Source organism: Leiobunum rupestre, chromosome 10, assembly GCF_980474605.1.
Source record: "Leiobunum rupestre chromosome 10, qqLeiRupe1.1.hap1, whole genome shotgun sequence".
Classification (NCBI taxonomy): Eukaryota; Metazoa; Arthropoda; class Arachnida; order Opiliones; family Sclerosomatidae; genus Leiobunum; species Leiobunum rupestre.
The window spans coordinates 11,845,211-12,133,568 of NC_143393.1; the positions used below are offsets into that span (position 1 = coordinate 11,845,211).

General features: G+C 34.1%; 3 protein-coding genes across 13 annotated transcripts in view; all 3 read left to right on the top strand.

Moving 5' to 3' along the window:
- Window positions 1-6,395: 6,395 nt before the first annotated feature.
- On the top strand, window positions 6,396-168,936 carry LOC149923675 (histone-lysine N-methyltransferase MECOM-like). Of its 4 annotated transcripts, XM_090160510.1 has the most exons (4): window positions 6,396-6,467; window positions 74,612-74,747; window positions 119,717-120,047; window positions 165,118-168,936. In XM_090160510.1, the coding sequence occupies exon 4, from the start codon at window positions 165,494-165,496 to the stop codon at window positions 168,038-168,040; it is 2,547 nt and encodes an 848-aa protein (XP_090016636.1). In that variant the 5' UTR covers window positions 6,396-6,467; window positions 74,612-74,747; window positions 119,717-120,047; window positions 165,118-165,493; the 3' UTR covers window positions 168,041-168,936. The 4 variants fall into 4 exon arrangements, 3 of the variants coding, with proteins under 3 accessions (XP_090016636.1, XP_090016637.1, XP_090016635.1); XR_016476936.1 differs by lacking the exons at window positions 6,396-6,467; window positions 74,612-74,747; window positions 119,717-120,047 and adding an exon at window positions 145,727-146,106 and having other exon boundaries at window positions 165,118-165,250; XM_090160511.1 differs by lacking the exons at window positions 6,396-6,467; window positions 74,612-74,747; window positions 119,717-120,047 and adding an exon at window positions 145,817-145,933.
- A 75,008-nt stretch (window positions 168,937-243,944) lies between these two features.
- On the top strand, window positions 243,945-254,479 carry LOC149923676 (DNA-directed RNA polymerase, mitochondrial-like). Of its 2 annotated transcripts, XM_090160305.1 has the most exons (26): window positions 243,945-244,089; window positions 244,154-244,252; window positions 244,321-244,604; window positions 244,663-244,782; window positions 244,841-244,999; window positions 245,070-245,138; window positions 245,195-245,296; window positions 245,358-245,507; window positions 245,573-245,666; window positions 245,730-245,935; window positions 246,001-246,120; window positions 248,226-248,267; window positions 248,331-248,413; window positions 248,483-248,682; window positions 248,746-248,867; window positions 249,268-249,368; window positions 249,428-249,548; window positions 249,616-249,700; window positions 250,648-250,759; window positions 250,821-250,899; window positions 250,956-251,468; window positions 251,533-251,646; window positions 252,610-252,659; window positions 252,731-252,829; window positions 253,406-253,570; window positions 254,302-254,479. In XM_090160305.1, the coding sequence occupies exons 1-26, from the start codon at window positions 243,969-243,971 to the stop codon at window positions 254,432-254,434; spliced, it is 3,543 nt and encodes a 1,180-aa protein (XP_090016431.1). In that variant the 5' UTR covers window positions 243,945-243,968; the 3' UTR covers window positions 254,435-254,479. The 2 variants fall into 2 exon arrangements, with proteins under 2 accessions (XP_090016431.1, XP_090016432.1); XM_090160306.1 differs by lacking the exon at window positions 251,533-251,646.
- Window positions 254,480-255,933: 1,454 nt separating this feature from the next.
- unc-104 (kinesin family member unc-104) overlaps window positions 255,934-288,358 on the top strand; it is a 62,892-nt gene continuing 30,467 nt past the window's right edge. For all 7 annotated transcript variants that reach the window (XM_090160299.1, XM_090160302.1, XM_090160300.1 and 4 more), the window contains exon 1: window positions 255,934-256,325. The gene's annotated coding sequence lies outside the window, so the exon portion shown is untranslated. The remainder of the gene's footprint in view (window positions 256,326-288,358) is intronic.

Consider the following 288,358-nt stretch of genomic DNA (forward strand, 5'->3'; position numbering starts at 1 on the left):
TCCGATTTAAGTAAATGAAAATGAATAAAAATCCGATTTAAGTAAATGAAAATGAATAAAAATCCGATTTAAGTAAATGAAAATGAATAAAAATCCGATTTAAGTAAGTGAGCATTAATTAAAATCGTATTTAAATCAATGAAAATTAATAAAAATCCGATTTAAGTAAATGAACATCAATATAAATTCGATTTAAATCAATGAAAATGCACAAATATCCGATTTAAATCAATGAACATCAATAAAAATCGTATTTAAATCAATGGAAATGCATAAAAATCCGATTTAAATCAATGGAAATGCATAAAAATCCGATTTAAGTAAATGAAAATGAATAAAAATCCGATTTAAGTAAGTGAACATTAATTAAATGATTTCGTATTTAAGTAAATGAAAATGAATAAAAATCCGATTCAAGTAAATGAAAATGAATAAAAATCTGATTTAAGTAAGTGAGCATTAATTAAAATCGTATTTAAATCAATGAAAATGAATAAAAATCCGATTTAAGTAAATGAAAATGAATAAAAATCCGATTTAAGTAAATGAAAATGAATAAAAATCCGATTTAAGTAAGTGAGCATTAATTAAAATCGTATTTAAATCAATGAAAATTAATAAAAATCCGATTTAAGTAAATGAACATCAATATAAATTCGATTTAAATCAATGAAAATGCACAAATATCCGATTTAAATCAATGAACATCAATAAAAATCGTATTTAAATCAATGGAAATGCATAAAATCCGATTTAAGTAAATGAAAATGAATAAAAATCCGATTTAAGTAAGTGAGCATTAATTAAATGATTTCGTATTTAAGTAAATGAAAATGAATAAAAATCCGATTTAAGTAAATGAAAATGAATAAAAATCTGATTTAAGTAAGTGAGCATTAATTAAAATCGTATTTAAATCAATGAAAATGCATAAAAATCCGATTTAAGTAAATGAAAATGCATATAAATCCGATTTAAGTAAATGAGCATTAATTAAAATCGTATTTAAATCAATGAAAATGGATAAAAATCCGATTTAAGTAAATGACCATCAATAAAAATCGGATTTAAATCGACAGAAATGCATAAAAATGCGATTTAAATTAAACCGCTAATAGTTATTATAGTTTTCATCTAAACGATCTCTACTGTCCCACTCAATTTCAACTAGATCCTAGTTGCATCAAATCCGAACCCGACTCAACCTCCGTGTTTAAAAATCGTTAATCACGTTCCCGTTTTCGAAAGTGAGTGTCCATGCGTGTGTAGCTACCGAAATAGAACGTGGTCCCCCCGTGAGTGGGACGCCCGATGAGACCGGCGGAAGCCGAAGACAATAAAACGAGCCAGAGCCAGCCGGACCAGCACTTTCCATCCACAGTCAAAAAATAGAACGTACGTCAAGATATCGTTCAGTGTCCTCGTAGGGGGTGTTTTAACTCCCCTCTTTCATAAATCTCTCTTTAATAATAAGTACTCGAGTGACTCCTCCAACGGGGCGGGACACCCCCTCAGGTACAGCGACGGTCATCGGAAGTCAGTAGGGACGCCACCAGATGGCCAGTTCTGATGGCCGGATTCGATGACATCCGCGACTCTGTCCTTCCAACGTTGACTGTCCATACTTTACTGTTATAAACTCGCCTAGAAAATAATTTGGCAGGAAACCGGGCTGCAGCGTGTTCCGGGATCAACCCGAAAGGGTAGCGGACACGAAGGCGCACTTACCTTTGACCATTAGTGCGTAGATGTGTCGGGGCTGGGTAGATACTGGTTTTTTTGTGGCCCGGGGGATGGCAGCACCTGCGAATGGGTAATTGCACGCTACGTCACCCAGGCGTGCTCTACCGCAATCAAGGGCGATTTGGCGAAATGCCTGCCAAAAGAGTCATCTTTGTACGCTCTCCTCGTTGGATAGTTTTAACGGTTATTCTTGTGTGTCGTTACGATGGATGGATCAAAGGTATCTATTCAAAGGCAGGAAGCCATCGCCGCCCGTGACTAACGTCAATGAACGCCTTTTAACCTATCATTATCACCGATATTGCCTTAAGTGGGGGACATTGTCGTTAAGATTGTTACCGTTACTTTCAACTAGGAACTGTTAAAAATTAATAATAATAAATTATGTTATATTATCATATAGGCTAAAATTATTTACCATGGTTAAAACTATAATAATATTATATGAGATTATATGAGATTATATGATATTTTATTATATGTTATTATATATGTTATGATATGGTATTATATGGCATGACATGACATTATATGACATTACATGGCATGACATTATATGACATTATATGACATTACATGGCATGACATTATATGACATTACATGGCATGACATTATATGACATTATATGACATTATATGACATTATATGACATTATATGACATTACATGGCATGACATTATATGACATTATATGATATTATATGACATTATATGATATTATATGACATTATATGATATTATATGTCATTAAATGACATTACATGACATTATAGGATATTTTATGACATTATATAACATTATAAGACATTACCTAACATTATATGATATAATATGACATTACATGACATTATGTGACATTACATAACATTATATGACCTTAGATGACATTATATGATATAATATGACATTACATGACATTATATGATATTATATGACATTATATGACCTTACATGACATTATATGATATAATATGACATTACATGACATTATATGATATTATATGACATTATATGACAGTATATGACATTACATGACATTATATGATATAATATGACATTACATGACATTATATGATATTATATGACATTATATGACAGTATATGACATTATAGGACATTATATGACAATATTGACATTGTATAACATTATATGACATTATAGGACATTACATTACATGACATGACCTTACATTATATGACATTATAGGACATTACATTACATGGCATGACCTTACATTATATTATATTACTGAGTATTATACCCTTCTCAAACTGGTTTGGTAAACCATAGTATATTTTCCATACACATCCCAATATAAAAATTAACTTTGGTTTACTACACGGTATTTTAAACCTGGTTTTCGCAAGCATCGTCTGAAAAGCGTATTAGTCAATTGGTTTTCTGTAACCGTTTGATGTCCTATCGTATCAAATCTGGTTAGACCAAAACAAAAATAGAAAAATGTGAAGTTTGTCTTTACGAAGGGTTATTGACATTTTGTTTCTATTTATCGGCACTCAATATAAAACCCCTGGTAGCATTGTACCATCTCGCTGGATATGCAAATGACCAAGATCTAACCGTGACCATGCCAGGCAATTAGAATTCGTTTTGTCTTCGAGAGAAAATCCTAATTTTTTTATATCCCATTCAACTGAAAGCCAGCGGGAATTCTCAAGACTGAAAGAAGATTTTTGTCAAATCCACCTTCCTCATTTTATCGTCTGAATTAGATAAAAGTTGAAGCAGAGAATAGCACTCCTTTTTATAAGAGGTTTTGAAAAGTGAACGTTTTTAATATTACCTTAATTAGCGGGGCTTTGCTTTTAATTGTCTAATTTGAGAAATATTCAATAATGCGTTATCTAAAAATATACTTTTATAAGAATGCTTTGCGAATGGTATCTAACCTACAGCGACATTCAATTTTATTTCGTTATTAATTACTGAATTTTTTAATGATGGAAGTACGCGAATGCGATATTCTCAAGACCATAAGTATCATAACGTAAGAGCCGTAAGTTTTGTTAAATTAATTTGTTATTCATTTTTTAATCTTAAAATGTGCTCAAAAGTATATGAATACGATATTTTAATATCCATAAGTAATATGAAATTCCTTACAGTAAGTATGACCCATTATATTTTATCAATTTAAACTTTATGCTAATTAGGTGTTGCAAAATACTGAAGAATGAATGCTATAGACAAAAATAATTTAAAGCATTTCAGTATTGATGACGTGTTTCCTGTGACGAAACTTTTCTCTTTGACAAATTGTCACTAACCCATATATATATATTTTTTATCATACTTATGTTTTATGTTACTTTTAACTTTCAACTATTCGATTCAAAAATTGTTGGAAATCTGGTAAACTTGGATGTCATTCTATCGTGCGGTGTTTTCGGGGGACCCCTTGACCAATGGACCGTTGTTTCCAGGCCACTAAATTATAATCCACGATTTGACCTAATGGGAAGTGACCTTAATTACCTTCTTATTTCGTGAAAATCATTTTTATTGGCTTTTGAAACATAAACGTGGGAATTTTCAATTACTATTGTAGCTCGTCTTTCTATAAATGCATTTCTAAATAAAATAGGTCGTTCCGATCACTGGGTTTTCGCTATCAACATCTCATAAGCATAATTTGTTGATATTTACCAAAAAAAATTATGCTATTCATCTTTGACTTAGACTTTAAATATTTTTTTCTGAGTTTACGTGTTTTGTCCTAAGTTTCCTCCACGCAGGTTGAAATTGAAGCAATACTTAAATTTATAAAGCTTTCTTCGCTGCGTAATTACGTAACAAGCTTTTTGAAAAACTTAAAATAAAACCTTTATATGTAGAAAGAAATATTTTATTTGGTCTAAAATTAAAAAAATATTATTAAATAATTTTCGTTGAAATTTAAATACTAAAATCTTTAATATTCTTGTTAATTAGAAAATTAAGTACTTTAACTGTATCAGCCTGGGTCTACTTTTAAATAATTTAATTAATATGAAAATTATATACTTTAACTTTATCAGCCTGTGTTTACTTTTAAATAATTTAATTATTATGAAAATTAAGTTATTTAACTTTATCAGCCTGTCACTACTTTTAAATTATTCATTAATATGAAAATTAAGTTCTTTAACTGAATCAGCCTACGTAGACTTTTAAATAATTTAATTAAAATGAAAATAAGTACTTTAACTGAATCCGCCTGAGTCTACTTAAAAATAATTTAATTATGAAAATTGTGTACTTCAACTTTATCAGCCTGCGTCTACTTTTAAAGAATTTAATTAAAAATAATTAAATTAATAAGCTTCTAACAATAAGCCCCTTAAAAATAAAATCAGCCGGGTATCTGAAAATTCGGCCAGTCATTCTTCCTAAATATAAATAAATTATTTCTTGATTCAACTTAATCCAAGTTGATTTTATTTAATCATTTAATACGCTTAACTCTTCCATTAGAATGATTCTACGAATTTAATGGTGGACTCGGCGTCTTCCGAAGTGTCTTTAAGACTTTTTTCGAAACCTAAGCTCTTAATTTACAATGTGTCACTTGGTCATTAGTCACCGGCAGAAGACAAAACTCGCGCCAAAGTTGAAACTTGAATGTGAATATGCATAATTATAGCCCTTGTAAGTTCGTATACTGCAATTAACATCAATAATTTGCAATCATTTGCGCAAGTTTTCGTGTTACTTTTTTCTACGAAGTTGAATACTATTTCCGAAGTACTATGTTGTATCTACAATTTTGCCATTTTTACGCTCTCAATTAAAGTAACTTAATATCGTTATTATGATACTACCGATTCTAGCGACGGTAAGGTTGTTAGAGATAGTCTGTTTCAGCAATGACCATTTAAATAATAACTTCTTATTTAAAGGATCAGCCAAGACTTACTGAAAAATTAAAACGCTTTCAACAGTAAAATTAAAGTTAAAATCACGCTAAATCACTTCCAATCATCAACCGACTTATGTTCTTATTATGTAAAAATACATCGAGAAGGTGGTTAATTAAGAATCCTTATAGGGGATAGTGGCAGATACGTCTTTTTAGCATATGAATGTACGGTCAATATATTGTGACAGTCGCGTTGTTCGACCGGAGATAATTCACGTTGTTCGTAAACAAACACCAATTTTAAGTGATATTTCTGGACAATTAAGTTGTTACATTTCCCATTTAACAATTTATCAGAGTTCTATTTATCGTACAATGCACCGTGTATCTTTATAGATCCGACCATAAGGTTCCAAACATACGCTGTTCGTTGTTTGCGTCGGTTGAAATTGGTTCTTCAAATAACAATTTCAAAGGCGAATTTATTTTTATATTATATTCATAAGGGATTTTGCGTATAAAATAGTGGTACTATTCGCGATTGTTTAGCGTCGTACGGATCTTGACTTTGTTTGGGAAATGTGACTGTGCTTGGAATGGTAATACGCGGAAGAAGTAGTTAAAGTAATTTGAGTAACTAAGAGCTTTATATAGAAGGCGCAACAGGGTGGAATGGAAGTTTAATTTCCAATCGACCTGTCCCTTTTAATTAAAATATGTTTCCTTCAGGTCCTGGACGCCCAAGGAGCGGCTACAGCCTGGTTGGACAGCGGCATCAGTCCCGTCGGCAACTGGACGACGCTACTCAGGACCCGAAGCTCTCCGGACAGACAAAACGTGCAAGCGGTCATTTCTGGTGGACAGGTAGGACAAATATTTGTTTTTGGTTTAGTTTGATACTTGCGGTGGGTTTTCACCCGAATTATCTTGATTGTGGGTAATTGCTTAAAGGCCTAGGTTTTTTTTCTGCCTGTCCCCCTTTGAATTAACATAGTGGAGCACAAATACCCTGGTGGTAGGCCAACCACTGAACATGTTGGCCTAATTTAAAGGGGGACAGGCAGAGGAAAACCAAGGCCTTTACGTGTATAATATTGTTACATAAGTGTGACACTTATTTCACGTGCGAAAGTTTTACTGAGAGCAGTGGCGTAGCTGATGGTCCGCAGGGCCCGCGGTGCGGGATTGGGCTCGAGCCGCGGTGCGGGGGGCCTCGAGTTTCGGAGGGGGGCCCCCGCTAACCATAAAAAAATTAAAAAGGGGGGCCTCATAAAGATTTTTCCGGGGGGGGGCTCTGAGTTCTCAGCTACGCCACTGACTGAGAGCTTTTCGCAAGACAGACTGCATTACGGGCTTCGTCCGCTTGCTAACGCGTCACACGTGGCCTTTGACAGCTTTCGCTAGGGGGAGATTTTCCTCTTGTGAAAACTTCACTCCGTTACTAGCTCTCGGTAAAATATTTGTGTGACAAACTTATGGAACAATATTATAGACTTATGGTAATTGTTGACGGTTTTATTTCTTCAGCGGAGATGCTGGCGCTGTTTGATGTTGAGTTTATTCGAGTTTTGATGTGCGCTCTACTACAAAAACGTATATTTATTATTTAATTAATATATTAAAATTCCCTAAGTTTATTAGTCTCTATCGCATAGAATTCGTACGTAGACAAAATAGCGCCATCTTTTTTTTTACTCGTGAACTTAATATGATTAAATATCGCCATCTACTTTAATTTTTGCAACTAAATCTGACCATAAAGCGCCATCTAATTTATAACTCATCAACTAAATCTGACCATGTAGCGCCATCTGATTTAAGACTGATTGACAACTAAATCGGACCATATAGCGCCATCTGATTTAATACCCGTAAACTAAATCTAACCATATAGCGCCATCAAATTTAATACTCGTCAGCTAAATCTGACCATATAGCGCCCTCTGCTTTAATTATAGTCAACTAAATCTGGCCAAATAGCGCAATCCGTTTTAATACTCGTGAACTAACCATAACTTAATAGCACCACTCATTTAATTCTAGTCATCTCAGCATTATTAATTAGCGCCATCTGCTTTAATACTCGTCAACTCAACATTATTAATTAGCGCGATCTGCTTTAATACTCGTCAACTCAACATTATTAATTAGCGCCATCTGCTTTAATACTCGTCAACTCAGCATTGTTACTAAGCGCCATCTACTATAATACTCGTCAATTCCACATTATTAATTAGCGACATCTGCTTTAATACTCATCAACTCAACATTGTTACTTAGCGCCATCTACTTTATTACTAGTAAACTTAACAGGACTAAATAGCGCCATCTACTTTATTACTAGTAAACTTAACAGGACTAAATAGCGCCATCTACTTTAATACTTGCAAACTAAATTTCAAGGTAGGGAAGAAAGCAGACGCCTATCGGATTTTCATATTTCAGTTTGACACTTTTAGTTGTCGTGTAGAGAAAATTTTGATTGAGCAGACGCCTTTCTCGAAATTCAATTTAAAATTCATGCAATTGACGCCAACACTTCTGATCTAAAATTTTAAATAACGCACGAAGATATTGAAGTACTTTAAGATTAATCTTCGCTTTGAATTTTTAACATTATACGGTACGATACACAAATTTTCTATTAGTGGCTTGAGGGGGAAGATTGCCAACGCCAACCGCTAGTCGGCGCCAGCAATATTAAAGTACGGTCAATGACTTAGCGTGACCATTGTGATTTTATATCAAGTATGTATATATTTATTCTATAGTAGGGATAATTACTAAATTCAGACGATACTTGGGCCGAATATTAGTGGACAATAAATATTTTTACCACAGAAAATTATAAAATAATTATAAAAAAATATTTTAACACAGAAATTTCAGATTTAAGCTACTTACAGGAAATATAACCTGCAAATAAATGTTTATGGAAAACCCCTTAAATTTTTTACACTGGCGCCTAACACTTTTATAGCCAAACGTTGGTGCTCCACACCAAATACTTGAGGTTATATTCCCTCTAAGGCAAATATATATGCATAGGAATTAATATTAGAATAGCCTGTTAGTATTTTTGTAATAATTAATCCTAACATTTTTACAATAAACTTCTGAAAAATTTAATTCCAATTACTTTTTTTAAGCTTTGAAATGAAATTTTTCTTTATTAACCACTATTGGCCACTTTTTGCCAATTTTCCACTATTTTCCTTAAATAAAAAAATGAATTCTTGATTCGATTTTCACGAACTTAAGTAAAACACATCTAAAGCGATAGCGCCATCAAACGGTGAAAGTCGTTTTTTTAGTTCCATTATTAAATATAAGTACGTGGACCAGTTCGGGTTCGCGTGCGTTTCAACTTTATTTTTAAAAGACAAACAGTTTAAGATAATGGGCCAAATGGACGCGCGGTCTTCGTCCAATTTTAACTTTTGCAAAACTTCAGTAATTCCATTACGATAATCGCAATGGCGTGAAATTTTAAATCGATTGTTGGGGAGAAACACGAGTTAAAAGTTCGCGTTAAATTTGAATAATTCAAACGTAAAAATCGGGACACCTCATACGCTATTTTCACATATTTGAGAAGTTTTCTATTAAATAATGAGTTTTCAAAAAAGGGAGTGGCTAAGGAGAGGCTATTTTTGAAGATTTTACAAAACCGTCAATAGCATTTCGGTTGATCTCCCAAGAGCTTGACTTTATTTCATTCTAGAATTTGATTAAACCCAGCTCTCCCGTGTCATAGTCGGAATAGCAATTAAATATTCAGAAAATGGACATTCGGACTTTGTATTTTTTTGAGCCGTTGTTTTAACGATTTACGCGATACCGGGTCATGGAATCCAATCTATTGCAGGTAACTGGAATATATACTTACTTAGCTTAGTTTACTGCGCGCGTGTATTGACTTGTTTACCCGGTACGTTTCGGTATCTTGATGAAAATAGTCGCGATGTTTGAAGCACGTAGGATTGCCGAAATTGTCACCCCTCCGCCCACTTTATGGTAATATATACCAAATTAAGCCCCGTAATAAGGGTTTTGGCGTTTTAATTACGTTGGATGAAGGGGTTTTAATACGGGGGCTCGTCTACATGGACGTCATTTGGGTTAATATGATATAAAGTTTTGGAAATAAAATACTTTGCGCATATTTTTTATTTATGATATATTTAAAAGAATAAACCAGAGGGAAATAGAATTGATGTTTGAAGTAATATTTAATTCGGAACCTGATTTAGTATTTCAAAAACATTTCACGTGGAACTTTATTTGAAAAATATGTCGTGGAATTTTATTTGATAAACATACTTCGTTTCGAACTTGATTTGAAAAACATATTACTTTGGGAACTTGATTTGAAAAACATATTACGTTGGGAACAAGATTTGAAAAACATGTTACGTTGGGAACTTGATTTGAAATAAATTTTACTTTGGGAGCTAGATTTGAAAAACCTATTACGTTGGGAACTAGATTTGAAAACCAATTTCGTAACGAACTTTATTTGAAAGAACATTATTAAGGAAACTTTATTTGAAAGAACATTATTTAGGGAACTTCATTTGAAAAAACATTATTTAGGGAACTTGATTTGAAAAAACATTATTCAGGGAACTTGATTTGAAAGAACATTATTTAGGGAACTTGATTTGAAAGAACGTTATTTAGGGAACTTGATTTGAAAAAACATTATTTAGGGAACTTGATTTGAAAGAACGTTATTTAGGGAACTTCATTTTATTTTTAAGTTTCAAAGCATATGACGCGGAGAACTTTATTTGAGAAACATATTACTTGGGCAATCTTGAATTGATATTTAAAATAAATTTGATATTTTTATATTTATAAGAGCATTTAAATGGGGAAACCCAATCTTTTAATTTTTCAAATTCCTTAATTAATTGTTTCCTCTGCCATTACATATAAAACAAAATAATTCCGTTATATTAACTTCCGTTGTAAAAATACGAAGTACATTTCAACGCAACAATATTTATTGAGAATAACTTGTATTGAATAGTTAAGGGATGAAAGGTACAAGCACGACCGAAATGGAAATTTCTAATTTGCAAAATTAGATCGGTGCAGTCCGGACAATTAAAAAACGTCAAAAATATATATTTTAACAATTATCCAAACGTAGAGACGTTCCGAGTGCTCTTCAGCGGGACAAAATGTCTTCTCCAAACGCAGCACGATTCGCCTTTTCTAAAAGTCAATATTTTTATTAAACAAAGAGTGTATATAATATGTGCCGCCGAAAGTCGCTTTGAATCGCGTCGACGGTAATTACCGCTTGATATCGGTGGACAGTACCGGTCTATTGTTAAACGCGAAACAGTTTTGTGCAGAACTGAGTGTTTATGCTTTGACGCAGCTGTCGTCCGTAGCGTATTTAACAATAAAACGACTTTGGACGGAGTGACTCGGTCGCCCGGACACCTGGATTTTTTTGTATTGTTTCGAAATTTACATCTTCCGTAAGGTAAAAAAAATTATGTAAAATACGTTTTTTCTTATTGTGGGAAATTTGGAGAATCCGTATAGCACCATCCCTCGATTTAATTTGATTTTTTTGACCGTTAGGAGATGTTTTAGAGAGATGATTAGTTAACGGTTATTTAGTTATGGGTGATGTATTCTTCTGGATGGACTTGACTGGTGTTGTATGGGAATTCCTAACGGATTTGGCTTGTATAACTTCTATTGTTTAACGAATAACGAAGGGATATTGATATGGAAGCAGGTGATTTTTAGGCTAATTATTATATGCTTTTATTTTATTAACTGTTGTTTTTGGCCGTTGGGGTTTTTAAATATTTACGTGGCGTATTTTTCTGAGACTCTTTTCGAGTGAGCTTTATATTGCAAGTTCTATAAACCTGGAAAAAATAACTTAAATCCATTTGTTAGTATTGTCCAAACAGTTACTATGTTTCTGTCTTCGTATACCCTGCTTTACCAAATAATAAATACTATCGATTAAATTGCTTTGTTCAAACAATTATTCTTTCACGTAGTTTTCGCGTACCGTCTTTACCCAAATTTTCTATAATTCGAATGTTTTTGAAAAATTAGATATTTATAAAATTTTTGGTAGTTAACCCCCGACTGAAATCTGTGAGGATACAATGTACCCCTGTAACTCCTATTCAGCCGCCACTGTATATGGTGAGCTCAAATATTTATCTAAAAAATATGCTAAATATTTGTCAACCTTTTAAACTGAAAAGTTGGGCCCCTGACCTAACGTTGTCAAGTCTGAAACGTAGACATTTTAAATCACCTGAAAATCATTTAGTTTTTCGTGTTTCTAATTAACGAAATTGTTTCCTGTGTTGAATTTTTACATATAGTTTTTACATAATACATAGATTCGGAACAATAATGTAATTATTTCTACAACGGGAGAATGAGTTTGTTGAGACGATTTTAGAATAAATAAATACATTCTTGGTTAGTAGTTGTGATTTTTGTAAGCTGGCGCCATCTATATCGAAAAAAGTCATTAAAATCGAACCGCTGATGACTTCGCTCTATATACTTGTTTCCCTGTAAACATTTGGTCAGGGTTCCGAAGTGATATTTAACAGGTGGTAAATTATGTGTTAAATAATGGTAAATAACGTTATGGTAAATAATATATTTCAATGAATTATTTACAATATTTAAAACTTAAAACTACACTTAAGGAGATAAAACCTTTAAGATTTATAACCGACTTGTAGAGTAATGAAAATAAAGTTTAAGTTCTTCTAAAGTTGATATATTCCTTTTTTGAAGAATTTTCTTGATTTCACATATTATTATGTAATATAAACCAACATTTTTCATAATTTACCATATTTACCAAATTTACCATTATTTACCACAATTTACCATTATTTATCATTATTTGCCATTATGTACCCTTATTTACCAGTGGTATGCAGAATATGGGGTAGCGGAGTGGTTAGCACTTTCACGTCGCATATAAATATATATTTTAAACCAATATTTTCCATAATTTTCTATATTTATCATTTTTTACCACTATTTACCATTGTTTACCACTATTTACCATTGTTTACCACTATTTACCATTGTTTACCACTATTTACCATTGTTTACCACTATTTACCATTGTTTACCTCTTTTTACCATTGTTTATCATTATTTACCCCTATTTACCATTATTTACCAGTAGCGTGCAGTATGTGGGGTGGCGGAGTGGTTAGCAATTATTATATTCGAAAGAAGTGGTATTTTTTAAACACTGCCTTTGGTGAATCGGTGAATATATACTAATGAGATGAATTCGATCACGTCGCTCTGTTTTGTCGAGTGTCTCGGTTTTTACGGAAGTAAAAGTGTCAGAGCCAATTACCTGGAGACGTAAACAAGTCTCTTCACCTTTACAGAGTGCGAAGTCTCCTTGGAATAATTCCATGTCGTCTCGGGGATTTTAAACGCTCAATTACCTTTCCCGTAAATAGCTCTAAAGGCAGCCTATTATCTCGTCCGTTGCTTGAAATGATATGTAAATCTTTCCTGTTCATACCTTCAAATTTCCACCGTTTTATCAGGTACGATTTTTGAGTTAGTGATGTGTTTCAGATATGGCCAATTAACAATTGCTTGTTTTTGAGTTTCCCTTCGAAATCTTAATTGTTTTCATTTTTAAACTTTCGAATCTTAGAGGGTGTAATAATGTGTCGGATAACTAGTCACGGTTGACAGTATAGAGCAACCGCCCCTCTCACCCACTTAGTGGTTCTCATTTGTAACCGTTATTCTCGTTTGATACAAATAACAAATCACGGAACCACACGTTCACCCACTCCACTTAAAGGTCCGCAGAATCGTTTGATAATTTCGGACCAAATTTGAAGTAGCTCCTAATTTTTCAGTCACGGGACTCAGGCATACCTACCCACTTTCGAAAACCGGTGATTATGTAGGCCTACCCTGAAAAATTCCAAATGAATTGGAAAATAAATCGGAAATATTGGAAAATATATCATAAGTATTGGTATCATAAATATTGGAAAATATATCATAAGTATTGGTATCATAAATATTGGAAAATATATCATAAGTATTGGTATCATAAATATTGGAAAATATATCATAAGTATTGGTATCATAAATATTGGAAAATATATCATAAGTATTGGTATCATAAATATTGGAAAATATATCATAAGTATTGGTATCATAAATATTGGAAAATATATCATAAGTATTGGTATCATAAATATTGGAAAATATATCATAAGTATTGGTATCATAAATATTGGAAAATATATCATAAGTATTGGTATCATAAATATTGGAAAATATATCATAAGTATTGGTATCATAAATATTGGAAAATATATCATAAGTATTGGTATCATAAATATTGGAAAATATATCATAAGTATTGGTATCATAAATATTGGAAAATATATCATAAGTATTGGTATCATAAATATTGGAAAATATATCATAAGTATTGGTATCATAAATATTGGAAAATATATCATACATATTGGAAAATATATCATACATATTGGAAAATATATCATACATATTGGAAAATATATCATACATATTGGAAAAATGTAACCTAAATATTAGAAAATTTATCATAAATATTGGAAAATATATCGGAAATATTTTACAAATATTGGAAATATTTTACAAATATCGGAAATATTTTACAAATATTGGAAATATTTTTTAAATATTGGAAATATTTTTTAAATATTGGAAATATTTTACAAAAATTGGAAATATTTTACAAAAATTGGAAATATTTTACAAAAATTGGAAATATTTTACAAATATTGGAAATATTTTATAAATATAGTCAAAATTAAGAAATATTGGAAATATTTTATAAATATCCTCAAAATCAAGAAAATATTGGAACAAATCCAAACAAAGGAAATAATTTAAAATCACAAATTTCGTGTATATTTGTTTATGTCTACTCCCTCAGTCACACGTCCCAACGAAATAGCAAGTTTAATCATTATTTCTCTGTCTAGTCTGCCATTAGTTTGGTCGTCACGCGTGCATCAGAGAGCCGCTCCACTTCGTCTAATGAGTCTCACATCTAATATTTAAAAGTGTCAACACCATAAACTCTTCAAATAAGTTAAAAATCTAACTGAGCTCATTTTACCTATAGATTTTCCGACTTCTTCGCTGCCATGCTAGTTTTAGGTCAATCATGTTTTAATGGTAGTGTCTTCCTGAGTAAATCAACACCTAATCTTTTTGCCCCCGGTAGACTATCCTCTACAACGCCTTATCTTTCCCCCTTTCTACCGGTAAAGGGGGTAGACACTCCTCTACAAAGGCTTATATTTCCCCCGTCTCTCGGTAAGGGGGTAGACACTCCTCTACAACGGCTAATCTTTCCCCCTTTCTACCGGTAAAGGGGGTAGACGCTCCTCTACAAAGGCTTATATTTCCCCCGTCTCTGGGTAAGGGGGTAGACACTCCTTTACAACGGATAATCTTTCCCCTTTTCTACCGGTAAAGACACTTTACAACACCTATGACAGTCCGTGTAGGCGGAAAATATCTCCAGGGCATCCTGAAAACTGAGGCTATAATTACGACCACTTGTTCTCTGTTCGCCTGAATAGATTCTTGATACTAGTCAGTGGTCGAATTTTCCGGAATTGGAATGCTTTTCCTTGGCCTTCACCGCGTGACGCTATCTCATTTAAGGGTATTTCTGTCCATCAAACGTTGTCAGTCACGCTGCTGATGAATGGGGAAACATTTATGGGTGTATTTTGACACATATCGCCACCAATATGGGTTAGCAAAAAGGGTTGCGATGAAATGATTTACCCCCGTATAAAGGTTATTAAATCGCGCTGAGAAATTTTCAATTTGTCTTGACTCAACAATGGGTAAATTCTATTTCATCACATCATTTTTTAAAGTAAAAAATTCAGTATGATTAGGGTGTATTTCGAAGGTTTTATTTTGATTTCATTTTGAAAATGAATATGTTTCTTATATTTAATAGAATTCGTGGAAGGCAAGTCAAAAGACTGCAATTGGTTTCCACCAGCTAAGATTGTCTTTATTTGTAATATAACGTGTTTTTGGATATGCTTGGATGAAATCAAAATATTTGAAGTGTATTTTTGTACAGTGGGGTGTTCCATAACGTTTTAAATTCGAATTTAGCTCGTGGAAATGACCGCTGCAAAAAATGTCTAAGATATCTATTTTTATAGATAATAATATTCTTTCTTGAGACATTTACTTAAGCCTAACGACTTAGGGCTCTAAACGTTTGAGGTTTAAAAAATATTTTGTAAAAAGACTTATATTTTGCAGTTACTAAGATCAAAAATATTTAATATGTGTCTTACGATAGAATTATCAGTCTACGCCATAAACATTACTTATTCAAGATGTTTAAGGTCATAGAAACTTCTTCCTAATAGATGTTTTATGTATATGATAATGTTTAAGTTATTCAAAATAGTAAGTAAACGCTTCAAGCTAATTTTATCATAAATATTGGAAAATGGTTACTTCTCTCTTAGATATATCCTATTTACTTATGTATATACGTATTTCATCTCTTTAAAGGGAATAGAATCTGCAAAGCAATCTTTATGGAAAACCCCAATTTTTTTCAAATTGCCCAGTACAGTGGCTCCAAAAATGTTTAAAGCCAAAGGCCAGAGCTGCAAACGTTGGTGTTCCACACCAAATACCTGAGGTTATATTCCATTTAATAGCTCTATTATCTCGCACAAATAAAGCTAAAAATATCACTTTACATTTTCTATTATACTACATTTTAAATTTACATTCGTCACAAGTAGACAATACTTGAAAGTATTTCTATTATGATGTTAAAAAGTATTTTCAAAGAACGTGTTTAAATTACTTTAAAGATAAATTTTACTCTCCAATTGAATTGAATTGAAAAAAAACATCTTTTTCTATTTAACTCGTTTCAATCCGAAACGCACGAAGAACATTTTAGCGGAAGATCACACCTTTTTTCTATACAAGAAAATTACTTGAAAAATACTACAACTTAAGAAACAAAAAAAAAAGAATGTTAAGAAAAATAGTGAAACTCTTCACACATTTCAACTGTCGCATCTAAGCGAAACCAAATTGTTCAGCCCTTTTTAGTACAATTATTTCTTTACTGACATCAGGTATTCTTCACTTTTTTATGTATATTTTTCCCTGCTTTTGTAGGAAATAAAAAATGTGAATAGGAGGTTCCATTTTTAAAATCGATTAGAGTTAAAGTATATAATACGATTATCGAAAAACAGCGAAAAGTGGGTTGGATTTTTTCACACTTAATTGAACTTGTTTTACTTCGTAAATTATAATTTATCGACGCTTTCAACGGGAATAATTTTATTTAAATACTAATGAAACATGCTCTGTTTATTTTACCAACTGAGTTTTCGCCATCGAAATGAGAAACCGGATACACGCGTTGAATAAGAAAGTTATTTTTTATTCTAATAGTTTATCTCTCTTATAAAAAAAACATCGCGTATAAAAACTTATCTTCAGCCATTAAGATAACAAAAAAAGTACAATAATCTTAAAAAAGCGGGCATCAGTGGCTCATCCCTGCTCCAAAATTCAGGTTTCATTCGTGCTATTAACTCTAACGACGTCCACGGTCCATCGTTGGTAATTTGTAGGAAGAAATAACTATAAATAGTAATTATTATCAAACCTATCGTGAAATTGTTTCATTCAATTGAAAGAAAATCTGACACGAATTTGGAGTTTTCGTGATATATACCGTACACGCGATGTTCTTTTAAATAATTATTTTATTACGTTATTTTATTTCTAAGAAATGCAATTCTAGTACAGTACAGGAACTCTTCCTCGATCATTATTGTTAATGTTCCTCGCAGTAATTAGTTCCTTCTTTTCTACTAATTATTAATAAGTAGGACTCTGATGGTGTCTCGCAAGGTTATTCAAGGTTATATCTTCGCCGCAGGCTCGTTGATGTCTTGTTTTTTTTACAGGCCATCAACGTCTCTCTTTGAAATGTTTGACAGTCCGTTTAATTAAGTCGCTTAATTACTTTGTCCAAATTTCTGGGAGGCACTCTTTGGGATGCTTAAAAAGACGTGTTTTGGGGATGGTCGTCGTCGTAATGATTATGAGTTCATCTAGTTCCGGTTTTAAATAATGTTTATACCGTAATGTGAAGATGTTTTTCTCAATGTTTATAACTAGTTACGGTGGATTTGTATAATTGTATTTTTGATCATAATGCAGATTATTCTACCGGTTAATTATTACACAAGCACTGTTTGTTTGGAGTGTTTAAAATTTATCTAAAAGTAGTGTTGTTAATTTTCCGGAAAAATAAAATGCGGAAAATTTTCCGAATTGCGGTAAATTTTCCGCAAATCGGAAAAATAAAAAATTTAAATACAAATTACATTTTAAAGGTCTTTAATGTTTTAAACTTTTGATCGATATGAAATGTCTAATATCAGTAAACATACTACAAAACATTAATAGTCTTACATGGATAATCAGTTTAAACTAGTATAGAGGTTTAGTTTTACTTTTAGATTCGAAAAAATAGGCGAAAATGCCGATTTATTTAAATTTGCAAACAATATTAGACTAAACATGGAATGAAAACTTTTGTTTTATTTCTTTCGGAAAAATACGGAAAATGTTCCGGAAACTTTTATAATATAGCCCTTACGAAAATGAATTGATCCCATTTTGGGAATTATTTTGCGCTTGTTGCAGCCTACTCCCAGTTTATAGTAGGCCACACTTTGAAGCTATCTGGCGCTCTTTTAACTCGTCGTAGGAAAATGAGAAAAAAACAGGCATACTTCTCAACTCACCCCCTACAACTCCTTCAAATTTTTGCATACCCTTTTGAAATAAAATGTTTCGAATTTCCCAGTCGCTTTGTGCCCGAATTAGTAAGTTTAGTTTAAAAATGATGAACTAGATGTCGCTTTAGTCTCATATTGAATTTTCTCTTGTCGGAAAATAGTTTCGAATATTTTCTAGCATTCGTCTAGACATGGACCAATAATTTATAGGAGACGGAAGCTCTGCAGTCGTAGCCTAGGATAGGGTCTGCTCTTAAATTGTTTGCTTACATCGCACCCTGGTGACCAAAATGGTTAAATTATAGCTATTCGAGGTGGTCAGAAGTCGACTACAGAAACACCCAGCTTTTGCTAGCACGAACAAAATTATGTATTAAGGAATATTTTTGGAGGCGGACCAATGCTTCTTGGACCGTCATCAAGAATCGATTAATGTCTTAGAACAAATCAAAATCGAGTCGTTTTGAATAAAGCGATATGTTTTGAACATTAGTGCGCGTTATTAATATTGAGAATGAAATAATTATATTGATACGCCATTCGGACATTGGTAGCTGCCTGAACAAAGTATATTATTGAAATGAAGAGTAAGCATAAGCCACGCGAGTTATGTAGCGTATGTTAAGTGTTTATTAGACACAATTTAATCCTGTAGCGTTAATTTGAGATTAGTCTCGGAGCTAATAGCTCATTATGCACGCCCTACTTGGTGCCTCACAGGGCGAATCTTTCTGTTTGGCATTCACTCAAATCAATCGATGGAAAAACGGACTTATTAAATATTTTGGCCGAACCTACATTCGTTAATAACGCTGTTTTACATTACCCTTTTCTTCTTAACTTTGTTAATTTCGTTTTAATTGTCTCCTTCGCGAATGTCGTCCGGATTGTCGGAGGAACCAGTTCCGTCACTCTAACGACAGTACGAAAACGACCGGTTTCGGTTGTCTTCTTGGCGTGGAAGAACGCCGTATACTTTACCTTCTGCGCTGCTTCCAAAGCCGCTGTCATCTCACCTCTGCACTGTCACCCTTATTGGGTTGGGATCGACTGCGGCGGCTTATGGGTTACTGATTCGCTCGAAGGGACTTAAGGAGGACATCACGTATCGGATGAGGCAATTAAAAATATCGCTAACCTTTTTTTTAAACTAAACCTCATGTTTTTACTTTTGGAGCGTGTCACAAAAGTTTTTGTTCGATAGTTCGTAGTTGGCTGGATAGTGGAAATTTTTTGGGTGAAGGCTTTCCGTCAAAGGGGCAAACTCAAATTATAGTTGTAATATTATCGTAATTATAAGTATTATTTACTTGAAGACCTGTTTGCACTTTTTTAATACTACTACCTTTTTACGCCACTAACAAATTACCAGAAGGATAAATAATACCATATTCCGGAAATTTAGTAGTTTTTGTGTATTTTTTTCTAATGGTCAGCCAAATTTAAATTATTCTTTGGATGAAGGTATTTTTAAGTTGAACGTGGATAAGAGATTAAATAAATAATTATATACTTTTGGTATTACGCATTGTACGGTAGGGCCTAATCTCAGTAGGGCCTAATCTCAGTAGGGGAATGTTAAAAATAATACTATGAATAGGATTATCAAGAATGTAGTTAGGAGAATAGATAATATACAGGGTGTTTCAAAAGATTATACAAAAATTTGAAGGAGTTGTAGGGGGTGAGTTGAGAAGTATGCCTGTTTATTCCTCATTTTCCTACGATGAGTTAAAAGAGCGCCAGAGGGCTTCAAAGTGTGGCCTACTAGCCCTTGGAAGTAGTTCAACAAGCGCAAAACCAAGTAGCCGGCAAACGCGAACATTCAGGTTTGGGTTGGTGTGATAGGTAAAAAAGGACTTTGTAAACAAATCGAGGTAGCCAGCGTAAAAAAGTAAACTTAAACATTATTTAAAGTCCCTGCTACTTGGTTTTGCGCTTGTTGCAGCCTACTTCCAGGGGCTCCTGGTGATTCTCCGATCTCAAAAGAGAAATTTGTCTTTTCCAACTGGTTTTATGACGGCTGTTTTTCACGACATATTTAAGGAGACAAATGTCTGCGGGCACGCGAGATATGGATCTCGCTCTCTCTCGTGACAACAACTTCGAAATGTCCTGTTCAAAAAGATGTGAAATTAAGAACCGAATCTCTGTCTTCCATCATCTTTGGGCGATGCCGATAGCGGGAACGTTTCGTCATTAGATTTCAGCCCACATTCGCGCCGATATAAAGAAAGTGCTCAAACTTTCTCCATCGACGAAGATAATTATTTTTTTCACGAATTTTGATACTAAACCTTCCGACATATGTTCGACGATGAGAATTCCTTTATGGGAGAAAACCCAAGGCGTTGAGATGATTTAATTTCTTCATACAGTCCAGAAATGTGCTTTTTTCGATACGTCCTACTGAAAAAATCATTAAAAATTCTCACAATTTGGAAAATTAAATATTTTATTTGGGCTTTTTTTTACATGTTTTGGGAAAATTTAAAAATTAGGATTTTTAATTTTTGATATTGTTGATCTTTCGAGATTTTGGTTTAAAAACGTAAATTTTTAAAGTATCTTTTTGAGATTTCAAAACAAGGTATTTTTGTAGAAATTTATATGAGATTTAGATAACTCTCAAAACAAAGTATTATTATAGCCATTTTTTAGGTTAGCAATGAAATTTGTTTAAATTAAAAAAAATATGATTGATCCTTGAAGATGTTTATTTCAAAAGTAATTGAGACGTTTTATACGAGGTTTTGGGAAATTTCAAAACGCAGATTTTAATATTGGATATAGTGGATCCTTGGATGTGTTTGTTCCAAAAGGAATTTTTTATAGCTTGTTTTACAAGGTTTGGTCTCGGGTTTGGTGAATTCTCAAAAAAATGGTATATTGTAGACATTTTTTCAAAAGAGGTTCTTATTGCGTAGGTCCGGACTGGCTCCTTTGGGGGCCCTCGGATAGAGACTGAAGAGGGGAACCCTTACCGGGCGGTGAGGGGTACGGAATAAAAAACTAAATAGTTATTTATACTACAACAAATAATGTTTAAAGTGTACTCGATTCTACGTGCACATTAATTTAAAACGTCAAACGCTTCTAAAGAAAAAGGACCTTTATGAAAAATTTATTTTAAGTAATTTGGGGGCCCCTTGAGCCGGGGGCCCTCGGCGATCGCCGACCAGCCGCCTTCGCCAGTCCGGGCCTGGTAATGTAATGGTTTTTGTAGCCGTCTGCAGGTTCAGGTATTTGTTTGAGATTCCTTCTACCTGGCAATTTGAATCAGGACGAGTTAAATATTATGATAATACCGAGAAGTTCTTCTAGATTAACCCAGTTTTTTTTTAAGAGTGGATAAAGAAAGATTTTCAAGAACGATAAGTGTCGGTTGTATCTCGTTTAGGGAGGTGGTAGGACGCTTCTGGGAAAGCAACGATGTTTAATTACATATTTCGCCTGGTTTCGCCTTGGTATAATTTCTTCAGAGCCAGAATTTTGAAACACGCGTATAGTTAATTGGACACCGTGGTGATGCGATGTACAGAGATTACGCGAACCCCGTTCGTCTCGTGATCCCCGAAGATTAAGCCACGCCCATTTCGCCTTTTCTCGCGTAATCTTTCCCCCTTTCTGCCGGTAAGGGGGAAGACACGCTGATACGATCACCGGCTCTCTCCGCGTGTGTAGGCGGAGCATATCCACGATACATCCTCATCAGGGTATAATTGTGTTAACCCGAATAAATTCCTGACTATCGAAAGAGCAAATTCTTGTACTAATTAAACCACTTTTTTCCGCAGCCAAGACATCGTTTTTAATTTCCCCCGGAGTACGTTTAGAGACGGAATATTGGATGTGAAATTATGATAATCATTTTGTTTCTGTCGAACGGGAATCACTTTATACCAAGTTGAACGCCCAGAGCACCGATAACGCGTTTTCTGATCTATTTGGCTGACTGGCTGGCTGCCGGTTTCTCGTAAAAACGCCGAAACCACTTTTGCGGCGGCATTTTAAATCCTTAGGTTGACTTAAGAAAAATTTAATCCCTCCTTAGATTGGCAACAACTTTAAATTTCATTCGAATCCACGTGTTCCTTATATTTTTAAACAATTTAATAATTAATTAAAAGAGACACGATACTTCATGACTAAAATTCAAAAGTTTTAATTAAAACTTGTTAAAATATTTTGGTGAGCTTTCAAACCGCAGTTCCTCGTTAAACCATTGTATATCACCAACTCATTGTGATAAACAATGGCCTAACTCTTTTAATTAAATATTAAACCGTTTAACATCATGACTGTGAAAAGCCTTAATATAAATGATTATATTTTTAAACAGTATGTTAAAAAGGGCCCCACCAATTTTACATTTTGACATTACGATTTTTAAATTTAGTTTCTACTCTCTTTTAAGGTATTGTTAAGTTAATTTCACATTACAGCCACGAGGTTTAACAGTAGTTAGGAACGATTTACGTTAATTAAGTTAAAAACTAGTTATAGCGCGTTATAGCAGACGATTTTCCTATTTATAATATTTATCCTTCAATGAAACATCTTGAAATAATATTTTGACCGTTTGACATTAGGTTTTCACTCAGAATTAGACAATTTTGCATATTTGAAATAAAACCAATTACGGAAATTATTTTGCACTAAGCGTTTTCACAAATATTGGTCACCTACTCCAGCCCCAGAGAAACATTTAGGTTTTTTTCCTTAAATTACTTTAATAAAAGCTACCTTTAGAATTCAGGCTCGGGGTTTTGATAAGAAATACCCGTTATATTTGTTTTTATCTATAACCAAAAATTATTCGAATTAAAACGCAAAATTTTTCATATTAAATCGTTTTATAACCGCGAACAGTATCCATAAATAAACAGATAACCGAAATTTTTATAAATAATCGAATGCGGTTAATTTATCTGTTCGGCCAAGCTCTATATCTGGGCCCTTCAAAAATGGGGGCCTTGGGCAAATTGCCTAGTCAATAACGTGGCCCTAGTTAAAATATTAGCCCCTTATTCGCCATTAATGTAATTCGAACCATCTCGGTAGACAAGCAATGTTTATAAGTAATAGGACCAATGTTTGAAGTCAATATTTAGGGAGGGGACTTAAAAGCCATCGTGGAAGACTGCGTATTATAATTAGTCATTGCTTATAAACTAGCTGCCTGCAGCTCTGAGAGCGCATTCTTCTGGAAATTGCGGAATCCTAGCCACGGGCCATCGTCATTGAAGGAACTGGTTGCCCACAAAGCCTCGCTTCCATTTTCCGACTGTTCCCCAAAAACAAATACAGAAACGTTCCCCAGATATGCCGCCAGATATGCTAATGAAGGATCATATCTTCTCGTGGATACGTCGAATACCATAAGTAACGTAATATGCTGTATGGCAAATTATGTTATTTATGGCTAATTATGTTATTTATAGCAAATTATGTTACTTATGGAAAATTATGTTACTTATGGAAAATTATGTTACTTATGGAAAATTATGTTACTTATGGAAAATTATGTTACTTATGGAAAATTATGTTACTTATGGAAAATTATGTTACTTATGGTAAATTATGTTAAATCATATATTCTGCCACAAGTACCATAAATTTCCATAAGGAAAATAATCTGCGATAAGTAATATAATCTGTCATATTTAATATAATCTGCCATGAATAAGATATTCTGCCATGAATAACATAATCTGCCATAAATAACTTGGTATGCCATGAGTAATATAATCTGCCATAAGTAATATAATCTGCCGTAAGTAATATAATCTGCCGTAAGTAATATAATCTGCCATAAGTAATATAATCTGACATAAGTAATATAATCTGCCATAAGTAATATAATCTGCCATAAGTAATAAAATCTGCCATAAGTAATATAATCTGCCATAAGTAATATAATCTTCCATAAGTAATATAATCTGCCGTAAGTAATATAATCTTCCATAAGTAATATAATCTGCCGTAAGTAATATAATCTGCCGTAAGTAATATAATCTGCCATAAGTAATATAATCTGACATAAGTAATATAATCTGACATAAGTAATATAATCTGCCGTAAGTAATATAATCTGCCATAAGTAATATAATCTGCCATAAGTAATATAATCTTCCATAAGTAATATAATCAGCCATAAGTAATATAATCTGCCCTAAATTACATAATCTGCGATAAGTATCATAATTTGCCTTAATTTTAGCAATGGCTTATCTTCGAAAACCTTAAGCGGTGATGTTTTTTCGAGCATCGTTAACTATACGTCGAAAGACTAATCCCAACTTGCGTTAAAGTTGGCAGTCCTTAGCCCAGTAATTATTCAAATGGTCAATGGCGAAACAGAGTATCGTAAAAACAATTACGAAGGGACAACAGGAAGGGTCATACTTATGACTCTTATGTTACTTATACGAATACCGATAGGCCTAAGGAATTATCTCGAGCGTCAAAGTAGACACTCAGGAAGAGAGCGATACGTCAAATATTTTAATCGCGTCGATAATTATAATTCTAATCGTCGTGGGCTTTTTTGTGAAATCTCCTGGAAACGTTAAATAGTAATTATAAATCGCAATTTTTCAAGGACTCATAGCAGCTATGGTATTTAGGCTTCCTCAATCTTCGCGGACACATCCGAGGACACATCTGCTGTTTGCCCCGCCCCTGCCGCCTTAACCAAGCCGCCGCCGTTTTGATAATGATCATTTATATTCATTCTACCTTTGGCTGACGCGTGCCTCTGGCAGATGTTCATATGGCTTCAAAACCAACCTACGTAACGTCTTTATTTATTTTGTGTCGAGGCAATTTTTCATTTTAAAATAATTTAGAACCGGGAAAACCCTAGAACTTGGTGTTCTGTAGAATTAAATATTTTTTTCTGTAATCCTCTTACACATTTTCTATAAAATTCCATAGAACTGTGATAATTATTTTATTACTTAAATTTTATTAATGGCACTCATTAAAATTCTAGAGAACTGTGATTGAAATTCTACATAACCGTGATTTAAATTCTATAGAACAGTGATTAAATCCTATAGAACCGTGATTAAATCCTATAGAACCGTGATTAAAATTATATCGAACCGTTATTAAAATTCTATAGAACCGTGATTAAAATTCTTTAGAACTCTGGCTAAATTTTGGTTTAATTCTGTAGAATTTTGGTTTAAATATATAGATCTCTGATTAATATTATATAGAACTCTGGTTTACTTCTGTAGAACTTTGATTAAAACTTTATAAAGCTTCACACTATAAAGATGTGATTAAAATTCTAAAGAAAAATTATTTCAACTTCTGTAGAATATATAGAAATTTGGGTTGAAGGACAATAAAGTATTTTCAATTGAAAGGTTTATTGTGCACTCTAGAGCTATAGATAGAAATCTAATAAATTTTCTAGGGAACTGTAATTTAAATCAAGTAGAAAAACGATTCCAACTTCTATAGAAACTAGAAAAATTTACGTTATTTTTCTTTGGAGAGCAAAAATATTTTAGGTCTTTTTTATAGAACGTTTTATTGGGGAGTCTATAACCATTGATAGACAAATATCAACCTTAGAGAAACGATGTTTCTTACGAACATTTTCTACAGAAACTCTATATATAGAACTGTAATAGAATTCCTATAGAAAACGATTTCAATCTCTATAGAAATTTGTCTACAGAAATGTTAATAAGGATATAGGTTTTGGTCAATTTCGAACTTTGCCCTATACTTCATTTTCAATATTTTGAAGGTCCTAATGGCCTTACTAATTTAACGACCTAAATCCAGGTGACATATTTTGTTTACTAATCCACTTATATCCACGGTCACCACATACTCTAAATTTCAGGCAATTAAACATATTTTTTTGGTACAATGTGGCGTGCTCTGTTAGTTTTCGATTAAATTTTTAATGCTACCCGCATAGATATAATTCGTGGATAAGACATGATACCCTATGCCAAGAATGCATTCATGTTCGCGGAGAATATGTAGATGCGACTGTCGCCTCTGCTGACATGATACACCTAAGATATTATCCGCGATCGTACCGGAGTGTCTTCCCCGTTAAGGGCAGAAAGGGGGGAAGATTACGCTAGGAAAGGTGCAGGGGCGTGGTTTTATTCTAGGGAATCACGGGACGAACAAGTTAATGCCCGCGTATTATCTGTTAACTCGATTGCATTCTTAAAGGTACCACGGTGACTGGCTCTACGCTGATATATCTAAACAGTACGCTACTTCAATTTCTGCACCACTCGATCGGGCGTTTTTATCGAATCAAGCTCCCTTAATTACTCGAGGTATCTCGCAGCGAGAGCCATTATCTGTGGGTCGAATATGATCTCGTATTTACCCAAAGCGAGAACGGGAAAACGCTCCATAGCTCCGGGTGCAATCCAAATCCACTCGTCTTGACGATTTTCTTTGGTACTCTTTTTCTTACAAGTACACCTGGAGGCGGCCCGCAAAATATCCTCCGCTTACGATCCAAGAACAAATTTAGGGTACTTAGAATGTTAGAGTCTTCCTAACAGGCCCGCTAACACGATGTACTACCTAAACTTATCCCTCAAACGGAAACCCTTCATTTTACTAATTGTGTCTAGACAATGCCTACGTAAAAGTTTGATTTATTTTAGTTTGTTCAAATTCAATGGGGATATAAGAAAACACTTTCGCCGCTAGAGGCGTGACCGAGCTAGCGGTCTTCTTAGCAGACGGCTCCTGATTATTTTACTGATTGTCTTGATAAAAATATTTATTCCTTTAATAGTTTTTGATAACCAATATTTATTCCTTTCATAGTCTTGATAACCAATATTAATTCTTTTCATGGTCTTGATAACCAATATTAATTCCTTACATAGTCTTGATAAAAAATATTTATTCCTTTGATAGTCTTGATAACAAATATTTATTCCTTTCATAGTCTTGATAACCAATATTAATTCCTTTCATAGTCTTGATAACCAATATTAATTCCTTTCATGGTCTTGATAACCAATATTAATTCCTTTGATTGTTTTGATAAAAAATATTTATTCCTTTGATAGTACGTCTTGATAACAAATATTTATTCCTTTGATAGTCTTGATAACAAATATTTATTCCTTTCATAGTCATGATAACCAATATTAATTCCTTTCATAGTCTTGATAACCAATATTAATTCCTTTGATTGTTTTGATAACCAATATTAATTCCTTTGATTGTTTTGATAAAAAATATTTATTCCTTTGATAGTCTTGATAACAAATATTTATTCCTTTCATAGTCATGATAACCAATATTAATTCCTTTTATAGTCTTGATAACCAATATTTATTCCTTTGTTTGTTTTGATAAAAAATATTTATTCCTTTGATAGTCTTGATAACCAATATTTATTCCTTGGTAGTTTTGACGTTTTGTCAAAGGGACCTCTAGCTCGGCCACGCCACTAGCGAATAAAGTTTTATTAAATTAATTTAATTATTCATAAATATACAAAATAATTGGTAGCTTCTCTATTGTGCCAAGTACAAATATTTAAAAACCTGTTCCGAACAGATGGCGTTACTGTAAACGTGTGGATTCGTACGTTCTCAGTAACCTCCATACGTTCTTGGTACGACTATTATTGCTTCCTTTCTCTGTGACGAGTGAGCTCTTTTTCTTTAAATTTATGTAACTTCTTTTTGGTGGCACATTTGGCGCCGATATCCCTGGCGGCTCGTAAGCGATCTGCTGCTAAGTACTGGTGGAGGACCCTGGCTATTCTCTGTACCGCGTTGCTCTCATTTCTGACACATCTCATCGACACGATATCCTACAGTGTTATTTACAATTTTGTCCTTACGCCCTTCTACCGTTATTCACCGGAGAAAGGTTTTGGCTTTAGGGAGTATGTTGTAGTTTTAATTTTTGTCTCGTTATATGTTAGGGATACGCTCTTCCGCCTCAGCTATTAATGTAATAGTAATATGAAATCCTTATGGGTTTAGCTTACAAAAAGTTAACTTTTCATTGACTACAATCAGAAGTAAATGAACCGAAGTTATCGAAATACCGATCAGAATCGGAGGGCGTTTTCCTTATGGAAATGATGAGAAAATCGAGTCAAATTAAAGCTACTCTTTTGACGCGATAAATTGAACTTGGGAAGCGCGCAAATTTTTAAAATTCGAGGTAAAAATGTAACTTCATAAGGAAAACGCCCCCAACATGGGGAGTATAGCAGTCTGATAATTTCGGTTCATTAACATCTGTTACAATTGGTTCCAAACTTGATTAACTATTAAAAATTTATTATAATATAGAATGTACTATTTGTAAATTTGAGTTTCTGGGCACAACGTCTTTATAGACATTCTATGGAACTACTAGAAATAATCTAGAATTTTTCTATAAAATATTACGAATTTCTATCGGATAAAAAAAAACCCTTAAGATTTACTAAAATGTTTTTCTAAATTTTTAATCGAGACGAGTTCAAATTTAAAAACTTGTTATGAATATTGAAAATTTTAAATAGATTTTTAATCTCTTTGTACTGCTTTTACATTTTAAATTGGCCCAAAATTGTAATTTGGTTTTTATTCAACGCATAGGACTCAGTTGCCCTTTTAACCAATTAAATTAAATAACTTAAACAAATCACCTTTAGATACTGTTAAACCTAGTGGCAAAAAATAAAAAAAGATTGATTCACAAAAAATACTGCCTTACTAAAATTGCAATTGAGTGTATCTTGGGTAATCTTTGGATATCAACACTGGCTCATCTTGTTCTTTGTCAGTCCCAACTGCGGGAGGATGGTAAAGGAAGCAATATTAAAACAACAGGCCGATAACCCGAAAAATTGAAGAGAGAGGGGTACTAGGATTTTTTTGGGCGTTTTCGTTGTTAACTCTTTGGGCGAGAATCCATTTTTACGCGCGTTCGATTGCCCTAAAACCGCCTCACCATATCCTCTCAGTTTTACTTCTATAAGTAACATCAAGAACGTAGTTAGCTTACCGAGTACGTACGGCACTTACCCGTTTACGGAACCAAGGAGTGGTACTACATTCAAATTGAAACAGTAACGCGGTCTGTCGGGAACTTATTTCATAATATTTTTCTTGACACGATAGTTGATAATCTTTCAATATTAAAATAATTAAATAAATTAAATCTATAAATTTAGCTATTATTAAAATTTCTCGAACTAAATTAGGATTTAAATCGAACTATTTACAGACGTTTTCCCTAAAAAATTCAATAAATCGTTCTTACGACCGATACTAGATGTCGCGATAAAATTTTCAAAATGCAGGGTTTCGTTTTGAGAAAGGAGCTTAGATAGTTCATTAGATCCTGTTCTACTAATTACACACGTTTTTCTGTAATTATAAACGTTAAAACGTTCTTACGACTGATACTGATACATTTTGTGAAAAATGCTTTCCGTTTGAGGGAGGTGCTTAGACAAAAGATAGACTCGTACGTTTTCGGTAACCTAAATACGTTCTCGATAATATTTTTACCTCAGGCGACTTCCCTTCCATTCCCTACAAAAAGAAACACTCTCCTTTTCTCGCCAAAAGAGCATTTCTTTTTCATTTTCCCTATTCTTGGAATTATCGATCTTAATAATTTATCGCGGCATTTATCATTTTGATCTCAAAGTTGTTCATTTTTAGTTTCGGATGGTTTTGATGTTGCTAAGAATACTCGTTCGAAGAAAGGGAAAAATCTCCTCCTATTATATTTTGGAAATTCGACACGTGTCTTTGAAATTTTCGATATTAATTAAATTCCCCTTGTACATATACTTCCTTTTTGGATTTCTAGGCACCGCTTTCCAAATTACATTTTTTTCCCCGATTTTCTTTTGGCACGTTCTTTTAATATTTGAACAGTTTTTTTCTTGTCCAATTTTTACCGTAACTCTGACTGGACATTGGTCAAGTCGAAATTGAGGCTTGTACGTTCCTCGAAATTGATTCGTATGTAGTTTCATATCATCGGACAATTCAAAATAATATTTAAAATCTCTAGGAATAGAAAACCAATTTGGAAATATTGAGAAATATAAACAAATATTGTCAATCTCGAGAAATAAAAGGAAATGTTTACCATATTCCCCTTTGGGAACTATGGGAAAATCTGATATATTGGAAATATCTGATGTATTGGAAGTATTGAGAATTATGGAAAATATTGTGAATGATGGGAAATATTGTGAATGAAAGGAAATATTGAGAACGATGGAAAATATTGAGAATGATGGGAAATATTGAGAATGATAGGAAATATTGAGAATTATAGGAAATATTGAGAATGATGGGATATATTGAGAATGATGGGAAATATTGAGAATGATGGGAAATATTGAGAATGATGGAAAATATTGAGAATTTTGGGAAATATTGAGAATGATGGGAAATATTGAGTATGGTGGGAAATATTGAGAATAATGGGAAATATTGAGAATGACGGGAAATATTGATAATGATGGTAAATATAATGATAATGGGAAAGTTTGAGAATTATGGGAAATTTTGAGAATTATGGAAAATATTGAGAATTATGGAAAATATTGAGAATGATTGGAAATATTGTGAATTATGGAAAATATTGAGAATGATTGAAAATATTGAGAATTATGGGAAATATTGAGAATGATGGGAAATATTGAGAATGATGGGAAATATTGAGAATTATGGGAAATATTGAGAATGAAGGGAAATATTGAGAATTATGGTAAATATTGATAATAATGGGAAATATTGAAGAATATGAGAATATTAATAAACATCGGGAATATTGAAAGAAATCTCAGGTAATATTTTGAAATACAAATATCCAGAAATACAATGAAAGTATTAGAAATAATTTTAAATCAGAACTCTGTTGTTAATTTTTCCCTATAGCTTCTTGACTTTAATTTAAAGCATAATGTCTGACACAGTAGATTACTTTTGCTAATTTTAACCCATGTCAAGATGCTTTATTACTATAAAGCTTCCTTTGTGGTACTACGCGTAATTTTAAAAAACTAGACTTCAAATCGTAATCGATAGGGTATCTGAGATAGCCCCGAAATACGTGCATCCATCAATCGACGTTACATAATGGAAAACGCACTCAGTCGTGTAATTTAATGTCTGCCTGTAAAAAAGGAATTGATCGAATCCTTTGAAGTCAATAACTCAATTAAGAGTTCCTTTTCATTAGACACACGGACATCTCGAGAAGCGATAGCCTTATAAATCAATCCCACCATAAGTAACGTAATAAATATAAGTATGACACGCTCTATTCGACTAATGTTTTTAACGGTGGCCTGTTTCACCACTGACCAGAGCGTTTGTTTACTGAGCAGACATTAAACATTAAATCGCTTTAGAAAGTGAAAATTAACGTTTATTTTGAAAAAAATTCGTGATAAATTATTGAATCGGAACGGGAAATTAACTATTATATTGGTCAATGGCGGGTTTCTTAGGCATCAAAAGAACTGTGCCGATTTATCAAAATCGCACTAAGGTGGAAAGTGATTCTAAGTAGGCAGTGACGAACTTGCTGATTTGAATTTTTTGATTATGCAGTTACTCTTGATGGGGTAGTCATTTTAGAAAAACGGTGTACAAAACGTAGGTAAACAATAGAAATCACTTAAGAAAATTATGGGTAAATCACCGAAAATTTGATATAAATCACTGGTAATCACCGAAACATTTATAGAAATCACTGGAAGTCACCGAAAATTTAATATAAATCACTGGTAATCACCGAAACATTTATAGAAATCACTGGAAGTCACCGAGTAATCATGAAAATCAACGAGTAATCAGTGAAAATTAACGAGTAATCAGTGAAAATTAACGAGTAATCAGTGAAAATCAACGAGTATTCAGTGAAAATCACCAAGTAATCAGTGAACCTCACTGTAAATCACCGAGTAATCAGTGGAAATCATTGAAAACCACCGGGTTATCAGTGGAAATCACCGGAAATCACTGAGTAATCAGATGAAATCACTGGGAATCACTGAGTAGTCAGTAGAAATAACTGGAAATCACCGAGTAGTCAGTAGAAATAACTGGAAATCACCCGGAAAACAGTGTAAATCACTAGAAATCACCGAGTTATCATTGGAAATCACTAGAAATCACCGAGTTATCAGTGGAAATCACTAGAAATCACCGAGTTATCAGTGGAAATCTCTGGAAATCACCGAGTTATCAGTGGAAATCACTAGAAATCACCGAGTTATCAGTGGAAATCTCTGGAAATCACCGAGTTATCAGTGGAAATCACTAGAAATCACCGAGTTATCAGTGGAAATCACTATAAATCACCGAGTTATCAGTGGAAATCTCTGGAAATCACAGAGTAATCAGTGGAAATCAACAAATAATTTTAGAGAATCAGTAATCAGGTGTACACAGATTTTGCGAGTGACTATCAACTCGATTAATAATCAGCTAGGCTAGGCTAATACTCAAGGCACCACCTTAGGCCTAAGTCATCATACGACTTTTGAAGCCATAATTCAGGTGGCCGGGTTATAATGCGTAGGAGGGTGGTGGCAAGCCCTGCATGCAACAGACGGATATCTTTCGACGTCGTACTTATTCTAATACTTACTTATGGCGATACCTATAACGTTTCCTCGTAGTAGGTCGAGTGTCTTAATTTCTAACACGATAATAGACATACGTAATAATACCGTATTATTTATCCCCCTTGTACAACACTGGCGCCCTCCCTCGGTTATTGTAGAATAGACTAGTAATTAAATCATCCGTTAGCGGGAGAAAGGTGTAAGCGTATAATCCAGTTTCTTTTATTTTGTTAATTTGATTTTAATGTAAAGAAGCCGACAGCCCTCCGGGACACTTGAAATACATTTTTTGCCATTATTTTTCCTTCATCAAACGACTCTGGCTTTTCGTCGTCATCTGGAACCGAATCGGGGATTAAATAGGGTACTTGGTGGTTTAAACGGCGCTTTTAGGTGACCATCCGGTATCTCGGAGTCTTAATTTCTTCTCGATAAATTTTTCCTCTTGCCATCTTTCTTTTTCATGCAAACGAACCTTCTTTATCAAGCCTGTCTTAGGATTTATGTTTTGTAAGCCGGTCCAATAATTTAATCCGACACAAAGAAAAGCTTTCACTTTTCAATTTACGCTCAAAGGAGCTATTTAATCACGCGATTTTAGGAATTTTTAAACGATATATTGATATCTTCTTATACGATTACTAGTATTATATTAAACGATTAATTGATATGCTATTTCGCGATTATTGATATCATTCTTATACGATTATTAATATCTTCTTAAACGATTATTGATATCCTCTTATTCGATTATTGATATCCTCTTAAACTATTATTGATATTCTTTTAAACGATATATTGATATCTTTTTAAACGATATATTGATATCTTCTTATACGATTATTAGTATTATATTAAACGATTAATTGATATGTTATTTCGCGATTATTAGTATCCTCTTAAACGATTATTGATGTTCTTTTAAACGATATATTGATATCTTGTTATACGATTATTAGTATTATATTAATCGATTAATTGATATGCTATTTCGCGATTATTGATATCATTCTTATACGATTATTGATATCCTCTTTTACGATTATTGATATCCTCTTAAACGATTATTGATATTATTTTAAATGATATATTGATATCTTCTTATACGATTATTAGTATTATATTAAACGTTTAATTGATATGTTATTTATCGATTATTAGTATCCTCTTATAAGATTATTGATATTATTTTAAACGATATATTGATATTATTTTAAACGATATATTGATATTATTTTAAACGATATATTGATATTATTTTAAACGATATATTGATATTATTTTAAACGATATATTGATATTATTTTAAACGATATATTGATATTATTTTAAACGATATATTGATATCTTGTTATACGATTATTAGTATTATAGTAATCGATTAATTGATTTATTATTTCGCGATTATTTACATCATACTTATATGATTATTGATATCCTCTTAAACGATTATTTACATCATACTTATATGATTATTGATATCCTCTTAAACGATTATTTACATCATACTTATATGATTATTGATATCCTCTTAAACGATTATTGATATCTTCTTATAAGATTATTAGTATTATATTAAACGATTAATTGATATGTTATTTCGCGATTATTAGTATCCTCTTATACGATTATTGTTATTCTTTTAAACGATATATTGATATCTTCTTATACGATTATTAGTATTATATTAAACGATTAATTGATATGCTATTTCGCGATTATTGATATCATTCTTATACGATTATTGATATCCTCTTATTCGATTATTGATATCATCTTAAACGATTATTGATATCATCTTAAACGATTATTGATATCCTCTTAAACGATTATTGATATTCTTTTAAACGATATATTGATATCTTTTTAAACGATATATTGATATCTTCTTATACGATTATTAGTATTATATTAATCGATTAATTGATATATTATTTCGCGATTATTAGTATCCTCTTATACGATTATTGTTATTCTTTTAAACGATATATTGATATCTTCTTATACGATTACTAGTATTATATTAAACGATTAATTGATATGCTATTTCGCGATTATTGATATCATTCTTATACGATTATTGATATCTTCTTAAACGATTATTGTTATCCTCTTATACGATAATTGATATCCTCTGCGATATTTGTCTATACGATTATCGACATTTTTCTGTACGATTGTCGATATTTGGTTATGCGATTGTCGATATTTTATTTTACCCGTTTCGATCAATGGCGATGTCTCGTAGGATAAAGGAAGTTCTGATACGATAATCGATCTTAAAGGTGTTTTAGGTTTTAGACAATTATCGATATATTATATCAATATTTTCCGAGTTAGCTTCTTCAATGAAAATAGGAGCCCTGGGGCTACCGGGTACTTCCTCTTAAACCAGCCACATTTTTAATATGATTTTGAATAGTGCAGCCAGATTTGGCGGAGGACCTCTTCAAGGCCCATTTGGGATGGGCCAACTCTTGTAATTTCCCTCTAAACGAAGAGTTATAGCGACCTCGTTTCGGTTTATCCATTTCGAGAAATATTTTTAGATATTCTTCTCTTCCAACGAACCAAGTATCGAGCTAGTCGTTTCTCGCCGTCCGTCCGTTCCATCCTATCTTTCTCATCACCAAGTTCTTGCGGTTGCTTTCGCATAAAAATACAACTTAAAATCTTAAAAACAATGGTATTTATTGCGCGATATATTTAAAAACTTTTAAAACCAGCAACTACAGTTTTGGATTGGAATTCCAATATCATTGTATCAGAGGAAATTTTGATTTTAATTATCCCTGTATCATATGCATTTGTAATTCCAATTATCCCTGTATCAGATGAATTTGGAATTACAAATATCTCATTATCAGAGGAATTGGGAATTTGAATTATCCCTGTATAAGTGGAATAAGGAGTTCCAATTATCCCATTATCAGAGCAATTTGCAATTCCAATTATCCCATTATCAGAGGTAATTTGGAATTCCAATTATCTCATTATCAGAGGAATTGGGAATTCCAATTATCCCATTATCAGTGGTAAGTGGAATTCCAATTATCCCTGTATCAGTGGTAAGTGGAATTCCAATTATCCCATTATCAGAGGTAATTTGGAATTCCAATTATCCCATTATCAGAGGTAATTTGGAATTATAATTATCCCATTATCAGAGGTAATTTGGAATTCCAATTATCCCTATATCAGTGGTAAGTGTAATTCTAATTATCCCTGTATCAGTGGTAAGTGGAATTCCAATTATCCCTGTATCAGTGGTAAGTGTAATTCCTGTTCTAGAAGCTGATATCAGTGGACTATCACTTTCTATGTGAGCGTTAATTATTTCCCCCTCAATACGGATGAACGGGGAAAAGTATTCTCATTCCAAAACATGGATCCTATATCCTTCGCTTCTCGTAAGAGTCAGAGTGGCGCGTGTGATCCAAATCCCGGCTCTTCCCTCGGGGTGCCTCCTCCGCCCGTGGCCATCCACAGTTTCCAAACGGTTAGATCCAGAAATTACACCACGTAATAAAAAAACATAGCGGGAAAAACTCTAATGTAATGTATACAGAAATAAAGATGTCAAAAGGGTGCGGCTATAGGAAGCCTCTCTTCGCTGCCTAATGAAAGGGTTTCTCCTCGCGAAGCCGCCTCGAGCTTTGTTTACAGAAGCGGCCAACTCGTGATTTACTAAACCCTAAGAAACAACAACCGCTCCGTCTTGAATTTACGTTCTTTAAAAAATCCTAAAGTATTTTGATTATACGAAATTTACGAGGTTCTCGAATTTATAAAAGGCTGGCATCTGACGCGGTGTTTGTTGGGAATTTAAATGGCTGTATTTAACTAACTGGAATTGGATATAAATTTATTTGATTTTCCAGCGGCGTGCGTTGTTGTTTCGTAGCACGGTAATTGTGTTTTTTATCGATAAACAAGGTTGTAAAATTTCTAAGTGGTTGCGATAAATCTACTAATAACTATTATCAGAAGTGTATAGATATAAGTATTAGTCTTCTCATAAAAATCGCTGAGGTCTAACGAACTAGTGTTCGGAATTGTTTATTCATTATCCACTAATTTTCCGATTTATTTAAAAAACGTTGGTGAAAAGAATATCATTTTAACTTATTTAATTATGTTTTTTACGCAACCAAGCATTTATTTGAATAAAAGTGGTATTTATTTAAATAATTGTTTGTTTGTTTTTAAATAATAGGCTTATTCACTTTCGATTATTTAAACATTTTACAATTTTTATTCAAGGGTTATTTAAATATAGCCGAGCTTATTTTATTCATGGATAAAAATTAATCGACTGCCGAACTACGTCAAATTGGTCGAATATGAAAGTCAATGGGTGAAAAATCCTTTTCCCAGTATCTTGTTAAAACAAATTTATATATTTATATTTTTAATACATGAATTTATAATAGACCTTTCCATAAAATGTTCGTTACGGTAAGAGGGGGAAGGAAAACTGTTCTTGCAAGGATTATTTAGATCAACGTTATACATATTATACCTCGTTTTTACCGTCGCTCGACTCTTGAGCTCGGTATGTCGTCTGCTACCGAGTGGAAGTATTTACAAAACACGGCGGATTTAAATCAATCCAAGTGATATTAATAAATTTATTATATCAAATATTTAAAGTATAAAAGTATTTCGTTTACTTAACTAGTCATACAAGGAGAGGATTAAAATATTTAAAATAACAAAACAATTTGCACGGTGTCGATGATGTTTAACAGTTAATTCTTATAGCCTTGTGAACTAAGGCTTCACATTTCATTGACAGCCACAGTAGTGTATCAGGTAAAGATTGTTGTTAGTCATAAAATACTAGCTAATAAATATCTAAGTATTAACGATACTTTCACAGAGTTGATACGAGTATTGCAATAATAATTCATTTAATTAGTATCGAAAATAAATTAAAATCAGTTTGAACTCCGATGTCACTTAGCCTAACCGAGCTCGGTGTAAAATGTTTGGGGAATTCTTACCGGAAAATGCAAAAAGTACAGACAACTTTTTGTTTAGTTTTAGCGAAATTGGTGGTGGGTGACGTAGAAAAAAACAGTCAAAGCACGTAGAAATATTTTATGGAAAAGGCTATTAGCAAGAATGATTATTTTGAGACCATCGTGGGTCAGATTTAGGGAACCAATGAAATACTGATTTGATTTATTTTAGGAAAGAGCTTACTTCTGTCGTTCAAGTATATTATGCACTTCCGCTATTACCATCCCTAGCATCCGCGTTACTTGAGAATTACAGTAAATAATTATTTAGCATCGAGAAACCGTTTCCATAATCGCCCGGAGAACATCAACACAAATATGGTTTAAAGAAACCCGAAAACCAGAATGGTCATTGACCTAGGCCTAATACCTACCTATAAACTATACGAGCGAAATAAAGGTAGTTGTGTGGGGCAAGGGAAGAATATTATTTCTGTCAGCGTTATTAAGGGGGGGGGGGTATATCTTCTTGGAGTGTTTCTTGATGGAGTTATAAACCGACGGGGTGCCTTTCTTGTAAGATGATCGTTTCGGGGTCTTCTTTACTTTTTATTATTTCTTAATGGAACTCATCATCTTTCTGCCAGAGATTTATAGCCTTGTTCTTTTCCCCCGCAGCGTGGCGTTAATTTTACTGATTTTTGGCAGATTGTGAAAGTACCGTAAAACAAGCTAACCAAAGGACCAATATAGTCCGGCGTTTTCACCGCCATCTACATTCGCGAAAACTAATATTTGGAGAGAAAAGCACAGTAATGATATTTTAATTTTACCTTATAATTAATTTATTTTGAACTTTAATGTATTATTAATTTAATTTTGGAATTTAATGTATTATTAACTTAATTTTTGACTTTAATGTATTATTAACTTAAATTTCGATTTTAATGTATTATTAATTTTATTTTCAACTTAAATGTATTATTAATTTCTATTTCAACTTTAATGCATTATTAATTTCTATTTCAACTTTAATGCATTATTAATTTCATTTTGAATTTGAATACTTTATTAATTTCATTTTGAATTTGAATATATTATTAATTTCATTTTGAACTAGATTGTATTATTGATTTAATTTTAAACTTGAATGTATTATTAATTTAAGTCAATTTTAATTTAATATTAATTTAATTCTGGACTTTAGTGTATTATTTATTTAAATCTTAAATTCATTTTAAATTTTAATGTATTATTAATTTAAGACAATTATCATCTAATATTAATGTAATACTTCTTTTTTAATTGATTCTTATTCTTAGATAATCTTAAATTACTATAATTTTAATTTAAAATGACGCTTTTAAGAGTAACATCCATCCTAACTAAATAGAGGGCTCCATATTCCTAGAACAGACAGCGACGAACCCCTCTATATACTCTCCCTTTATAACCTGGGAACCAGTTGGTTGATATCCAAGGGTCACTCTACCTTTGTCAATGGTATAAAACCTTCTCTCCTCCGAGGTCAGACAAACCGAAATTTGTGAAATTCGTCTCTTTATCAGAGTATAAATCTGGCGCCATCTAGGATGCGCATATCTAAAAAAGAGGTGTTTTTAAGGACCAATTCTTGGACGATAGATAAAAAAGAACTAGTTTCTAGTGAAGGGGGTATTTTTTATGGATATATATTTTTTAGTGCCCGCGTGTCTGTGTGAAGAATGAAGTGTTGGCAGGTTTCTTATGTTCCTCCACACCAGGCTTGACTTTTTTTGCCTTTATATCGGGACAGTGCTGCCGGGAGTAATTTTATTTTTTCCACCGATTTTTATGGTACTTTGATGGTCGGTTCCAATTGATGCTGGTACTTACTGTGGAAATATCAGAGGGCACGGGGACGTTACATTTTACGTCAGTAATTGATTGTTTTCCCTCTTATGGTATCATGAATATATCTAGCTATGAATATACAATAGCAATAGCCTCTCTAACCTCCCGCTAAAATTTGGGTTGGGCTTATCTAGTCACGTGATCAATCACATCTGCTCCGACCGAGTGAGGAGCATGCCGTCATTTCTTTCAGTCTCCTGATTGGCTGACAACGCGTCTCTGGTCTCGAAAGTTGCCACCCAAATCAAATCGACATGATAGAAGGGCTATATCGTAGGGTTGGATATTCATAGCTAGATATATTCATGATGGTATTGTTTAACTACTATAACATTTATTTATTCGAAAAATTTCATTATCATATTTATAAAATATAATAATATTATTATAAAATAATTTATAAAATTATCAGATTTTAAAATAAAATAAAGTTATCACATTTCAAAACAAATAAAATTATCAGATTTCAAAACCAAATAAAATTATCAGATTTCAAAAATAAAATTATCATATTTAAAAAATATATATTAGATTTCAAAAATAAAATTATCATATTTAAAAAATATATATTAGATTTCAAAAATAAAATTATCATATTTTAAAAAAGATATAGACTTAAATGATTTAGAAACTAATTACCAGAGTTATCAAAAGTAAAATTATCAGATTAATAAAAGTAAAATTATCAGATTTATAAAAGTAAAATTATCAGATTTATAAAAGTAAAATTATCAGAGTTAGCAAAAGTAAAATTATCAGAGTTAGCAAAAGTAAAATTATCTTATTTTTTTTTAAATTAAAATTATTAGATTTATAAAAGTAAAATTATCAGATTCCAAAATAAAACAAAAATAAAATAGTGGAAATTTATTTAATTCATATAAAATTTCGTCACGTCCAACGTCCACTTTGTTTCCGTGTAGCAATAATTGTACCCATCAAAAATGCTTCACCTTATTTATTCGCTATACCCGTGGTACACCTTCCTTTTCGAATAAATTTCGCGGCTCATTGAATCAAATGAAAAATATTAATAATAGCGTTTGATAAGAGCCCGCCGTAAAATATAATTTTCAAAGGGGAATTGTAATTGCTCAAATATCGGCCATCATTAAATTTAAATAATACGAATTAATGTCATTATATTTTTTTCGCTAGTTCGCGCGCTTCTCGCCACCGTAAAGGCACCGTCCGCTCGAGGAAAAATCACAAAAAACATGATTTTCAATTTCAGATGATTATACCGTTCATAAATCAACGATCCTTCTCGCATTATTACTGAATTGTTGCTGCCAAAAGGTGTTGATGACCCTTCGTCATCGGCTTATTTTTTTATACATCCGGGGGAAATCTTTAAGATTCTTTACGGTTTCATTTATTCGATAATTAGAATATTATTTATTTTTATGAAAAGTTCAAATAAGTTATATAAGTTATATTATTTGGGATTTTAAAGCGTCTGATAATTTTACGTATTTACCAAAATGATAATTTTACGTATTTACCAAAATGATAATTTTACGTATTTACCAAAATGATAATTTTACGTATTTACCAAAATGATAATTTTACGTATTTACCAAAATGATAATTTTACGTATTTACCATAATTATAATTTTACGTATTCAGCAAAATGATAATTTTACGTATTTACCAAAATTATAATTTTAAGTATTCACCAAAATGATAATTTTACGGATTTAAAATAATTATAATTTTACGGATTTAAAATAATTATAATTTTACGTATTTACCAAAATGATAATTTTACGTATTTACCATAATTATAATTTTACGTATTCACCATAATTATAATTTTACGTATTCACTATAATTATAATTTTACGTATTTACCAAAATGATAATTTTACGTATTTACCATAATTATAATTTTAAATTTTTAACAAAATGATAATTTTGCGTACTTTGTAGTCTGATGGTATAAAAATAATTATAATATCATAACTTTAGAAAATGCAAAATAAGAAAAATTATCCAAATCTGATATTTTTCCAAAAACCAAAAAGACAATTTAAAAAAGAATTATTGTGAATTTTATGTTTTTTAAATTCGATATAATTTTATTATTTTTCGAGAATGATAATTAAAAATAAATCGACTTTAAATTTTTTTTTTAATTTTTAGAGTCCGAATATTTGCAGATTTGTAAAATTATCTACTTTCAAAGGTGTGAAGTATATACTTTAAATTAGATTAAAAACAAAAATCAATCCACTTTTCTTAATGAGGCAGTAGCGACTTGCAAAAGCAAGCCGAAGTGATTGGATTCGCAATTATCCAAATTTACTAATAACGTATTATGATCGATTGACTATTAAGTAAAGGAGGAAATTGAACATTGTTCGTGCCATTTTGCCATCCGACTGCGGCGACGGGTTTGTTTAATTTTTCACGCGCTTTTAACTCGTTGGAAGTCGACTATTGCATCTGCCGAAATATCCAAAAATGTATTTTATTTTATTTTATTTTATTTTATTTCTAGGTGGTGTCGGCATTTTAGTTTGTTAAGAGTTAAAAATTTTCCCACGCCCTTCCGTCAATTTAAACAGAGATTTCGGGATCGACCAAACCAGTTTTCATTCTCCTTCAATATTTATAATATCGCGGAATTATCTCTCGGAAATTTGGTCTTTGAGAAATCTAAAACTATCTCTCACACCCACTGATGCGCGTTCTATCGAATTTCTACCGATGAGTAAGAATAATAATAATAATAAAAGAAAAATAAGTTTAAAAATCCCTTTTTTTTTTATTTTCACCAAGGTGAGATTTTCTCGCCAATTGAGTTTCTCAGAACCTCAAAGGTCTCGCTCCATTCAACCAAATTCACAGACAAGTTGTTAGATTAAATCGACACCCGAGAGCGAAAGTCAAGTGAGTCGACATACGTGACTTTTGAAAGAAGTTCGTCACAAGAATCCTTTAGCGTTTTATTTATTTTTTAAAACATTTTGTCTTTTATTTAGCATATTTATTATTATATTTATTGTTATTTTTCTTAAAATGAAATTGAAAAGGTAGTTTTTCTCAAATAGGGGTTTTTCAAACTTGCTTGACCTTAGCTCTCAGGCAGCGAATGTGAATAAACAGTTTGTGGCTGTGGACTTTTCCTGGTTTGCATTTCATCGCGACCTTGAAAACTGAAAATAACAAAAATTTAAATTAATAGCCAATATGCAAATTATAATTCATTGCCTTTTTGAGTTGTTGAATATTATTTTATTACATTTATGAGTCGTTGAATTATATTTTATTACATTTATGAGTCGTTGAATTATATTTTATTAAATATATGAGTCATTGAATAATTACTTTTTACATTATTAGTTGGGAATTATATTTTATTTAAATTTATGCGTTGTGAAGCTTATTCGTTAGTTTAATACTATTACGAATTAACTTCTCAAAATAATACAATTTATTTTATTTATTACTTTACGGTTTAATACATGTATATACTAACATAAATAATGCGTGGTCTATTTTCTAACCTATTATTATTGTGTATTACATTGAGGAACTGCGTAGATTATGGGTTAATCAATTTATTACTTATTTTCATAAATAATACCAATTAATAAAACATTATTGCCTTAATCAAATAAAACAATTATCGAATTAATTACTTAGGCGTTGATTTTATAACGAATTATGGTTTATTACTTTTAGGAACCGCGTAGTTTATGGGTTATACCAATTACTATTTATTTTAATTTAAATAAAAAATATTTAAGATATACCGTCTCCCCGTAAATGAAATATCATCGTTGCGATTATTTTCGCTTAGGACATCAATGACAGCAACATCATTACGGATTCAATAAAATTCGTCCCGTTTCGTACTAAGCGGTAGTCGTAATATAAGAATAATAATATAAAAAGTGAGAAGGACTTCCTACTTTTACCAAAACCGCGTAAAAAAAAGGAAGAATAAGGAATAAAAAATCTCAAAATGTAGGAAAGATAATTTTTTTTTGGATAAGATAAGACAACCGTGTACTGACTCACGAACGGGAAGATATTAAAAAGCATTAATTTCGGAAAAAAACGCTCGCCACAGTCAGCTTCTTTCTGTAAATGGCGAAAAGGGTAAGATGATGGAGACGCGTTGAAGGTCGATTACCATACCTGGACCATCTGATGGCCTACTTTCTCCACGCCACAAAGCCATTCCCTTTAAGGCACTCTCTCTCGTTTCTAATCTCCTCCGGGGAGCAGATTTCTCCTCCCTTCTCAATTTTGATTAAATTAACTTTTCTTTTTAAACCGCGTCGAAGAAAGGACTTGGAAGTTTCATTCTCTTCCCTAAATAAAAAGGGGTTAAATGTGTGCCACAAAAAGGGGGGGTCTACAGTCGTGAATCTAATGGGGTGTGGAAGATATACCCGGTGAGGAACCACACCCAACCTTCTCCAGTGGCCCACTATCTCCTCGGACGGGGGGTGGGGGGTGAAAGCTTGTTTTACCGGCCATTAAAGTCCGCTTTGATAATAGGAAAGGTCCCGTTCGGACTTATGATTTGGAAATTTTAATTAAATTGTCAATGAGCTAGATTTATTGACGGATTCTCGGCTTAGCTGAGATTGTTTTTATATTAAAAAAAACTTTGTAATTTTATTTTGGTTTATTTTTTATTTTTTTTTGTTTATTAATTTTTTTGTTTTTTGTTTTATTTTTTTATTTTTTCATTTGGTTTTGTTTAATTTAAAATATTGAGCTTTCATCTTCTATAAATAAAGATTACAGGTTGCTTAGAACCGACTGCATTTTAAGTTTAGTGAAATATAAATATGTTATGGCTACTTGCTCTTATGGCGGAAGTCTCATCTATTGCCATATTATTTTCCGGAAATCAGTCATACAAAATCCGTAACCTTGAAAGGTCGAGATACTCTTAGCGTGTCGAGGAACTCTATTTAGAATTCTACATAATTTCAATAGAATTTTGAGTTATTTTCTATAGCTATTTAAAAAAGTGTAATAGCATTTTCTATATAAATATTTATAGAACGCTTTCTTTATTAGGCTTCATATAAACCTTTATATTATTACATAGAAAGTCTAAAGAGAAGTTTTAGTGTAGTTTTGTAACCTCTAAAAGATTCGACAAAAATTATATGAGAAATGATTCTGTAGGTCAGTGAAATCTAACATTTCTTAGAAAATCGATAGAATCTTTTCGCGTGGTTTCGTAATTCCATAGGAAGTCTATAGAAAGGTTTTAGTGTAGTTGCCTCTACATGTTTTCATAGAAAGTCTATAGAAAAAAGTCTTACTATCTTCATAACCTCTATAAGATTTCATGGAAATTCAATAGAAAACATGTTTGTAGTTTCACAACCTCTACAAGATTCCGTAGAAAGTTTATAGAAAGGTTTAAGTGAAGATACCTCTACAAATTTCCATAGAAAGTCTATAATTTAAAGTATTGGTAGTTTCATACCTTCTACAAGCTTCCATAGAAAGTCTAGCTACCCTTACATGTTTCCATAGAAAGTCTATAGATAAAGTTTTTGTAGTTTCATAACCTCTACAAGATTCCATAGCAAGTAAATAGAAATCGTGTGTGTAGTTTCATACCCTCTACAAAATTCCATAGAAAGTCTATAGAAAGGTTTCATAGTGTAATGTTTAGAAACCAATTGGGGTATTCCCAAACAAGTTGTTTTTCAATTATCGACAATGGGCTCCATAAATATCAAAACCGTATAAATAATTTCTAGACATCTTTGAAAAATAAAAATATTTACACTATATCCCCCGTCTTTTGTAGACAGAAGTATATTGTATAATGTCTCTGCCATTGCGTAACCGGATCCCGAACGGAAATCGGGGCCAAGTAATTTATGGCCATTGGGGAGCAAAAAAAAGGTGTGAAAGCGGTTTGAGATAAAAAAAAGAGCTAGTTTTAACGGAATCGTTTCGCCCCATAAACCACGGATATATGAACGCTCCGAGTCGATCCCAATTCCTGGACGACAAAGGTTACGGAAGGTAGCAGCTAGGGTCTCTCAGTTAATATCTCTTCAAGTTTCGTTGCTAGCTGTCTACGATACAGAATTGAAAGGGTTAATAGGGAAGGAATCAGTCCGAACGGAGCTCGTATTTTTTTTCGAGTGATGGCTGTGGCCATCCACCGATTATACCTGAACGCCTTGACACTTTATATATATTTATATATATATATTTTGCGTTCGCCTTCGCTAACTTTGTAATTTTGTTTTTCTGTTTCTTACACACGTAAGAAGTTTTTATTCTTTCTGGGGGTGGAAAACGGGCAAAGGCGACGTCAGATAAAAGGTTCGCCTTCTGACCCAAACCGCCAAACCAAAACGAAAAATTTAAGTTTACTTTTGGATCACTGATTTTAGTTGTTCAATTATCGGAAATCACCACCGATTTTTGGCCCCTCTTATGAGAACTGGCTCGTTTTGTAGGGAAGGTGAAGAGTTGATGGTTTTTTTACACCTGTTGTCGATGGTGTATGCGTTGTTAAAGGGAATATACCAGTGTTTGAAATTTTTCTATTTTTCGAGTTACGGAGATGGGGGCGTGAGATAATGCTAGGATATGATTGTAAAAGGAGAGGAGATACTCTATTTTCAACCAGATTGTTCCAAACACCCTTCAAACGTTATCCTGCCTTGCAAAACCTTTCTATGAAAGCTCTATAGAAATATAATTGGAATTCAATAGAAAATATTAAAAATTTCTATCCATAAAGTTTTGGGTAATTTTTCTATATCCAATTAGGGGCTTTCTATAGAAATGTTTTCAGAGCACTCTGTGGAATATAGAAAACCTAGGACTATCTATAGACTTCTGTAAGATTTTATAGAACGTCTATAGAAATGTTATCCAAATTCTATAGAAACTGATTTCTGAATTCTATAGAAAATGTCCCAAATTTGTATTAACCGATAAAAATTTTAGTAGTTTTTCTATATCCAAATAGGCATTTTCTATAGAAATATTTATAATTAACTATAGAATATAAAAAAATTGACATTTTATAAACGTATCTAAGATTTAATAGAAAAATTTATGGAAATGTTTTAATCTTATAATAATAATATAAAATTACATAAAATATTATACTACATAAAATAATAATTTAATTAATTTTATAATTTATTATATAAAATAATATAATATAAATTTTTGAAAATAGATTGTACGCGCGTGAATCTCGTTTAGGCGTTGGTCATCTTGTTGGGCATAAAGTCTTGACTCCGTCGAAGCAAGGTTAGCGTGGAAAAAGGTGGTGTCGATTTTCAATTCATCTTTATGTTTATTTTTTTCCCTTTCGCGTCGGAAAGTAGTTTTCTGGCACAAAAGAAAGTGTAAGAATAAACAGGGCATGCATTCAAGGTAAACTCTCTGTTTTATACACACCTCCAATCTCTATTGTCTCTCTTCAACGTTATAATTTGCAACATACGAGCGGGGAGGTAAGGTCGACCCATTTGACATTTGGCGATTGTCTTGTTCCGAGATTCGTCCGATGAGATCGGGCCGGCTCGTACCAATTCCTTCGTGGTAGTTTCCCTTTTGGGAAGTCAATGAGTCGGACCCGGGTGGAGTACATCGATTGCCAAACGATCATTTTGAGTGTCGTAATCGTATTTCTGTTCTTACAAAGAAAACTAAATTTTTTGTTTGTTGGTGTTGAAAAGAACTGGTATATTTCAATAACAGGCGTCAAATTTGCGTTTTGGCGTGCTGTTGACGGTTCAAGAAATAGATACTGTGTTTATGGATAATTGCTTATTGGAATTGGGTACTGTATTGAGGGTTTAAAAGAAGAAATAATAGTTTTTCAGTTCCAAACCAAGGTGATCCTAAAATCCGTACTAGTTTTGTCACATAAATCCGAAATGGTACTAAAATCCGTACTAGTTTTGTCACATAAATCCGAAACGATCCTAAAATCCTTACTAGTTTTGTCTCATAAATCCGAAATGGTACTAAAATCCGTACTAGTTTTGTCACATAAATCCGAAACGATCCTAAAATCCGTACTGGTTTTGCCATATAAATCCGAAATGATCCTAAAAACCGTACTAGTTTTGTCACATAAATCCGAAACGATCCTAAAAACCGTACTAGCTTTGTCACATAAATCCGAAACTATCCTAAAAACCGTACTAGTTTTGCCATATAAATCCGAAACGAACCTAAAAACCGTACTAGCTTTGTCACATAAATCCGAAACTATCCTAAAAACCGTACTAGTTTTGCCATATAAATCCGAAATGATCCTAACAACCGTACTAGCTTTGTCACATAAATCCGAAACTATCCTAAAAACCGTACTAGTTTTGCCATATAAATCCGAAACGATCCTAAAAACCGTACTAGTTTTGCCATATAAATCCGAAACGATCCTAAAAACCGTACTAGTTTTGTCACATAAATCCGAAACGATCCTAAAAACCGTACTAGTTTTGTCACATAAATCCGAAACGATCCTAAAAACCGTACTAGTTTTGTCACATAAATTCGAAATGATCCTATAATCAGTACTAGCTTTGTCACATAAATCCGAAACTATCCTAAAAACCGTACTAGTTTTGCCATATAAATCCGAAACGATCCTAAAAACCGTACTAGTTTTGTCACATAAATCCGAAACGATCCTAAAAACCGTACTAGTTTTGTCACATAAATCCGAAACGATCCTAAAAACCGTACTAGTTTTGTCACATAAATTCGAAATGATCCTAAAATCCGTACTAGTTTTGTCACATAAATCCGAAACGATCCTAAAATCTGTATTTTGTCACATAAATCCGAAATGATCCTAATATCAGTACTAGTTTTGTCACATAAATACGAAGCGATACTAAAATCAGTACCAGTTTTGTCACATAAATTCGAAACGATCCTAAAAACCGTACTAGCTTTGTCACATAAATCTGAACGATCCTAAAATACGTACTAGTTTTGTCACATAAATTCGAAATGATCCTAAAATCCGTCGCTTAAAACCAAAGCAATCTAGTGTTTCCGCTAAAATTCGAACCTAGATGAAAGATTATAGATTTTTAATGAAAACCTCATTTTTACACTTCCTATTTTGACGATTAACTTTGATTACGACCCCTCCTAAACGAAACAATAAGAAAATTTGGGTTCTTCATCGTTCTATTATCTACAAAATATCACGTAGTTTATAAGCAAAAATCTCTCGCGAGCACTTTTATACGAGGCTACACGGTCATGGTAATTGAATCGAGCCAGCCATAGAAAGGGAAAGATTTTGATTGAGTGCGTATATTACGCCAAACAATTTAATTTCTCCACATCCACAAAGGCAAACTTAGGGTTATCACGATCCTCAAACCAGTTAGCAGCGACTGCTTAAAAGAAAGGGACCCTGTTGTTCGGCAATTTCTACTTTAATAGGATTCGTCGAAAAAAGTGGGACTTCTTTCAATGCGTTTATAATTCGCGTGTACCCCTCACGCGAAATACCCGACGCGTGTTACTTTTAAGTCGTTCCAAGCAACTCCTTAATCACCGCCAGCTAACGGTTCCGGAGTCGCGTCCGTCGACTGCGTCGAATGCGCGTTCGAGCACGCGCCCGCTGAACACAATAGAATCCCATTTGGGGCATCGCTGATATCTCTGCCCTTATATCGGAAGCTTTCTTACTTACGATATTTAGGCCTTTTCCAAACCAGCTTTTTTTTCCTTTTAATACCTTCAACATCTGATGCTTGCGATTATTTATAACTACGGAGAAAGCTTATGGAGTTATGTTTTGTCGTCGTGGTTTTGAAGGATTTTTTGACTAATTACTTGAAAAAAGTTATAATCCTTATTATTGATTATCGATTTTTTTCACGCTCAATCATTTCTCAAAAAATCCTTTTTTTAATTTTTCTACTATGACTTTTAAGTGATTTCTCACAAGATCTATAACTTACATTCATTTTTCATAAGGGCTCCTATGATTTCATTGATTTTGCCGTAAGAATTTTATGATTTCATTGATTTTGCCGTAAGAATTTTATGATTTGTATAGATTTGCCATAAGAATTTTATGATTTGCATAGATTTGCGATTAAGATTAAATAATTTGCATTGATTGACCATTAAGGTTATATAATTTACATTTATTTCCTATAAGAATATACAACTTACATTGATTTGCCATCGAGATTATACAAATTACATTGATTTGCCATCGAGATTATACAAATTACATTGATTTGCCATTAAGACTTAATAATTTACATTGATTTACCGTAAGAATTTTATGATTTCCAATGATTTCTCATAAGAATTTTATTATTTATATTGATTTATCATAAGATTCTTATGATTTCCATTGATTCCTCACAATGATTCTATGATTTGCATTGATTCCTCACAATGATTCTATGATTTCCATTGATTCCTCACAATGATTCTATGATTTCCATTGATTCCTCACAATGATTCTATGATTTACATTGATTCATCACAATGATTCTATGATTTACATTGATTATTCATAAGAATGTTATGATTTACATAGATTATACATAATAATGTTATGATTTACATTGATTATTCATAAGAATTTTATGATTTACATTGATTCCTCACAATGATTCTATGATTTCCAATGATTTCTCACAATGATTCTATGATTTCCAATGATTTCTCACAATGATTCTATGATTTTCAATGATTTCTCATAATAATTTTATGATTTACATTGATTCCTCACAATGATGCTATGATTTCCAATGATTTATCATAAGAATTTTATGATTTACATTGATTATTCATAAGAATTTTATGATTTACATTGATTATTCATAAGAATGTTATGGTTTACATTGATTATTCATAAGAATTTTATTATTTATATTGATTCCTCACAATGATTCTATAATTTCCAGATATTTTAATAAAAATTTTATTATTTCGGCTGCTTCACACAAATTGTTTGAGATGTTCAATGATTTTCGACGTGAATCCCAGTGAATTCTGTAAGTTTTCTACACTAAAATACTCGGAATGAGCACCGCTGCGCTGGCGGAGCAAACCACGCATTGCGTATTTCCCAGCTTGTTCGTGGCGTAAAACGTGCGAGTTCCGTCGCTGCGCCTATTAAGCGATTGAATGTAAAGATTCCTTTGGAAGAGTCTGATATGTTATTATTCCGATATTGTCAGCGTTTAGTGGCAAATAGGTGAGGGATGTCCGCTTGACTAGATTCCTTTCTGCTCCGCATTGCCATGACTCGCCCGAATTCCCCGAAGCAATTGGAATTGACGCGTGCCCTTTACCGATACGCTTTTCCATCTCGAACGCGATAGCTTTAGTGGCGCCATCTGGACGTCTTTCTATTTGTCTTATTTGCTATCGTTCGATTCGCTAGAAATCCCTCATAGCTTCCTTTTGCTGGTGAAATTGTTGTTGCGAAAGATGACTGAGATTTTCGCAAATTGCCTCGTTTCGCGATGACTCTGATGTCTCGCATCTTTAACCTCTCTCTATCTCACGTGACTTCCAATTCAATAACTCGACCAAATTGTTATTCTTCTGATAGTATGCGTATTTATAAATCAGGGGTGTTTCTACAGGGGCTCGAAATGTAAATTGTCATAAATTTAAAGCTTTAGATTATTGTAGAAACATTTTTCACTTGATATTTTCGAATTGGTTTTTAAATTTGCAAGTAAAAGGTGCAAATTTTTGTAAATTATAATGAGAACGTTTGTAAAAAATATTAGGCGAAAAGTTTTGAAATTTTTAAAAAAATATTAGGTGAAAAGTTTTGAAATTTTGTAAAAAATATTAGGTGAAAAGTTTTGAAATTTTGTAAAAAACATTAAGCGAAAATTTTTTAAATTTTTAAAAAAAATATCAGGCGAAACGTTTTGAAAATTATCTGGCGATTAATTTTCATACATTATTATCTGAAATCTTTGAACGTTGTCTGAAATCTAAAGTTACCTGTCCTAACTTATTTTTAAATCGGAGTTTGAACTACATTATACGATTTGCTCATTAAACGATTTGAAAAATGCCAATCGTGTTATCGAAAAACGTCTTCGAAGACGGTGGGGTTTTTTATCTCGGAAAAATAAAATAAATCGACTCCTCTGATCAATCATTCCGTCGCCATTTTCTTCCTATTTTATCCATCACCGCAACTGTCAATTTCCCTTTCAGCATACCCCGATACACAGACGAATCAAGGAATATTGGATAATATTTGACAGGAAAAACAGTTAATTCACAATCTGTTCGAACGGACTATTTTTATTTGTACCCTTAAGCGCGAGTAATTTCCTTTCACCAAAAGTTAATAATTTACATCTCATATTAGAAGTATTCCACTTTTCAACGAACGCGAAATTATTTGGCAATCGCGTATCCCATCGCTGTTGGTTCGCGTGGCATGAAGGGCTTGCCACCACCCTCCTACGCATTGTAACCCGGCCACCTGTTTAAAAACATTAAAAGTCACTAGATGACTTGGTCCTACGGTTGTGCCTTGGGTATTAGCCTAGCTGATTATTATTGTTATTACTACTATAAAGAAGGGTATTATCAAATATTACACTAGAAAGTTACAGAACTACACCAAAAACCATACAGAAATGTAGTTCTGTGTTGAGTTTGTAAGTTATCATCCCTCTGGTTAAAGGATTTTTCGCTTCAGTTCTTCGGTTTCCTCTTTCTATTTATTTATTAAATCTAGCGTTAGTTATCGCGTCAGAAACAAAACAACACAACAGACATTTCGAGTTTACTAGTAATCCTTAATCACTCGACCAATTAACCTAATCCGTATTTTAAGCGCCGGACTGTACAATACCTTTTGGCTAACTTGTTCGTAAAGGAACAGGGTATTATCCTAGCTGATTATTATTATTATAAGCGATATTTACTAATTTACATTATCTTAATGTCACTATAAATTTATTCTCTTCTAATTCATATCACGGAGGGGAACTTGGCAGTAGAAAGAATGATAAAATCTATCGACCCAAAAATGTTTTTGTTTTTAGGCCCAAAGCTTTATAATTATTTAGATTATCATATTAAAAGTTGTATAAATGTAAATGTGTAAAAGGTAAAAATATGTAAATGGCTCGTTGAGCATGGTTATGAATATTTATATGATATCCTAAGCTTTTATTAAGCACTAACCCTTTAATTTATAATTAATTTACTTATGTAAAAACGTTTTTGTATTGATATTAAGTAAAACCACAGCTTTCAAAGACAATCAGGTAAAATTTGCAACGTATACCCTTCCACGCACGAGCTTTGCTTATGCGGACTAGGGTAGAACATTGTCCAATATACTTTCAGCAATACCTATGACATCAATAGATTAATAATAATAATAATAATAATAATGATATTAATAATAAAAAAAGTATTTTTGTCCACCCTAAGAATATACCTCAAATAGATCAATTCAATTTGAATTTCGGATGCTGTCAGATATGTCTTACAGCTTATTCGTAGTCAGATTCTACAAAACAAAATATTTCAGAGGTGCTTTCAAATAAAAGGATTTTACAGAATTAACCCGACTTTTGACGAATTTCAACCTTTTTGTGGAAATTTATCATTAATTATAGCATCAGGGCAAAACACACAATTTTACCAGTTTCCCAATTATATTTGATACTTATCGCTATACAGGTATATTTCTATTTTCTAACGGGTGTAGTCTAACTATATTATACACGGTTTTCCTCGTATTTAAAATTGTGGTCAATAATCGTGGGAGTAACGGGTTTAGTGCGTTTGGTAATCTTCAATTCTCTCTGTTGGCCATGCTGGGAGGACTAATGTAACCCTAATTAACCTAGCCAAACGTTGAGCTGCGTGATCTGTTCGTAGTTCCGCAACCAGGAAAACGAAGAACAATTCGTCAATTTCGATTAAGAGAACGTCAATGTAGTTTTCTGGGTTTGGTTGCTGAAAGTTAATTAATTTTTTATTCGTGTCAATTTGTCAAACATTTAAAAAAGGGTGCTACAATCACTCAAAGTTACCTTGTTTTCTTTACAAGATTTTATTGCATATCCACGTATTTCGATACCCATTATCTAAAAAATGAAATATCATTCAGAAATAAATAAATATAGCACATAAATTTATATATAGCGTAGAAATAAATAAAAATAACACAGACAAAAATAAATATAGCGCAGAAATATATAAATATAGGGCAGAAATATATAAATATAGCATAGACAAAAATAAATATAGCACAGAAATAAATAAATATAGAACGTAAATAAATAAATTTAGCACATAAATAAAGAAACATAACACATAAATAAATAAATATAGCACAGAAATAAATAAATATAGCACAGAAATAAATAAATATAGCACATAAATAAATAAATAAATAAATAAATAAATAAATAAATAAATAAATAAATAAATAAATATAGCACATAAATAAATAAACATAGCACAAATAAATAAACATAGCACATAAATAAATAAATATAACACATAAATAAATAAATTAACGCGGGAATAAATAAATAAATTAACGCGGGGGTTAATAAATAAATAAATTAACGCGGGAGTTAATAAATAAATAAATTAACGTGGGAAAAAGTAAATACATTTACGTGGGAATAAGTAAATACATATACGTGGGAATAAGTAAATAAATTAACGTGAGAATAATAAAATAAATTAACGTGATAATAATAAAATAAATTAACGCGGGAATAAATAAATAAATAAATATAGCGTGATAATAAATAAATAAATATAGCTTGATAATAAATAAATAAATATAGCTTGATACTAAATAAACAAATATAGCCTGATTATAAATAAATAAATATAGCGTGATAATAAATAAATAAATATAGCGTTATAATTAATAAATAAATATAGATTATATAAATTAGATTACCCTACCAGTAAATCGTTTTTGGAGAGCTAATACCCTCTGTTCCCCTGATTCCCGCGCGTAAAAATATAATTTTTAGATGCGTATTGTTCGTGCAAGAAGGGCTTATATTTTGGGGTACGACGTCAATTCTACGTCAACGCTTATAATCAGTAAATATTTCGACAACCGGTCGCACTTATAGAACGTTATTATAGGCTTATGACAATGCGGATAGGGGTAATACGTGACGGATTGTAAGTAACGCACTGACAGGCACGGATACCCTAATCGCGCATTTTCCAGTTATTCTATCGTCGATTTTGATTTAATCCACGCCTCTGGTCTGGCGTTTAAATCAGAGCCTCACGATCTCCGCTACACCCTCGCGCGCTCACCAGACGCGTTTTTTAATGGATTTCCTCTCGCGTTTACACGGCCGATAAAACCAATTTCGCGTTGGTTCTACAAAATCCACTCGCTTCACTCATCTTTTTCTTTTTCAAAGGAATATATTACATTCTCTATCGCATTATCATCGGGCGAAACGTTCCCTAAATTTTAATATCACGTTTCTATTTCGTTTCATCAACTATACCGAAATGGGCGTGGCTAGATTTATCGTTCAGTACGCGGAAGGGTACGAGTGACGTCGCGGAGGCTTACCTTCCGCCGTATCGCGATGCGCGTTTACCACGCCCCATTCGGTTATTGAGGTCGTACGGTAATTGTGGCATTCTCGGGCGTGTAGCGATAATTCGTTTAGCGGCTATTAAAGTAATATCAGGTTTCGTGATTCCAAATTCTTAATAAGGCAACGTCTCCGCGCCTGTTTCTAATATCTCCGCGTCGTATCTGTAACTTTTTCCACCCTTTCTTAGCGGATTATTTATACCCTCAGGCTATGTAATATATTCTCTTATTTAGATTCTACATTTTCTCTAACCGCGTCGACAACAGCTCCGTTCCTGATTCCTAAGCCTTACTATTCTTCTTATGGGTGTTTCTATAAAGATAATTACGTATTTTTTAGTATAAATTATCCTATATTATAAAAAGGGCGCCGTGTGTGAGGTTTTTGTCGTTTGAAATTCCCAAATTGTTTATTTATTTTAGTTTTATTTAGTCAAGTATCGTAAGACGATGATGCATTGCATCGCGCTGTCATTAAAATAATCGTCGATGGTGGGTGATTTCAGAAACTGGATTTCCGTATGGAAATTGAATTGAAAGTGATGTATCATACGGGAGTGTCATCAATTGATTTTGAAGGATGTACCTGTTTGGTGAAAAATTCTATTTTGATTTTGAATGGTGCTAATATCGGTATACGCCTCTTGAATCTAAACCGATTCTAATGGTTGGGTTATTCAAGTTATTGGTTTCATTTATATCCTTATTCATTTGTTAATAGACTATTTCTGGCCAAATATTTCGGTAAACGCCTCTTGAATTTAAACGGATTTAAATTGTAGGGTTATTATTGATTTCATTTATATCCTTATTAATTTGTTAATATATACTATTTCTCGCAAACTATTTAAAAAATAAAACATATTTTTGTGGTAATAACTTTTTTGATACAGTATATAATTCTAAACGCGTACAAAATTATAATTACATTTGTATATAAATTGTTTTCGATTAAATTTTGCTGAATTAAATACATTTTATTTTAATCTAAATTTAAATTGTTTTCGATTAATTTTTGCTGAATTAAATAAATTTTATTTTAATCGAAATTTAAATTGTTTTCGATTAATTTTTGCTGAATTAAATAAATTTTATTTTAATCGAAATTTAAATTGTTTTCGATTAATTTTTGCTGAATTAAATAAATTTTATTTTAATCAAAATTTAAATTGTTTTTTAAACGTTTATTTAAATCACATAATACATGAAAATGCAAAAAGTATTCTAACACAATTCCATTAAAACTACAATATTAAATATTAATTAAATTTAATTAAGATTTAATTAACTTTTATTTTATATAAACGAAGTACCCTACAATTAGAAAAAGCCATTAATGGTTTTAAAATTGAGCAATTCAATAAATTAAAAAAATCTATTGATTTTTATTTTTATTAAATAAATTAAAAAGAAAGTTTTCAAAAGATTTCAAAATTTGGAAAATACGTGATTACTTAAGATTTAAAATTCCCAAAAATGTTTGGCAAATTCCCCAAACGATGCAACAATAAATTTGATCACGTTTACGTCAAAGTGAATTATAATAAAATTTTCACTAAATAAAATTTCAAAATTTTCTTTTAAACTTAAAATTCCAATCAGATAGTATTAACTTCTAAAGAGTACAACATTTTATTAATCATTAGCAAACATTATTAGAATTCTAACTAACGCGTCGATGATCGAATGCCAACTATTTCAAAAATTACACCTAATTGGTATTCAAAAAATAATTTTATAAAATTTCATAGGTTGTGAAAATCTTTGGGTGTTCGAAAACCCATCAATGATTTTTGTGTTTTGACAAATACATTCGTTGCTATTTCAATCAATGATATCTTGAACGGAAAAAAGTCTTACAACCAATAAGAAATGTCTAATTTCATAATAAATAATAATTGACAAAAACATTTAATTATATATGCAAAATTGTATTCGCAGTACCTTATAACGTGGACAATTTTTTTAACAATGACTATAAAATTTTCTTTGTGCCAAATTAGTTGTTCATGTACGAAATACCAATTAATTTCACACTTTTCCACCAAATTCAATTTTTGTGGGTCGCAATAGCGACACAATTGTCCACACGAGGGCTAACGATTTGGCTTCCTCCAATGGGATTATTCGAATTCTTTTGTCGGCTGCTATAATGTTTTCTGTGTCAAACTTCGAAATTAGGTTTTTGTCTGCTATTTCGAAAATAGCAATATTTTAAAGCACGCATACCAGGGACCAACTGTTTCAATGTTCCCTCCACAGTGATGTCACGGAATAGCTTAATTTCTTTGGTTGAAATTCAAAAATAGTGGAGTATCTCAAACAAATTATACACCCAAAAATCGGTCACCCAACCGAAAAATGAACCAACGTTTGCCGTTCACACTGCTTACCAAACTAATTGGCCTTTAAAAGTAGTACATTAACAAATTTAATAGTCCGAACGCCTCTTAGATGTGACCAAAAAGAAAAGCGCCCTCTATGTACTTAATCCGGCATAAAGGAAACGTATGTCCTTGTCTCAAACTGGCACCATCTCGATATCTGAAGAAAATGCGGAATTTCCTAACACCCCTAATAATTCTTCGTTTCGGCAAAAGGGGTGGGTGTGTGCTGCTCACTTCCCATTGGAAATTGCCCGTATTTAACCAGTTTTTCTTTCGGCCAACATCATCCCGGTTGGAGGGGGATTAACTTTAACCTTTCCCCCCGATTTCAATCATTTCGAAGGGGGTGCGAAGAGTTGAAATTTTTCAATTTCGGCAAGAATCAAATGGAAGTCAAGGATTGAAAGATGCCAATCGGGCCGATCCTAGAGCCTCAGTGAAGCGGGTGGGGTACAAATCGTTTTGCGCCCAGAAACCCCAAATTTTACCGCCCTTATTTAAGAAAAATATCGGTTCATAAAATAATTTCATAATTTCCGAAAATAAAACATACTAACTTAGTTCTAAATAGCAGTAAGATGACTCGCGTGTATTTGCTTTGTTTGGCACGTCAACCGTTTAATAAATATAATATATATTTAGTAGAGTTAGTTTCAAAATTATTATAGTTTTAAAAATTATGATTATAAAAGATTTGAATATATTTAATTTTATATCACTTTTTGTCATTTTTTATTTTGAGATACCTGGTTTTTGAAACTAAGGTACCACTATTCTCAGGATCAACTGTGACCATACGTTTTTAGGATCCGAAGTTAACAACTTTACTTCTCTAGATAGGGTTTATCATTGGATGTATTAGCATAGTCGTGGTATCACCCTCGCATACTTACTAGGGAAAATTCGCCTGCTTTTTCATCACGAAATGTGAACAAATGGTGGTTTCTTTTCGCCTGTTCTTGGACTAAAAGTGTACTCTTTTTACCCTAAATCGTTTTATTCGCCTGTTCCGGGGAAGAGATAACCTCGGCCCCATAATCTATTCGCTTGTTCCGGAGTGTTACGGCTACTCTTTTTACTCCTTCTGAAAAGGATTTTGTCGTCTGCTAGCCAGGATTTTCTGCTAAAAAGGAAACAGGCAGCCATTTTAGAAAAACGGTTTTACCCCAACTCGAACTATTCGCCACCACAGAATCGGTGTAAAATGACGTCACAGCGTTACTCTTCTTACCCTACTCCGAAATCCCGGAACAAGCGAAAAGAAACCACCTATATATAGATGTCAATCGTTTGTGTGAAATAGCAAATAAACGTTTACTACCAATTATTACGACGTTTAGAATCTCTACAGTCCCATATTCCTAGTAACCTGAATGCATTCTTGGATCAACGGATTTCACATTTCTACCACTAGGTTTAACAAAAGCTAGAGGTGATTGGCGCTAGTTAATTGGTTAGTCTAAGCAGGCGATTCTTCGATTTAGTTTCTATTTCTTTAAATGTTAAGAATTAAGTAGTTTTTGACAACAAATGTATTCACATTTTGTGTATAAAATGACATGATCTAACAATACACGCGTTTCATAACCTACTACCCGATATTGAGGGTGGTACTACGAACGTAATTGAACTCGGGGGAAACCTAGATAACATCATTTTTCTCGGGAACTCACGATCCAGCTCTCATCGTACAAGATGGCGAAAATGAAGAAAAACCGTATTTTTCTTAACTTACTTTTTTTAAATGCAAAAAAATCTTAAATTCCGGGTAGACCCGCCCCTGGGATTTCGGTGTGATTGACGTTCACGCGGTCGTGTGGCAGTCCTCTCTTTAGCAAACAATCGGACAGCTGTGCCACCCCCCCCCCCCCCCCTTCACGCCGTCTTATTAGCTGATGCCACACCATTAAGAAATTCAAGTAACGTTCAGACTGTGCCGATTTGGTTGGCAAATGAGTTGTTCATGTCCAAAGTACCAACTAACTGGTTCACACATTTTCACCAAATAATTTTTTGTTCAATTTTGGTGGGTGGCGATAGTACAACAATTGTCCACACGAGGGCTAACGTTTCAGAGTCTGCTATACTATTTATTTCCTGATGATAGGCCTCCGGTGGTATGGTCTCTGTTACTAGGTACACCGGGCTATAAATTCTGATACACTGTATTAAAGTTAGAAATTTGGTTTAGCTTATCACAATAATTTATAACACCTTAGCTACTATAGTTCAGTAATAACAATGACTTAGGTCTAAGGTGGTGCCTTGGGTATTAGCCTAGCTATAATTATTATTAATATTACGTACTAAGCGGCAGACGACGGGTCAGTAAGGTCACACTCAATTTAATTGGATGAATTTCAAATAGTTGGGTATCTTAAAATATATCTTAACCAAAATCCCGAATCAAATTACGTGTTATTTACCCGAAAAAAGTGTTCTTACTTTTGCTGTTTCCACTGGAAATTAGTTGGACAGATTTGGTGGGCAAACTAATTGGTGTTTAAAAGTTGTAAAGTGTGAACGCCCCATTAATGACAAAAGTTTCGCCAATTTTATATCTTTTTCAAAATCCGTGATAAAAGGATTTCTTTGTTTAGACAGATTTATAAGCGGGGTTTTTCTGAATTTATAAATTACGAGATATTTTGATAGTTTTTAGCCGCCTTTGGCTTTGCTAGGTTTTTCGCGAATTTATTGTGGAACGTCATTGGCACTTAGACGTCATATGTCATCCTTAGGGTGTGGTGTACTCGCGCTCTTCATGTTGTAGATTGAGTTTTCGCGTTGGAACTTCGTTGTGCTCGGGAAATACCGAAGGTGGAGCCGTAGTCTCAAAAATTGGGTGGGCTAAATGACCTTTACCGTTTAATGTTGATATTTCAATTATAAAAATTATAATTTGGTAATTAAAAATTTTAAATACCAATTATATATTTGCAAAGGCAAAATGTTAATTTCGTATTTGCAGGAAAGTATGATGAAAAATATTATGTACAATATACTAATAATTAAGGAAAGTTCAATGGACAATTCACAATATACAATGTACTATAACAAATGATATATACTATGTAACGCACAATACTCAATGTACAATATAAATGCCCAATTCTCTATATACAATGTACAATTTTAAATATAAATTCACAATTAACTATGTAAATGCATAATTCACTATATAAATGCACAATTCACTATATAAATGCACAATTCACTATATACCATGTACAAGTCACAATATAAATGCACAATTCACTATATATAATTTACAATTCACAATACAATATACAATATACGATACACAATTCTCAATATAAATGCATAATTCACTATATACCATGTACAATTCACAATATAAATGCATAATTCACTATATACCATGTACAATTCACTATATACCATGTACAATTCACTATATACCATGTACAATTCAAAGTATACCATGTAAAATTCACTATATACAATGTAAAAATTCACTATATACAATGTAAAATTCACTATATACAATGTACAATTTACAATACAACATACAATATACGATACACAATACACAATATACAATGTACTACAACTTACAATATATAATATACGATACACAATTCACAATATGCAATGCATAATTAGCAATACACAACATACAATGCAATGCACAATTCACAAAATACAATATATAGTGCACGATTTACAATATACGATACATAATACACAATATGCAATTCACAATGCAATACGCATTATGTGTGTGATCCCAATACTGAATGATTCTAATACAATGTTTTTAATATCAATTAAATTCCCTTTTTATAAATAAAACACATAAAAAAAATTTCAAACGCTCGTGCACTAGATAATTGAATTTCCGCATTTAGCGAAGGTATTTTTAACCATTTAATACTCGCCATTAACGTGAACAATATGTGCACTCTAAATGCATTAGCGAAGGACAGCTGGCCCCAAAATCGTGAAACCCAATCACACGCGGTCGATTTTTAGAATAGTAAAATAAACAGCGCGTCAGTTCAAATCAAATGAAAAAAAAAAGCTTTCAACGAGGTTACAATGTCCGTTCAACGATTTTGTTTACCACGTTACCCCGTAGAGGGGTTTCCAAAAAGCAACTGACCGCTTAATCGAAGCAGTCAACGGCGATTTGAAAATCCCCGATTCGAGCTGACACCAATTTTGATTAATACGTCACGATCAGGGCGCTCTCTCTGGCGTCAAATAATTCAATAATCCAAAAACGTTTCTCACGCCGTAAAATATGAAATGTAATAAAAATTCCGCTCATCTTACGATACGTATAATACACCCGATCTGCCATCTCTGACAGAAAGTGCTGCCAAAATTGAGGCTATCTGCTTTAACCTTTCTTTTTTTGCGAGCTTTCGTGGTTTTCGAGTTCACTGAGAATACGCGGGCCGCCCCCCGTTCGCCTCGTGATCCCCCGGAAGAGAAACCACGCCCCTCTGCCTTTCCTCGTTGTAAGCGCTCCCTCTTTCTCTCGGAGAAGGGGGAAGACACTCAGGTACGATCGCTCGCTATCTCTTCGCGTAGGCGGAGACTATCAACGAGACATCATAGAAACAGAGGCTACAGATAACGCTACGTATTCCCAGCTAACTCGAACACATTCTTGGGAATAGTAAGAGTTTAAAAATATAAACAAGAATTATACGAACCTAGATTTCAAATGTCGGATCATATGTACGAATCTTTTTAAAAGGGGGAGAATTAGGGTTGAAATGGAAGCGGGAGGGTGTGCTGCCATAATTTAAGAACTCCAAATGAAGACGTTTTAAAAATCCTTGTGTCTGCCTCGTGTACGGCTTAAAAGCCATTTTTTATTTTTTTTTTCTAGGATTTCGTGAGGCCACATAGAGTGCCACCTAGATGGCTAACAGACAGTTTGAGGTGCCTGTACTGATAATTTCGTACTGTTAAAAATAGGGAGGATTATTTCTGAAACTGACACTTAAGTCATCTTTAATTTATGTTACTAAATTATTTTTAAGTTCTCACGATTTCAAAAACCAAATTTTGAATTAATGTTTAGATATTTTAAATGAAATCTTTACGTTAATAATTTGTCCGTTTCAAGTGTTTAGCTACCCTTATAAATATATCGTATAGACTTTTTCTATATTAATTCTATTATTCCCCCTTCTCGTGACAGGAAAATTCTATCGTGAAAATCGTCGCAACAGAGTTATTATCCCTATGAATAAATAAATACATATTTGGTGGTACCCGAAGTAAATGAACCAAAGCTATCAGACTGCTATACTCTCCATGTTGGAGGCGTTTTCCTTATGAAGTTACATTTTGACCTCGAATTTTAAATTTTGCGCGCTCCTAGGCCTAAAAGAAAGTTTTTGTTTTTATGAAACCATTTTTTATACAAAGAAATAGCTATACCAACAATTCCCAAGTTCAATTTATCGCGTCAAAAGATGGGGATGGAAATTAGCTTTTATTTGACTCGATTTTTTTATCATTTTCATTTACTTCTGGTGGCACCATCGTTAAGTACGAATTCGATGAACTAAATAGTACTACCCATCACGATACTAAATAAATAGAACGTGCATATAGAAACTCTATAAATATTCTATTTCTAATTTTGAATGTCCGAATTTTCAAATTTTTTCATATAAAAAAGTAACTTCAATGAAGACCCCACTGAATTTAAAATTGAAACGAGATCTCAATTTTTTAAAAAGATTTACCGTAAAAATACGTAAAAATACATACATCGATATGCGAGCAAAAAAGAGTGAAGGAAACACCGTAAATATATCCATTTGTAGCTGTCAAATATTTCAATAAACCAGAAAGAAAACTAAAAATTTTTTTTAACGGGTATGTTTAAGGATTTCTGGAATTGGGTGTATTCCTCGCGCTCATCAATGTCTAAGACGTCCTTCCAAAAAAAAGACGGTAATGTCTTCAAAATAACACTTTATAGTAAATCTCACACCTACGTCGACAGAAAAAAGGCTAATATATATATACAATACTTGTCTTCTTCGAAATAAGAGTTCCAAAAACCCCTTTTCCGCGTAAAAACGGCGTATTTTTAATCCAGATAAGAATTTTTGGAATATTCTACGCTCTCCGCCTACGCCAAGATTCGACCCCATGCGGAGCTGCTATATATCGACTATGGCCACAGGAATGTACCTAAAAATGGCAATTTGACAGGCCGAATTCACCTCGTATTTTATTCTAAATATTTAAACCTCGCTCGTTCTTCTTCGGAAAGATTTTAATAAATAACATAAGTAACGTAATAACATTAAGTATGACTTCATTGAAGTAAATAATTACCTACAGCAAGTCTGTTAAACCATAACATTTGTATAATATCATTTATATATATTATAATTTTATTAGTATTAATATTATTAATATTGCTAATATTTTATTTTAATCCCATTAATTTATTTTCATACTTTTTATTGTGGTGGATTCATTCATATCTTCACAAATTATGAAATTATTTTGCAATTAAAAGTTTAGTTCACTGCAGAGCCTTTGTTGGGCGAGAGTGTAAAACAATAAGAAGCGTCACACTTATTAAAAATATATTACTTATGATTATAATAATAATAATAGTCGTTGAGGCAAAGACATTTCAGTCACTAGATTTTAATTAAATTTGAAACAGAAGAAAAGTTGAATTACCTGATCTAGGTTAATCCCTAATTTTACAATACCACTTGTGATATTGGAGATCAAAGTATATTTTTCAATAACCGTCAAATTTAATTGAATTTATAACTCGTGCTTTTGTACCGATATTTAGGGTAGTTAAACATTCATTGATTACAAATTTGTAATTCTTAAGAAAAAAAGTATAAGATTCCATATTTATGGTGAATAGATGATTTAAGCCTAGGGTGGTGCCTTAGGTATTAGCCTAACCTAGCTCGGCTATATTTAAATAATATTTATTTAAATAAGCAATAGTTGAATAAAAATTGTAAAATGTTTAAATAATCGAAAGTGAATAAGCCTATTATTTAAATAAAACAAACAATTATTAAAATAAATACTACTTTTATTCAAATAAATGCTTGGTTGCGTAAAAAAACATAATTAAATAAGTTAAAATGATATTCTTTTTACCAACGTTTTTTAAATAAATCGGAAAATTTGTGGATAGTGAATAAACAATTCCGAACACTAAACTAAACAACCACCCGACATTTACTCTAGACAGTACGCGATGTACCTCTTAAGTATAACTGTCATCTATAGTAGGCCAATTATGAAGTCATTATAGTTTCCTTAATGAACCGTCAGTTCCCGAAAGAAGACTAGCGCTTATTAACTACAGAAGCGGGAAATTGTCAGCGAATTTGTCTCTAATTAATATTATTGGTAGTCTTTCCAATTTGTGCCGCATCCAGATGGACCAGATGTCAATCGATATGAAAGAAAGTTTTTTTTCTTATTTGATCACAAAAAAATCTGCTCCTTTTTTCTTCTCGTTAAGAATATACTAATATAAAAGACACACCTAATTTTCTTCCGTCTTGCCGCATTTATTATTTTCCGACGAAGATGGCGAGATTAAGGTCATTTTCAGTATTTTTATTGTATTTTTCTAAGGCGTCTTTTTTGCCCGGAAAAAACCGGCAATTAAAATGAATATTTTTTCTTTTATTCCATGAAAATCAAGAGTGGTCTAGTTTATTGAAAAGAATTTCGAGATTTTTCAATATTTTGGAAATTATTTATTGTTTATAACTTGGCAGATATCCTTTCAATTAAATTAATATTAAGGGTTATTCATATTTTGGTATCTTATTGGCTTAGTTCCCCTAACCACCACCACGTTCGTTGCTGTAGCCAAATATTAAGTATATTGAGTTAAAATGTAGTAATTCTTACCAGAACCTTTTTCGTAAAAATCAGAGCTTCTAGGAATTCTTGCAAGAACTTTATTTTAAAAGCAAAGCTAGAAGGTGGAAATTCTGGCAAGAACTTTATTTTAAAAGTAGAGTTAGAACGTGGAAATTCTTGCAAGAACTTTATTTTAAAAGCAGAGTTAGAAGGTGGAAATTATTGCAAGAACTTTAAATTAAAAGCAAAGATAGAAGGTGGAAATTCATGCAACAACTTTTTTCAAAATCAGAGTTATATTCTGTCAAAAACTTTATTTTAAAAGCAGAGTTAGAAGGTTGGAATTCTTGCAAGAACTTTCATTTAAAAGAAGAGTTAGAAGCTAGTATTTTTGCAAGAACCTTTTTATGCATCAGAGCCAGAGCTAAAAAATTTTCAAGAACTTTTTTTACATCCGAGCCAAAGTTAGTATTTTTGCAAGAACCTTTTTTACTTTAGAGCCAAAGCTAAGTAATTTTGAAGAGCTTCATTTTGAAAGCAGAGTCAGAAGGTATAGAACTTTTGCAAGAACTTTATTTTGAAAGGAGAGCCAAAAAGTAGAAATTCTTGCAAAAATTTTATTTTGAAAGCAAATCCAAAAAAAAAAGGAATTCTTGCAATAACTTAACTATTTTCATAAGAGATCTAGAAACTAGGAAATCTTTCAAGATTTCTTATCAATCTTGCAAGAAATCCAAATATTTCTTAGCAAATTGACGCACCTTAGGCGAAACGTGACCACGAATCTTCATGCGGAATTAAACCCTTACAAATTAGTGTATAATTTCAATGTGTAGGGATCGGCGTATATGATTTATGTTTGATAATTGAATCATGTACATAATTGAAAATAATTTGATCGAGCGCCGCCAACCGGAATACTTCAACAAAAATGCGGTATAATTACATTTAATATACCATCACTTATATTTTTTTCTAAACCAGTTTTTTTCGCGCTATTTTCAACACGTCGAAGGCTGTTTCAACCGCGAGAAATTTGTGAATAATAAAAAAAATAATTGTTAATCATTTCACAGCCGCGACGGTGTCGAGTGCCTCGAAATCAAAAGTACAAATACGTTTATAATTTCGTAATGATCTGGTAAGGTACCCAATTTCGAGCCCGCGTTTTCGGTTCAGATTCTCATAGTCAAAACGGCATTGGGAAATCCGCGACCTTCAAAATAATTTGAGCGCAACTTCAATTTATCTTTCTTTAAATAGTTATTTTTTCGACGAAGTAAAAATGATAGTGGCTGTGTAACGCAAAATGCGGAAATAGCTGTATTTTTTGATGATTCACTCAATGGTCACTCCCCCTGTTGAGAAAAACGCCCAAGAACCTTTTTAGATGGTTCGGTATTCGGAGTAATTAGATTCTCTCGTGACTAAACTTAGTGTCTGCTTGTTGGTAAACTACCTAAGTACTTTCGAAACTGGTAATTTTTAACGCTTTTTCATTTTTTTTTCACGGGTTATTTTTCACATTGTTTGTTTTGCAGTGTTTTCTTTGACTATTTCAATACCACATCAGCAAATATGCGCGGTACTCTCACGAAGAACTACATTTAATTTCCAAGAATACCCTAATAGATTTTCAATTATCGGGAAACATTTCGCTTCTTCGAAATCAATATTTTTAATCGGCTATAACCCTGAAATTTACGTATTAACATTTCAATTTCTACCTCCGAAAAAGGTTATTTTTAAATATAAATTTTATTGAGTTACGAGTCGTTTGACCTTAGAATTTATTTCAGTTATGTCATTGAGGTCAAGGTCATATACTGCTAACCCTTTAAGCTAAATTATAAACGTTTAAATGTTATCAGAAACCAATAAATTATAGTCTGAAAGTGAATCTGTATATTTCGAAATAAAAGACCAGTGGCTAATATTAATAAATAGGCGTGGAGATCGCGCCAAGGCTCTGGGTAAATTCCCTCATGTTGGTGAGATGGAGTGTCGTATTTTCGTTTTAAGACACAATCTTGAACGGTTGACCTTTTAAGCTCTCTCGCCATCATCTTCCCAGAACTAAGAGAAGAATATTAAATTACGTGGTCGTTGGTAACTCTCGAAATACCATCCATCGACTGACAATAGGTGGAACCCACGGCGTCAATCGCGAACTTGACAGCCTGGGAGGCCTTGTAACTGGCGTTACGCCGCTACCAGTCTTAAGAGACGGTTGCCAGGCGATAACTAGGCCTACAGTCGAAGAGATATCGGGGAGAGAGAGAGAGGAAGGGGGCTAGGGTGGTCCTCCTCGGGCTGAGTTTAAGCTTGGGCGGGCCCAACCACGATTCCAAAACGAAATTCTCAGAATGCATTTAAAGGTATCGACGGCCAGATATCTTCGACTCGTAACGAGATCAGCCCATATACATTCGCGTCAGAGGATCAAGTTGTATTTTCCTTTTTAAACGCGGGGAATGTAGGCGTTGAAGACCTTTGAGTTTTAAGCTCTTTTTGGATCTCTGAAATTGATCACGCTAAGACCATCGTGAGTGCGTTTTGACAAGACCCTCTATCCGACTTAATAGGGACGCTAATCGACAAACGAATCGGTTGACAAGAGGCCCTCTCAGTGTGTGACATAGTAAACGGCTCTCCTTAGCAAACAATGCTTTTTCTATATATCTTAGAACGGAGAAGTGTTCATATAAATTGTGGCAATGAACTGGATGATATCTCGGAACAATGCCTTCCGCATTGAGTTGCCGAGTTCTCTTCCCACTTGTTAAAGGGGTTTTCCCCCGTGTTCTTCAGTTTCCCCTTTCCATAAAACTTGTTGAAGTTAATGGTAATAATTAGTGTACACCGCACTATTTGTTCTTTACTTTAGCAGTAAAGGGACATTAATACTTCTCTAGTTTTATTATAAACCTGTAGTATTACGAAACGTATGTCAATGGTTACCTCTTGACAGAATGCTTAATAAAAATAACACTACTTACAATTTAAGAAAACTTCCAATTCAAATAGACTATAGCCTATTTTTAGATATAAATTCGGGTGTAACTCATCTAGATATTATTCAGAGTTATTTTCCACGAAGCTATTTTGACGTGTCGATATCTATTTTACATTAAAAATCTTGAATATCAGGTGTAAATAGCTAAAAGAGATTGCAACTTAAATATAAAATTCAGTATGCCCTAAATGTAACAACTTTCAACAGAAAATAGTGATTTTTATCTTCAAATCATTTAATAGCCACACGTCAACGCCAAGTCTATGTATACAATCATGGCTTTAATCCGCATTCAATTTTGTCCAGATAAAAAAAAAACCCAAAATAGATCTAAACACATTTTTAGGTATATACCGAACGCGTTACCAATTTGTTGCTTATCCACGGATTTCATCGGCGAATTTTCGCCCTATTTTTCATCTTCACATACTTAATCGTCCCTTTTAAGTAATAGCTCACGTAGTCTGGGTCAGAATTATTTTTAGTGGCTGTTCGCTCCCCATTGGGCGGGGCACTCGCGAACAATAGGATACGGTTTTTCGGATGGTCTATTTCGGTGGAGCAGCTAAATTATCTAATATGTAGGGCAGTAGAAATTTCTCGATTTCATTTCGGGAATTTCATCCGGGGAATATCTAAATAAAATACGTTATTCGGGTCCTCCACAAGGCGCTGATAAGATTTTCTGCAAAACGCATCTTGAGCAACGACATAAAATATTAAATGGTTGGCAGTGATGGCAACGTTTGAAGCTTCGTTTCTATCTCGGTTTTGTAATTTATCTCACGTAGGATCTCTTGGAAATTGAGGAGGAAATGTTTGGGCCGAGATCGAGGTGTATATGCCTTATTGCGAGAGCTGGAGAGTGGAGAGGAAGGGGTGAGATCACTTGACCAACATGTGCGAGGTGTTCTAACGTTGCCTCGATTCGGATCTTGCTCGTTTCTATTCGAATCATCCCATTATCTTTCCCGCCAGGGTTTTCCTTCGCTTGATTCCAAAATAAACGGATCGGTCAGTTGCGAAGCGATTTATCTTTTTTTTATGGTTGCAAAAGTTCTTATTTCGAATTTTGATATTTGGAATTTTGATATTTTGAAATTTTATATTTAGAATTTTGATATTTAGAATTTTAATATTTATAATTTTGATATTTAAAATTTTGATATTTAAAATTTTGATATTTAGAATTTTGATATTTAGAATTGTAATATTTAGAGTTGTAATATTTCGAGTTGTGATATTTAGAATTGTAATATTTAGAGTTGTGATATTTAGAATTGTAATATTTAGAATTGTAATAGTTAGAGTTCTGATATTTAGAATTGTATACGATTTTATTGAAAAAGATACACATCCGAGCTTGGTTTGGTTAAAATTTTACTGATATCCTGAAATTATTTTACTGATAACCAGAAATTCTTAAAGGGCAACAGCATGTCTAAAATTTAACTAGCTTTCTGTGCTATACTCTGGAAAGAAATTTTCCAAATTATGATTTAGCATTCTAATAAAATATATGAACGTCAACGTGGGTGATTAATTCATAGTTTTATTAGTCGTTTGATGGCAGACCTTTAGACTATTATTTAATTTGGTAAAGTAGGACACTCGACGAAAATCATGTTGACTGAATGGACTTCGTGTCCTTTCGGACGTCATGTACCCTGCTTTACCAAAATGATTTGTGTCATACCAACAGTTACAAGTTGTCAATGTCTTTTGAAATTGAATTAAAAGACAATCCATTCAAGGCAGAACTTTAGACTAATATCTATTTCGGTAAAGAAGGACACACGACGATAAAAAAAAACAGTGTTGAGATGGTAGTTTATCAGATAACCTGAAAGTACTAAGTGTGGTAATTTTTGTGGTTCAATATGATTAAAAGATGCTGAAAATATGTAAATTCGTGACGTACCAACAGCCACAAATTGGCTACAAGATTTGTAACCAAATTGCAAGAAAGTTCAAGTTGTAAATTTTCATTAAATTATCGAGATGTATTAGACTGGATGAAAGTAGAACCCGGTGATTAAAAACTAAATAATTAAAAAGTTCACGATAATAATGGTTCATTGAACGTTAATGATCTTTGATATGCGTAGTCTAGTGTGACTAACTCTTTGAAGCGTTTAAATTTATAATTTTTACTGGCACTGACGATCATTTCAAATAGTCAAAATATCTTGTAAAATCTAGTGATGTGAATTTCATTTTAATGTATTTATTTAAATTTAGGGATAATTTATATGTTGAGGAGATTTTTAGCGTGGCTAACAGTAGTCATTATCCCTAAATATTAATAAATTCATTCTTGTTTTACAAATAAACAATTAAAACCAGAATAAACTGGCTGAAATCCGGATTGTACCGATACAAAATATCACGATAAATCGCCCGAAGGCTTGCATTCGCAAAACTGTGTCCAACGTAAAGGAAATTATACGTTTCCATCATAATCTACGCGTCAAGAAGGAAATCTTCTTCACTTCAAAGCCCCATCCGCAACAAAAATATCTTTATCATCTTCTAGGTGTATATAAAAGTTCTAAGGTTTTCTATATCCTATAGAGAGCTTCATAAATATGTCTATAGAAAATTTCTATATTTTGTAGGTTTATTCAATATTTATAGAAATATTACCCAATTTTCAATTTATTAATTCACCGACTTTTTTACAAAAATTATAAAATTTACATTTCTATAGAATACATATAATTTTGTGTCATTTTTCTATGGAACTCCAATTACATTTTTATAGATTCCATAAATTTTTGTCATTTTTCTATGGGACACCAATAGGCAAAACTATAAAGTCAATTTGGTCTTAACCAACTTGTTAAAATGGGAAAACAAAATCACGTGACTACATTTTCACAGCCAACTTTGATTCGGTAACTCGTGTTCATAGTTGGCCGTGCGACGTTAAAGAAAAAAATTATTCCTTCCAGATACTGCAGGCAGCTAATTAACTTCCACTTTTCTATTAAAAATGTTTTAAATAATAATAATAATAAATAGATAATTTAGACGAATCGATCAAAATTTAAACCACCATTAGCAAAATAAAACTAATAAAAGTTCGTATTTCTTAGGATAGATGGCGCTGCATTTCTCCACAAACTCACGTGACTACCATCTTTTCAGCGCCCCTGGACTTTATAGTTTCGCCTATTACATTTCTATAGAATCCATAGAATTTTGTGTCATTTTTCTATGGGACTTCGATTACATTTCTATAGATTCCATTGAATTTTTGGTCATTTTTCTATGGGTCTCCTATTACATTTCTATAGATTCCATAGAATTTTGTGTCATTTTTCTATGGATCTCAGATTAAATATCTATAGATTCCATAGAATTTTGTGTCATTTTTCCATGGAACTACAATTTCATTTCTAAAGAATTTCTATGAAATAATTTGGTAAGATATAATTTCTCGAGTTTCTGAGATTTGTACTTTTGAAAAACCAAGTGCGAACGCTAACCATGATCCGAACCAATAAATAAAACACGGTAACATAGTCCTTAATGAGCGTGGTTATATGTTCGGCTTGAATTTAGTGGGCGAATTGGGAGAGGACGTTTTAAGGTCACGGTTCTGTTTACGAAGAGATGGTCTCACCGCCCTCCGTAGCGCTGTAAACTGAGAAACGTTGCGCCATTGAGGAGTGTTTTCAAAGGTCAAACCGCCCGTTACCAAAGAGAGCCGCAGACCAGTTCGTTACCTTAGATTAAGAACATCGTAACTTAAAAACTCCAGTTTGTAGAAAATCCGATTTAAGTTTTATAAATTTTTAAATTTTCCGGAAAATTTTCATCACTAAATTGCATTTACGATTAATTAATAAGTTAATTAATTAATTAATTAATTAGTATGCTAAAGTTTAAACCAAAGTACAATATACCTGAAATCACGGTTGATTATTGCCAATAATGGCAGGGTTTTGGACTTTCATCGGTAATATAGTCGATTAGATAATTTGATATAAGTGAGCTTGAATGAAATCATTGCAACTGTTTCTTTTTCTATGAAAAAATTGTAACCCGGAACACAAGTAACGACCTCTACTGACTATTTAATGCAGTTCCGTAAATATTTATTAAAGGAAGTAGTAGTAGTTAAATCGAAAAGTGGTCTGCTAACCGGTGATGCTACTTGTTCTTCAACGCAATCAGCGCCAGCTAGGAGCAACAAACACAAGGAGAACGCAGCTAGCCTTTAAACACGCTAACCCAGAGTTGTGTACAAATTTCATTGGACGGAAAGGGGGAAGATAATTTCCGAATTTTCCCCTTCCGACGGCAGCAGGTGCTAAAGCGTCTAACCAATGAGAACTGTACACAAGGAAATGCACGACTTTTGACGGGTTGCGTTTTCCTTGAGGGCAGTGCTGTGTTTGTTGCTCCTAGGCGCCAGTAACCACTGGCTTCCGTTAAACTTAATGTAAGAAATGTTAAATTCTTTGATCCACCATAAATATGGAACTTTATACCTTCTTTAAAGGGAGTGTGAAGTAAATTAAAAATCATCTGCTTAGCTCTTTTTTTAGCGTAACTAGCTTAGCTTCTGATAAATGTAGTTCACTTTAGCTGTCTCGGGTAACATTAAGAAAATGTTGAGAACAGAGATACGATGTTTTGTAACCACGGTAACGAGTTGGCTGCACCTAAATTGAAGAGAGAGAGGCGAGTAAATGGTGAGCCCATTATGTGATTGCCGAACTCTGATATTCCTTTTTCACTGTTAATGGTCGAACACGAGTTCCTGCCCATCTCATATTTGCACGTTTCGCGGTGCGTAGAAATGAAGCCATCGTCAAGTCGATTGCCCAAATATAATGATAAAAAGCTACATTACGAAGCGGTTTCCAAATACTACGCCGAAAAATTATCTACTGTAAATTAAAGATAATTCAAATGAATATTCTTATTGATATTTTCATAAGTAACAAGATAAAAATAAGTATGATTTCGGTTAATGATTGTAATCTGATGTTTCGGATCAGGAAAGTTGGCACAAACTCAATTTTATGTTTTGATTTCATAATTTAACATTATTTTGTCAATGTAGATTTTATTTTTACCGTTGACAGTGTTTCAATGTTCAATAAGCCTTGGCTACTCCTGAAAATAGGCTGTGTCGTAAAAATCCCGTACACTCTAGAGAAAAATGATATTAGAAATAAATAATTTGGAAAACTCAAAACCTTAGCGAAAATTTGTTCCAAAATCTCTAAATCATACTAAAAACCTAGAAATCAACACGAAAATCATACACTGAAATCTCAAAATCAGTTTCTGATTTCCGAAGTTCTGATTCAAAATGCCGAACGCAAATTTTGCAAATGTTGGACCCCTCGAAAAAGGCTGTCTTGATTTCTCGGGCACTGTTACCTGATTTTTTCAAAGATGGTAACAGCTCTCGAAGACTTCTCAATCCATAATAACGTAATGATTTATATGACCATTGTAGAAACAGAGAAAAATTAAAAAATTACCGTCTGGAGAATAGGGAGTGTCGAACTAATTTGAACAACAAAAAATTTAACTTACTGATGATATTTTCAACATTATCTCACGCGTATTTGAACAGTACGTTTTATAGTCACATGAATTGAAGTAATTTGTTTTTATCGAAAGAGGTTTTCCGAGAAGAAAGGGATGAAAAGAAAAAGTAACGTTTTTCGGGATGCGTTCCAAAACGTCTGGGGGCGATGTGTAAACGACTTTGTCATTTTCGTTTGCGAAACGCCAGTTTCCTTCGCATATTAATTCTGTTTTTATTTCCCTTTCATTTTTCCGATAGTTTTACATCGAAGTAAAACGTCCCGTCGAAGCTGATGAGGAGCTGGGCCTGGTTTCGTGTGATGTGCATCTCAGCTGGGACTCCGAACGCAAGGACACCACCCCGGGCGCCTCCAAAAGGGCAACCCGTTCCGTCGGTGAGTACACCTCCCTGTTGTCTCATACACGCGGGTTCGCCCATTGAGCCGGCACGAACTCCGGCCAAACCATTATTTGCCTAAAGGGTCTTCATTCCAAGGACGTTTTCCGCGACCAATTTAAGAGATACGTTAAAATACGGGCCCGCCAGCCTATAGGGGCCCCGGGAAAACCATAATTCCTGGAGTCAAGAAGGCCCTCATTTCCTGGAAACAATTGTTCATTTTCCGTCATAAATTAATATAAATTAATAACACGGAACAGAAAAACATAATCCCGGGTCTCAGAGAGAGCGTTCATTACCTGGAAATAAACATCCATTTTCGACTATAAACTTGAGAGGAGGAACCAAAGCAAACAATAATTCGTAGCCCATACACATAAAGTTTTTCCGGGCCTGCCATGCTGTTTTTTTGTGTCGTGATCTAAAGATAATTAATTTATATTATAATTTCTATTATCTTTAGAGATAACCCTTGAGATAAAATATGTCTAAAGAGTTTCTATTGCTAATAGCTATTCTAAATAGTGCGAAACTGCTCTTAAGTTTTTCTAAAGGAAATATATTAAATAAAATGAATCATTCTAAAGGTATGCTATGGTTATTTTATAGAGTCAATAGAAGCAACTAAAAAATATCTAAGGATGAAAATATTAGCGAATAAGTAAATAAGTCCATTAAGAAAAGGGATAAAAAAGCTAAACCCTAAACAAATTTGAAGAAATTTATAAACTTACAAATAGCTCGTACCGATAGGTCTTCGAGCAAACGAAAAGACGCGAAACTCGGACCAAATAGATCTTCGAGTGCAAAACTAAATGAAATTAAATATCTAGAATACTATCCGTTTTGTATTAATAGAATATTTTTCCGAGGGTTGCGCCTGTAAAAATTATTTACACTTTAATTAAATATAAATTCGTTTGCTAAATGTGCTAAATATAACGTACAAAATTTGGTCCAATAAAAGCACCCTGTAGCGATAGTTAAAACGGATCTCAGTATTCTTTATAATTTCACCTTAAAAACTGGTTGTTTAATTCTAAAATAAACACTACACCGCGAATAAATCGAATAGATGAAATATCGATATTCGTGATTTTGCACCTTCGTGTGTATCTAAATTCTAATTAACTGCTCGGATGTGTTAGTCGGGTGATTGGCGCCAATCCGTTTTTATGTCGTAAAGATAAGAAAACTACTGTTTATTTTGCATATTTAATGGTGCCTCTATTAGAGTTGGCGGAGAGGTTAATATCCAGTATTTGAGTCACCAAACTTCCCCCGGTTTCCTTGTCTTCAAAACCAGGAAATTTGACACCAAGGCTGCCATTTTTTTAAAGATTTTGTAGAATGTTTGTAGATAAATTGTGAAAAGGGTCTTTAGAATATTTAGTAAAGATTTCATAGATTGTCATTAGCAAATGGGTCATTATTCTTAAATATGTTTTTAGAATGCCTTTAGAATAGTTTAAGATGTTTCTACAGATTGCATAGAATAGTTTCTATACAAATCTGGAAAGTTTTTTTGGGTCGAAAAGAATATACTTTCAATAAACATTTAAGGAATTTTCTTTAAACTTCTTAAAGGTTTTTTCTTAATTTCTGAAGCTTTATTTTCTTAAGTTATTTTTAAGAATTTAATAGTATTTGTAAATTATTTTAATACTTAGTAGAAATATCGTAGAATTTCATCAGAAATAGTTAATTATTTTATTTCAAATTTAAGCTAATACTTAGTATAAATTTTATACCGACCTTTCTACCAGATTTTCTATAGAACACTCTATAGGCTATAGAACCCCATTCATCCTCTATAGAGCTCTAAACGATTTCATACAAATCTGAAATATGTCGTCATCCGCCATGTCCAAATACAAATATCTAAATGACAAAACTGTGTAAAGAATAAATGACGTGTTCTGCTTTAGAGAGCAATAGGAACGTATTATTCCAGTTGATGGACGCAAAAATGATGATCGATTATTCTGGGCTTTCATCTTTTAATAAATTGGGTATAATTCGGATAACTTTTTTATTTTTGATCGCGGCGATATTTGGCATCAACTTTGATGTCTACACAGATCCATGTCATCGCTGAGAGACGATTTACGATTGCGAAATTACGACACCGAGTGTCATAACTTCTGATATTTACCTTAACAGCTTTCTTGGCGGTTTTGTATATTTGAAGGACTTATTTGATTCTTATAATGACTAATCTTCAAACTTTCTCTTTCGACGAGGAAGTGATTTGCTTGTAATTTGTTTGAATTGCTCCCGCGGTTTCCAGTTTTTCGATACTGACGCGCGTTGTACAGCTACATTTCAACCGAGACAGTTAGCTATTGATGAAATATTTGTTGAACCTTTGAGATTGGGACCTTGTTTGGCAAAGTAAAGTTGACGATATCCTTTGAATTTTGAATTGGGAATTTGTCAAAAAATGGTGTAATTTGGAAGTTTCATGATTTGGATCTAGTTTAACAATTCTTGTCCCACTTCCAAAACTCCTTTTTAAGGCTAGCTCACACTACGGTGACTTTTGGTCCAACTATTTTCATTCTCGCAATTGTTGTGAAATGACAGAGGTCATCTAAGCAGACGAAGTCTGATTATTGCATAAGCAGTCTTGCCAACAAGTATTTATTCCCTTTTAGTCTTCACAAGTATTTATGGCATTAGCAGTATTGACAACAAGTATTTATGGCATTAGCAGTATTGACAACAAGTATTTATGGCATTAGCAGTATTGACAACAAGTAGTTTTGAATTAGCAGTATTGACAACATGTAGTTTTGCATTAGCAGTATTGACAACAAGTAATTTTGTATGAGCAGTATTGCCAACATGTAGTTTTGCATTAGCAGAATTGACAACAAGTAATTTTGTATGAGCAGTATTGACAACAAGTATTTCTTCCATTAGCAGTATTGACAACAAGTATTTCTTCCATTAGCAGTATTGACAACAAGTATTTCTTCCATTAGCAGTATTGACAACAAGTATTTATTCCGTTGGTAGTCTTGACAACAAGTATTTATTCCGTTGGTAGTCTTGACAACAAGTATTTATTCCCTTGGCAGTCCTCACGACGGGTAGTTTCAAAACGAAAGCAAGATCCGTCTGCTTAGAGGACCTTTTACTCGGTCACGCCACTAGCGGCGAAAGTTTCTGTTTACAGTTCCCTTTGTTAAACCAACTTTGTAACGTTATTAACAATACCACGTGAAAAAGCTGCCTTAGGTGTTTTTTGGTAAATACTTTTAAAAAGACTTGAAATCTTCCAAAATCGGCCAGCACAGCCTAAGGATATCATTTACAGATCTGAATAGATACGAGCACTTATTGCGAGTATGAATGCAACGAAGGGTAGCGAAGCATTGAGTGAGAAAGCGGGAGAAAAACAACCCAATGACGCCTCGAAAATAAAGGATTCCAGCAAAACGAGTCTTTTAAGGCGAAGGTGTCCGATCGCTTCTGATGCCTCGTAGATGTCTTGAAAAGATATATCTAATCCTTAAACTGCGGGTCTATAATCAACGTGCACTTCAGAGTGGAACACTTTTATGTTCACAGTTTGACGGGGAACATTCCAGATTCCAGTCCGAAAAACGGGGAAGCTGTACTTTCATCCTAATTAAATGCTCCGTTGCATTCAACTCTCTCCTTTTGAAAGTCACTTTGTATCATAAGTCCAATGGGTGTTTAAATATCGTCTAACTTGTCTGAAACTTTGTAATAAATTAGAACATTTACCATTTAAAAGATTTACTATTTCAGTATAATTTTAGATGATTTTTTATTCGCTTGGTTAGGCGTTATTTACGTAGCTTGTAATCACTTCTGTTACTTATACTTCCGTATTGACTGGGTCTTGATCCCATTTGGATACAACACCGTGACACAAATGTAACTAGGATGTTGTTGAATTTGCGATGTATGAGCACTAGGACAGTTATTGCTATAATAACCATTCATTAGCGTCACCGGAAATGCACCGATTAGGACCAAATTTCAAAATTTTCGTCGGGAACTATATGTTGACAATTTCAACGCTTTCAATGTAAAACTACGGCAGTTATCGTTTGAAGCTAAAATGATTTCGCCTATCGTAGTAAGATTCCATTGCGGAGTAACGTTTCTATAGAAATTCTATAGAATTCTAATCTCGAATCCGATAGACAAATTTCCCACTTTTCTAAAGAATCTCTAGAAAGGACATCGCACTTCTTCTATGGGATTTGGCTTTCGACCGATTTTTTTCAAATTGAAACATATTGTTGGGCTTGATCAAAGGAGCAAAATTGTAGCAGCGGTCTAAAGTGGACGAAACTTAGTGTAGTCTATTTGTTAAAAGAAGTCTCGGCCCATCGCTTAGCGCTCTATGTTTGGGCGTCGCTAGTCCGGGTTCACTATCAATAGAGGTTTCTTGCCGAAATTCCGGGTGCTTCCCAAAACCGAGCGTCGTATTTGGTTTCGTTCTGTTCGTACGACTTTCTGATCGCACGTGAACGAACTCAGTAGATAAATAGTTAAGTATTGAGTCTTAACTGTCGTGTGACCGTGACTTTAACCGAGTATGTGCTGTATCGATAAATAAGTGTTTGATCTGTTGTTGAGTGACTGTTTCTTACCTATGAGCGAGTGTTGAATGTGGGATTCAACGAAACGGTTAATCATATATATTCTGATTTCTTTAGTATTTCTTTTATTTTATTAGTGCTCATAAAATATTGAATATTAAATAATTCCACGTACGAAAATTCATCGAATAATAAGTTGCGAGAAAAGAAATAATGAAGTAGAGGTGTAAAAATCTTGGCAAGAAAACTCTATTGATAGTGAGCCCGGACTAGCGACGCGCGAACGTAGAGCGCTAACCGATGGGCCGTGACTCCTTTTAAAAAAATATATTATACTAAGTTTTGTCCACTTTTGACCGCTGATACTGGACAAACTATAAGAGCTAGGGAAAAATGGCAAGAGACAATTTTGCTCCTTTGATCAAGCTTAGCAACATGTTTCATTTTGAAAAAAATCTGTCGAAAGCCAAATCCCATAGAAGAAGTGCGATGTCCTTTGAACATTTTCTCTATGGACATTCAAAAATCATTTCTAATTAAATAATTAAAAAGTACGCTTTATAGAATATTTTAATAAAATTTCATAAAAACATTTGAAAAGTAATTCTTAAGGGGGAAGACTACAGTGGCCATTGTCTACTCTCACGCTATTTCAAGCTGAACTCTTTTAATTTTGTATTTTAACTTATAACATAAATATTTAAGTATAGAACAGCCTCTTGTTTAGTGCTTAAAATAATTTTGACAATTTTAAATTTAAAAGTAATTAAGTTATTACGTTTTAATTCGGACCCCCGGAGCTAAACAAGTGGGGCAAGCGCCCAAACTACCCTTTAGTTAGGACCTTATATCCCGTTAACTATTAATATTAGAATTATCAAAATTATTTTAAGCACTAGAGGAAGGTTCAGCCTAATAAGAAAAATGTAATTCAATTATGTAAATGTTAAAACAGAAACGTTCAGCTTGAACGAAAAAGAGGCTTTTACTGTATTCTTCCCCCTTAAGTAGAATATCGTTAATTTAACACTCTGGAGATCTGATTAACTCGGCAAACCGGGTACAAGGTGGAACCGAACCCAACTCAACGTCCAATTTTCTAATCAACAGCTTCCGAAATAGGATTTGCACGTACGCGAATTATACTGATTCCCACTCTACAATTTTCGCCGGAGGCCAAAAACAAAATGGATTGGACAATTCACCGATCTCAAGCAGAAACATATTACCCTTAACAACAAACGTAATCTTTTTGGAGGATCGTATTAACCTAAATATTAAGAGGTACTTTACATTTAATCACGTGGATATCCGTCAAAATATCGCTCTTTATAATGTAACGAAAAAATCAAGAAAAGTCAATTTCCCACTAGTTTTTATGAAAAACCTTTTCTCTTGTCGGATAAAGTGGCCAATAGACCCTTGAATTCACAATTGAATTGAACAACGCATTGTTCAACGTTAGCTGTTGACTGTACCACCGGTTAGTCTTCGAGTACGCTATTAACTGAGCGCTGGGAAACATTGGGAGTCTCCACCCTTTAAAATTTGCAAACTAGGCCTGACGACAACGCCTGAAAAATCTCACGTTGATTTATTTATTTTCTATCTTCCGAACTATCTTCTAGACATTTTTAATCCTCCACTTAATAATGCTTTTATTACCAATTTTTATTTCCTGTATCCACGAATAATGTTATACCTCGATGGACCTGCCCCTGACGGAATTATTCGGTACTATTAGGCGAATGTAAACACAATTCGCGTCACCTGCTTTATTTTTAATGATGACTTTTTCTCGACTTAGCGTCGCAGTGATGGGCATTTTGTTTAAACAGTCGCTCAGCTCACGCTCGATAGCATAAATCTGCTCACGCTCACGTTTATTTGAGATATAAATAGGGTCTCATTTCTTTTAGTGCTCTTTTAAAATGAAAAATTGACGCTCCTTTCTTTTGGTGCTCATTTGAGAGGAGTAATTGACGCTCCATTCTTTTGGTGCTCATTTGAGAGGCGAAATTAGCGCTCCTTTCTTTTGGTGCTCATTTGAGAGGCGAAATTAACGCACCCATCATTTTTTATAAACGATAATTTACATCTCACTTTCGCTCGAAACGACAAAATCTCTGAATTGAGCATAGTGATGCCCATCTCTGGACCTCCCGCTTCTCCATAATTACCTTTCTCTCCACGGGATGCGCGATCTTTATGGGATACCTTTCTCCATTGAATTGGAGATTCCCTACCGCCACATTCAAATTCTGCATGGAGTACTTTAGGACGTTACTATAAATTATTATTAACAATGGCCGGTGTTCGTCTATTTCGAGAAGATATATATTTTAGAAGATTGATTAGGTTCTTTGTCGTATCATTTATTAATAGTGGTAGTATTTTTGGTTTTCTTAAATACGTCCAGAATGCCATTATTATATTTTTTCTGATTGTTATTAGCGCGAACTTTGCATTTTGTTTAGTTTTTATATATGTCAAGACAATCGTCATAATCTACAAGACTTCCTAGAAAATATATTTGGTAATATTTTAAATAAAATTTAATAATCTTGACATCCCAAAATTTGGTCTAAAAATCTAAAAATGCTAAACTAATTACCCTCTAATATTAATTTTTTTTAAATCAGTCTAGAAGTTTTAAAATGTTTTTGGTATTCAAAATATTCTACAAAAATCTCATAACCTAGAACTATATAAAATAGAGAAATGTCTGACCCTTAAAAAGTCGTAATCTAGAACTTTATAAAATAGAGGGTCTGACCCTCAAAAATCTGATAACCTAGAACATTATAAAAGAGAAATGTCTGACCCTTAAAAACGTCACAATCTAGAAATTAATAGATTAGAGAAATGTTTGTCCCTCAAAAACGTCATAATCTAGAAAAGTGAAATTTATCACCCTTAAAAATTCATAATCTAGAACTTTATAAACTAGACAAATATCTGACCCTTAAAAACCTAATATTGTTGAACTTTGCTATTCTACCCAGATACCTGTTCACCAAATTTTCCAATGTAGACCTTTCCCGCGTTGAAAGTAATACGCTATACAATCTGCGTTTGTGAAGAAATATATAAATGTATATATTATTTTGATAAAATGCTCGGTGATTTAATTTTTCCGATATTTGGAGAAATCTTCGAATATAAAATTGGGGCAAACTTTCCTTTGAGGGGGGAGAGTCGTGGATGCGTGTGAGATGAAGATGGAGAGATAAAAGTGAGGAGAAAGCGGCAAGAAAGAGTCAAGGAGTGATGAGAGAGCAGGCTTCTCTCTCGGCTGCTTAGAATCTGACGCGGACCACACCCAGCCTTCCTCCTTCTCGAGACGCTGCTTGAGAGAGTTTACGTTCAGAAATAACGTGTTTTCATCTCTCACACGTCTCTCGATTCAAACGGACGAAACTAACATAGTCGCTTACCTCGTCGCCGTAGTCGCGCTGTTCCAAAGTGGTCATTCACAGGTATATTAAATAATATAATATAAAAATAAATTCAAATTTTGGTAAATATGCTAAATTATGGTAAACAAATGGTAAATATGGTAGATAATGGTAAATATGGAAGATAATGGTAAATATGGAAGATAATGATAAATATGGAAAAAACTGTAAATATGGTAGATAATGGTCAAAAGATGGTAAATATGGTAGACAACAAGGGCGTATTTACGGGGGGGGGGTGCCTATTAAATATCAGTAAAACTTCCGTCAGCATCCCCCCCCTTGAAATTTTCCCTCAAAACCCCCCCCCCCTTGAAATAAAATCCTGGATACGCCCTTGTGAATAAAATTGATAATTATGGTACACAGTAATAGAAATTGGTAAATATGGTACCTTATGGTAAAAATTGGTAAATATAGTGGATATGGTAGAAATTGGTAAACATGGTAGATAATGGTAAAAATTGGTTATTATAGTGGATATGGTAGAAATTGGTAAACATGGTAGATAATGGTAAAAATTGGGAAACATGGATAATGGTAAAAATTGGGAAACATGGATAATGGTAAAAATTTGTTATAATTAGTAGATATGGTAGAAATTGGTAAACATGGTAGATAATGGTAAAAATTGGTTAATATTAGTAGATATGGTAGAAATTGGTAAACATGGTAGATAATGGTAAAATTTGATAAACATGGTAGATAATGGTAATAATTGGTTAATATGGTACATAATGGTAAAAAATAAAGAAAGGTCAAGTTTGCAAGAATAACTTTCCAAATGTAATCTGAAACCTCAGTTCATAAAAGTACGTCTAATTTAAACAAACAATTAAAAACCTTTTAGTATAAATAGCATTAATTTTACACACAATCTTTAATTCATGTTGAAATCACTTTTAAAAATCCTGCAGAACTTTGAGAAATCTTACCCGTTGAAAAAAGATCATTTCATTCACTAACCGATGTGAAATTCGATTAGTCGATGTGGCGTCTTGTTTCCGGGAAACGGTCACCTATCTGGCTCATTAATAGGGCGTCTTTTTGACAATAGGGGGCGCCTAGATTGTATTCCGCTCCACTTTCCATCGCTTGAACTCTATTATTAAAGTATCCAGCGAGTACAAAGTACGTGTAGCTGAGACTTACCACATCTTATCAGCTTCTCCCAGTTTCTTAAGCATTTTTGAATGCGACCAGAAAAGAAATATCGTGTTATTATTTTGTACGCTCGCGATACGCTAAGAATGCAAATAAGTCGGACTCCAAGTCGTAGAGATAGCGCGCTTGCCAAGTGATTAACCTTCCTCTTAGCTACGCCCAAATCGACGACATTGCTTGTATCATAAGTTTATATCTCTTGCGACAGAAGTATCCATTTAAATTAGCTAGGCTAATACCCAAGGCACCACCTTAGGCCCAAATCATCTAGCGACTTCTAAAGCTTTTAAATCAGGTGGCCGGGTTACAAAACGCTTGAGGGTGGTGGCATGCCTTTCATATCACGTGGGTCAACAGCTCCTTACATCTAGGAGCAACAAACACAGCACCTCACAAAAGGAGAACGCAACCCGTCAAAAGTCGTGGATTTTCTTGTGTACAATTTTCATTGGTTCGCTTTAGCGCCTGCTGCCATCGGAGGGGAAAATTCCGAAATCGTCTTCCCCCCGCCCGTAAAATGTTCAGCATAAAGGTTCGTCCAATGAAATTTGTACACAACACTGCGTTAGCGTGTTTAAAGAGTATAGCTGCGTTCTCCTTGTGTTTTTGCTCCTAGCTTACATGAACTATTACCGTTAACCTCAACATTATGGAAAAAACTGGCACGCTCAACGCGGAACGAGTAGTTCCGAGTTTTCATTTTATATTATCTCAAACTTTACAACCTGTATTTATCCGCACAACGATGTTAAATGTAAAACATTACGCTCTTTTTTACGTAAACTTACTTATGTGAAAAACATATTTTTAACTGTAATACGCTTAGAAAATTTTTATACGACTATTTTGTGCCATCTAGTGTAAATGAAAGCGTTAAAATTGAAGATTATTTTGTCTCGCCCAGCACAATTTTTTCTTCGTATTGTGAAAAGAATTCGGAAAAATCAGCGTGAGCTTGCTAAGATACATGTTCCAAGCAGAGTTCTTTAGGTTACTTCTCTCATAAGAGTCACATTTTATATACTTCTGCTAATATGAAGGACCAGTTTCCCATTATTTTAATTGATATGTCTCAAATTTTGTGAAAGAATGCAGTTTTAATTCAAAATTATTTGAGTTTTTAATAAGTGTTTGGGCTCGGTTCAGCCATGGGAAGGTTTTTGCCTTAGCAAAATTGAATTTGTTTTGTATTTTCAATTTCAACATTCTTAACATTATATTATCAAGTTTCAATTCGAGTTACGTTCTTGTTTCGCAAAAAAGATTGTACGTTGATTGGTGTAACACCAGTGGTTCACCATTTATTTGAAAAGGGTATTTTACGTGGAATTTTATTGATTTCATTGTTTTTTCACATTCCTTAATTTTCACACGTTTTTTTAATTTTTCTTTCGCTATAGTTTTTATACGTTCCATTTGGGATTTTCTCTATTAGTATAGTTCCTACTATTATTACCACCCATAACTACTACAACTAATTACTACGTTGGACAGGATAATAAGTTTTTATAGCTAACTACATTAGGTTCTTTATTATAATAATTAATGATTACCTTTTATTACTACCATATGTTACCTATTATTATTACCATATATTACCTATTATTATTACCATATAATACCTATTATTATTACCATATAATACCTATTATTATTACCATATAATACCTATTATTATTACCATATAATACCTATTATTATTACCTTATATTACCTATTATTATTACCACAAATTACCTATTATTATTACCATATATTACCTACTATTATTACCATACAATTCCTACTATTATTACCATACAATTCCTACTATTATTACCATACAATTCCTACTATTATTACCATACAATTCCTACTATTATTACTATACAATTCCTACTATTATTACCATACAATTCCTACTATTATTACCATACAATTCCTACTATTATTACCATAGAATTCTTACTTTTTTACCATATAATTCCTACTATTATTACCATATGATTTCTACTAATATTACCATATAATGCATACTATTATTACCATATAATTCCTATTATTATTACCATATAATTCCTATTATTATTACCATATAATTCTGACTATTATTACCACCTACTATTATTACCATACAATTCCTACTATTATTACCATACAATTCCTACTATTATTACTATACAATTCCTACTATTATTACCATACAATTCCTACTATTATTACCATACAATTCCTACTATTATTACCATAGAATTCTTACTTTTTTACCATATAATTCCTACTATTATTACCATATGATTTCTACTAATATTACCATATAATGCATACTATTATTACCATATAATTCCTATTATTATTACCATATAATTCCTATTATTATTACCATATAATTCTGACTATTATTACCACCTACTATTATTACCATATAATTCTGACTATTATTACCACCTACTATTATTACCATATAATTCCTACTATTTTTGCCATAGATTTCATACTATTATTACCATACAATTACTACTATTATTACTACCCATACTGATTTGCACGTTAGAAAGAACACTTGTTTTTAAAAAAAAACGACATTCCTGCTGTCATTACGACTACAACCTATTTCAAAAGTTAATTTAAAGCTAGTTTACGTTTCTTCAACAATTTAGGCACGACAGCGTTTCGGATACATCCACTTTAGAGGATTTAAGGATCAGAAAAGACGTATCTAAATACACTAACAATTGTAAGTCAATAATCGTAATCCTTCATTGTGGATACGAGTTAAACCACCCCGTCAAGAAAATAATCTTCGCTAATCCGTTTGTCAAAGAATGGGCGGACAATAAAATATGCGAGTATCCCTTTAATGTCGATTTAAGTAGCCTATCTAACAATGACTACCGTGATTTGGCCTCGTGCGCACGCTTACGTATTAATATTGCTTCTATCTATTACGTAACAATGGGTCCGGATCCTAGCGCCATCTAGGCGTCGTAAAGGACTAATAAATCAATAAAAAAGGCAATTTCAATAGACCTTTAAATAAAAGATAATTCATAGCCGATTATAGAGTTTGTGCTGCTGCGACTGGACATATAACTAGTTTGTCTATGGTTTCTTTTTATACTGCCAAAGCTGAGAATTTTCTACGCAGCATTTTTAACAGGGGGGCAAGACAGTCAGAGAGGAGTTTATTTGAGCGCCTATTTGCTAATAAATCTTGTATTTTCTTGCAAGATTAGTAAAAACTTTTACCTCCTATCTTTGCTTTCAAATAAATTTATTGGAATAATAATCCCATAAACTCCTCCCTAACTGTCTTGCGACAGCTGATACAAAAATATACTACACTTTGATATTAGATGGGGTGGCGGAGTGGTTAGCAGCTTCGCTTCGCAACAAGAGGTGCCGAGTGCGATCCCAATCTGTGGAACTGGTTGATTACTCGGAACCATTCCTTCTGCGTTGAGTTTGCAAGTTCTCTCCCCACTGGTTAAAGGAATTTCCCCCTAATTCTTCGATTTCCTCTTTCCATAAGGCAGTGCCTTTGATATTATCCTAGCTGATTATTATTTATTTCTTAAATCTAGTGTTAGTTGACGCGTCAGAAACAAAACCAAACAACAGATATTTCGAGTTTACTAGTAATCATTAATCGCTCGACCAATTAACCTAATCCGTATTTTAAGCGCCGGACTGTATTTTACCTTTTGGCCAACTTGTTCGTAAAGGAACAGGGAGAATCGGAGGTGGGGGGGTTAAACGAAAATCGGAAATTTCGTACCCTTATCTAGATTAACCTCTTTCGTGAAGCGGCTCTTTGGGTGCCGCGACTCCGAAATTAAAGCTCTTCGAATCGCCCGAACCATTTTGACCTCTCCGACGAGTGGGGGCGCCTCGATCGTTCGTAATCTTGTATAACAAAGAAAGGACTCGGCAAACATTTTTGTATATAAACGCCCTGCGTTGTTTCCCCCTCCCCGGCTCTTTACTCTCTGATATTCCCAATGGCGTTAAGGTTTAACGTCGACTTCACCCTCGTGTCCTCGCCTCGAAGGCACTGTCAACCTAAGCCGTAACTCGGGATCAAACGAAAGGGGGAGGTGGGGGGTAAAATTTGTAATTTTATTTTTTTCCTGCTTTTTTTTTGTTTGAAGCGCGCGCGTGGCTCGTGCCATCGAGGGTAAAGTCTTACAACTCCTCGCTAAGGTCAGACGACCTCTAACTTTAAGAGGGAATTCTTTTGGTGTGTTGCGTAAACTCGCCACCAGGGGGTCCCCGCGATGGAAAGGAATATAGCGAATATTCTTTTTACGCTTTTTAAGGCGTCTAAGATTAGTGATTGTTCTTGCAGAGTGACTCGGTGGGGGGTGTTTTATTTTATATTTTCGTTTATTTTGAAACGTCTTGTTTTCAGAATTTTTTTTTCCGGTAGAAAATTGAGTTTTCCACGTTTTTTTTGGGGGGAGTTTCTTCAACTTAATTTTTTACCCAAAATCGATGCTTTTTGGCAGTCCGAAATTTGGCGAATTTATTAAAATTTTACCAAGAATGGAATAGGCGAAACTATAAAGTAATTTTGGTCTTAATCAACCTTTTAAAATGGGAAAACGAAATCACGTGACTACCATATCACAACCAACTTCGATTCGGTAACTCGTGTTCATAGTTGGCCGTGCGACGGTAAAGGAAAAAATATTCCTTCCAGATACTGCAGACAGTTAATTAACTTCCACTTTTCTATTTCAAGATGTTTTAAATAATAATAATAATAATAATTAGGTAATCGATTAATAATTTTGAGAGCTTTATCTATTGAATAAAAGGTAACCATCCCCGACCTCTAGTTCCTCAAGCTGGGATCGAGCCCAGCTCCTCTTGATGCGATACGAAAGTGCTAACCACTCTGCCACTCCACATGTTGAATTGAGTGGGGTAACCGGAAATGAGGGCCATATATATATTAAAAACAACTTTATTAATTATTTCCCAAGTAGGCATTTTACGATAATAGAATTTGTATATCCTAGTAGGTAAGTTCATTCGTTGTTCGAATAGGTATTAACGCCAGGTAATGACAAAAAGGTACCTTACGTAACGGATGTATCTAAAAAAAGATGATACGGCAGGTAGGCACTCTGAGTTTCCTGCCTCGGCACCAGCTATAAATTTTCTCCTCCGATGGCGTTTTCTGACATTCTGTTCATTTCCTTTTCTATTTCTCATTATCTTTCTTCCACGATCAATGGTTGGATTTCAATTTTGGGGGGATGTCGAGCAGAAGATGAAGTTCGTGTAATTGAACTCGAAATGGAGCAGATTTCCTTTAATTATCTTTTGCCTTTTTAACGTGTAATATAAAGAAAACCGCGAAGAAATATATTTAATGGAAACACCTTCTTACTTCCTAAATTTAAATTAACGACGATTTGATAAAGTTCGATTTTATTTTAAATCGTATTCGTGATGAAATTTTTGCTATTTGACCACTTGGCACAATAATTTATAATCTAACAAATATTTTGTTATTCATCAAATCGTTAATTTCAAATCGTTAATTTCAAATCGTTAATCTAATAAAATTGTTAATTTCAAATCGTTAATTAATCTAATCAAATGGCTAATTTCAAATCGTTAACTAATTAAATCGACTCGTTAATTAATTTCATCAAATCGTTAATTAATTTAATAAAATGGTTAATTAATTTCATCAAATCGCTAATTAATTTAATAAAATGGTTAATTAATTTAATCGCATTGTTAATTAATTTAATCGCATTGTTAATTAATTTAATCAAATGGTTAATTAATTTAATCGAATCGTTAATTAATTTAATCAAATGGTTAATTTCAAATAATCAATTAATCAAATAAAATCGTTAATTAATTTAATCAAATGGTTAATTTCAAATAATCAATTAATCAAATAAAATCGTTAATTAATTTAATCAAATGGTTAATTTCAAATATTAAATTAATCAAATAAAATCATTAATTAATTTAATCAAATGGTTAATTTCAAATAATCAATTAATCAAATAAAATCTTTAATTAAACGATAGTTTATTTAAAGTAACACGAACTAAATTATGACTTAAATATAACTTTCCACGTTATATCGAAATATAAGAGAAAACGCTCTTACGCTAAATAGTGCTCTACATCCAAATCATTCGGCCTTTTTAGGTGAACTCGTACGTTCTCAGTAACCTAAGTAAGTTCTCGATCTGAATTACGAGAAGACACCAATTTGGTATATCTTAACGCGAATACTCGCGTCTAGTGTGGGGGATACCGCAGGTGTTTCCCCGGTAAATAAAAGGTTTCATCTTCCTCCGGGAACATCCTCTCAATGCGTCTGGAATAAATGTAGCTTCCGGTGGCCGCGTGGGTTGCGTTCTCCCTGCCGTATCTTAAACACGGCTCACCGCGCGTGTCATTGTTTCCCGCGTAAGAGCGACCGCGGAACTAGCAATCAGGCAACCATGACTGGGGAAGCTCCCGAATCTCGGTTCCCCCGCGAACACCGCGCTCATCCCTGGCTCACCCTCCAGGGACACGTCTCGTCACTACCGCCCAACCTGTTGAAGAATCACGAATGACTTCCGTAACAGGCAGGGTGGAGGGCCCGAGGGAAGTTGGGAAGCCACCCGTCCTCCTCAACGGGAGGGGAGGGGGCTCTTCTCGAATGACACCGCGGATGACACGGCTGGAAGGATCACCCCATCCGCCAACGCCATCCGGGACCAAGCGGCCCGTTTTATTAGCTCTTTTCCGTCGAGTGCCACCAGGAGTGGTATCTTTCATCTTCCGCTTGTTGGCACACTGGGAATTGACAAAGGACATAAGGATATGGAGCGCAATTTGTATTAGATAGTAATAAATTTGATATCGCTTGTAGGATTAACGATGACATTGACGCGATGTCATCGTCTTCATTATGGTAGGGTAGAATCATGTTCTGCCTTTAAGCGATAACCTACAAATTAGATTTTATTCGTATAATTTTCGGATATGGATATAAAAGAAATGAACAGAAAATTTCTTATCCGAACGGCGAGCCCTAAGCGTGTATTAGTTTCACGTACAGTGTAGCCAATGCTGCCGTGTCGCGCGTATCTCTTCAACAGTTAGGTCTAGAAAAGTCAATGATACCTCGGCATCGATAGCCTTTCATTAAGTTTTCAAATCGGAGCCCGAGAAGTTGGGCAAATGCCCAATTTACTATTTTCGGTGGTTTCGCTTTGTGTGGTATATATTTTATTTAAAATTAAGTTCGATATCGTTAAAAAATATATTATTATTATTATTATAATTTTATATTTTAAAATATAGATGGCCGCCAGTCTAAACAAATTGGTCACGCAACCTTTTTGAAGAGCAAATAAAATTAATTTAAAACATTTTTGACAATTTAGAATCTAGCAGACTAAGCCACCCCTTTCAAACGGGGGAATTTCTAGGAGTGTAGATTTCAAATTCAAATATCAATAAAGCTTCGTCTACCCGTTCGGGTTCTCGAAGAGGAGATTAACCTGTTTATTTAGTTATAAGTCGTTAAATGTGGATTCGCGTAAAACTAGAAGTCATGAGCTAATACACTAAAAATAATCTATCGACTATTGTTAACACTAGTGGAATAATATTTGGGTTAGAAAGATTTCATTTTTTTTCTATAAAGCCTCCGCATATTTTAGATACCAAATTTGATGTAGTTATTTAAACTTGGAGATAATCATATGTTGAGTTTGAATTTAACCACGTGTGCTTCAATCGCGTTGGTTTTAGGGAACCGATGAAATACCTGCTGATACGATTTGGTTTAGGGGGAAGGAATTTATAGTTAGAGCATGAGGTGGATTTAAACCAACGCAAAATATCGTCTCAACATATTCAATCTCTCTAAATATAAATAAATAAATAATTATTTAAATACAGGGTGTTTAAAATGGTTATGCAATTTTTTTAAGGACAAGCGCAAAACCTAGCAGCAGGGAAACGCGAACATTAAGGTTTGGGTTCGTTTGATAGGTAAAAAAGGACTTTGTAAACAAATAGAGGTAACCAGCGTAAAATAAGTAACAATAGTTAAAGTACCTGCTGCTTGGTTTGGCGCTTGTTGCAGCCTACTTCCAGGGGCTAGTAGGCCACACTTTGAAGCTCTCTGGCGCTCTTTTAACTGATCGTATAGTAAAATGGCATACTTCTCAACTCACCCCCTACGACTCCTTAAAGGTTTTGCATAAACTTTGAAGCACCCTGTATATCCCATAAATTTCCAAAACCCCAAAGATACCATCATTTTGTTCGTGGTATCGGTGGCTACAATAGTCCCTGGGAACTCTGCATATATAACAACCGATCACGTAGACGTACTTTATAAAGCAAAACACCAAACAGTAAATATACCCTTTGGGCTATTCCCATAGCCGGGTCCGGTACGTGAACGCATTTTTACCCACGATACGTTACGAGCATGAGTTTCAGTTTGGGTCAAGTGATTTCGGGAAACGCGCTTACGCGGGAAGTGGAAAAGGGGGGGCTCAAAGGGGGCCAAAGGTGTATCGTGCCTAACGCGTAATACTTTCCCCGAAATTCATGTTGTTCTAAAAGGCCACCCTCTCGGTTCCTCTTATTAGCGTCATCGATTTCGGAAAGCCCGGTTGAGCGGCGTGGGATGGGAAAATATCCTCGCCATTGTTATTCGAGTATCGTGGCTCTCGTAAAAACTAAAGTAGCCATCGATGATTAGGAAGGTTGGGATCTCCTTCTGGAAAACGGGATCGTGACCGAATCGGACGTGAGTGCCTTAATCGCTACCCTCACTCGTCTCTAACGATTAAAAGTACCGACAGGGTACCGTTTGTGTCTGATAATTTATACGGGCGCTGGTGAGATCTTCGAGTTACTTCCGATTACTTCGAAGGAAAGGGAAGTGTGGGTCGGACAGTTTAAAGGGGAATTTGGGAATGCTTAGGACAGCTCTGACAACTTAGTTTTACTCGTCTTTTATACATTGAATAATAGAAAATATCAAGTGTTATTTTCTATCCTAATTGTTTAGTTAGTTCCATAAAAACTTGTTGAGGTTAACGGTAATAGTTAATGTAGGGAGCGGTTGGCTTGCGGGGCTTGCCACCATCCTCCTACGCATTGTAACCCGACCACCTGAATTAAAGGCTTTAAAAGTCGCTCGATGACTTAGGCCTAAGGTGGGGCCTTGGTATTAGCCTAGCTGATTATTATTATTATTATTATTATTATTATTATTATTATTATTATTATTATTATTGTTATTATTATTATTATTATTATTATTATTATTATTATTATTATTATTAGAAGTAACCCATAGACACTTGTTACGTAAAATAGCTATAGAATTGGTCATTTTTCTAACGTTATTTGTTACACCACTGATTCTTGCTATGGGTCAAAATCAGGGGTTCTATAAATAATACGATCAATCTCATTAAGTCTATTAAGTTTCAAACCGATTCTTTGAAATTTGTAAGATGTAAGGGATAATCCATACACCTTTACAACACGTATAACTTCACCAAACCTATAGTTTCACGATTTCAAAACAAATAAATCTCGAATTTATTTGATATGGAATAAATTAAAAGCGAAAAACGTTTCTTTCTACAACTCGGAATTCAAAATATTCGTTTAAAATGTAAATTTCGCCAGTAATATATCACGATCTCACTTATCTCTTATAAAACACAAAACAATTTAAAAGAGAGAAACTTAATACCGGTCCCCCCTCTTTAAGCCATCAAAACATTTCGAGACAAATATTTCAACTATTTCATTCGTTGTACGCCCATTTTCCGTTTTCCTAAAAAATCAACTTTACCAGAACATTAAATTGAAAAAATTGAAAATCTTCGTAACACACCGATAAAGGCCTAAAATGTGTGTTTTTTTTTTCAATATTCAATTATTTAAAATACTATATTTTTTTAAGATTAAAGTTACGTTTAATGTACCCCAAAAAACCGCGTAATTTTATCCGTTAAACCATAAGTAACATAATACGATAAGTATGTCAATTAGGAAAAATTATCACTGAAACTGATTTTCAGATTTATTACGCAATATAGGTTTAGTTCTAAGCAACAGAGCCCCCTAGTGTCTAAATGTGCAACTACCAAGGATGATAACACGCTGCTCAGATCAAGTGAATGTCCCAATCGGAGCTTGGCAAGAATGTCAGTGTGGAAAAAGGTTCGGGCAGGAAATTAACAATAAAACAATATGAAGTGTCATACTTATTGTTATTATTACTATTATGGTGAAACGTATTTTGAGAATCTATAGTTTTAGCTCATGCACGATATTTTGTTTCCATAGTTAACTTTTCAATAAGAATATAAGAATTCTACGATCCACTAATTGAATGTTCCGTGTGAAACGACGTATCGTTGAAATCTTTTTATGGTAACGTTTTACGCAGGCATACTTATGAGTGATTATCTTACGTATGGTTAAACCAAGGAACCGAATTTTGTATTTAAAAACCCGTCATAAAAGGTCCCACGTATTTACATTTTAATTTAATAATTTTCTCCCCGCATGAATACTAAAAAAGTAATTTTTTTGATATAAAAAAATCCTTGGATCACAGTTGGACCATCACGTATCCCTCTGGTGGTGGGCGGTCGAAATAAATATGGGTCATGTGAATACGCTAATTATAGGAGTAGCTTTCCCCCAATAAGAGTGCAGCCAAGGCCCATTTTTGACGACAACGGACATTGTTTGAGCATCATTCTGGCCTTCGAACCCCTGCAATATTTTCTAATATGTTATTTATATTGTTTAGAATACATTTATAAAGTGTTGACGCGATGAAATGTAAATACTTTGCTGTAGTTTCGTAACCTTTGAGTTGTTTGGCGACATCTTAAGCCCTGTTATTTTGTCCACGTCCTTGTCGGCACCATGGATTGTCTCTATGGATTTTTAAGAAGCATTGTTGGTTTGGTTGTTTTCATATCGGAATTCTGTTCTGATTTATTGGAAAAGGGGTTTGGTTGCTATTTTTAATGTTATAGTAATAGTCGGAAATAATTTAATTTTGCTATTGTATTAATTTTTTTATATATGTATTTTATATTGTTTATTTCAGTTTTTTTAATTTTTATTTTTTATATATATTTTTATATGGTTTTTTTTCATATAATTATTATTATTGTCATTTTAAATTATTTTCTTAACACTCTTGGAGTTACATTAATTGCGATTAATATCACGCAAGCAATTTAGAATAATGTAAAAAATATTAATATTGTTGGGAAAAATATTGTAAGTCCTAACTCTTACAAAGATATTCTATAAAATCTTTTACAAGAACGTTCAGGGTGTCTTTATTCTATAGAGCACACTATAAATATTTCTATAGAAAAATTTCTAAATTTCTAAGTTTTTTTCTAATGGCTATAGAAAAATCTAAATTTCCATAGTGTAAGGTGCTTTATAAACATTTCAATACAGAAGACTTCTAGAATGAATTTATATAGTTTTCAAACAATTCTATATAATTTCGATAACATTTCTATAGGTCTTTGATCATAACTCTATAAAATTTCGATAACAATTCTATAGAACTTCGATCACAACTCTAAAATTTTTGATAACAATTCTTTAGAACTTCGATCCCAATTCTATAGAATTTGGATCCCAATTCTATAGAATTTCGATCCCAACTCTATATACTTTCGATCACAATTCTATAAAATTTCTATAGAATATTTTCGTAAAGTTAGGCGCACCGTGTTCCGTATCTTTTTGCGTATGTTTATATTTGCATAATTTCCGCTAGATCCATTCCAGTTATCGATATTAAAACAACGCATTCGTACCATCAAAACATTCGTGGGTTTCGGGCATTCATTGAAGGTTCTTATAAGCAGCTCTCTGTATATTTTGAGCTGTAAACAAAGGCTCTTTTGGGGAAACGATAGAGACGCCACAATCGAGCGTGTATAAAAGGGAGCCGCCATTATGGTGGAAAACAAATAAACACGGAATATAGTTTTAAATATAGAAACGGTAATTAAAAGTTTATCTCCGCCCCCTTTTTCTTCGTGGCGCGTGCTCTCGCCGGCTTTTTCCCTTATTGTTGTCGAAATGAGATAATTAGCCTACTGTTTTCCCCTAGCATAAACAACGGACTCTAATAGCTCGCGAAAATATCGCGTCGCGTTCGCACCGCTCTCAACGCGTCTGAAAATACTTGGACGACGCCCTAAAACGTAACGCGTTTGAAGGCTGGTTTTCACTAGGACCAAAACGGACGACGGCGAGATTCGACGCGCAAAAATTGTAATAGGCCTGTTAACGGAGATATTTTGCGTCGACGTTCACGACTGTGGCGTTTTTGCCTTAAGTGAAAACCAGCCTTAATTCTCTAAAAAACTCTCCCTAAATTTCGTTAGTCTTTTGTTCGGGAGAGATTTCTTAAGACAGTCGGAAAGGAATGACTAGATGGTGGTGGAACGCGGGTGCTCGGGGTGAGTGGAGAGCCCGCTTAGCGCGTCTTGACAATGAAGAACGATTTAACCTAGCACGGTTACCATCGCGGGAAGCGTGAGTTTCTCCGACTCTGAGATCCATTGTGACTCGCGTGGCCCGGAGTCGAAAGTGGCGCTCGTGCTGGTCGTGCTCGATCTTCTCCCTGACCCATTTGCCTTCCGAAAAAGACACGAAAGTCAGATCCGGGCTGCCGATAAGCGGCGTCTCATTTCCGAGGAAGGGTGGAGACTCACCCGATGGCCCCTCTCACCTCCCATTGTCCCTTCTCTCCGACCAGCGTGTAATTGTTTCGGAGCCGATTCTTATCCGTCCATTTCTCGACTTTCTCCGCTGGTGCTTTTGACCCGCATCGTATCATTGTCGTTTTCGCGTTGCACGTTTCCGCAACCGGTCTCTAGCCCTCCATAAGGTCGATTCCCAATTTTCGTCATTGTTCGTTCTTTTAACCCGCTTGACTTTGCTCCCGTTTTGTTTATATTCACCTTTGTTTTTTCACCTCAACTATTTCCCCCGAATGTTTATGTTTGTTGAACTTGTCTAGTTGCTGCCCGGTCGATTGTTCAAGGTTATACGCTCGCGAAGTGGCAATTTTTAGAGATGAATAGATTGAAATGTTCGAGTGGCTCGTCTAACGCGATCACATATCTCACTTACAAAAGTGTTCTATAGACTTTCTATAAAGTTTGAGAGATAGTAGGTGGTTTTCTATAGGCTTTCCATAAAAATATACAGAAACTAGGAAGTTTTCTATAGACTTTCCATAAAAATATACAGAAACTAGGAGGTTTTCTATAGACTTTCCATAAAAACCTACAGAAACTAGGAGGTTTTCTATAGGATTTCCATAAAAACCTAAAGAAACTAGGAAGTTTTCTATAGACTTTCCATAAAAATATACAGAAACTAGGAGGTTTTCTATAGACTTTCCATAAAAATATACAGAAACTAGGAGGTTTTCTATAGACTTTCCATAAAAATATACAGAAACTAGGAGGTTTTCTATAGGATTTCCATAAAAATATACAGAAACTAGGAAGTTTTCTATAGACTTTCCATAAAAACCTACAGAAACTAGGAGGTTTTCTATAGGATTTCCATAAAAATATACAGAAACTAGGAGGTTTTCTATAGACTTTCCATAAAAACCTACAGAAACTAGGAGGTTTTCTATAGGATTTCCATAAAAACCTAAAGAAACTAGGAAGTTTTCTATAGACTTTCCATAAAAATATACAGAAACTAGGAGGTTTTCTATAGACTTTCCATAAAAATATACAGAAACTAGGAGGTTTTCTATAGACTTTCCATAAAAATCTACAGAAACTAGGAGGTTTTCTATAGGATTTCCATAAAAATATACAGAAACTAGGAAGTTTTCTATAGACTTTCCATAAAAATATACAGAAACTAGGAGGTTTTCTATAGGATTTCCATAAAAATCTACAGAAACTAAGGAGGTTTTCTATAGGCTTTCCATAAAAACCTAAAGAAACTAGGAAGTTTTCTATAGACTTTCCATAAAAATATACAGAAACTAGGAGGTTTTCTATAGGATTTCCATAAAAACCTACAGAAACTAGGAGGTTTTCTATAGGATTTCCATAAAAACCTAAAGAAACTAGGAAGTTTTCTATAGACTTTCCATAAAAATATACAGAAACTAGGAAGTTTTCTATAGACTTTCCATAAAAATATACAGAAACTAGGAGGTTTTCTATAGGATTTCCATAAAAACCTACAGAAACTAGGAGGTTTTCTATAGGATTTCCATAAAAACCTAAAGAAACTAGGAAGTTTTCTATAGACTTTCCATAAAAATATACAGAAACTAGGAGGTTTTCTATAGACTTTCCATAAAAATATACAGAAACTAGGAGGTTTTCTATAGACTTTCCATAAAAATATACAGAAACTAGGAGGTTTTCTATAGGATTTCCATAAAAATATACAGAAACTAGGAAGTTTTCTATAGACTTTCCATAAAAATATACAGAAACTAGGAGGTTTTCTATAGGATTTCCATAAAAATCTACAGAAACTAAGGAGGTTTTCTATAGGCTTTCCATAAAAACCTAAAGAAACTAGGAAGTTTTCTATAGACTTTCCATAAAAATATACAGAAACTAGGAGGTTTTCTATAGGATTTCCATAAAAACCTACAGAAACTAGGAGGTTTTCTATAGGATTTCCATAAAAACCTAAAGAAACTAGGAAGTTTTCTATAGACTTTCCATAAAAATATACAGAAACTAGGAGGTTTTCTATAGACTTTCCATAAAAATATACAGAAACTAGGAGGTTTTCTATAGACTTTCCATAAAAATATACAGAAACTAGGAGGTTTTCTATAGGATTTCCATAAAAATATACAGAAACTAGGAAGTTTTCTATAGACTTTCCATAAAAATATACAGAAACTAGGAGGTTTTCTATAGGATTTCCATAAAAATCTACAGAAACTAAGGAGGTTTTCTATAGGCTTTCCATAAAAACCTAAAGAAACTAGGAAGTTTTCTATAGACTTTCCATAAAAATATACAGAAACTAGGAGGTTTTCTATAGACTTTCCATAAAAATATACAGAAACTAGGAAGTTTTCTATAGACTTTCCATAAAAATATACAGAAACTAGGAGGTTTTCTATAGGATTTCCATAAAAATATACAGAAACTAGGAAGTTTTCTATAGACTTTCCATAAAAATATACAGAAACTAGGAAGTTTTCTATAGACTTTCCATAAAAATATACAGAAACTAGGAGGTTTTCTATAGGATTTCCATAAAAATCTACAGAAACTAAGGAGGTTTTCTATAGGCTTTCCATAAAAACCTAAAGAAACTAGGAAGTTTTCTATAGACTTTCCATAAAAATATACAGAAACTAGGAGGTTTTCTATAGGATTTCCATAAAAACCTACAGAAACTAGGAGGTTTTCTATAGGATTTCCATAAAACCTAAAGAAACTAGGAAGTTTTCTATAGACTTTCCATAAAAATATACAGAAACTAGGAGGTTTTCTATAGACTTTCCATAAAAATATACAGAAACTAGGAAGTTTTCTATAGACTTTCCATAAAAATATACAGAAACTAGGAGGTTTTCTATAGGATTTCCATAAAAACCTACAGAAACTAGGAAGTTTTCTATAGGATTTCCATAAAAACCTAAAGAAACTAGGAAGTTTTCTATAGACTTTCCATAAAAATATACAGAAACTAGGAGGTTTTCTATAGGATTTCCATAAAAACCTACAGAAACTAGGAGGTTTTCTATAGGATTTCCATAAAAACCTAAAGAAACTAGGAAGTTTTCTATAGACTTTCCATAAAAATATACAGAAACTAGGAGGTTTTCTATAGACTTTCCATAAAAATATACAGAAACTAGGAAGTTTTCTATAGACTTTCCATAAAAATATACAGAAACTAGGAGGTTTTCTATAGGATTTCCATAAAAACCTACAGAAACTAGGAGGTTTTCTATAGGATTTCCATAAAAACCTAAAGAAACTAGGAAGTTTTCTATAGACTTTCCATAAAAATATACAGAAACTAGGAGGTTTTCTATAGACTTTCCATAAAAATATACAGAAACTAGGAAGTTTTCTATAGACTTTCCATAAAAATATACAGAAACTAGGAGGTTTTCTATAGGATTTCCATAAAAATATACAGAAACTAGGAAGTTTTCTATAGACTTTCCATAAAAATATACAGAAACTAGGAAGTTTTCTATAGACTTTCCATAAAAATATACAGAAACTAGGAGGTTTTCTATAGGATTTCCATAAAAATCTACAGAAACTAAGGAGGTTTTCTATAGGCTTTCCATAAAAACCTAAAGAAACTAGGAAGTTTTCTATAGACTTTCCATAAAAATATACAGAAACTAGGAGGTTTTCTATAGACTTTCCATAAAAATATACAGAAACTAGGAAGTTTTCTATAGACTTTCCATAAAAATATACAGAAACTAGGAGGTTTTCTATAGGATTTCCATAAAAACCTACAGAAACTAGGAGGTTTTCTATAGGATTTCCATAAAAACCTAAAGAAACTAGGAAGTTTTCTATAGACTTTCCATAAAAATATACAGAAACTAGGAGGTTTTCTATAGACTTTCCATAAAAATATACAGAAACTAGGAAGTTTTCTATAGACTTTCCATAAAAATATACAGAAACTAGGAGGTTTTCTATAGGATTTCCATAAAAATATACAGAAACTAGGAAGTTTTCTATAGACTTTCCATAAAAATATACAGAAACTAGGAGGTTTTCTATAGACTTTCCATAAAAATATACAGAAACTAGGAAGTTTTCTATAGACTTTCCATAAAAATATACAGAAACTAGGAGGTTTTCTATAGGATTTCCATAAAAATATACAGAAACTAGGAGGTTTTCTATAGACTTTCCATAAAAATATACAGAAACTAGGAGGTTTTCTATAGGATTTCCATAAAAATATACAGAAACTAGGAAGTTTTCTATAGACTTTCCATAAAAATATACAGAAACTAGGAGGTTTTCTATAGACTTTCCATAAAAATATACAGAAACTAGGAAGTTTTCTATAGACTTTCCATAAAAATATACAGAAACTAGGAGGTTTTCTATAGGATTTCCATAAAAACCTACAGAAACTAGGAGGTTTTCTATAGGATTTCCATAAAAACCTAAAGAAACTAGGAAGTTTTCTATAGACTTTCCATAAAAATATACAGAAACTAGGAGGTTTTCTATAGACTTTCCATAAAAATATACAGAAACTAGGAAGTTTTCTATAGACTTTCCATAAAAATATACAGAAACTAGGAGGTTTTCTATAGGATTTCCATAAAAATATACAGAAACTAGGAAGTTTTCTATAGACTTTCCATAAAAATATACAGAAACTAGGAGGTTTTCTATAGGATTTCCATAAAAATATACAGAAACTAGGAAGTTTTCTATAGACTTTCCATAAAAATATACAGAAACTAGGAGGTTTTCTATAGACTTTCCATAAAAATATACAGAAACTAGGAAGTTTTCTATAGACTTTCCATAAAAATATACAGAAACTAGGAGGTTTTCTATAGGATTTCCATAAAAATATACAGAAACTAGGAAGTTTTCTATAGACTTTCCATAAAAATATACAGAAACTAGGAGGTTTTCTATAGACTTTCCATAAAAATATACAGAAACTAGGAAGTTTTCTATAGACTTTCCATAAAAATATACAGAAACTAGGAGGTTTTCTATAGGATTTCCATAAAAACCTACAGAAACTAGGAGGTTTTCTATAGGATTTCCATAAAAACCTAAAGAAACTAGGAAGTTTTCTATAGACTTTCCATAAAAATATACAGAAACTAGGAGGTTTTCTATAGACTTTCCATAAAAATATACAGAAACTAGGAAGTTTTCTATAGACTTTCCATAAAAATATACAGAAACTAGGAGGTTTTCTATAGGATTTCCATAAAAATATACAGAAACTAGGAAGTTTTCTATAGACTTTCCATAAAAATATACAGAAACTAGGAGGTTTTCTATAGACTTTCCATAAAAATATACAGAAACTAGGAAGTTTTCTATAGACTTTCCATAAAAATATACAGAAACTAGGAGGTTTTCTATAGGATTTCCATAAAAATATACAGAAACTAGGAGGTTTTCTATAGACTTTCCATAAAAATATACAGAAACTAGGAGGTTTTCTATAGGATTTCCATAAAAATCTACAGAAACTAGGAAGTTTTCTATAGACTTTCCATAAAAATATACAGAAACTAGGAGGTTTTCTATAGGATTTCCGTAAAAACCTACAGAAACTAGGAGGTTTTCTATAGGATTTCCATAAAAACCTAAAGAAACTAGGAAGTTTTCTATAGACTTTCCATAAAAATATACAGAAACTAGGAGGTTTTCTATAGACTTTCCATAAAAATATACAGAAACTAGGAAGTTTTCTATAGACTTTCCATAAAAATATACAGAAACTAGGAGGTTTTCTATAGGATTTCCATAAAAACCTACAGAAACTAGGAGGTTTTCTATAGGATTTCCATAAAAACCTAAAGAAACTAGGAAGTTTTCTATAGACTTTCCATAAAAATATACAGAAACTAGGAGGTTTTCTATAGACTTTCCATAAAAATATACAGAAACTAGGAAGTTTTCTATAGACTTTCCATAAAAATATACAGAAACTAGGAGGTTTTCTATAGGATTTCCATAAAAATATACAGAAACTAGGAAGTTTTCTATAGACTTTCCATAAAAATATACAGAAACTAGGAAGTTTTCTATAGACTTTCCATAAAAATATACAGAAACTAGGAGGTTTTCTATAGGATTTCCATAAAAATATACAGAAACTAGGAAGTTTTCTATAGACTTTCCATAAAAATATACAGAAACTAGGAGGTTTTCTATAGGATTTCCATAAAAATCTACAGAAACTAAGGAGGTTTTCTATAGGCTTTCCATAAAAACCTAAAGAAACTAGGAAGTTTTCTATAGACTTTCCATAAAAATATACAGAAACTAGGAGGTTTTCTATAGGATTTCCATAAAAACCTACAGAAACTAGGAGGTTTTCTATAGGATTTCCATAAAAACCTAAAGAAACTAGGAAGTTTTCTATAGACTTTCCATAAAAATATACAGAAACTAGGAGGTTTTCTATAGACTTTCCATAAAAATATACAGAAACTAGGAAGTTTTCTATAGACTTTCCATAAAAATATACAGAAACTAGGAGGTTTTCTATAGGATTTCCATAAAAATATACAGAAACTAGGAAGTTTTCTATAGACTTTCGATAAAAATATACAGAAACTAGGAAGTTTTCTATAGACTTTCCATAAAAATATACAGAAACTAGGAGGTTTTCTATAGGATTTCCATAAAAATATACAGAAACTAGGAAGTTTTCTATAGACTTTCCATAAAAATATACAGAAACTAGGAGGTTTTCTATAGGATTTCCATAAAAATCTACAGAAACTAAGGAGGTTTTCTATAGGATTTCCATAAAAACCTACAGAAAGTAGGAGGTTTTCTATAAACGTTCCTTAAAGACCTACAGAAAGTAGGAAGTTTTCTATAGACTTTTCATGGACTTTCTTATGGATGTTTATAAAAGTTCAAGGTTTGTATCGACTTTCTAGAAAACCTTAAGAAAGTCTACAGAAAGCTTTAGGTTTTCTATAGACTTTCTATTAACTCTCAGGGAAGTCTATACGAAGTCCAAAGTTTTCTATACATTTGGTATATCATTCTATGGAAGTTTATAGGAAGTCTAAGGTTTTCTATATCATATAGAGTGGTCAATAAATATCTATAGAAAAAACATCGAAGTTTCTTGGTTTTTCTAATGGTTATAGAAAATTAACCCAACTTTCTCTAGATTCTAAGGAAAATTTAGTTATTTTTCTATAGAACTCTAATTCCTATTCTATATACTTGCTATAGAACATCGCTGTATTCCGTATCTTTTGGCTTATATTTATATTTGAATAATAATGTTGGGACTACTTTGCTTCTCTATAGCAATTACAATTTTTGTAACTGCGTATTCAACCTCCGGGGTATATTCCCAGCCAGTCATGCCGGGTTAATCCATAAAACAATAAATGTGCCCAGAAGACCATTTTAAGGCAGCGTCTAATTGTCTAATCCATTAGAGGAAAAACCAGTAGACGCCTTTCGTAATTGCGCCAGAAACCATTATAAAGTAATAACATAAGTAATATAAGCTAAATAAGTTTGAAACTAAACGATTTCGGTGTTACTTTTGTAGTTGAAAGCATTCTATTTTCAATAAACGTTGGCTGATCCTTCAAGTAGGCTGTGAATGTCTGACACTTCCTAACAGGGCCACCGAGAGCGGGCGGGGCCCCGGGAAGATATGAAATTTGGGCCACAATAAAGCCGTAACTATTAGAGATAACTATACATTTTAGGGGATAAGTAAAAATTGTTTGTTCCAAATCGGGCCCCCGAGGCTTCTCGGGCCCAGGCTCCTGGAAAATATTAAATTCGGGCCCCAATAGAGCCGTAACCATTAGAGATAACTATACGTTTTAGGGGAGAAGTATAAATCATTTGTTCCAAATCGGGCCCCCGAGGCTGCACGGGCCCTGGTAATTTTTACCGGCTTGTGCCTCTCTTGTCGGGCCTGCTTCCAAAGATTAGCAACATCTCGCGCAGAGTTCTCAGTCTTAAGCTAATAATTTATACGGTCATTGGCGAAAAATACTTTCAATAAAAAATTTAGCTTCGGGAGAATAGGACTTGTGTCATACTATTACTTCCAACGTTACTTATGGTAATAACAATAGTGGTAGTTCCACAGCGTTACCCGCAGTTCGATTGTTTTGTTAAACGTGTGTTGAAAAGAGAGACAAAGATGGAAAAGCGTGATTTTGTGCCGGTTTACAAGCTCTGTTTGGGACGAAGCAATTACCAGAGCTATCACACGAATGAACGAACAACTTCTGTTTGGCCATTATTCCGCTCATTTATGAACTTCACGCTTTTCATTCGTTAGATCAATTTCGTCTCCAGACCCCTTTCTCGATTTTCACGACTCTAAACTTTAGATTGAGCATTCTCTTTTCCCGATGCTTTTTCCTTTTATTTGGCACCACGCGTGAATTGATGCGAAAGAACAAAATAATAATTTTACTGTTTTCGGCGACACACCTTTCGTCTCTCCGTTGACTGAGAGTTACGAGCGCGGTAGGCAGCCCTTTTAAATTGTTTGTTTAAGGTAGAATATAAGTTGTTTATGATTTCCTACCCACTTACTGTCCATCGTGAACCGTTAACATGTCATTCCACTATCTCAACGTAACATAGTAAAAAAACTGAATTTTTTTAGTTCTTTCTGTAGAAACACTCTATAAAATACCTATAGAATACCTTTCGAATTGTCATTTTTTCTAAAGGTATTTTGTTTATAATACGTATACCTTTAGGTATAAATTACTACTTAAAAACCATTTATAATAGTTATCTCTAATGGTTCTAGATGTTTATATAGACAAAGTATAAAATATTTATATAATACCTTTAGAATTTGTCATTTTCCTAATGGAAGTTGCTTTATAATATGTATACTCTTAACTTACAATGTTAGGTATTATCTATGGAAAATATTTAGATGACTTTCTCTAAAGGTTTTAGATGTTTATATATACCAACTTTATAAAATAACTATGTAATGCCTCTAGAATTTGTAATTGTTTCTAAATTTATTTCCTTTATAATAAGTATACATTTAGGTATCACTTAGGTAAATATAGAAACCATTTAGAATGGTTATTTCTAAAGGTTTTAGTTTTTTCTATGTGAAAAATATAAAAAAATTATGTAATACCTTTAAAATTTGTCATTTTTCTAAAGGAATATTTTCAGAATATAATAGATATTACTTAGGATTTAATTATAGAAATCCCTTGGAATACCTTTCTCTAAAGGTTTTAGATGTTTCTATATACAAAATCTATAAAATAACCATAGAATACCTTAATAAAAATTATAATTTTACGATACGTACTATCTATACAAATACTTTAGAATTAGTTTCTCTAAAGGTTTTTCTTTAGAAATACCTATCAACAGAATACTTTATGGGCAATATAACTCTATAAAATCTCTATGGAGCTCTTAAGGATTATTAGCATTTTCTATAGGAAATCTTTATGCGAGGTTATTTAGTATATGTTCTATAATGCTTTATTAAATCTATATCCATCTTTTGTTTCTGAACTATTCAGCCATGATTAAAACTGACTTTATCCAAATGAAAGGTATTCGACTCTTAAAGGCAATGACGTAACTAGGCCAATGCACCCAATGCGATGCATCGGGGCCCGTTTAATTTATATATGCCCGTTTAATTTATAGGGGCCCGTTTAATTTATAGGGGCCCGTTTAATTTATAGGGGCCCGTTTAATTTATAGGAGCCCGTTTAATTTATAGGAGCCCGTTTAATTTATAGGGGCCCGCAAGCTTAGCCGTCCACTACGACTTGTGAACTGTCACTGGCATAAATATAGCGGGGCCCATTTTGCATTCGTGCCCAATATTTCGAGTTACGCCACTGCTTAAAGGGAATATAACCTCACAGCTGTTCGTTACGTAAGATCCCAACAAATTTAGGGATTACATTAACCACAATCCACTAAGCAGCTCCAAAATTCAAATATTGGTACTCTTTGAAAGCTCGACACTAGTATTTACTAGAGGTTATCTCCCTTCAAAACTTTCTTAAATTCCAAAGAAATGAAATGAAAATTAAAATAATCAGTGATAAAAGAGTGTTTTATTTTAAGCACGGCGGACGGTGGAAATTTTGATAACAATAGTTAATAAAAAAAGCCATTCGCGGCGGAAAACAAAAGATTTAAATTTAGCCGGGCACGCGGTACAAGAAAGAATACTCCTTGTTTGAAAATCTTATCAGAGTATTCGTTTTTTTTTCTTATTTAAATTCCTTTTGTTTCTCACATTGAGAAGAACTTACTCGGACGTTCTGAAAGAAGAGGTGTAATTAAATTGAAGACTTGGCAACCTAGCTTCCCTCCAATTTTAAAATCTAAATTTAGCAAATTTCGCGATACCCGAAAGATAATAAAAAGGTTTATACACCCTTCTTCTTCTGTTAGATAATATTTTTAATATCATTAATATGGAAAAGGGGAACTCGCCGTGGGAGGATGCTATGAGACTAGATTCAGTTTCTTAGCTATTTTTTTTTTAAATTTATTAATATCCTTTATACGGACGCCATCTTGGATGTACCTAGCACGTGCCGAAGTGGCCCCTCCTTGCCAGATCACTTCCCTACCCCACTTTTTTATTTCATTTTTTTCTTGGTTTAAATTACCAAGTAGGAAGATTTTAATATTAGTATTCCAAGCCTCGCTTCGCCGCTACAACGGCTTCCTTAAGCTTTTAAAATGATCCTGCGCAATTGTATTACCCTCCCTTCGTAATTAATTATCTGTTGGATAAATTTAGGCTCTTAGAATATTTTATATTATTATAAAGTTGATGCTCTCCTGGATTTAATCTCGTTGGATAATTTAGTCTACTTTTTAAAATTAAATTAAATTTCCTGGAATATAAAATTGGGTATTATTTTTAAATTGGAACCTATGAGGGGTTAATTGAAGGGTACAAGACAGTAGGTTTTATAGGTCAAATTCGTAATCTTATTTGTTTTTCTTAATTTATGCAAATTAATCTTAAATTCTTATTGCTTTTTTGCTTTTTTTAACCATTAGTTTCGATGAACTTACATAAATTTCAAGAAATTTTATTTCTTATTTTATAAAAAAAATTAGGCCTACACCAGTTAATTGAATTATTCATTTTCATTTGCCAATATTTAAATTATTTGTAGGTGATTTATAATATAATATAAATAGTTTTAAACAAAAATATAGAGTTTCTATATTGATAATTTTATGTAGTTCCCTTCAGTTGCATTTTTGAAAATTAAACAATAATATGACTTTAGTTATCGAAAATCATTTACATTTTCTAAATTAATTTTATGGCATAAGTAGGTTTTCTTCTAAATACATGGCCCATGAAGGCAGCTATTTTCGGGGAAAGAAGAAATATTGTTAAAAACACTTGAAATATACCTATAATATATTAAAATTTACATAAATTAAAATCGATTAATAATTTTTAAATTTAGTTTACACTTTATAGTGGTATTTATACGCGCCAAATGAATTAAAAAAAATATATATTTTTTTTATTTAAAGTAGTCAATGATTCTTGTCCACCCCTATGGGTTAGCTTAGCAGTACATACCTATAAATGTACGCTCTTTTTTCTAGCTTTCTCACGAGATTTTCGAAATTGGCGTTATTGCGAGATTATAATCGCCTACGTGTAAATAATATTTCATCGCTTCTTAGCGTATAATAATTCATCACTGAATTTAGTTTTTTAATATGTAAATTGTAAATCATAATAATAATAGCAAATAACGCCCTAACTTTCCTGCACCAACACTAAGAATGCATTTAGGTGTACGGAGAATACGTGTATAACACCCCGTTCTCCCCGTCAATCTCCATAAGAGAAAGCCACGCCCCTCTGCCTTATCTGACCTAATATTTTCCCCCTTGCTGCCGGTAAGGGGGAAGACAGTCCTGTACGATAGCACGCTCTCTCCGTGTAGGCGGAGCCTATCAACGAGACATCATGGAAACAGAGGCTGTAGTCGCGGCTACACATTCTCTGTCCACCCGAATACATTCTAGCGAACACACACAAACACACGCAACGTGTAATCAAGTTTATTTAACGCTAGTCAGTGAAATCTGAGAATTAAAAGGCATTTGATCATTTCGAATACGATTCTTTTATTTACGGAAATTTTATTTTATTTATTTCTTTCTTTATTTATAAGAGCGGTTTTAAATTTTTTAATTTAATTCTATAACGAAACACCTTTGCGTGGTTCTACCTTCCTGAATTATTATTTCGCGAGGGGCTGAGGGGCCTTGGGAGCTGCTTTTTACCAGAAGTAAATGAACCGAAGTTATCGAAATAGCGCTCAGAATCGGAGGGAGTTTTCCTGATGAAAATGATGAGAAAATCGAGTCAAATAAAAGCTAATTTCTATCCCCATCTTTTGACGCGATAAATTTAGCTATTTCTATGTATAAGAAATGGTTTCATAAAAACAAAAACGTTTTTTATTCGGTTTAGGAGCGCGCAAAATTTCAAATTCGAGGTCAAAATGTAACTTCATAAGGAAAACGCCGCCAGCCTGGGGAGTATAGCAGTCTGATAACTTCGGTTAATTTACTTCTGTTTTTACTAAATATTTATCGCATGCGAGAGGCGGCCGGAGATGCGAAATCGGCGTCTGTTACACACCTGATTAAAAATGACCGCCCCAATAGGTTAATTGAAAAATATTTTCGACTCTTGATTGTAATCATCAATAAAAACTCTATACGCACGGGGTCCCGCGCCGAATTTGACCCATATATTTCCCCAGCTTTACAGTCCATCCGATACGCTCACGCACCCCCACCTGATATTTTCGCCTGGATACGAAGCCGTCGACTCTACCCTTTCTTAGTTTTCCGATACAATTATCAGCCGGTGCGAGGTTCATTTTTAAAGACGAAAAGTTTCAAAATAAAATAGGGGGGAATGAAAAGGGGGGCTGGAATTGAAGATTTGGAAGAAAAAGAAATGGCTAGAGCCAGCCAGTAAAGCCCTCGCCCAAGATCACGCGTGATGTGAGCTTTGTCCGTGTTCCGAGATTTTTCCTTTTTAACCAGTTCTGTTTCGTTTTTATTCAAATTTTAACGAATTCGCCCTTAGCGAGTCTAATACTCCCGATTCTCATGATTATCTGAAACGCGAGGAAAGATTTATCGATGGTTTTTTCGTGTTCACGCCAAAATAGGAGCGACTTATAGCGTTAAACTGATAATAGTTTGAGTATAAAAGATGTTCTCTTTGTAAGCTTTACGAATGTTTCCGATGGGTGTAGTGAGAACCTATTTAAAGTCTTCATTTATTTTTGCAGATGTAAATATTAACAGAGAGGTTAAGGGGCGCCAAAATTTGTAAAAAGTAACGTGTAGGATTCTGCAAAGATTGTTTCCCCTACACGTAGGCGCGGTCGTAGGCTAGGTGCCCACTGGCTCCCCGTTTCGTATCCGTCCTGCCTTCCACAAGGCATCGTCTCCGTTACGAAGCGAAGGCTTGTGAAATGGGAACGCCTGGCCTACACCTGTCAATTTTTGTATTTACACTTTTTTAGTGCTTAAAATTATTTAAACAATTTTAAATTCAATATTTAATTAGTTACTGGATTCGCGCCAAACTATAATTGATTTTCTATAATTATACCTCATAAAATAATTAAATGGTCTCATTTTCATCGGGAAGGAGTTTGATATTCGAGCATGTGGGAACAAAGCTAAAAATCGTCTAAAATTACATTGTTAGTCATTCTCCAAAAGTAGTAATATAAGTCTATAATATTGGTCCATGAGTTTGTCACTTTTGGGGATTATTTTACTGACAATTGTGAATGCTAGTAACGGAAGAAAATCTCCCCCTAGCGAGGCGCAGTCAAAGGCTACGTGTGACGCGTTAGCAAGCGGACGCAAAACGGCGATGAAGCCCGTAATGCAGTCAGTTTTGAGAATAGCTCTCAGTAAAATTTTTGCGTGTGAAGAATTGGAAGTGTCACACTTATGTAACAATATTATACACTTATTGTAGTAATAAATGCAATTGTTATAGTTATTCAACATACTCAGTTTCCCTAAATATAGATCAATACATTTATAATACATAGGCTAGGCCCAAGTCATCGAGCGACTTTTAATGCCTTATAAAATCAGGTGGCATGCATGTTGGCAAGCCCTTCATGCCACGCGAGCCAACAGCTCCCTACACTAACTATTACCGTTAACCTCCGCAAGTTTTTATGGAAAGGGGAAAACGAAGAACTCAGGACAAACCCCTGGTTTGTGTACATTGCATCGCGGGTACAAACACAAATCAGAACGAGTGGTTCATAGTTTCCACCCAGTACCCCAGCTGGGATCGAACCCGGCTCGTCTCGCTACGAGGCGATAGTGCTAACCACACCACTACCCCACCGATATTCTTGGCCGTTTTAACCCGATGGAAAATCTGTCGGCGGAATGAAAAAGAGGTTGTTGAGTCTCAGCTCCTTTCTGGGATGTAAATATTCTTGATCCTAATTCTTAAGTTGATCGGTGGCGCAGCAAAGGGGAGGCTCCCTCGAAGACGAGTTTGGTAAGATTCTCGAAAGTGGTTCGGACCGGTAAAAAGGGAAATTGCAAATTTCATTTTCATATCTCTCTTTATTATTATTCTAAAATCGTACATTCAAGAACCCCACCTAGTTTAGGCCACTGGTCCCTGAGATTCGTAAACCGTTACGCGTAAGCCCCCGAGATACCTAACAGACGCGCGTGGCTCAAAATTTCGAAAAATATGAAAATGAAATCTAGGGCTAATCGTTTTTCCGGTCTTCGAATGTATGAATATATTTTTTGGTTTTGCAAAATTACCGTTTCCCCGTTACGTGTAGGTTCTCTTACGAGCTGCCTACCAAGGACGTTGCCACCACCAGCGCCATTGTCGAAGATGGCGACGCGACAGACAGCCCATATACACGCCTTTCATTTCATTCTTTCTAAGCCTTGGCGGCATCCGATCTGTTTTTTAACAAGCTGCCATCCGCGAAAATGTTTTGAACTAAATTGTAAACGACCTACGTTCGACGACTTCAGACGTTACGTTTTGTTTTTCTGAGCACCTACGCATTTTTCGTCTTCGTTGTCCTTAATGGTACTACAGTTTAAATTGATCGTCTGGATATAGTGGAACTGACGATGAGGATCAAATAATTTTATATTTTCATTCTCCATTATAAAAGATCATTCTGGTGATCATTTTGGTACTGTGGAAATGTTTATGAGACTAAATTATATCATTTTGGTAATAATGGAGCTATTTTTTACGCTAAAAATGATCATTTTGGTATAGTGGAACTGTTGATGACACTAAAAATGATCATTTGGTATAGTGGAACTGTGAATGACACTAAAAATGATCATTTTGGTACAGTGGAACTGTTGATGACACTAAAAATGATCATTTGGTATAGTGGAACTGTTGATGACACTAGAAATGATCTTTGGTATAGTGGAACTGTGGATGACACTAAAAATGAGCATTTCGGCACAGTGGAACTGTGGATGACACTAAAAATGAGCATTTCGGTACAGTGGAACTGTTGATTAGACTAAAATATATCATTTTGGTGACGAAAGAACTATTTTGGCGCTAAAAATGATCATTTTGGTATAGTGGAACTATTTTTGACGCTAAAAATGATCATTTTAGTATAGTGGAACTATTTTTGACGTTAAAAATGATCATTTTAGTATAGTGGAACTAATTTTGACGCTAAAAATGATAATTTTGGTATAGTAGTACTATTTTTGACGCTATAAATGATAATTTTGGTATAGTGGAACTAATTTTGACGCTATAAATGATAATTTTGGTAAAGTGGAACTGTTGATGACACTAGAAATGATCTTTGGTATAGTGGAACTGTGGATGACACTAAAAATGATCATTTTGGTACTGTGGAACTGTTCATGAGACTAAAATATATCATATTGGTAGTGGAGGAACTATTTTTGGCGCTAAAAATGATCATTTTGGTACAGTGGAACTGTTGATGACACTAAAAATGATCATTTGGTATAGTGGAATTGTTGATGACACTAGAAATGATCTTTGGTATAGTGGAACTGTGGATGACACTAAAAATGAGCATTTCGGTACAGTGGAACTGTGGATGACACTAAAAATGAGCATTTCGGTACAGTGGAACTGTTGATTAGACTAAAATATATCATTTTGGTAACGAAAGAACTATTTTGGCGCTAAAAATGATCATTTTGGTATAGTGGAACTATTTTTGACGCTAAAAATGATCATTTTAGTATAGTGGAGCTATTTGTGACGTTAAAAATGATCATTTTAGTATAGTGGAACTAATTTTGACGCTAAAAATGATAATTTTGGTATAGTAGAACTATTTTTGACGCTATAAATGATAATTTTGGTAAAGTGGAACTGTTGATGACACTAGAAATGATCTTTGGTATAGTGGAACTGTGGATGACACTAAAAATGATCATTTTGGTACTGTGGAACTGTTCATGAGACTAAAATATATCATATTGGTAGTGGAGGAACTATTTTTGGCGCTAACAATGATCATTTTGGTAAAGTGGAACTGTTGATGAGACTAAAAATGATCATTTTGGTAAAGTGGAACTGTTGATGAGACTAAAAATGATTATTTTGGTATAGAGTTAATAAAACAAATGTGACCATTGTTGCGCCGGATTGGTATAAATTTCCTGTAAGCCACTTGAAGGGTTTTGTTTGCGTACGTGATTCAACCGCCGTTGGCGTATAAATAAAACTTGTCTATCCAATAACAACTTTCAATCCTTATTTTAACAAACATAAATTTTCCATTTTCCTTATCGCTACACTATAACGTTCTAATCAACATTTTTATTTCGCGCATAAACAAAAATTGAGGAAAAATAATGCTGATAGGGTTTCACAAAATAAGTCATCAATTTTCCCCCACTTCATACTCAACCCATTCCTTTTATTCGATATTTTTCAAGAATTAAATTCGAAATTCCAGTTTTTATAAATCACAAGAAAATAATGATTTACATTACTAGGCTCGTACTAACTAACATTTTATTTTAGGTTTTATATCCGTTTCGTAAAATATTCTATAGAAATTATATAGAAATGTAATCGGAGTACTATAAAAAATTTAAACAAATTTCTATTGAATTTATAAAGATGGTGAAACAATTTCTACGCATAGTGGTATTTTACATAGAAATATTTAATATTTATAGGTTATAGTAAACCTTAGACTAATTGTAGAATTATATAAAAACTTTCATAAAACCTTAGATTTAAAATAGATTTCTATTAGATTTTATAGAAATATATATAGAAATATTTGCCAAAAATCTTGAAATGTCGAGGTATTTTCTATAGAAATATGTATAGCATAGAAAACCTTAGACAGAATATAGACTTGTATAAGATTTTATAGAAAGTTGATAGAAAAATTTAGTAACAACCTTTAAATATCGAGGTATTTTCTATATAACTATTTATAAGATATAGAAAACCTCAGACGTACTACAGATTTCTATAGGATTTAATAAAAATATTTGTAAAAACCTTCAAATATCGAGTTATTTTCTATATAACTATTTAAAAGATATAGAAAACCCCAGACTTACTATACAGATTTCTATAATATTTTTAAGACAGTCTATAGAAATTTTGGCAAGGGTATAAAGAAGGCGTAAATTTAATCTTACAAAAAATGTAATTATTTTACATTCCTAGACTTTCTTCTGTGAGACGAGACTGTTTTTTTTCTTTTAATTTTTAATCGATGTGACGTCACGGAAATGGCGTCGAGGTCGCGCCAATCATAAATCAAAGGAATAAACAAGATGAGGCCGACGCCCATTGCGGGTTTCATCTTAAAAAGTCTCCGACGCTATCAAAGTCAAACTTAATAACCGGAAAAATAAGAGACTAAGCGAAGTTATCGTATCTGGTTCTACGTTTCCTTGAAAAGAACCCAAAAAAAAGCCACTCGCTCCATATTTAGCGCGTGCAAAGAGGAGACGAAAAGAAGGATTATAAAAATCAGCGCGTCCTTGAGTTTTCGACACACTCTTATTTCCGGTTCATTTTCTTTGTCCGCTGTTATGTTAATTATATGAATCTAATGAGTTCCTGTTTGTCGCGGAGTTTAAGCCCAGCCCTGGTTATAGAAGTAATAAATTTATTATCGAGTTATCATTTATCAAGCTGATCATTAAATTGATAACCTATCGTTAACGTAGAATGTGCCTCGTGATTCCTGGTGGAAATACCACGCCCCCTTTGCCTTTGCACGCGTTAGATTTCTCACTTTCTGTCATTCAGGGAGGGAAGAAAAACAATTTCTCTCTGTAAGCGGAAAATATCTTCCCGGGATAATGTTGCGGACACGCGTTCTATGCTAGAGTGAATGCGTTAGATTAACTTACTTGTTAGTCGAAGTTATCCTAAATTAATCCTAATTCCAGTACAACACTTTTTTATTTATGTGTTTACACTCGAAGAAAGCATTCTCTATCAAAACTGTTCTATAGACTTTCTAAAAATCTGATAGAAATCTATTGAAAGTCGAAGAATTTCTACATCCTAGAGAATGCTATAAAAATAGTTCTATATAACAAATGCCGTTTTTTTAAAATTCTATAGAACAAATGTCGGTTTTAAAAATTTCTATAGAAAATATTTTAGTTTTAAAAATTTCTATAGAACAAATGTCGGTTTTAAAAAATTTTATAGAAAATATGTCAGTTTTTAAAATTTCTATAGAACAAATATCGGTTTTTACCATTTCTATATAATATTTATTTAAAATATAAATATTTTCATTATACGAAATTAATCCTAATTCATATAAAAAATAATTTAAATCGTACCAATAAAATATTCAACTCTTTTGTTTACTAATTTATTTATTTTTGCAAACAAACAATTTATTAATTTTGAGTGAAGTCTTTTTATCCCATCAAAATTCCGCGTAATTTAGCGTAAAATATTTCTGTAAAATTGTTAGCTCGAATTCGGGGATGCTTTGGGAAACCATCGTTAGCGGCGTCTTTGCGTTAATTACAAGGGAGAAAACTAACTTCGAAACTATCATAATCGATTTATCAAAGAGAATATGTAAACAGAATCCACGCGCCACCACCGAATTATTTTTCCTCCTTCGGCGGGTAATCATTAACATTATTACCCCTTTAAAAAGAAAATGGTACGAATATTAGTAACCTTTTCCACCACCAGGTAGGGTAATGACTCTCTCATCATCGCGCTGTATTGACTAGAATAGGGCTCAAATAGATAGTCTGTAACCAGAGGTGAGTAAAAACCTGCATGCTTCTAAATATCGTCTTTTAATTCATTAATATATCGGCCTAAAAATTATAAATATAGAAGTTAATACGAACCACCGATGAAATTTGAAAAACACGAAAAGGTAGAAAAGTCCAATAAACGGGGCAAAAAAGCTAAAATCTAGGAAAATTTGGAAAAATTTCAAAATTTTAGGCCTAAATGAAACTGGGACCAATAGGTATTTGAGCTATTTCAATTACTACTTGAAAGCCTAACATTTTGTAATTTTTCTAAATTTATATAGGATTTAGCTTTTTGACCCCCTTTATTGAACTTTTCTACCTTTTCGCGTTTTTCCAATTTCTAATAATTATAAAATTAAACAAATAACAATTGTTTCATGTTTATAAACATCAAAACCGATGGCTAAAGTGCGATTTAAAATACTTATTTTAAATATTTAAGGGTCTAAATTGGAAAAGAATTTAAGTTATTACCTATTTTAGAAAATAAAACATTTATATTACTCCATTTTCGTAAAACATTGATTAAAAAAGTACTAAAATGTTTTAAAACGGTAACTAGAGGGTTAGTAAATAAAATTGCTTGAGAACCAGTTCGACAATATATAGCATAGTTTCAACTATTGTACCCAAAATAACCTAAATTGTCTCATTAACAGGATCAGGATATAATGATACGCTAATGTACATATTAGCATCCCGCTAAAATCGCATTCCTCATGATCTTTATTGTATGATGTTGAAGTAACGGATCTTATTGTTTAAAGACAAATTAATTTCATCCGAATTTAATAACGTTTGGTCCGCGGGGCAGTTATTGTTGGTAGTACAAATGGGGACAGCTGTGTCCTCGACTGAGGAGCCATCAGGATGAAATCTCCGGCGTTGACTGGCTTGTGTAAACAGCTGAAACGAAACAATGACTTCAAAGTTCGGCCACAATCTTCCCTTTTCTGGCGCGTGTCCTTCGAGCTTTTAACGAGTAGATTTTACGGTTTTTACCCCATTTGCACAATTTTGGGGTTTGCTGAATATATCACCCAGATTAGCTGAGATGTTGTTAAATCCATCGGGTTTTTTCCAATGGCTTTTGACACTCGTTATTATTGTATTATCTTTAACTAAAATACTAATACTTTTTTGATAAAGAAACTTAGAATACTCTAAATTTGTTTTTATAGATAAACTCTATAGAATAACTTTACGTACGTATACTCTTTAGAATATTATCTATAAAACTACGTATAATCTTTAGAATAACTTTGATATTTTCTATAATCTTGTAGATATCTAAAGGCTATATAGCCGATCAAGGATATTCTTGAGAATTTCTAAATAAAAGTGTTGAGTTTAAATTATTTATAGAAACATTATAGAAATTTTTTTTCCTTGGAAGTATTTTTACAATAAAAACCTTAAAAGATTCTTTAGAATTTCTTTAGAATATTTAGAACGGGATATATTATTATTTAATGTATATTTGAATATGGAAATATAGTTGCGTTTAAATTAAGTTCGTTTGACTCGTAACTCTTAATACGTATCTTAGTTCCGTGTTTTGCAACCTATTCTTTAGTTGTTTGTTCATACGAGCTTCATGTCACGTTACGCATCCTAGACATGAACGTACATCATCCAATTACTTCCTGATTGTTTCTTTACACTATTGACACGTCGCAAGCTGAACAAGTTGCCATGTGTAGTAACATGAACAAACATGAGAGGGGGAGATAGATCGATATACACCTCACCACCGTTATGACGATAAATCTTTAACTTTGACACCGTTTTGAAATCGAGGACATTGGATAGGGTATTCGTCGTCGGTCATGTTTTGGTTTTGCGTAAACAAATTTCGTGTCCACTCCGTCTACTCCCGTCAATCTCCAGCGCCAGGTTTCCTGCCAGATCCTATAACCATCGTCGCGTCTCAACCGTGTCCCAATCATACCAATCCTCAAGCCCTTCAATTCACCAAGGTTGAGCCTTCAGCTTCGCTTTGAGGATACTATGAACTAACGGCCGGTGGTGTCGCGTTATTGTTTTGGAAGGTCCGATTCGCTCGGGTGCTCTTCTTGATTATTTTGCGTCCCCCCCCCCCCCAGAGGAAATCGAAAGGGCGTCGCTGTGTATCGACCGTTATTCGAAGGTGTAGTTCCGTCGCGTCAAGGTGTCCGGGCACCGAACACCGAGCCTCGTTTCCGTTTTAATTCCACGTCCGATCACTTCCAGGTAACTGTGGCGAGCCAGTTTCCTTTGGACTGCTTTCTCGAGGTCCAAGGGCCGATCGAGTCTCGGGTCAAGCGATTAAGGGAACGACCGCTTTTGTAACCCCTCCCTGTGATTGACACGCTATTTTTGGGCAGAATATTAATTAATTATTAATATTATAAGGGTTGCCTTATAAAAAATTACTATTGAATTTCTAAAGAAATGTAATCTGAAACCTATTGAAAAATTAACCAAATTTCTATACATATTCTAAGGAAATGTAATCGGAAACCTTGTTAATAATTAGTCTAATTTCTATAGAAATGTAATCGGAATCCTATAGAAATATTGATGAAATTCCTTTAAACATATTTTATAGAACTGTAATCAGAACCCAATTTCTATAAAAATAAAATCGGAATTCCATGAAATATTTCACAAAATTCTATAAAATCGATAAAAAAAATTTAAAACCATTGGAAAAAAATCAACTTTCCTATAGAAATATATATAGAACACCCGATAAAACTTTAGATTTTCTATAGACTTCTATACGATTTTATAGAAAGTCGATAGAAAATGTTTTCTATTGGTATACTTGGAAGGTTTTATCTGATTTTGGATCCAATTAACGCAAATTTTCTTCTAACAAGATGAAAATAAAATTGCTGCATCTCAATTTTAAATATTTATTTTTCCTATATCTTCCGTGTAACTTTGAAAGAGGTTTTGTTTGCGCAGTGGCCTCCAATTTCACGTCGAAAACAGTAGGATGGCTACGTTATTTCTCTTTTATATCAATTTTTAAAATATACTGTTTCCCGCCCTCCCCAAACAAAGACGATTTTCCGTCCAATTCTTTTATTTGATGTCATAATCGCAATTGGAAATTCCACCCATCCAAACCCCCGCGTCCCAAACTATACACCGAGAAAAACCAATATTTGAATGAAATTGTTTCACTCAATTTATACGCGCGTCATATACGCTTAATAAAACGCGTAGTATTAATGCGTAGAGTCTGGACATGCAAGCTACTCTTTACATGGTCCTTGTAAAAGCTGTTTTTCAAAAGGGCAAAAAAGTGGCAATGGTGAGAGGGTCGATGCGGGAAACGTGCGCTAGGCCTATACTGAGATTTTTCGCGTCGGCGAAAAAACTTGTGTTTAGCCTAACGGAAACTTTTTGCGTCGAGACGAAAAACGTGCGTTAGGCATAAAGGAGATTTTTTGGGTCGACGAAAAAACTCGTGTTAGGCCTAACGGAAAATTTTTGCGCCGATGCGAAAAACGTGCGTTAGGCCTAACAGACATTTTTGCGTCGATGATAAAAACTTGTGTTTAGCCCAACGGAAACTTTTTCGATGCGAAAAACCTGCGTTAGGTCTAACGAAGATATATTGCGTGTTGTGTGTATCCAAATTAATTATCAATATTTGCGTCTCTTTTTGGGCAGAATCGGGAGATCACTTTTTGGACTCGAACACCTACGTGAGTTCTCGAGACGAAGGCACCACCACTCCGGGTCTCTCCGGCGCCGAAGGTCAAAGGTCGAGATCTCCATCCGCCTATCTTCGACGTCTTTCCGACCCCGGTTTGAAAGTAGGCAACCACCACGACAGTCACAGCCACTCTGGCGTCTCTCTGTTGAGTCCATTGTCGTCCCTAGTCCGACTGCAAGCGTCCAGTCACCATTCGCAACTTTCACCCGTACAAGGTTCCCGCTCGTCCGGACAACCTGGAAGCTCCTTGGAGAACCGCAAAGCCGAAGACTTTGATTTCCAAAGGTTAGTCTCTCTATTTGCATATTTCCAGCACCAGCAAACTGAATTAACACGTTTGAGGGAAACACATTATCTGACCTAACCTAACCTTACCTTCACATTATCTGACTTAACCTAACCTAACCTTCACATTATCTGACCTAACCTAACCTAACCTTACCCTAAACTAACCTAACCTAACCTTACCCTAAACTAACCTAACCTAACGTAACCTAACCTTAACCCTATCTGATCTAACCTAACCTAACCTTCACCTTATCTGACCTAACCTAACCTAACCTTACCTTCACATTATCTGACCTAACCTAACCTAACCTTCACATTATCTGACCTAACCTAACCTAACTTAACCTTCACATTATCTGACCTAACCTAACCTAACCTTCACATTATCTGACCTAACCTAACCTAACCTAACCTTCACATTATCTGACCTAACCTAACCTAACCTTACCTTCACATTATCTGACCTAAACTTTAAATAATAGTACTTACCTGGGGAAAATATACCCACCAAATACTAAAATATAAATGTTTTATAAGCATACGTTTTGCCTAGTTTAATGTACTGCGAAATTTGTTTTGAGCAAGATTCTCAATAAACCAATATTCCCAGACAAAATTCGGTCAAATAGAAGTCCTCCAGAATTATACCCTTGGCACCACCCTGGGCCCAAGTCATCGAGCGACTTTTATTGCCTTTTAATTCAGGTGGCCGGGTTACAACGCGTAGGAGGGTGGTGGAAAGCCCTTCTAACCACGAGAGCCAACAGCTCCCTACACTCACTATTACTGTTAACCTCAACAAGGTTTTATGGACCCTAAGAACTGCTTCACGGGTCAAAATTTACTTCAAAAACTTCATTCCATAGGGAAATTTACTTATTTAAAAATTATATTTTACCGATGCTATAGTTTGAAAAATTACTTTATTTTCTTTTAAAACGTATTTCTAACCTGCGAATGTACGTGTTTCAAGCTAAAAGATCTTTCTACCTAGTAAAGTGGCCTTCTTGTTTCAATGGTAGCTCTTACGTCACTGTCTCGCGCTATTAGTATTATACCACAAGTAACATAATAACAATAAGTATGTCAATTAGAAAAAAATTATCACCGGACTTGATTATCAAAGTTATTGCGCGGTAGTTCTCAGAACAGAGCCCCCTGGTGTCTAAATATGCCTAAGGGGAAATATACGATTACACGCTACTCAGATCGAGTGCAAATCCAAGTCTTAACTTGGTGAGAATATCAGTGTTGGAAAGAAGGTTCGGTCAGGAAATTAGCATTAAAACAATAAGCTGTGTCATACTTATGCTTATTATGTTACTTATGATTAAACTTTAATACAAAGCTTCGTTTTTTGAGGTAAGAACCATATTTCATAGTGCTCGGAATTGTTTATTCATTATCCACAAACTATTTCGATTTATTTAAAAAACGTTGGTAAAAAGAATATAATTTTAACTTATTTAATTATGTTTTTTTACGCAACCAAGCATTTATTTGAATAAAAGTGGCATTTATTTAAATAATTGTTTGTTTTATTTAAATGGTAGGCTTATTCACTTTCGATTATTTAAACAATTTACAATTTTTATTCAACTATTGGTTATTTAAATAAATATTATTTAAATATCACCGAGCTTATTTTATTCATGGATAAAAATTAATCGAAATCCGAGCACTAATATTTCATATCTCTGATTTTTATTCATTTCATTTCATGAAAAAAACATTTACTATAATTACCAGTATATTTATGAGACGAAAATTTCTAACCTAATATAACTACGACAGTCTTTGAAAGTTTAAAATCCTTTAAATATAAACCTCCGATTTAAGCGGTAATTATTTGAAACAAAGGAATGAGATTCTATAAAGCTAATAAATTAACTTCAACAATCACTTGATAAAGTAGACAATGAGATCCCGAATTGTAGTTCCTCCAATTCTCGAGAGGGGCGAGACGTTTTTAAAATAATCTCTCAATGGGTCAATGTGTCGATCGGGAATTGTCCAAAGATCTGCTGGAGTGGCCCATGCGGAACCGAACGGCTTAAACGATGAGGGGAGAAGAACCACTGACGAAGATGGTCTTCGGTGTCTCGCTGCAAAACGAGTTAAGTGTTCATTAACCTGGCGAGTCAAACAAATCGCTTCCAGCCATACACCCGAGCAGGTGCCCGTGCTAAATAAAAACTGAAAGCGAAGCGTATATTCAATCATTTTTATTTTCCTCCTACGGTTATAATCGGATTGTTCTCTCAGAATCGAGATGGGAGGCCGACTCCGTATCCAATTTGTCCCCCCACCTGGGAATTGATTCATATTCCTTTAAAAAATTGTCACTATCGTCTCGCCTCATTTATATAATTATAAGTAATATAACATTCAAAAGTATGACACTTTCTTTTATCTCTACACTTTCCATTAAAAATATTCTATAGAAATTTGGGTATATTTTCTAAAAATTACCCCAATTTCTATAGAAAAAGTATCCAAATTTTTATAGAAAAAGTTCCCAAATTTCTATAGAAATATTACCTAAATTTCTATATAATATTTCCAATATTTCTATAGAAAAATTACCCACATTTCTATAATATTATTTCCAAAATTTCTATAGAAAAATTACCCAAATTTCTATGGAAAAAGTACCCCAATTTCTATAGAAAAAGTACCCTAATTTCTATATAAATATTTCCAAAATTTCTAGAGAAAAATTACCCACATTTCTATATAAATATTTCCAAAATTTCTATAGAAAAATTACCAAAATTTCTCTAGAAATATTACCTAAAGTTATATTCGCATCGGAAAACTATCGCTACACCCCCTTTGGCTCGCCATTGAAATCTAGATAGGTAGTGGCTAAAGCAGACGCTATTAGTTTTTCCTCATCGTTATAATTTTTGCATCATTTGCTTAAAGGTTTATTTAACAAAAACTTTTTACGACTTTATAATTTGCCTGTAGCAGACGCTAGATCTTAGGTGCTACCTCTTAGAAGCTAGCGCCGATACGCCACCTAGACTCGTTTCGGTCGCGAATAGAAAAATTAAACCATTTTTTATATAATCTATAGAAAATTTTTTATAACCATTAGATAAAATTTAAGGTTTTTTCTGTAGAAATATTTAAAGAGCACTCTATTGGATATGGAAAACTTTCAACTTTCTATAGAATTTTATAAAAAAATTTAGAAATTACATTGAACATTTTTGTAAGGGAAGTTAAGTTAATGATAGTTTGGTACGTCAATGAACATATAGATCATTAAGTGGCTATAAGGACTGGGACTCACTGAGAGCTGTTACTGTTAGTAATCTTTGGAAGTTTGTTTAAATGATCAACCAAGGCTTATTGTAAATTGAAACGCTTTCAACAGTAAGAACAACATTTACTACAGTAAAATGATTATCAATTAATCGGAACCAAAAATTGACTATTATAAATTCGTTTTCCAAAGTAGTGATTTATCAAATTTGAGACCTACACGCGAAATTCACACCGCAACCCGAAATCGTTCAGTGTCATACTTATATTACGTGACTTAGGTTATAAGTAGGGTGAATGTACTTACCGACAGTCATTGATTTCGGGGGAAGGTATTTATTGAAGATGTCTCGAAGGCAGTCTGCCGTTCATCCAAAAACCCCAAATCGGGGAAATGAAAACGCAATATAAAACCTTAATATAGGAAGCCCCTTTTTTCATTTAAAGGGAGAGGTATCCCTCGGGCTAGGGTGGGCAAAATATAGATTACACATCTTTTTCTTTCATCATTATTATTATTATTATATAAAAAGATTACCTTTTTTCTCTACGGGGAAGCAGAAAGTGTTATATGCCGCGTGATAGATTTCACTTTTTCGATAAATTCTTTTCCTTCATTTGGAGAATGTAGAGCGTTTAAAAAATTGTTCCTCCCCGCTAATCGTTTCGTTATACAAACATTACACGATATCATTAACTGTAAACTCTTCTGTCTTGTAAATTTAAGAGTTTTGAGAAATTCTGGAGAGCCTGTAGCTAAATCGGGAAGTATAAGCCAAGAATATATGAGAATGAATACATTATATTTGGCTGCAACTATACCCTTACGAAAACTGTCATTACATTCTTTAGACAAAAAGGCAGTTATTTCTTCAGATTTCTATAGATACACATAAAGAAATTAATAGAGAATTGGCTCAATCCTTGATGTTGATTTCTATGATATTATATCAAATATTTTCTATGGCCTCTATAGAATAAACCTAAAATACCCTTTAGAATTCTACAAAAATCTATATATTATAACCCAAAATTCCTTTTTACAAATATCTATAGAAATATATAGACTCTATAGCGGCACTTTAAACCACTAAAGCTCTATATGATTCTATAGAGCTTCTTCATAAGGCTAGGCTTTAATTTCCATGATGTCTCGTTGATAGTCTCCGCCTACACGGAGAGAAAGCCTGCGATCGTAACGGAGTGTCTTCCCCCTTTTCCAGCAGAAAGGGGGAAAGATTACACCAGGAAAGGCGGAGGGGCGTGGTTTCTCTTCCGGGGGATCACGAGACGAACGCGGCGCCACCCACATATTCTCCGTTCATTTTCTTTGTTAATTCTTATAACGAGAACGCACGTGTCTTAATTTCTTTATCTTTCCGCAGAAAAATAAAAAAACAAGGAGATAAATAAACATTTTCTTCGATAGATTGTCTTTCGCAGCAACAAATATCGTGATCGCTCTTATTTTCTAACAAATTAGAGAGATAAAAAGAAAACAAAGACGAAGCATTGGTTTTGTGTTGTTGACGCCAATTCTATACGCCCCAATTTTCCAGTTTCTTACTATCTATGGAAAGGACCAACAAGATAGCCACCACGTAAATCGTGACCTCTTCCTCGGGGACAATGAAATCTCCCCTTTAAAGGGATTACGAACCAATTTTACATTTACAAACACGAATCGTAGCACGTGTTAGCAGACGTTTTTTCAATTTTGTCCCTAGTCCCTATAAAAGCAATATCATTTCTAGAAAGTTTCTGGTAGTGATTTCCGCAATTACTGTAGTATTATTGTAGCAAAAATGGTATATTTTAGTAGAAACATACCGTATAGTAGGCGTTTCTTACAGACGGACGAAAGACCAGTTTTGACAATTTCGTAAATTATTGACGTTAATCAGTGGCGTAGCAAGGATATTCAATGCCCGGGGCAATACACCCAAATTGGCGGCCCCCTCCGGTGCCTCTGGAAAACCACAGTATTTTATTTTATATAAAAAAGTGTACTTTCCAAGTTTCAAGAAAAATTAGTTTAATATATAATCCAACAAATCCATTTACGTGTAATACTTTGGCGGCCCTTTGGCGCAACCTACCCATCAGCGCCCGGGGTCGATGCCCCCCCCCCCCCACCTCGCTGCGCCTCTGACGTTAATTTAAATTACAATTTTCATTTAAATTTAAATTTAAAAACAAATTGCGACTTAAAACCAATTTAAAATGAATTGTTTAATTAAATTGAAGATAGCGTTTTCCTGTGTATATTGATATTTTTTTTAAATTCGACTTTTACACAATAAAAGTTACTTTATTGTTTTAATAAAGTTACTTTATTGTTTTAATAAAGTTACTTTATTGTTTTAATAAAGTTACTTTATTGTTTTAATAAAGTTACTTTATTGTTTTAATAAAGTAACTTTTATTGTGTAAAAGTCGAATTTTTAAAAAAATATGAATCGTTTAGTTACGTCTAAAACTAGTGTGTCTCGTCAGGTATCCCGCTTAACCAAAAATGTCGTTTTTCTGTAATTCTATTATCAGAATGAGAGTTAATTCGGCTTTCTAGAACTTCCTACAAAGTGCGCATCAACGCCACGAGTGGCGAAATTAAGAAGTATCAAACTACAGACACACTAACAACGGGGCAACATTAAGTTACTTGTCCTCCTCGGCTATGGCGCCATAGAAAAAAATGTCTAGTCCGAGTTAGATAACGCCGAATGAAAGGTGGCAACCCCCAAAACAACAAATTTTTACAAATGTTGTCTCTTCTGATAAACACCCAAATTTCCTTTCACTTAAAGAAAGCTATTTGCATAATGATACGAATACGTGTTACTTTCCGGCTCCCCCGCGCGACATTTGACTGGTGTTATTTCAAGGACCCATAGTGTTGACTCTCCTAAGTTTTAATTAAGTTCTATTGTTGCTATACTTTAGTCCCAAACAACTCTCGCGATTGAACTGGTTCTTTTTGGCGAAAATCTAGTACGAAGTCCATCCGTATCGAGTCAATTTGTAATATACCCTCTACCACGATTGTAATAAAAGTAACCACCCATTTACCATCAACGTAACCTATAGCCATATCGTGCAATTCGAACGTATTTTTATCGGAACTACACCCAAAACGTTCGTAATTTTTTATTCTTAGCTAGCTATAACAGTAGCGGGGATAAATTCTAATGCCCACGATTCCAAATAGCTGGTTTTCAATTTCTCTCTCTTTCTTTTCGTGGCCACCCTGAAACAGAATTTGAGCAATAGTGAAAATCATTTATTTCCTCTCCTTTAGCCATCACCTTCTTGACCAATTCTGCACGTCCTTTGTACAAATTTCAGGCAGAGATTTTGCGGACTGTAGGGCGTTTATCGAATACACGAAGAAAGCCCTCGGATACAACGTGCCTACGCTTTGGCGTCTCCAACAGATAAACCATTCTTCATGTTCCGCAACACGTTGCGATGGAAGCTTCGATAAACGCGAAAGTACATTATACCTTCGAAGTAACCCTCGTGCCAGCTATAGGAGCAACAAACACAGCACCCCACACAAGGAGAACGCAACCCGTCAAAAGTCGTGCATTTTCTTGTGTACAATTTTCATTGGTTAGACGCTTTAGCGCCCGCTGGCGTCGGAAGGGGAAAATTCGGAAATTGTCTTCCCCCCCGCCCGTAAAACGTTCAGCGTAAAGGTTCGTCCAATGAAATTTGTACACAACACTGCGTTAGCGTGTTTAAAGGTTAGCTGCATTCTCCTTGTGTTTGTTGCTCCTAGGTGGCACAATCACAGGCTTGAATGGCAATTAATAGCCAGTTAAATAAACCCCTCTCTGACTGTCTTGCCCCCCTGTTGAAAAATGCTGCCAGATCTATGCCTATAAAATTCTCAGCGTTGGCAGTATAAAGATAAACCATAGACAAACTAGTTATTTGTCCAGTCGCAGCAGTACAAACTCTATAATCGGCTATGAATGTTCTTTTATTTAAAGGACTATTTACAGCGGAAGAATACATGGCATCTCGACTGATAATTTACAGCGTGTGTTACTCCGCCTATCGATGTTAAATGTACAAAATATGTATTTATTTATTTCCCACCGGTTAAAAGAACTTTCTATCCAATATCTATGAAATTGCTTAAGAGCTCTATAGAGGGTGAACGAGGTTCTATAGCCTATAGAGTGTTCTATAGAAAATCTGGTAGAAAGGTCGGTATAAAATTTATACTAAGTATTAGCTTAAATTTTGAAATAAAATAATTAATTAAAAAATCTTTAGAAATTTTACTCTGGAAATTAAGAAAAACACCTATAAGAAGTTTAAAGAAAATCCTTTAAATGTTTATAAAAACTGTTCTTTACGACCTAAGGAAATCTTTTAAAATTTTTAATGAAACTATTCTAAGGAATCTTTAGAGAAATTTTAAACTTTCTAAACATAGTTTTTAAAAATTACAAATTTACTAAAGACAATCTATGAAATCTTAACTAAATATTCGTATTCTATTCACACTATTCACAATAGATAAATGCATTTTTGTTTTTTTTATGAAATTTCTCTTATAATAAAGAAATAAATACTTTTCTGTTAAGAGTTATTTATTTGCTTATGATAAAAGATAGAGTCTGAGATATCATTAAGGTTTGTTCAAAATATTTTTGTTCGTCCACTATCGTTTGCACGAAATGGAAAAAAATCTGTAAATCGTGTTTGCAGGAAACCCTTTTTCTCCGGATAACCTATTAACGGATTCAGTTCAATGGTGACCGATAAAAATAATGTTTGAAAAAACACAGCACTTTCTTTCCAAATTCTGCTGAAAGTGAGCGTAAAGTGTTAGCGCTAAGGTTATGGTTAATTATGATCTGCCATTTTGTTTTTTGGATACGATTCAGCGCGCAAACGGGTAGCAAACATTTTTCGAATGAACAACCCTGTTTACCATTATTTTCCGTCGATGTAGGTGGCTGCTCTCCGATGCTATAGCTAGTATATAACCATTTTACATAATTTTCCAAGGACCAGAATAGAATCTGCTTGACCTTCACTCAAACTGGACGCGAGCCTGCCCGAAGAAGCTGAAATTTGTCTGATATAAAGAACATTGTAGGAGATAGATTCCATTTTCAATTCTTCACGCGCAAAAGTTTAGCTTACGCTCGCTGTAGCGTCTTTGGTATCATTTGAAATTGTGATTTTCATTTGCCTCGCAGCAAAGGAGCTTGGCTCGACACCAGCTTGTGGCTTTGGGTGAAAACTGCGAACAACTCCTTCCACGTTGAGTTGCAATGGATAAAGAGGTTTTCCGAGTTCTTCTGTTTTACCTTTTCATAAAGACGTGTTGACGTTACTGGTAATAGTGAGTGTAGGGACCTGTTATGTGGCGTGGCATGAAGGGCTTGCTACCACCCTCCTACCCATTTTAAACCAGCCACCTGATTTAATGGATTTAAAATTAGCTAGCTGACTTGGGATATTAGCCTAGATGCTGAAATTTCAAAGATTATCGTTCCTTTGAAATGTGTAGCGTGCATCTTTTTCAAATTTCGATCTTTAAGTATCCAGTTTACTAAACGTTAGTCGGTCACTTTCGGTGTAAGTCACTCGTGACGCCAGGTATCATCCGCTCAGCTGTGACGCCACGCCGGAGTGAAAGGTGTCGTATCGAGACGGCCCACTGCGCCATTTAATATCTACGATGAAATTGCAAAACAAGACATGGAGGGGGGCGAACTCTGTCACACATTTGTCGTCTATCTTGACCTCCCTCGGAAATAGTGCGTGCCGCTAAGTTTTTATCGCTCTATCATTTTGCATTTCCCTCCCACAATTCCGGCCCCTCCCCCGTTTCTAACAATGGCGGTGAATCGAAACCGTCACTTACATCAAACCTATCCAGTAGAATGGATAATACTTGACCGCAGCTATATCCATGATGTCTCGTTAATGTTCTCCACCTAGACGTATATAGACAGAGCCTGTGATCGTACTTACCAGAGGAAAGGGGGGAAAGCTTACAACGAGGAAAGGCAGAGGGGCGTGGCTTTAATTCCGGGGGATCACGAGGCGAACGGGTGGCTGTCTGCGTATTCTCTGTAAATCCGAATACACGCTTGCTTTCACTAGGAGTGGACGGCGAGTGATGGGAGGGTGTAGTCTGCTCCGTCTCACCGCGGTCAGAGTCGCTCTGATATGTGGCAATAATCGTTTAAAACATTTCTTCGCTTTCGATTTTCAACGCTTACCCCCCGAACTAACTGATTTGTGTGGGTATATTTTCCCAACCCGGACAGGTCTACGGATATCATAAGTCACGTAAGAATAAGTATCCCTTATTCAAATTTGATTCCGAAATTAAATGTAAAATATGTTTACATCCAAATTCGACTTAGATTTAAAAATTTAAATGCCATGTTTGTTATATCTGATCCAATTACAATTTCTGAAATTCAACTTTTTTGTTCCAATGACAATTCGATTGTAGCTGAATGTGTCTTGATTCCAGTTGAATCCACATTTGGACATTGTTATTTCCGTAAATGTTTCGTCAATGACTTTATAAATCATTACATGTCTAAGTACTGACAGGTGACTCGGCCCGATAAATCGACGCCTATTTGGCTTACTGAAAATTGAATAGCTTTAAAAATTACTTTTTTTTATTGATAAATTATCGAATCTAAACACAAAGTTGACAAATATAATCGTCGACAGACTCTCCTTAACCGAAATCGTTCAGTGTCATACTTATGGTTATTATGTTACTTATGAAACATGTGGGTATCGTTAGGCGACATCTCATTAGTGGATCGTTGATTGCCCCTCGAGTTTCAGATCGGTTTCGCTTTTAACTTTCCGTCTCCCGTATAAAGCGTGACTTCTGCGAGAAGTAACGGTTCAGTTCACTTCTACTTCTTGATACCTTTTTAAAGCCCCGAATTGTCCTTCCTGCATTGTCCTTGGGGTGTTTTACAAAAACAAACTTCCAAATTTCGAGAAGGACTTCTGGTATTTTTTGTCATTTATTGCAGTATTTTTTATGGTGGGATTTCAACACTTGTTTTCTCTTTTGCTTAATATTTGATGGAATTTCTATTATTTAGAAAATCTCTAGAACTGTAATCGGAATTCTATTTAAAAATGATCCAAATTTATGTACAAACTCAATAGAAACTCTATAGAATTATAATCGGAATTCTACTTAAAAATTTAAAAATTTCTGTACAAACTCAATAGAAACTCTATAGAATTATAATCGGAATTCTACTTAAAAATTTAAAAATTTCTGTACAAACTCAATAGAAACTCTATAGAATTATAATCGGAATTCTACTTAAAAATTTAAAAAAATTCTGTACAAACTCAATAGAAACTCTATAGAATTGTTATCGGAATTCTATTTAAAAATGATACAAATTTCGGAATAAACGCTATAGAAACTATAAAATTGTAAATGACATTTTATAGGAAAATGACCCAAATCTCTATAGAAACTCTATAGAATTGTAATCGTAACTCTATAGAAAAATTACCCAAAAATGTAAAGAAAGGCTTTGGAATTGTAATAGGAATCTTATACAAAATTTACCAAAATTTCGTTAACATCTATAGAAATTTAAATTTGGCTTTCTATAGAAATATTTCTAGTGCACGCTATAGGATATAGAAAATTTAAAAATTTATCTAGAAAGCCTATAGAAAAGTTAAATTTCCATCTTTACTGTTTTTAAGTGGTACATTATCGTTCACGAAAGTAAATTATTTAATGTGAGAATATTAATGCGCAGTTAAAATTTTAACCGTTTAAATCCAGAGCAGGGGAAAACTCGCAAGTTTAACGATTAATTTTCCATAGGTCGCGGAAACTTCAATACTTCATAACCCCTTATAAAATTCCCCGTAGAATTGAAATGTGGAGGTCAAAATCATTCCAGTTCATGCGGGTAACGGAATAATATTTGTAACATATTAACGCGTGTCATTTGGGAAGAAATACGGTCTAGGTAACGGTATGTAGAACCTCGAGTACGCTTCGGTGGTCGTTACAATTAAGATGCGTAAAAAATGCGCGCTAACCGAATCCAAAAAGCGTGCATAATTTTAGTAAAACGACCAGCGGATATCTGTTCGTGTCACTCTCTGGGTTTTGGCTGCGAATAAAACACAGCCTAGTTTTGTCGCTTAATTGCCCTCCCCCCGCATTCATTGTCCATTTGTCATTAAAATGCGTAACAATTAATAACGATGTCAAGCGATTGTTTGGAGGAGAAATTAACCTGGAAAACGCAATAGAGAACCCCTCCCTACCTAGACCTTTTCTACTTTATGGCGTGCAAAAAAATTAACAGGTTTTGGGATATGAGAAATGGTGAATTGCCGTTATCCAACGATTTCATATAAAGCGTATGTATTTGTAATTAAACTCGTCTTAATTTTTCGCGGGGGTGGGTTATGCTCTTACCCGTATAGCCATAAGTAACGTAGTAATCATAAGTATGACCACTCGGGGACGTAGGTTCGCGTTTGATCTAGTCTCCACCGCGATTTTTTTTTATTTTCTGTCTCCACCGGGAAATTCTGATGTCCTGTCTCCACCGGTTAAATTTTGATCTTCAGTCTCCACCGGTTAAATTTTGATCTTCAGTCCCCACCGGGGAATTTTGATTTTCAGTTTCCACCTGGGAAATTTTGATATCCAGTCTCCACCGGCAAATTTTTATCTCCAGTCTCCACTGGGAAAATATATTTGCAGTATCCATAAGTAAAATTAGATTTGCAGTAACCGTTAGTAAAATTAGATTTGCAGTATCCATTAGTAAAATTAGATTTGCAGTATTCATTAGTAAAATTAGATTTGCAGTATCCATTAGTAAAATTAGATTTGCAGTATCCGTTAGTAAAATTAGATTTGCAGTATCCATTAGTAAAATTAGATTTGCAGTATTCATTAGTAAAATTTGATTTGCAGTATCCATTAGTAAAATTAGATTTGCAGTATCCATTAGTAAAATTAGATTTGCAGTATCCGTTAGTAAAATTAGATTTGCAGTATCCATTAGTAAAATTAGATTTGCAGTATTCATTAGTAAAATTTGATTTGCAGTATCCATTAGTAAAATTAGTTTTGCAGTATTCATTAGTAAAATTTGATTTGCAGTATCCATTAGTAAAATTAGATTTGCAGTATCCATTAGTAAAATTAGATTTGCAGTATTCATTAGTAAAAGTTGATTTGCAGTATCCATTAATAAAATTAGATTTTCAGTATCCATTAGTAAAATTAGATTTTCAATATCCGTTAATAAAATATGATCGCCCATCTCCATGTCTAACGTCTCCACTGTAAAATTTTGTCTTCGGTCTCCATGTCTCCAGCTTGCGATGTACTTAACAGTCTCCCTTATACAGAGGAAAAAAATCCTTGTACTAATTGCTCAGTGGTGAAGAAAAATAAAAAGCATCACACTTATGGCATTTACGTTACTTAGGACATAGGCGATTTGTTTGTAATTGATTTTCCTCGCTAGATAGAAGGTGGATAGTCAAATTAGGCTAGAGCCGCATCATATTCAGGTTTTTATCGTGTATATTTTTTTCCATATTTTGAAATACGATGTTTTTGTCAATGGGCGTAATTTTTGAGGGGTGTTTTGCATAAAAATTAAGCTTGTCTCTGGCGTTGTTTGGGGATATTCCGTAACCTTACGCGTCTTGATTCTCATTATTCTTATTTATTGGGTTAAGTTTCGTCTCGTCGTTATTTCGTTGTTGGTCGTCTCTTATAATGGCCCTTTGAATTTTTAATTCTCATGTGGGAATTTTTATTGTATGTTGGGTGATTAACTTTACGTTTGAATGTTTTTAACAATGTTTTCAGTTTCGTTTTCATCGCCTTATTGAGAAATGAGGTTTCCTTTATGATCGGTTACGGTTGTTTTTTGATTTACGAATAATGCTGGTGCGGAGTTACGTATTTTGGAAGAATATTGCTAATTAATGTGCCCATAAAATTTAGGTACTATATTATGAATTTACAATTATTTTATTAATGAAAGAAGGTAATGGCTTCTGTTGTTATATTTTGTACTTGTACCATAGAAGATAATGGCCATCTGTGGCATTTTGGTACTGGTACCATAGAAGATAATGACCATCGATGGTATTTTTTGTTCTTGTGCCAAAGAAGGTAATGACCATCGATGGTATTTTTTGTACTTGTACCAAAGAAGGTAATGACCATCCATGATATTTTTGTACTTGTACCAAAGATGGTAATGACCATCGATGGTTTTTTTGTTCTTGTGCCAAAGAAGGTAATGACCATCCATGGTATTTTTTGTACTTGTACCAAAGAAGGTAATGGCCATCGATGGTATTTTTTGTGCTTGTACCAAAGAAGGTAATGGCTATCGATGGTATTTTTTGTACTTGTACCATAGAAGATAATGGCCATCGATGGTATTTTTGGTACTCGTACCAGTTGTAATGACTATCGATTGTATTTTTTGTTCTTGTGCCAAAGAAGGTAATGACCATCGATGGTTTTTTTGTTCTTGTACCAAAGAAGGTAATGACCATCGATGGTTTTTTTGTTCTTGTACCAAAGAAGGTAATGACCATCGATGGTATTTTTTGTTCTTGTGCCAAAGAAGGTAATGACCATCGATGGTATTTTTTGTTCTTGTGCCAAAGAAGGTAATGACCATCGATGGTATTTTTTGTACTTGTACCAAAGAAGATAATGACCATCGATGGTATTTTTTGTACTTGTACCAAAGAAGATAATGGCCATCGATGGTATTTTTGTACTTGTACCAAAGAAGGTAATGACCATCGATGGTTTTGTTTGTACTTGTACCAAAGAAGGTAATGACCATCGATGGTATTTTTTGTTCTTGTGCCAAAGAAGGTAATGACCATCGATGGTATTTTTGTACTTGTATCAAAGAAGGTAATGACCATCGATGGTATTTTTTGTGCTTGAACCACAGAAGATAATGACAATCGATGGTATTTTTCATACTTGTACCATAAAAGATAATGACAATCGATGGTATTTTTTGTGCTAGTACCATAGAAAATAATGACAGTCGATGGTATTTTCTGTACTTGTTCCAAAGAAGATAATCATTATCTATGATATGTTGGCATTGGTAACAAAGAAGGTAATTTCCATCGATGGTATTTTTTGTACTTGTACGAATGATCGTATTGACCATCATTGGAATTTTTTGTACTTGCACAAAGAAGGTATTGGCCATAGATTCTAATTTGTACTTATACTTCCAAATAGGTAAAAACCATCGATGTTCAAGTGTACATCAAATAAGCCGTTGATAAGAAATTGCGCTTACATGAAAAAAGCGACCATAAATCGATCAGCATTATTTGAAATTATAAGCTGCGCGTCCGTATAAGAAATTTGCGAACAACACCCGTAGTACAATGATGGCAACAAAATAATTTGATAAGTTGTCAAACTGATGAAACTAGATAGAAGAGGGGGGAATTAGACGGGCTAAATGAAGATCGTGTGTGGGAGGGGAACAACAAGGCGGGGGGGTGCGAATTTAGACTTCCGTTTTCCGTGGAGATGATTCTTCAGATTTTCGGTATTTCTGCGTAGCTACCTTAGGCGCAATCCACTCTATTATTAAACAACGATTTCAAATAATAAAAGAGGGAAAAGGTTAAAAGAAGAAAAACGAAGTCACGAACTTGATAATCACGAAATCATCCCCCCCAAACACCCACCCTTTCAATCTTTTGTTTCATTGTTTTCACTTCTCGCGCTTCTTGTATGCTGTTTAATTCCTGCCTTTAGGGTTGAGGCTATAACAAGAATGCATTCGCTTCTACTTCAGAAGAATGGCAAACCGCGAGCATCATGGTCTACCTTTTACCCTGTCACGAAAGCGGGGTGGGAGGACGTCGGTATTAGAGAATCAATGAGACTGGATTGGGTCTTAAGGGGAAGGAACTTACTGTTGGAACGTGAGGTACATTGGGAGGCAACGCTAACAATCGTCTCAGCATTGTCATTCTGCCTTAAATAGGAATAAATATATTACTGGCTATAGTATGGGCAGAGTGTAATATCTTTGACATTGCGACAGTCAGGAAATTACCTAATAAATAGATTTATCTTTTTTAGAGGAAGGTTGCTTTTGTAATGGCCGCAGCTTGAGGTTTCTTTTTTAAACGTTACCAATGACGCGTCGGAAATTGCGATTTCTGGGAGATGAGTACTCTTAGAACGGTGTTTGTATCGCGTACTGGGAAGAAGGTGTGTTTCGTAGACAGCCTATTTATGAAGTATTATTCAAGTGTGACTAAGTTACGGGGTATTTGGTAATTGCGGCTTCTGTATATGTTCGGAATTTTTGGAGAGTTTAAAGGGAATATCGGCTGTCCCATGGCAAAACCTTTTAACCACCACGATCGTAAATTTGAGATACTTGACTTTTTCAAAACCTAAGTTATAAGATTTTAACGTGGTTTTTAATGCGAAAATTATAAAATCCAAAACCATTTTTTAAGTCATAAATAGTTAAATATTTATGACTTTTACCTGAAACTTTTACAGTACTTTTGTACATGCCTTAGTAAAACTGATGCGTAAAAATCTAATTTTTCAAAAATTTGGTGGTTATAAGGTTTTGCCATGGGGCAGCCGATATAACCTCAGGTTTTTGGTATGGTACTTCGTTACTTCATTTAACTGCCGTGGGTGGCGTTGGAATATACTTTTTTGGACTAGTGGTATTCTGAAAACACCACTATTTACAAACATTCTAACTATTAAATTATATAAAAACGAAATTGCGCCGTAAAGTGGGTTACGTGAAGAGATAAAAAATAGCTACAGACTTAACTAAACGTATTAAAATTTCGCTTTTAACTTGCTTTTAACTAGTGGTTATGTAATTTAAAATTAATTTGAACTTTATTTCATTAAATACATTTAACGCGCCAACTAAACACATTCCAAAATCAAAATATAATTTAATTATATTGAAATTTAATTAATTGAATTTAACATGGCAATTAAACACATTCCAAAGTCTAAATCTAATTTATTTATAAATTAATTTAAATTTAATTTAACCCGGCAGCTAAACACATTCGAAAGTCTAAATGAAATTAAATTATAAATTAAATTAAATTAATTTAATTTAACGCGGCAGCTAAACATATTCGAAAGTCTAAATAAAATTTAATTTAATTAAATTAATTTATTTTAATGCACCAACTAAACACATTCCAAAATCTAAATCTAATTTAATTATAATTTAATTTGAAATAATTTAATGGATATTTATTTAATAAATCAAAAGAAAGATTTTTCGCTGTCACTCCGTTGTCGTCCCATACCACAAATTTGGTACAAATAATCCTTTCATAATAGCATTCGATGATTTATAAGATTAGCCTTCAACAAATAGTCAACGGCCAATCCCCATAAGCAGGATATAATCACCCAGCACCTGAATTCCAGAATATAATCTAATTTAACTGTAAATAAATCATCAAAAAAATTACACGTTACATCCTTAAGAAAGTACCGACACGCGGATAATCCTTGAAACGTTCGAATCCATCAAAATCTTTTTTTCTCTTCTCCAATCTACGCTAAAACTCTTCCTTAAGATATTTTTTTTATCTCAGTTGAGAAATGTTACCGCAGAAGCACCCACCGAAATGTGCCAGCCAGCCGCTGCCCGCATCTCCCTAACCTTGGACATCTCTCAAACGCGTACGCCAAAGCCCTACCTCGCTTAAGGTAACGAAGGCGCCATCAACATCGGTCGATCCTTCGAGAAATGGTAACAAGGGTATACACGCAACCATAAGTAACGTAATATTTGTAAGTAACACGCCGAATATTTTCCCGACGTTAATTTTTTAAAGACAATCTGTTTCTCCAATGACCATTTAAATTATAACGTGAATAACGACTGACAACTCTCCAGGATTTGTTACTAGTCTATGGAAACTGCCAGATAAATCAGATAAATCCACAGATTTTATAAAATTTAAAAGCTTTCAACAGAATAAATTAAATTAAATTAATTTAAAATTATAAATTGTTAACATTAAATTAACTATCATAAAAATAGGTGTTAATTGTTGAGGATAAACATTGATTGGACCCTGTGTCTTGTGCAATAACCAGATAATATTAATAACATTAAATTAATAAACATTTCCTTCGTTTCTGTAAGTTAAATATTTTTATAATTTTAACTCGGTTTCGTAATTATCTCCATCAAAGTAATATTTTTTAATTTTTAGACCTAAGCGCGTTTTCGTAATTATCTCCATCAAAGTAATTTTTTTAATTTTTAGACATAAACGCGTTTTCGTAATTATCTCCATCAAAGTAATATTTTTAATTTTTAGACATAAACGCGTTTTCGTAATTATATCCATCAAAGTAATTTTTTTTAATTTTTAGACCTAAACGCGTTTTCGTAATTATCTCCATCAAAGTAATATTTTTTAATTTTTAGACCTAAGCGCATTTTCGTAATTATCTCCATCAAACTAAGCCGGGGGGAAATGTCGTCAGACATATAATTAACATAAATTATTCAGTGTCATACTTCCGTTCATTATGTTACTTACGACACAACCTAGAAAAAAAATGAAACTTTCTTCGGTCTGTGAGGAAGCCAAAGGCGCATTATCGAAATCGAAGATAGGTGAAAAGGGGACCCCGGGCGAAAGAATCGAAGGGGATAGAGGGGGAGAGGGTTTCGGTAAAAATGAAGGGTTAATAAATTAGGGCTTGTTTTTTGGTGATCCCGATAGCGGAGTGTGTGAGTGTGTAGCTCCGATGGCATCGAGATGAAATCGAGTTTTCTAAAGACGTTTTTCGCTCGCGGCTTGGGCGTCGGTCGCAGCCCCGCCAAGAACCAGAGTTGAGCGACTGACACACTTTCTCGGGCGTGGTGGAGCGCGATTCCATTCTCCAGAGGGATTCTTGCACACGCACTATCTCACACTTCAAAATTCTACCTTTTTTTCATTCCCGCTTCTTTATTTTGACCTAGCGCACTACTACTAGGCCATGGTTGAAACGTATTCAATAATGCCGCTTGATGTGGTACAATTATTTCAGAATACAATTTATTTCCCAATAATAATTATTGTTTCATCGCTAACAATTATGATTATAATATTTGTTTCTCAAATAAGAACCATAAAATTTGTTTTGTCTAATAATATTAAAAATAATAATATTTATTTTGTCTAATAATATTAAAAATAATAATATTTATTTTGTCTAATAATATTATTTGATTTGTCTAATAATAATATTTGATTTGTCTAATAATATTATTTGATTTGTCTAATAATATTATTTGATTTGTCTAATAATATTATTTGATTTGTTTAATAATATTATTTGATTTGTCTAATAATAATATTGGATTTGTCTAACGGTAATAGTTAGTGTAGGGAGCTGTTGGCTCGATCTCGTGGCATGCAGGGCTTGCCACCACCCTCCTACGCATTGTAACCCGGCCACCTGAATTAAGGGCTTCAAAAGTCGCATGATGACTTAGGCCTAAGGTGGTGCCTTGGGTATTAGCCTAGCTGATTATTATTATTATTATTATTATTATTGATTTGTCTAATAATATTATTTGATTTGTCTAATAATAATATTTGATTTGTCTAATAGAAATACTTTTTTTATTATTTATCTATGCCTTAATACAAGTTGCTGTGTACGATTGGATACGCTGACAATTAACTCTTTATAAAGGAATTCTACAGAACTAAAATCGGAATACTGTATAAAAATGGCCCATATTTTCTATAGAATATACTTTTCTATATATTTTATATTTTTTATATATTTTTATGTTTTCTATAGTTATTTAAAAATACAACAAATATAGAGGCGTTTTCTATAGAAACCCGGCCACCTGAATTAATGGCTTTATTGGCTTGATGAATTAGGCCTAAGGTGGTGTCTTAGGTATTAGCCTAGCTGATAATTATTATTATTATTAACATTCTATAAGCTATATAAAAACATTCTAAGGATCTATATTATTTTATAGAAAATCTATAGTAAACGTTTGTAAGGTTGTATCAGTCAGCGAAACATTGAATATACCCCCATGGCTGGCTTGTTTTTCTTTATCTCATTTTTTGACGACGCTCAGGAAAAGGACGGGTTTAATTTTATTTTTACGTTTAAATTTTTCGAAGTTAAACTCTTCGGTTCTATCGAGCTCACTTCTGATCGTCAATTTATTACTTTTAATAACGGTACTTTGGCCGTCATGACGCGAAACACAAATACGGTGAAATCGAAGAGAATGACGCAATATTTTACCCAGCAGGCGTTGGGGTAGGAAGGAAGGGAAAGCGATAAACGTCACTAATGTCCCTTTCATTATAATCTTCTCGAGTACATATCTTTTTTTGTGCCAGCATCTTTTTGCCTTGATATTAATGATATTGATGTATTTTGACTTGAGAAATACGTAAACTAGATTAAAGGGTTTGGTTTTTGTAATATTTTCAAAGCAACGGTTAAATTACATATATATTTATATATAAATATTACATTTCGAAATCTGATTAATGCCGTAAGTAACGTTGCTATAGAAATAGAAGTATGACACTTCCTTTTCTACCAACGGTAATTTTATTATATAATGACAATAAAATAAATAAATAAATAAATGACCATATAAATCATTACGTTTCTAAGGATTGAAAATTATCCAATATTCTTTAAAACTTTCAAGTAACGATGTCCGAGAAATCTCCGTCGACAGCCTGTTTATATGATCAGCAAAGGCTTATTTAAAATTGAAATTCTTTCAACAGTAAAACTAATCGTTATACTTGATTTCTGAAGATATTAATTTTTCATTTGAGACTTATATTCGTAGTTAACGCCATTGAACTAACCTGGCAGTAATTAACATATATTAATTAGTAATTAAAAGTTTTAAAAATTATAATTGTAAGATTAATTTTAACGAAAGCTCCTTCTAATAATAAGGATTTATTATAAAATAAACAATTTTTTTACTTCCATGAAGTAGCAGTTTCTTTTATAATTTTTAAAACTTTTAATATATTATAGCATTAAACTAAATCATTCCGTGTCATACTTACTATTATTACGTTACTTATGATACAACTTTACAATATTTAAGAGACAAAAATGTCGAAGAAGCACCTCGGGCGATTTATTTTTAAGCGAGTTTTTATATAAATATTTGTTTTTCCTTTAATGATATAGAACCCCTTTTTCAACCGGAATGTAAAATGGTGTTTATGGACGATTGCTTCGTGCTGCTTGTATGGTCGGGGTTATAAGTGTATTCTAATAGCGCCTCTTGTTTTCCCATTGTTTACTTATCTAAAGAAATTATTATAGAGAATATGAATAGTATGAATAAAATGATATATTCAAAGATATTTCTTTATTTAAATTATTAAAATTATCTCTAGAAAATTACTAAACAATTCTAAGTTATTCTATCATCTGTCGGAACTATAGGAATTTGTTTGACCGCTAGGAGCGCTGTTGACGTGACCTTTAGGTTGAAAAGTCTGTAGTAGCCTCTATTCCTACTGCCTCGTGCAAAAATTCGCGAGCTTACCCTTTTAGCTTAGTAGCCAAGATGATGATTCGTTCGCGAAAGATTCTACGTAACACTGCGTAAACTTGGGGTAAAACTACTATCGTCATAAATACCGTAACGCAGATTTCACTGTCGAGGAGACTACCCGAGGTGATAATCACCGATTTCGTTGAAACTAAGTGGGTTTGTAGAACTTATGGTAATATGAAATTTCACCAAGGGAAAAGTTGCAATGGGCATTAGTTTTGCCATGGCAACCGAAAATGTTTTTGACAACACAGTATGTATATTTTCCCATTGAAAATAACATGGGAATCTGAGCACAATAATGATATTAATTCTAATTAAAATTGTGAATTTTGATCAAATTCAAACAACTTAATTCCATTTTATTAATTTCGATAAAATTCATTTAGTTGGCAAATACAACTTTTTTATCTTCACATTTCGCTTTTCTCCATTTTTACCGATTCTGATCAATTTTTATATATTTTTATAAAATTGACCAAAATTCATCAAAATATCATAAAATTAATTTAATTTGTCAATTTTGATCTATTTTTTTTTTGGTTTTGAAATGTTTTAGAAGTGCTCAGATTTTCAAATGATATTTTTAATGGGAAAATATACATACTGTGTTGTCAAAAATATTTTCGGTTGCCATGGCAAAACTAATGCCCATTGCAACTTTTCCCTTTGTGAAATTTCATGTTAACATAAGGTCTACATACCCTCCTAGTTTAGTCTCCTTGTGAGCGTAAAATGGAGATTTGAAGTGAAATGACGCAATTACTCTCTATAAACTGTTCATAATTTCCTGGATTTTCGTTCAACCCAAAAACCAAACTCTCCAATCTAAGAATTAATATACCTCACACATTTCGGCGCACAGAAATCGGGCAATCTGTTTATATTTTTTTATTAACGTACAATAACCGCGATGGCCCAAAACGATACCCAACCTCCTAACGCGTAACCATCCTCGTGACAGTGAGTGTGAGTTAGAAGCTCCACGGAAACCCGCGAGGGGGTAAAACTCGCGTCAATTTATTACTAACGCTAGCCTCAGTTGAGCATCGACAATTCGAAGAAGGCGGGATCAGTCCATGTCCCGCACGCGCTGTTTGAAGCTAGCCCCTTCCCCACCAAAAAAACAGACGCATTTCACCCTAAGTAACATAATCGAAAATAAGTATGACAACTAAGACTCATTTTACCAAAAGTAACAGAATCGACACTTCTTATTCTTCCGGCGCAAATTTTTATAACCAGTGGCGAGAGAACTTGTAGACTCTACGCAGAAAAGGTAGCTCTTAGTTTTCAACCAATGCCACAAGATGGGATCGAACCCGGCTCCTCTTGCCGCTCGGCCAAAGTGGTAATCACTCCGCCACCCCACTAACTGTTACTGGTCTTAGCGCGTACAGTTTGTTTAACTGATAAGCCAAGACTTATTGAAAATCAAAACGCTTTCAAAAGTAAAAATATAGTTTACTTTGAAAAAATAACGCTAAATTATCTAATTGCAACAAAAAACTAACTAGTATAAGCATAATAATAATAATAATAATAATTTTACTATCGTAACTTAGCTAACTTATTTTATTACGTTACTTTAGGTACACGATATCATATTTATCGCCCTTTCGTTTGAAACACAATGGTCAGCTCGAAGATCGCCCCTGGGCATTCTCAAATCTTAGCGGGTAATGTATCTTAGTTCGGGGTAATCTTATTTTGATTATATATATAGATATATCCCGAAGGGGGTGCCGAGAAAGGGTAACAATGAAGGCTCGCTCTCTTAAATAAACAATTGAGTATTTGTTCCGCTTTTTCTTTCTGAAATTATCTTCCGGCCAAATTATCCGGTATTCTTTATTGTTTGTTAACTGGAGGATTATGTTTTTTTAACGCACGGTAGTTCTACATTTGTTTGGGCCGAACTGCTTTTCACGAGTTATTAGAGACAGTACTTTGTTTCAACCGAAATTCTAGTTTTTCCCGGCACTAATCATTTTCTCACTATACAGAAAATGTACTTCTGTTTATTGTTTGTGGTAGTATCATCATGTAAAGTTCGTTTAAAATTATTTTGCCATCATATTCAAATAATAACTCTGGCGGTTAAAATGATAAAAATTTCATATTTGGAATTTTTAAGATTTTTTCGATACCTGTTCTTTTTTGCTAATTATGACTTGTTAATTATTTTTAACTGATTTAAATTTAATTATAATACTACATTATTCTTATATTTCATATTTAAATTCGATTTACAACCAGGCGTGATTTGACCAACTTCGCCCCTGTAAATGTGTTCTGTACGTGAAACAACTGTGTCCAGCGTGAAGGCACCTACCAGGGTTGAACACGAAACTTTTAAATACATATATACCTTATTTATAATTAATAATATAACATAATAGATAATATATAATATAACATTACATATAATACATAATATAACATCACATATAATACGTAAAATATAAGACATCATATAATACGCAATATAACATCACATATAATACGTAATATAACATCACATATAATACGTAATATAACATCACATATAATACGTAATATATAAAACATCATATAATACGTAATATATAAAACATCATATAATACGTAATATATAAAACATCAAAAAATACGTAATATATAATATATAAAACATCATATAATACGTAATATATAATATATAAAACATCATATAATACGTAATATATAATATATAATATATAAAACATCATATAATACGTAATATATAATATATAATATATAATATATAAAACATCATATAATACGTAATATATAATATATAATATATAAAACATCATATAATACGTAATATATAATATATAATATATAATATATAAAACATCATATAATACGTAATATATAATATATAATATATAATATATAAAACATCATATAATACGTAATATATAATATATAATATATAAAACATCATATAATACGTAATATATAATATATAATATATAAAACATCATATAATACGTAATATATAATATATAAAACATCATATAATACGTAATATATAATATATAATATATAAAACATCATATAATACGTAATTTATAATATATAAAACATCATAAAATACGTAATATATAATATATAATATATAAAACATCGTATAATACGTAATATATAATATAAAATATAACATCACATATAATACGTAATATATAATATATAATATAACATCACATATAATACGTAAAATATAAAAACATCATATAACATCACATATAATACGTAAAATATAAAAACATCATATAACATCACATATAATACGTAAAATATAAAAACATCATATAACATCACATATAATACGTAAAATATAAAAACATCATATAACATCACATATAATACGTAAAATATAAAAACATCATATAACATCACATATAATACGTAAAATATAAAACCTAACATAATACGAAATATATAAAACATCACATATAATATGAAATATATAACATATACAGAAAATATAAAAACTAAACTCCGTAAAAATCTTCCTTAAATGTCACGAATATATGATGCATATTATACGACTTCATTGAATTGCAACAACGAAATATAAAATAACGACGAAGAGTTGATATCATTATCAAAATCGACCAAGTCCATCCCTTCAATTCCAAATAAATCATTACCTTTTCGAAGATGACACGGTTGTCGAAGAGAAGATATGGAATACACCCTACAAAAATAATTTCACGTTAAACGCTTACGTCATTTCGGTAAAACGCCCCCTGTAAGCTTAAAAATATTTCGTGTCTCAAAAATATTGTCTCCAATAAAGACGAAACGCGATGGGTAATTCCAGTGGTAGGGGTACAACTGGAATTACCCATCACATAAATTCCCTCCAAATTAACGCCCAAAAATGACCCAACCCTTAATATATATATTTTTAGAACCTTTTTCGAGCCAAAATAAAACTTAATCTTTGATATCATTTCCAAAATTTGTCGTTTTAAAAAGACAACCTTCCGGTTGAAAGGGGTAGGGTGGGCCGCTTATTTTGGTCGCGAAAAGTCCCGTAAAAACAGGCCGCCTTAGGTGAGGAGAGCGTGCGAAGAAAACATTTAATTCCTCTTCTTTGTATATAGCCCCCCTCCCCGCTGGTGTGGAAGACCTTGTTAATACTTTCGACTTGTTCGCCGAGTCAGGCCTACGTAATACCAGCCCCCCCCCCCCCCCACCAAGATGGGAGGGGGGGCAAGCAACAGGTAGGTATATCCACCTTTAAGAAAGAAGAGGTGGAGTCCCTCGAGAGGAATCGTGAAATGGCGTCGAGAAAGTGGGCCAACTGAGAGCCCAACTTTCCCTGGTTTCTGCGCGTTTTATTTTTTAACTGTTCGAACAAGCGTTCGGTCTGTAGCGCTCGCCGTGAAGTTCGTTGTCAATCTTGCCACCAGAGAAAGCCATGTGCTCGCCACCACGCGTTCGTAACGGAAACCTAGGAAGAGAGTCCTAGACGTACCCCACCTTCGTCTCTTCCCCCCCCCGCGTGCACTTATACTACTTATAAGAGAACCCCCCCCCCCGCGTCATTCTCAAATCGGACACCCCGAAAAGCGTCCCCACCCCCCTGTACCTTTTATTTTTTGGTTACAACTCGAACTGGAGGGGGCTTACATTTCGTGGTTGTTACCTACCGACCCACCTACGAACTACGGCGCGCGAAAGTAGCGATTGTGGCGCCGCGTTACGTCCAGATTACGCGGATATGTTTGTTCTTAAATACTTAGTCGTCGAAGGGCGTCCCGGATAATTTTTAAGACCACAGTTGAATTTGTAACGAGGCGAGCTGAGACACGCGTCCGACACTCGCTCTCGCGTCCTACCATCGACCAACAACCATCGACATTTCGATTTTTTTCGCGACGCGTCAATTACATGGATTACTACAACGACTGAAAACATTGGATCTTCTATTTTACCGTAATTTTGTGATTTGTGATATTATTGGATTGCGAAAAGAAACGCGCTGCCAAATGGCGCGTCCACCGGGACGCTCTCTCCGCGGGCGCTTCTGAAAAGGTCCCGTTACAGGACAAAGCCCTCCGACGGCCCGCTCCGGACACCCTTCTTCCGTAAACAAATCCCCGAGACAGGTAACACGTTATTTTTATTAGACGGCTTTTAGTTTTGATTTTTACGCTAGTTTTGGTTATGACGAAGTTTATGGAGTATTTGGTTTATTAGGTGGGCTAAACAGTTTCCCCGCTGCGATTTTGGAAGTCTTTTAAATACCACCCTTTATTTATTGAGTCATTTAGTAGATTTATTCATTCACATTTGATTGTATCTAAGACAGTTTAGAAATATGTATTGTTTTATTTTTTCGTTATTTTATGGTATTTGAGATAGTTTAAGAATATTGTAAGGTTTTATATATTTTTTTCATTATTTTATTGTATTAGGGATAGTTTAAGAATATTGTAAGGTTTTATATATTTTTTTCGTTATTTTATTGTATTAGGGATAGTTTAAGAATATTGTAAGTTTTTGATTTGAAAAATCATATTTGATTTTAGCATATAACTGAAAAAATCATATTTGAATTTAGTATGTAACTGAAAAAATCTTATTTGAATTTAGCATATTACTAAAAAAATCATATTTGAATTTAGCAAATAACTGAAAAAAATCATATTTGAATTTAGCAAATAACTGAAAAAAATCATATTTGAATTTAGCAAATAACTGAAAAAAATCATATTTGAATTTAGTATGTGACTGAAAAAATCTTATTTTAATTTAGCATATGACTGAAAAAATTATATTTGAATTTAGCATGGGACTGAAAAAATCTTATTTGAATTTAGCATATGACTGAAAAAAATCTTATTTGAATTTAGCATATGACTGAAAACAAATATAGCATATGACTGAAAAATCATATTTGAATTTAGCATATGACTGAAAAAATCATATTTGAATTTAGTATGTGACTAAGAAAATCATATTGGAATTTATCATTTGATTGAAAAAATCATATTTGAATTTCATGTATATGAAAAAATCAGATTTAAATTTAATATTTGACTGGTTGAATAAATCATATTTCAATTTAATATGCAACTGCTCTTCATTTCATTTAACAAGTAAATTTACTAGCGCCATCTCTCTCAACGTAACCAAATAACTATTTAGCAGGCTGCGGTTTCTAGAGAGTGCCAAGATATGTTTAAAATTACTTTTCCGGCGCCATCTATATAACCGTATCTGAACTAGTCGGGTAAAACTAGCCATTTTATTAAGATATTATTTTTTATATTCGCAACATTTATTGTGATAGTAAAAATATCTGAAACATATCGCCTAAAATCTTTAACTTAGCAAAAATGTACATTCAATTTGTATGACGCGGCTAATGAAAGACCTCGGCCTGAAAGCTCCCAAGATTTTATTAAAATTTACGTAAACCATGAAGTAGTAGATCTTTTTAAATAACATTTTAACATACTAAAAATGTACATTCCTATGTCCAAATTTAGATGTAATAGAATCCAATTCTGTTTGGATCGAATAAATTAAATCAAATCAAATCAAAATAAAGTTGAATTTCATACGTTGTAATTGGATGAAATATAACACATTTCTATCAAAGTCGAATTTGAATTTTCCCAATTTTGTATCAAAGCTGCTCCACCATTTTCGTAAAGGAAGTGATACCTTTAAATTTCGGAAATAATTTTTCAAGAAGAGGCGAACAAATCTTCATTTAGCCTCCTTTACACCGCTATTCAAGCGAAAAGTATGAAAGAGTTGAATTATAATTTCGATGCCATCGACGTTTCTCCTAATTGAAATTCCAATCCGAAAACAAAGCGATCTTTTGATGCGCCATTTGAAAACGACAACGTTTTCATTTCCTCGGGTAACCTCATTTTATTAATCATGAGATACTTTATCGCCGCTTAAAATGCGCTTCACGTAACTTGAATCGACAAATTTCGAGAATTTCGTCAAGACAAATTTTTATATTGAATTCATTAAGTGTCGCGCAATTCCATATACGATAGAACATGTAAGAATTCAAGAAGAATCGTGGTGTACTTGGAATTTCAACTAACCGCTAACATCTTTCCCTTTTTAAACCGTATTACCATGGCGATTCAATCAAGCGTACTATGGCGAAACAATGAAAATTTCTTCTCTCATTCAACTCATCGCGTTTTCCAAAATGAATATTGAAAGTAATCAATGGCCCGTTTTAAACTCGGTAAATTTTCCAACCAATATGATGGCTCGTTAGATTTGGACGCTTTTTCGGTTAGGATCCCTTGATCCAATTTTTTACGAGTATACTCGAGCAAGTACTTGAACTATACGATGCGTCGAAAAGTAATTGAAAAACGTTTAACGCGTTCCTTTTATATTTACAAGAAAATCGTTCTTTTTTCGAGGCGATAGTAAAATACTTCTTGTACGGTGTGTGGGCGATTGAAAAGAGTTTTGACTTTGAAATATGCTCATAATACTCTTTGAGGGATGCGTTTAAACTTTTTCTTGCCTTTTTTAAGGGAATGTTAGGGTGTCTATTGATGTCTTCTTATTGTTCAGTTCTGGACGAGATTTTTTTTATTTCTGATCGCTCTTTTGTATGGTAGCGTGTTAGTTTTAAATTAATGAGGTTTTATTGGGTGTTAGACACTTATTGCCGGGGCTAAATGGGCTGGTTCCCAAATTTAAAGTCATTGTGTTTTTTTTTCTACCGAAGAATTCCAATTTTACTTTTATATCCAAAATTGGTTTTTGCATTATATGATCGTTGAATGATAGAATATATTATTGTTGAACGATAGAATTTATGTTCGTTGAATGATTAAATATATTACTGTTGAACGATAAATATATTATTGTTGAACGATAAATATATTATTGTTGAACGATAAAATATATTATTGTTGAACGATAAAATATATTGTGGAACGATAGAATTTATGGTCGTTGAACGAAAAAATATATTATTGTAGAACTATAAAATATATTATTGTAGAACTATAAAATATATTATTGTTGAACGACAAAATATATTATTGTTGAACGACAAAATATATTATTGTTGAACGACAAAATATATCATTGTTGAACGATAAAATATATTCTTGTTGAATGATAGAATTAATGGTTTATGAACGATGAAATATATTATTGTTGATTTTGAACGATAGAATATATACTCTTATACCTGGTGTAATATAATTACATTTCTATTTGCCATTGTGAAGATTTTGTGATAAAGGCTCCGATAGTATGAAGTTTACGAAATTAAAGTTTCGGGATATACTGAATATGGCTTATAATTCCTTATCCGAAAACCACAATTAATCAAGAGAAAAATTCAAAATAATTACACCCGTTCGTTGAAAGTTGATCTACCCACTTAAAAAAATCCCACGAAATAAAAAATGAAAAATAAAATACAGAACGAGAAAAGAAAACTATCAAAAATTGAAATCAAACTCCACCCCTCCACGGACCCGCGAAGAGATTCCCCAAATATTTCCTTATTAAAAAAATTGAAATTAGACGAAATAATAATACCATAAAACTACCTTTATTTGCGTAGAAGCAAAAGTATATAATACAACTCTTATCATATTTTTTCCAAGTCAATTAACTCACTATTTTACATAAAAAAATTACATTTGTTACTCTACCTGAGGATGTTAAATGTAAAAATTTAAACACCAAAGTTATTTATTTATAACCCATCTTTTCCTTATTATCGGAAACATGGAAAGGTTTCAAGCATACTTCTCCCAAATGAGGTATATTATACACTTATGGTAGAAAGTGTAGCTGTATTTTAATACAACGATCCGCGGGGGGAAAATGTTTTTAAAATACGTCGAAATTCACTGGCCTGGTTTTCATTGTAATCAAAAAATTGCGTCTAAATAATGACGATGAAATGAAGTTTTCTAGCGAGAGTGGGTGATTCAGAAAGGGGTCTTCTCAACTCGATGATTAGGATGGGCCCTGGGGCGCGTCGTCTTGATGGTCCTGCAGAAAATAACACAAATCCCAACATGAGGATTGTCCACAGTCTTTTTACCGAGAAAATTAACATTTTTTTGAGAACGCGCGATAATAGGAGCAGCCATGCATTGCGACCGCAACATTTTCAATATTATTCTCTTCAAATTTTAGACGATGTAAAAAAAATACTCTTTGGTCGAGAAAGATTTAAACAATGCGGTGTAATATTACAGTACGATAATTTATAAAATGAAAATTAAATTAATTAAAAATTACTTAGCTTTATAAAATTAATATTAAATTATTTAAAAATTGTTTACCTTTATAAAATTAAATTAATTAAAATTACTTAGCTTTATAAAATTAATATAAAATTATTTAAAAATTACTTCACTTTTTATAAACAAAATTAAAATTAAATGAATTAAAAATGACTTAACTTTATAAAATTAAAATTAAATGAATTAAAAATGACTTAACTTTATAAAATTAAAATTAAATTAATTAAAAATTACTTCGATTTATAAAATTAAAATTAAATTAATTAAAAATTACTTCGCTTTATAAAATTAAAATTAAATTAATAAAAAATTACTTGAAATCTTTACTAATTCAGTTAATTTGTTTATGAGCAATAATATTCACTATATAGCTTAATAATTACCTTTGAGTGTAATTTCATTAGATAAATATTAAATCTAAAGATTTTGAAAAGTGATTGATGTAAAATTAATTTGTTTTGATAATTTCAATCGAAATTAAATCAATAAAAATATTTCTATAGCTCCCCCCTGTTTGTATATAAATTAAATTACAAATTAAAATAAGTCATTGTTTCAATAATTGTAGACCATCGTGACGAATAGGGCAGATTCAATGAAGTGTTGTTCGATATTTTTTAGTGGAGTAGCGAACACGGTAATTCGGTCAGTAGGGTTCCCCAGGGTACGAGGCGACCATCAACGGCCACTTTCGATTGTCAAATATTGAGGTAACCAGCCCTACACCCTACCCCCTTCGAGAAAATTTCTTCGTGAAACAATTGGGGAAAAGAAGTCGACTCGACCATTTTCTTTCAATTCCGTCAAATTGTACTTTTTTTTTGTTTTCTTCGATTGAAGAATCCGCCTAATTGGCCTTTCTTCCGATCACGTTAAGATTTCACGCGATTTTTTCGCGTGAAGCCACGCTACTCCAATTAAAGCGTTTACCGAAGCGTTTTGTCTTCGCCGCAGATCGCGATCGCTTCCTATCATTTTGAAAAAACCGATTTGCTTTTGTTCCGGTATGTTGTTGAAAATGTTGTACTTTGCGCGGTGTTTACGAGCCGATGTAAATTCCGTTAAAATTTATGAGACATTTGCCGTTATTGCAGCTAGACACACGATTTGTGATACGAGTCAAACCTATATTGCTGGTAAATTGTTGTAAATGTTTTTAAATTAAAAAAAAAGTTTCGGTTTTCTTAAAAATTATTCTTAAAAAAATCGTAACTTTATAAACTCAAAAGAGGGTTACAAAGCAGCGGTTTTAATAGGTTTTATTTATTATGCTAAAATCCAAAACTGAATATTTCAAAAGAGGTTTTAATAGGTTTTCGTAAAAATTATTCTAAAATCCAAAACTGAATATTTCAAAAGAGGTTTTAATAGGTTTTCGTAAAAATTATCCTAAAATCCAAAACTGAATATTTCAAAAGAGGTTTTAATAGGTTTTCGTAAAAATTAACCTAACATTAAAAACTGAACATTTGAAAAGAGGTTTTAATAAGGTTTTAGTAAAAATTATTCTAAAATCCAAAACTGAACATTTCAAAAGAGGTTTTATAAAGTTGCGGTTTTCAAAAAGAAAATTATTCTAAAATTCGAAACTGAACATTGAGCTACTTTGAGTAATTTGATATTGGATAATTTTTCTCAATGTATTTGCATTAGAAAAAGTAAACTCTTTACCACAATTTAGAAACCCTTTGAAATGACATTAGAAATATCTATATAAAACTCTATCGGCTATAGAGCCTCATACATTGTCTATATCATATCTAAATTCCGAATGGAAATAGCGTTACGATGTGAAAGGCCTTTGGGAATGCTTTAACGGGGAAACATCATTAAGATATTTCCATATCCGAAGTTATACCATCTGCGTGGTACGGAATAAGGGAAAGGCTTAATTTCAATAATAGGTAAATATATATATATATGCATATATATACATGAATATTAATATACGAATATAATTTTAAAGGCTATATTTTACGTGTGATAAATAAGCAATGAGATCTACTCGTAGTAGTAAAATATTTGGATAGGAAGAACACACCTAGTTTGCGTTTGCGTGGCGTAAGACCCTCGCCAACTATAGCTCCGGTTTTATATTTAATTATTCTCGATTTAAGTGGCCGTAGAGAAGCGAGGCACGGTAATTACCGTATTGTTTACGACGTAATATTGCGTACATTCTCAATGCGGAGAGCCGAGTAAAGTAAATTTCGGCACGCCATACCGATTTTTGGGAAACATCTTTACGACTTCAATACCGAGGGAAATGTAGAGAGTCAAATGGCAACACCTGACATTTTTCTCTAACGCAACGGACACATGGGCAATCTAATACACTAGGTGCACCGTAATTAAAGTCGTTGCGTATTCAATGATAAATGCGAAAGGCGCCATTTCTCTTGACTAGTTCAGACGCGTCCTGCGCCATTGATTTTCTCTCTTCATGAAATATTCAACCGTAAATGGACACTGTTATGATACGAAGGGGGAATGAAATGGGGGGCTGCCACATTGACCATCGGCTTACGTTGGAACGTCCACGAAAGTTCGCCATAATTGGAAGATTTCAAACCTTCTTTTTTGAAATTCGTTCATCAACTTATATTTCGACAAGATACAATATGATTCGTATATAAAAGTCTCTATAAAATTCTAAAGTTCCAATTATAATTTATATAAGACAATAATATCATTATATTTTGGATATTTTCCTATAAGATAACGATACAAATTCTGAAGAATTCATTAAACATATTTAAATATAGATAACCTTTAGAATTCTATAGACACTCTATAGATATTTCTAAAAATCTTTAGAATTCTATAAACATTATATATATATATCTAAAATCTCTTTAGACTTCTATAGACATTCCATAGATATTTTGAAAAAAATCTTCACAGTTCTATAGACACTCTATAGATATTTTGAAAAAAACGTTAGACAGCCATTTTTAGCGTTTCTATAGGTAATACCCAAGTAATTCTTAAAATAATATTTGCTCCAAATCAAATACGTTTAGAAATATATCCCATTACCAAAGATATTCTTTACTTATTTTATAGAGTTTGTCTATAGAATGAACTAAAAAAATTATTTATACTGCTGTAAATTATTTCCTAGAAAATGTGGGTGGTTGTAGTTCCGTTACCCACCACTACACGCGTAAAATTCACCCTTGGTCATTTTAAATAATTAGCATACAAGCAAACCAAAATAAACCGTTCAGAATTTCCCCTAGATTTGGTCTTACTCATCCTCCTCTCACAAACATCGAAATATAGAAAATATTAAAAATCCTCTATATTTAAAAAAAAATATCCTTTGGGAAAAGGTGAAAAATACACCGATTTAAATTAACCTCTTGAAATAAACACCGCAAAAATAATAAAATCAAAAACACATCCACATCCTTATCGTATCAAAAATCATTCTGGGAATCGATAAACGTATCTTATAAATATAATAAATAAAAATAATAAAAAAGTTTTGGAAATATTTTCTATTAAAAAAGCAAGGCCCAAGGCGCCTCCAAAATGGCGGGAAAATGAATTAGATTAAGGGGTAACAAAAGGCGGTAAAAAGCTCCTACGAAATGGAAACCGGGCAAAGAGGGGGGTGCTGGCGAGAGATTTAAACCACCCCTCGATTTAAGGACGCCAACGGGTGAATTTAGATTCTGATAACCCATTTTTGGCGGTGTCTTTAGCCCGGTTTTTTGGGGATGGGAGTCCACACCCTGTAGCGGGCTACGGCTCTTAAGAAAATTGCCTTTCGCTCTCCGCGGCGCGAGTGTCCACCAAAGTGTAATGACACCGTGAGTTAGCGAACCGAATAAATGGGTAGAATCTTCTCGCGACTATGTCGAATAGACTCGCTCAATTTTTTTCCTAGGTCATTGTTCTTCCTGATATGATATTCAAGATTTTTGTTTCTTGATACGTCGCTAACTGGCCCTACCAGTTGCTTCAAAATCGGGAGATTATATTTGATATAAATATGATAAATATATTCTTTATATAAAATAAAATAGACATTTCTACAAAGTCTAACTTCTCTATATCCTATATAGAGTTCCGTGTAAGTAGATGCCGAGTATATCAGTTTAATGATAAGGGCTATAGAAAATTGATCAAAATTTCTATAGATTCTGTAGTCAGTTTTTTGACAATGGCTATAGAAAATTGATCAAAATTTCTATAGATTCTGCAGTCAGTTTGATGATAATGGCTATAGAAAATTGATCCAAATTTCTATAGATTCTGTAGTCAGTTTGATGATAATGGCTATAGAAAATTGATCCAAATTTCTATAGATTCTGTAGTCAGTTTTTTGATAATGGCTATAGAAAATTGATCCAAATTTCTATAGATTCTGCAGTCAGTTTGATGATAATGGCTATAGAAAATTGATCCAAATTTCTATAGATTCTGCAGTCAGTTTGATGATAATGGCTATAGAAAATTGATCCAAATTTCTATAGATTCTGTAGTCAGTTTTATGATAATGGCCATAGAAAATTGATCCAAATTTCTATAGATTCTGTAGTCAGTTTTATGATAATGGCCATAGAAAATTGATCCAAATTTCTATAGATTCAGTAGTCAGTTTTATGATAATGGCTATAGAAAATTGATCCAAATTTCTATAGATTCTGTAGAAATTTCACTAACTTTTAATTTTAACAATACTACACATAACTTGTTATATTTTACAAAATTTAAAGCAATTAAAAATCGTTCATTACTTTATTTGTAATATTTATTCAATTTAATAAGGGTAAATTTTAATTTTTTTTCTTAAACTTCAAAACATTTAAAATTTAAATTCCCCAGAAATCAATCCTAAATTTTTGGCAAAATTTACATTGAGATTAGGTTTAAAAAGAAAAGATGAGAAACAAGAATATACAGTAAAATATAAACACATTTAATTTGCGGGTGTCATTACGGTAAAATCATCGAAGCGTTAAAAAAAATGAAATTAATCCACCCATGCGGTAATCCATTCGTGGTAGTTTAAAAATATAGTTAGTTCTTCCTTACGAGAAAAAGCAGAATAGTCAATTTGAAAGTGAATCCTTACGCGTTCGGGACCAAGATGTGACACCCAAACACAACGCCGTGGGCATGGTCACGCCGAAATCAATCACACAATCTAGGAAACGCTGCGCCCAATCACCAAACCCAATCAAGTGTAAATAAAGAGAGTGACTTCGAAATTATAGTTCATTTCGGTTGTTGAAAAAAAACGTTCGACAAAATAAATCACCAGGAATTTACTCCACTTTTTCTTTAAAGCTTTTGTTGGAAACCGCGCGCGCGCTGCGTTGATAGAGTTTTGATGCAAATTCGCCTTTGGGAAGGGTTCGACGCCTTGTGTTCAATTTTTGACGAAAAAGCGCGTTCACTTTGGTTTCCTTTTAGCTTCGCCGCTATTTTGTTTCTGTTTTGGCGCGCTGTGTTGGAATGCCGCGAATCCACTTTCGCAAAAGCAGATGGTTTTGATTTCAATGCTTTTCTACCGTCATTTTAATGACGATTCGCGGATACTTAGCATTTACGGAAGGAGGTGGAATTTAAACGAGCTGTTTGCGCTTTTTAAAGATCTCTTTTCTTCACGGTTAATTTGCCTTTTTTAAGTTTAGCCACGTAGCGGACAAATCGACCTTTCTACACATTCAACCGACGTTTACAGGATTTCAATTACAATTCTCTATAATTTCTATAGAAAGGTTTCTCTAGATCCTACAGAGTGCTCGATAAATATTACTATTGAACATACTACTAAATTTTTAGGTTTTACGCAATGGCTATAGAAAATCGAACAAAATATCTGTTGAATCTAATTCTACAAGATTTCGAATAAAATTCTATATAATTTCTGTATAAATGTTTTAATAAGGGTTTAAGTAATTTCAATAGAAATTATGTACAATTGTAATCGGAATTCTGTAGAAAAAAACATTTTGCTACGTTTTCTAATAGCCATAGAAAACATAAGAGCTTCAGCGTCATTTTCTATAGAAATATACATAGGAGACCTTAGATTACCTATGACCGTGTTTAAAAAAATTCCATAGAAAATGGTTTTAAAGAAAATGATAAATTATTGGTAATATTTTTTAGAATTTGGGTAAATCTATTATTAATAGACAGTTAAAACCCAATTTCGAAAACAATTGTTTGTTAGTTTGAAACGGTGTTTTCACGCAACAGTTTTTTTTATAATTCCCACACTTTATCGATACAGCTGAATATTCATTTTGAATGTTGATACGTCGGGGAATTTCCGAGAATTAGTATGCAAACCCAAAAAAAGCGATACCATCTTTAAAACCAAAAACCAACTATAAGACGACAACGACAAATGAGTATAAAATGGCAATAAGTCATCAACTGTACTCCAATACCGTCAGATCGTTTCTCCCACCTTGAACTTTAAGCGAGACCAGAATTTTATAATACGCAGAAGTATCTACATTTCCCTTTAGAACGGAACATAGAGATACATAGACTAAAACATATCTATCGTCAGAGATATATTAGACTAAGACATTTCTCGGTAGATATATATTAGCTTAAACGATTCATCTTCAGAGATATATTAGACTAAGACATTTCTCGGTAGATATATATTAGCTTAAACGATTCATCTTCAGAGATATATTAGACTAAACGATTTATCATCAGAGATATATTACACTAAAACATTTCTCGTCCGAAATATATCAGACGAATACTTCTACTTTATTACTTCTTTCGTCAGAGATATATCAGACGAATACTTCTACTTTATTACTTATTTCGTCAGAGATATATCAGACGAATACTTCTACTTTATTACTTATTTCGTCAGAGATATATCAGACGAATACTTCTACTTTATTACTTATTTCGTCAGAGATATATTACACGAATTCTTCTTTCATCAGAGATATATTACACGAATTATTCTTTCATCGGAGGTATATTACACGAATTCTTCTTTCATCAGAGATATATTACACGAATTCTTTCATCAGAGATATATTACACGAATTCTTCTTTCATCGGAGATATATTACACGAATTCTTCTTTCATCGGAGATATATTACACGAATTCTTCTTTCGTCAGAGATATATTACACAAATTCTTCTTTCATCAGAGATATATTACACGAATTCTTCTTTTATCAGCTCTAGATATATTACACGAATTCTTCTTTCATCAGAGATATATTACACGAATTCTTCTTTCATCAGAGATATATTACATGAATTCTTCTTTTATCAGAGATATATTACACGAATTCTTCTTTCATCGGATATATATTACACGAATTCTTCTTTCATCAGAGATATATTACACGAATTCTTCTTTCATCAGAGATATATTACACGAATTCTTCTTTCGTCAGAGATATATTACACGAATTCTTCTTTCGTCAGAGATATATTAAACGAATACTTCTCTCTTCTCTCGTCAGTGATATATTAGACGAATACTTATCTCGACAATGATATATTAGACGAATGATACTCTCGTCAGTGGTATATTAGACGAATACTTCTCTCGTCCGTGACATGTTATATACTTCTGTGGAGACGGATTTCCTTCTTAAATGCCACGAAAAATTGCGTAACGACTCTTCGTTCGATCACTTTTGGAATATCCAAAACACGTACGCAAAATACAGATGAAAAATATTCCAATGTGGCCCGGGGCTTTTTTTGAGTTTCTTTTCTAAACATCTTTTAATTGACTGGTCTACCAGGAAATACGTGTACGAACTGATTCTGTTTCGCAAGACATCTCTTACGTGCGCGAATTTTCAACGCTGCTCCCATCCAACCCCAACGGTACCAGTTTACCATCTGCCCGGCCGTTTCGTCTATTCGGTCTTCCGCAATCCTTACCTCTCCTCTTCTGAAGTCGGGAAAAACGTCCTCTCAGAGATTCAATTCAAACGCTAGAAAAGCTGCGCTACAAAAAAACACGCATTTTCAATCGAAGGTTGTTCGGTTCCCCGTCTTGAGAATTTTCAAGGTCGTTTGTGATGCCGGAATGTGATCGTCTTCGGTACTTGGTACGGTGTGAAGGGGGGAGTTAAACGTAGCCACCCTCCCCTCCTCCTGGCTGGATATATATAGTTAAATAGTGGTTAGGGCTGTATATAATTTCCTCTTTGATGATTTCTAGTCAAGTAGGCGCACCCTTTAGTACGGGCGGTGGCTTCCTGACGCCAAACCTTGCTGACCTTTTTTTATCGTTGAAAGAGGTACTATTTATCATAAGTAACGTAATCAGAATAAGTATGACACTAGTAAAGTATTTGCATTTTGAAGGCATTTTAAATCTCTCTAAGCCTTGGAAACACGCGAGTGTAGGCAATTACATAGACATAGTCGCTACCGAGTGGCGTGATTTTAATAATTTTGGCATCACTGTAAAGAGAGAATATATGAAATATAGCGTACTAGTGTCATATTTATATAGAAATTATGTTACTTATGGTTCTACGTTAATTTGTACGGATGTCGTACAGGATGGTAGAGTTTTAATGATGGTTTATTCCTATTTAAATCTTTTAAGCGTCTCATATTTTAAATCGACTGTATATTTTAACCGTTTCGCAACGATATGTGCTCTAGGTTATAAAATCTTGCGATTTTTTTTATATAAATAATATACGTCTGTTTCGGTATATTAAAAGTTTCGGTACGCCTGAATTTTTAAAATTTTAGAAATTAAACTTCTTTAAACCGGTGTATTAATCTTTTATTATTAAACATGTTATCGAAATACATATTTATTTATTATTATGAAAAGTACTAATAAATTGTATTCACATTTTTCATTTTACAACCAAATATTTATTGTGAAAATATCGTAGGCTAAGTCCTTATATTAATTCTATTTTTATGGGGAGAAAGCTAACGTTACAGTTGGCACGATTTTCTGTTTTGGTAGGAAGGGGGGGGGGCTAAAAAAGGCAATTCATTCCTTAATTATTCAATTTAGGTGATGGATACGCCCTCATATTAGCACTACCAAATAGAGTGGTTTCCGAGTGTCCACTCCCCCAGTATTTGTAACGACGCTCATGCGCCAAAACGATCCAATCCAATACCACCTTGTGAATTTTACCACTCAATCTCTACAGCCTGCGCATCCTCATAACCCATTCTACCATATTAGACCGACCGTCACCCTCCCTTACGCCGTTAAAAAAAATAGTCCCTTATTTAGAGATCGTGTCTCCATCTGTGTCGTAATATGGAACTAAAATTCACGCACGGTTTAAATAAAAAATGGAAGTAATAATGAAATATGATTAAAATAATCAGAGTTCCCTCCGTTAACAAATCGTGCCTGTCGGTCAAATGTTGGGTAATATGGGTCCTCGTTATGGGTGCAACCTTTTTCGGGGTTCCACTTACTGAAATCATTAATCAGAGATGCTCCGTTGTGGCGCGTTTAAACAATTAATCACGCGCCTTTTTAACTCCGGGGCGCCGCCAAGCGGACTACTATTTATCATTACTTTTTTTTATTTGGTGGTGAGAAAGAGAGTTTATTCTGTTGCGCAGCGTTGCCAGTCGTACGATAATTATCGTGACCCATCGATAATTTCGAATAAATTTTTTTAGCCGTGACTTTGTAACTTGGGCAGCATTGAAGCTACTTTACGACTTTTTTAAACTAAAGTAACGATAGTAGTCTATTTTCGATAATTTGGCCGATAATTTTGAAGTTTAACAGAAATCTGATATTTTTTGTTTTAGTAAAATGTTTTTCAACAGGCCCAATTTGATTTAATCGGGATTAACAATTTTTCATAAATATAATTTTTAACTAAAATATTCCGATAAAATTGAAATTTAACGCCAATTCTTAAGCGTACGATATTATTTTTTTTAAATCGATAATTTGATTTTAACGATTTGGCAACGCTGCACCCGTGATTTGTCTGTGTTAGAAGAGATACGCCTCTAATTTTTCATCGTCTTTTCCCTGTTCTGTATCACGACTTCCATAATGTTCTTTCTATTGAAAGCGTGAAGTACGATAATTGCTTCACATATTTTTTTCATTTTAACCGAATCTATTGACCACATATTACTTGCTAAATTTTAAATAACTAATAAGCATCATTACGTAATTCAGTAGACTCGAGTTAATAAATGAAAAATATTATAAATTAAATTTAGACGTCAGTAATAACGTCACGTTACTTGAAATAGCGGCCGCCAACTAGCTGAGGATACAATTTCGGCCACTCAAATGTCCGCCATTTTCTCCGTGGAGAACAGTGCTGCCTTGCAAAGGTTTTTAAAGAAAGCAGTGTTTCCAGAGTCAAATTATTTTGTTTTAAAATTGGTAAACTTTCATTTTACCTGCTTTAGACTTAACTCAGTTGAGGGGACGCGGGAATGGTTAGAATCTAAACATCTACACATAAAAGCGAATTAATTTGTCGATGAAATTTTTAAACAAACTACTTTACTCAGTAAAATAACGATATCTCATTAATTGTGTTAATATTGCATATATAATATTGATATATTTAGATAAATACTTTCTTCACGTAGGTTACCTTAGCTATACCGAAATAAATAATAATAATGATACAACCTTGCACGATGGGAAAATATCTAACAAACGGTCCAAAAATCAGTGTTTCCGGTCGTGGTTTCGTCCACATATTAGCGTGAAACAAAAGTTCACAGTTTACTTTTAAAACGCCCAAGTTTAATTTTATTACTATACTTAATGTAAATAACGTAATCAATTTTTTCATAAGCATTGACAAAGCGGACAGGTCATATAATTTGCTTGGATCTTTAATTAAAACCAGTTCTGAACCGCATCCTCCCCTTTTCAAAAATTGTTTCGTGCGGAGGTGAGAGTATCACGAAAGTTATCCATTAAAAGAGAGTAATTGGCGACGTTTAAGTGACGAATTAGAGCTCGTCGTTATTGAGAAATTCTTGCCATTTTCACTCCGTTTCATTTTTTTAAATACAATAATTAACGGGTTTTTATTTCTTGTTTGATGTCATGGTATCAATCTTGTCTAATTGGCGCTAGACCTGATCGCGTTACTCTTAGTTTCGTCGCGGTCCAATGAGGCTTCTAAAGAGGGGCTGAAACACCTCCCCGTAACCGATCTAGTGAACTCAAACGAATAAATTCTATTGGAAAACGTTATTACTAGGACGGCACCTTATTTTACAAATATGTTTAAATGTTATTAGATTTAATTTATCACAAAAGTAATTAACCTAAAATATTCGTACACTAGAAGTATATTGTATCTAGGCAGGAATCCATATTTTTACTTGGAAAGGTTATCGCGGCAGATTTTCGTCTCGTTTTTTTTTGACGTCACTATGTAAACTTAACAAACAACAACGTGAGAGGGGAGCACGCGCAGAGGGGATGTTTTTATCTCGTAGGCGGGGCCAAAGCCGTCAGAGTGATCTCACCATACGCGATACGGTAGGATAAACATTCCAAGTGGAGGTTTGGATTCTTGATCTAGGCTTTTAAAATGAAACAAGAGTACTTTCCAATGAGCGAGAATTAGCCTAAAGAGTAGCCAAGTAAAGGCCAACGCGATAAGTTCATAAACAGCTGGATTATATTATAAAACACAATATGTATGCTAAAGTAAATTCAGCAGCTTAGGAGCTTGTCGCGTTGGCCGTACGTACGTGGCTCTACGTAGACTAAGGGCCGGTTGCAATAGTATGCTTGGCGAGGATTCGACCATAGAAGTTATATTGGCAAATCCTAGACAAACATACTTTTGCAACAGGCTCTTATAGTCCAAGCCGCGGAAGGATACACGGCTGAAAATATGCTATGGGGTTTTTCATAAAATACAGCTATGTTGTCCCCCCCCCCCCGACAAAAATTGCCCCCTCAGTCTTTGATGGGAGTTCAGTTCAGTACGTTCCAGTTCCGAATCCGTCATTGCGACTCGCATGAATGTACGTCAAAAAGCTGGCAAACATGTTTCCCGAAAAAACTATAGACTGTTACATGTCCCTTCCTAGAGTATACCACTTCCTAGGCAGTTCTTTGGTGGGGATTTTATGAATACACCTATTGAAGTAAATGAACCAGGGACGTTTAATGGACAGACTGGTCCACCTGTCACCCGACGACAGCCTGTAAGCCAGTAACGTGTTTCCTTCCCTCATTCATCGTCTCAAATATAAATAAATACATTCTTGATATATTATGTACTTTTGATAAAACCGCTAAGATTATACGGATAAATGTGCCGAAAAATCCTTGAAGCATCTGCAGGTGCTAGCTACTGATTTTAATTACGCAATGCCCTTAAGCCATAAGAAGAATGCGGTAGGATAATAAATATGGATGCATCCGTCGAAGCTTCGTGCTAAAATATTCACGGTGAAGAACCTTGATTGTTATAGTAGCGTACGATTTTTTCAATGAAGACGAGAAAATGGTAACCGTAGCGCACTGTGACTTAAAAACTTCGTTTTCACCTGCTCTACATTCCTAGCATACGCCCAAATTCGTGACGATACCCCAAACGTATTCTTCCTTATAAGGTCATAACAAGAGTTTTCTACTGGAAAATAAGTGAGTTTCAATAACCACCCCGCCATCTATCGCCTTTACAAATAACTATTAGGGTAATATTTTTCACAACAAAGAGAAGCCTAATAGCGTTTTCCATTTGATTGCTCAAGATTCGCTCCGAATCTGTCTCCGACGTCATAGATATCGCCCCAATCGACTAGAGTAAAACCTCAAATGGAACATACCATGAACATATTCCCGCGCTTTGTTGTGTTTCGTCTGCTAGTAATTTGAATTTTCGCGTCTTGGTCTCGATCCGTTGATCTGTCGAAATCGGCAGATCGGTTTTGGGCGATCTCGGAGCACAAAAGAGCTGAAAATGGAGTACACAAAATTTGATCGGAGCAGACCCGAGCACTCAAATGGAACATAACATGTTGATCAGAGCGATCTAGAGCGATCTAGAGCGATCTAGAGCGCTCGAGAGCAGTCAAATGGAAAACGCTATAATCTTCCGTCTGCTTTTTCGTCTAAAATCGCGTGTGTCAGATATTATTGAAACTCGCTTATTCTCTTCAGTACTAATTCCGTCGAAATTTAATAAACAAAGAATATGGTTTAGTTTGACCCTTACCTTATCTTCTCTTTCTTTTTTTTTAAATATTTTGAAGGTTACTTAGCCGGAACTCGATTTCAAATTCCCATAACCTTTCGGGGTGTAAAGTTGTATACAAATAATGAAAAACAGGTTTATGTGTTCGCTCAAGACTTTATCTGTAAACTGACGATTTAAGTCAGAATTGATAGCTAGGCAAAAATCCTTATTTTGAAGCTTGTTTAATCGTTTTTCTCCTTTGACAACGGAGTCGTGCACGTTTATGGACTCGAGGATAATATCATTGTAGTTGTATAGTTTTTTTTAAAAAAGCCATTGATGGTAAAATTAATTAACTAGACTGCACCCACGTAAGCGTCTTGGAACGGTTCTTTGCGCCCTCAATTCTTGATCAGGAGGAATCCGCCATAGCATCGTTACCGAATGAAGCGTGTCCAAACATTTCTTTCCGGCGACTCAAAAGATGACCAATTTACCCATTAGCTCCTGAAAATCGAACGGAAGAATGTGTCGCTTTCTTCTTCATTCAAGCATGCGGATTCCTCAACCCCTCCTGCCCCAGAAACACTTTCGTTTTCGACTTCGTTTCAGAAAAAATCGTAGTTTTTTTAAAAGTTTCCGGAATTAAGAAGACTATTTCTCATCGCTACGGAATCCCTCATATTGGCCAAAAAAGTCACGCGTTTTTCCAATTAGGGCAAAAACGACGCGACGGCAATAATTTTATTGGCGACGCAAAAATTTCTCCGTTAGACCTAATACGATATTTTTCGTCGACACACCGTTAGGACTAATATATATATTTATTTTTTGGCATCGACATTCCATTAGAACTAATATATATATTTTTTTTGTGTCGACACTCCGTTAGGACTAAATTTTTTTTTGCGTCGACACTCTGTTAGGACTAAAATATTTTCTTTTGCGTCGACACTCCGTTAGGGCAAATATAATATTTTTTTGCGTCGACTAATATACAATGTTTTCCGTTGCCTCTCCATTCAAACTAATACAATGTTTTGCGTCGACACTCCGTTACGCCTAATAGATTATTTTGCGTCGACACTCCATTGGTGCTAATACAATTTTTTTGCGTCGATTTCCGTTGGGCACGAACTAAATGTTTTACGCGCGTAAAGAAAACTTTATCATTACGCGCGCTAGTGGAAACAAAGCTTCTCACAATTACTTTGCGTCGACGCTCACCGTCATGGCGTTTTTGCCCTAGTGAAAACTAGCCTTCATGGGCGTGACGGTGGAGATTCATCACGAGACAACACGGTATGTTACGGAACGGGATCAGTGGGAAACGACAGATGTTGGGTTGCGACATCTACCCGTAGCTTTCTTAAACTGTTACGTTTTAATTGACTACACCCGATACGGCGGTGGGAGGCCGATAATTGGCCTCGTGGTCGCACTCGACTATTCCCCCGTCGAAGCACGTATGTCACGCAATCCGGCCATCGGGTAATTGTCGCGCCTGGCTAATTGCCGAGCCCCCGTTAGAGCCGTGGAAAACGGATATCGAACCGTCGCGACCCGCGCATTCCCCGGTTGTTCCACGCAGCAGTCTAGTTAGCCGATTGGCACAGCGCGCCTCGTGACGAAATAATTACATTTCTTTTTTTTAAATTAAATAACTCAAACGACGTTCTGATGTTTATTTTCCCTCCCGTTTCTGTTTTGCAGATTCAACCACGACCAAGCGACCGTTTCCTCCGCTTCGTACAATTCCGACGAGAAGGAGTACAAGTGTAGTCAGTGTCCGAAGGTCTTCAACTGGAAGAGCAACCTCATCCGACACCAGGTCGCCCACGACGAATCCCGGCGCTACGTCTGCGAAAATTGCAAGAAGGTCTTCACCGACCCCAGTAACCTTCAGCGTCACATCCGGTCGCAACACATTGGAGCCCGTTCGCACGCCTGTCCCGAGTGCGGGAAGACATTCGCCACCTCCAGCGGACTCAAGCAACACACCCACATCCACAGTAGCGTCAAACCGTTTCGTTGCGAAGTCTGTTTCAAGGCCTACACGCAGTTCTCGAATCTGTGCCGTCACAAGCGCATGCACGCTACCTGTCGCATGCAAATAAAGTGTCACAAGTGCGGACAAGCCTTTTCGACGGTCACTTCTCTGTCCAAACACAAGCGCTTCTGCGAAGGAGCTGCGGCCGCAGCGGCCGCCACTACCTCTTCGTCGACCACCTCGGCTCCCGCTGTCCGGAACACGCCCGCGCTCTCCAACGACCATCACCAGACGACGGTCACTTCCACCGTCCGCGATCACCCTCTGATCAGCAATTCGACAGCCAACACGACGGGACAATCGTCGCGAGACCACAATGAGAAACCGCTGCCAATGAGCGTTGGCCCCTCGCCGACCACGAACCCTCTGTTGTTCTACCCCCGGCCCGGTTTCCCGTTCTACTCTCCGTCACTCTTCGGCTACAATCTCTTCTCGGGTCCGACATTACCGACGCCGCCGCCTCTCATCCCGGATCCCTCCCTTCTGGGTTCAAACAACCCGGTGGTCAAGCACCACCAAGGCCCGAATCCCGTTTTCGCGGCCGCTGCTGCCGCGGCGGCGGCCTTGCAGCCTTTATCTTCGGCCAACGCTATCGCCATCAAGAGCGAATTGAACTTTGACTTTAAACTCGAAAAGAAAAACTCCGAAGGTTCCGAATCCGAAATTTCGGAGGAACTCAGTTCATATTCGGGAGAGGACAACTCTTCCATTAGCGAAGAAGCAGAATCTGATCGCGAAGACAGTCCGTCGCCCGCCAAGAGAGGTCATAAGGCGGGTCAGAACCTACCGCTGTCCCCCTCGAACGGACCTTTATCCTTAACCGTCGACACGACCACGGGCGCCCCGGTCGTGCCCACCTCGCAAAGCAAAGACATGTTTCCCGGTTCCAGGCAAGGGTCTCCCCGGCAGGGCACCGTTTGCCCCGAAACGGCCGCCATCGCGCCCGTCATGAACTCGAACGGACTTTCGCGTCATTTGGCCGCCGTCGGATGCCCCTCCACGGCGGACCCAGACATGCCTTTCGATTTGTCGCGTAGCAAGAACAAAATGCCTCAAGAGGATTCCCCCGAATACAAATCTAAAGTGCGCGACGACCGGAAGTTGGACGAGCAGCCTCTGGACTTGAGGGTCTCGCGCAAACGAGCGCCCACCACTAGTCTGACGCGTGCGGCCATCGAAGAAGCCACGGCCCATTTCAACAAAGGAGGCCCTCTATTCAGCGCCAGCGATCTTGAAAAGCGCATCCACGAATCACGCCACCTTCTTCGGGAACCGAGCGGAAACCCTCAAGGTCACCACCATCACTCTCACCCGCACCTTCATCACCCGCATCAGCACGGTCAACAACAACAGCAGCAGCACCATCTTTCGGTGACGGGCAACAGTCGCTCCAACGTCAGTCCCGTCCCGCACTCGCCCAACAAGTTGCACATGGCCTACCCTCGCCCCATGTACCCCATGTTCTTGGACAAACCCCCTTTTAACATGTTTGGTGGCCCGGATCGATTGCTGGCTCCCTTTCCTCCGCGGTATCCTTTTTTAGGGCCACTCTTGGGGTCGGCCAACCCCTCGTTCGACCTGATGCGCGCGCACATGGACAAAGTGGCCAAACCTATGCACGACATGATGATCCCGCACCTGAACAAAGCGAAAGAGCGCTACACCTGCAAATTCTGCGGCAAGGTGTTCCCGCGTTCGGCCAACCTGACGCGTCACTTGCGGACGCACACGGGGGAACAGCCTTACAAATGCAAGTACTGCGAACGCTCCTTCAGTATTTCGTCCAACCTGCAACGACACGTTCGTAACATCCACAACAAGGAAAAACCCTTCAAGTGTCCGCTCTGCGACCGCTGCTTCGGTCAACAGACCAACCTGGACCGCCACTTGAAGAAACACGAAGCCGACGGCCCCACCATTCTGGACGACAGCCCCAGGGTCAGTTCGCACCACCGGGACGACAAGGACGACGGCTACTTCGACGAAATTCGCAGTTTCATCGGCAAGGTGACCGACAAAAAAGTCCTCGATCTCCAACACGCCGCGGCCGGATTTTTCCTGGGGGGACGATACCACCTGAACCCCAGGGACCCCATGCTCGCCGCTAAGTTGAATGGCGCTGGACCCTTACCCGGCGGACTGTCCTCGGCCGCCGTGATGGCCGCCGCCGCCTCCAGGGCTCTCAACGTGGATAAGGACTCCGACGACGAAGGGGACGAGGGATCCACACCCAAACGACTCAGAAGCGACAGCTACCCGGACAACGAAGACGACGACATCGACGAAGACGACGAAACGGAAGCCGACCAGGACCCTCCGTCGAGAGAGAACGGCTACGACTCGTCCTCCCCCGTTTTCAACGGCGCCAAGAGCGACAAGAGTCCCTCTGGCGGCGAATCCCCCATTTCGTTAACGGGTAAAAAAGACTCTCCGAACGGCGTCGCGATCAAAGACAGCCGCTCTTCGGAATCGAGCAACTCCGAAACGGACGAAGAAATGGCGGACAACGCCAGCGAACATTCGGCCAAGGCCAAGACCAGCGAGTCCCCTCAACCACCACCTCAACCCGTTTCAGTCGTAGACTAGCTTCAATTCTTACACCTTCACTATTATTAATATTAATATAATAAAATAAATGATAAATAACTATTATGTACAGATCTTTAGAGAAAGAGATAAATCAACGCGCAAATAATTTGAAACCTTAACCAAGCTAGTCAGATAACTTTCGGCGCAGTTCGAACGCGAAAAACAAAGTCGGTTTAGTTAAATAGCAATTGCCGTCAGTGCGCGACTGCGTCTGTTCCGTGGCACGAAAAGTAATTCTGCTATAACAAATCATTCCCTTCGTAACCATGACAACATTATTCGAAATCAAATATACCACCGTTCGCGTTTTTCTACTTAAAAAGAATGCTTCATTTTGGAACTTTTTCCCCTAACGGCTGGGTAAGACTTCGTTGAGTACAAACACTTTGGAGACTGTTATCGACATTGGTTACGGTACTTTTCGGAATTATATTAAAAATTCCAAAAAACAAAATAATTAATAATTGAAACGTTTATCTCGACAGCACCTTTTCTCTTTTAAAAAACTCTAAACGAAACAAATTTTTTTTCTTAAATTGAAAGAAAAACAAAAATTATTTACAATGTATGTCAACATTTGCGAAAATGACCTCTGACCCTTTTCGGGGGAACAATTTCATGGTACTATACGGACATCGTCTTAAGGGCGGACATTTAAAACCAATATCTTTTTAATTGAATAAAAGAACAAAAGTTTAAACACATTTTTCGCTCATCAGCATTTAATAATTTTTCTTGTTTTTTTACAAAACCACGAAGTATAAATATATCGAACAATTGTTTTTGTTAGTTTGTTTGTTGAACTTTTATTTACCAAAAATTCCAAAGAATACATACACTGTACAAATTAACTCGAATATTAAAAAAAAACGAATAGTCAAGGTGCAGACCAATTTAACTGACGAAAATTAAGTATAAAATAAATATACTATAAAAAAAACGTCAAATAGATAAATAAAAAAATATATAGTATAAAAAAAATATTGCGAATATTATAGTAATAATCGGTTATTTATACGTCACAGAAAATTTTGTTTCCAACTTTTTCTTATTTTTCCGGTTACATTTTAAATTTAAAAATAAAATTCTTCTTGTTTTATTATTTTTTTTATATAGTGTAAAAAACACTTGAAGATTTTTAATAATGGCTGTCCTAAGAACTTCAAATTCCATCCACTCAATCGAATATAGTTCACTATACTTAATAACAAAAAAATTGGTTTTTGAAATATTCCTAAATACAGTGTGCCTTTGGTACCTAATAAATACGAAAAATAAACACTATAAAAAATTTAAAAGGCTCAGTTGAAAAAAAAATATCTTTTACGATATTTAGAGCCATTTTTATTAACTTATTTTTTTCAGGTTTAAAGTATTTCTTAATTTAATGAACATTTGAAAATTGACTTTAATTTTTACGAAAACCTAAATGACGGAAGAAAACAAATTGTATATATTCACAGCTATATAGGCTTAAAGATCAACCATAACTTCACGACATTTTTAATATTATCTATAATTTCACACCGCAATTGTTTATGTTTATTTTTAAGAAAAAAATATTTGTTAATTCATAAACGACGAACACGCTGTTGAAAATTCATGTACAGATTTTTTTGTGACTAGTAATTGTTATGAAAAGAAAGCAAATCTCATATAATATATAGGTTCAACTTTAAATGTGCGACAAGTATTGACCTAAACGAGAAAATAAAATTAAGCAATCTTTCGCTAAAATATATCGTTGTTTATAAATTTGTTCACTGATATCGTAAAAATATAACATACCACTTATACTTATGATATTCGATAAGATGACAGAGCTGCATTTGAAAACGGAAACGCTACCATTCCCGCCCATTCCCGTTGAAACAATACCCAATTTCCATCCCATATACGTTCCAATATTCTTCCAACCATTTCCAAATCATTTGACACGTTTTCTTATTCGTGCCAATAACCTTGTTTATTTTTTTTAAATAATAATCAGCAAAGTTATGTGTCAATAAGATAATCAGCTAGGCTAATACCCAAGGCACCACTTTAGGCCTAAGTCATCAAGCGACCTTTGAAGCCTTTAATTCAGGTGGCCGGGTTACAATGCGTAGGAGGGTGGTGGCAAGCCCTGCATGCCACGCGAGCCAACAGCTCCCTACACTCACTATTACCGTTAGCCTCATCAAGTTTTTATGGAAAGGAAAACCGAAGAGCTCGGGGGAAAACCCCTTAAACCAGTGGGGAAAGAACTTGCAAACTCAACGCAGAAGCAGTTGTTCCGAGTTTTCACCCACTGCCACAAGCTGGGATCGAACCCGGCTCCTCTGGCTGCGAGGTGAAAGTGATAACCACTCCGCCACCCCACCTACGATTCCCGAAACTCCATTCCCGATTCAAAGTATCGCTACCAAATGGAAAATCCATTCCCGACCATTCCCGAACTTAAAATTACCCTTCCCATCACTTTCCTGACTGAAAATAAGATATCAATTTGATCCCAGTCCATTACCGAGATATTCGGCGTCGGCGAGAGCAATAGGCAAGGTTAGGCTGATGGGTACTTTAATGCCAGACAGGGCCTACACACATTTAAAGTAAGGGCCCACGCTAGGACTGTGCGAGTACTCGAACATCATCGAGTACTCGGCCTTTTTTGAGGTCGTGTACTCGAACTCGACCTCGAATAAGTAATTGGAGAATACTCGTCGATTACCGAGTACCAAAAAATTGCATATTCGGGTACCCGATTACTCGAATAAGCTGCTATCGTTGCTTCAAAGTTTAAAGAGGGGTTTTTACAACTTTTTTGGGGCAATAAACGGTACCTACAAAGTTGTAGAAACTGTGGTCCATTTAAATTAAAGGAATATTTTTCAGCATTGAAAGTTACTTTATACTCCTTTTAAATTATTTTCATAATTTCTTGAATAGAACCAGCTTCTAATCAAGTACTCGATAACCCGACTCGTTATAAATATTACTCGATGGTTATTTTTAGTTACTCGACTCGAATAAGGGAAATTTTCCCCTTAATCAAGTACTCGATTACTCGACTCGACTTCAATATTACTCGACTCGAATACTCGATGAAAAAGAATTTGGTACTCTATACCCGACTCGATTGCCTGAAACCACTACTCGCACAGCCCTATCCCACGCTCAAACGTCTAATAGGGGAAACCTTTATTCAAACATAAGGACCCATGTGAAATCTAAACCTCGAAAATATTAGATTTTGACCAATTTGTTTAGATTAAAGGATAATTTTTTCTATTTTTTCATGCTGTTTGCTATCATTAGCACTTTAACTTTGCTTGTTTCAATTATAAGTGAAGCAGAGTACACGACGATACAAAATGATTTTTGGACTAAAGCGCCACTAGACTTCGTTTTTATTCGACTTTGTAATAGCAAACGATAATACTATAACACAGACAAACTATTATACGATTATCCAAGAACGCATTTTGACTTTTAAAGCAACTGTCTGCTCTATCATTGCCCCCTGCGTTATGATAAGGCCCTGTTATTACAAATGACAATGAATCTATCGGATTCTTAAAAAAACGACTTTACTGGAGAGCGTAGTTCCATCTATTAATGACAAAGGAAGCTCAAATTCAAAATAGCGAAACGATATCGTCGTCTGATAACCATTTATGATTATTATAATTAGACAACTTACTCTACTTACGTCGTTAGTGGACTTTAACCTAAGTTATATAAAATATATTGTTAAAAATTAATGTAATTTAAGTTATTGTCAAATTTACAAACGAACCAATCAACGCTAGGGGTACTTTTATGCCCCGCCTTTTGAGTCGAAATGTAGCGTAAGCATCTTGTTTTGAGTTCGACGCTAGCGACATCTGTTGAAAAAAGAGCTACTTCACGTTGAGCCGACACTTGCTCAAAATACATTTCCATGGTTGCCGTGGTAAATGGTAATAAAAATCATATAATTTCGAAAGGAAACCAAGTGCTGCTTTTTCCAAATACTTTTCACGAAGAAAAAATGTACGGAAAAATGTGGTTTAAAAAAAAAACAGCCATTTGAATTTTTTTAGGTCTGCAATGGAACATGTTCATTTCAATACTTTAAGTTTAGATACTTCTCTAGAAAGCATACGTTGTATAATACGGAAATTTAGTAGGACTAAAATTAGGATAATATCGGAAGTTTTAGATGAACGAGGTCTTACTTTAATAATTTTTCGAACAAGCTTTAGCGCTAAAATATATGGAAACTCTATTTAACTAGACACAGAATCTTGACGCACCCAAACAATTTTTCCTCAGTTATTGACTTCAGCTCAAATAATGCCTCGTTATTATGTAACATAATAAAATAAGTACGACAATAACGAAATTGATCGCTGAACTGATTTTAAAAGTTAATGCGCAATCAAGGTTTAGCACAGAGCCCCCTAGTGTCTAAAATAAACCTAATCCGAAATAAATTACTTCCAAGGGCGATAATACACTACTAAATGAGATTCAATAACCGCATCGCCATCTATCGGCTTTCAAAATAACTATTAGGATGTTACTTGTCCTAATACGCAGGCCTCACTAATATCTGACACATGCGCGGTTAGATGGAAAAGCAGATGAGTATGATACTTCGATGTCATAAATCAGTGTGACCTTGGTAACCTATGACGTCAGCTTAGGATTCACTAATCACAATTAAAACAGTGTTAAAGAAATGTCATATACTTATGGCTATTACGTGACTTACGCTAAAACGTAAGACAGTCAGTCAAATAAACACAGAATTGTATGTGAAAGATATATTTCGATTTTTCAATGATTAATAGACTGGTGTTTTTCGCGATGGTGATGGCGTAAAAAGTAGCCCTAAAACTTTAAAAATGCTCTTCCCACAGTAGTCAAAGTATGTCGAAGGTCAGGTCTCCTAAATCATTGCTCATTCACGTTTTTCATAGTATGGATGGAAACCTTTAAGTGAAAACAATCGTAAGACCAGGTAGTTCCCATCCATCTCGGATAAACGCCACTTTCGAAGAAGGTAGCTCGTCTTCAACAACAAAAAAGAGAGATCGTACTTTCTCAGGGAACGAAGCTCACGAATTAGCCTTCAGTCCTTTCTAGATAATGGTGAGTCTCCCTTTCATTCTTTTCGTGTCGAAGGAGTTGCAATTTCATAACGCGTATATATAGTTATCCGATACGCGTATGACATAGATGATAATGTAAGGGGGTTGTAACGGGGGTAGCCAGCGTTTAGTTACTAATTACATCCGAGGGTAATTTACCCAGTGGCAATTCTCCCCCATACCCTTAAAATCTATGTTATACAACGGACCGTGTTGGGCGGGTTCTGCTCATTTTGGAACCGGTTGGTGAGTTTGGAATCAAACTGAGCTGGTGAGCAGGAGCATTGCGAAAGTGAATCTAGCTCAGCCTATCTCGGAAAATATTATATTATTATAATTTTGTTATTATATTTTTATGTTATTATTATTTTTTTATTTTATTATTTTTTTTTATTTCATTATATTTTTATTTTATTATTTTTTTATTTCATTATATTTTTATTTTATTATTTTTTTATTTCATTATATTTTTATTTCATTATATTTTTATTTTTTTATTTCATTATATTTTTATTTTTTATTTCATTATATTTTTATTTTTTTATTTCATTATATTTTTATTTTATTATTATTTTTATTGTTTTATTTATATTATTATTTTTTATTATGATATTATATTTTTTATTATTTTATTATATTTTTTATTATTTTATTATATTTTTTTATTATATTTTTTATTATTTTATTATATTTTTTATTATGTTATTATATTTATTATTATTATATTATTATATTTTTTTATTATTATATTATATATTATATTTTTATTATTATGTTATTATATTTATTATTATGATGTTATTATATTTATTATTATTATATGATTATATTTTTATAATGTTATTATATTTTTCTTATTATGTTATTATATTTTTCTTATTATGTTATTATATTTTTTATTATTATATTACTATTTTGGATGTCATTTTTTGAACCACTTATTTTCTTAATTGTAATGTTAAAAATTATAAACAGCTCAAAAACATTTTATATCAATCTGAGGTAGCCGGAAATGATAAATACTCAAAATGAGCGCAAAAGAGCTCTAGCTTAATGTAAGCTAAAATGAGCTAATGAAAATGCCCTCAAAGAGAATGTGTTAGAGATGAGATGAGATGAGCCAGCATTGATTATAAAACCATATTATAAAACCACTTTAAAAAGATAAAGTAGCATGAGTCGCTTAAAACTTTCCTTTTCGGACAAATTTATTTTGTTTTTCCAAAACCATAGAAACAATAACATTTATGTAAATATTTTCTTTATTATCCGTGATAAAAGTGGTATTCATTGTTTTTGAAACAATATCCCCGTAGGCCCATAGTATAGGAAATATACCGCCATCTACATTCTCAATATCGAACTACATATCCTTAAGTCTTCTCTAATAGTATTTATTCAAAATACAGAAGCTACTCTGCAGGGTTGCTAGTTCAAACGAATTTGGCAAACACTTTGCAATTGTTATTGTACTAACATTTTATGGGAATTCAAACAATTTAATCAAGGCGTGTGCGTTTATTAATTATTATATTCGCTTTATAATCATCCCAAGCCCGAATTTTCCTAGGGTAATTCACTAATTACGCTCTTGATCTGACATCACTGCGATTTGAGTGCCTTGTCTCCTCCAACAGTTACTTTTCTCAAACGTTTCTAGGTTGACACATCTTTTTTCCCGTTTACGGGGTTCAAAATTTCCCGAGGAAATTACGCTCCTTCGATCTGGCATCACTGCAAGTTTGAGTATGCGCCTTGTCTCCTCCAACTTCTCTCAAACCTTCCTCCGTTGGCACATGTTTTTGGTCGTATTCGGGTTACAAAATTCCCGTAGGAAATTACGCTCCTTCGATCTGGCATCACTGCAAGTTTGAGTATGCGCCTTGTCTCCTCCAACTTCTCTCAAACCTTCCTCCGTTGACACATGTTTTTTGTCGTATTCGGGTTACAAAATTCCCGTAGGAAATTACGCTCCTTCGATCTGGCATCACTGCAAGTTTGAGTATGCGCCTTGTCTCCTCCAACTTCTCTCAAACCTTCCTCCGTTGACACATGTTTTTTGTCGTATTCGGGTTACAAAATTCCCGTAGGAAATTACGCTCCTTCGATCTGGCATCACTGCAAGTTTGAGTATGCGCCTTGTCTCCTCCAACTTCTCTCAAACCTTCCTCCGTTGACACATGTTTTTTGTCGTATTCGGGTTACAAAATTCCCGTAGGAAATTACGCTCCTTCGATCTGGCATCACTGCAAGTTTGAGTATGCGCCTTGTCTCCTCCAACTTCTCTCAAACCTTCCTCCGTTGACACATGTTTTTTGTCGTATTCGGGTTACAAAATTCCCGTAGGAAATTACGCTCCTTCGATCTGGCATCACTGCAAGTTTGAGTATGCGCCTTGTCTCCTCCAACTTCTCTCAAACCTTCCTCCGTTGACACATGTTTTTTGTCGTATTCGGGTTACAAAATTCCCGTAGGAAATTACGCTCCTTCGATCTGGCATCACTGCAAGTTTGAGTATGCGCCTTGTCTCCTCCAACTTCTCTCAAACCTTCCTCCGTTGACACATGTTTTTTGTCGTATTCGGGTTACAAAATTCCCGTAGGAAATTACGCTCCTTCGATCTGGCATCACTGCAAGTTTGAGTATGCGCCTTGTCTCCTCCAACTTCTCTCAAACCTTCCTCCGTTGACACATGTTTTTTGTCGTATTCGGGTTACAAAATTCCCGTAGGAAATTACGCTCCTTCGATCTGGCATCACTGCAAGTTTGAGTATGCGCCTTGTCTCCTCCAACTTCTCTCAAACCTTCCTCCGTTGACACATGTTTTTTGTCGTATTCGGGTTACAAAATTCCCGTAGGAAATTACGCTCCTTCGATCTGGCATCACTGCAAGTTTGAGTATGCGCCTTGTCTCCTCCAACTTCTCTCAAACCTTCCTCCGTTGACACATGTTTTTTGTCGTATTCGGGTTACAAAATTCCCGTAGGAAAATACGATCCTTCGATCTGGCATCACTGCGATTTGAGTGCCTTGTCTCCTCCAACAGTTACTTTTCTCAAACGTTTCTAGGTTGACACATCTTTTTTCCCGTTTACGCGGTTCAAAATTTCCCCTAGGAAATTACGCTCCTTCGATCTGGCATCACTGCAAGTTTGAGTATGCGCCTTGTCTCCCCCAACTTCTCTCAAACGTTCCTCTGTTGATACATTTTGGGGCGTTTAAGATTTTTCCCGCGCCGCTAGAGAAAGAGTAGAGCTGGGACGGGGGGCGATATTCTTTAGTTTTCGTCACGTCTGGTGTCAAAGGTCACGCTCGGTAGCCCGCGCAGAAGGGCACCCATCTATTAGCGAATCGTCTTATAACAGGTTGTTTCTCCTTTCTCAAAATGACGCTGGATTCGTGACTCTAGCCGTTGCCTAATCGCCGCCTGCCGTTCACGCTCCGATTTTCGTCGGCCTGTAAAAACCCCTTATCTCTCCCCCCCCCCCCACACACCATAGTCCCCCCTCTCTCCATGCACCACGTCGTGTCTTCACTTTTATACTTAAGCCAAGATAAGTATTCATTTCAATTTAGCGAGAATGACCACATCGAGTTGATCTGCAGCCATCATAGTCTAGTTTTCCCCCCGACACTTGATGGGGGGAGGAAACACGTCACCCGCGTCTGGTTCAATAGCGTCGTACGACGTCAGCTGCGGGGAACCAATGAGATAAAGGGATGTTTTGATAGGAGGAGTTTACTGTTAGCCGGTGAGGGGGATGGGGATAAAACGACGCAAAATCGTTTCAACGTAGTCATTCCGTTTAAGTTGAAACAAATATATTGTTGCTGAAACATTTTATCCCCAAAATATTTCGTGGTAACATTGTAACCTTAGACAATGAGCTAAATTGTTTTGTCTCCATCACATCATACTTTCTTCCTTGGCGGTTGTTAGTCATTGTTGATGTCCATGTACGGATGGTGACGTCAAGTTTTACGACAAAAGTCTCTTTTTATTTGCGGACAACGCTAAGCGACAATGATTGCCGTCTGTCTACCTAGCGTTGTCGAGAATAATACCAGTTCCCTGCCTTTAACTATATTAGGGTCTATTGAAATTGGACGCGGGGTGGTACCAAGAACCTATTTAAGTTACCGTGAACGTATGGAAGCAGGAGAAGTACTACCTAAGTCTAATTGAAAATTGAATTGACTTTAAAATTATTTTTATTTCACAATAACTGATAATCTTTAAATTATTTTGCTATTAATTATTTATCAAATTAATCAAACCGTTAAATTCACTTTTAATTAAAGTTGCACGAATTAAATTATAAGATAAATCAAACTTGTCCATTATTAAATTGTACACGTTTTGTCCAAAGATAGCGCGTTCTTTCGGCCGACAATAGATGGCACTACGTAATTGGAAAAATGGAGGATTACCGTTTGTGGGAGGGGCTTTGGTTGTAGATCATGGTAGCCGGCCTGTGCCTAGTAACAGAAGTACATCTTACGAGATAAGTATCTCTCTCCCTCTCTTTTCAATGCTATTTTCTTGAAACATGTACCTTTGCAGGCTCTCCATAATTTTTCAAAAGATGTTTTGTATAAAGAAAACTTGTGCTATGACGTCAGTTTACGCATCCCTTGGTTGTGAAAAGTACCATCCTAATAGTTATTTTTCAAGCTGATAGATGGCGTTGTGGTAATTGAAACTCGCTTATTACCTACATTGAAAATTGACTCAAGCCCACGAAGACACGCGGAACATAATTACCGTTAAGTATTCTATAAAGCTTTTTGTTAAATTAAACTTTGTAAGTTACGTCACTTCCAACTTCGTGACGAAAAATGCGTCATCAACGTTCAAGATTTTGAAAACGTGCACAATTCCTTGCATACAGTTCAGCTCGTGCCTCAAAATCGCTACAGATATTGTTTCCATGGTAACATTTTCAATAATACAATTATTTATGGGTCTAATTATTGTATAATAATTCAGCTAGGCTAATACCCAAGGCACCACCATAGGCCCAAGTCATCGAGTGACTTTTAAAGCCGGGTTACAATGTGTAGGAGGGTGGTGGCAAGCTCTTCATGCCACGCGAACCAAAAGCTCCCTACACTAACTATTACCATAAACCTCAACAAGTTTTTAAATTTCGCGTATACAATCATGTAATACGGAGGCATACTTACGAGTGAATATGTTACGTATGATATTATTTGTATATTCCGCGTGAAACAATGTCTCGTATACAATGTAATACGGAGGCATACTTACGAGTGAATATGTTACGTATGATAATATGTATAATTTATGAGTTAACCGTGTCGGTGTGTTATTAAGGGCTGGGTCTTTGAAAAAATCACGTATACGTTTCCCAACAAATATTTACCGTCGTTTCATTTTCCTCGGCTCCTTTTTTCAGGCAGTGGCTGCCTTGAGATCTTGTTGAGATTAATTTGAAAAAGCCAGAATCAGTCTCCCATTATAAATATTTCGAGCCGTTAAAAAATGAATTGAACAGAAGAGAGAAAATGAATGTTCGTCGGAGCCAGAGAGAAAGGGGTTTCTGGAATATACCCGGAAGTCTTTCACGATTCATTGTCTCCGATGGGCTCGAATATCCCGCGAAATGGACCCCACCAATTCGCTGCGGGCGAATTCTCATCTCTGATCTCCAGTTCTCTTTCTTCTGGCCGGGGATCGGAGCCGCGGATCTCTTTCGGGGCGGCCGCTCGCGCTCCATCCTTGGGACTCGCCTCTCGCCGACACCCTCCTTCGGCCGCGGCTACTTCGCTCGCTTACTATGTCCGTCTCCTCGAGCGACGCCTAAATGGCTGGGTTGGCTTCGAGCACCCATAGAATCACATAGTTCTGAAAGGCTTCTATAAAATCCTATAATTACGAAATAGCCACATAAAATCACATAATTCTGAAAGGATTTCTATAAAATCGTATAATTCTGAAAGTATTTCTATAAAATCGTATAATTCTTGAAGGATTCTATACAATCGTATAATTCTGAAAGGATTCTATACAATCGTAAAATTCTGAAAGGATTCTATAAAATCTTATAATTCTGAAAGGATTCTATAAAATCTTATAATTCTGAAAGGCTTCTTTAAAATCCTATAATTCTAAAAGGATTCTATAAAATCCTATAATTCTGAAAGGATTCTATAAAATCTTATTATTCTGAAAGGCTTCTTTAAAATCCTATAATTCTGAAATAGTCCGATAAATACCCACAATTATGAAAATGTTCTATAAAATACTTTAATTCTGAAATGGTCCTATAGATTCTGAAATGCTTAATATAAAATTCTATTATTCTGAAATTCTCCACATAAAATTATATATTTCTAAAATCTCCAAATAAAATCCTATAATTCTGAAATGGTCCATCTAAAATCCTATAATTCTGAAATGGTCCGATGCAACCCAGTAATTCTGAAATTGCCTTAAATGTTCTTGTCGCTTTGTAATTAACCCCTGTGTAATTGTGTTAATAAATAAAGATATGCTTTAGGCCTAAATGAAGCTTTGCACGTTCACACTCGCCATCATGGCGTTTTAACCATAGTGCCTACCTAATGATACCTTAAAACTTTATTTAACTATGATCTTGGGCAACTTCTTGTTTCATCAACGCAATATTACGAAATCTAGCAAGACGTGTGACTTAAGCGTCGGTCCCTCTTTGCCTGGCTTCTATTAAAAATGTACTTTTCGATGAAATGAAGGAGACTTAACTCTCCGCATAAAAGGCAGGTACTGGCAAGGCCCTGGTGGCGAGGATTCCGACATCATCTCTCTCTCTCTCTCCGTTTAAGGTCGAACGTGATCCCCCGAATATGATTGAAGGCCTCCACCCCACCGAGTCGCTCATTTACCAAAACGAAAAAGAAACCGCAACAGATAATGGCAAAAGAATGAGTGTAGGCTGTAACCCAATTTCTAATATCTGCCCCTTAGCATTCCTTTCTTACATGACTGTGATATTAGTTTCGTCTTAGGCTTTTCATTGAAGCGATTTATGAAATTCAAACGCTACTGCCATAAGTTACATAATTCCATAAGTATGGCACTTGTGTATACTATCATTTATTTACTATTGTTAACGTAAGTAACTTAATATAAATAAAGTATGATACATTTTTTTCCAACGCATTTTTTTTGATGATCTGTTCCACCAATGATGGAAATTCTACCCTTAGTTTGAGTATTTCAATATATTATCATTTCTTTGTTGCATAAGTTACATAACAAACGTAAGTATGACACTTCCTATTCTTACAACGCAATTTTTTAATGATGATCTGTTCCACCAATGATGGAAATTCTACCCTTAGTTTGAGTATTTCAATATATTATCATTTCTTTGTTGCATAAGTTACACAATAAACGTAAGTATGACACTTCCTATTCTTCCAACGCTATTTTTTTCATAACGGTCAGTTTCACCAATGACCATACAAATCATGACGTGACTAAGGACTGATTTGTAACTAATTTTTGGAAGATGTCAGGTAAATCGCCGACCTTTTTACAGGTTATCCGAGGAATGCAAAATTTAAACACTTACAATTGTAAAATTAAAATTTGTTTTGAAAATATATTGATGAATTGTTGACTCGGAACATAAAGTTGGTCGTCACTGAAATCTATCATTAAAGTAAATCATCCCGTGTAGTACCATAAGTAACATAATAAGAATAAGTATGACACTTCCAATTACTTGAATGTTAATTTTCTAACCGAACCTTTTTTCGGCACTGATACTCTCTTCAAGCTGTGACTTGAACTCGCGACTTACCGTTTTGTATGACTACGTTTTGATAAAAATTTATGCCTAATTCTGGAGTCGCGGGGGCTTTGGCTTTTTTTTTTTGAAGCCCGCGTGCGAATCATGCCGATAAAAACTTTTTTTAATTTTTATCAATTTAGCCTAATATTTCGCCTATCTATTGGAAACCAGATATTTCGGCTTAGTGGAAGTCTCGCGTATTTTAGACCCTAGAGGGCTCTGTGCTGAGAAAACATCTTTATTACGCAATAACTATGAAAATCAGTTTGGTTGTAAATCTCGTTAATTGTCATACTTATTATTCTTATGTTACTTATGGTCGTACTTATGATTTTTATGTTACTTTTTCAAAAGGAAAATGATGCATCTTTAATTACAGTACTTTGTCAGGGATTAGGAAAAGTTCAACATTAAAAATCACTTGTCCATCATACACCGAAAGAACGTCAGTTGAATTGAAAACATTGCTATCTCTATAATGCCGTCAACTGCTGGGAGTTTGAAATTGTAAATCCGCTTATTTCATATCAGAAATCGCATTATAGTTTAATCTTAGAAATTAAATAATCTTCCTTTAAGGATATAAGAATTTAAATTTATCATAGTGGTTCGAATTTCTAACTGTTAAGGAATAAAAAAATCTGCTTCTACCGATAACACATCAAAGAAAACACGTTTATGCCCACTTAATCTTCACTGATCAGATAAAATCTGTTCTACTTATCTAAATACGTTAACTGATCTGCTTTTTAATTAAATTAATCCGTTAAGTAAAGAATTATCTGATAAAGATTTTTGAACAATATTATCTTGTTTTATTAGTTAATAATAAAAATATGTATAGAAAAGTTTTGATTGTAAGCTAAATGTCATTTAAAAAAGGATTAATTTATAAGTTTACTTTATGATATGATATCTCAGATGTAAAAACAGATTTGAATTCTATTAAAGAAATGCTTCTTCGTTTTATTATTTATTCAGTTTACCGTGAACGAACTAAATATTAAATCAAGTAATTAAATTAAATAAAAACTGTTAATTAGATTTTGATATAGCTGAAAATTTCTCAGACATAACAGTTTAATAATTATAATAATCAGCTAGGCTAATACCCAAGGCACGACTTTAGGCCCAAGTCATCGAGCGACTTATAATGTCTTTAAACAGGTGGCCGGGTTACAACGCGTAGGAGGGTGGTGGCAAGCCCTTCAAGCCACGCGAGCCAACAGCTCTCTACACTTACCATAACCATAAGTAACGTAATAAACATAAGTATGACACTTCCTATTTACCCAATGCAAATATTTTAATGATAGTCGGTTTCTCCAACAACAACGTAAACCATTACTTACTGACGGACTCACAACTCTCCGCGAACTGCTCCTAGTATTTGGAGGATGCCCGGAAAATCGGCGACGGTCCACCGGCAGCCTTTTCAACGGACCAGCCAAGGCCTATTGAAAATTTAAATGCTTTCAAAAGTGTAAACAACGCTTACTTTTGGAAAATAACGATGCATTTTTGAATTAGAAGATAAAAATAACTATTATAAACACTGGCTCCATTTCAGAAGTTAGTTTTATTCGAATTTCCAACCTAAACGCGTGTACGCTCGTATTTCTCGCCATCAAACTAACCAACTATTTTGCCAACGGAAAGAGTAATAAGGGACGAGTTTCCTGTTCGGAAAATTCCTATTTCGCAATCACTCCACGACCGACTATCATTAACCAAATGCGTTCTGTGCCATACTTATGTTTATTACGTTACTTATGCTATAACCGTTAACCTCTACAAACTCGGGGAAAACCCCTTTACGCGCTAATTTATCAAGGACTGAATTTTGAAAACTTAATCATTAAATACTGATATTTTAATATTTAGTTTAACTGTAAAGGTTTAACTAACAATTCCAGTATTTTTTTTCTCATCTTTAATAGTGTCATCATAATTTTAAATAATATTCCAATTTAAGTTCCCCAAAAGAATAATTTTAAGCCACGCAATCCCCCAGGAATAAAAACTGAAGTCGGTATACTAGCTAACACAAAGCAAAATATTGTTGCTTGTTAATAAAATAAAAACACAAGGGGAAGAAAGTGTCTGTTAGAAATATCAAAAAAGACCCTTTCATTTCTGACGTTCTAATCTGAGATTCAAATCTCATAAATACGTTTTATTCTTCTTGAAATATATATATATACGTATCTGTTGCAGTAACGGGGCAGAGAACCTGTTCCCAGGTGAAAAGGGAGACCGAAAAATTTTGATATTAAACTTTTTGGCGGCATACATCTCTTGGATTTAATTTCTCAGTCCCGTTTTGGAAGAAAAAATAGCCTCGTATTATGAATATGGGCGGACACGCTGAGGGGGGGGGGGCGGATGTCTAAGGGGGTGACGGGGGGGGCGTGGCAGAGATGGAGATTAAGGCACGTGCCGACGAGAAAAGTCCCGTTTCATTTTTTAGCCCGGCGCGTCATCGATGGAGCCAGACTTATACTCACAAGGAGACGACCCGAGGTGATAATCACCGATTTTGTTCAAACTCGGGTATAGTGTACACCAAGTTAAGTTAGAAGAAACCACCTATGGACTGCGCGTTTTGAAATTTTTAATGTTTAGGCTTAGTTTCTCCTTTAGATTTGACAGTCGCCAGCCAGATTTCCCGCACGGTACTGATGAGTTCCAAATAGAACGAAACCGGTCTACCGTTGGAATTTCTGGCTATTTTATTTAATTTTAATTTATTTTATTACTTGAAGATCTATTTGATCCGAGTTTCGCGTTTTTTGCTCGAAGACCTATTGGTACGAGTTATTAGTAAGTTTTTTAATTTCTTCAAATTTGTTTAGGATTTAGCTATATTATCCCTTTTAATTATTGACTAATCTACTTTTTCGTGTATTTTTTCATCCTATAGTGTACACCTCCATGTACCTTAAAAAACCTGAAAGGGAAAAGTTGCGAAGGGCTTTCGTTTTGCCATGGCAACCGAAAACGTTTTTGACAACATGATTTTCAGATTTTTTCCATTGAAAATAACACGGGAATCTGAAGGATTTTAAGGGCCCTGTGAAACCTTTTAAAAAAAGAAAAAAAATTCAAATTTCAAAAACGTTAAAAAAATTTAAATTGATTTTAAAAATTAAATTTAATCAAGTTTAAATGCAATTTGGTCCATTGGGGGACCCTTAAAATCCTTTCGAAATTCCCGCCACTGATTTACTGGAACTTCATGCTAGTATCTTTCCACCAAATGTACTAGATATTTTGCCTTTCTTAACCTGCAACTGAGTATAGACTGTTTTCATCGCTTCGTCGCTGTCTGTTCTAGGAATATGGAGCCTTATATCAAGTGGGGTCGGAGGTTAAACTTACAATCGTAATTTTATAATTAAATTAAAAATAATAATAATAATATAAATTAATAATTAAGTATGATTATTGTTTGGTTTTACGAATGAAGATGGAGCCTTAAGCGCCGGACTATATTTGAGCTTTCGCCAGTTTGTTTTGCAAAGTTTTGACCCCCTTTTGAGCATTGGCCTTTCCTCCCGTGACCAGTTTTTGAACGAACGGCCATCAAGGCGTTCTTCTTTGTAATATCAAAGAACCCTGCGCTAGTGTTTTGAAATAGAAATCTGATTCTAATCCATTAATATTTAGTCTTTTGTTACCTTATAATGTTAAATGGCCGTGTGTGGTAACCGCGTTGTTTTGAAGCTTAAAAACGAATCTACAAGAGAGGTTAAGCTTGCACCAGAAAACGTGAACGCGGAAACTTTTAGCTGAGAGTAGACTTTGCTTTATTCTACCACCGAAAAATCCATAGGATCATTCAAAATACAAATCCATAAAATACACCGAAAAAATTCACAAGTCCAAAAAATTCTCGAAACAATAAAAATCTATAAATACGTACAAATAAGTATAAGTACAAATACGTACAAAAATGTATAAGTACAAATACGTACAAATAAGTATAAGTACAAATACGTACAAATAGGTATAAGTACAAATACGTACAAATAAGTATAAGTACAAATACGTACATATACGTACAAATAAGTATAAGTATAAGGTGAGGAGGCGGAGTGGTTAGCACTTTCGCCTCGCAGCAAGAGGAGCCGGGGTCAATCGCAGCTTGTGGCACTGGGTGAAAACCTAGAACAAGTCTTTCTGCGTTGAGTTAGCAAGTTCTCACCATTGGTTAAATACATTTCCCAGAATATTTCGGTTTCCCCTTTTCGTAAATTTTTTTGAAAATTATAGTGAATGTAGGGAGTTGTTGTATAACCCGCTCGTTGACTGTAGCCCAAACGCTACTGACTGGAAGTAGCCATGTAAAAGCCTACCTTTAGAACAATTGAATGCCTTGACAAACCTAAAGTTACTATTGCTCTTTTATATTATCTATAATCCCTTCAAGTTAGAATCCGCCATACAAGTAATTAAAATACAATAAATATTAACGATTTAATAAATGTGACTTAAAATGCCGTCTCTTATACAGTCTTTTAAATTTTAATATTTTAAACTAAATTTTAAAATTAATATTGGCTTTTGCCCCGCCAGAAATTCTAATGGGTGGAATTGTCCAAAATCACCTACACCGGATATTATATATATATTATTATATCAAGGGATATTTGCACCGGTGAATTAGTAAATTTTAAATTAGTAAATTAATAAATTTTTGATGATATCTTTAGCTTCTGTTTCCCAGTATATCTATTATAACTACGATATCCCGAGACATCCCTTTTGGAGTAATGGGGTACCCTCCCTACAAAAATATTCGTGAGTTGGCAAAATAAAGTTTCTGTCGATCCTTTTATAAGAAACCATTTTTTTTTTCAAACATTTTGCGAAGTGACTCTGAAAACGTAGCTTTCAGTTGGCCAAAATAAAGGCCTTCCCACCTGGAATTGGACCCCTCTGGTACGCCCCTGATAATATCCGGATGGCGATATTAAATTCCCATACCGATCTGACATTGAAATATTGATATACAAACTGACACGGTGAATCAATTTTTCTCAATTTACCCTTTTGACCTGTGGTTTCGAAACCCGAATAAACTCCGAAACGGGGGTGGATATTGAACCTCCTTACGTGGTATCGCGAGGGGGTGGCCATCCACAGACAGATTGAGAGAGAGAAGTCTTTTGACGCGTGACTGGCACGCGTAACCGGAATCCCTTAATCGGAGGATCAGATACAAGCGATAGATTCTCTCTTCTGGGAATATGATTCTACGATATGAGACGAGTTTCATCCGCAGACATTGACGACTCGAAGTTTAATGCCACCGTGACGAATTACTTTCCAGCACCGTTTCGTAGCTATTTGGTCGATTAAGCTCTCGCTAGAAAACGGGTAGGGACGACTGGGGTAAGCGGTCAATAAGGCTACGTCGACACGTTCTGCCTAGACGTTTACGGTCGTGGATTTAACCTGCCTTTTGAATAATAAAATCTGTCCTGCTTGCAAAAAAACCTGTAATTCCATCAAAGGAAACCTGAAAGATATTGGTCAAGACGTTAAAGGGAGTACGAACATGTTTACAATGGATCCACGAATTTGCCATTTCAGCCACCAGGTGATGATTGGCGCTTGTTACGTGGCGCTTATGAGTTTCTACTCCATTTAAGTTGAAACTCATTTAAAAGCTGGCGTTTTCCAGTGTTGAATGATTTAAATAATTTTTATTTAAATAATTATTTAAAATGGGATTTTTAAACTGAATTTCGTAACGGGATTTAAAATAAATGAATATTAAAAATATTTTAATCACGATTTATTCAATAGATAAATTATAACAATTATTTCTGTATCTATTCCAATTCATATAAAAAATAATTAATTTAGCTAATAATAAATTAAATTATACAACCTAAATAAGTTTATAGAAACAAATTGATTTAAAAATCTATAAATTTAAAAAATCAATATATTCAAAATATTAGTATAATTTAAGTCTATAAATTCTAAACATCACTAAATTTTGGAAAATCATCAAATTTTAAGATATTTAAAGAAATTAATAAATTTAAAATACAATAAGAATAAAAAAAGATAAAATTTAAAAATTATAAAAATAAAAATTTATAAAAAAATACTTAAATAAATAATTTAAAAATAAATTTTTGGGAGTGAATAAAAACCCTGAATTTTCATAGTTACGCGTAAAATGTTTAATTCAAAGTCGTCTAAATTAAAAAGAACTTAACGAAATGGAAACTCTCCGATATACAGGGTGTTACGCGTAAGAGTACCGAAACTTTTATATTATATTCTAGGGGTCCCTACGAGTTTAAAATGTCAAACGAACCCTGGTCCTAGAATGCCCCGTTTCAGAGTTACGAGATTTCAAAAATCGCCCTAAAAACATCGAAATTGATGCAAATATGAAATTTTTATTCTTCCTTGACTCCAATCTATTTCATAAATTTATCCGTTGTTTTTAGCGATAAAGTGATAAATAGATTGTCGAATATCAAAAGATCATAGAGAGTCGTTCAGAAGTATGCACCGCCAGACTTTTAACTTACTAAATTTAAGCTGGAAAGGCTGACTAATTATTAAATCTCTCAAGTTCATGATAACATCAGCTAAGCCCTAGTAGTGAGTGATACGCAAAAACCAAGGACACATAATGAAATTGTTATCTTTTTTAATAAATATAAAAATATTATTTACAACAACTGTTCAAAATGACCCTCCTTGGGCCCTAATACACAAACGACAACGTCGTAAAAATGATTGACGAACGTTTTCAAAGATTTTTGGTGTAATACGAATAGTCTCATCCATCAATTATGCGCTGCCGTAAGTCGTCGACAACTCGGACTTCGGTTTGAGACGTCCCCAAAGATAAAAATCGCGTGAGTTCAAATCGGGAGATCGTGGTGGCTATGGAATGGCTCCTCCTCGTCCTAACCAACCTCAAAGAAAAGGTCAATATGATCTCTTACGGCACGGCTGAAATAGGGTGGCGCTCCATATCGTGCAAGAACTACATTCGCTGTCTAGTCGGTAACAAACGTCCTCTAGTAGCACTGGTAAGAAGGTACGACTCTCCATTTAGTCTAGGCAGAAGGAAGTAGGGTCCCAACTAAATGGCTCCAACGATGCCTCACGGGACGGCAGCTGGGTGTAAATCGTGTCATGGTGTAGAGAATTCTACATGGGCCTCATTATCACCCTTACCACCTTCGAAATGTTCAAGCCTTAGACGAAGCCGACTTTCCTTACCGTATCAACTTCTGTCAGTGGTTTGTGGACAGTGCACAGGATGATCCGCCGGTCCCAAGTATCATCCTAGCACGCGATAAGGCCAATTTCTCCCGAGATTGTATTCTAATTTTCCCCAATAACCTCTAATGAGCCAAAACAACCCTCGCGAAGCTGCTGTCGCATCGCACCAAGAGAAATTCAGTCTCAACATCTGTAACACCCTGTATGTATCGCACCGAATACGTGTGACGCGTTTTAGGTGTAACGAGATTGGCCGCTACCTTTTTGAACTCTGTCACTCTTAAAGCGCAAGAAATCTTGTTTGGCGGCTTGAATAAACTCGACCGATCTTTTTTATTGTAACTGATTGTATATCGTTACCATTAGGTTAAAAAAGTCGTAACTCAGTTTCGTTCATTTTCTAATGGTAAAAGGGGGCATTCTTTCTTAAAATACGATTTCGTATGAAGTAACTTTCTTTAAGAAAATTCTTCGTCTTAAAAATATCGTAATTGGGAAATTATTTGAAATTAAGATATTGTTTGCTTGGGGAATTTTATAGTAACTTGAAAAGACGATATTATTTGCTTGGGAAATTTTATAGTAACTTGAAAAGACGATATTATTTGCTTGGGAAATTTAATAGTAACTTGGAGAGATGATATTATTTGCTTGGGAAATTTTATAATAACTTGAAGAGATGATATTATTTGCTTTGGAAATTTTATAATAACTTGAAGAGATGATATTATTTGCTTGAGAAATTTTATAGTAACTTGAAAAGACGATATTATTTGCTTGAAAATTTAATAGTAACTTGAAGAGACGATATTATTTGCTTGGGAAATTTTAAAATAACTTGAAGAGATGATATTATTTGTTTGAGAAATGTTATAGTAACTTGAAAAGACGATATTATTTGGTTGGGAAATTTTATAGTAACTTGAAGAGACGATATTATTTGCTTGTGAAATTTTATAGTAACTTAAAGAGACGATATTATTTGCTTGGAAAATTTATAGTAACTTGAAAAGACGATATTATTTGCTTTTGAAATTTTATAGTAACTTGAAGAGACGATATATATTATAGTTTATTATAAAATGCTTAAGTGATAAATTAGTGAGGTACACGCTTTGAGGTTGATTTTCTACTAACTGAATATTTTTCAAGTTAAAACTTTTTGAAACTCAGTTTAAAAGTGAACGCGTCCAAACCGAGGCGAGCATGCGTCTGAATTAGAAAATCAAAATCAATCCTCTCTTCCGCGGATTGAAGAGAGTTGGCTTTCGATGGTGGCATCGGGCGGGCGTCTTAACCCGGGCTGAATAATTCATCGTCATTTGCCGCCCCCCTCCGCCAGACGTCAGGTTCCTCGTGTTCCTTATAATCGAAAACATTTCCGATGATCATTGGACAAATCGTTCTCTTTTAGATAGTCACTGCGCCCAGATTGACAGGCGCTGGGATAATCGACAAAGACTAGTTTTCTTCGGATCTCCCATTCCTTCCTCCCCCCGGCAACCCCCCCCCCCCCGCTACCGTTGAATCTTCCTCTCGTCTATTTCGACCCGTTCGCACTAGTTGCTACAGGGTGATGCCCAGATCCTTGCTTTCTTTTTGCCTGTTCTCGGTCTAAAAGTGTTCTCTTTTTACCCTGAAAAGTAGTGTTGTAGGTCGGAAAATTTTCCGTATTTTTCCGATAAATAAGAAAAAAGATTTAATTCCCTGATTATTCTAATATATTGTTTGCAAATTTAAATTTCGCCGCATTTTCCCTTAATTTTTTCAAATCTTAAAGTAAAACTACACCTCTAGACTAGTTTAAACTGATTAACAATGTAACACTATTGATGTTTTGTAGTATGTTTACTGATATTAGACATTTTATATCGATAAAAATATAAAAATATTAAAAACCCTTAAAAAGTAATTAATGTTTCAATTTTTTATTTTTCTGATTTCCGGAAACTTTTCTGGAAATTTTTCCGCATTTTATTATTAACTACTCCACTAAAAAGTTTTATTCGCCTGTATCGGGGATGAGAATTACTACACCCCATAAACAATTCGCTTGTTCCGGAGAATTAGGGGTACGCTTTTTACTCCTTCTAGAAAGGAGTTGTAAAGGATTAAATCGGATTTTGTCGTCTGCTAGCCAGAATTTCTCTGCTAAAAAGGTCAAAGGCAGCCATTTTGAAAAACGATTATACTCCAACTCAAACTATTCGCCATTCAGAATCGGAGTAAAATGACGTCAGAGCCTTACTCTTCTTACCCTACTCCGAAATCCCGGAACAAGCGAAAAGAAACCACCTAATAATCGTACTTTCTCTGAAGTTGACAGGCTCGGTGTATAGCCGACTGATACGAATAAGAACACATTTTTCGACCTATTTTTTAATTTTTCATGTATGATTATTTGGCAATTTTTTTTATTTTTTTATTTTTTCGATTCTAACATGGTTTTTCGAATTTTGGAGTTTGGCATTGTTTTCCTACTTTCGGAGTTAGGCATGGTTTTCCTACTTTCAAGTCTGACATGGTTTTTAGAATTTTGGGGTCTGACATGGTTTTTAAAATTTTCGAGTCTAACATGGGTTTTAGAATTTTCGAGTCTGACACGGTTTTTAGAATTTTGAGGTCTGACACGGTTTTTAGAATTTTCGAGTCTGACATTATTATTTGAATTTTCTAGTATGAAATGGTTTTTAGAATTTTGGAGTCTGACATGGTTTTTCGAATTTTCGAGTCTGACATTATTATTTGAATTTTCGAGTCTGACATGGTTTTTCGAATTTTGGGGTCTGACATGGTTTTTCGAAATTTGGAGTCTAACATTGCTTTCAAACTTTAAAATTTGATATTCCGAGAGTGACCATTTAACAAATCTCACGTCACCTTAAACGACTCCCCGTCTCGAAGTTATAATCGGAACTCGACCCTTTCCAATATTTCACGATCGAAACCGAGGCGAGGTGTCGAAATGAAAATTACACAATCTCCGGTTATTTATCAACAGGGTTTAAATCGAAAAATAGCCGCTCTTAAAGATGCTCCAAACATCAATGACGGACGAACTCTACTGAAAAAAAATTAAATGTAGTCATGGGAACGCGTGAGGGGGGGGGGATTACCAAATGCGTGCTTTCGTGTCTATCGTGATCTCCCCGGCAGTCAAAAGGTGGAATCAGCCGAATGCAGCCACCCGTGAAAAGATCCGAAGAAACAAGAAAGATTTGAGAGTTGAAGGGGGGGGGGGGACGCGTACGGTGCGAAAGAAGACAAATGGCCCGGCCTGAAGGGCGAATGAAACGGCCATTGTTTTTGGAATGCCGCTTCTATCGCCAAGAATGTATAGATTTACGGAGAATATGTGGCCACAGCTATAGCCTATATACTTTTGACGTTGTCTCGTGGGTATACTCTCTGCCTACACGAAGAGATAGCGCCTGTGTCTCCCCCCTTACCAACAAAAAGGGGGAAGCTTGCACGTGAAAAGACGTTGGGGCGTGGTTTATATACCGGAAATAATGAGGCGAACAGGGTGTAAACATATATTCTCTGTGTTGGGGTTTGGTGTTCGGTAGCCAAGAATTTCGCCACTGTTCTCTCGAGTTATGCGTGCGCGTGCGTGTGGCGGGTCAATCGTGAGCGCTCACCCACTTCTCATATTTTCGAGGATGTGATCGAGATTGCGCCAACAGCCTTTCAATAGGTTACAAACTGCCTCTTTGAAACTAATACCTCTAAAAAATCTTAATTAGAAACGCTTTTACATTGGTTTATTGTGGGTTGATTATTTTAGATTAGTTATGCATAATAATAAGTTAAGCTAATACCCATGGATTCACACAGACCTAAGTCAACTAGTGACTTGCGAAGCCAATTTCTGGTAGCTGGGTTGAACTGCGTAGGAGGGTGGTGGCAAGTTCTTCTCGCCACGCGAGTCTACAGCTCCCTTCACTTACTATTGCCGTTAACTTCAGAAACGTTTTACGAAAATGGTAAACGGAAAACCCCATTAACCGGCAGGGAGATAACTTACAAACAAAAATGAGTTCTCAGCCAGTGCCACAAGCTGGTATCGATTCCGGTTCCTCTTGCTGCGAAGCGAGGGTGCTAACCACTTCTCCAACCCACTTACCCCAATTACCATGTCTCATAATCCCATTTCACCCAAAATAGTAGTCCCAATTCTCATGTCTCCTAATCCCGTTTCATACAAAATAGTTATCGCAAGTCTCATGTCTCATAATCCCATTTCACCCAAAATACTTGTCCCAATTCTCATGTCTCCTAATCCCATTTCACCCAAAATACTTGTCCCAATTCTCATGTCTCCTAATCCCATTTCACCCAAAATAGTTATCGCAATTCTCATGTCTCCTAATCCCATTTCACCCAAAATAGTTATCGCAATTCTCATGTCTCATAATCCCATTTCACCCAAAATACTTGTTCCAATTCTCATGTCCACCCCTTTTTTATCCAATCTCATTATTATGAAAGTTAGCCATAGTTATGGAACCCACTTTTCAAATAAATATATTCCAGGAAATAGTTTAGATCTCTCACTAACCTAACCTAATTTAAACCAACTTAACCTAACCTAACCTAACCTTAATCAACCTAAGTACCTAACCTAACCTAACTCAACCTAACTCAACAATTAGTAACAGCATTTGGATAAATGAGAATAGGTAAAACAGTATTGGGATAAATAAGAATAGGTAAAAACAGCATTGGGAGAAATGAGAATAGGTAAAAACAACATGAGAGAAATGAGAATAGGTAAAAACAACATTGGGGGAAATAAGAATAGGTAAAAACAGCATTGGGAGAAATGAGAATAGGTAAAAACAACATTGGGGGAAATAAGAATAGGTAAAAACAGCATTGGGAGAAATGAGAATAGGTAAAAACAACATTGGGGGAAATGAGAATAGGTAAAAACAGCATTGGGAGAAATGAGAATAGATAAAAACAACATTGGGGGAAATGATAATAGGTAAAAACAACATTGAGAGAAATGAGAATAGGTAAAAACAACATTGGGGGAAATGAGAATAGGTAAAAACAACATTGAGAGAAATGAGAATAGGTAAAAACAGCATTGGGAGAAATGAGAATAGGTAAAAACAACATTGGGGGAAATAAGAATAGGTAAAAACAACATTGGGGGAAATAAGAATAGGTAAAAACAACATTGAGAGAAATGAGAATAGGTAAAAACAGCATTGGGAGAAATGAGAATAGGTAAAAGCAACATTGGGGGAAATAAGAATAGGTAAAAACAGCATTGGGAGAAATGAGAATAGGTAAAAACAACATTGGGGGAAATAAGAATAGGTAAAAACAACATTGGGGGAAATAAGAATAGGTAAAAACAACATTGGGAGAAATGAGAATAGGTAAAAACAACATTGGGGGAAATAAGAATAGGTAAAAACAGCATTGGGAGAAATGAGAATAGGTAAAAACAGCATTGGGGGAAATAAGAATAGGTAAAAACAACATTGAGAGAAATGAGAATAGGTAAAAACAACATTGGGGGAAATAAGAATAGGTAAAAACAACATTGAGAGAAATGAGAATAGGTAAAAACCACATTGGGGGAAATAAGAATAGGTAAAAACAACATTGAGAGAAATGAGAATAGGTAAAAACAACATTGGGGGAAATAAGAATAGGTAAAAACAACATTGAGAGAAATGAGAATAGGTAAAAACAGCATTGGGAGAAATGAGAATAGGTAAAAACAACATTGGGAGAAATGAGAATAGATAAAAACAACATTGGGGGAAATGAGAATAGGTAAAAACAGCATTGGGAGAAATGAGAATAGATAAAAACAACATTGGGGGAAATGATAATAGGTAAAAACAACATTGAGAGAAATGAGAATAGGTAAAAACAACATTGGGGGAAATGAGAATAGGTAAAAACAACATTGGGAGAAATGATAATAGGTAAAAACAACATTGGAAGAAATGAGAATAGATAAAAAAAACATTGAGAGAAATGATAATAGGTAAAAATAACATCGGGGAAATGAGAATAGGTAAAAACAACATTGGGAGAAATAAGAATAGGTAAAAACAACATTGGGGGAAATAAGAATAGGTAAAAACAACATTGAGAGAAATGAGAATAGGTAAAAACAACATTGGGGGAAATTAAGAATAGGTAAAAACAACATTGAGAGAAATGAGAATAGGTAAAAACAGCATTGGGAGAAATGAGAATAGGTAAAAACAACATTGGGGGAAATAAGAATAGGTAAAAACAGCATTGGGAGAAATGAGAATAGGTAAAAACAACATTGAGAGAAATGAGAATAGGTAAAAACAACATTGGGGGAAATGAGAATAGGTAAAAACAACATTGAGAGAAATGAGAATAGGTAAAAAAAACATTGAGAGAAATGATAATAGGTAAAAATAACATCGGGGAAATGAGAATAGGTAAAAACAACATTGGGAGAAATAAGAATAGGTAAAAACAACATTGGGGGAAATAAGAATAGGTAAAAACAACATTGAGAGAAATGAGAATAGGTAAAAACAACATTGGGGGAAATTAAGAATAGGTAAAAACAACATTGAGAGAAATGAGAATAGGTAAAAACAGCATTGGGAGAAATGAGAATAGGTAAAAACAACATTGGGGGAAATAAGAATAGGTAAAAACAGCATTGGGAGAAATGAGAATAGGTAAAAACAACATTGAGAGAAATGAGAATAGGTAAAAACAACATTGGGGGAAATAAGAATAGGTAAAAACCACATTGGGGGAAATAAGAATAGGTAAAAACAACATTGAGAGAAATGAGAATAGGTAAAAACAACATTGGGGGAAATAAGAATAGATAAAAACAACATTGAGAGAAATGAGAATAGGTAAAAACAGCATTGGGAGAAATGAGAATAGGTAAAAACAACATTGGGAGAAATGAGAATAGATAAAAACAACATTGGGGGAAATGAGAATAGGTAAAAACAGCATTGGGAGAAATGAGAATAGATAAAAACAACATTGGGGGAAATGATAATAGGTAAAAACAACATTGAGAGAAATGAGAATAGGTAAAAACAACATTGGGGGAAATAAGAATAGGTAAAAACAACATTGAGAGAAATGAGAATAGGTAAAAACAGCATTGGGAGAAATGAGAATAGGTAAAAACAACATTGGGAGAAATGAGAATAGATAAAAACAACATTGGGGGAAATGAGAATAGGTAAAAACAGCATTGGGAGAAATGAGAATAGATAAAAACAACATTGGGGGAAATGATAATAGGTAAAAACAACATTGAGAGAAATGAGAATAGGTAAAAACAACATTGGGGGAAATGAGAATAGGTAAAAACAACATTGGGAGAAATGATAATAGGTAAAAACAACATTGGAAGAAATGAGAATAGATAAAAACAACATTGAGAGAAATGATAATAGGTAAAAATAACATCGAGGAAATGAGAATAGGTAAAAACAACATTGAGAGAAATGAGAATAGGTAAAAACAACATTGAGAGAAATGATAATAGGTAAAAACAACATTGGGGGAAATGAGAATAGGTAAAAACAACATTGAGATAAATGAGAATAGGTAAAAACAACATTGAGATAAATGAGAATAGGTAAAAACAACATTGAGATAAATGAGAATAGGTAAAAACAACATTGGGAGAAATGAGAATAGGTAAAAACAACATTGAGATAAATGAGAATAGGTAAAAACAACATTGAGATAAATGAGAATAGGTAAAAACAACATTGAGATAAATGAGAATAGGTAAAAACAACATTGGGAGAAATGATAATAGGTAAAAACAACATTGGAAGAAATGAGAATAGATAAAAACAACATTGAGAGAATTGAGAATAGGTAAAAACAACATTGGGAGAAATGAGAATAAATAAAAACAACATTGGGGGAAATAAGAATAGGTAAAAACAACATTGAGAGAAATGATAATAGGTAAAAACAACATTGGGGGAAATGAGAATAGGTAAAAACAACATTGAGATAAATGAGAAGAGGTAAAAACAACATTGGGGGAAATGAGAATAGGTACAAACAACATTGTGAGAAATGAGAATAGGTAAAACAATATTGGGATAAATGAGAATAGGGAAAAACAGCATTTGGATAAATGAGAATAGGGAAAACAGTATTGGGATAAATAAGAATGGGTAATAACAGAATTTGTATATATGAGAATAGGTTAAACAGTATTGGGATAAATGAGAATGGGTAAAAACCGCATTTGGATAAATGAGAATGGGTAAAAACAGCATTTGGATAAATAAGAAAAGGTAGAACAGTATTGGGATAAATGAGAATAGGTAAATCAGTATTGGGATAAATAAGAATGGGTAAAAACAGCATTTGGATAAATGAGAATAGGTCAAAACAACATTGGGAGAAATGAGATTAGATAGAGACCGCTTTGGGAGAAATGGAAGAAAATATATTGAGATAAAAGGGTTTTGTGAGAAATGAGTTCGTCATGAGCGATAAAAAATGATTTGATGATCAGGTGGGAGGGTTGGACGGGGAAATACCAATTTAATCGTAAATCACTCCAGACGTGATGGAAATGATGTCCGTAATTGGCGATTAGCGAAGACGTCCCCCATCCCAATATCATTATCACGAAGCTGAATATCTCAATCAAGCAGGTCGTCTCCTTACCTTTTTTAATGATACACGTTCGGTCGCTTCAGGAAAACCCCTCAATTAAACAATTTTTTTTTAAATCCAGGTTATCAATCGCGGGAGATGATTGGTTTTTGACCTTCAAGAAATTTCTGAACGAGCCTCCTTTGTATCAACGGAAACGTTAATTACAAAATTGCATCGTTAAAACGATGCTAAACTGGAACTTCATTTTTTTATATATCAATCGGCTTATTCCGAAATTTAAATTTTAAATGGCTTGGTTCTTATTTTTATTATTATTTTTTTTTAATATTGGCCATCTGTTATTGATGGGGAAAACCGTTAAAATTCCTCTTAATTCGTAGTTATTTTTATTGGGCAATTGTCACACTTTTCATTATTATTCTCATCCGTCTGATTTTGGGAGCACAAGTCAGGGTCGGTCAGTCGGTGTCTTTCATTTCAAGGCGTCATTTTAAATAAATAAAAATTCTCGAATTAAGTCTTTCTGTTCGTTTAATATGTCTGTCTTCTCCGACGAAAATGGTGGAACAAAATTGAAAAATATCCAATATTGGGACCATCTAAATTCGACTTCGATCAAAGTTACGATCCAAAATGTGTTTTACTTGAACCTATGAGGAAGATTTTACTCCGACTATGCGGAAGATGGCGCTTTACAAAGTTAGTGGTATTTGACACTTCTATCTAATAACGGTGCGCGATGAACGCTGGTGTAACGTGTAATGTACGCTGTTGTGAAATAGAAGCGGTAAAACCTCCTTATGTTGTGCAGCCATCTTCAGTTAAAATTTTATTCTTTACAGTCTTATGAAATTTTACTTTATTTCGATTTATTCGAGATATATTTGTTCGAAACATAATGGGATTCATACGGGATGTGTCTATTCAAATTTGATCCAAATGTAGACATTGGATCAAGTCCTTTTTGATACGGTTTATAATACGTTTGTATAGATTTTTTTGTCGAAACTATTGGATCTACTAGCGTAACACCAAAACAAAACTACGTAGCACTAAGTTTTGCACAACAGTACCTATACTGGAAGATATTGCATAGGGAGAGAACAGGTTATAAATATTTAGTTTTGAGTAATCATTTGTCGGTTAAAATTTTAAGCAAATTATTGTATAAGGTGAATTAACTATATATCATTAGGTGTATATATTCTATTTTATAATATTGATATATTTTGAAAAATATTATCTTGGCATAGCTAGATCTGTAGATATGAGTTCGAAACCTTACTAATATATCTGTTAATTGTTTAAACAAACACTTGTATGCAATGCGATAAAGATATCGCAATGAATGTGGAAATATATCATTTATAATATTAGTTATATTTTGAAAACTAATCTCTTCGTACAGCTTACCATAGCTATGTACAAAATAAACAAAATCAACTATTTTCCGTCAAGATTCTAATCATGTAGATTAAAGTTCGAAACTTCAATCATTTAAAAAATATATTTTGAGCAATCCCTTGTATAAAGTGCAATGAAGATATCACATTGATTGTGTAAATATTTCATTTATAATATAAGTTATATTTTGGAAATTACTCTAGTCACGTAGTTTACCTTAGCCATATGCAAAATAAAACGACCTTTCAGTTGGTGCTTTAGAATAAAAAACGAATTAAATAAGGAAATGGTACATTTCTTGTTGAAATTATGTGGCAAATATTGCATACTTACGAACGAGCAGGGTTCCAGCTCACCGTTGGTTCAAAATGGTTATTATGGTTGCGCTGATGATTCCATGTAAAATGAAAGTCTAAGGAGATGTGCGCCGTTCCTATTCCAAGTAACGCGACTTCCTGTTTGCCATTAGTTCCATATACAAACACGAAGCGAAAATTACAGGGAAGATGTTCCAGCTTTGTTGTCACCCTAATTACTATAAAAGCGACGAAATTAATTGGCACTAGATGGTGCGAATTAGTTTATTAGTTATTTTAAAATTTTTTATTACCCGGTTGCGGAGAAAAACTGGATATTAAAGGATTCGAGGAACTTGTCTTCACGATACGATTTTAATTTCAAGCCTCGATCGATTTACGATTATTGTAATTAATATTTATATTTCCTTTAATTAACGTTTAGCATCTTACGTCTTAGGCCAACGTTATATATTTAAATTTAATTTAAAACTGGTTCGGGATATCCACTGTCGCCATCTTTGAAAAACAAAAAAAATAGTTAACTATCTAATACGTTAAGGGCCTAGAGGAAGAAAGCCTTTCATATGATCAAATTTACCCCCCATTTAAGAGAGGGGAAAGAAAAACGTCACAGGCGTGTGCTTCAATAGCGTAGAAACTTCCGTTTCAGGAAACCAATAAAATACCGGGCTGATTGGTTTTTTAAAGGGGAAAATAGCTTGCTCTTCGAGCCAGAGGAGGATTCAGAGCAACTCTAAAAATAGTTTCAACAAATTTTACCACGAGAGGGTGCGTAGTGTTTATTACATTAAAATGCGTTCTCCAAGTTCACTACTTTAATAGTTACAAATATTGGTAAAACTATTATTGTCCATGGCAGGAATCCATACCTCTACTTGGAATGCTTATAGCGTATGGTAAGGTCACTCTGACGGCTTTGGCCCCGCCTACGACAGAAAATATTCCCTCTGCGCGCGCTCCTCTCTCACATTGTTGGTTGTTAAGTTAACATAGTGACGTCAAAAAAACTGTCAGCCACATCGAGACGAAAATCTGCCGTGATAAGCATTCCAAGTAAAGGTATGGATTCCTGTTCATGGTTTAAAATATAATGCGAATAACATTTCATTTAAAATAGAAAAATTACACATTTAATACTTTTCAATTTTAAAAACTGTTTAATATTTTTTAATATTTTAAAAACTTCGTATTAAACAGTTTTTCCCTTTGGAATGTACCAAAGATGCAATGATCTGATATGTGTACTGGAGAAGCTGAAACAAATTGTTGTGGGGTGGAGGATTGGTTAGCACTTTCGCGTCCCAACTTGTGTCGTTGGGTGAAAACTCGCAACAACTCATTCTGTGTTGAGTTGGCAAGTTCTCTCCCCGCTTGTTTAAGGGGTTTTCCACCCGAGCTCTTCTGTTTCCCCTTCAATAAAAATTTGTTGTAGGAAGTTGTTGGCTCGCGTGGCATGAAGGGCTTGTCACAACCTTCCTACGCATTGTAACCCGGCCACCTGAATTATTGGCTTTAAAAGTCGCTTGATGACTTAGGCCTAAGGTGGTGCCAAGGGTATTAGCTTAGCTGATTATGTTTTTGACCCTTTATAACTTTTTTATTTTGAAATTAGACGCCAATAAAGGCCATGATTGAACCAAAAAATATCTAAGCATAAATTGTTCATACTTATTCTTATAACGTTACTTCTGATTACACGAGGATAGTCTTCTGAGGTGAAAAAGACCTAGTTTTCGAAGTTTCTTGCGAAGGTTATATTTGAAAAGGGTGAACTCTTTGAAGAGGAAAAGTGTTTTGACACGCGAGAGAAGAAACCGCACAGTTGGGAGAGAGCGTCGCTGGTTTTCCGGGGCTGGGTACTTTTCGGCGCTCCGGGCACAGGTGGAGTTGCCTTTTGCCAAAATCAGGTCATCCTCTTCACTCTTCTGGTCTCTCGGCACTAAGGCCAGAGACGGCGTGGGGGTTAAGTCTGCGACCACAGTGCGCTCTCTTCCAGCGTCTGTGGATCCGTTTTATCATTTTCATCCCTGATATCATGGTTTTAATGCGCGTTGGGAATTCGGGGATACCACCAAAGGGGTACTACGACATTAGAGTCTCATTCAAATTGGTTGAAGGAACTTGTAGCCCTAGACCAACACATCATAAGTAACATACTAGTAATAAGTGTGTCGATTAGCAAATAATTACCATCGAACCAAATTAGTTATTCGAACAAAATGATTTATTTGAAACAAATGATTTGTTTGAATCAAATGATTTATTTGAACCAAATGATTTGTTTGAATCAAATGATTTATTTGAACCAAATGATTTGTTTGAATCAAATGATTTATTTGAACCAAATGATTTGCCAATAAATTATTAAGAATTAATTTAATTTTATCTCATATACCCATCAATTAGACCGGAAATAAGTCCTTAATTGTTCAAAAAATCAATAAAATAAAAACCTTTTTAGTAAATAGCAAATTATATAGAAAAATATGCAAAATCGGTTTCCATTTAAGTGAAAAACAATTTTCTGACTGAGAGGATATCGGGCTGGAAAGAGGACAAATTTTAATTAATTCTATCGACGAACTCGACTTCAAACTTTTTGCCGATGGGCCAAAAATTCGCCACTCCGGTTTACGCCGGATAACAACATTATCGTCTTGTGATTCTTTTTTTGAGAGGGGGGAAGAGGAGACAGTGATGTCACTTTCCACCCCCTCTTGTACGTACTTGATATCTGCCACTTTTTAACACCCCCCCCCCCACAATATTTCTTTCTATTTCGGGTGATTAAATTAATGATCTAGTTATAACAAGGAAGTCGCTGGTTTGTTCACTCCTTAAAAAGACAATCGCTAAAAGCCATCGTTTGACAACCAAAAAACTATTTATTTACCAAGAACATATTTAGGTTAGTGAGAACGTACAAATCGACCTAAAAATCAATCCGAGGTAGCGCCTATGATCTAGCGTCCAATTAAAAAGTCATTAGAACGTTTTTCCTTAAATAAACTTATCAAAATCTAAGCAAACGATGCCAAAATTATATTGAAATGCAAGAAAAATTATTTATGACGTCACATTTACGATTGACGATGAGGAAAAACTAATAGCGTCTGCTTTAGCCGCTACCTATCTAGGTTTTAATGGCGAACCACAGGTGGCCTAGCGAAAGTTTTCGGTCGCGAATAAACATCAAATTTTGGCAACAAAAACCAATTTGTTTAGGAATGGTAGGCTCTCATGGGTTATATATGAACAAGAACGTATTTAGGTTAGTGAGAACGAAACGGTTGAGATAAATATATCGCAGAACGCCATCTTTTGACGACCAAAATTCAAATTATTTTGAAATGGGATGCTCTTATGGGTTATAGGTTACCAAGAACGTACTTATGTTACTGAAAACGAAAAGGTTGAGCTAACGCCATCTTTTAACGGAAAAACAATTTCTTATCTGTTATATATTACCGAAGTACGTATTCAGGATACTGCGAACTTACAAGCCAGCCCCGTTTAGAAAAGAAAGTGTTGTCTAGGCCTGAATGAACAACGCAATTATATCGAAACAGTATTGTCATCTGTCGGGGACTTCTTCCCAATATTTTTTCTCAATAATTAACCTTTTCAGTTCCCAATATCATAAAGTCGATAATCTACGCACTATATATGATCAATCAAAACTGTTTTAAATTTTTTGTTTCTTGACGCCAGAATAGAGAATTTTGATTATGATTTCTTTAAATTCAACTTCAATTAAAGATACTACCTAAATTAAATTAAAGAGTTAAATTTAACTCATACGTAAATAATTATCTTTTTAGATAGTTAAAAAAGTTCCTACTATCGATACTAGATGGCGTTATACATTTATATAAAAAATTGAGAGTTTCCGTTTGTGGGAGGATCTTAAGTAGTGCATCATGCTAGCGGCCCAGAAATGTAGAGTCGCGCGTTCTTAGTATCCTACCTAGGTTCTTGCTTGTAAAAGGTTTCATTACGAATTATCACAATCGTAGTGGCGCCTTTTAACCCTTCAAATGAAAAGGAATTTAGAGTTACATCCTTGGGAAAGATAAGGATTTTAAAAAGATGTAAACAAAATAGTAAAAGTGAAAAACATAATATATTTGACTTGAGAGAGGTCAATCGGATAAGGGTTGCATCTCGGGAAAGATGATACACATATATCTTTCATTTTTATTTTATTTTCTGATGATTTTATGAAGCCAAAAGTCTATAAAACCCCCTTCCGAGGGAAGTATGAACTCTACAATAGCCGCCATGTTAAGACTCGCGAATAACAGTTTCGTTACAATAAAGAGTCCGACGCTACCGTTGTTTCTTCGGCGCGACGCCGTGCTCAGGGCCGGATTAAGATTTTGTGGGGGCCCTAGACACAAGCTAGCTTTGGTGCCCTCTTTCCCGCAATTTATAATTGACAAATAGATGTAAAATACAATTTCAATGTAGACTTTGCGGATATTTTAGTGACGTTAATAAACGATTGCTTTACATGGTATCGGATAATGTGGACTCATTTACTAAAATTACTCCAGTAAAAAGATATTTTGTGATAAATAAATTATAAAATGTTTATACTTTTAATTTTTTTTTAAACCTCTTAATGCCCCTTGTAGGCTTGGTGCCCTAGTCCCAAGCCTAGTCGGCCTATTGGGTAATACGGCCTTGGCCACGCTATTTCCAATTTCTTCCCAAAAAACCAAAAAAATATCGAAGCCAGACAATTCTAGTATTCCAAAGCTTATTATCGAAAGTTAATTGTTTTTTGTAGTATTTATTTTAAATAAAGATTGCGTGTTTCAGTTCCTACTTCATAGCCTGTGTTTACTTATAATTACCATTTAATTTGTTTTGTTATATTCATTGATGCAAATGAGTAAAAATTGTAATTAGAGAAAATTGAATATTAAAAATGTATAATTCGTTGACTTGGTTTAATAAAGTCGTAACTCTAGCTTAATCAAAGGTAGAGTTACGACTTTATTAAACCAAGCCAACGAATAAAAATAATAAAAATATAATATTTCTACTTCGAGAGAATTATTATATTGAGAAGATTTTTAGCGTGGGTCCCAACCCCCTTCATGCCTATCGTTTCTCGATTGGCATAAGCTTTCATACTTCCCGTTTGAAAGGGGTTACAATAAACTTCTGGTTGAAGTGTGAAAATAAGGAACGGGAATTTGGGACATTTTTGCTTGTTTGTATTTACGTGTGACGGAGGAAATTTGGGACGAGCCGCGCGATTACGTGCTCCTCTTCGACTTCACGCGATGTTTTTGCTACTTTGACGAATTATCTAAAATAGTCAACGATGATACTCTAGTTCTCCTTGGAACACTAGCTGTCCGCTGCGGTTTCATGACGCCAATGCCGTTTAAATCAAACGCTAGACCTAGGAGCGTGAAGTTGCCGCCAACGGGTTATTGTGGGCCTTAAATTGTGTTCAATTTAAATTTATCTGTAGGTCACTCTGAATTAGCCTATGAAGACTCGACTTGAAAACCACTTTAAAACTTTTAGATTTTTTGTGGCCTACCTCACTAAAATTTTAAATAATATGAACAGGAAGACTTGACTAAAAATTAAATCTGAATATATGATTAGGCAAATGGGTAGAGAAAAATAATAATATATTACATTACATTACATTACATTACATTACATTACATTACATTACAAAATCTTACAGTATTTTATACTATCTTATAGTGCCTTAAAATATATCACAGTATGTTACATTACCCTACAGTACCTATTATTACCTTACATTATCTTACACTAACTTATATTACCTTACATTACCTTAAATTACATTGCAATACATTACATTTATATTACATTATATTACCTTACATTACCTTACATTACCTTAAATGGCATTGCAATACATTACATTTATATTACATTATATTACCTTACATTACCTTAAATTACATTGCAATACATTACATTTATATTACATTATATTACCTTACATTACCTTAAATTACATTGCAATACATTACATTTATATTACATTATATTACCTTACCTTACATTTATATTACATTGTATTACCTTAAATTACACTTATATTACATTATATTACCTTACATTACCTTAAATTACATTGCAATACATTACATTTATATTACATTATATTACATGACATTAAATTATATTACATTATATTACATTACATTACATTACATTACATTATTTTGCATTACAATACATTACATTATTTTGCATTACATTACATTACATTATTTTGCATTACAATACATTACATTATTTTGCATTACAATAAATTACATTTATATTGCATTACAGTACATTTCAGTACATTACAGTACATACAATTTATAATACATTACATTACATTATAGTAAATTACAGTACATTTCAGTACATTACAGTACATAAAATTTATAATACATTACATTACATTATAGTACATTATAGTAAATTACAGTACATTTCAGTACATTACAGTACATAAAATTTATATTACATTACATTACATTACATTACATTACATTACATAACATTTATATTACAAATTTACAATACATTACATTACAGTACATTACATGTATATTACAAATTTACAATACATTACATTATTAATACAATACATTACATTACAGTACATTACTTTTATACTCCAATACATTACATTACAGTACATTACTTTTATACTACAATACATTACATTTATATTACAATACATTACAATACATTACATTTATATAAAATTATAGTACATTACAATACATTACATTTATATAAAATTATAGTACATTACATTACATTACATTACATTACATTATATTACAATACATTACATTTACATTACATTACATTACATTACATTACATTACATTACATTTATATTACATTACAATACATTACATTAAATTACATTTATATTACATTACAGTACATTTATATTATATTATATTACATTACATTACATTTATATTACAATACCTTACATTTATATTACAATACCTTACATTTATATTACATCACATTACATTTATATTAAATTACAGTACATTATATTTATATTAAATTACAGTACATTATATTTATATTAAATTACACTACATTAAATTTATATTACATTATATTATTTTTTATGTTATTATATATAATATTATGTAATATTAGAAGTATATAATATATATCTTACGAGAGAAGTACGCATCTGAGCCATAAAAAGTAATCGTGTACCTGAGCAATATTCATTGCATACACCGCATCACGGGACAAAATGTACCGAGTGTATTACTCCGCCTGACGATGTAAAATGTTTAAATGATACTCGCTAGGAAAATGTATTTATCTTTAAACCAATGTAATTGTTATAGAAAGTCACTGTAAGTAATAAAATTAATAATAACAATCATCTAGGCTAATAACCCAGTCACCACTTTAGGCCCAAGTCATCAAGCGACTTTAAATGCTGTATTCCAGGTGGTCGGGATACAATGAGTGGAAGGGTGGTAGCAACCCCATTCGGTAAACCAAATTTAATTACAACATTTTTTGCTCTCAAGAAATGAGTCAAACATTTTGGTTCTAACAATATTGGCGAGTTGAAGAAAAAAATTATATCGTCAAAATACTTTTTATTTCTTAATTTATTGACAGGAGAAATTCCCCAAACAACATTTTCCAACGCTTATTTATTCGCCCGGGGTGATAATTTTTTTCATGGCCATATGCGGTTGGTCGAATTTTAATTCTTTTTGTAATTGTATTTTATTTTTAAGAAATGGAAATTTTTGAGATGCTCCAAGTCGTCTTTTACGAAACCTTACGTGATGTCACGCAGTTCGTTTTGTTATTTGTGTCGTGAATGTAAATTTAATAGGGTCATCGGGATCTTGGAAATGTTTTATCAATTTATTTTTATTTTACTTGAACTGCATTTTAATTTTAAATACTTAAATATATCCGTATATATTTTGAGATATTTTAATTCTGTTAACAGATACAATTATCGAAAAGGATACAGTTTTAGCTTTTCCTTATTATTATTTATTTTTTATCTTGTTTATTTTTAATCCTTTATCATCTCTAGCCCATATAGTCGTATCACAAGTAAAATTATAAATAAGTATGACACGCTGAAAGTTTCGTAGTTCGTCCGTGATTAAGCTTAAAGGGAGTATGTTTAAGGTGGATAAATTATCTTTTCCTTATTATTATTTATTTTTATCTTGTTTATTTTTAATCCTTTATCATCTAGCCCATATAGTCGTATCACAAGTAAAATTATAAACAAGTATGACACGCTGAAAGTTTCGTACTTCATCCGTGATTAAGCTTAAAGGGAGTATGTTTAAGGTGGATAAATTAATTTAATATTTCTTCCACCGGGTTTAACAGAAGGTACGTATGATGGGTGCTAGTTACGTTAAGAACCAATCGTAACGCGTGTTAGCGGACGATTTTTTGAATTAGTTAATATTCTCCCTTTTATTGCTCGTTATAGATTATTCCAAAAGTAACATATACGTATTTATGACACTGTTTGCTTAATCGGAAGTTAGTGTGACGGCGATAGCTAAAATTCGAAAATAATTACCTTCAGAAACAAAGTTGATGTTCGTAGTAATCTACTTTATGTTCCTATTCAATAATTGACCATTATTTTGTCAAAGTAAATTTTGTTTTAACTGTTGAATGTACAATAAGCCTTAGCTGATCCTTCAAATAGGCGAAGACATTTACCCTACACTTCCAAAGACTACTAACAGATCGTTGATTGTTATCAGTCCTTAGTCACGTTTGTATGGTCATTGGCGAAACAAACTAACATTAAAAATTAGGGTCGGGAGAATAAGAAGAGTCATACTTACTTTTATTATGTTACTTAATTTACCAGTGTAATAAAAATTATATTATATTAAAGTACATAAAATAAGGGTAGAATAATTTTACAAATTACAGTTGGGTTGGGAAAAAGAGTGGGTGTCATACTTACGTATTTTTAAGTTACTTATGTTATTAGTGGTATAGAAATGATATTATATTAAAATACATAAAATAAGGGTAAATTTTCTATCATTAGTGAAACAGAAATACTATTATAAAAATTAGCGTGTTAAGTAACTTCTGATCTGATTAGCAAGAATTTGCCCCCTTTCAATATCACGGCAAAGAGTGGAGTAATGCCAATCCAAAACTGTACTCAATCCGATAAAAGAAGGAAGCTGAAATCCCGGCTTTAAGGGGCTATCTATTTATAAATAAGCCTGAAACGAATGTCCAAACTTACATTTGAGGTATTTAAAACTTGGAATCCCTCTGTTCGCGAATCTCGAGTATCACGATCGGCCGGAGGCATGGGTGTGTGAGCTTGTCCTCAGTCTTTTACGAAGGCAGCGCGAGACCCAAAATACCGCGGTTGACAACGAGGTTTTAACATGAAGCTTTAAGATCTGGATCACTCCATTAAGATTATGAACTCCCCGTTGTTTTGGTGTTCGCACAGAAGTACATAAAATTCCATTACTAGTGATTAACTATATTCAAAATATTAATTATTAACCAAATAAAACTATTTCCAAATGAAATAAATTAATAATTAATAATAAATATTTTCAAATTATTATTTATTAATAAACTAAATATTATTACCAATTTAAATTAATAATTAATAATAAATATTTTCAAATTATTATTTATTAATAAACTAAATATATTAGCAAGGACGCATAGAGGTACTGAAAGTATAACAACAAGGCAGCATGGGCGAATGTTAAGGTTCCACGTTCTTAGTACCTCTATGCGTTCTTGTTATTACCAATTTAAATTAATAATTAATAATAAATATTTTCAAATAATTACTTGTTAATAAACTAAAAACTATTTTTAAATTAAATTAATAAGAGCAAATATTTTCAAAATATTAATTATTAACAAACAAAAACTATTTTTAAATTAAATTAATAATGATAAATATTTTCAAAATATTAATTATTAGTAAATTAATATATATTTCTAAATTAAATTAATAATTAGTAATAATTATTTTCAAAATATTGATTATTAATAAACTGAAATCTATTTCTAAATTAAATTAATAATTAGTAATTAATAATTAATATTTTCAAAATATTAATTATTAATAAATTTACAACTATTTCTAAATTAAATTAATAATTAGTAATAATTATTTTCAAAATATTGATTACTAATAAACTGAAAACTGTTTCTAAATAAATTAATAATTAATAATAAGATTTTCAAAATATTGATTATTAATGAACTGAAATCTATTTCTTAATTAAATTAATAATTAATAATTAGTAATTAATGATAAATATTTTCATAATATTAATTATTAATAATTTAATAACTCTTCCTATATTAAATTAATAATTAATAATTAGTAATTAATGATAAATATTTCCATAATATTAATTATTAATAAATTAATAACTCTTCCTAAATTAAATTAATAATTAGTAATAATTATTTTCAAAATATGGATTATTAATAAACTGAAAACTATTTCTAAATTAATTAAATTAATAATTAATAATAATTATTTTCAAAATATTGATTATTAATGAACTGAAAACTATTAAATTAATAATAAATAATAAACATTTTCTAAATATTAATTATTAATAAATGAGATGGCCTCGGAAGAAAATTACACAAAAGCGGGTAAAGCTTTCATGGTAAATTTGTACGGTGGAAGCCAATGGTCTGAAATGACCACGTTACGATACCAAATTTTTAGCCGGAGAAAAGGTCCACCGAAGATTAAATCTCTTCCACCAGCGAATGAAACTACAGTTCACCACATAAAACGGGCTCACCTTCAAGTGTTGATTGGTGTGCCGCGGACAAGCTTGAGCCCCCAAAATTAGAAATTAGTCAATTTGGGGAGCACTTGGATAAGGAGGTCCCGGTACCAAATTTTGGTACATCAGCTGTAGCCCCTGAAGGGTTGCTGAAAGTTGTTGCTTGCTCTGGCCATTTCGCGAGAGAGAAAAATCTCGAAACTTTTTCGGCGGAGGCCCCACCGAGTGGTCAAGACGACAACTAAAGGTGCGGAGCAGAGACCATCTATCTAAAAAAAATTAGATTCGAAGAGGCATGGTAGAGGTTTTTTTAGTGGAACGACTCGAGGAGCCAACCCCACAAAATTTATCTCTCTCGGACGCCCGAGACACGTTTCAGTCGTGAAACGTACCGTAATAAATGTAAGAAACGTTAGGTTCGGCAGTATAAATTCAGAGTGAGGTTGAGGTGATACACAATATAGAACGGTTGTAAAGTGCTGCCAGACCGACCCCGACAAAGACTCTGGACATAGGTAGCATAGAGTTTGGTATACTTAGAGAGAATGATGCACTTATGTTTGAACGAATCACAGTTAAGGGCTTAAAATTATCACAACGCCCCCTAGTGGCAGTTATGAATAATTTATTAATTTAACAGCATCGAAATGACTTAACGGTCGTGAAATTCTTTTAAATGAGATATTACAAGCCTATAGTCTTTGCAAGAATCAACATTAAGGGCTAAAAAAATATCACACTGCCCCCTGGTGATAGATATTGGTAATTCATCACGACTATGATATTAAAAAGTCCAATTTCTATCAAATGACACCTTAAACGTAATATTAGGACAAGGCGTTCTGGAGGTAAGTCCCGTTTAGTGTTATGGTACCGGCAGCCATCATAACTTAAAATGCCCAACTTTATCGCTCTGGCACCCGGCAGATTCGTGATCAGCGCCCCCGAAAATACCAGAATCATTCAAAATACCTTTGCCGGACCGAATCCGACGGTTCACCCTTCTGTCTACTGGACTAAAAAATGATAAATGATAGTGGCGTAAATAGCGCCCCCGCTGACTCCGCAAAGTCTACATTGAAATTGTATTTTACATCCATTTGTCAATTGTAAATTGCTTGAATGGAGGCAACAAAACTTGCTAAAGATATTTGTACGTACGACCATACGTTTCGGGGGAGGGGTATGTGCCCCCTGTGCCCCCACTCCCTAGCTACGCCACTGAATCCAACCCTGCTTATGTCCAAGGCTTTTCGTAGTAAAACTTCGTGGATACGTCACCCGTGACGCAGAAGCAACATCAAAACAATAAGGCCAGTGTGGCATTATAGGAAAGCCTATAACTACGTTGATACAATTCGCGAGCATCATGGTAAAAACTTCCTTGGCAAAAGAGGGGAAGAAAAAACGTCACAGGGCAGTGCTTCAACCACTTCCCTGTAGACGTCAATTTAATTCAACCAATGAGATACCAAGACATTTTTATTTAAAGGGGGGGGGCTTAAACATCGACCACGAGTAGGATTGGAGCCGCCGATATAAAACAGCTCATTCTGCCTTAGTAGATATAAATACATACTTGTTCGGACATTTGCAACACTAAATTAAGGAGTATTTAAAGAAGGTGGAGGAAAGCAAAATGAACGTTCTCAAATTTGAAGACTCTACAGGTTCCGTAGCAGCAGTCGGATTAAAGATATTACACTCTTTTCGTATCAGTTACTTAAATAACTTGAGATGTTTACCCGCACCAGGGTGCTACTTTTGGTTGTATATCGCGTATAATGGTGAAGGTGTGATGGTATTCATTACTTGTCTCTGGTGTCTCAGGTGTGGTCCTCGCTCTGGCTGCGGCTGTTTGTGGTGAAGGGCAAATCTCGGGAAGAGGTTTTCCTGCTTTCCAGAAGGGAAAAAAGTGAAATCGTTGAAGTACAAATTATAGGTATTAGGCGTCAAATTATATCGGCCACTCTCCCGCAGTCACCCTCGTTTCTTTTCCTCGTTCTTAGACGGCCGCATCCTAGATAGCGCCGGGGCTATACTCTGATAAAGGGACGCATTTGCTAAATTTAGTTTTGGTTGAGCTGCCCTTCTGCAAACTGACTTTTAGGGTTTCGAAGGCTTCTTCGCTGTCTGTTCTAGGAAAATGGAGCCCTCTATCTAGTGGGGCTGGAGGTTCAACGGAAAAGCGTAATTTTACAATGAAATAATATTCTTCACTTAATGAAATAATATGAAATTAAAATTAAGAACTTCAAATTAATAAAAAATAAAATTAATACTACTACTTAATTAATATTAAATTATTACTAAGCTAGTTTTAAAAGTAATACTACTACTTAATTAATATTAAATTAATACTAAGCTAGTTTTAAAAGTAATACTACTACTTAATTAATATTAAATTAATACTAAGCTAGTTTTAAAACTAATACTACTTCTTAATTAATATTAAATTAATACTAAGCTAGTTTTAAAACTAATACTACTACTTAATTAATATTAAATTAATACTAAGCTAGTTTTAAAACTAATACTACTACTTAATTAATATTAAATTAATACTAAGCTAGTTTTAAAACTAATACTACTTCTTAATTAATATTAAATTAATACTAAGCTAGTTTTAAAACTAATACTACTACTTAATTAATATTAAATTAATACTAAGCTAGTTTTAAAACTAATACTAAGTTAGTATAAAATTAATACTAACATAGTATTAAAATAATATTAAATTAGTATTAAATTAATACTAAGTTAATACTAACTTAGTATTAAAATAATATTAAATTAGTATTAAATTAAAACTAAGTAAATACTAAGTTGAAACTAAGATAATATTATAGTAATACTAAGATAATATTATAGTAATACTAAGATAATATTATAGTAATACTAAGTTAATACTAAGTTGAAACTAAGATAATATAATAGTAATACTAAGTTCATTCTAAGTTAATACTAATATAATATTAAATTAATACTAAGTTAATATTAAATTAATATTATATTAATAGTAAATTAATATTGAATTAATTCTAAATTAATATTAAATTAATATTAAAATATTATGACTGTGCTGTGCTTTGACGAATGGTGATGGTGAATTAAGCGCCGAACTGTATATTACCTTTTATTCAACTTGTTTCTTTTCCATCATAATACGGTCACGGTTTCTACACCGTCGAAACAATTACACTTCAAAACGCTATATAACTATAGGGGGAAAAAGTACAGTTTTCATATACTTAAAAGAGTTTTTCGCATTTACAATACTTATCATCAAATTTGTTTACATTAATTGCTATCGAGAGCCTGTGTTATTTATCTACACGACGCCATTTTGTAGACCGACAACACTGCTGTCATGGTCGTTTGCTACAGGTAGTACCTATTCTTTGCTTGTGTAAATACTCTTTGCTTTAGTTTGGATTAGACTATCATTATGTACTGTTGACGTGCACGTTAAATAAAACATTTCATTTCATTTTAATTTCATTTCATGTAAAATACTAAATACTGATTTAAAACATATTCAAGGAAGAAAGCGTATTCTTTCTTGTTGTAGGTAGTAAATAAATGAAATAGGTAACTCTTACAAAAAATCAATAGAACTGTAATCGAAATCCTATAGAAATTCAATAGAACTGTAATATAAAACCTATAGAAACTCAATAGAACTGTAATATAAATCCAATAGAAATTCCATAAAACTGTAATACAAATCCAATAGAAATTCCATGAAACTAATAAAAATCCAATAGAAATTCAATAGAACTGTAATCGAAATCCTATATAAATTCAATAGAACGGTAATCGTAATCCTATAGAAATTCAATAGAACGGTAATCGTAATCATATAGAAACTCAATAGAACTGTAATTGAAATCCTATAGAAATTCAATAGAACTGTAATCGAAATCCTATAGAAATTCAATAGAACTGTAATCGAAATCCAATAAAAATTTCATAGAATGGTAATATAAATCCAATAAAAATTTCATAGAACTGTAATATAAATCCAATAAAAATTTCATAGAACGGTAATATAAATCCAATAAAATTTTCTTAGAATGGTAATATAAATCCAATAAAAATTCCATAGAACTGTAATATAAATCCAATAAAAATTCCATAGAACTGTAATATAAATCCAATAAAAATTCCATAGAACTGTAATATAAATCCAATAAAAATTCCATAGAACTGTAATATAAATCCAATAAAAATTCCATAGAACTGTAATATAAATCCAATAAAAATTCCATAGAACTGTAATATAAATCCAATAAAATTCCATAGAACTGTAATATAAATTCAATAAAAATTCCCTAGAACTGTAATATAAATCCAATAAAAATTCCATAGAACTGTAATATAAATCCAATAAAAATTCCATAGAACTGTAATATAAATCCAATAAAAATTCCATAGAACTGTAATATAAATCCAATAAAAATTCCATAGAACTGTAATATAAATCCTAAATTCCATAGAACTGTAATATAAATCCAATAAAAATTTCATAGAACTGTAATATAAATCCAATAAATATTCCATAGAACTGTAATATAAATCCTAAATTCCATAGATCTGTAATATAAATCCTAAATTCCATAGAACTGTAATATAAATCCAATAAAAATTTCATAGAACTGTAATATAAATCCAATAAATATTCCATAGAACTGTAATATAAATCCAATAAGAATTCCATAGAACAGTAATCGTGCCTTAGTCAAATCAGGTAAATATTGTATATTCTGCTCACCCAGCAATTTGATTTTTAATTGTATCTGATTCATTATCTCAAGTAACCGATCTGAATTTGATGTGCTCATCAGATTAGCTGAATGGTAAATGAACAAGAAGACAGGTTAAGCCATTATCTTGTAGCAGTTCTAGATAATAAACTTCTATACTCCTATAAGTTTATCCTACACGTTTTGGAAGGGTTACTTATCACCTGTCTAATATTTGACTACTGTTAATATAAATTTGTGGAAATCAAAAATAAAATTTTCGAATTTTGCTCACTTTCTTTCTGTTGGCTTTCAATGAATTTAATTAATTTCGGGTTTAAACTATCTGGTAAAATCTGAGCACATATACAGATATTCAGATATCTTATCTATAGTAATGATTAATTCTGGTCAGATCAGATGTTATTTCAGAATTTGTTAGAAGCACTAACATGCCTATTTTTGTCTAAAAAGTGAGGTGAAATTCTTTGGCTTTTCTACCGTTATCTGTAATTAGAACTTAACTAATTAATTATGAAACTACCCAAAAATAGCAGTAAAGCGACGGAGGGGTAGGACCTCGTAAATGTCAAATTTTGAAAGATAATTTACCTCGCTTGATAGGTGCTATAATTGAATTTTTAGTAGCGCCCGAAAAATTGTATACCTTATAGTTAAGCTTAGAGGAAAATATTTACTAAATATTTGAGTTCGAAGGGAGGGCGTACTTGGACAATTTGTAATCTGAAATGATCCATCCAAAAAAAATTATATTCTGGGAAGAAAGCTACCTACAAAAAATGACTCCAATTATTATTGGTCTAACAATTTTGAAGGGTCGATATTTTTTTGTTGAAAAATGATAGCTAGCGTATTTAATAACAGGGCGATGCGGGCGACATCTTACGGGCGAAATTAACGTCGGCGATCGTGTTTCAGATACAAAAGATTTTCGCGCATTGTGGAAGGAGCTGTTTGATCTACATTATTAAAGTCTTCGAGGAAGTGACCGATTTATTAATGATTTTTTGATAGAAAAAGTCTTTTTTTTCCAATGAGGATAATCATTTTTTAAAATAATAATTAAATTCAATTATACCTAATTTGCTGGGTAATACTATTTCACCATTTACCGCCATTATGCCAGGCGCTGAACCGTGAACTGTTAATGTTGGAGCTTATTCACCGCTATGGGTGTCATTTGCTTGAGTGCTTCAATATCATTCTTAAATCTTAAAAACTAAGGTATTCAACCAGTAGGACAGAAAGTAACGTCTATAACTTACATTCCTATTTAATAACTGAGTATTTATAATACTTTTCGTATAATTTGTTTACTTTAATTGCTATCAGTAGTCTGTATTATTTATCAATTCCTTCAATATTTTTGTCGCTAAAAAGCGTACGACGCCATTTTGAACAAACGATGACCGGAAACAACTGTTTATTAGTAGTTTGCGCATATCTACAGTAAGAAAAATACATTTCCTTAAATAACTATGATGAGACCATTTTAGAGCTACTCGCACCTCTCGTGCTGGTGGAAAACTACCATGGTGACCCCTGATCATTTCCACTTAGTAATTCTCCTAAATATAAATAATTTTTTTCTTGTAGGAATTTTCCAAAACAATCACAACGGTCATTGCCCGGTGATGCCGAATGTCGACAAAGGCTTTGAGGAGACCGCACTTATGGACATGAAAAATATGATAGTCATATTATGATAATATAAAGGCAAAAGTTTTGAATGGGTTTTGATTCGCCAATTTAGTGCAGGGTTTTCTCCAAGGCCTAACATTTATTAGAAAGAAATGACGCCTTTAAAGGGAATATAACTCGTTCCTTACAGAATGCAATTTTACTTCTCACCTTCGCAATAACCCACTAAGCAGTGCCAAAATGTAAAAGCCGTAGTAGGGAGTGGCCAATATGGGAATACTTTTGGCGGGTGGGTGGAGTATGGGGACAGAAATAGTAGAGGTTATGGGCCCTTTAATATATAATTATTTTGGTACGAGTAGCTTCAGCAGCTTTCTTTACAAGTTCTTATTAAACGACGGAAATTTTTCAAACAATTTTAATTATGTTTACACCATTATGGTTACACCTACATGTAAGCAAATGGCAAAAATACACAATTTCGACCTAATATAAGATTTTTTGATTGATTTCTGGGCAGGGTCGCCGTTATACGAAACCGTCTTGACGATTTGTAAAAGCGCCAGATAAAAACTGCTGATAAAAATATAATTACCATTACATCAAAATACGATATTTCAAGAGAAAAAACCACCTATGTTCTGTAGATGAATTCAATTAAAAAATTTCTTATTTTACGTAAATAATAAATTATCCGAAATAGTAAGAATGAGAAAAAGGTTTAAAATTTTTTATTCGGTTAACATAACAACCTGCGAAACCATGAATCACTTCAATTAAATTCAATAATGATTTATTACCTCCAAATTAACATGAACATGTACATTCACTTCTCATACAATTACATGTTTAAATTATATTAATTTAGATAAAAAAATCCTTTAAATAAAATAAATTGATTACTAACTTTAGGCAATTATTTCCCACGTTAACATACATACATTTAATAGTTTTAATTAAATAGGACCAGTTTCTCATTGGTAAATAAAATCTGGCGTATTCTAACGCAATTGAAGCACACACCGGTGACATTTTTCCTTAACCCTTCTCGTGCCGGGGGGGGGGATAGACTATGGTCAGTGGCGGACTGGACATAGAGGGAACTTGTCCGATGAACCGTTCATGAAGTGGGCCCCCTTAAACATGATAGTGTTATAGTTGTTAAGGCTGGGGCTCTTTGTCTCCTGGAAACCAATAATATTAGACCCAGACCGCCACTGACTATGGTGCCCGCAAGATAGTCATCCTCCCAAAGGTATAAATAAATTCATTCTACTCGAAAATCTATATCATTTAACATAAACGATCACGGTCAACCGCTTGCAAAGAATCTAGAGTGCTCCATATCCCAAAATAACTTCTATTTCCCGAATAACATCAAAAAGCGAAACCGAAACGATAGATTCAGAGGTGGAAGATGAGCACGAAATAAAAAAAACTAGGCGATAATTATTTTACAGGGCCGATTTCAGTGGAGGGTGGTAAAGCACCTCTCGAAGCCATTAGTATTCGTGTACTTCGGATGAGGTCATTTTTGGTCTAACTTTGTTGTTCGAATATTAACGAAAGGCCCGCGGCTACTCTATTTTAAGTGTAACATCGACCTTGGATACGTAAACCTCGGCTTCCGGGTACGTTATTATATTATTATATAGGCACGAGAGGGCGCTCTTGAATAAAAAACAAGTTGAAAAACGCGATATATATAGTCCGGCGCTTAAATCGCCATCTACATTCGTGAAACATTCTGCGAAGGAAGTGTAGTAATAAAATTTCAATATTAATTTAATTCTTAATTTTATGCTAATATTAATTTATTTTTTTAATTTTTTTGTAATATTAATTTATTTTTTTAATTTTTTTGTAATATTAATTTAAAATTTAATTTTATTGTAATATTAATTTGTCTTAATTTTATTGTAATATTAATTTGTCTTAATTTTATTGTAATATTAATTTGTCTTAATTTTATTGTAATATTAATTTGTCTTAATTTTATTGTAATATTAATTTGTCTTAATTTTATTGTAATATTAATTTGTCTTAATTTTATTGTAATATTAATTTGTCTTAATTTTATTGTAATATTAATTTGTCTTAATTTTATTGTAATATTTAATTTGTCTTAATTTTATTGTAATATTAATTTGTCTTAATTTTATTGTAATATTAATTTGTCTTAATTTTATTGTAATATTAATTTGTCTTAATTTTATTGTAATATTAATTTGTCTTAATTTTATTGTAATATTAATTTGTCTTAATTTTATTGTAATATTAATTTAATTCTTAATTTTATTAAAATATTAATATGATTCTCAATTTTATTGTAATAATTAAAATGATTCTTAATTTTATTGTATTAATTAATATTTTTCTTAATTTTTTTTGTAATAATTATTATGTTTCTTAAGTTTATTGTAATAATTAATATATTTCTTAATTTTATTGAAACAATTAATTTGTTTCTTAATTTTATTGAAACAATTAATTTGTTTCTTAATTTATATAATATAATATTAATTTAATTATAAATTACACTGTTAAGATTCACCTCCAGCCCCGCTAAATAGGTGGCTCCATATTCCTAGAACAGACAGTGACGAAGCCCCCTCTATACAGTACCGTATTTACTGAAGGGGGGGCCCTATGCAGATTTTGGTGGTGGTCTACGTAAGTAAAGCATAAAAACTCCAAATTCGCATCTACCGAAGCTGAGCTTATGTCACAAAAATAATGTTTTTTCAAATAATAAAGCAACAAGCCTGATATGTTTTTCTCTTAAAACGAATCAGTGAAAAATCCATTGATTTCATCAGTGGTGGGGGCCTTCTGTTGGTGGGGGACCATAGGACAATGCGTAGTAGGCCTAGTCCTTAATAAAGCACTGCCTCTATATATTCTCCCTCTACGCCCCGGGAGCCAGTTGGTAGATAGAAGATTCCACCTAAGACTTCGGTATGGGCTGGAAACTGAGTTTCTGGCTAAAAGAGAGGGTCCCGGCAAACTGGTCGCCTCGGAGGATTGGGTAGCCTGCTGTGGGGCGGCGGGTCTCCGTATGAGGCGCAGTGGTCCTGTTTCCCGACCTTTTGGGGCAACACCGGGTGTCCGGTGCCAGCTGTGCCGGGTTACGTGGACCACTGTGTGCCCGTCGTTCCCCTTTAGGAGCTCTTTCTGAAGGGTAAGGCTCTCTACTTACTTAAGTAGGGTGTCGACTGGAGTTGCTCTAACATCCACTCTCTATTCCACAGGTGTGTGCGAAGTGGGAACTGGTCGCCCCATGGCGTCGAGGGTGCGACCGTCAGTAGTGGGGTTCTGCTACCTATGACTGTTTTTGTCACCAGTCCGGGCTTGTGGACGGTGGCGTAGGGCATTATGATGAGACCACTGGTGTAGTAGGCTTTTTGATTCGCTTGGAGCACCAGTGTTTACATTTCTGACCCAATGATGGATAGAATAGCCTCTCTACCAGAACGAAATTTCTCCCCCGAATCAGAGTATAATTCCTGCGCCATCTTTCTGGCGCCGGACTAAAAATGGAAACAGTAGGCCTCGGTTGTTGCGCATGTGGTAGTGTCAGTTATTTTTTCCTCGTTTTTGAGTGATGGTCTCCGTACGAAGTCGATCTCGGCATACCCTGTTATTTAAGACAAAGTAATTAGTCTAGCCGCGTCTTCGCCTTGGCAAATTCGCGAAACCAAATGGGTGTGGACCATTTGTAATTGTATCAACCGCGATTTTACGGGATTGCGGAATTACAAATACTACTAGTATTTAGACGTCATAAAAGAGCTTAGATTTTTTTCGACGGATATTTATCTTATTTAGAGAAATCATAAGTAACTTAACAAACATAAGTATGACACTGAACGAATTCGGTTTGTTTTTGGTTATATAATTTAGTTAAGCCTGGTTTTCACTAGGGCAAAAACGCCATGAGCTTGGACTAATTAATGCAGGGACATTTCGGCTCCTATCCCTCTTTGTCAGTTTTTGGACTATAAAAAGGCGTAAATCAGTCTGCGCGTGTGCCAAGGTATCACAAAGAGTGGCCATGTTTGACAAACAGGATTTGCGTCTACGAATTTTTAATTTTTCTTGTGATACCTTCGCACTTGCGCAGTCGCTGTTGGGCCCATTTTTACCGATTGAAGAATGGGAAGAAGAGCCTTCGCATTTGCTCAAATTTAGCGTCGACGCAAATAAAAAGCCCGTTAGGCCTAATATAATATTTTTGCGTCATTACAAAAATAAACGCCGCTTGTAAATGGTTTTGGCAGTGTCTCTGTTATCGGCTACGATTCGAACTATGCACGAGCTTTAATAAGAATCAGCTAAGCTAATACCCAAAGAACCACACAGGCTCAAATCAACTAGTGACTTGTGAAGCCGATTACTGGTGGCCGGGCTACAATGCGTAGGAGGGTCGTGACAAGCCCTTCATGACACGCGAACCAACAGCTCCATATACTTACAATAGATTTATGGTATTATTATTTGCTTAATGCTCGTTATAGATTATGCCATAAATAAAAATATATCATTTTAATAATTATTAATAATAATAGCAATTCCGTAATCTCATGGTTACGTATTACAATTTTTTTTATTATTTGTTTATACATTTTACATTTTAAATACATTATCTGTATATATTTTGGGTTTTTTAATTCTAATAAATGTTACAGAAATGATACATTATTAGCTTTTCCTTGTTATTTATTTGATAACTAGTTTATTTTTTAAACCTCTATCATCTAGAGTATACAAATATGTAATCCTATCATAAATAACATAATAACATAAGTACGACCCTTAACAAATACACGTTAGGGTCTCAAATTATAAAATACTTACCATCAGTGTTTATAATAATATTAATAATAATAATAAAATAAATATAGTAATATTAAAATAATCATAATAATATTAATATTAAGATAAACATAATAATAAAATAAATATAGTAATATTAAGAGATTAAAATAGTTAAAAACCACTGTTGTACAATTAAAAGGTTTTATTAAAAAACACAGCTACGGCCGTTTCGACGCCAACACCAGCGTCGTCGTCAGGCTAATATATATTAGCCTGACGACGACGCTGGTGATAATAAAAATAAAATAAATATAGTAATATTAAAATAAATATAATAATATTAAGATAAACATAATAAAAAATAAATATAATAATATTAAGATAAACATAATAAAAAATAACAATAATAATATTAAGATAAACATAATAAAAAATAAATATAATAATATTAAGATAAACATAATGAAAAATAAATATAATAATATTAAGATAAACATAATAAAAATAAATATAATAATATTAAGATAAACATAATAAAAATAAATATAATAATATTAAGATAAACATAATAAAAATAAATATAATAATATTAAGATAAACATAATAAAAAATAAATATAATAATATTAATGAATGAATGAATGAATCGGTTGTTTATTGTGCACTACAACAGTACATATAGCACCAACAAGGTAATACACAGCAAAAGAATTGAATTGAAAAATTGAAAAAGTTAGTGAAATTAGTATAACATTGACATTTTAGAATGTGAAATGTACTATACAATTTTTATACAATGTTTAAAGTAGTACTATAATAATTCCATATTAAAATACTAATGGTATTATACAATTTTATAATTTTATACAATTTTCAAAATAGAAGAATATTTACATGAAAAGATATTAAGTTGGGGGTTGAAGGCGTTGCAGGTAAGCTGCATACGCAATAATGGTGAGACAGGTTTAGTTTTTGAAAACGTTACATCCTGGCGCGTATAATGCAACGGTGCATGAAAATTTAAATGTGGAGTTAAATCAGGTACATGTGCCTTTTTTATTAACTTCCAGATAAATATAATTTCGCGTTTTTTCGTAAATAATTTAATTGTATCAAGGCTCAAGCAGTCCAGGAGGCTTTGTTCCGTAGAAAAAAAAGTGTGAGCGAGATCAATGAATTTTCTTTGCACGCCCTCGATTTTTTCCAAAAGATAGTTAGCACAGCCTCCCCATGACAGAGCGTCATAGGTTAGCTTAGTTCGTACTAAACTTAGATATAGTGTCCGAAAACAGTTAATTGATTTTAATACTCGCGCTAGGCGAAGTATTGCATAGAGTAGTCGTCTTGAACGACCTACTACCCAAGAGACATGCTCCCGGAAGTAGAGGCCGCTGTCCAAATACGAGCCAAGGTCTTTGAGTTTATTAACAAATTATTTTTTAAACACCATTCATGTATAGAGTTAAGGTCACGCTGCATATCCTGGCAGTCCTCAATACGTTTTACGTTTTTATATATTTTATTATCGTCAGCGAATTGAATCACTTCGGAATATTTTATTACGGATGGTAAGTCGTTTACGTATATATTATATAATAGGGGACCCAATGAACTGCCTTGGGGTACACCGCATGCAGTAGAGTAAGACACATTGGTCACTTGGCCGTTGCATTTGATCACGTTGGATCGACCGTTCAAGTAGTCCTCCAACCACAAGGAAAGAGGTCCTTCTAAGCTATAGTGTCTTAGTTTTTTCAAAAGTAAGGGGTGAGACACTCTGTCAAATGAGAGGTCGATGGAGACTACGTCAACCGGGCCTTGACCCAAGACCTGTGGCATTACGTCATTCAGAAACGAAACGTGATTCGTTTCAACAGATCTCCCCTGAATGAAACCATGCTGGCGGTCAGTGAAATTGGGTTTAAACTAATTGTAGATTACCGAGTGCATCACAGCGTCGAAAATTTTGGCGTAGTCATTTTTGAAAACTGGACCGTACACTTCCAGAGATCGGGAAACGTGCCAGTGGAGACGGATAGTTGGAATATATAGTGTAACAAGGGGGCTAAGATGTCAGAACACCTCTTGATGATAAAAAGCGGGATGTTATCGATACCCGTAGAGTGCGTTAGTCGATAGGAATATTCGAGAGCGTATCAGAGACAGTTGGTAAATCACGAAGGTGGTCATTATCGGTATTAGTGAGGGTATCGGTTGCTATGGTCCTGAAGTTTTTGGAAAATTCTTCAGCAATTACATTGGGATCAGAGTTTAAGTTAGAATCTATAACGAGTGATATCGGTGGGGATTTATTTTTTAGCCTCGCGTTAACAAAGTTCCACAGGTGTTTCGGTTTAGAAATCGAATTCTCATAAACGGAACTGGCGAACTCTTTTTTGATCACGTATAATTAAGCTCTTGACATCTTTTCGCGGTGAATCGAAGGTAGCTTTGTCCTCTGACTTGTTACTACGTTTGTATTTTCGATGGTAAATGGATTTTCGCTTAATGGCAGCGATTAATTCTTTAGAATACCAAAACGGATAATTGGATACCTTTTTTGGCCTCGCCTTCGGTATATGGGTTGCCATAGCTTGCTGAACGTGTTCAGTTAGAAATTCGACGCATTTGTTGACGTCACGTGATAGGAATAATGAAGACCAGTCTGTCGAACGTAGTTCGTTATAAAGACTGACGTAGTCACCTCGCTTGTAGTCAAAAGCTGGGCCAGTAGTTAAAGAATCGTTGTAAGAGAGGTTACCGGGATAAGAAATCAGTAACGGTGGATGAGCCTGATCAACCTTCACTAGTGGATCATGACAGATCGCAGTCGTGACTAAAGAGTTATTTATGAGGACGAAGTCCAAGATGTTACCGTAAGAATTCTGGACTTGGTTTATTTGAAATAAATTGCTGTCCGTGCACAAGTCAAGTACAGCTTGTGCTTTTCGACGGACGTTGGGGTTACAGTTGCTCGTAGAGTGTATGGACCAATTGACACCAGGAACATTGAAGTCGCCCAGTAGAATAATGTCTTCAGTTACCGTGGATAGATTGTTAGATAGTTCAGTAATGTTTGAAACTAGTGTTTCGGGCCGAAGTTTTTGGGTAAGATATAAATTACCAATTATAAGCGAGGTGTCGTCTGTTTTAAGCTGTAAAAATACGCTCTCATCAACGACTTCAAGGTCAGGGCGACGTACTGTAGTAAGAGTTTTGTGAATGGCAGTTAATACACCGCCACCAACAGTAAGCCCATCATAAGTTCGCCTATCTGAACGATAAACATTGTAATGTTCTGGAATAAAATCTACATTGAAATGGTTATCGTTTAACCAGGTTTCGGTTAGACAAATTATAGGGTAGTCATTTAAAACGACGTTAGAATAAAGTTCTGTAGATTTGGTCCGAAGACCACGTACATTTTGATAGAAAATATTTAAGTTTTTTTTATGTTTGTTAATCATGGATTTCCTTCGGCACGGTGTTTAGAATTGGATCTCCGGCAACATTTGATGAAGTTGACGGTGTCCTCGGGAGATTTACAACTAATGTCGGGATCTTTGTTGAATTCAGACTAGCCTGAAATCCCGTAGCACTCCGATAAAGTTATTAATGAGACAATCGACTGGCCAAGTGTTTATGTCCAGGAGCGTTTGATGCTCAGATTCCTCTGCTGACACGTGGAAGGAAGAGTAACCGGGAAAGCGTGTTCCCAGGCGCACGCAATCGATGGTCTTCAGGTTATTCTCCCGTATCAGACATTCTTTTAACTCTAACGAGGTAAGTGCGGGATCTAAACGGGTAACGAAAACGGCCTCGCGACGAGGTTTGATCACCCGTGCACTCTAAAAACACAACACTAGAAATTGAATGCATCAGCATTCAATGCCTTGCCACTGTGGTGGAATGCTTTACCATTCAAATGTAAGTGCTCACGGGGGCGTTCAACTTTGACTGCTAGGTTAACATTCAATATTGAAAGAGAAGATTCAATCCTGAATGGGTAAAGCATTCAAAGCCAATAGTCGCACAGTTCATCTTTGATTGCTGAAGTTCCAATTTAAGCGATCCGGCGTTCAAATTTAACTCTTTTGGCGATCATATTTACCTGAAATGGCGTTCAAATGTGCGTAATTTAATATTCAAATTTAAGTCTTTTGACGTTCAAATTTAAGTGTTCCGGCGTTCAAATGTAGGTTTTAGAGTTCATATTTAAGTATTGGGTCGATCATATTTACCTGAAATGGCGTTTAAATGTGCGTGATTTATCACTCAAATGTAAGTCTTTAGGCGTTCAAATTTAAGCGTTGCGGAGTTCAAATTTAAGTATTTTGGCGTTCAAATTTAAGTCATGGGTCTATCATATTTACCCGAAATGGCGTTCAAATATGCGTGATATCATTCAAATGTAAGTCTTTAGGCACTCAGATTTAAATGTTCCGGCGTTCAAATATAAGTCTTTTGGCGTTCAAATTTAAGTCTTTTGGTTTTCAAATTTAAGTATTTTGGCGTTCAAATTTAAGTCTTTTGGCGTTCAAATTTAAGTCTTGGGTCGATCATATTTTCCTGAAATGGCTTTCAAATGTGCGGGATTTATCATTCAAATGTAGGCATAAGTCTTTTGGCGCTCAAATTTAAGCGTTCCGGCATTCAAATTTAAGTCTTTTGGCGATCAAATGTAACTGAATTGCTGTTCAAATTTAAGCGATATGTCGTTCAATATAACGACAATTGAGCTTCACATTAACGCGTACAGGCATGCGTGAATCATTTTTATTATATGGTGAATTTGAGGCGACAAATATGTTTAATTGTTTATGTGCTAGATAAGTTCATAGTTTAGAAAATACGTTTTTACTGAAATTTAAACTTTATTCTTTAAACAAAATTAAAGTGTATTCTAAAGCATGATCCATAAACTTATAGTTATTCTGTAAGTCTATTAACAATGCCTACTACCGGCGACGAAACATCCGTTGTTACAATTTTAAAAAACACTTTCTGGAAATTCATCCATTGTTTTTCTCAAGGAAGTCGGATACTCAAGTTCAAACGTATGGTATCCAGAAAACAAGGATGCGACTGTCATTCTTATAGAGTTGACGTCAAATGACACCGTCAATTTTAACCTCAAAGGGAGAATTGAATATTTATCTAATCTTTTCATTTTGGAATACTATTTTCGGTGTATTCACAATTGGATACTGTATGAAATATAAAAATATAAAAATATAAATTTTGTAAAATATAAAACCGCATGCTTTAAAAAAATTATTCTCACTTTAAACGTGAACTATGACACTGGTGTGCCATTTACGGAAGTTTTCCGAGAGCACATACTATATAAATTTTGTAGAAACGGAAGAAGGAAATTGCATACTAAGCAGTTCTCTTCTTTAATAGTAGATGGCGCGTCAGTCACTGCGTTTGCGCAGATCGTGTTACTGAAGTGGTGAATTATCTTGATTGTTATTTAGTGAAGGCTGAAAAGCTCTTTCTAAAAACGCCAACCATTAATTTCGAGTTACCAGGTTTTGGAGATCAGGTAGCGAAATAAAATGAAATCTAAATTCCCAATTTAAATTTATATCAAGTATATTTCTGTTTAAAATCTGTAGAGTCAATAGTTTTCATTTCAACACTAAACGTTTACTAGTGTTTAAAAAATATCGTTCCATAAGCTTAACGTAGCCATTGTTTACCGGAAGCGGGGAACCCTATATTTTCTTTAAGAACAAATAATTTCATTGCTTAATTCTAAGCCAAGAATAATATAAAATTAGAATAGCAAAACCAATTGATATTTACCTGCTTGTTAAAAGGTACCCTCGTGAAGTCGTGGTAGTTGAACAACAAAGTAGGCTAAGGCTTAACACGACCGGGAAAAAATGGCTTAGTTCCCACGATGCTCTTAAGTAATAGCAGGGTCTTTTTGGAGTGGGTAGCGACGCATCGCTGCCACGTTTTAAAACGCAAATGATTCCAGGCCGGAGCGCTTCCGCAGCCGTTACGAGAAAGCGGGGCTGAACATCGAAAATTATTGTAAAATGAATTTCAAAATTTTGTAAATTATTTTAATCGTGTAAATTTGTGCTACTAGAGTAATATTCATTTTAGATTAATTAATTGGTTCGTATTTTAAATAGCTCAGCCCGATCACGTTTGGTATACAAATTTATGGTACCCTGAATGGTTACGGTCGGTCGGCAAAACAACTTTGTTTAATTCAATTAATTTAATAATAAGGTGTATCCGCTATATACAAGATAATACACAATGATCTTAGCCAAGAGTCCGAGTTTTTTCATTCTTTAGCCATTACCCGCCTAAATCTAGTGATCCGGGTTCGATTCCATACCGTTTAAATATTGCTAATTAAAATAAAAAAATTGCACTGAATTGTCTTTAAAAAAAGCTCAGCTAAAATTTTATTATTAATTATATAAATAATGTATAACAAAACTATTAAAGAAATAATTGTCTCTTCCAAAATTAAAAAGCATAAAGAATGGCAGAGAAACGTTAAGCTTTATGTTTAAAAAAAGTGTCCGATGCAGTAAGTGTCGGTTAAGCACTCGCTCGGAGTGCAGAGCGCTGGGAGTTCTATTCCCGGTAGCCGGATTTGCGAGGGGCTAACCACTCTTAGAAAGTCTGTACACCGGATTGCACTTAGATTACCACTGCCAAAGGCAGGGACTTCAAAGATTACGCGTAAGCCCATTAGTACAGTCAAAGGTACGGCTCTGTACACCGATTACGCGGAGTGATCATCCCCTCGCGGATTTGTTAATTCATTTGTATAATTACTAATACGCGAGTCACAACATTTCAATTTCTTCTGTGCAATAATTTAAATCGAACCCAAAATTTCGTTATATTTATCATGGAAGAATAAAGCTTTCTTCTTCCATGTATTTACATAAGAAGCGAAAAATAAAACACTATTGATATACGCTTTTGATGAAACTGAATTTCTAATTTTCAACAAAGTGATTTAAAGGGGCTCCAAAGTTCGGTGGCATAAAAAAAGAAAATTGAGCATGCTTTTCATTCCCCCAACCCCTCACTCGACCTTGGCAGAGGCGGGCAGAGTCAACCGTATATTTCGCACTTTACTGACTTTACACACATTTTGCCACCGAACTTTGGAGCCCCTTTAAGTATCTTAGGTTCTTTGGTACTGGTAGAACGCCCGCCTGTCATGCAGGAGGACTCGGATTCGAAACCCACCCGATGCGATCACAAGTAAGACATATACCGTGAACATTTGTTGGAAACCTTGCCATTTGGATGCTTAGACGTCAAAAGCATCGTGAAAGATTTTTGAACGCAGAGGCTTATGCATGTTCGTTAAGGTTTAGCAAACCGTCGTCTGCTAAACTTCGGCTGCTCACAAAGTCGCTTGGATACACTATTTAGCTCGCGTAAGCGTCGTCACTTTTTATAGCAGACGACACAGCAGCCGAGAGCTCACTCGACCAACGATCTTTTGTGCAGTGGCGTCACCAGGATTTCAAAACTGGTGGCGCTTAAGCCATTAGCACTGGTCAGGGGCATCCTATAGTGAGTGATATGGGGGAGGGGGGGGAGCTCCCAAAAAGGTTTTTAAAGTTGAAATATTGAGGCCGACTATGAAAAATTAAATTTTTGATGCCCATTTTTAAGTTCGAAGAAACTTTTCGGCAAGTGAATTGGAAAAATTTTGAATTTTAGGTGGCGCTTCAGAAATTTGACAGGTGGCTCAAGCGCCGCCTAAAACACCCTAGCGACGCCACTGCTTTTGTGTAAACTGCTGTTAAATTGAATGGATGTAGAACTTGTAGTCAAAATTTCACGCCAGGATGACTGTTGAATTGAACTTGAACGCCAAGGTGAATGTTTATTCAAAATTGAAAGGAATTAGTAAAATTAGAACGTCAATTTGAAAGCTTTTTTAAAATTGAATGGTAGCGGTTAAATTTGAATGCCTATTGGAAGCGGCATTCAAAATTGAGTAGTGTTATTCCATTTTGAAAGGAAATTGAATGCTTTTTTATAGAGTGTGGTATAGATTTAATTGCTGTGTTCGAGTTCGAGCCTTGTAGCTTGACCTTGAACACCTCATTTGACTTTTTTTGATTTTTTGGTCGTTGCTTAGTTTGTTGATTGTTGTCAGTACGATCCTTCGATATAGTTGAAGCACCGGATTTTCGTGTGTTACTAGCGCTTTTAATAGTGGACGATCCATCACTGCCCCTAGAATTGTTAGAGGAAGTTTGCTTTTTAATGTTTAGCGCCGCCTTGGCAGCATATGAGTGTGAAGAGCCAGATCGAGTTGGAGAAAGTGACCGAGCCCGAGTCCTGGGTGGTGGCATAGAATTGTCATTGTTACCAGTTTTCAGTTTCTGATTCTCGTCTTTAAGCAGATTAATATCAGCTTGCATGGTAGCCATCATGGTTAGAATCCGAGCCAAGGATTCTCGCATGTAATCAATAACCGACTCTCAGTCTCTGGTTAAACTGTCAGGTTTGGTAAATTCGTTTAAAATATCTAAAAGGTCCGAAGATTTCAATGAATCATTCATCGTTGGCGTAGATGGAGTGAAAGCGTTGGCGTCTACATTAAGTTGAGTGTTACTGCTTGACAAGGTGGAAGTACTAGCTTGCCGACAGGTGGCGCATTTATAACTATCTTTTTCTTTGTGAACTATATATTGGTCCTTTTTAATCGGAGTACAGTCTAGGTGTACCTTGAGCGAGCAAGAGTTACACCGCAAATACTTCTGCTTCCCGAAAAATGATTTAGAGCATTTAGGGCACTTTAAGGTTGAACCAGCCATGATATCCTGAACTGCCTGAGCATGACAGGTTAATATCAAAGATTTATACAAGTAGTACAAAGCGTAAAAGGTTGGATAAAACACAAATATAAATATAAACAAGAAGTATACACAAATATACACAAAGGATAGATAATTATATACAATTAAATATACAATGGCACCCCCATAAGTTTATGATAATAAACATGCGGCGGAAAAAAGAAAAAAAAACCATAAGCTAATAAGTAAAGTCTGAAATATATACAGATACGACTAGTAGGTAACCTGCTATATTATACGTAAAATCAGAAGAAAATAGGGGAAGTACGTATCTGTAGCTTTGAGCCGTAGAAGTCGTCGTGTGACCCACGAAAACGCCTTTTTACGCATAATAAACCAAACTGAAAAAGTAGTTCTACTTTTGTTTTGATTCAACACGGCTATAATCGACGAAAGCAAATACGCCTTAACTCAAATAGCAGAGAATGAGAAGGGCAATATGTTACAATTGTTCAATTTAAGAAAAATGACTTTTTAAACGATGTATTCATCCGCGATTTCCCGCCAAACCGTTTTGGCGCGAAAATTCGTGAAAAGTGACGCCTTTCCAAAGCTGACTAGAAGCGTACTTCCCCCTATTTTCTTCTGGTAAAATGAACAAGAAATTTTTTTTAAGAAATACAATAGCGACAGCAAAATAAAATATATATATATATATATATATATAAAATTACGTCAGAGACAGACTCGATCCAAAGATGTAATATGACGTATTGGGAGGGGGGTCGCAAGAAAAAGAGTTAAAATGCCGTTATGTAAAGAAAAGTGCGCCAAAAGTGCAAAAAACGCGGGAAAAATACATAAATCGGCGCGTAAAAGAGCGAAGATCACGAAAGGAAATAAAAACAATTAAGAATGTCAAAAAATGTTAATAACACGAAAAGTACTGAACCGATCTTCAAAAATGCCATACCATTCGAAAGGAAATAATGACACGCAGCTTGCGATAATAAAATTAGGCAGAAAAAATAGGAGCACACGCACTGTAATCGAGAACGCTCGACGGGGCACGATTAATTACTAAAAACACTAAATAAATCATGGAGCCCGCACAAAAAATAATACAGCCATGCACAATACACCGTTGGAAAGAAGAGAAGACGGAGAACCTGGTGGACACCAAAAACGTTGGGGTCACAGATCGTCCCGCGAAGTTATGGCCGATTCCCGTTGACCCGGCGCAGGTGGCCAAAGCCCGTGAACGTGTAGCCCGGTATCTGATGGAGGAACCCGTGTAACCGGCACTGTGGGCCCGAAAACTTGACGGAGAACCACTCGCGAAGCACCCGTTAACTCACGGTGACACTAATTAGTAAATAGCTCTAAAACTAATTAGCCAGCCGAAAAACTAAATGCACCAACAGAACCAGCATACATTTAAGATAAACATAATTATTTTTTATTAAGATAAACATAATAAAAAATAAATATAATAATATTAAGATAAACATAATAAAAAATAAATATAATAATATTAAGATAAACATAATAAAAAATAAATATAATAATATTAAGATAAACATAATAAAAATAAATATAATAATATTAAGATAAACATAATAAAAAATAAATATAATAATATTAAGATAAACATAATAAAAAATAAATATAATAATATTAAGATAAACATAATAAAAAATAAATATAATAATATTAAGATAAACATAATAAAAAATAAATATAATAATATTAAGATAAACATAATAAAAAATAAATATAATAATATTAAGATAAACATAATAAAAATATAGTAATATTAAAATAAACAATATGTTAATAAATATAATAATATGTAAATAAATATAATAATATGTAAATAAATATAATAATATGTAAATAAATATAATAATATGTAAATAAATATAATAATATGTAAATAAATATAATAATATGTAAATAAATATAATAATATGTAAATAAATATAATAATATGTAAACCAATATAATAATACGTAAATTCAATTCAATTCAATTCAATTCAAACTTTTTTTATTCTGTATAAAAACATGTTAGTAGTAACACTTTTAAAATTTATACAGAGGTTAATAATTGTTATATTATTATGTATTTATACAATGAGATTAAAAAAGGGCACAAATGTTTTACTAATTTGTTTCTATTGATGATTTACTAACATTTAAGTATTTAAAAGTTTAAAAAAGTTAAAAAAGGAACGTTTTGGCCATTGTATTATTTTTAAAGGAGTTAAGATTCTGGTTATACAAGTCTAAGGGGTAGTTATCGGTATTATACAATTTGTTAAAGCTATTTTGAATGCGAGTGATAGGGTTAACAGATTTAAAATTTTTGATATAAAACATTTCCTTGTTACGTGTATTATTCTTAGGTATTTTAAAGTGAAGACATGATATTAATTCCGAACAGCAAATTTGATTATTAATAAGTTTGTAAATAAAAACAGCTTCTTGTAAATTTAGTCGGTTAAATATCGAAGAAAGTTTACATTTTAACAAGGTTTTATCGTAGTTAGTATCACTCGATTTACAAAAGTTTTTAGTGTATAAGTATGCAAATATTGACTGCAACTCCCCAGATTAATGAACAATACTCTATTTTAAAATGGATTAGTGAGACATATAGTTGAATAAACAATTTCGGAGAGTTAATCGATTTAGCTAATTTTAATATCGCGTACAATTTAGAAGTGCAATGAGCTTTAACGTTATTAACATGAGTATGAAAGTGTAGTTTTTTGTCAAATATTATTCCCAAGTCTTTTACTTATGTCTCACTTTTTATTAGTACGTTAGCTAGTTTGTACGGATGATTAACGGTTTTATGTTTACGAGTAAATGACATTAAAGTGGTTTTAGCGCTGTAGGGGGATACAGTTGTCAATGCTCCAAATATTTACTTTTTCGAGGTCGTTAATGTTATTAATTTGTCTGTATAGTTTGTTATCGTCCGCGAACCCCTTACGGCCGGTGGTGGTAGTATTGCTGTTAGTGTTGTTGTTATCCAGTTCCCAAAAAATGTCGTTGGAAAAGATGATGTATAGTAATGGTCCAAAACCGGATCCCTGCGGAACTCCAACGTTGGTTACGTAATTAGTGTGGATTAAGACGCCGTTAACTTTAATGTGATTAGTCCGGTTAGCGATGTAACTTATGATCCAGGATAGAATACTCCGTCCAAGGGCATATAATTCCAGTTTTGTTAGTAGAATATGGTGCTGCATCCGGTCGAAGGCTTTACTAAAGTCGAGGTAGAGGACGTCGACTTGCTTCTGATTCTGTATATCATGAGGTGCGGTATCGTTCATAAATGACACGCGGTTAGTTAGGGTTGAGCGTTTTTGACAGAATCCGTGTTGATCAGAAGAGAGTAAAGGTTTGAACCAGGAGCCGAGATATTTTTGTAGGATGATTTCGAAGATTTTAGCGAATATTGAGAGGAGAGAGATTGGACGATAGTTAGTCTTGTCGGTTTTGCAGCCTTTTTTGAATACAGGGATAACGATGGCGTTCTTCCAGAGGTCGGGGAATACTCCGGTAGTTAGTGATAGATTGTAGATGTAGTTAAGTATTGGAATGAAAGTGTCGGCGCATCCTTTGACGATGGTGGCTGCTACATGATCGATACCGAATGATTTTTTAGGTTTTAGTTTCTTGATGGTCTGTTTTACGTCTTCGTCGCTGATGTTAAGTTTGCAGAATGGGTTAGTATTTTTACTTGCGAATGTGTAATCGGCACGAGAGTTTTGACCTGGTCCCAGACTGGTGAATTGCGATTTCATGCTAAAAGTCCAATTGATCCGCATTAATTCGAAAAGTCCAATTGATCCGCATTAATTCGAAAAGTCCAATTGATCCGCATTCATTCGAAAAGTCAAATAAATCCGCATTAATTCGAAAAGTCCAATTGATCCACATTAATTCGAAAAGTCCAATTGATCCGCATTAATTCGAAAAGTCCAATTGATCCGCATTAATTCGAAAAGTCAAATAAATCCGCATTCATTCGAAAAGTCCAATTGATCCGCATTCATTCGAGAAGTTTAATTAATCCGCATTCATTCGAAAAGTCAAATAAATCCGCATTCATTCGAAAAGTCCAATTGATCCGCATTCATTCGAAAAGTGAAATTGATCCGCATTCATTCGAAAAGTCAAATTGATCCGCATTAATTCGAAAAATCCAATTGATCCACATTCATTCTAAAAGTCCAATTGATCCGCATTCATTCTAAAAGTCCAATTGATCCTCACTCATTCGAAAAGTCAAATATATACGCATTCATTCGAAAAGTCCAATCGATCCACACTAATTCTAAAAGTAAAATTGATCCGCACTAATTCTAAAAGTCCAATTGATCCGCATTCATTCGAAAAGTCAAATTGATCCGCATTCATTCGAAAAGTCAAATTGATCCGCTTTCATTCGAAAAGTCAAATTGATTGATTTACGTTCATTCGAACGGTCAAATTGATTCGCGTTCATTCGAAAAGTCAAATAGATTCTAATGATAGGTTAGATCTGTTAGATCTGTGTGAAGAATCAATATTTTGGGCATCTTTAGTAACAAGGTAATATCATTTTATATGCAAAAACAAATATTTTTCCTCGAAGACTTCGTTTGAGTTCGCTTTTAGAAGCAATTGCGCTCTTTTTAAACACTGAGGCGTTGTTTCTTTTGAAACTTTTAAGAGCATTAATTAAATTGGGTGTCAATACGTTACGAGGGATCAAAGGTCGAAACGAAGACGAAGATGCGTTTCACGTTTTCGAATTATTTCGCTCCGAGGTCAGTTTGAAAGGTCGAGTCGAAACCTTGGCGGGGTTTTAGAAAAGAAAGTCTTAAGAATCGCGTCGAAACGAGTTTCAACCATTTTTTTTGCAGGGTGGGTCCTCGAATTTGACGAATATGTCATAGGTCTATTTTCCGTCAGACAAAAGACAAACGCTCTGCCGTTCACCCTTTAAACGCGTGAAAAGTAAGAGGGTATTTTGTCTTTGGAAATCGTTCGATCCTCTCTTTTCAAAGTTTGGGGAAAGCAGTTCGCGCAATTTGGTTCATTATAAACGTTTGGCGTGTCGTGGAATCTTCCAAAAGAAAGGTAACGACCGCTATATAATGGCGCTTTTAAGTCGGAAGTTTCAAGTTTCCAAAATTGGGTTACGCTAGACGTTGTGAGAAGTTAAATTGTTTTCGGGGTTTTACCAGAAGTATATAAATTATCAAGAATGTTTTTATTTCAACTTAACCAACGTTCAGACTATGTGAAAATATTACGTTTGCGTCGATCGTGTCGGTTTTTTCGATTTCTTACACCGTTCAGACTTCTCAACAAAGACTTTAAATTTTGGCGCGTGTCGTTTACATTTTTTCATTTCGTTGCGGACTGCCTAGATGGCGTCACGGTTTAAAGCTCAAAAAGTTCATAGCAGACAATTAGCCTTATGCCTCATCAGCGCTGTCTCTAGGTAGTAGCGACCTTTAGAACCATCGAAATACTATAACCAATTAGATTCAAAATAATTTCAATTTTTCCGCCGTTATTACTGAGCTCTGATTGGATGAACAATCACCTTTTATGTTCATCTCCGTGCAAGGTTGGTTCCTTTCTGAACAGTGAAATGAACCGACGCGACCAACATAACCGAAACAACACGACCGATGCTAACGTAATATTTTCACATAGTCTGAACGCTGCTTTTGGGAAGGGGGTGTAAATACATCACCGGCTTGGGTCTTCAATCACGTCGAAAGACGTAAGGTTTAGGAGACCAATGAGATACCAGGCTGATTAGATTTTTTTCGGGAGTAGGAACTTATTGTTTTAGCGTGAGGTGGTTGGAGCAACGCTAAAAACCCTATCCCCAAGTAGAAACCTAAGTAACGTAATAACATTACGTGTTGTCAATTAGCAAAACTTTTCACCGAACTGGGCAATCAAGGGTTTGTTCTAAGCGCAGAGCCCTTAGGGTTTAAATATGTCCAGGATGAAATATACTTGTACCAAGGACTGCTCAGTTCAAGTCAGAGCTGAGCTTCAGCTTGTCGAAAAAAGGTTCGGTCAGAAAATTTACATTTAAAACAATTCGCGACCGAAAACTATCGCTACGCCCTCTTTGGTTCGCCATTGAAACCTAGATAGGAAGTGGCTAAAGTAGACGCTATTTATTTATCCTCATCGTACGTTATCCGCAAATTTGACTTTATAAATAATGATACTTGCACTTTAATATAATTTTTGCATCGTTTGTTATATTTTGATAAGTTTATTTAAAAAAACTTTCTTATGACTTTTTAATTTGTCTGTAGCAAACATTAGATCTTAGGTTCTACCTCGGAGAAGCTAGCGCCGTTACGCCACCTAGACTCGTTTCGGTCGCGAATAGCAAGTGTCATACTTATAGCTCTTATGTGACTTGTGGTAGAAATAAATGCATTCTTGAATATATCTTTTGAGTTAAGATTGGTGTAATTGATACGGAATAGTCATGTACGAAGAACGCCGATCTTGACCATTTACGTTCAACAGGACTCTTAATGTTATTGATATGTTCGAATTACAAAATTTCCCTGGTAAAAATGTGGTAAATTTCTTTAAAAGAACGAGTGACGTGACATCTGGTATCAGTTTCTACAAGCTTTGAAAGTGCTTCGTAAATTAATAGTTAATTTGTTTTACGAATTAAATGCTTATGTTAGATCAACGTATTTCACATTGATGCCTCCAGGTTTGACACTAGGGATAATTGCCGTTATTTACGTTAAAAACCACTCGTATCCTGTGTTAGCAGACGACTTTTAAATTTAGTTCATACTGCCTTTAAGAGTTTACATTAGGTGGTTTTTTTTTCGCCTGTCTGAGCCTCTGAGGACAAAAAGTGTAAACCTTTTACCCTAAAACGTTTTATTTGCCTGTTCTCGGGGTAAGATTTACCCTGTCCCGAATTTTGTTCGCTTGTTCCAGAGCTCAAAGGTTACACTTTTTACTCCTCCTCGAAAGGAGGTGTAGAGGGAGTAATCTAGCTTATATAGTAAATTCGTCTGCTGAAATTTCTGCTGACGGGTTTTGAACATCTTCACATGTGGCAAGTTTTTAATAACGAAAATCTAATTGTTAAATGCTAGTTAATGACTTTAAAAGTCGCTTGATGACTTAGGCCTAAGGTGGTGCCTTGGGTATTAGCCTAGCTGATTATGATTATTATTATTAAATAAATAAGAAAAATGAGTCATATATTGATGACCTCACCACCGATCGCCATCTTAAAAACTAAACAAATAACCTTTAACCTTTAACTACTCCCTTCTTACTCCAACTCATTTTTTTCGTCAAGATAGAATTGGAGTAAAATGACGTCATAGGGCTACACTTTTTAACCTGCTCAAAAAACCCGGAACATGCGAAAAAAAACCACCTAATAACGGACAAATGATGGCTCCACCAAAATATTACCGAGCTGGAAGCGGTGATGGGCATTCTCTGAGACAAGAGCAGAGTTGTCATTTAACTCTCGACAAACTGAGACGAGCAAATGAGAATTAGCCTAAAAACTGTGTATTTTGGGCTATAAAATCAGCGCTCTTACTTTGATTTTTCAGAATTTTATATTACTTTGGTTGCTCTAGAATTTATTTTGTGGATAAAATAGGTAATATTACGATAGAATAGGTCTTTGTATAAACAAAGATAATCTAGACTACGTACCCTAGATTGGAAATGTGGCGAGATTCCTACGGGCTTCAGTCTAACCACGCGATTCCCTAGTTGCGGGGGGGGGGCAATGTAATAGCGTGGGGGTAAAAAGTCTGAAAAATTCAGTTCGGTTCAGTTTTAAATCTCGTATCCGAGGTCGGGGCTGGCTGCTGGCAGTCTAAACAAAAAAAAAGTCGGGACTGGAGGACGAGGCCCGAGGTTTCGACCAAGTTTGATTTGAAGCGTAAATTTTCTTTATTTTACGGATTGGAATTTTATTTTACCAAGGTGTAAACTAAATATGGGAAAATCTTGCCAATTCAAGAGTTGTAAGAACTATCACAAATCATCTTTAATCATAAGTTGGGTTAAATTGAATTTGTAGCGAAGTTTATTAACGTTGGTGCCTTCAAATTTCAATTCAATCAATTGACAGATTTTGAAATGACGTTTTAGCGCGTGACACTACAGGTACATGTCTTGCGCACACAGCCTTCTTTGCGTGCTTTTTTGACCATAACATGTAGGGGTATTTTCACGCGCAAAATGAATTTTAAAAGCCGTCAATTGTAAATATGGACAAGTAGGCCTAATGCAATGCTTCATTTGCCATCATTTTTTATTGGATTTGCCTTAATTAGAGATCGGAGTTTGAATAAGAAATTATCCAATTATTTATTTTTATTCATAACCGCAAATTATCCAAAAAAATATACGAAAAAACCGATTATTTTTGCATGTTAAATCGTTGTTTATTCATTTAAAATGTTCATAAAAAACAGTAAACCAAACTTTTTATGGTTAATCGAAATTTTGACGGTTAATTTATTCGGTGACTTTCGGTCCGCCTTAATTTTTTTCTAAGCAAAGCTGTTTAAAAAGAATAAAAATATAGAAAAACATTTGAAATTAGGCATTTAAAACATATTTTTACAAAAGGTAAATCAGGAGATTCAATCTCTTCATTGGGCAAAGATATTAATTTTGAAGCGTTTTTTAAAGTTTACCCCTGAAATTATATTTAAAACCAACAATTTATGACTATATCGATGATATATAAAATTGTAATACTAACCATTCGGCTTTTTAGATTTGGGTTGTTTCTTTTGAATAAGCGTGATCCCTTTTTAGCCCAAGGCCCGAACGAGGTCCAGATACCGAAGCAGACGAACCCGCTGAAACTTTTCAGACTAAACTTCCACCCCCATCTCTCCCACTAGGGAATCGCATGAGACAACGCATTTCGCGTACGTTTCTACCCCCTGGTATAAAGTAACATCAAAGATAATTTAAACTCGTACCCTAGATTCGAATACTGAGAGCTTTTCCATTGACGGTTTTGTTACGAAGCGTTTACCCTTTTCCGGCACGTGACCTCAGAAAAATCGGGCTCCATCGGTTGCGGCACGGCCAACTTCGATCACGCGCTGTATAGCGTGGCAGCGCGTGATCGAAGTTGGCCGTGGTTGCGGTAAGGCGCAAACCACGGAGCGAATTTTTTCTGAGTTCCGGCGGGAAGTGGGTAAACGCTATCGGCAACGCGCGAGAGACTGATTTCGAATCTAGGGTACGAGTTTAAATTATCTTTGGTAACATTCACCTTCTTGTTTTGATGTTGCTACTACGTCATGGGTGACGTATCGAGGACGTTTTACTACGAAAAGCCCTGGATATAATGGTAAATTCGGCAAGGCACCTTGTTTTTAAGCATAAACTGAACTGAACTTCTACGTATTTCGTGACGAATAAGCTACATAAAAACAAGTTCAGCAAGCTTTAACTTATTTCATAGAAAGACCTATTAGTTAAGGTTTTCAGTGGTTTTTAAAGCACTAATTCAGTTTCCTATGTACGGTGAGCTGTTTTATTAGCTGGGTTGAAAATATTATTTGAACTGAGCGTGAGAGAGCTTTGGCAGTACTCAAATCAATATTGAGCGGATGAGTGAGCAGGCATTTTCCTAACAACATAGAGAGAAGAAATCTGAAGAATAGAGGTGAGCTAAAACCAAACATGTTTGATCTGAGCGAGTATGAGAAAGAATTTGAAAAGGCTTTATTTAGCCGGATCAAACGAATATACAGGGTGTTAACTAAAAACGATACAGGGCAAATAACTCCAAATTGGTTTTACCTAGGAATTTGAAATTTTTAGGATACATAGAACGTGGAAGAGGTCACTTGACAACGGAAAATTCCATGACCTTGAACCATGTTTTCAAGGCCATTCAAAATTATCTCGAGAACAATTAGAGATACAAAGTTGGTTTCAATTAGAAACATGTTCCCCGTCAAATTTTAAGACTAAATAGCTTAGGGCCCACCTAATTTGATCAATAACAAGTCGAGGGAGTTTAGACAAAAACCAGTAGGTCGTGATGAAAATAACGTACCAGAGACCAGGTTGAAGGGCTAATCACTCGAAAAGTACTCATGATAGAGTATCAAAATTTGCTTGACATACTCATCTGGTAGCCTGGTAAGGGTTTCTAGAATTTTCAAACTTGGATGACCTTTAACTTATGGTTCAAGGTCATTCAAAGTGTATCTCGAAAACCAATGAATCTAGAGAAATGTTTCCAATTTGAAAGGTTGGGCATCGGATTAAGGTCATTTAGACTTAAAATTTCAATTCACACACTTTATAATATAGTAAAAAAAAATTATAACACATAATAAACGAAATTAGTTTAAGGAATAACCAATTAATAGAAACAGTTAAGTAACAAACAATATAAAATGTTCTGTTGATGCAAAATAATTAAATCATGTTGGAAGTAGAATAGTTTCTGGTTGAGAAGACTTCTTTTTTCGGGTCGGGTGCGGTGAATTCGTGTTGGAGTTGGTTGTAGCACCATATAGGATCCTTGGTTGCAGTCGAGTAAGAAAAGTTGAGTGGCGAGTTGAGTTGGAATAGTTGAAAGGTGTCATAAGAGGTACTTGACAGTGGCGGCTTAAGAAGGCTGGGTCCCCGGGGCGGCGGCAGTGTTTTGTGACACCCCCCAGGACCGTGCAGAAGTTTTCACGTCCGTCTTCATCAAGTTTAATCGTTCTGATTTGCACCCCCCCCCCCTCGAGCTTCTCCGATGGCACCCCTGGCTACCCTGGTACCCGGGGCGGACCGCCCCCCTCGCCCCCCTCCCTTAGGCCGCCACTGGTACTTGAAGTCAATTTAGAAGAGTTTTAAAAGAATTCTGTTGTTGAAGCCTCCGGTCTTCACAAGCGTCGAGAGAGTATAAAAAGGCTTTATTTAGACGGATCAAAATTAGATTTACAATAAGGAATATAATATATAAATACAATGAAACATTTTGGTAAAACATTGAAATTCAAATTAGCAGTTAAACAATAAGTAAAAACGATTGAGTATTAAACAACGTATAAAGTTTGGTTCACACTACCACATTCGTGTAAGAAATTGAAGACTCGCTTCTATGTTCGGGTTGGTTTTGGAAAATCCAGTAGTTGAAAGGCTATTTAGAAAGTTCGAGTCCTACTTGAAGACAATCAGTCGAAAACGCTGAGTGGAGAAGGCAGTCTTCCAAAGCGTCTTCGGTAGAATCGGGATTCGGGAGGTCTTGTTTTGGCTTGGAAATGTATCGGTTGGAGACGGTCGAATTGGATTGGCCAAAACGGTATCGTCTATCCGTATATTGCATAGGATTCAGGAAGTTAAGATTCCTAAGTCATAACGCCGGCCGACATCCGAACTCGAGAAGAGTCACCAAATCAAAACCAAATCTTAATAATGTTGTTTGAAGAAAAACTGCGCATGCACACTACGTATTAATCACCGTGATCCATCCCTCGCAGGGTCATTCGAAGCGTTGGTTGTTTGCACGTTTTGTAGGCTCCGTTCATTGCCACCCCAAAAAATTGCAAAATCCCCACTTTGAAATAACGAGGATAAACAAACATATACTCGACGAGTTTAGAGAGCAGCTTTTTCTAGTAATCGAGTACCGACTATGAAATTTTTTGATACTCGATAACCTACGAGTATTTTCCAATTACTTATTCGAGTAATCGAGTACCCAACTCTGAAATTTTTTTGGTACTCGATAACCGACGACTATTTTACAATTACTTATTCGAGTAATCGAGTACCCTACTCTGAAATTTTTTTGGTACTCGATAAATTAACCGACTAGTATTTTCCAATTACTTATTCGACGTCGAGTTCGAGTAATCGACCTCAAAAAATGGCAGTAATCAATGATGTTCGAGTACTCGCACAGCCCTAAAAACCATTCCTTACAAAGACCATATAAATAGTAACTTGCACGTCCAGGATCTATAAATTAATATTTCCTATAGTATTGCTGAATGGGTTTTATGGAAGCGTCTATTTTTCATCAAGAATCCTGCTTTAAAGTACCCCCTCCTCTCAGCTATTAGGAAAATGGAAAATATTTGAGACTCTGGTGGCGTTTCCCGAAGTTTGTATAAATACAGAGAGCTATCGCAGATATTGTGTTCCTCGAAGAAACATGCCAGCTCTTAGACTGACCTCTTGAAAACGTCTGTAGTGGTTCTCCTCTTACGACCGTTATTTAAGTTTTCTTTTTGACCAGCGACTTACCTGGAACCCCTTTATTTATGATTCTTGATCTCGAGGTTTGTTCCTACAGCGGGCCATAGCTGGAGCACATTAAGGGTCAGATAAGGTTACTATATGTTTGTTCTAATCTGCTTTGACTCGCCGCTTGCTTAATAGTTCTTTTTATAAAATAACCTTGGCCATCTTGTTGAAATGTTGCCTCCCCGCTTCAGCTGTGGATCCGTTTTCTCTCCCACTAAAGAGTTTATGACCTCATTCTTAGGCATTGGCTGAACTATTCCAGGGCAACATTTCAACAAGTTGGTCAAGCGTAAAGACATTTTATAAAATGTCTGCAGCTGTCGTGCTGGCTATGTTACAGCGGTCTCTCCGGAAAATTGGGATTCAATTGTCTTTAAGGGAAACCTCGTTGGCGTTATCATTGCTCTCTGCCGGTTGCCATTTTTTTATTTTGGACTCGCTTCAGTGGTTCTCTCTTTTGTTTTTATTGGTTTTAGCATGAGTAGGAAGGGACGAGTTTCCTGTTCGGAAACTTCCTATTTTGCAATCACTCTACGACAGAGTATCATTAACCGAATTCGTTCTGTGCCATACTTATGTGGGGTGGCGGAGTGGTTATCACTTTCACCTCGCAGCAAGAGAAGCCGGGTTCGATTCCAGCTTGGCATTGAGTGAAAACTCGAAACCATTCCTTCTGCGTAAAGTTTGCAAGTTCTCTCCCCACTGGTTAAAGAGATTTTCCCCCAAGGTCTTTGGTTTCCTCTTTCCTTAAAAACTTGAAGAGGTTAACGGTAATAGCTATATAGTGTAGGGATCTGTTGGCTCGCGTGGCATGAAGGGCTGGCCACCACCCTCCTACGCATTGTAACCCGGCCACCTGTTTAAGGCATTAAACATGTCGTTAGATGACTTGGGCCTAAAGTGGTGCCTTGGGTATTAGCCTAGCATAGCTTATTATTATTATTCACTTATGGTTTTAGTCGTTATTCGCGACAGAAACCACTCTAGCTAGGTAGCGCAGCACCTCCACAGTCCTCCGAATTAGCACCTACGATCTAGTGTCTGCTATTGCCAAGGAAATTAGAGAAATGTGCAAATATTAGCCTTTAACAGCATCAAATTCATCCATTATAGCCCTATAATACATGTTTTGCGTACCATAATATAATTTCTTACCCTACTGGCTGCCAAACGCTAGTAACTTCTGCTAATACACTACCTATCTAGTTTTCGACGGCAAATAAAAGAGTGAGTAGGGGTTTTTGCGAAACCTTAATATGTCAAAAAAGCTACATGGTTAAAAGGGAACGCTTGTTTCTGCCGTAAAATTTTCCATTATCTTAACCAACACTATATAAACAGTTCTTGAGTTCGGTTTTTGCTCAACAAAGGGTTAAAAACCCATCACGTCGAGACAGGGAAGCATTACTCGTACAGGTCCATGAACGAGGAAAGCGCCTTCCGGAATTGCACGTGACTTGGAATGTCCTTCAGGTGTTCCGGAAGGGAATTCCACTCCTGGACGGAGGAGGGGAGAAACTAATGTTTCCGAACGGCGAGACGGAATCCTGGGAGGACCATGGAGGCTACACGATTCCCTGTCAGGTCCTGGCTCTAGGAAATATTACTTCTTGGCGATTTCCTTGGAAGATTATTTATTCTAGGAATATGAATGCATAGAAACTACAAGAGGAATAGAAAGAGTCGATGAAAAGTGTTACGGGCTTGGTACGGGCAAAAGGTTCTCCGTTCATTTCCGCTTGAATCTAATTGGCCGTCATTTCCAAAACTTTTTTTTTTATTGGACCAGAGATAACCGGAAATGAAGGAAGAACCTTTTGCCCATGTCATCTTAGTAAAGCACGTACAAAGGCAGGGCCTTCTATTCCTGTGGTAGTTTCTATGATGAATGACCATCCTCCTACATTTATTGAAGTGTATATTACCGTCCTGTTAGCTTCCCTTTTGGCTTTTTTTATCTGGTGATTGAGGCTTAGTGTTCTTTCCAAAAAAAAGGGTGCCATTCCTCAAATTCTCCAAACGGTGTGCTAAAAGCTTCTGCTAGTATATCTGCCCAGGGATCTACCATCGAGCGTCTGCTATAGACAAAATACATACATCATGAAGGAATGCAAACATGTGCTATGGGATTTGAAAATCTTCATAAGCCAAACTACATTTTTTTAGCCGCTAGCGTTCGGATTCTCGGAATCGGTTATAGTGAAGTGCTTAGAAATGTTACATTTCTATTCGCGATTTATCATATGCAAATTTCACGAACAACAATTTTATAAACCAAGATTATGGTCATCACAAATTCAAGGGGCTTATACTTTTACCGTTATTACAAAAATAGGCAAGTTAGTTTTATATATCAAAAATTATGGAAAGCTAACACGTGTTTTTGTTTTGGCCCTTAGTTGTTAATTTAAGACTTCTGACTACTAATACAAAACGACACATAATGAAACCAGTGAAAAAGAAACGTATTAAAAAACCCTATAAAGAACTCATTCAAGGTACTGACACTAAAAATAAATGTTGCAAATTATTTTATGTAATACAGTTTTGGGTTTTGGTAAAACAGTTCTTGAAAAGTATCAGAGGGATTTGACAAGTTCCAGACTCAAATTTCATCTAGTTTCCAGCAATATTTCAAATATTCAGAAAGAAGAATCTTTAAATCTTCAAATGGTGAAGTTGCCAAAAATGTCAAATGAGCTACCCTCGAAACAAGAGAAATCTAAAACAAAAAAATCAAAAAAAAAGAAAAAAGATGAAAATATAAATTCAAGCACACGGCTTGCTAGAGAGTCATCCTATTTTGCTAGTTTGAAATCGTATATCACTGTGTGCCTTCATGTTAATATGGTAATAGTGTGATATAATTTAATTATTAATCAATTAATTAATTATCACTTTTTTTCAGCACCAACAAGCTCACCGAATATTGAAAAATTTCAAATTTAACGACAATGACAAAACTTATTCAACTCTCCTCATAAACTCTGGTGTATTTGAATTGATGATTCAAGGATGGGCCTCTAAAGTAAGCAATTAGTATCCTCTACTTTACGCAAAGGACTTTATACTTTATGTCGAAATAGGGGAATTGGAACATGTTGTTGGAGTTGACGGATATTCTTAAAGAAAATGGTTTCAAATTTAGTCTAAGCATTTACTCGTCGTTCCTAGAGTGTCTTAACAGACAGCCAGTTGTCAATCTTACTGAAGTTGATAAAATTCACAAGCAACTTCAGGCAGATGTAAGGGAATTTCTTAATGTTGTTTTCTAGGGTTAGTTTTTCTTTATTAATTGTATATTTTCTTTCTTAGGGCTATTGCTTTCAAGACATTTTTGATAAATGTAAATTTGTGGGAGACCAACGAGAACAAATTCTTCAAGTTAGTGAAATTTATTATGTTTAGACATAAGAAGCTGATGAAAATATTTTATGTAGGCTATTCGCAAGTTGATTCCCAATTACAGCTACAAACAACCTATTTTTCCCACCAAATATTCATGTAATTTACTTGAAAAACTAAACGAAGATCCCTCAATTGTAAGTTACAGGGAATCCTCAATCTTTACCTCGAATTATATGTAAAAATTGCATAATGTAGAGTAACATCTATCCGGGTATGGAAAAAGCTTGCACGTTGGATGATCTTCAGAAGTATTCTTTGGCCCAGTTTGAGCTGGAAAAAAATGGTCAAATAAGGGTTAAAAATATCAATCATCAACAGAAAAACAACGAAAAAACTTACTTTTTAGTGCGTAATTAATTATGTCGCATGTTTTTACCAGTAACATTAAATTTTAAATAATTTTATATTAGCGGAAACAACTTGAAAGTTGCGAAAAAGAATGGAGAGAGGTTTTACGTTTATCATTCTTACAGAATCTTGAATGTGTATGGAATCAGTCAAAATGTAATATCATTTAATTCTTGTTATTTTGTAGTTCTCAATCGACAAAATATTATTCATTTGCAGATAATAGAGGCTTAACGGTGTATCCTTATTTAGCTGTGTTGGATGTTAATGATTATGTTGATGTAATGATGCAAGAGATAAAAAATTTAGCTCTCGCGTCTGAAACATACAGCTGTGCTTATGTCACCCTCAGTTCCATGATTGGAGAGCAAGTCATGTTGAAGTATATGATGTGGGTCAAAAAACAAAATGGTGTTACCGACAAAGTACGTTTTTTTTACAATATTTATTCCATTCTGTTGTCTTAATTTGTACATTACATTTTTCTTAGCTGCTGCTAATTTATCAGAAATACCTCCAACTGATCTCAGATCCGGAATATAGCACGAAATACACCTCCCGTGATGTTTTGAGGAAAATAGAATCTGAATCTTCTCAAGGCCTTTCAATTGTAATATTACAATACCAAGAACTTATTTAGGGTACTGAGAATGTAGGTGTGTGCCTTCCAGATCAGTTAGCACGATCTCCTACTTAGCTCACTGTTATCAATAGCAAAGTAATTGGTGCATTCTACGCATGTGCCAGCCTTGATTTTTGGGTATCGAGCCGAGCTCCGAGTATGAAAAATTTCACTTTTCTAGTATCGAGCTGAGCTTTAATATTTTATCGAGCTTTTAGGCTTGGCTTAGAAAGTGGTTTCGAGTACTCGAATAATTAGGCTTAGCTTAAAAAGGGGGTTTCGAGTACTCTAATAATTAGAGTTAGCTCTATCACTAGGCTCTACTATTTCTTCATTAAAAGAATATTTACCGCCTGAGCTTTTGCGTTTATTTGAAGCCATATCTGTAAAGTCTAAATTAATAACTGGCGATACTAGGGATTATAACAAGAAAATAGTGGATTGATAAACCACGAAACAGATAGGGCACCCTACATTATATAATTTATATTTTTGGTTTCGTTTTCTACATTTAAAATCAGTAACCAATCAGAAACCACTAGGGCGTTTCGCTCACCCAATAAGAGGTCTTAAGGCTGGACCAAAGGGAATTTTTTTAGTAGGTTTTCCCACCATTTTTAAAAACTTGCGAGCAGTGCCTAATAGTTTCGAGTACTCAAAAGTTAAGCCTAGGCCACGATTATAGGCTCGAACCCTTTTCGAGCTTTTCACCTAAGGCTTATCGAGCTTCGAGTACTCGAACAAAATTGAGTACTCGCACATGTCTACTGCATTCTCAATTATTTTTGAAAAAGAAAAATTTAAAACAAGTGCCCAGTTGGTTCAATTTGAAATACGATTTTCAGTCTGGCTTAGGTAGTACTTGCTTTTTTAAATGGATTGGCTCATATATTCTCATTAACCTAAATCATGAATCTATTTAAATAGATTCATGCTAAATAGTTTCTTGACAGTACATATTATCAGAAGTATATACATATCTCTGTACAGTTTATGTTATTTTCTTAAAAGATATACCTTCACCGACTCAATCCCCCTTTGTTCCCCAATATGTTTAAAAGGCCAAATACAACGTTGTAGCATAAATTAAGTTGTAGAGTGAAGTTTCAGAATAGGAACTTTGTGATTTCGAATTCTCTTTGTTTGGCAAATTGTTTTCCAGGTTATTTTATTGGTGATAAATCTGACTGAGAACTAATTTTGGTCTCAAATTTGATAACAACTTTAGTCAGAAAATAAGAAAGTGTTTATAATAGTCAATTTTAAATTCCACTTTACTATTTGGAAAAACTATAGGCTAGTGTCAGATTACTAGGAGTTTCAAAAGCTAGTAACAACTTATGGAGTGCTAACAATCTTGTAATGAACAACGTCGAAGAGGTAAAAAAGACCAACAACGCTTGGGGAAACTAAAATATATTTAATAAATTAACCCGATACGCGGTACTTCGGCCGATAGGCCTTCAAGTTGAAATTACAAGATTAGACTAGCTAAAAATAGAAACACCCGACGTGATAAATAAAATTTCAAACATTCCGTTAGTTAGGCCTTCAAGGCAAAGTTACAAGTTAAGACTATCGGCCGAAACACCACTAGTATCTGTACAATTTATTTAGTAAATATATTTTAGTTTCCCCAATCGTTGTTGGTCTTTTTTACATCTTTGACATAATAATAATAATAATAATCAGCTAGGCTAATTCCCAAGGCGCCACCTTAGGCCTAAGTCCTCAAGCGACTTTTAAAGCCATTAATTCAGGTGGCCGGGTTACAATGCGTTATCTCTAGACCAACGGTGGTTCTCGTTTTCTAACAATCTTGTCCCACATTATAGAGATTTAGTGGAAAAGATTTATAACTAAAAAATTTGGCTTTAGAGAATAAGGCGAGTCATATTTATGGCTATTATATGTTTATTATTTTGAGGCCTGATGTAGTTTATGCTGCCACGGGCTTGTAAAAATCTGAATAGGTACATATGTTTCTCTTTTTTATGTACTATTTAAATAACTATCTCATAAGAGATTTGTTATATACTTATGATATTAACCTTTTTTTTTCTCAGTAATTGAAATTATATTTGTAATTATAGGATGTGCCTTTTATTAATTGGCCCTATAATGTGTTAATTGGTGTAAGTATAGAGTGTGCGATATCTTATCATTCTTAACTTACTACATTTTTTTTTCTAATGAAGGTTGGAAAGTTCTTACTTGAGATAATTATTCATGAAGTTCAAATTAGCGCTTATATTCTGAAAAGCAATAAAAGTTCTTCTAAGTATGTCTCTTAAATAGTAATTTGACTGGTATAGAAACCCAAGTTTTATAAATTTTGTAAACTTTTAAGAAAAGTTCCAGCTTTCTACAAGATTTTTCGTCAAAATGGTTTTAAGTTGAAAGAGGAAACCAAACCTCATCCTTTGATTTCTGAGCTTTATCGAGTCACTCAAAACGAGCATTTGACATTTAGTGCGACTGTCGTTCCTATGAGTAGTCCGCCTCTTCCGTGGATTTCTCCAGTGTGTGGTGGTTATCTATTGATGCAAAGTAACATTCACAGGAATATTGGATTATTTGTTTTACTGTTCATTAACTCACTTTTAATTGTAGCCCATTTTGTTCGTCAAATTGCAAATCAATTTATTGTTGAAAACTATCCTCCACCTGAACTTTATCCCTGCATGGATTCGTTAAATGTTTTGGGAATTTGTCCATGGAGTATCAATAAGCCGGTAACTATTTTATAATCCAAATGATTTCAGTATTATTTATAGTTAAAAGAAATGTAGGTTGATATAATTTAACCATTATCTACACTGATTTTGATATCTAATTGATACCTATATGGCAAATCTATACTAATTATTACTTAAACAAATATGATGTTTGCTATATCAAAAGTCTAGTTTCTTAGCTATCACACCCCTTGTTTTTAAATTGGGCTTTAAATAAAATAAAAACCTGGAAAAATTTTTGATTAATCCAAAATCTATGCATAGGTAAATTTGCTGAGAAATTAGTATCAGTAATTTCTTGATGAATAACTTAAGCAATTAATAGAATATTATCTTCATTCAGTAAAAAAACTAATTACATGCATACCAATCAGTTTGTGCTAATTATTTTTTTAAGGTTTTGGATCTAATAATAGATCTGTTTAACCGTGATGGAAGTAAAGAACTGGATGTACCTCAACCTCCTCATGTTTTACATGAACCAGATAAAACCTCGAGGTTTGACTAGTTTAAATATAAGAAATGAGAGAAAGTCAGTATGAATTTTAATCTTGTAGGGATAATCCAATCACTGTAAATGCCAAGCTAAACTATGAAAGATTGGTCTATAGGCAAAAAAAGGCTGAAATGTACTCTTTGTGGTGTGATACTCTCTATAAGCTATCCATTGCGAATCACGTATGTTTATCTCTTATGTTGGTTTAAATAAATATTGGTATTTGGGGTGATTTAAACGCTTTGACAGTTTCGTGATCGAATATTTTGGTTTCCTCACAACATGGATTTCAGAGGTCGAGTGTATCCTACACCACCACATTTTAATCATCTTGGTATTTTGACCTGTTATGATTTAGTCAGTTTTAACCAAAGTATATATCTCTTAGAGAGAAATAAACTCAGGGCCGGCGTTAGGGGGGCGCGCATCACAGTGCTATCTGCGGGCCACGCATTCAGTGTCAACCTTTTTTGAGCTCCTATCTTATCTCTTGCTGCAGACCGTAACACCGGGCCTGAATAAATTAATCCATCTCCATGTAGATTTATTAAAAATTTGTTGGGTGTGTACCTCTTCCTTCCCTTTTGTCCATCTTTTAAATCGGTTGAGGGGAAAAAGAAACATATAAGAGTACGCTGCTTATATTCTTAGCTTGAAACACGTTCCGTTTGCAGCTCATGCATTTTTTCAAAATATGATTTGTAGGATAAAAAATGGTGGGCTAAATCCTGTGAATTTGTAAAAACAATGAGATTTTAAAACTCTAATCTTCATGTTTTTTTTGTCATTTGAATATTTTGAATCCTAACCTATAAGAAAAAAAACTGTTAAAACTTTGGTAAGATTATTTTAACTCCATTGATATCCAATAGAAGCATTCAGTCACAGCCATCTTTGAAATTTTGTTGGTACAAGATCACCAATATTATGGTGAACCATGGATTTAAAATTTTGCTTACATTAAAAACTTTTAATTTAAAATAGAAGTTTTTTATCCATAATATTATTATACGAAAGATTCAAGGTACAGCGGATTCATGAATCTTTCATATTCAAGAAAATTTTGGATTCTTCCCACCTCTAGTGAATATGTTATTCTAAAAACTTTCTAGAACTATTCTTTAAAATAAATAAGGTTTATAAGTAAGCCGAGGTGCAATGAAATTAATGCCCTTAGGAGTCTGTGAAGGAACATGTTTCATTGCTTTGACTGGGATGGATATTTCTCTATTAAGAGATATATTATGTACTTTTGGTTTTTGTTAATATTCATTATCTCAGGCAGTGATTTGGTTCGAGGAATTTTGTTATTTGCCAATGGAAAACCTCTCGGTGAAAATGGTCTCAATTGGTTGAAAATTCATGCCATTAACTTGACTGGTACCAAGAAACGGTAAAACTATATTTAAGTCATGTATTGCAAAGAATACACAATGTTTGATGGATTTTTTAAGGGAATCTGTGGAGAATCGCTTGAGGTATGCTGATGAAATTATTTCTGATATAATTGATTCTGCCGATAGACCTTTCGAGGTATGAAATATTGATTTTAGCAATGTCAGGAAGTTTTTTAATTCTACTAAATTTAGGGTAACAAATGGTGGATGAAATCAGAAGAACCCTGGCAAACATTGGCGTGTTGTATGGAAATAGTGAAAGCAATCAGATCTCCGGATCCAAAGAACTACATTTGCCATTTCCCGGTGCATCAAGATGGTTCATGTAATGGTCTTCAACACTACTCCGCCCTTGGAAGAGACTTTGAGGGGGCCCAACAAGTTAATCTTTATCCCAGTTCAGTACCTCAAGATGTTTATACTGGTGTTGCTAATTTGGTTGAAGAACAGAGAGCTGCAGATGCTGCGGCGGGTATACAAATAGCCCAAGCTCTGGAGGGTTTTGTCACAAGGAAGGTTGTAAAACAAACTGTTATGACAATTGTGTATGGTGTAACTCGATTCGGAGCTCGCCTTCAAATTCACAAACGTCTGCAAGACATTGAAGATTTCCCCGATGAGTATGCATGGGCCGCTTCTATGTATTTAGTCACGAAAACGTTTCATAGCATTCAGAAAATGTTTACAGCTACTAGGCATATTCAGGTAAATTTTCACAAGTAATTATCATTTTTTGAATTCTTGGTCCAATGTAAAAGTTTCTTTTAAGAATTGGTTCACCGAATGTGCCCAATTAATTTCAAAAGTGAAAGGGGAGCCAGTGTGTTGGGTTACACCTCTCGGCTTTCCCATCATGCAACCTTATCAGAAACATTCAAAGCAGGTACTTGAAAACTAAGTATAAGCAACATAATAGCAATAAGTATGACACTTGTAGCTTTGTCCATGCATTTTTTTACTAGTACTGCCCATTTGGCCAGAAAATTAAAATTCAGCCAATCAGATAATACTCTTAATATGGAGGCCTATTACTACATGAAGTGAATGTTTTTAATAATCATTTCTAACGTCTGATTCAGTAATTCAACATTTTGCCAAAGAAAACCTTAGTTTTAATTTTTAAGCTTTATTAAAGCAAGTGACGGCTCTAGTATAGTACTTGGATGGTACTATTGACAGCTTGCGTAACCTAGTGTATTGGTTGAAATTTCCAAAGCTTACGAATGAGAACTAAATCTTCTCTGGTTAAACTGAAAAATTGGCAGAGCTTCTTGTTGGGTGATAAAATTTAAAATTTAACTCTGCACCTACGATATGAGGCGATACTTTACAGGATCTTTTTGGTGCAATACAGAATACCCTTTAATTTGTTCTCTTTGGAGTTGCTTTTAATTTTGTTAAATTCAGGCCCGACAAGAGAGTAGGGAAGCCGGTACAATTTACCGGGGCCCGGGTTTGAACAATGCAGGTATACTTCACCCTGGTTTATCTCAGAAAGAATATAGCTATCTACAGTACTAAAGGCTCTTTTTGGGGCCCGGAATTTATATTTTACCGGGGCCCGGGACCGCCCTCGGTGGCCCTGGTTAAAATAGTAAATTTTGAACTCTTAAGAGATTATGTTCCTAAAAGTGTGTTGTTCAGGAAGTCAGCATTTAGAATTTTTTTAAGAGTAGCGGTGCTGAATAGGAAGTAGTAAACAATTAACTCAGTGTCATACTTATGGCATAAGAAAACCTTGTTTATTTCTATGAATTTAGTTTAAACTTATTTAGTACTTTAAAAATGCACTTAATTATTTTATTCCATGAACCCTAATGATTTTAATATTTTTGTGTTTCTTTAGGATGTATATTTTACATCTAAAGCATTTAATAAACGTTCTGGTGTAAGCGGGTAATTAATTTATTTTTACTAAATATACTTTTTTAGGTTTTTTAATTTATATGTTAACTTTTACTATGCAGGCAACCAAATATTTTAAAACAAAAGAATGCATTTCCTCCGAACTTCATTCATTCGCTAGATTCATCCCATATGATGCTTACTTCTCTATTTTGCCAAAGGTATAACGCATAAGTATTTATAAGAACATGATACTATTGTTATTTGAGGGTTGCTACAGGTCATTCAAATCAGAAAATTTTTAAACTGGTCTAGAAAGGTCAGGAAATTTTGAGAATTTGTAAAAAGTTGGAATTTAAAATTATCTTGAAAATTTTATGATTATGTCGTTGTAATTTTACTCTAGCTCTCTTACTATTATAAATTTCTAGAATGTTCTGGTCAATTATAAATGTTCCAATAATTGTTTTTAGTTAAAACATAAAACTACAAAAGTAAATTTTTAACTTCTGATAAAAGTAAATTTCTAACTTCTGATAAAAGTAAATTTCTAACTTCTGATAAAAGTAAATTTCTAACTTCTGATAAAAGTAAATTTTTAACTTCTGATAAAAGTAAATTTTTTACTTCTGATAAAAGTAAATCATATATAAATATTAAGTTAATAATTGTCAAACTTTGGCCTTAAGAAGATCAGGCAATTTCAATCTGATAATATGGTGGCCACCATGTTTTGAATGACCTAAATACGTTTTGTTATTTTTTCATATTAACTGTTAATATGTTTTTTGAAACAGAGAAAGAGTATTGTTTCAAGCAGTCCATGATTGTTTTTGGACCCATCCAAACACAGTGGACGCAATGAACAAAATCTGCCGAGAGCAATTTGTTGCATTACATAGTCAACCTATCCTGGAAAATCTGTCCAAGTTCTTAGTCGATAATTTTGCATTTTCTGAAGAGTAAGGTTTTTGTTGTTTTAAACTTATAGATATTTCCATATGTCACATAATCACTCATAACATGTTGTGCCTTTGTATAACATTTCTACACAAAAAAATTTCAATGAGAAAATGACTCTTGAACATAGAATTATTGGACCAAAAATGAAAATTTCTATATTGCTTGTGCTTTTGAAAAGGTTACCATTCGAACAAAATCTTGTGATCACCATGCACAAGCTACACAATCGATAGTCAAACGCTAAAATGCATGTTTTCATAAGGAAGATGTAAAGGATAGGCTTTATGGTTTTGAACCTGCCATCCCAATACCCAGTAGTCTGGTCTCAGCCATTTGAATGGCTTTTTGATTGAAAGCCAGGTCAAACTTTGGCTTGAGATGGAGATGGTAGGTCAGAGGAAGGCCAAGGAGTTTATCCCTGGTCCTTGTAATAGGAGAGCTCTCTAAAAGCAATAACAGGTTGGAAGTGAGAGAGGATCCCTTGCAGAGGAGGAGACATCCCTCATGTACTTCTCAGCTGTGATTTTTATGCAGCCCATAAGTTTGAGCATCTTGGTATGCACAACCTTTCCAACACCTTGGCGAAGCAGCTTCCAAACTTTGAAGTTGATAACACTTTTTCATATACAGAGTATTAAATTTCCCATGCACTAGTTTCATTAAAGAAAATACCTTCACTTATGGTAAAAAACTAAAAATGTTATTACTAATACACTTTTGTATTCTATAGAAATATTAATGCGGAAATGAAGGAGTCAAGACGACAATTAAAAAATGATTTTAACAATGTATTAATGAAAATCCCTTCAAGAGGCAATTTCAATTTAGAAAGTGTTTTATATTCAACTTATTTCTTTAGTTGATTGTTTTGTAGCAGCCTCAGAAATGAATTGACCATCTGAAATTTTAGGTGTATAGTATTATTGTATAAATAAATTTGTTTGTTTTTTTTTATACTTAGTCATTATTTTACTGTTTTCAAGATAAATTTTTTGCTTGTAGCGAAGCGTGTCTATTGAGTTTTAAAGTTGGTGCATTTAAGATTGATTGGCTTCAGGGCTACACTTGACTTTTATTATCTGGGACCTCTACCTTGTGCCTCTTGGAGGATTTTACCAGCATCATGAGGTTCCTATCCAAGGGGTCTGTGACTCTTGATAACTTTGTATAGGCCTTGATTATCTTATTCTGAATCACTGAAATCTGAGCCAAAATTTCGAGAATATAATATTAAGTATAACTTCTTTTTGTTTTTGAGAATCTAATGATATCTTTATTCACGTTAAGAACAGAGTAGCTTCTAAGTTATAAGTGTAACAAATTTTTGAACTAAAGAATCATGCAGTCTAATCACTGATTCGTATAGGAATCAAAGAATTATAAGTTTCTAACGTTAATTTAAGAATTATTATTAATTGATTGTTGATATTCTTAACCAAAGCTCTCAGATTGTACTCAGAAGTGCATTAGAAAATAAACTGAGCAGTCTTAAGTTGCTTCGAGAAAAGTAACAAAATATTTTGGCAACCCTGTTTTTAGTATTTATTCATGTGTTTTTGAAACACAGAGAAGGAGTCTCGAAAACTTGCAAACTATGATCAAAGACAGCGGACGCTATCAGTGGCGTCACCGGGATTTCAAAACTGGGGGCGCTTAAGCCATAAGCACTGGTCAGGGCGTCCTAGTGAGAGATATGGGGGAGGGGGGGGGGAGCTCCTAAAAAGGTTTGTAAAGTTGAAACAATGAGGCCGACTAGGTAAAATTAAATTTTTTATGCCCATTTTTAAGTTCGAAGAAACTTTTCGACAAGTGAATTGGAAAAATTTAGGAGGCGCTTTTCGGAAATTTTAGGTGGCGCTTCAGAAATTTTACAGGTGGCTCAAGCGCCGCCTAAAACACCCTAGCGACGCCACTGGACGCTATGAACAAAATCTGCTGAGAGCAATTTGTGGCATTGCATATATAGTCAACGTATCCTGGAAAATTGGCACCAGTTCTTGTTCACATTTTCATAGGTTTTACTAGTACACTTTTGTATTATCTAAAGAAATTAATGGGGAAAAAGTCAAGACAACAATTAAAAAAACATTTTAACAATGGATTAGTGAAAATCCTCTCAATTTAGAAAGTGTATTATATTCAGCCTCAAAAATGAATTAGGTGCATTGTATTGTGTAAATAATTTTTTTAACACTTGCCATTATTTTTCTGTTTTCAAGATGATTTTTTGGTTGTAGCATGTCAATCGGGAGTTTGAAAATCGCTCCTTTTAAGATTGGATGCTTTAATAAGTCACAAGACCAAATACATTGCGTCATATATCCAAGGAGTCACGAGAAAAACGCAGAATCTATATTCTGGAAGTGTCAAATATAGGCTCGAACGAATTCTACTTTAAAGTATATCGAGTTAGCTTGTTTAAGTAATTTGGAATTAATTTTTTAGTTTATTTTATTTAATAACCTATTATTTGAAACCAAAAGTAAAGTGGAAAATGTATGCTTTTTAAATAATCTATTACATTTATTTAAGCCTCTGCTCATGCATAATCATGATCTCTGAACGTGGAGGAAAGTAGTGAAGGTCTTATTAAACATTTATTTTATTGATATTATAAAAATAGATACGAATTTCGGGCAACTAGAATACGATGATTTTCTGACGAACATTTAAATTAAAAAATTTACTAAAAGTTTTAAGAAATAAATCAGAACTAACCTGTGATTTCACCGAAACAACCATTTCATCTAGTCTGTAAGTTTTCAGTTTTTATAAATTAAGGAACTTTGAAATTTGAATTGTGGTGAACAAAAAATATTAACTAAAATTAATCCAGTTACAAGCCTGATAATATTAAATTCGTATTTGAGTTCATTCTTTGAATTTTAATTGAGGCTGGTTCACTCTTTACGCAGTATGTAACTGATTAGATAAAGATATTAATAAACTTTCTCAAGAGTAACTAGTACAATTATACCAAAAGTCAAAGTCATATTGACTTTTGGTTATACTTTATCATTTGTAAATCTATACAGTGAAAGAGAGTAACAAATCATCTTATGCTCTAGCACCTGTATTTCTAATCCCTGTACAAAACTAAAGGTCTCCGAGGCTGTTATAAATCAGTAAATGATATATGCAAAATATACCTCAAAGTTGTAGTCAACCCTTATTGTAACTTTTGTCATACTAAGAACATGTGGTTATACCATGTATGATTAATTATTTACTTAATACATTGTTATACAATCCGGAAAATTACGCTATGAATATTTAAAAAGGCTAAAAAAAATTTAAAACTATATCTATGAAATAAAATCAAGACAGTGATCAGAATTTTTGCTGGAATAGCCACTATGATAACCCCTCCTGCTCATTTGAGATTTAAAATTCTTGCTAGTCAAAAGATCATTTATTTTAAATTTCCTTTGATTACAATATAAGAAATGTGGAATGGCAGGTATTTGCAACAGAAAGCAAATTTAGGTGAACACTACAGCTGTGACGTTACAAGTTTTCAAAATCGTATCACACGAAAGCACTCACCCATGCTTTTTCCTATAGATAAAAACAGTGATGTCAAGTCGCCAAATTGAAATTTCCCTCACAGGGACTTAAAATTTCCCTTTTTGACCAAAATTTTCCCTAGTTTCTTTATTAGCCTTCAGAAAGTTATATTTATTACATAGCGCCTTCTAGGTAACCAATATTAAACTATAATTTATATATTTATAATTTACTATTTATCTTAATACATTTAATTGCTTTATATGTAATAGAATAATTAGCTGAAAAACAATACGCTATTACACAAAATAACGATTTTTTTTACTTTTCCCCATTAGTTTAATCAACATTGTTAGATGACTAGAAACTAGAAATTATTAGATTAATTATAATTGGTTATATAATTTCTCACACTGCACGCGACCACAGTCACCATTCCGAGGAGCAGACGAGTCCTCGATAATAAAACGAAAAAGTGGAAAGCAAAATTGCAGGGGTGCTAGGTAACCCAGGTTTATAGAAAACATTAAGCTTTCTTGCTAAAATTACTCTCTTTTAATATTTTCATAAAATTAAATCAATTATTTTAAATATTGTGATTATTTAGATTAGTAACTTCACTTTAAAATCACCCTACGTGGAATTTCTCTAGATTTCGCAAATTTTTAGACTGATTTCCCTTTTCCCTTTTTGGATTTTTAGGGGTATAAATTTCCCTAGATCTGGGAAATTTCCCTCGACTTACCATCACTGGATAAAAACTGCCCTCAAAATTGCAGCCATAGCCCAAAGCTACACAGCGGTACTACTATATATATATTTTTTTAATTCGATTGTAACGTTTGGGACAATTCAGTCCTCTCGTCCAACTGACTAATCAGGGCGAGATATGTGTAACGGCCACGCCAACGGGGGGATACGTGGGGACAGGGGTGGGGACACCCGTGGCGGAAGTATTCCGACCACCCGTTGGGGGACTGGTGGTCGTCCTCACACAGCCATCCACAAACTCTGCCTCACAGACGCTTGGGATTACAGGAGTGAGCCACTATTCCCGGCGATACTACTATATAGTTTGTGTTAGAACTGTCCGATAATTTTTTTCAGCTAATAGTTTGCGCGAGGACTCATCGAACGATTCCGGACCGGCGAATAGTTTTCACCTATTGCCACGCCCTCTTTCGGTTGCTATAAAAAATCCAGTTGTTTATGAGCTTATCACATTGGCCGTTACCAGGCCGTATGTAAACTGAAAAGGATAATTACGCGAATTTGAAGGTTAGGATTGATGAAATAGAAGCTATTAAAGGTTAATATTTGAATTTTTTCAATAATTTTACACTATTTTGTGGTTCGTTAATGGTATAATTATTCTCTAATTTGACAATATCAGACGCTAGATCAAAGGGGATAACCTCGGAAGAGGAGGGCTCCGCAGCGCCACCTAGAGTCGGCCGTGAATAGCGCGTGATCGAAGTTTACAAATTGTAAACAATGAAAGCTCACAGCAGTGGCGTAGCTGATGGTCCGCAGGGCCTGCGGTGCGGGGGGGGGGGCCTCGAGCTTTGCGTTTATTATGCGTTAAGTCCATAAGTAAGCAATCATGCCTCGATAGACTTGAAAAAAATATGGCACTTATGGCAAGACGAAATTCCTGTGAAATACTAGGGCTCTGGTTGAAATGGAAATAAAGTAGACGTACATAAGTGCCTGAAGATGTGAAGTTAAGTTCAACGGGCTCCCTTAGCGTCTGGTGACATCTGTATACGGGAAAGTATACTAAAACTAATAGGGAAATAGCTATCTCTTATGAATACTGATGCCGCCATGCGAAAAAGAAGTCGATTTGAAGGGCTGAACTGAAATAGAGTGTAGTCTATGCAAATATTTTACGGGGGGTTCGAAATATCGCAAAAAGGACCACATTATTTGCTATTAGTGATCTCAAAATACACAAAAAATGTGCTCAAAATACAAAAATGTCCTCAAAACTTCTTAAAAACAGCCACAAAATTAGAGAAAACTAAAGAGTGTAAAAAACCTGGAAATGTTAGGGAGTAAACATGTTATTTTGAAAACCTTGAAATGTCAGATGAATTAGTTTTTCGTATGATATCTGAACCCTGAATCAAATGGTTAATACTAAAAATATATATTTTTATTGGTATAAAACGAGTCCTTATGTAATGGGTTCATATTCAACTATATTTTCCCAACCCAAAAGAAAAGTTAATTTTCGGTAAGTTGGCTTATCCCAGAGCACTGGTGTGCGGCAGCTAGAACACTTCTACAGGTGCTGGCCTATTATGACCTAAAATTATACAACAATTATAACAAATAAGGAAAATTTTTAATTTCCCTAGTCGTATTAAAACCCACCAAAATACTTCGGTTTTATCAGAAGTAAATTAACCGAAGTTATCAGATTGCTATACTCCCCATGTTGGAGGCGTTTTCGTTATGAAGTTACATTTTTACCTCGAATTTGAAATTTTGTGCGCTCCTAGACTGAAAAAAGTTTTTGTTTTTATTAAACCATTATTTATACATATAAATAGCTATACCAACAATTTCCAAGTGCAATTTATCACGTCAAAAGACGGGGATGGAAATTAGCTTTTATTTGACTCGATTTTCTCATCATTTTCATAAGGAAAACGCCCTCCGATTCTGAGCGCTATTTCAATAACCACGGTTCATTTACTTCTAGTTTTATTAAAAGGACACTTATATAAATCACATCCAGACAGTGTTTTCGCAAATCCAAAATGTGGAAAATATTTCAAATAGTAGCTATTAAAGAAATATACAGCGAAAAAAGAAAAAATCAACTAGTTTGATTTATATTTCTAACCTAATTATTTTAGATTATTTGAGTTAGTAGGAATACAACATGAAATAGTCCAAAAAGTACAAATTTCAAGTCTTTAATCTGAATCAGAATCTATCTGATATATAACATTTATTTTTTAATTAAACATCATGTCCATTATTTTCAATAATTGATAGGTAACTTATTATTGACAAAACCTGAAATTTACATCTTAATTCTTCCCACACTAAACACTGAAAACACCTTCAGTAAATTATCCGTAAAAGGTCGCTTATCATGAAACATTTAAACCTACTATAAAGTAATTTATTTATTACCAGCAGTGATGGGCAGAGCTCCTCTCATTATGAGCGGCAAAATGTTTTTTTAAAAGAGCGTGAAACGAAAAAGAGAGGAGCGCCAATTTCAGCACTCAAAAATAGCGAAAAGAGAGGAGCGCTTATTTTACCGCTCAAAAATAGCGAAAAGAGATGAGCGCTTATTTTACCGCTTAAAAAAGAACTAAAAGAGAGGAGCGCCGATTTTACCGCGCTCAAAGAGCGAAAAGAGGAGCGCAAATTTTACCGTTCAAAAAAGACCAAAAAGAGAGGAGCGCCACTTTCAGCGCTCAAAAAAGGTCGAAAAGAGAGGTGCGCCGATTTTACCGCTCAAAAAAGAGCGAAAAGAGAGGAGTGCTTATTTTACCGCTTAAAAAAGAGCGAAAAGAGAGGAGCGCCGATTTTACCGCTCTGAAAATAGCGAAAAATGAGGAGCGCCGATTTTACCCATCAAAAAAGAGCGAAAAGAGAGGAGCACTGATTTTACCGCTCAAAAAATAGCGAAAAGAGATGAGCGCTTATTTTACCGCTCAAAAAAGAACTAAAAGAGAGGAGCGCCGATTTTACCGCGCTCAAAGAGCGAAAAGAGGAGCGCAAATTTTACCGTTCAAAAAAGACCAAAAAGAGAGGAGCGCCACTTTCAGCGCTCAAAAAAGGTCGAAAAGAGAGGTGCGCCGATTTTACCGCTCAAAAAAGAACGAAAAGAGAGGAGTGCTTATTTTACCGCTTAAAAAAGAGCGAAAAGAGAGGAGCGCCGATTTTACCCATCAAAAAAGAGCGAAAAGAGAGGAGCGCCGATTTTACCGCTCTGAAAATAGCGAAAAATGAGGAGCGCCGATTTTACCGCTCTGAAAATAGCGAAAAATGAGGAGCGCCGATTTTACCCATCAAAAAAGAGCGAAAAGAGAGGAGCACTGATTTTACCGCTCAAAAAAGAGCGAAAAGAGAGGAGCGCCGATTTTACCCATCAAAAAAGAGCGAAAAGAGAGGAGCGCCGATTTTACCCATCAAAAAAGAGCGAAAAGAGAGGAGCGCCGATTTTACCGCTCAAAAAAGATCGAAAAGAGAGGAGCGCCGATTTTACCGCTCAAAAAAGAGCGAAAAGAGAGGAGTGCTTATTTTACCGCTTAAAAAAGAGCGAAAAGAGAGGAGCGCCGATTTTACCCATCAAAAAAGAGCGAAAAGAGAGGAGCGCCGATTTTACCGCTCTAAAAATAGCGAAAAATGAGGAGCGCCGATTTTACCCATCAAAAAAGAGCGAAAAGAGAGGAGCACCGATTTTACCGCTCAAAAAAGAGTGAAAAGAGAGGAGCGCTTATTTTACCGCTCAAAAAAGAGCGAAAAGAGAGGAGCGCTTATTTTACCGCTCAAAAAGAGCGAAAAGAGATGAGCGCTTATTTTACCGCTCAAAAAAGAGCGAAAAGAGAGGAGCGCTTATTTTACCGCTCAAAAAGAGCGAAAAGAGATGAGCGCTTATTTTACCGCTCAAAAAGAGCGAAAAGAGAGGAGCGCTGATTTTACCGCTCAAAAAAGAGCGAAAAGAGACGAGCGCTTATTTTACCGCTCAAAAAAGAGCGAAAAGAGAGGAGCGCTTATTTTACCGCTCAAAAAGAGCGAAAAGAGATGAGCGCTTATTTTACCGCTCAAAAAGAGCGAAAAGAGAGGAGCGCTGATTTTACCGCTCTAAATAAAGCGAAAAGAGACGAGCGCTTATTTTACCGCTCAAAAAGAGCGAAAAGAGAGGAGATCTTATTTTACCGCTCAAAAAGAGCGAAAAGAGAGAAGCGGTGATTTTACCGCTCAATGTGTGAGCGTAAGCGGATATTAGGCTAGCGAGTGCGAGCGGTGAGTGAGCTGAGCGGCTCTTTGACGAAAATGCCCAACACTGATTACCAGGGTTCATACAGAATTAGTAAACCCGGAAATATCACGGGAATTAGATAGTCGACTGAAACGTCAGGGAAATTCCCATTATTTAGTAAAAATCAGTGATAACAGTGAATTTTTATGATGGTTCGGAAAGTTTGCCCTAAAAAGTGCAAATTTACACCAATAAGTTATTCTTAATTAAGATTTGCCTTTATTACTTCTCTGTTGTATAATAATATCGAACCAATTTAGATTAAATGCCAATGATGAGATTAGTTACCTTAGTTAAGTGTTTACCAGAAAGTTGTTATTGAGGTTATCTTAAAACATTGGATGCTCCAGCAAAGGTTTGGAAATATCAGGGGCATCGGTTTGCCAATAGTTTTTGAATCCTAAGTGCGTGGTGACATTTCGCTACCTGAGAGCAAATGTCAAGTAAGTCAAAAAATTACAGCGTTATTAAAAATTAAGTAATGCAGGGACGCCGGAGGTCCAATAATTCCTATAAAATCCTATATTTTCATAAATTTTATATAACATCCTATATTTTTAGCAAAATCCTAAAAAAGTCATATAAAATTCTATAATTTTGTTATTTTGCCCATTTCAAAACCCGCCACTCAGTTAAATTACTAGATTTAGCTATAGGATCAATTCCTATACAAAATCATTCTAGTCTATACTTACAATTGTTAGTTATTGTAAACATGGTTTGCTACTAGTATATTTTTGTGATATAATGGTTAAATAGTTTCTATTTTTTAAGTAAAAAAACAAAGATTTATTTCACTAAATATAGATTTGGTTTTTAAATGCATAAAGTTAGTAAATAAAATGGCATATATAGCCCTATAAAATCCTGTAATTTAAAAAAAAATTGTTTTATAAAGTCCTATATTTTTTAAATATAATCCTATTTTTCCTAATCTTAAAAAAAAATTAAGATTTGAGTATTCTTATTTCAATTTTCTTTCGAAAGTCACATATCTCGACTTTTGCTCTCAGTTGGCGATTTTTATCTTGTAAGTAAGCTTTCTGCAGACTTGGTATTTCTCCCGTCTGAGTTCATTATTAGTCGCAACAAAGCAGGCTTAAATACGGTCTGTACGGGATAGTGGCTGTTCGCAATGGGGTGCTCTCATTTCCCAGAAAGAAGTATAAAATAGGTCGGATCCACCGAAATCTACACTCTTTCACTTAACAGTCACGGTTAGGGGTAACTGCTTAGACTTTACCGGGCGTTATCCTTCAACCCTCGCAGCCCGTTAACCCCGACTATAAGAAAGGAAAAAAAAAGAACAGTTTCCTATTTAACCTCTAGATGTCACCCTACTCACTTCGCGCCGCTATAAAAACGTACCCCCCGACGTTCACAGTCTGGTAATAACTCTAAACATTCATTGGCTGGCTACGCGATGACATCATCGCCGTCCATTTTTGTTATTCCATACCCGACCTCTCTCTTTCTCCTACCTCGCTTTTCGTTCAGTCTTTTCGACAGAAACTCTCGCCTACGAAGAGCGTTACACACCCAGACCGCGTACCGTCGCCCGAGTGGATCGCTTGACTAGGACGACGATTGGTTGCTCGGAGACACGTGACCCTCTCAGTGGCGTCCCGGAGCGGTTCCGCGAGTATCGATCCTTTTCCGAAAAATGAGCAACTCTCTCTCTCTCTCCGGATGACGTAAACTGGCCCCTGTGTCGCTCTCCGCTCCGCAGTGCTTGGGCCGACATTTTGGCCATCGCGCGGAACCCCAAAATTACGTCTTTTTACGGCGACATTTAAAATAAACATGGATTTGATCCGTCGTTCCGGAGCTGTCTCGGTGTTTATAAATTTAGTCTAGTGGTTTTAAAATCCCGGACGGTATTTGGGAATAGCCAGACACGCACTCTCCCAGAGATTAAAAGCCCGTCATCCATAATGCTAAAGCGACCAACCTTCGCCGAGTCTACGAGGGTCCAGATGGTTTTGTCACTAGCCTAACCAGTCAGAGACCAACGATAAAGCTTTCAAACTTTGCCCAGGACAAGGTCGTTTCTAGATAATCCGTAATTCTTTCTTAAGTAAGTTATATCACTCCTGTCGGAAGCTATACATTGTTTCTATTCTTAATCTTAATCTTTAAACGTTTCCATTGGTATATTTGTTAATTTAAATTTTGATTTTTAATTAATTTGTTTAACGATATCAAAATATGAGTGAAATTAAAACACGAGAAAATAAGGTGGAAAATATAATCCATATCTTAACAAACATTGATTTATATTTATCTTTTCATATTAATACGTAAAAGTGATTGAATTTTAAATTAATTTATTGTTTAAACCGTAGCAAATATGAGAGGGAAAAATAAAGTGGAAAATATAATCTATATTTTAACAAACATTGTTATAGGTTCTGAGTCGTGCGGTAAAGCCGTCGACCTGGGGACAATATTATTTTTCCCAACCCTTTCCCGGTCGATGGAGAGTCCGCGTTTTGTTCCAGGGACCACATACTAGGATTTTCGTTACGTTTTCCTTTAAAAGAAATTTGGAAAAAATCTCTCGGTGGGGAAAAAATTCGCACTTTTTCGTACGTCGTTAATGTTTTCAAAAATATTGATCGACTTATTGGCATTTTTTGGGTACATTTTATTTAAAATACGGGTGGGAAAAAGGATGACTGACGTTTATCTAAGCCTTTGCTGCTAAAAATGTAAGCGAAATTTGTTGTGATACTATTTTTATCGCCTTCAATATGGGTTGACGCGTTATCTAAGTTTTTATCTTGTAAGGTAGTGATAACGATATGTTTTCTATAAGAGGGATTACGATTTATCGTTCTGTTTGCTTTATAATAGAGAGGTTAAGTCCGCGCTAGAAATCGTGTAGCGAGAACGCGTAGGAGTGTAGACGTAGTTTTAATGTGTACAGTCTACGCTCGTAGACCCTCTCTATATACGCGTTTTCTACTGCGGGCTTAGCCTCTCTTATGTTATAGTGAGTTTTCAGCCGGAGCTACCCTGGTGGCTAGCTTCACATTACTCACCGATGTATTGCGTATGGAATACTTCTACAGGCGTTTGTAGGTCACAAATAGACCAAAGTTCTTGAAATTAATCTAATTAGCCTCGAAGAATTTTTAATTTATGTATGACCAGAAGTTTATAATATACCGTTACGAGATAAGTATCCAATAATCCACCTAGACCTTAGAAATATAAAATGTGCCTTCGTAGTCAGTCAAACGCAATTACACCACGTAAGGATATTCAATTATTTAAAAACCATGTTTTCTCGGTGTAATAGTTAAGGAAACTCTTCCAAAAAGAATTTTGATTTCAAGCGATTAAGAGATACGGATGCGTAGTTTCCCTCGTAAGAGATACGGGTGCGCAATTTCCCTCGTAAGAGATACGGGTGCGCAATTTCCCTCGTAAGAGTTACGATTGCGTAATTTTCCCCGTAAGACATACGGATGCGTAATTTCCCCTGTAAGAGATACGGATATATTATCCCCTGTAAGAGATACGGGTGCGCAATTCCCTCTTAAGAGATACGGGTGCGCAATTTCCCTCGTAAGAGATACGGTTGCGTAATTTTCCCCGTAAGACATACGGATGCGTAATTTCCCCTGTAAGAGATACGGATATATTATCCCCTGTAAGAGATACGGATGCGCAATTCCCTCTTAAGAGATACGGATGCACATTTTCCCTCTTAAGAGATACGGATGCACATTTTCCCTCTTAAGAGATACGGATGCGCAATTTCCCTCGTAAGAGATACGGATATATTATTCCCTCGTAAGAGATACGGATGCGCAATTTCCCTCGTAAGAGATACGGATGCGCAATTTCCCTCGTAAAAGATACGGATGCGCAATTTCCCTCTTAAGAGATACGGATGCGCAATTTCCCTCGTAAGAGATACGGATACGCAATTTTCCTCGTAAGAGATACGGATGCGTAATTTCCCCCGTAAGAGATACGGATATATTATCCCCTGTAAGAGATACGGATGCGCAATTTCCCTCTTAATAGATACGGATGCGCAATTTCCCTCTTAATAGATACGGATATATTATCCCCTGTAAGAGATACGGATGAGCAATTTCCCTCGTAAGAGATACGGATGCGTAATTTCCCCCGTAAGAGATACGGATGCGTAATTTCCCCCGTAAGAGATACGGATGCGTAATTTCCCCCGTAAGAGATACGGATGCGTAATTTCCCCCGTAAGAGATACGGATGCGTAATTTCCCCCGTAAGAGATACGGATGCGTAATTTCCCCCGTAAGAGATACGGATGCGTAATTTCCCCCGTAAGAGATACGGATGCGTAATTTCCCCCGTAAGAGATACGGATGCGTAATTTCCCCCGTAAGAGATACGGATGCGCAATTTCCCCCGTAAGAGATACGGATGCGCAATTTCCCCCGTAAGAGATACGGATGCGCAATTTCCCCCGTAAGAGATACGGATGCGCAATTTCCCTCGTAAGAGATACGGATGCGTAATTTCCCCCGTAAGAGATACGGATGCGTAATTTCCCCCGTAAGAGATACGGATGCGTAATTTCCCCCGTAAGAGATACGGATGCGCAATTTCCCCCGTAAGAGATACGGATGCGCAATTTCCCCCGTAAGAGATACGGATGCGCAATTTCCCCCGTAAGAGATACGGATGCGCAATTTCCCTCGTAAGAGATACGGATGCGTAATTTCCCCCGTAAGAGATACGGATGCGTAATTTCCCTCGTAAGAGATACGGATGCGTAATTTCCCCCGTAAGAGATACGGATGCGTAATTTCCCCCGTAAGAGATACGGATATATTATCCCCTATAAGAGATACGGATGCGCAATTTCCCCCGTAAGAGATACGGATATATTATCCCCCGTAAGAGATACGGATGCGCAATTTCCCTCTTAATAGATACGGATATATTATCCCCTGTAAGAGATACGGATGAGCAATTTCCCTCTTAATAGATACGGATATATTATCCCCTGTAAGAGATACGGATGCGCAATTTCCCTCGTAAGAGATACGGATATATTATCCCCTGTAAGAGATACGGATATATTATCCCCTGTAAGAGATACGGATATATTATCCCCTGTAAGAGATACGGATATATTATCCCCTGTAAGAGATACGGATATATTATCCCCTGTAAGAGATACGGATATATTATCCCCTGTAAGAGATACGGATATATTATCCCCTGTAAGAGATACGGATATATTATCCCCTGTAAGAGATACGGATATATTATCCCCTGTAAGAGATACGGATATATTATCCCCTGTAAGAGATACGGATATATTATCCCCTGTAAGAGATACGGATATATTATCCCCTGTAAGAGATACGGATATATTATCCCCTGTAAGAGATACGGATATATTATCCCCTGTAAGAGATACGGATGCGCAATTTCCCCCGTAACAGATACAGATGCGCAATTTCCCCCGTAAGAGATACGGATATATTATCCCCTGTAAGAGATACGGATGCGCAATTTCCCTCTTAAGAGATACGGATGCGTAATTTCCCCCGTAAGAGATACGGATGCGCAATTTCCCTCTTAAGAGATACGGATGCGCAATTTCCCTCGTAAGAGATACGGATGCGTAATTTCCCCCGTAAGAGATACGGATGCGTAATTTCCCCCGTAAGAAATACGGATGCGTAATTTCCCCCGTAAGAGATACGGATGCGTAATTTCCCCCGTAAGAGATACGGATGCGTAATTTCCCCCGTAAGAGATACGGATGCGTAATTTCCCCCGTAAGAGATACGGATGCGTAATTTCCCCCGTAAGAGATACGGATGCGTAATTTCCCCCGTAAGAGATACGGATGCGTAATTTCCCCCGTAAGAGATACGGATGCGTAATTTCCCCCGTAAGAGATACGGATGCGTAATTTCCCCCGTAAGAGATACGGATATATTATCCCCCGTAAGAGATACGGATGCGCAATTTCCCTCGTAAGAGATACGGATGCGCAATTTCCCTCGTAAGAGATACGGATGCGTAATTTCCCCCGTAAGAGATACGGATATATTATCCCCTATAAGAGATACGGATGCGCAATTTCCCCCGTAAGAGATACGGATATATTATCCCCCGTAAGAGATACTGATGCTCAATTTCCCCCGTAAGAGATACGGATATATTATCCCCCGTAAGAGATACGGATGCGCAATTTCCCTCTTAAGAGATACGGATGCGCAATTTCCCTCTTAAGAGATACGGATGCGCAATTTCCCTCTTAAGAGATACGGATGCGCAATTTCCCTCTTAAGAGATACGGATGCGCAATTTCCCTCGTAAGAGCTACGGATGCGTAATTTCCCTCGTAAGAGATACGGATGCACAATTTCCATCTTAAGAGATACGGATGCGCAATTTCCCTCTTAAGAGATACGGATGCACAATTTCCCTCGTAAGAGATACGGATGCACAATTTCCCTCTTAAGAGATACGGATGCGCAATTTCCCTCGTAAGGCATACGGATGCGTAATTTCCCCCGTGAAGTTTGTTTTCCACTAGCGCGTCATAATGTAATTTTACCCGTAAGAGATACTGATACTTCACTTGTTTATTATTTACCTCTGGTCGAGTCTATTGTGTGTAATGCATTTTTTAATGGTTCGTAAATTCACCTAATATATAGCAAGGATGATAGAACCAAACATTGTACCCATTCGCAGTAGCTCGGTATAATCTTCGTTGTTTTTAATCATATATCATTTTCCGAGAAAGCCGTTTTCAGAAAAAAGAATTGAAACATCACCTGTTTTTTATCTCGCTTTAATGATGTATCAGAGGTAAACAAACTTTCGAGCCGTCTTACAAGAAAACCCTCCCCTTTTCTGCGCTTTTGTAAAAGTTTTTCTTTTTTCTCAGTAAAATTGGAAACCAGGAGAAAATTCCCCTTTCGTTGCGGAACCTGGAAATCCAGGATAGGTCCAAAATGGAGGGGAAAGGTCAGGGATAAGTCCGGGATTTAAATAATATAGTGAAGAGTTCGGAATTTAAATAATATAGTGAAGAGTTCGGAATTTAATTAATATCGTAAAACATCAGGGATTTACTATCATAAGAACTTGATTTGGGTACATTTGTTCGAATTTCATTCGTCCGAACGGTGGTACAAATGTCCGAATGATCATTTGTCCGAATCCCGGAAAACAGGATCGTATGTCCGAAAACTTATTTCATTTGCCCGAAAAATTTATCACGACTTTTGTTGGTGATTTAGTCGTTCAATTTATGTTAACTCTACTGGCGAATTTCATTTGTTCGAATAATCGTTTGTTCGTTTTTTCGAACATTAGGAATTGGTTGTTTTTTTTTAAATATTGTTAATATAAGAAAATAGTAACATTAACGTGAACCTAACCTAACCTAACCTAAAATATCCACAACATTCAACGCAATTCCCACTTACTAACAAACAACGATATTTACAATGTAGTTTTTCATTTTTAATTCTTGCACTAAAAAAAATCCGAACCAAAAAAAACAGCAACAATAAATACTAATTTAGCGACAGAATTCGGACAAGTGATGCTACCGATTCGGACGAATGAAACAAACAAGTTGTCCAATTCGAACAATTGAAACATTTGTTATTTCGGCGGTTCGGACGAATGAAATTCGAACATTTGTTCCACCGTTCGGACGATTGAAATTCGAACAAATGTAGCTACCCCAAAAACCTCAGGGATTTAATATCGTAAAATGGTGGCTTTAATTAATATTGTAAGAAGGTAAGGGATTTAAATAATTTCGTGAAAGGTCTAATGAATACTGTAATAATTTACCTAAAAACGTCAGATAATTTCATACGAAATCCCAAATTCGTTTTCATAAATGAAATTTGATATAATTCGCTTTTAAAAGTTAAACGCTCAGACGCGTTTTAAATATCTTAATCGAATTTCGTCCGGTTTTTAGGACTAGAAATTTAAATTTTTCACTACTAGGGCAACAAAATTTATTAAGCTTAGGGTTTCCGTGGAGCGAGCAGCCCCGAAAGCAGTTATCGCCTTGAGCGTGGGCTTCTCTTGGAAGCTCTTAAAATTGATCTAAGCCTAGCCTAGCTCACTGTCTCTCAACCCGCCGCGTATTCCGACCAAGGCTTAGCGGCGAAAAACGATTAAATAGAAATGAATTGCTACTTTTGCCTCGTTTTCACCAGTGTTGCACAAAAAAAATTATATCTATCTTTTTCGTATCTTTTTACATAGATGGCAGCAGCTATACTATACTATCAATTTTTTCCCTCTGAAATTTCTATAAAATATCATTTTATTTTTGATATTTTTGAGCATAGATTTCGACAAAATCATTCACAATCTTTCATTTTATTTAGTTTTGGCCCTTTGATTTTTCACGATCTTTCAAATTTCTTTTTAAGATATGAGAGTTTCAATTATTTTCAATTCTTTTTTGCCCTTGCCTGAAAAATATCAATAGAAATCTTTAAAGATTTAGATAAGTATCATTTCAAATACTTCTTTAGTTTTCATTATTTTGAAAAGTATATTTAAAAATATTTCAACTACGTTTCACGAGAAAGTAGAATAAAAAATTTTCATATCAAAAGTTCGAAGTATTAAAATGAATATTTCAATTTTTATCTTTTGATTATTAATTTAGTAGTAAACCCTCCAACATTTGATTTTAATTTTATGGATTAGAATCGATTTTAATTTTATGGATTAGAATCGATTTTAATTTTGATTATGGAAAATAAATAAAGCTATTGCATCGCCACAGCCCACACTGCCAGTTTGCAACACACGTGACACTCTAACTGCGTGGGAGTTGGGACGGTGGGAACAATAACTTTTGAGAGTTTTGGTTTTAGTTTTGAAATCGCCTTTCAGGCTGCGCGGCGCAGCTTCTTATTGCTAGAATCAGTCTTTGCTTTCCCTCTTCTGTCTGCCTAGTGATAGAGCGAATGATCCCCCCTCCCCCAGCAGAAAAACCGCGCGACCGTTGACCGCTCCTCTCCCTTCTATCACTTAACAGTGTTTCGGGTTTGGCTATATTTCGGTATCACGTGAGAGATGTTCGCCGCTCAAATAATTGTATATCGGCATATCTAGATGGCGTTAAAATATTTCCTCTCAAATACGAACAAAATTGAAGAGTAACCAGAAAAAATCTATCGTGTAATTTCTAATACAACAAATGGAAGCACTAGCTCTATTCCCGCTCTTTTTTTCGCTAGGCTAGGTAAGAGAAGAATCTTTTCAAATATAGTTCGCTGCCGAGTTTTTTTCTTCAAAATTCTATCGCGATCATTTTGCAATGTAGAAGATCATATCAAAATCGTATATTTTTATTTTTATTTTTCGGATAAAGTATCATCTCGTATCCTAAAAGTATCCAAAGATACGAGCGCGCCCATCACTGGTTTTCACGACAATTTATTTTATCAGCTTGTTTTGTAATGACGTAATGCCAGGGCGGGATTAACACTATTGGGGGCATTGTGCAAAATACAATTTGGGACCCCTAAAAAAATGCAGACCTTACTTTTTGACTTGAAATAATGTTAAAATGAAATTGAAAAAACATTTGTTTTGATGAGGGTAGACTGTTTACCCTCGATTTTGATATATCGGAATTAGGCTCTATACAGGGCTGTGATTTTTTGACAGGGTTGGCAAAAAATCGGATTTTTTTATTTTTCCGAAAAATCCGATTTATAAGATAATTATCGGATTTTTTTTTATAATTATCCGATTATTTGGATAATTATCGGATTTTTTTGATAATTAAGAATATTTGGAATTTAAGTTGTAAAATTTTACGATGTTTCCGATGAATGATTACGAACAAATCAACATTGTCTTTTCAAGTTTCAAAACAATTTCAAAATTTTAAAGTTTAAAATTTGATAAAATTTATTTTGGATAGTTGTAAACATTACATAAATGTCATAAATACTTAGACCTGCTCTATATTGCTTTCAAAATTATTAAATTAAACTTTAAAAACTGTTTTTCATCGGATAATTATCATTGATAATTATCCATCGATAATTATCGACCAACCCTGCTTTTTGATTTATTTAAAAATAGAAAATTCATTTCATTTTTCGTTATTAAATGCTAGTTCAGCCGTAACGTAAAATGAAATTTACATTATTCTTAATTAATTTTAATTACTAATTAAAATCTAAATTACTTTGCTCGGAATTGACATCACTAACAGGGTGATCAGACTTCCTATATTTCCCTATATTTTTAATGCCTTCCTATAATTTCCTTTATTTTTACGTAACTTCCTATAATTTCACGGTCTTCTGAAAATGAAAGAACTTTTTTGTACGTGTCATAGAACATCTAGTTCTAACACTGCCACTTTCGAACAAAATGTACGGGCTTTGTAAATCCGCTAAGTGAAAAATTATCAATATTCTAGGTGATTCGAGTCAAAGTATACCGATATGCAGTAATTACTTTGTTTTTCTCCTAGTGTTGCAAGTCGGAAAATTTTCCGAAAATGACCGAGGCCTTTTTTTCCGGGAAATATTCCATATTTTTCCGCAAAAAAATAAAAAGTTTTCATTCCATGATTAGTCTAATATATTGTTCGCAAATTGAAATAAAGCGGCATTTTCGCCTCATTTTTTCGAATCTAAAAGTAAAACTAAACCTCTAGACTAGTTTAAACTGATTAACAATGTAACGCTATTAATGTTTTGTAGTATGTTTACTGATATTAGACATTTTATGTCGATAAAAAGTTAAAAACATTAAAAACCCTTAAAAGGTAATTTATGTTTCAATTTTTTATTTTTCCGATTTGCGGAAAATTTTCCGCATTTTATTTTTCCGGAAAATTAACAACAATATATTTTCCTATTTTGTGTCCTATATTTTTCTATAATTCGGTTATTTCCATTCCTATAATTTCCTATAATTCGCCTCTAAAAATTCCTATTTTTCCTATAACATTTTCAAAGCCTTTCTCTGGTCACCCTGCACGAGGGGTAAGTCACTCTCGGATGACATGTACACCGAGTTCGCGTACTTAGTACTGTTAAAGGTACGGATTTTAAAGAGTTAACAAACTCTTATTAGTACAGTGTACACCGAGTTCGCACTAAAGAGCGTGCTTTTTTCATTTTCGTAAATACATTGAAGTATAATCAGAAGTAAATGAACCGAAGTATTAGACCGCTATATTTCTCATACTAAGCGCATTTTCCATATGAGATCTCCCTTTAGTCGACGTTTTAAAATTTCGCGCCGTCAAGGCTCCACTATCGCCATCTATCGACTAGAAGGTGATGACGGGGAAATCGAATGTCTATATCCACAATTCCCTAGTGCAATTTTGGCGGGAACTAAAGGGGGTGGAATTCCGATGAATTTTCATCTCCCCACGTTAAGGAAAATGCCTTTTAAAATTTGGCCCCCTCCTATAACTTCGGTTCATTTACTTCTGGTATAATTGATGATTTTTTTAAATATCACTTGATTTAAATCAGAAAACCCTGTCGATACCAAATCTAATATTCGATTTGTCAAATCGATTTAAACTGCTTTAAAATGTTCGCCTCTTATTGATTATATTATTGGGCCTTGGTGTGTTCCAGAATAGCGACGAAAAACTAAAACCAAATAAGTCAAACGAAAAACTAGCGGCATAGTTATCTAGTATTAAATATTGTATATACTTCTGTTTATACGATATCAGGGTTGCCACAAGTCGGGGAAACGTTTGAAATTCAATTTTATTTTGAAACGTTTTGGAAGGTAATTTTTCTAAACGTTTCAAAAAATATAATTTTTTTTGTTAAAACATAAATTTAATTCAATTGATATTTTAGTATACATTTTTTTGAAATCTGATAAAAGTAAAATATAAAGTTAAAAAATGTCAAATAAACAGGGAAAAATCTCCGGGAAATGTAGTCAGGGGAAAATCTCCGGGAGGGGAAAATCTCCGGGAAATGTAGTCAGGGGGAAATCTCCGGGAAAATGTAGTCACGGGAAAATCTCCGGAAAATGTAGTCAGGGGAAAATCTCTGGGAAATTTAGTCAGGGGAAAATCTCCGGGAAATGTAGTCAGGGGAAAATCAGATAATTTGAATCTGAAAATATGGTGGCAACCCTGTAAAACTAATACCAAATAAGTACTTATCTTGTTTGAGTTATTCTATATACTTCTGGCTATACGTTATATTTTGGTCCTTTTTTGTAACGGGATAAAGTTTATAGAGTATGGAATGTCTGGACTTAACGGTTCTTTCTGTCCTGTGAAAGCTGTCTTTTATTTCCAGTAAAATGTACTCTGGAATGTATTCACGATAAAGTATTTATAGTCTTCTCCTGAGACTCTTCGTACCTCCGAATTCTTCCTATTTCCTTCGATAACGAAAATTTTAAATTTGCATAATAAATGCAACGCCTCTTTTTTTATCATTCCCTCGGCGCAAAGTCGAAACTGCTCCGTCCTCGCGAAGTTTCCACGTATTTATGTAAATATATAGTTAAGTATTTATGTAAATATCTTGTAAAAGGTCACGACACCGTATCGAAAATATCTCAAATATTCACGCCTAGAAAAAAACAAGTTGTTAAATTGATGGTTGTTTTTCTTAGGTCCGGCGCCTCGCAGATAGCGCAGGAATTATACTCGGATTTACAAGGGGCAAATTTCGTTTTGGTTGACACTATGGCCAAAGGTAGTGTTGCCCTGGGATATCTACAAATTGGCTCCCAGGGTATACAGGGAAAAACTTATAGAAGGCGTTTTCGTTGTCTGTTCTAGGAGTAGGGAGCCCTCTATCTAGTTAGCCTGGGAACTTATTTAAAAAATTAGTAATGAAAATAATATTTATTTAAAATTAGTAATGAAATTAATATTTATTTAAAATTAGTAATGAAATTAATATTTATTTAAAATTAGTAATGAAATTAATATTTATTTAAAATTAGTAATGAAATTAATATTTATTTAAAATTAGTAATGAAATTAATATTTATTTAAAATTAGTAATGAAATTAATATTTATTTAAAATTAGTAATGAAATTAATATTTATTTAAAATTAGTAATGAAATTAATATTTATTTAAAATTAGTAATGAAATTAATATTTATTTAAAATTAGTAATGAAATTAATATTTATTTAAAATTAGTAATGAAATTAATATTTATTTAAAATTAGTAATGAAATTAATATTTATTTAAAATTAGTAATGAAATTAATATTTATTTAAAATTAGTAATGAAATTAATATTTATTTGAAATTGGTAATGAAATTAATATTTATTTAAAATTAGTAATTAATTTAATATTTATTTAAAATTAGTAATGAAATTAATATTTAAAATTAGTAATTAAATTAATATTTAAAATTTGTAATTAAATTAATATTTTAAATTGTAATTAAATTAATATTTATTTAAAATGGGTAATTAAATTAATATTTATTTAAAATGGGTAATTAAATGTACAATTATTTAAAATTAGTAATGAAATGTACAATTATTTAAAATTAGGAATTAAATGTACAATTATTTAAAATTAGGAATTAAATGTACAATTATTTTAAATAAGGAATTAAATTAATATTTAATATTTCGAATTAAATTAATATTTATTTAGAATGAAGAATTGAGATAATATTTATTTAGAATGAAGAATTGAGATAATATTTATTTTAGTGTTGTAAGTTGGAAAATTTTCCGGAAAATGACCGAGGCCTTTTTTCCGGAAAATTTTCCGTATTTTTCCGAAAAAAAAAAGTTTTCATTCCATAATTAGTCTAATATATTGTTTGCAAATTGAAATAAAACGGTATTTTCGCCTCATTTTTTCGAATCTGAAAGTAAAACTAAACCTCTAGACTAATTTAAACTGATTAACAATGTAACGCTATTAATGTTTTGTAGTATGTTTACTGATATTAGACATTTTATATCGATAAAAAGTTAAAAACATTAAAAACCCTTAAAAGGTAATTTATGTTTTATTTTTCCGATTTGCGGAAAATTTTCCGCATTTTATTTTTCCGGAAAATTAACAACACTAATTTATTTAGAATGAAGAATTTTGATAATATTTATTTAGAATGAAGAATTGAGATAATATTTATTTAGAATGAAGAATTGAGGTAATATTTATTTAGAATGAAGAATTGAGATATTTATTTAGAATGAAGAATTGAGATAATATTTATTTAGAATGAAGAATTGAGATAATATTTATTTAGAATGAAGAATTGAGATAATATTTATTTAGAATGAAGAATTGAGATAATATTTATTTAGAATGAAGAATTGAGGTAATATTTATTTAGAATGAAGAATTGAGATATTTATTTAGAATGAAGAATTGAGATAATATTTATTTAGAATGAAGAATTGAGATAATATTTATTTAGAATGAAGAATTGAGATAATATTAAATTAAAATTTCGAGTTAAGATAAATTAAAATTAAAATTACGAATTGAATTAATATCAAATAAATTAAAATTATTAATTAAATTAATAACAAATAAATTAAAATTACGAATTAAATTTTTATCAAATAAACTAAAATTACGAATTAAATTTTTATCAAATAAGTTAAAATTACGAATTAAATTAATAACAAATAAATTAAAATTACGAATTAAATTAATAACAAATAAATTAAAAATACGAATTAAATTAATAACAAATAAATTAAAAATACGAATTAAATTAATAACAAATAAATTAAAAATACGAATTAAATTAATAACAAATAAATTAAAAATACGAATTAAATTTATAACAAATAAAGTTCATATTCAAATGTGCTTTTATCGCCAAATATTCGGTTTCCCGAATGCAGATGGCGGCATAAGCAACGAATAACATTTTGCGTTTTGCCAACTTGTTTTGCGATACGCTTTGAGGAACTGCGAACCGTTCCCAGAGCGCCGTTTTGTCATAAACGCGGTTTTCTCCACTGTCGTTCGAGTTTTTTTTATTTCGTCGGTCGGGTTTTGCCTTCAGGTACAACGTCCCGTAATGGAATCCGCTACGGGCATTACGGAGCATTAAGAGACGCAGACTGTACGCGATCTGTTTTCGAGTCGGGGAGTTTCTGTTATCGATTTCCTTATTCCGTTTGTATGAAGAATATTAGACCAAAAGAAGAGAATATTAGTGGGAAAGCGTGGATAAAAATGGCCGCTAACGATGTTGTTTTTAAAGAGGTGCTTCTCTTTGACCTTGAAAACACCTTCACCGCGGTAATTGACGGTGTATTTCCCCGCATGCAGTCCTGATACTGAGTCACTTTTCTCAATGAAAATCATTTTCTTTTTCAAATTCAGTTACTAAAAGTAACTTTTTCTAAATTCAGTTACTAAAAGTAACTTTTTCGAAATTCAGTTACTAAAAGTCACGTTTTCTAAATTCAGTTACTAAAAGTCACGTTTTCTAAATTCAGTTACTAAAAGTCACGTTTTCTAAATTCAGTTACTAAAAGTCACCTTTTCTAAATTCAGTTACTAAAAGTCACGTTTTCTAAATTCAGTTACTAAAAGTCACTTTTCCTAAATTCAGTTACTAAAAGTCACTTTTTCTAAATTCAGTTACTAAAAGTCACGTTTTCTAAATTCAGTTACTAAAAGTCACCTTTTCTAAATTCAGTTACTAAAAGTCACGTTTTCTAAATTCAGTTACTAAAAGTAACTTTTTCTAAATTCAGTTACTAAAAGTCACTTTTTCTAAATTCAGTTACTAAAAGTAACTTTTTCTAAATTCAGTTACTAAAAGTCACGTTTTCTAAATTCAGTTACTAAAAGTCACGTTTTCTAAATTCAGTTACTAAAAGTCACCTTTTCTAAATTCAGTTACTAAAAGTCACTTTTTCTAAATTCAGTTACTAAAAGTAACTTTTTCTAAATTCAGTTACTAAAAGTCACTTTTTCTAAATTCAGTTACTAAAAGTCACTTTTTCTAAATTCAGTTACTAAGTCACTTTTTCTAAATTCAGTTACTAAAAGTCACTTTTTCTAAATTCAGTTACTAAAAGTCACGTTTTCTAAATTCAGTTACTAAAAGTCACTTTTTCTAAATTCAGTTACTAAAAGTCACGTTTTCTAAATTCAGTTACTAAAAGTCACCTTTTCTAAATTCAGTTACTAAAAGTCACTTTTTCTAAATTCAGTTACTAAAAGTAACTTTTTCTAAATTCAGTTACTAAAAGTAACTTTTTCTAAATTCAGTTACTTAAAGTCACGTTTTCTAAATTCAGTTACTAAAAGTCACGTTTTCTAAATTCAGTTACTAAAAGTCACGTTTTCTAAATTAAGTTAATAAAAGTCACTTTTTCTAAATTCAGTTACTAAAAGTCACTTTTTCTAAATTCAGTTACTAAAAGTCACGTTTTCTAAATTCAGTTACTAAAAGTCACGTTTTCTAAATTCAGTTACTAAAAGTCACGTTTTCTAAATTCAGTTACTAAAAGTAACTTTTTCTAAATTCAGTTACTAAAAGTAACTTTTTCTAAATTCAGTTACTAAAAGTCACGTTTTCTAAATTCAGTTACTAAAAGTCACGTTTTCTAAATTCAGTTACTAAAAGTCACGTTTTCTAAATTCAGTTACTAAAAGTCACCTTTTCTAAATTCAGTTACTAAAAGTCACCTTTTCTAAATTCAGTTACTAAAAGTCACCTTTTCTAAATTCAGTTACTAAAAGTCACTTTTCCTAAATTCAGTTACTAAAAGTCACTTTTTCTAAATTCAGTTACTAAAAGTCACGTTTTCTAAATTCAGTTACTAAAAGTCACCTTTTCTAAATTCAGTTACTAAAAGTCACTTTTTCTAAATTCAGTTACTAAAAGTCACTTTTTCTAAATTCAGTTACTAAAAGTAACTTTTTCTAAATTCAGTTACTAAAAGTCACGTTTTCTAAATTCAGTTACTAAAAGTCACGTTTTCTAAATTCAGTTACTAAAAGTCACCTTTTCTAAATTCAGTTACTAAAAGTCACTTTTTCTAAATTCAGTTACTAAAAGTCACCTTTTCTAAATTCAGTTACTAAAAGTCACTTTTTCTAAATTCAGTTACTAAAAGTCACTTTTTCTAAATTCAGTTACTAAAAGTCACCTTTTCTAAATTCAGTTACTAAAAGTCACCTTTTCTAAATTCAGTTACTAAAAGTCACTTTTCCTAAATTCAGTTACTAAAAGTCACTTTTTCTAAATTCAGTTACTAAAAGTCACGTTTTCTAAATTCAGTTACTAAAAGTCACCTTTTCTAAATTCAGTTACTAAAAGTCACTTTTTCTAAATTCAGTTACTAAAAGTCACCTTTTCTAAATTCAGTTACTAAAAGTCACTTTTTCTAAATTCAGTTACTAAAAGTCACTTTCTAAATTCAGTTACTAAAAGTCACTTTTTCTAAATTCAGTTACTAAAAGTCACCTTTTCTAAATTCAGTTACTAAAAGTCACCTTTTCTAAATTCAGTTACTAAAAGTCACGTTTTCTAAATTCAGTTACTAAAAGTCACGTTTTCTAAATTCAGTTACTAAAAGTCACCTTTTCTAAATTCAGTTACTAAAAGTCACCTTTTCTAAATTCAGTTACTAAAAGTCACCTTTTCTAAATTCAGTTACTAAAAGTCACTTTTTCTAAATTCAGTTACTAAAAGTCACTTTTTCTAAATTCAGTTACTAAAAGTAACTTTTTCTAAATTCAGTTACTAAAAGTCACGTTTTCTAAATTCAGTTACTAAAAGTCACCTTTTCTAAATTCAGTTACTAAAAGTCACCTTTTCTAAATTCAGTTACTAAAAGTCACTTTTTCTAAATTCAGTAACTAAAAGTCACCTTTTCTAAATTCAGTTACTAAAAACCACTTTTTCTAAATTCAGTTACTAAAAGTCACTTTTTCTAAATTCAGTTACTAAAAGTCACCTTTTCTAAATTCAGTTACTAAAAGTCACCTTTTCTAAATTCAGTTACTAAAAGTCACGTTTTCTAAATTCAGTTACTAAAAGTCACCTTTTCTAAATTCAGTTACTAAAAGTCACGTTTTCTAAATTCAGTTACTAAAAGTCATCTTTTCTAAATTCAGTTACTAAAAGTCACTTTTTCTAAATTCAGTTACTAAAAGTCACTTTTTCTAAATTCAGTTACTAAAAGTCACCTTTTCTAAATTCAGTTACTAAAAGTCACCTTTTCTAAATTCAGTTACTAAAAGTCACGTTTTCTAAATTCAGTTACTAAAAGTCACGTTTTCTAAATTCAGTTACTAAAAGTCACCTTTTCTAAATTCAGTTACTAAAAGTCACGTTTTCTAAATTCAGTTACTAAAAGTCACGTTTTCTAAATTCAGTTACTAAAAGTCACCTTTTCTAAATTCAGTTACTAAAAGTCACTTTTTCTAAATTCAGTTACTAAAAGTCACTTTTTCTAAATTCAGTTACTAAAAGTAACTTTTTCTAAATTCAGTTACTAAAAGTAACTTTTTATAAATTCAGTTACTAAAAGTAACTTTTTATAAATTCAGTTACTAAAAGTCACTTTTTCTAAATTCAGTTACTAAAAGTCACCTTTTCTAAATTCAGTTACTAAAAGTCACCTTTTCTAAATTCAGTTACTAAAAGTCACCTTTTCTAAATTCAGTTACTAAAAGTCACCTTTTCTAAATTCAGTTACTAAAAGTCACCTTTTCTAAATTCAGTTACTAAAAGTCACCTTTTCTAAATTCAGTTACTAAAAGTCACCTTTTCTAAATTCAGTTACTAAAAGTCACCTTTTCTAAATTCAGTTACTAAAAGTCACCTTTTCTAAATTCAGTTACTAAAAGTCACTTTTTCTAAATTCAGTTACTAAAAGTCACCTTTTCTAAATTCAGTTACTAAAAGTAACCTTTTCTAAATTCAGTTACTAAAAGTCACCTTTTCTAAATTCAGTTACTAAAAGTCACTTTTTCTAAATTCAGTTACTAAAAGTCACCTTTTCTAAATTCAGTTACTAAAAGTCACTTTTTCTAAATTCAGTTACTAAAAGTCACCTTTTCTAAATTCAGTTACTAAAAGTCACTTTTTCTAAATTCAGTTACTAAAAGTCACCTTTTCTAAATTCAGTTACTAAAAGTCACCTTTTCTAAATTCAGTTACTAAAAGTCACCTTTTCTAAATTCAGTTACTAAAAGTCACCTTTTCTAAATTCAGTTACTAAAAGTCACCTTTTCTAAATTCAGTTACTAAAAGTCACCTTTTCTAAATTCAGTTACTAAAAGTCACCTTTTCTAAATTCAGTTACTAAAAGTCACTTTTTCTAAATTCAGTTACTAAAAGTCACCTTTTCTAAATTCAGTTACTAAAAGTAACCTTTTCTAAATTCAGTTACTAAAAGTCACCTTTTCTAAATTCAGTTACTAAAAGTCACTTTTTCTAAATTCAGTTACTAAAAGTCACCTTTTCTAAATTCAGTTACTAAAAGTCACTTTTTCTAAATTCAGTTACTAAAAGTCACCTTTTCTAAATTCAGTTACTAAAAGTCACTTTTTCTAAATTCAGTTACTAAAAGTCACCTTTTCTAAATTCAGTTACTAAAAGTCACCTTTTCTAAATTCAGTTACTAAAAGTCACCTTTTCTAAATTCAGTTACTAAAAGTCACCTTTTCTAAATTCAGTTACTAAAAGTCACCTTTTCTAAATTCAGTTACTAAAAGTCACCTTTTCTAAATTCAGTTACTAAAAGTCACCTTTTCTAAATTCAGTTACTAAAAGTCACTTTTTCTAAATTCAGTTACTAAAAGTCACCTTTTCTAAATTCAGTTACTAAAAGTAACCTTTTCTAAATTCAGTTACTAAAAGTCACCTTTTCTAAATTCAGTTACTAAAAGTCACTTTTTCTAAATTCAGTTACTAAAAGTCACCTTTTCTAAATTCAGTTACTAAAAGTCACTTTTTCTAAATTCAGTTACTAAAAGTCACCTTTTCTAAATTCAGTTACTAAAAGTCACTTTTTCTAAATACAGTTACTAAAAGTGGCTTTTTAATTTGCCCCGCACGTTGCCGTTTTAATTTCCCTGCTCAGTGACTTTAAAATTTCCCCCGCTCGGGGACTTTTTGTGCCCTGCATGGCTCCATGCCACCGTCCCTGCCAGATGTACTCGTACGCTCTTAGTAACCTAAATAGGTTCTTACCTGAACATAGCTACGCCTTGGCCTTCGAACAAACTCCAACAAGTCAGCCGCAATGTTTATAGCGTTTAATCGTCCAAGGTGCCACTACAGTGACTACACTAGAGCCCATATAAATCGTCGATAACGAAGGTAGTGGAGAGGAGAGGATTGGAGTTGAGTGCAGTGCAGGGAAGAGAAGAGAGGGGGAGCGGTCTAAAATTACGAGCTCTGATAATCCAGAGATTAGTAAGGAAGGGGCTCTGCCGCCCATAAATCCCTTGTCTAGGGGATTAACTCTAATCCTTTCGGCGGCCCATACTCAATGCCCCGGCGTGCATCTACCAATTGACGAGGCCAGCGCGTTGTGTCAAAATTGACCAACGTTTAGAAATGCTCCTTTGGGGTTTTTGGTTGGGCGTTTCGAAATAATATTTTCCCAACTTTTCCTATATTACGGAGTTGCCATAGTACCTGGAAAAGTCAGAGATTTTCAAAATGGATATAGCCAGGGGGAAAATCTCTGGATATATCATTGTTCCAACGGTTTGAGTATATTTGATCGATTCCCAAATGATCGAACGGGTCCCATTTGATCGATTCCCAAATGATCGAACGGGTCCCATTTGATCGATTCCCAAATGATCGAACGGGTCCCATTTGATCGATTCCCAAATGATCGAACGGGTCCCATTTGATCGATTCCCAAATGATCGAACGGGTCCCATTTGATCGATTCCCAAATGATCGAACGGGTCCCATTTGATCGATTCCCAAATGATCGAACGGGTCCCATTTGATCGATTCCCAAATGATCGAACGGGTCCCATTTGATCGATTCCCAAATGATCGAACGGGTCCCATTATATAGAATTTCCATTTGATCGAATTTCCATTTGATAGAATTTCCATTTGATAGAATTTCCATTTGATCGAATTTCCATTTGATCGAATTTCCATTTGATCGAATTGCATTTGATCGAACGAAATTTGATCGAAAGCTACTGTAGGGTAAAACTACTAGTTTTTGGGAGTAAATCGAAAAGGCAACGGTGCATACGCGCCTACGGCGCGCGTACATCAACCTAACCTAACCTAACCTAACCTGACCCTATTTATATATATCAAAAACAACGGGTCGTTATCGTCGATGTCATAAAAAATTCCATCATATAGTGTATAAAGTAAAAATCTCTTCATCTTTGTGGCTTAATACAGTTAAAGCAATGAATTATACCATAATTATTCCTTCTGCACTTAAGCAATGAATTATTCCATCATTATTCCTTCTGCACTTCATATTGACATTTGGTAAAATAAAACATACCAACTGGTACTATAAATACTTTTGAATTCGATCAAATAGTATTCGATCATTTGAAGGTTCGATCTTATGAAACAAATGACAAATGGGATTCGATCAAATGGAATTTCGATCAATTGCAACGTATAATGATCGACTGTCGATCACATATTTTTCTATCAAATGGACCAACACCGTTCCAACTGATTAATAATTAGTATCTAACCTAACCTTCCGGTAATAAATGTTTTAGTTATTTGTTCCTGTTAACAATCATTATTTCCTTAAATTGACTAATTTCTATAAATATTATTCAAACTCTATAAATTAGTAAAAACATTTTTATCTACATCTAATTGTATTTTGTTTCTTAATTATTTGAAATTGTAATGTATCAAAAATATTTTGAAATAAGTAGCCTGTAATAGGGTTGGCCCAGGGGTAAATTAGGAAATCTGAACAGGGTAAATAAATATTTATTTTTTTTAAATAAATTTTGAATCCAAAAAATGTAGTCAGGGGAAAATCCCCAAAAAATATAGTTATCGGAAAATCTCCAAAAATATGGTCAGGGGAAAATCTATAAAAAAATATAGTTAGGGGAGAATCTCCAAAAAATTTAGTCAGGGGAAAATCTCCAAAAAAATATAGTCAGGGAAAAGTCTGGGAATTTGAATCAGAAAATATTGTGGCAACCCTGTAAAAGTAATACCAAATAAGTGCTTATCTCGTTTGAGTTATTCTATATACTTCTGGCTATACGTTATAATTTTGTCCTTTTTTTAAATTACTTTAATTCTGTGATTAATTATTCGGTCATTTTTAGTACCTTCAAAGCTCTGCTCATTTTTTTAGGGTCCCAATTAAAGTGTTTTAATTAAAACATAGGCCTAATCTTTATACTAAAATATAAGTTAAACTTAATTTACTAACTTCTGATAAAAGAAAAATATTAAGCTAAAATTTTCCAAATTGTGGCTTTCAAAACGTCAAGGATAAATCTCTAACCAGGAAAAATCGGGGAATTTAAATGTGAAAATATGGCGGCCACGATGTCGTACAAGCAGCCGACACTTCCTACTCAAATGGCGCTGAAGATAAACGTCCGCTAGATGTCTCTCTATCGAGAGCAGAAAGCTCAATTTAAATAATGCCATTTCCGAGTAATCAAAACGCCAAAAAGACCCAGATATGACTAGTTACGTTGTCATTAGCATATCCAAACAAGTATTGTTTTAATTGTAATTCTGCCAATTATAAATAGCCGTATTTTGGACGTTATCGGTTCGCCCATGTCCCGCAAAATAGCCCCTGTCTCTCTCTTTCCGGTAGAAATTTACGCCGGAAATTGCCCCTGTATAGAGAGTCTAAAATTAGACATTTTCGTTCTCTGGGGAATTATTGCACGACAGCCCAGATAAATAAGTCTTCTTTTCAAATCAATGGATTGCGTTTTCCGCCCAATAGGAATATCAAAAGTATATAGTATATCTAATAAGTGAGAAGTATTAATCTGCTGGATTTTTGTGTTCGTAGTGTAGGCCTTTTAACTATTATTTGCTTAAATCGAGACGATTTCTAGCCGTCACGCTCAAACAGTAAGCTCCTCCATGGATTAAATAACCTTATATATAATAAGGTTATTTAATCCATAGCTCCTCCCTCCTTATAAAAATCCTGGTTTCTCATTGGTTCCCCAAAGTGACGTTTTCATACGCGATTGAAACGCATCTAGAGCTCGTGGAAACGGAAAAATTAACCGCCAAAATTTAAATTAATCATAAATAATTCGATTAATTGTTTATGTATGGATATTATTCGCGACTATTATATTTATATGCAACAAATAAGTTTTTATTGGGATAATTTTCGGATATGAATATAAAAGAAATGAACGGAAAATTTCATATCTGAACGGCAAATCGTGACGAAAGGCGTTTCAATCGAGTCGGTAGATGTCAGGTTTAGGGAACCAATCTTCCGCGTAGAGTTGCAAGTCGTGGGGTCCGACATTTGCAATTGCAAATTTGGCGTACGGGATTTTGAGTCTCATAAGCCAGGTTCATACTTACCCCTAAAATCGCTTGGTTTTAGATAACTAGTTTTCAAAACCAGCGTGAGAAATCGCTTCGTGTTGGTTCGGGAAGCAACTCGTCCAAGTCGGTTCGCTTAGAATCGCTTTCAAATCGACAAGGCGGCGAAGTAAAATTGCTAGTATTTTCCAAAATTATGGGAATAAAATTCTAAATATTGTCAAATAATATTACCGTATGTATAGTAAACATGGTTCACTAATTGTTTTGGGAAATTTTTTTAGTATTTGCAAAAGTTTGGTCATAATTTGAAATGGCGTTAAGCCTTGGCTATAAGCGAACCGGGGTGTAGCGATTTCGCACGTGTGAACCAAGAATTGCAGCACGGACTGTAAATTTTAGTGATTGATGCTCGGGGAAACCAAAATTCTGCAGGGGAAGGCTACGCTTTACTCGTCCTCTAAAATTTACAGTCCATGATTGAAGTCGGCGGTCAAAACTGGCATTCAAACCGACCTAAACTGGGTTTTAAGCTCTAGTGTGACCGTGGCTAATCGCTACCAAAACGACAAGGCGAGGAAGTAAAATTGCTCGTGTTTTCCAAAATAATGGGAATAAAATTCTAAATAATGTCCAATAATATTACTGACATTCAAACCTAGCTAAACTGAGATTTAAGCACTAGTGTGACCGTGGCTAAAGTGATTTCATGAACTGATTATGAATATTTCAGAGTACGATTTTCGTCTTGATTTTTAGACTGATATTGAGATTTTGTAACTGATTTTCGCCCAGATTTCGGGAATTTCAAGATTTCTAAAATATTTTTCGGGCCCCTAGTTGCGAGTTATCTCTCCACTGTTTAAAGGGGTTTTCCCTCGAGTTCTTCGGTTTCCCCTTACATAAAAACTTGTTGAGGTTAAGTATAATTCTATAGGATAGGGAGCTGTCGGCTCGCGTGGCACGAAGGGCTTGCCACCACCCTCCTACGCATTGTAACCCGGCCGCCAGTTTAAAGTCGCTCGATAACTTGGGCCTTAGGTCGTGCCTTGGGTATTAGCCTAGCTGATTATCATTATTATTATTACCGAGCTCATTCGATTTTTTTTGGGAGGGAATAGCGCTTTAAACAGAAATTGGATCAATCTGATTTCATTATCTGCGCAGATCAGATTTCCTTTTCAGTTTGAAAGTCGGATCAATATATATCCGAGGTAAATGGTTTTTTTTAATTTATCCGATCAGATATCTGAGTATCTGTGGCACTATCGGATGAGATGGTTGTGATCAACCTTGACTTATGAATTTTTCGACCCCTTATTTTCGAAAAAAAACTAGTATTATTTTATCTATAGACTCTTAAACGCGCCTTCCAAATCGACCGCCATGACCTTACAGTCTTCGGGGAGGGTGATGAAAAAACCGGTTTTGGGGGGATGAAATTTCTGCGGTAGAGGGCTGGCTCATTGGTTGTCTGTACGATAATGGCGGCGCCCAGTAAACGTTTCTAATAAGAGTGTTATACCTGCGATATATTAAAAAAACGATTTATAAAAACAGTTGTCTGTTCTGATATCGTTTTAATGCTAACGGATTTATTAAATCAAAAGTCAAAATTTTAAAAGCGGGTATGGAAATTAGATTTAGAATAAACTTTAATTTTGAATTTTGACCAGATATTGTGAGGAAATACTCCACTGTGCAGCGTGCGCTTTGAAATAAGATAACGCTTTTACAAATATGTCCTAACTCTCTGTATTACTACTTCTAGGCAAATCGCTGAATAGGTTTTATTTAAGCTTCTATTCTACGTAGCTATCGGTAATTATTTCCACTAACAGACACACTGATGGTTTATTTTATGAACTCGCTGCTTCAAAACTGCGGCTTTACTGGGAGGTTAAATCTCCCCGAATTCCCAGGAAGGGTGGACAGAGCGTGGTCCCCTTTCGATTCCCATTTCCCCGGTGACGTCATTACGTTGACGTCACCCACCCTGTTTTGAGCGTTTCGGAAATTCGCTTCTCCAATGTTATTTTTCTTCCCAACTTCTTCCTGGATTCCTCGAATAAAATATATTCAAATAGCGTACACAGAAACTCCCCAACGTATCCTCCCTGCGTTGAAATTCCTCTAAGGATAAACTGTAGACTTCACCCAAGCTCACGCTTTGCTCTTATTTTTTATACGTGGTGAAATTTCAAGAAACGCGTTGCTACAGACGTGCCCACGGTGATTACAGAAGAGCTAAAAATAAAAACCTTTTTATTAGGAAAAATTATGAAAATAGGAAATATATTGTCGATTTATAGAATTTTGTAGGAAATATTTTTTTGAATAATGAAGGAAAATATAGGCATAGGTTTGATTACAGAAAGAAAAAGGTTTCAAATACTACAGTTGGTGAAAACCCATGGTTTTTAAAGTAGGTGGGGTGGCGGAGTGGTTAGCACTTTCGCCTCGCAGCAAGAGGAGCCGGGTTCGATGGTGGCACTGGCTGAAAACTCGGAACCACTCCTGCGTAGAGTTTGCAAGTTCTCTCTTCACTGATTAAAGGGGTTTTCCCCCTGAGTTCTTCGGCTTCTCCTTTACATAAACATTTGTAGAGGTAATAGTGAGTGTAGGGAGCTGTTGGCTCGCGTGGCATAAAAGGCTTGCCACCAGCCTCCTACGCGTTCTAGCCCGGCCACCTGTTTAAGGCATTAAAAGTCGGTAGATGACTTGGGCCTAAGGTGGTGCCTGAAAAACAAATATGGTTTAATAATTTGTTAAAGTTA

Excerpts from the sequence above, each read along its gene's own strand:
- LOC149923675 (XM_090160509.1), top strand. The coding sequence starts at position 164,669 with ATGGGCGTGACGGTGGAGATTCATCACGAGACAACACG. Across the intron at positions 164,707-165,117 it reads ATTCATCACGAGACAACACG|ATTCAACCACGACCAAGCGA; the intron begins GTATGTTACGGA and ends TCTGTTTTGCAG.
- LOC149923676 (XM_090160305.1), top strand. The coding sequence starts at position 243,969 with ATGTTACATTTCTATTCGCGATTTATCATATGCAAATTTCACGAACAA. Across the intron at positions 244,253-244,320 it reads CTATAAAGAACTCATTCAAG|TTCTTGAAAAGTATCAGAGG; the intron begins GTACTGACACTA and ends TTGGTAAAACAG. Across the intron at positions 246,121-248,225 it reads CTTCTCAAGGCCTTTCAATT|GATGTGCCTTTTATTAATTG; the intron begins GTAATATTACAA and ends TTGTAATTATAG.